The sequence below is a fragment of the Pongo pygmaeus genome, chromosome 8 (assembly GCF_028885625.2).
Source record: "Pongo pygmaeus isolate AG05252 chromosome 8, NHGRI_mPonPyg2-v2.0_pri, whole genome shotgun sequence".
Lineage (NCBI taxonomy): Eukaryota > Metazoa > Chordata > Mammalia > Primates > Hominidae > Pongo > Pongo pygmaeus.
The window spans coordinates 47,311,836-47,597,416 of NC_072381.2; the positions used below are offsets into that span (position 1 = coordinate 47,311,836).

Below are 285,581 nucleotides of genomic sequence, written 5' to 3' on the forward strand. Positions count from 1 at the left end.
GAGGAGGCAGCAAGTGAATTGCAGCCTGCCTGTGGGCACAAGAGGACCATGTGTGACCCCAGCTATGCCTCTGGCCAGTCCTCCACGGCCCCACAATGTCCTTCTGCCCTGGATGCAGTAGGATGCAGAGGGCGGGTCCCATGGAGGCTGGTGTGCACTCTCTGCAGCCGTCGGCAGGGCTCTGAAGCCCCTGCTCCTCTCCAGCTTCCAAAGAACCTGCAGCATCCCTGGAGGCTGTGCTATCTGTCACTCAGGGTCAGAAAAGCTCCAGGGTGAAAAGGCAGGTCCCTCAGAGAGGCCCACACCCAGTCGCTCGCTCAGGCCTGAAGAGAGCTCAGACTCAGTCATGGGAGCCACAATCCCTCTAACTCCTGCCACGGGACAGGCTTCTCGGGCCGAAGTCACATCACAGGAGTTGAGGGAGCTGGGAAGGAGTAGGTCAGCTAGGGGAGGTTAGCAGCTTGCCCAAGGTCCCTGGCTGAGTGCACCTCCAGGGCTGGGGGTATTTTGCACTTGGCTGCAGGGAGCTCTCCACCCAGGAGGAAAGCTTTCTCACCACTGCTCTTGCTGGCTTCTCCCTGAGCTCCTCCAGGCTTCCTACCCAAGCTGGTGTCCAGCAGCTGGACTCCAGGGTCCCCTGCCACCCACCTAGTGCCCTGTAGAATGCATGCCTCACCCCCACTCTCTCCGGGTGGGGCTGCCCTGAGCATTCGCTGTGCATTCTAATTTTCAGAGGGAGCCTGAGAACGTGGAATGGTTCCTGTCCCTGTTTTATCGATGAATGTACTGAGACTGCTGAGATCGAGCGGGTAGGGTCATGGAGTTGGGCCTCTGAGTTTCCAAAGTGCTTAGGCAGCCCCTGATGCTGTCTTTTTAAAAAGGCAGAGCAAAGCCTGCCTCCTCTCTCTGCACAGACCCGTAGGTCCCAGAGGAGCCGCCGCACAGCCACATACACACACGCCCACATGCACATACACACACACGCACACACACACGCACACACAAGTATACACACACACACACCTGCAGGAGCCCCCCCGCCCACCGCCAGCAGGCCAGCCATTCCCTTGGCTCCAGGAGCTAATTACATCACAGGAAACTGCAGTGTGAGTCTCATATCATCATGGTCCCCAGTGGAGCGCCGAGACAGAACACATGTGGTGGAGCTCCGGGCCAGGCCCAGCTGCCTCAGGTGTCCCCGCAGCTGGAGCGCAGCCAGGCGCTCCATGCAGCTCAGCCAGGGAAGGGCCTCCTTGCTAGGCCAAGGGTGGTTAGAGTGGTTCTGAGAGAGGCCTCGGGCCCAAGCAGCCTCCTCTGCTTCCTTCTTGGGTGTCCTGGCCTGGGGCATGTTGTCCTTACAACAGGACAACGTTAGTCCCGTCGCCCTCAGGGAGGGTAAGTGAGACCCTGCCTAGAAAGGCGGCACACAACACCTGGTGCAGAGGCACAAGGACAGTGTCTGTGACAACAGAAACACCGTCTCTGCCCACAAGGGGCACATTCAGGGACATGAGACCCACGTGCCTGAGGCTCCATCCTCAGGGCCTGGGACACACGGGTGCCACTCTCTTAAGTGACACTGCCAGTGAGCCCATGGCCCATGGGACCAGAATTCTGCTGGGGACTCCAAAATTCCTACAGAGGGTTGGATGGCTCAGGCAGGGCACTCCAAAGAGACATGTGAGCTGAAGATGAGGGGAGAGGGCGAGTCAGATCAGAGGGAGAAAGGGCATGGGGCCAAGAAAACAACGGCAAGGGCGCCTGGCTGCAAGCTCCAGCCAGAGAGGTGGGCAGTGCAGCCCAGGAGGAAACATGGCCAGAGAAGGAGGGGACAGGTCTCAAAGGGCTGGGCCTTCAGAAAGAAAGCGGGCTATATCCCACTCGCAGCAGGAAGCTACCAAAAGGTGTGTGTGACAGTGACATGCACACAAGTCCTTTTGGAAAGTTCATGCTGGCTAGTGTTGGGGAGGGCACAGGATGGTGGTGGCTCCAGGGGGTGACGGTAAAGATGGAGATGTGAGGGGTCCCAAGGACAAAGGACCCGCCGTGCTGTGGAGATGGGGTGCTGACAGGACCTGCCGTGCTGTGGGGTGTTGTGGGGTGGGGCTGACAGGACCTGCTGTGCTGTGTGGGGAGGGGCTGACAGGTCCTGCCATGCTGTTGTTTGGGGGGACGCTGACAGGACCTGCCATGCTGTTGGGGGGTGGAGCTGATAGGACCTACCATGCTGTTGGTCGGTGGGGTGCCGACAGGACCTGCCATGCTGTGGGGTGGGGCTGACAGGACCTGCCATGCTGTGGGGTGGGGTTGACAGGACCTGCCATGCTGTGGGGGGCGCTGACAGGACTTACCATACTGTTGGGGCGAGGGTGCTGACAGGACCTGCCATTGCTGTGGGGTGGGGCTGACAGGACCTGCCATGCTCTTGGGGGCGGTTGACAGGCCCTGCCATGTTGTCAGTTGGGGTTAACAGGATCTGCCATGCTGTGGGGGGTTGGGCTGACAGGACCTGCCATGCTGTGAGGGAGCGCTGGCAGGACCTGCCATGCTGTGAGGGAGCGCTGGCAGGACCTGCCATGTTGTGAGGGAGCGCTGGCAGGACCTGCCATGCTGGGGGAGCTGAGAGGACCTGCTCTGCTCAGGAGGGGGAAGGGGGAGAAGACAGAGAGAGGAGGGTGGAGGTAGTGGTGGTGGGGGATGAAGTCCAGGCATGAGTGAGGAGGAGGCTGGGTTAGTGCAGGAAGCTGTAAGTAGACATGGAAGGGAAGAGAGGTTCTGGGGTAGAATCAGAATCAAAGAATCTCAGAAAGTTCAGTGGAGAAGGATCCTGTGGTTTTCTATCTCCCAAAGTAAAATGAGAGGCCAGAATTTACCTCTAACCGCCATTCACTATAACCCATCCCTCTATAACCCCTGAAGCACTCCCTGGGGACCCCGTGGGCTCATGGAACACACGTTGAAAACCCTGGAGTGGACCAGTGGGTGGCCTAGAGCCATGTCATGGGTTAGTGCTGGAGCAGGGCAGTTCCAGGACATCAGAGGCCGGCCCTGGGCCAGCTCCCCACCAGCTGAGGCTGAGTCCCACCAGCAGCGTCCCTCACCTGAGAGCTGGCCTGAAGTCCTTTCTTCCTTTCCCCTGTCCCTGTTTCAGTGACCAGCTGCTCCTCCCTCCTCCTGGGCATGCTCCACTAAGGCAGGCATGCAAAGGCCAGTAGGGAGGCACCCCTGGACTTTCCCAGGCAGACAGCAGTCCCGGAAGAGCGTGCTAAAAGAGGGACAGACTGACTACTGCGTCCTGGGTCACCCCCACCCAACTCAGCCCACCTCCCAAAGCTGGAGCCCCTCTCAGTGTCTCAGCCATCAGGGCACAAGAGCTGGGGCAGCTTCTCAAAGCTCAAAGCTGGCAGGGGCAATGTCAGGCTTTGCTGGCACCAGAGGGACCCTGTGGATGTAGCACTGACTTCCCCTGAAGGCAGCCACTGTGTCCACGCAGTCTGAGGACCCAAGGGGACCTTCTGGCTGTCCCAGCAGGAATCCCCACATGAGTACTCTTGAGCCAGGTGCCCAGCCAGCCTGGAGATCACCCAAGATCCTCAAAGGTTACAGAGGGAGTTCTGCCTCCTCACTTCCTGGTCCTGCACCCTCCCTGGAGCACCCCAGGAGACTGCCCCCATACCAGCCTTGGGAACATGGCCAGGTTGGAGACCAGCCAGGAATGAGCTCCTCCCCTCTGGGGGCTGCCTCTCCATGGCAGGCCCTTCCCCGTGAGGGAGAGATGGGGGTCTTCCAGTTTTTTGGCTCTACGTGGCTATCCAAGACCACAGTCCTGGGGGGCCTGGGAAGCCCAGGGTCCTTCAACCTTGGGCTGGGCCATGGGACTGTTCCCCAGGGCAGAGCCAGAGTAAGTGCAGGCAGGAAAGTAGGGGTCACTTTTAGAAATGGGACCGATCTGCAGGTGTGGCTCCCTGTCCTGGGAGGAGAGGACAGTTACATTTTTTTCTTCCATCTATGCAATACTTAAAGGCCAAGAGGGCATTTGAAGCAGACCTCCCATGTTCACTCCAAGTCACACAGATGGCCTACACTCCTTCATTCAAGTCTCTGCTCCCCACTTAGGAGGGGCTGCAGCCAGGGTAGGGGACCCTCACCCGTCTCCCAGTGGGCTCTGGGCACGCACCTTTGAGGTCAGGCACAGCCACCCTCCCTCTGGGCTTCAGGGAAGTTTGGGCCGGGTAGGCATAGGGTGCCTCCTGCTGGCACTCAGGGCCAAGGCACGGAGTCCCCTCTTGGGACTGGGGTCATGCTGAGGGAGCTGTCATGCCATGAGTCAGCCAGCTGTCAGGGACCTGGCCCCCAATTCTTCCCTCCTGCCCTCCCCACAGCCTGCTTCACACTGGACGGGTGCCCTGACTGGCTGGCCTGGGTGTCTTCAGGGGCCATAGAAGGTACCAGTGGCTGCAGCCCCTGAAGGGATGTCATTAAGGCCAGATCAGCCACAATCCCTGGCTCTCACAATCCCAGCCCTGCCGCTGACAACCCTGACAATAAGTGCACCCCAAAGAGGAAATGGGGCCCAGAAGCAAAGCTCTGTGCCATCAGCTCAGCTCTCAGACCTCTATGGGCCCTGCCACAACCTGATGGGCTCCATTCCCGATCAGGAGCTGCACTGGGCATCAGTCACATGCCCATGGGGTGGGCAGGGGTGCTCAGCACCTCCAGGGAGCCCTGACTATGCAAGGCCTCCCCGCATCAGATGTGCCTTTGCCCCTCTGCTTGGAGTCCTAGTTCTGCCCCACGTGTGCCCAGAACAATCAGTGTCTCTGCCCTCAGGCCAAGAGCCTGTGACCTTGGGTTGGAGCCTGGCCCTGGTGCAGGCCTGCGGATCTCCTTCCACCTGGCTTTCAGCCTCCAGCTACAGGGAGTCCCCAGATCTGACCCAGGGGGCCAAGACCCCAAGGAAGAGGCCTCTGTGTCCCAACCTTGCTATGAGGCACGGTCCACTGTTGGAGGGGCTGCAGCCACTGGATGGTTTCTCATTGCCAGCCCTCCCTTGAGGGCATCCCTGCTCCAGAGACTCCCATGGTCCCCGAGTCCCTGTGGAAAGAGCCCCAGAGGGAAAGGCGGGATGGAACTGGCTGCCACCTCCCCCACCTGCCAGGGACATGACAGAGGCCCCTGGGCACCCCACTTTCACCTTGGGAAGGAGGCAGCACGGCCTGTGCAGTTGCCCCTCCTAATCCACAAATGTGTGGCCTTTCCTGCTGAGTATGATGGTGACTGTCAGCAGTCAGTCTCAGCAGGATCATCGTGCCAATTAAGATGGAAATGCCACCCTGCGGGGGGCTCCCCCCTCTGCCAGGGAGCTGAAGTGGGGGGAGTATGTTTATACCCAAATGCAAAGATACTGCCCAGCACAGACTTCTGTCTCAGGGGGCCGGGGAGGGATGTCATTAAGGCCAAATCAGCCACCATCCCTGGCTCTCCCTGCCGGGAATTCCCTGGACAGCGGGAGTAAGCGGCCCTTCCTTCCTTCTCTGCAAAAGCCCCAAGGTCACAGGCACCTCTGAAACATGCCCCACGCTCCCCCTGCTTATCAGGCCTCATTTCAGGACCTCCTACCCGGACTACACTCCAGGCTCAGTGGCAAGACAGAGACACCTGCAGGGCTCCCGGATCGGGGGCGGTGAAAACCTGCACGGTGCACGCCCCAGCAGACCATAGTCCTCATGCCGGCTGGCCAGCAGCTGCACAGAGGCTGGTGGGAAGCAACTTCCTGACACAGTCACCCCTCCCCAGAAGTGCCCTGTGAGGCCAGGGAGGTGAGGACAGGCAACCCCTCCTCAGAAGTGCCCTGTGAGGGCTGAGGGAGAAGCACAGTCTCAGCTGGGCCTGGCCGTGGAGACAGATCCCAGTGAACAACATTGATTGTTAGTGCAAAATGGCACCCCAGCCTCTCAGCCTGCTTGCTGCCAGGGCCCCTGGTGGAAGCTGACACAGACACAAAGGAGAGGAAGGGGCACAGTGCAGCAAAGCCGGAGGCAGAGCAGTGAGGCACAGCTGGGGGCCCCCGGGCCAGCACAGGCATCTGGGGCCCAGCCACAAGAACTGCAGTCCCACAGAGGAAGGGGTGGGTGTCGCCTCACTCCCAATCTGTGCAGCTCCTCAGAGCCCTGCACAGAGCCAACAGAGACCGGGAGGGTCCCTGTGCCTGCAAGGACTGCTGCCTAGGCCTCTGCAGAACAGGGGGAGGGGAGCGGCCGCACCCCTGTCTAGACGGCTCCTGCTGAGTACCAGCTCCTCACCTACCCGCCCTGGGTGCCACGGGCCCCAAGGCAGAGGGCATAAGCTCTGTGCAAACATCCTGCCTTCTCCCCAGGATATTTCCTTTAATAAAACACCATGGAAATGTCAGCTAGTCTAAACAAATAGCCAAGAGGAAGGGCAGCCTGCATAGGAGAGCCTCCAGGGCCCGCTTTTCGGCATGGCTTTGGGAAATTGTGTGCCAGAAAGGCAGTGGGAGCACTTCCTGGTAGGGCGAGCACCGGGGGTTGTGGTGACTAAGCCCAAAGAGGCAGGGTCTGCGCGGTCCCCTGGGAGGAAGGGGCAGGCCCTGAGCCGGGTGCTGACCCCGGCTGTCCAGGGTCCCTGAGGAGACGGGGGCCTTCAGATGAGGGCTCCCTCCTGAGGACCCTCAGAAAGGGCCTGCCCCAGGGACACACGCAGAGGCGGGGGTGGGAGGCCAACAGCACATGCTTCTCAGGACACCCTCCTTCCCCTCCCGCTGCAGGAGCCACTTCTGGAGCCCCATCCTCCTCCTTGTCCATAAGCTCCATGTAAGGGGAGGCCCCTGCTTGGGGAGGCCCCAGGTCAGCCAGGGGGAGGTGAGAAGTCCAATAATGGGGTGAAACTTGCAACCGCATGCCTGACAAAATGTGGCCCAGGCCCAGTGGTGGCAGGGTTGGGGTAGGGGTGAGATATGTGTCGCAGCCCCCGGCAGCATCCAGGGCCTGCATCTGTGTGGGGGTCAAGCGTTCCCGCGATCCTACTGCCTGAGCAGCAGGCCGTGGCATCCCTGCTCTTCCTTGGCAGGGCAGACAGACCCAGCTCTAGCCACGTGCAGGGCAACGTGGGCAGGGCCCAGACTGCCTCCCCAGCAAAGAAAGATTTTCAGGGTGTGGATCTCCATGTGGGTTCAGCCTCTGTGAATGGTGTGTCCAGGCAGGGGCCACACGTGCAAGAATTGCTGACTCTGCCTAGGCCAGTGCAGGAGAGTGAGGCTGGGCTTCCAGGCACTGGGCTCGGGCTGTGCCAGGTAGGCCGACGCTCCTCAGGAGGCCAGCAGATGCCTGCAGGGTGGCGGTGAGGGTGGTCCCAGCCCTTGGGGCCTCCATGCAGCCACCTGCATCTGGGGCCACGGGTGGAAAAGGTGAGCCCACAGCAGGTGGGATGGCCAAGGCTGAGCAGGTCCACAAGGAGCAGAGATGGAAGCCAGCAGCCAGCTCCGCACCAAGGCAGGGCCTCTGGGCACCACCTGGGAAGAAGGGTGTGGGCTCTGGAGTCCCGTATGCTGTGTTGGAATCCCAGTTCCATTTCCTCGCCTGTGAGCAGGGAAGTGGTTTCTAGCCAATGCGGTGTCAGAAGGAGAGAACAGGATGAGGTGCCTGGGCACGGCTCAGCACTGAGCACTCAGTCCCTCCCCAGTCCCTCTGACGAGGCACCCAGGCAGGCCCTCCCCTAGCAGAGGATGCCATCCTTGGGCCTCTGGGTGGCAGATGGCATTTTCTCAAAATGGCCACAAGAGTATCTCCAATCCCACACATTCTCAGAACCTTGCTACTCTCCAGGAGCACACCTGTTTCCCCTTCCCTGGACCCGGGTGCAGGGCAGAGGTGGCGGGAAGGGCCTGCAGAGGCCATGCAGAGTGAAATCAGAGACTGGGGCAGATAGGGCGACTAATTTCTGCCTGATTCCCTCTCTAGGGAGGTTCCCCTTGGAGCCCGGTCCCATGCTGTGAGGAAGCCCAGGTCCCTGGAAAGGCCACACGCAGGTGTCCCACCTGAGGGCCCGGCAGCAGCCTCTGCTGCCAGACCCGAGCACCAGGAGCCCTCAGATGCCTCCAGCCAACCCAGCTGACACAAGTGGAGCAGAGACACACTGTCCCTACCACACCGGGCCCAATGTGCAGTTTGGGGAGCAGAATTAATATTGTCAGTGAAGCCACTGTGCTGCGGGGTGGTTTGTTAAGCAGCAGCATGACGGAGCATTGGTGCGCTGGCTGAGTGACAACATTACTGCAGCGCCCCCATCTCTGTCAGACTCTAGCCAGGGGATGGGGCCCACTCAGAAAAGCCTGTTTCAGGAGACGGCCTGGTGACCATTCTGTGCCTCCCATCCGGAGGCCCCAGACAAGGCTAGGCTTGGAATCCAGAATGCCTGGGCCCTCAGGACACAGTGCCCTGCCCCCCAGGAGCCAAGTGCTGAGACACGCACTGTTCAACGGCCTCATTCAGAGGATCACGAACCCGGGAACCCCACGCAGTCAGGGCTGGTGTTTTTCGTAGGAGGAATCTGAGGCTCCAGGATGGGCTGAGTCCCTTGTCTAATGCGCCCTGCTTGACCTTGGAAGAGACACGCTGGGGACTGATTTAAAGCCCCCACTCCATACGTTCTCCCTGCAGCTCCCATGCCAGCCACTGCCATCCCTGCTGCAGGAGCACAGCTCTCAGCCACAGACGCCCCCATCAATCAATATTTTTAATTACTTACATGATTGACTAATAAAATTCTCCACCAACTAATTGATTTTTTTGATCAGAGAGAGCCTTTGTTTTTATTAAAAGGCTACTTAGATGAATTTTTTTTTCACCTAAGTGGGAAGTTGTATTTCTTTTGGTCATTTTGGAAGAAGAAAAATAGGAGGGGGCTGGGACAAGGGAAGAACCCCGAGGCCAAGAAGAGTACAGGCCCAAACTGAGACACCCGTGATAATCATCAGAACCCCCTCACCATGTGCCCACCAAACACCCAGTGGCTCGGCTCTGGCCAGAGGGGCCCTGTGGCATGGGTGGGCAGACTGGGGACACATGCCACCCAACCACCAGCAGCTTCCATCATTTTTAAAGGTGAACTGTAAACTTTTCTCTGCATTTTAGTAAAAGAATCGGGCTTGAAATTATAAAAGCAACTCATTCATTGTGTACGGTTTGGAAAAGACAGGCAAATCTCACAAAATAATGAAAGTGGGCTTCCTGGCACGGGGCCCATGGTGCATGGGGCAGGTGACCTGAAGCTATGAGAAGAAGCTGCAGGGTTGACTTCGGTTTCCCAGGGGCCCAAGGCCCCAAAGAGCCATGACCATAAAAACAATCTGGACAGCCACCCACCACCCAGAAAACTGCTCATGGGCTCACAGATCAGTGGGCTTTTTGTTGTTTTCCTTTTTCTTTTTCTTTTTATTTATTTATTTATTTTTTTTAGAGACGGGGCCTCACGCTGTTGCCCAAGTGGCAGGCAGTGGTGCAATCGTGGCTCACTGCAGCCTTGAACTCCTGGGCTTAAGCGATCCTCCCACCTCAGCCTCCTGAGTAGGTGGTACTAAAGGTGTGTGCCACCACTCCCAACTAACTTTTAAATATTTCTGGAGAGACAAGGTCTCACTGTGTGGCCCAGACTGGTCTCCAACTCCTGGCCTCAAACTGACCCTCCTGCCTCAGCCTCCCAAAGCGCTGGCCTCCCGTTTTCATTTTTCTTTTACCAGATTGGCATCTTACTGTAGATCAGGTGTGGCTATGTTCCTCCACTTGCAGTGACCTTTAAAGATGTGTTTGTAAGTGGCTCCAGGGCAGCCCATCCTGGGACCTCTTCATGTGGCACACACTGAGGTTGTCTTCCCTGGGCAGCTGCTGGGCACAGGATGATGCTGGGCACAGGATGATGCTGGGCAGTTGGTAGGGCCAGGGGGCTTGGCAGTGACAATTAGGGTAAGGGATGGTGGGCGTGTTTGGTGAAGGAGGGGCAGAGTACAGGGTCCCCACCACAGCCATGGGATGCTCCTTCTCTCCTGGCTGGAGGGTCTCAGCCGGGGGGACACAGTGGACAGGGGGTGTTGCCCCCAGCTCCGCACTGGGCCTGCCACTGCCTCTGCCTGTTACTTCCACAGTCATGATCACCCACTGATTTCACTGTGACCTCATCTCTTGTTGGCTGCTCCATGCCCTACAAGCAGAGCAGTACCCAGGACATGGTGGATGCTCTGAGACCAAGTTACAAATGCTTGCTGAGTAACCCTACAGAAATGAAGAACATTCGTACCATGGCCTCCACATGGCCCTTCTGAGTGGGGCCCTGGGGCTGTGGGGAGGATGGGCCTGCTCCCTTAGGAGGGTCACTGCAGATGTGCAGAACGACAATGGAATGCAGAAGTGACAGGGGCAGAGCTGTCCCTGTGTCACAGCTCATCCACACAGACTGGGTGAGGGCTCTGTGCCTCATGCCAGCCCCATGCACAGAACTGAGTCCTCGAAGACAGAGGGGCTGAGTGACTCCCCAGGCCACACAGCCTGTCTGGTTCTGCAGATGTGCAGAACGACAATGGAATGCAGAAGTGACAGGGGCAGAGCTGTCCCTGTGTCACAGCTCATCCACACAGACTGGGTGAGGGCTCTGTGCCTCATGCCAGCCCCATGCACAGAACTGAGTCCTCGAAGACAGAGGGGCTGAGTGACTCCCCAGGCCACACAGCCTGTCTGGTTCTCCCCATGGGATGCTTCTCAGGCTCACCCGGAGCTTTCAAAACAGATTCCTTTGCCCATGACCTGCTCTCAGCCTCATGTGAGGCCTCAGACCAGCAGGGTTGGAACAGAGCTAATGACATGGCAGGCAAACATGTGGACGCTTAGTGACATGAAGGCCCACCCAGCTGGCCCTAGAGTGTCTCGCCTGCCTGACCGGCAGCTCCAGTCTGTCACCCTGACTGGGCACGTCCAGGAGCCTGGGCCTCCGTCCTTGGTGATCTCATGCTGCGTGGCTTGCATCCGCTGGGAGCCGATGCCACCACACCGATTGCTGCAGGCCTCTGAAAGGCACCTCGAGGTGTCCTGATCTGTCCCCAACATGCACCCTGCCCCTAGATGCCCTCCCCACCACAGCAGGAGGCAGTTTTGTCCTGCTCAATTGGAAACCCTGGGAGCTGAGTGACCCTGCCGTTTCCCCCGCCCACTGCCAGCCACATCCCTGCTGAGAAGACCAAGTAGGGAGTTGGGGCTTTGATCCTCACTAGCTGGTACTGATTCCCCCACCCGCAGCAGTGTCAGAGAAGACCACACAGAAAGCCAGAACTCCCATTCCCAACCAGCTGTAATGAGGAGTCCCCACCTGCACCTCAGGTGTCAGCAGAGGCTGAGTGAGAAACCCGAGCTTCTACTTCTACCTGGCAGTGAGAAGGTGCTGCCTCCCTTTCCCCGACAGAGGCTGACAGAAAGTACCAGCTGAAACAGAGGCTTAAATAAGACCCAGAAGCCAGGCACGGTGGCTCATGCCTGTAATCCCAGCAATTTAGGAGGCCAAGGCAAACGGATAACAAGGTCAGGAGTTTGAGACCAGCCTGGCCAATATGGTGAAACCCCATCTCTACTAAAAATACAAAAATTAGCCAGGCGTGGTGGTGCATGCCTATAGTCCCAGCTACTTGGGAGACTGAGGCAGAAGAATCGCTTGAACCTGGGAGGCGGAGGTTGCAGTGAGCTGAGATCACATCACTGCACTCCAGCCTGGGCAACAGAGTGAGACTCTGTCTCAAAAGAAAAAAAAAAAAAAAGACCCAGGGTCTCGTAACAAAATATGAGAATATCTAGGGTTCTAAAGAGAATTTCTAGCCATACCAAAACCCAGGGAATCTCAAACTAAATGAAACAATCAATAAATGCTGACATCTAGAAGAAAGAGATGTTAGAATTACCTGACAAAGATCTTAAAGCAGTCATCAAAAAAGTGACTCAACAAGCAAATATGAACATGCTTGAAACAAACTGTAAAACAGAAAGTCTAGGCAAAGAAAGAGAAGATACAGTATAAAGAAGAACCAAAGGGGAATTTTAGAGTTGAAAATTACAGTAACAAAAATCAGTGGATGGGCTTAACAGAATGGGGACAAAAGGAAGAATCAGTGAATAGGAAAATGCATAGAAATCACCTGGTCAAATAACAGAGAGAAAAATAGACTGAAAAAAATAAAAGAGGAATCCAGGAGACTATAATACAAGACCTAACTTTCATGTCATTCAAGTCCCAGAGAAAAGGAGAAAGAGGATTGGCTGAAAAAATACTCGAAGACTGGAAACTCCTCGAATTTGGCAAGAGATATAAGCCTGCAGGTTCAAGAAGCTTCATAAACCCCAAGCAGAATAAAACCAGACAAATCCATGCCAAAACACATCATAATTAAATTTCTGAAACATAAAAATATCTTGAAAACAGCAAGAGACAACTGTCTTGGAAGACAGTTCAGATGACAGTGGATTTGTCATCAGAATCACAGAGGTTAGCAGGCAGTGGTATAATATTTTTCAAGAGCTGAAAGAAAAGAACGTCAACCCAGACTCTTTTAACTAGTTAAGTCATCCTTCTCATTCTCATTCCCAGATGAAGGGAAACTAAGAAAATTTGTCACCAGCAGGCTTATGCCAAAAGAATGCCTGAAGAATCTGTCCAAACAGAAAGCAAGTAATAAATGAAAGAACCGTGGAACATCAGTAAGGAAGAAAAAATGCAGCAAGCAAAAGTATGGATAAATAAAAATAGGGTTTTGTTATCCCAGAAAAATGAAGACATGTTCACACAAAAACCTGTGCACAAAAATTTATAGCAGCTTTATTTGTAATATCCAAAAACTGGAGAGAACCAGCTGTTCTTTATGAAATGAATGGTGAAACACACTTTGGAATATCCACACCATGAAATACTGCTCAGCAGCAAGTAGGAACAAACTTCTTTTTTGTTTGTTTGTTTGAGACAGGGTCTCACTCTGTCCAATAAGTTGGAATACAGTGACACAATCATGGTTCACTGCAGCCTCAACCTCCCAGGCTCAGATGATCCTTCCACCTCAGCCTCCCAAGTCACTGGGACCACAGGCAGGCACCACCAAACCTGGCTAATTTTTAAAAATTTTTATGTAGAGACAAGGTGTCACTATGTTGCCCAGGCTGGTCTCCTGGGCGCAAATGACCATTCCTCCTCAGCCTCCCAAAGTGCTGGGACTACAGTCCTGAGCCACTGTGCCCGGCTGAAACAAACTATTGATGCAATCAGCAACCTGCATGAATCCCCAGAATTACACTGAATGATAAAAGCCAGCCCCAAAAGGCTACATATTACATAATTCTAATTGAAATGCCAAAATTATAGAAATGGATAACTGATTGGTGGTTGCTAGGGATTAAGGGGTGAGAGGGAAATGGATGTAGCTATAAAAGGGCAACTAGTGATTCTTGTGGTGATGGGATATTCTGTATCTCCACTGTATCAGTGTAAAATCCTGGTTGTGATACTGTATTACAGTTTTGTAAGATGTTACCACTAGGGGAAACTAGGCAAAAAGTTCAGGGATCTTCTGTATTATTTATTACAACTGCATATCAAACTACAATTACCTCAAAATGGAATTTTTCATTTTAAAAATATGATGATAAAATTAGAAACAGACTTGTGTCCTGACTATATTGTTTAATTACTAGAGATTTTGCTATATAAAAATATTAAGTACTAGAGATTTTACTATATAAAAATAATCTTGCAGTGGTGGGGGATGGGGAGTTATTCCTCAGGAAAATAAGACACTGAGATGCCTAGAGAAAAAGATGATGGATTTGACTAGATAAAAATGCAACACATTTGCATGACTAAAGGCCCTATAGACTTCAAAAGACAAACCACAGAATGGGTTATTATTATTTGGGTTTGTCCACTGTCTCCTCGGGATTAGATTCAGGTCATGCATTTTTGGCAGGAATGCTGCAGACCTACTTCCGTGCCCTCCTTGACGCACCACACCAGGATGAATGTGGAAGTTTATTCCATCACTGATGATGATATCAGCTTTCACTATTTGGTGAAGTTAATATTCATTTGTAGTGAAAATTCACTACAAGACACACAAAATAGAAAAGAAATTTAATACAAATTCAAAAAGCATTTAATTTAGTAAAAACAAAAATGATCTAATAGAAAAATGAGCAAAGATTGCAGATCATTTAAAAAATAACTGGAAGCCACGAATACGTGAAAATAAGCTCAACATCACTAGTGATGAGACCAATGCAAATTCGAGTACCTGTGAGATGCCTTTTTTGCTCCTAACACATTGGCAAAATTATTTTTCTTCTTAAACCTTGTGTTTGAAACAATTTCAAACTTAGAGAAAAGTTAAAGAATAGTGCAAAGAACTCCTATACCTCATCTCCCCAGATTCACCACTGTTCACATTTTTCTTCCCGTGTTCTCTTTTCTTTCCCTGTCCCTCCCCCACTCTTTCCACATGTATATGCAATTTCTCTCTTGAACCATTTGGCAATAAGTTACTTCCATTCACCATGCCTCCTTGCTCCCAAATATTAAACCTTTATCTTCCGCAGACAAGGACATGTTCCTACTTAGCCATGGTACATCTGTCAAGTACTGAACAGGAAAGTTAGCATTGATACAATACTATTGTACCTTGTACATTGACACAATACTATTATCTAACCTAAATTCATATTCCAGTTTTGTCAGCTGTCCCAATGTTGTCTTTGACAATAATTTTTTTCCATCCAGGATCACACTTAGCATCCAATCATACTGTCCCAGTGGTCTCTTTAAACTGGGACACCCTCCACCTTCCTCCCCTCTAACATTCACATTTTGGAAGGGAGATTTCCACTTAGGCTGTAGACTGTGCCTCCATTTGGGTTTGTCCACTGTCTCCTCAGGATTAGATTCGGGACATGCATTTTGGCAGGAATGCTGCAGACCTACTTCCGTGCCCTCCTTGACGCACCACACCAGGATGAATGTGGAAGTTTATTCCATCACTGATGATGATACCAACTTTCACTATTTGGTGAAGTCAGTATTCACTGAGCTTCTCAATTAAAAGGTTACTATTTTTCCTTTTGTAATAAACCAGGACTTTTATGGGCAGATACTTTGAGTCTGTGTGATTCCGTGTTCCTGCACAAACTTTCACCCTCAAATTTAGCATCTGCTGATGATTGTTGTCTGAATCAGTTATTCTAATTGTTGTCAAATGATTATTTTCTAAATTCCACCTACTTTTACTGGCTGATGCTTTATTATACTATAAGGACAAGCTTTTCCTTATCTTTTTATTTCATATCATTATTGGATGATGAGCTCATGGAGTCTTATTTTATTCAGGGGCCATAATTCATTCCTATCATTCATTCTGATGCTCAGAATTGTCCCAAGCTGGGCCAATGGGAGCCCCTTTGCTTGGTTCCTGGGCCCTGTAATATGCCTTCCTTGTTCTCTGAGTCCTTCCTTACTTTCAGTGAGATGTTCTAACCTCATTTTTTTTCTGCTCCAGCCCTGGAAACCTTTCTCCAGGGAGCCCTGGTTCCTTTTAGTGGAGACAGAATTTAGAAACCAAGATGTGAGTGCTGGGTGTGCTCATCGTTACTCTAGAATTCCTTAAGGCCTGGGGACACAGCACTCTCATTCTCACTTCGGGGAGAGAGCTGGTACAACAGTTTAAGGGGCATTTGGCCATCCCTGTCAAACACGGCCATGTGCCCATCTGCACACAGACACGCCATTTGCAGGAATCTGTTCGACAAAGAGTAGCACACAAGTGCATGACAGCAACCCGTGGAAGCAACCGGAGTGTCCATCAAGGTCAGCAAAAAAAAAAAAAAAACAAAACACTGAGCTCCCTCCCTTTCTAAAGGACACTCAGTGTACATTGAAAATAATGAGCCTGATTTGTTCAAGTTCAAGAATTACTAAAGGAGAAGAAGCAATTTATAGAGTGGCACATGTAATCTGATTTTTAAATACATTTAAAATAAAATGTGTATGTGTGTGCACGCTCACATATCTTATATACATGAGTGTGTTTGTATAGGAAATACTCTGGAAGGACGAAGTCCAAGCTCCCAAGTAATGTTATTGCTCAGAGAGGGTAGTGAGCAGAGGTATGGAGGCGGGCAATACAAGCAGAAAATTATAGTTTTTATTTCATAAACTTCTGAACTATTTGAAGATTTTATAGCAGCCATATAGTTCCTCTATCTGTAATATTTTTTAAAAGTGTTAGAAGATAATAGGCCAAAAACGACAGCCGGCTCTCCAGCCTACAAAACTGGCCAGCACTGCTGAAATATACTAAAGTAGTTTTAAAAATAAAGAGAAAGGTACTCACCAGAAGTGGGATCAATCGGCCTTGGAAGTAGAGGAAGAAGAGAAGGAAGAGGAAACCTTGGCAGTGTTTACTGTACATGCCCTGGAGCAGAGGTGGGGCCCTGGCCCATCTTGGCTCTCTGTGAAGTGGCCCTGCAGGCTCTTGGGGACATCCCAGGTATCAGCTCCCCAGCTCTGATCCTACCCACCACTGGCTTCCCCTGAGTGGTCCACAGGGGGAGAGGATGTAGTGGCACCAGCCATAGGACCAGAGGTCCCTGACCTGGGCTGTACTGCTCTTCCTCATCTTCTGATCATATAGATGGATCCGCACGTGGTCAGGAGGATGGATTCTGGAGTCAGACTTTCTGAATTCATACCCTGGCTCACCGCTCACTTGGTGAACTTGGAACATGGAACTTGGAACATGGCAATTTCCCCCCTACACAACCTCTCTGTGCCTCTCTGTGCCTCAGTTTCAACATCTGTAAAATGTCCCCATAGAATTGTTGGAAAGATCAAATTAGTAAATATGCCAAGTGCCTAGGACAGTAGCTAGGATGTAGCAGACTCTCCAAAACGATTGTTTGTGATATTATTCCTAGAAGTCACGGTGGGCACACCCTTCTCTTATTTCAGAATGTAACAGGAATGAGGCCAGGGTTTTACTCTTAGGTGTGACATTCCTGATCGTTTGCCATAGTGGTGTGTATTCGCTGGGAATGCTTTCAACTGCAAGAGTTCCAAACATAGCAGCTTAAACAAATAATGTTTTGTTTTGCCTCCGTTTACAAGAGGCCTGCCAGTAGGCAGCTGCTGGCCTGGGTTCAGCAGTTCAACCCCGTCAGAGCTTTGTCTATCTTTCATGCATTCTGCCTCAGGGTTGCAATATGGTTGCCCCAGTGCCTGGCATCACATCTATCTTCAATGTAGGAGGAAAGGAAATGGAAAGAAAAGAGTTGCATTTGGCTCCTTTGACAAGAAAACAAGCCTTCTCAAAATATCCCAGCTGACTGCCGCTTAGGTCTCATTTACCAGAACTGTGTCATTTGACCACACTTAGTTCAAGAGAGGCTGGGAATATATTTAGACTTATAGCCTCAATAGTGCAGATCTCAAGGGAAAGGCGGTTGGAAACAGCCTCATGGAGCCTGCCACTATTTTCTTTATCCCATTAAGAAGATCCTTATGGCCCATGTTTGAGTGACATGTGTTTGAGTGAAGAGTGGTTGGTGGCATACACCAAATGTCTTCTCAGCAGAGGGACCATCTCAGTGTCTCTACTCCCCTCCTACTCTAGGGGTACAACTAAATGGAGTCCCACCTATTATGAAGCAGCAGCAGGGGAAATTCATCTGTGGGGGCAGCTGGGAGCTCCAGGACTTAGCAAACCTGACAGCCTGTGCAGACCAGGATGCAGGGCTTCCAACCCCAGCCACCTCCCTGCCGAAACGGCCACCACTGCCAGCTCCAGGTTGCTGGAGGAAGCTGGAGGCTGCCAGTTTGCTAGCTCCAGCCTTTGGCAGCAAGGGCATCTCTGGTCAGTGCCTCCTGGATTGTTCAACCTGTTTCCATCTTCCAGGCTCTCACGAGCACTGGGCAGTGCAGTGGGGCGGGGGCTTGGGAGCTCCCATGTGTGGCAGACACAGCTCCCAGCTTCCCTCCACATCCGCAATGCAGGCCTGGCTGATGGTATCTAGTTCCTGAGACCCTGCAGTGAACTCAGACCCCAGATACTTTCCCTCGATAACAGCTTCACCTTTTTCATCTCTTTTAACAAATACCAACTCCTGGCTGAAACCCAGACTCCTGGCTGGATACCAAGTCCTGGCTGAAAACCCCTTGCTGCTTCCCAGAAACAGCCTGGTCTGAAATGGTAGGTGGAGAAGGGAGTGGGCCTGGTGCCCACGGCCACTTACTGCCTTCTCTGGGCCCCAGTTCCTCCTGGTGAAATCGAGAGGGTGGGTAGGATGCTTCCTGGCTGCCCCCTCTGTGCACAACTGGTGGCTGTGGGTCCTGGTTGCCCCTCTGTGCACACTCTGTGGTTGTGGGTCCTGGCTGTCCCCTCTGCGCAAGCCCAGTGGGTGGGGGTCCTAGTCACCCCCTCTGTACACACCCGGTAGCTGTGGGTCCTGGTTGCCCTCTCTGTGCACACCCCCTGATGTGGGTCCTCATTGCCCCTCTGTGCACATCCCGTGACTGTGGGTCCTGGTTCCCCCCTCTGTGCACACCTGATGGCCATGGGTCCTGGTTGCCCCACTCTGTGCACACTCAGTGGTCATGGGTCCTGGTTGCCCCACTCTGCGCACACTCAGTGGTCATGGGTCCTGGTTGCCCCACTCTGTGCACACTCAGTGGTCATGGGTCCTGGTTGCCCCACTCTGCGCACACTCAGTGGTCATGGGTCCTGGTTGCCCCACTCTGCGCACACTCAGTGGTCATGGGTCCTGGTTGCCCCACTCTGTGCACACTCAGTGGTCATGGGTCCTGGTTGCCATCTCTGTGTACAACCTGTGATTGTGGGTCCTGGTTGCCCCTCTGTGCACACCCATCTTGCTCCTCATCTGGATGAAGTCACTGCCCATGGTGGCCTCATGCAGCCTGTGATGCTGGGCTCTCACTTGCTCCACTTTCCAGATGAGGAAACTGAGGCTTAGAAAAGCTGTCCCTTTCCTGGATCTGAGCCTGGTCTTGCAGCCCAGAGCTCTTGCCACCTGGCTGCATCCCTGGCAGTGACCAAAATTGTTGGTCCCAACCCAGACCTCAGAGGGTCAGTGAAGAGTGTCCTGGGTTCGCCTCTCCTCCCCTCTGCAAACCCTCTCAGCCCACACTCTTTCAGCTTCTCACAGACCGCATGAAACAATGCGATAGATGCAATATGAGATTAGGAGCTGAACCTCATCCAGGTCAGGAAATTCCAAGTGCAGTCTCCCAGCTCAGCTCTGGCTCCCGTAGGCTGCCCCCAGGTCTCAGCGGGGTGTGCAGGGGACCCTTGCAGGCTGCAGAGGCACCTGCATCCTCTAGAACTTCCTGAAGACCAGACGCTCTGATTTTCCAACCAGCACCAGCCCAGTCATTTCCCTCTGCCTCCCTGGGGACTGTCCCAACCGCCATCCCTTGCTCCTGCCTCCCTGGGGACTATCCCAGCCACCATCCCTTGCTCCTGCTTCGTGCGGGTTTCCTCTCTAGCCAGATCCTCCCTGTCTATATCCGAAAATACTGTTACCTCCCTGTCTTTAAGACAGTGTGTTTGACTGCTTTGTTTGTTTGCTCCTCTTGATGGTAAAACTGCTCCAGAGATGTGGCCCAATCTGGGGTTGCCCCGCTGAAGCCCTCCACAGAGACTTTGTGACACCTGACCACTAACCTCACCTCGCTAAACTGAGGCAGAGCTTGGCAACAGTGGTGACTCAGTGACTCAGTGGCTCAGCCCTCCTCTTGAAACACCATCCTCCCTGAGTTCCAGGACCCCTCTGCTGGGCCCCTCCCTCCTTCTCCATCCCCCACACCTCCTACCCATCTTCCCGTGGGGGGACCCAGTGCTCGTCTCTATTCACACTCTACAGACTCTGCGTGACACCAGGCCCCACCTCTGCACCCTCCACCTCAAGGATGGATACACATTCCGGGCTGCACCCGTGAACCCCAGCCTCCAGGTCTCCCCAAAACCTGCTCACCATCACCTTCTCAGGTACAAAAACAGCCCTCTTCCCTCACACCCCCACCGCCCAACCTGTGGTCTACCTTGGAAATAAACCTCACACCTCTGGTCATCTCTACTGCCACCCTACTCCACACCCAAACCACTCAACAGCCACCTGGACCTGGAAACATGGCAGCTGCTGGAGGTCTTAAAGGCGCCCTTTCCCTAAGGTGAGCTGAAGCCCAGATGCCAGCACAGCCCCTTCTCCTCTCTGCCCTGGTCCCCACCTCCTCTCACCCCCTCACTGTACTCCAGCGCCCTGGTCTCCTGAGCACCCTCAAACACATGTCCCCAAATCCAACTCCGCCCCCACGTCCCATGATTCCCTCTCTTCCTTCTACAACTCATTTCTCAAATAACTCCTGCCCTGCTATCCCATCTTAAACCACACCCACCCTGGTGTTGGTTAGCCAGTGCTGAGGAACAAATCAGCCCAAACCTTAGGCGCTTCAGAGAACATTGCAGTCTTAGTTTCTGCGGGTCAGGAACCTGGGCATGGCTCAGTGCCACGTCCCCCACCCCCAGCCCAGGGTCTCCCATAGGCTGCGCTCAGGCTCGGCTGGATCGGGTCATCTCAGGGCCGCATCCACCTCAGGCTCCCTTGCAAGGCAGGAATGGGCTCCTTCTCAAACTGTAGCAGGGGCTGCCCCAAGTCCCTGGCACACAGTCCCCCAGAGCGCTGCTGAGGACATCGAAGCAAGCAAGGCAAGAGAGGGAGCAGGCACCAGTGAGACAACCCATAGGCCTCTGTCAGACGGGGGCCTTGGGGGTGGCACCATCCCTTCTGCCTTTTCCGTCCGTTAAAAGTAAGTCCTGGCCCAGGCAGCCTCTGGGGAAGGGCAGCTCAAGAGTGTGGCCCCAGCAGTGGGCGTGAAGCTCTCCTCCCCACTGCAAGCTTCTCACTCCCCATGTAGGCGGCTCCAGTGCCCAGCTCTTTGTCTGTCTCCTTCAAGGAGAATGCAGGCTCTTGAGGGCAGGGCATTCCCTGTCGTCACAGGCTTCATCCCCACCACCTGCCCTGTCACAGCATCAGCACAGCTCACAGCAGGTGCTGAATAAACACTCGTGAACTTCAGAAAGCCCCTCACAGCGCAGGAGAAGAATGGCCATCCTCCCCCAGAGACTTCGCTGGCATTTTCTTACGTTACAGCCTGATCCTGGGACACACTGAAGGCTGGTTTCTGCAGGAGTGAGGAAGCCTGGGTGCGAGCCCCTGAAGCTGGGGCCGTACTGGTTGTCTCGGCCCAGCGGCCTGGAAATCACACCCTCCCCGGACTCGGCCCCACGTCTGAGAGGAGAGACACATCACAGAGCCTGGCCTCGAGGTCTCAGGGGTCCCATAAGGGGGTGGGGCTAGGTTCATTCTTTTACATATGTTTTCAAATATTACTAAAAGTCATAAATTGGGCCAGGCATAGTGGCTCAGGCTTATGGTCCCAGCACTCTGGAAGGCTCAGGTGAGAGGATCTCGAGTCCAGGAGTTCGAGGCTACAGTGAGCTGTGATTGCACCACTGCGCTCCAGCTTAGGTGACACAGACCCTGTCTCTTCAAAAAACCATAAATCGTTAGACATACTTTTGGGGAAATCGTTTGGTACACACTCCTTGACCAATATGTCCAGATCCTGGAATTACCGATTTTTTTCTATAGTCACACATGAATGCAGAGATGTGCAGTGCAGCTTTGTCTATAGGAGCAAACAAATAGAAAAGCTAGATGTCCCCAAGTAGGAGTGGATGAATTATTATAGCACAGCCCCATGGTGGAACACTGCACAGCCACTGGAGTCCCAGGCAGAGCTGCATCTGGGTGCATCACCATCTCCCTCTTTGTGTAACCAGCAGACAGCTATAGGGCCTGCATCTCTCGAGCACTGGAGGCAGGGAACTGAATCGCTGCCTTCAGGAACTTTATCTCAGGGTTAATGCCAACATGCAAATAAGAATGCAAACACACAGACAAATGCAGCTATCACAGGGGTGTAAGGAAGGCAGAGCAGGACAGGGAGATTGGGGACATGTTTCACACAGCAATCCAGGTGGCTGCGCAGATGCCAGGGCACAGTGAGGGAGAGGCTGCAGCAAGCTGGGGCCAGCCCCTCCCAGGCAGGAGGAACGGCCACGCAGGGCAGGTGGGGGTGAGCCAGGGTGAGGAGGATCCTGTGGCACCTGGCAGCCACACTGGCATTCCATACTGATCTGTGTTACAACACAGGCACCCACCTATCAGAGCAGCCTGGGCCACTCGCTGCCAGCTGCAGACAAGGGTCAGGCTAACTGGTGCTGATAAGACACCAGCCCCCATGCACCTGGTGTGATAGGGCCTTGCTGCCTGCCAGTGTCACTCTGGAGCAGATCAGCAGGGGTGAGGGCAAGGGCAGGGGCCGGGAGGAGGCTGCATGACCCAGGGTGGGGAGGCCGACCTAGAGAAGCAGAGTGGGGCAGGTCAGGGAGACAGATATTCTGAGGGGCCCAGGACCTCCTCCCTTCCTTTTTTTTTTTTTTTTTTTTTTTTTTTTTTTTTTTAGTTGGAGCCTCGCTCTGTCGCCTAGGCTAGAGTGTAGTAGCATGATCTTGGCTCACTGGAACCTCCACCTCCCAGGTTCAAGCAATTCTCCTGCCTCAGCCTCCTGAGTAGCTAGGATTACAGGTGTGTGCCACCACACCCAGCTAATTTTTGTATTTTTAGTAGAGACAGGGTTTCACCATATTGGCCAGGCTGGTCTGGAACTCGACCTCAGGTGATCCACCTGCCTCGGCCTCCCAGAGTGCTGGGATTACAGGAGTGAGCCACCATACCTGGCCTTTTTCTTTCATAGACCTTTGAGATTGCCGAAGTCCCTTCCAAGATTCAAATCTACTGGCTCGGATACAGGACATGGGCATTTGGAGTAGACCTCCACCCAGACACAGGAAAGTAGCCCCCCATCTCCGTCCTCACTGGGGTCCACTTGGCAACTCAGCCCAGCACTTGGACACGGATGGCCTACTCTGCCCCAGTGCAGACAGCTCCAGGTACCAGGTGTTCCTGAGCCCTGGCCACAGGTCAGACTCCATTCTGAGAATGGTCAGAAGCCAGAGAGAGGCCTCAGGTCCTGTGACCCCGAGGTGCTGACCAAGGACCTCGCATGTGTCTGGCAGCATGCTGGACCTCACAGGAGGAAAGGGGGCCCTGGGCCCTTCATGCACATTGCTGCAAGGTGGGCGCTGTCATGTGACAGGGAGTGTGGAGGCCTCGGGTGGCCCACACTAGGCAGTGGGAGGACAAGGCCAGGGCCCAGGGCCTGCAATTCTCCATCACACCCTGTGTGCTGAGCAGCCATCCTTCACCCTCAGGCTCCTCCTCGTGGGGGCACAGGGGACCCTGGCTTGGGGAGTCCATCACTTGCACAGGTGTCACAGGCATAGAAGTCCAAGCTCAATGGATGCCCTTGCCTCCAGCTCCCAGCTGAACATCCTGGCTGAAAGGGCCTGACCGCCCTGACTTTCCTCTGAGGTAGGTAAGCTCTGGGGGCTCCATGAGGGAGGTGGCTGTGTCCAGGCCACACATCCCTCTCCACCAAAGCGTCTGCCCTGATGACATCACCTCACACCACCAAGCCATTACTCACAGAATTACGGCTTGTCTGGAAGTTGGATGAGATGTATACAATGCGCCAGGATGACAAATCCTCCCTTTGAGTGGGTCATTTCCTGAAGGAGATTCCAAGGATTCACAGATCAGTGTATCCTGGCATTGCAGGCAGTGGGAGCTGAGGCCCCTGAGATGTGTCTGGGTCTGGTCTCGCTGTGCTAATGAGGGCCCAGGGCCAGAATGGACACTGACGTCCCTGTGGGGCAGTGCCAGATGATCACATCCATGTAGTGAAGAGGCATTCTGGACTTTGTCCCTAACTCCTGGTGGTGAACCATCTTTGGAACCTGATCCCTGGGCCCAGACTCCCTGGTGGGTCTGACCTCTAGCCCACAGCATAGCAGACTGCAGATCTCATCGTCCAGAAACAGCCACAGCAGTATTTCTGTGCTCCCCCAGGATCTGGCCACCACTCATTGAGAGGAAGAGTCTATTTCCCCTCTCCTTGAAACTGGGGGTGCCTTCACGACTGCTGAGATGAAGAGGAGAGAGGGTTTTAGGTGACTTCCGATGATGGGTCACAGACAGTAACATGACTCTGGCCACCACATTGTAAGGAAGCCCAGTGGTCCCGGCCCACAGCTCCAGCAAGGGAGCTGTTAGTCAACCGACAGTCAACAACAGCCACCAGCCACCAGTTGCATGAGGGAGCTCAGTGTTGCCAGCCCCAGCCCGCAAGCTGCCTGCCCTAAATGAGACAGAGCTGAGCAGAGACAAGCTACTGCATGGAGCGCTGCCCGGATCGCAGACTCAGGAGCAAGGCAAATGATGGTGTTGCTTTACGACACTCAGCTTGGGGGTGGCTTCTCATTCAGCGCTAGACAGGCAGAACATGCCCTAGGTGATTCCCCGGCCTTCCCTGGGACTTCTGTGTCTGCAGATCACTGGTGCAGATCCTACGCAGGCAGAGGGCCAGAGCCCATCTGCAGTGATGGTTCTGCATCCTAGGCGGGCTCCGATGGGTCGAGAGCAGCTCCTTGGGCCTGGGGGCAGGACTCAGAGCTACATTCATGGCTGCAGGAGTCATGGATCCGTGGCCACCAGGGTCTGTGAGAGGGAAAGCGCTGCAGGCTGGAAGCCCTGTCTGGGGGTATCTATTTAATGGGAGATGTTTTCATAGTACCAAAAAGTATTAGTCTTCAGAATTAGATATTTGCTTATTTTTCCAAAGGCTGTGAGGTCTCTGAATCCCTCCTGCAGATCTGTGGCAAGCTGTGCACTGTCCTGTAGAGAAATGGCCCTTTCTAGATCTCCACTCTAAAAGCAGCAGTAACAGGACAGCGCGAGAGCAGAGCCTGGCCCCAAGCAGCGTGGGTCCCCAGGCGTTAAGGATCCTCTGCGATGGGTTTCATTAGATGAGTCGTCTTTGGTTTTATTTAAAATACGTATGCCCTTTTTATTAAGGCAGTATTGACCTGTGACCATATGGGAGGACAAGCCCGTGCCCCAGTCTCTGGCTGGAGGGTGTTGCCCCCTGGGCCTCCACAGGCTTCCTGATCAACCACCCTGCCATCCATGGGCACAGAAAACATCTCCAGGACAGCAACAGGGGGAGGGCAGAGTGCAGTTCCCACCACGCCGTGGTCCTTGGGGTCCTCAATTGGAGATGAGGGCTGCAGCTCCCCACCTAGGTCACAGCCCATGCCCCTCTATCCCAGCAACCACCGGACGAGCCTCTACCAAGGCCACCACCAAGACAGCACCCGGCCACCTTCCCACCAGTCAGCAGCTTCCTCTCAACCTCTGTTCGTTAGTAAATAAATTCTGATTCACGAAGCCATAACAAAACAAACTAAACAACAAAAAAACCTATCTAAGACACCAACTTCCCTGAAAAACAAACAAAACAAACAAACAAACAAATGGTGCTCTGCATTCCCTAGAGTGAATTCCTTTGCAATGTACATGAGTTGCTGGGGCTGCTGTAAGGAAGGGCCACAGACCAGGTGGCTAAGTTTACTGCCCCCCAGTTCCTGGGCTGGAAGTCTGGGATCAAGGCCTCCAAGGGCCACCCGCCCCACGAGGGTGCTAGGGAAGGGTCTATTCCAGCCTCTCCTGACTCGTAGACAGCTGTGTCTCCCCATGTCTCTCCTCATGGTCTCCCCTCTGTGTGTCTATTGGTGTCCAAATTTCCCTCTTATAAGGATACCAGTCACACTGGATCAGGGCCCACCCTAACGACCTCATCTGACCTTGATTACCTCTTTAATAACCTTAGCTCCAAATACAGTCGCATTCTAAGGTCCTGGGGCTTAGCACTCCAGCATGGGAAGTGGGGCCTGTCCTGGGTCAGCCCAGGGTGGGCGGTGGGTATGGGAGTTGCCCAGGCTGCTCAGAGCAGGGCACACAAAGGAGACAGCAGCAAAGAAGCACTGGGAAGGGCTGGTTCTCCCATCATCAGGGACAAAGGACTGAGCCCCCCAACACCAGCTAGCCCTGCGGGGGTTTTGCTAGGAGCTGTAAGACCAGGGTCCAGCAGAAGCAGAGGGCACACGAAGGGAGCAGGGACTGGGGTTTCCTGTAGGGGCAGAGGTGTGGGCAGTATGGGGAACCCACAGGCCTGGAGAGAGGCTGACCCAGCAGGAGCTCAGGGGATGGTGCTGGACCTCCAAACCTGGCTGAGAAAGAGGGACTTGGGTGTGGGGGTGGGGGGCACTGGGGCCTTGCCAGGAGGGGGTAGGGGATAAACACACTGTCCTCCCCTTGCTGGTCTCCCCCAGGGCCTCCAGGTGGAGGGACGGGTGGCACAGCTCAACCGCCCCCACCCCTCCGCCATTCCCCTTCTGCTCCATGTGGTGTATGCACAGGATGGGGCAGAGCTGAGCAAGCACAGCTCCTAAAGAGGAGGGCAGGAAACTTGCTGCTCTTACAGCCCTGCAGCCGCGGGGAGGCTTGACGCTCCCAGCAGGGGAAAGCAGAGAGGCAGCTCAGGCATGGCCAGCAAGGGCTTGGACTTACAACTCCTTGAAGGCATCGGCAGCACCTAGACTGGGGATGGCAGAGTGAACAGTGGCTCAGGCGAGCTTCCCCGAAGTGGGGAGTGCGGGCCCATCATTCTCACGGAGCCACAGTGGTGGTGGGTCACACAAAGGGGAGACCATGAGGAGAGACATGGGGAGGGGACAGCTGTCTACAAGCAAAGAGAGGCTGGAACACACTCTTCCCTAGCACCTTCAGTGGGTGGGCGGCCCTCAGAAGCCTCGATCCCGGACTATCAATGCCATGAGCATCTCCAAGCCCAGGCCCCAGGAGGGGGCCTCACTGCATGGGCCTCAGGCAGCTCCTGACCAGCCAGCCCCACCCTGCCCCACCCTTACCTGCCTTCTCCTTCCCTGGAGAAGCTTGGTGAGAGGTGCCCTGGGCCAGGCCTCTGGAAATCCTTCTGCTGCAGGCCTGGAGCTCACCAGTGTGGAAGAGGGAGGGGATGGGATAGCCCAGATGGGCCCCTGCTCCCAGCAGCCTCCCCACCCCCTGAACACTCCCCTCCACCCCACCCAGCCGGGCAGGCCCAGCTGGCCCCATTTCTCATTCCTATTGATTATGGTGGCAGAGACCTGCAGCACAGAATGTAAATCAGCATCTCTGGGGTATTTAACCCAGGAAGGGTTAGGTGGAGGTGGCATCCCTTATAAGTCCTGCATCTGATGTTTTTATATTAATTCCTATAGTGGCCAGATTAATTTTTATTCCACTGACTATTATCTCTTCTTCATTGACTAGGAGACATTTCTGAGAAGTGCATATCTGTTAAGTATCAGTCATTTAGTGGGGGGCTTCCCTGGCTGCAAGGTTTTCATTAAAGAAGGAAAATTCCTTTGCTCCAAAGACTCAGTCTGGAAATAACGCGCAGACCGGCTGGAGTCACTGCCAGCGCCGCCGTCACCTGGGAGTGGGGTCTGCAGCTGCCTGGGAGCCTCAACTAAAGGGGCAGGGCCCCCTAGCTGTCCCTCATCCTCCCTCTCCTCCCAGCCTCCCAGGCCCAGCTTTGGCCTCACACAGGCTCTAAGTGAGCCTTCAGCAAGTGACCACCCCCAGCTCATCAGCCCTTGCTCTGTGCTGAGGCCTCCCCTCCCACATCTCACGGAATCTGTGCCCCGACTCGGAGTGAGGTGGGACTGTCGCTGCAGCCATTTTGCAGGTGAAGGCAATGCACTTGCTATAGATTCCCTGACACTCAGTACTGTATAGGGTCATGGATTATCTTGGGTGGGATCCAGGCCTAGATTACAGAAATGACCACCCTTTTTGCTGGGGTGGCAGAGGCACTGGATGGGTGGCTTCCAAGGGCTCTGGGCCTTGCATGGGGAATCCAGCTGAAAAAACGGGTGTCAGAAGGCCGAGAGCTGTCTGCAAACCCAAGTCTCTGCAGAGTGTGGTGTGGTGTGTTCTAGGAGCGTCCTTCCCCGCTGACCAGTAAGGCCAGGGCCAGGGGCATAAGTCCAGGGCACTGAGGCTGGGAACAGAGAGGAACATGGGGAGGAGGATGGAAGGGGGGCTCGGCAGCTCCGGGGATGCCTGGCCAAGCTGGACATGCTGCCAGTAGGTGGGGGAGTGCCTCCACTCTGAGACCTTCACCTGTCCCTCTCCCATCCTACAGTGGATGAGAGCAGTGGATCTCAAGTGTGGGCCCAAATGTGGAGCCAGCAGCACCCCAGCCACTGGGAGCTCATGGCAAGTGTACACCCCGGCCCACACCCCACATCCCACCCTGGGGCCTGGTGACCAGCCTCCACTGGCGCTTGGGAACCATGAGCAGGGTGGCTCAAGGGCCCCAGAGAAGAAACACCTGAGCTGGAGCCTCAGTTAGCTCACCTGTAAGATAGGGATGTTGCTGCCACCTGGGGATGCTATGAGCTGAGTGAATTGGAGGGGCCAGTCCTGGGCTGCCTACTTGCCCACATGGTAGGGAGGATCTCCACCAGCTGTTCTCACCCCCCAAAAAAGAGGGCTGCCTCTTTGTCTAGAAGAGATGATTCAGGGACCAAAGTTTTACCTCCCTGAGGGATCTCATTCAGCCTTTCTTCCAGGGGCCAGACATGCATAACTAAAACCCAAACCTTTATGATTTGGAGAACGCTGATAAATTACAAATGCAAATGGGTAACCAGGCAACAGCTCCTGCCCATGCCAGGCTGGGTATCAGGGCTGGGAAATAGAGCAGAGGTCACTTCCTCCCACCTGGCACAGGTCACGAGAGCCTCAATGTCGTGTCCTTTACGGAGCTGCTTTTATTTAGTTGGAAGCTGCTTCAGAGACAACTGTGAAGACAAAAAAGGTTGCTGTGTGTGGTGGCTAAGACATCAGCTGCATCTGAGGGGCTGGATTCTGCAAGGAAATAAACTATGAGGCAAGAGAAAAGCTTTAGAAGATCCTCCAACTGTTCTCATCCTTCCGTTAGCTGGTCTCCTGATGAGGTTCTGGGTAAGTCTCAGGGGCTGAGGAGGTGAGTTTGGGCCCCTAGGAGAAGAAGGAGGAGGGAAACATTTCACTTCCCAATGCGGGCCTCTCTACACCTACCCCTCATTTACAGCCTGGGATGAATCGACCAGAGCGGCTGTTCACACACAACCCTGTCCTGACCCCGTCCCAACCCGGTGCGCACCACCTCCCACCCAGGAGGGTGCCTAGGTCCCCATGAGTGCAGGGCTGGGTGGGTGAGGGTTTGAGGCAGGCCCTGAGGGCCAGACCCAGGGAGGCAGGACACCCACAGAGGTGGAAACCTTAGGCCGACTTTTTCTTGGCTCCAGCGCTGGAGCTGTTGAAAACGTGGCCCCAAATTGCATAGAAGTCAGCAGGGCGGAGGGTGAGCTGCCTCGCCCCCTCTGCCATCAACATGGAGGCCTGGAAGCTTTCTGCAGCCCTCAGGAGGGGTCCTGGAAAACAGTGCAGACACCCGTCCCACCGGGCCTAGAAAACAAGCGTGCAGTCAGCCCAGCCTGGCCCTAGAACCACCCACCCAAACTGGCCCCAAGCCACAGCACGGACGATCTGGTGTGTAGTGCTTAGATGCCAGCCTCACTCGAAGATGAGTTGCAATTGGGGCTGCAATTCCAGGAGGGCACCCACACCCTCACAGCTCAGCTCCATCCTGGGGCTGGGAGGCTGAGAGTAGATCAGCTCAGGCAGGATGGAGCCAGCCCCACCAGCGGCCGCTTGGTATCCAGGCCTAAACTGGGCAAAGGGCGGCTGCAGGACCCTGGGCAGGGCCCAGGATGGACGGGTGGGCAGAAGGGTGGGGGCCCATCTCTAAGCCGGAAGGAGAAGCTTCCAGACATGATTGCATCTGACCTTCTCCTAGCGTCTCCTCTCACTGGCTCAGGGCCCACAGTGAGCTCAGCTCCGCACTCCTGGGCTTCATCCTGGGGAACTTTGTAAAGTATCCAATCTACAGAAAATTGCCAACCTCTGGAAGCCTCAGCAGGACCAATGTCCTCCACACAGAGCCCTTCTTATCCCCTAGGACCGCAGGCCCAGGCTCCTCTGGGGGTCGGGGCGGGGCACAGCTGGGAGGGAAGGGGAGTTGTTCTGGGTAAGCAAGATGTTTCTAAGCTTCTAAATCAGGTTCCAGAGAGACCCCCACCCCTGATCCCCCACCCTCTGCTGGCCTGGAGCACTGAGGTCTTCCAAACCTTCCAGAACATTCTCAGCTGAGCAATCCCAGCCCTGGGCAAATCCCAAAGGAACCTAGAAAAGGAAGCCCCTCCCCTTGCTGGGATTATCGTATCCTTATGTTTAAAGGGCCAGAGGGAGAAGAATGTTTCTGTGCTTTTTAGAGAAACTCTCTCCACAAAACACTTCCTGATGCTTGTCTGACACCAAAAACCTATTAAAGTCATAAAGTTCTCCTGCAGAACGCTTCTCAAAAATGTATTTATCTAAAGGGCATCTGTGTTTGGTCTCCAACGCAAACGCTCCAAATGTCGGGCCCCGGGTGATTTATTTGGGCGCCTTGTTCTCTCCCTGCAAGTTGTTTTCAGCTCAAGCCCCTGGTCGCGTCGCTCCTTCCCCTGATGTTTATAGATGGCTTCCATCCGCGCAGAGCCAGGCCGGCCAGGAAGAAGGGGCTCGGAGGAGCGGGTGAGCGTGCATCAAGGGGCTGCAGAGAGTGAGGCAGCGGACAGATGCTCCCAGCAGACCCCTGCACTCCCCACCTGCTGAGCATACTCCTGGCTGGACCCAGGCTGTCCTCCCTGCCCAGAGGGCATTCTCCTGGCAGACATTTGAACAGCAGCTAGGAATCCTCACCAGGTCCCCAGCTGCCCTAGATGCTGGGAGTTCAGCAGTCAACGCACCTGAACCCACGCAGGCAGACCGGGCACACGAGACAGACCAGGGAACAGACAACAATGAAGAGTGATGCAGGGAGTCTGGGGCCACAGACATTGCAAGGCCTCCCGCAGCCCACAGCGAAACGCAGCACAGCTAGGGTGCGCTAGGCTCCACGCAGCGCCAGTGCCGAGCATCTAAGCAGGGTGGGAAGAGGTGACTTCTGAGTGATGAGTAGGAGTTGGACAACAGAGGGGCTGGGAGGAGCCAGGAAGATCCTCCCAGGCAGGTGGGGGTCCAGGACAGGGAACACCTGGGGAGTCTGAGGGATGGGGAGTCTGGGGAAGAGGAGAGAGGGCTGGATGCTGAGGTCCCAGCATTAGTGATCAGGCCTGGGCCTCTGGCTGCATGCAGAGTCCCCTGACAGCTCTTCATCAGCCTCTTAATATGCAGTAGCTCATCAGCCCCTTTCCAAAGAGGCCCCTGAGGGCAGGGCTCTGCCAAGGCTGAGCTGTGTCTGTGCTCCTAGCCCCGACTGCTGTAGGAAGGAAGTCTTGGGGCTGGGCCTGGAGGGAAGCAGAAGACTCTCCAGATAGGGGGTGCCCAGGGTGTGCCCCTGCAGTGCCACCCATCTCCTCAGGGCTGTGCATTTTCAAGCTGCCTGGAAGCCGGGGCACAGAGGGAACGCTGCAAGAGCAGAGTTCCCTGGAACAATCCAGCTGGCTGCTTCTCTGCTCTCCTTCCAGCAGGGAGGTGGGTGGCAGGAGCCCATCTTCCCCAGGCGCCCCAAGGAGAGGCTACGGAGATGTTTTTTAGAGCTGCATTGCTCAATAAGTATCCTGGCCACATGTGGCTATTTAATTTTACATTATTTTCAATTCAATAAAATTAAATATTCAGTTCCTCAGTCGTACTAGCCACATTTTAAGTGCTCGGGCAGCACAAAGTTCAACATGGTCATCGTCGCAGAACCTTCCCCTGGAGAGACAGAGCAAGCAGGGAGGGGCCTCTCTGGTCTGTATGAGGGGTCCAGGCATGGTGGGAAGCCCTGGGCAGGCCTCAGCTCAGGTAGCAGCACAGCGTGGTGCAGGGGCTGGAGAGGAAGTCCTGAGGGCTCTGCCTGCAACCAGCCCCAGGGCTTCCAAAGCAACAAAGGCCTGCAGGAGAGCCGGAAGGGGTACCGAGTGCCTGGGCCCACTGCAGTACCTGAGCAAGTACCAAGTGCCTGGACCCTCTGTAGACACAGGGGCTGGAAACCACGCACTACCTGCACCCTGCACCCCACACCCAAGGGCAAGCAGGAGGGAGGAAAGGAGGGTAGCCGGCAGGCAGCTTACAGTTCCCTCCTGTCCCTGCAGCTCACAGCAGCTTCTGAGTGTGGAGCAAGGCAGGCTCCCCAGGGCACCCACAGGCCTGGAGGGCCCTGGCAGATACAGACCTCACCAGAGCCACAGCCACCTCCATCCTGGGCCCATGGCAGCCTGCAGACACCACTGGGGCATTCAGTCACTGGCTTCCTGTTTGTCAGCATCCCAAAGCACCACAGGGTTTTTTGGCTCCAAAAGACCTCCTGGACCAAAGTGAGCCTCTGAAGGTCCTGTGGGCAGGACCTCTCTCAGAGGACGGAGGGCGCACTGCAACTTCCAGGGAGGCCAGCCAGAGGCTGCTGAGAGGATGCTCTGCTGGGAGGGTGAACGCCTGACTGTTCCTGCTGGGGCACTGCGGGGAAGCCAAGGCTGGCTGGCCTCCCACCGCCTCCTGGTGTCTCCAGGGCAGCACTGTCCCCCAGCACCACCCTCTTTGCCCAAGGGCAGCTCCCGGGGCCGCCCAGGCCTGACAACCATCACCTACATCTCTTCTGCCTTAGACCCCTGCACACGTGCCTTGAGTTCGGGAGATTGTACCCTAGATGTACGGGGAATGGAGGGACTCGGTTTTCTTCACTGTAACATCTCTGTTTCCAAAAATGGTGCCTGGAATATAGCAAGGGCCCAGGAGATATCTGTCAAATAAATAAGTGGGCTTTTCAAGAAGGACGAAGGGCAATTGTGCAGAATGGGGGAAAGAGAGATTCTCCTACCAGTGTCGGAGCAAAAAACAAATCTTCAGTGGTCATTTTGGGTTTGGCGACTGAAGAGGAGAAATGCTGAGGACGCTGGGAGCCGGCAGGGGCACACTTCCTCCCTGGAACCCCGCTGAATGGCAGCTCATGGTGGCCTTGGATGCCAGGGTTCCTCCTTCGAAGTGGCTCCTCTGTGGCCACTCTGTAGCCCCTCCAGCTCAGACCTGGTTGTAGTTGAGAAGCCCAAGGAGAAGTTGTAAATAGGTTTTGCAATGGCAAAGGTGAGCTTAATTTTTCATTGAGCTTACCTCCAGCTAATAACAAATCGGGGGGCACTCTTTCACTCACAGAAGCAAAAAGGAAAAGAAAGGGCTTCCTAGTGACAAGATAATTTGTCAGAAAGTTATGAGTGGGCACGGCAGGGCTGTATAGGAAGTGTGTATTGAACAATACGACACACTGGCTTCTAATTGCTGCTGCCTTTCTGATCAATAATACATGTTTTCAAAAAGCCTTCTGCTTGCATTTACACAATGGACTGTAACTACTGCAAAGATCCATTAAGGCCTATTTTAAAAAGCGCATTCGTAAAAAGTTGTCTAAATCTGCATTACAAGGCAGATTATGAAACTGCCTTGGGAGATGTTTTGTCTAAAAAGCATTCAGCCCGTATCTGCTGGACAACTGACTCGAGCTCCCACTCTCCACGTTGCTTGGAGCCAGGATGCCTTCTCCAGAGGATGCACCAAGCAAGGCACCGGCAGGCCTGAGGTCCTGTCCACAAACCAGCCGGCCTCTGAGCCCCTTGGGCTGGGGCCGCTTTATGTGAGCCAATCCCCCAGGAGCCTGGGTGGGCGCAGACATTCATCAACCCACCACTCCCGAATGTGTAATTCAAGGTCAGATAAGTGGTCCTCTGTGGCAAATAGGACTCTGGGGTCCCAGGTCCCTCCAGCACTGAGAAGGCTTCTGGTTGCATGGGGAGGGCTCAAAGCCTGTGGCCAAGCCAGGATGCAGAAGACAGGGGTGTGCTCTGGCAAGCCAGTCTCATTGACTACCAGCCCCACACAGCACACAGGTGCGTGCTGTCACCTGTGCAGGTGGGAAGCCTGGACCATTTGGGTCCAGAGCCCCCTGGCTTTCTATGCCACCCTAGCACCATCCAGTGACTGCTTGGACCTCATGGCCTCAGCTCCTACAGCTGACAGGATAGAGGCTGATGACAGCGGCAGCTCGTGCTGATGGCCAGCGTCACTGGGCTGAGGGCTCTGTGCAGACTGACTGTCTGCATCCCTGGGGAACTTGGGAAGAAGGAGTTCTGCCTTCCCACTGAGGCATGGAGACCCTGGGTAACCCGCCAAGGACATGGGGACAAGAGACAGAGCGAAGACACACTCAGAGCCCCCTGCAGCCTTCCCACCATGCTACTGCCCCAGGCCACACCTAGACAGCCTCCTGTAGGAGAGAAAACCCTGGCAGAGGGGCAGGAAACACTGCCACTGTCTGCTGAGCCCACTGATGCATCATTGGGCTTTACTCTCAAGGCAGTGCCCATGTTATTGCTCTCATGTCACAGAGGATGACACCGAGGCCCAGAGAGGACCACAGAAGATACTGAGTGGTGTGGCTAGCCTGGCTCTGGTGCTGAGCGAAAAGGATGGAGATTCCTCTAAGGGAAGGGGAGGAGACGAGGGGCAGAGGGGGAAGAAGAAAGGATGGCGAGGGAAGGAAATTCAGAAGAGAACAAAGTGTGGGGACATGGAAAACTGAGGTAGGCAAAGTGATAATGATAGGTTAGTGGGAGTAGGTGGGCAGGCTGGTGGGAGGAGGTGGGCTTTCTCTGAACCCCCTAGGGTCTCTAATGGATATGTAGGCCCCTGTTGCTTTTGTTCGGGCACCCGGCTCCTAATCAGGCCCCAGGGAGGATGCAAAAGGGGTCTTCTCCCAGGCCAGGCTGGGGGCTCTTCTGCAAACACCCCTGAGGGCACCTGAGGCCCACAGGCAGGCAGGACCTGCACAGTTAGGTAAAGCCTGTCCTGCACAGCCACACCCTGCAGGCCCAGGCCAGGTGTTCTGTGAGCATGCTCATGGAAACAGCATATTTGGCATGGGGTGGGCTGGCTGAGCAGCCCCTCTGAGTGCCCTGAGAGCCAGCGGGTGGTCACTGGCTTCCTCCTCGCAGCTGCCCTAGAAAGCACCAACAGCAAGGCCAGGGAAGCAAACCGTGGGGAGCAGTAGACCTGCCCCTCACCTCAATAGCCCGATGGGGGAGCAGAGGGCAGTGGCAGACGGATGGGAAACTGAGGCACCGACCACTTTGCTAACAGTGCACACAGCCAGCCTCAGAGTCTGTGCTTCCAACCACCATGTCACACTGCCCATGGGAGGGACCTGGACCTCTGCCCACGCCCACTCTGAGAGGCCTCGGTCAGCAGTTCCAGGAATGCCACCCAGCCTTCCAGTGTCACCAGGACCGAGCTGCGCTCTTCAATTGTGTTTCCCCCTACCTGCAAGTCACAAGACACCCCCAGAGCCAGAGTTTCCTGTCACTGCACTCAGCCTCACTCTGACCATGCTTCTTAGTGCAGGCAGAGACCCCCATATCACCTGGGTCAGAGGACACAGAGCATCCTGCCCGCCTCCCGCCAGGCAAACCTGCACAGGCATGGCCCAGATCTCTGTCCGTGATGGGCTTGCCCTCCTCCCTCCCTTCCCTGTGCTGCATTTTGGTGCTTTGGGGTCAGACCTGAGGGGCTCCAGGTAATCTTCACCTGCTCAGAAGCAATGAATGACCTCCAAGTTCTCACATGCTACAGGGAGATGGTGTGAGCCGCCCGCCCACTGAGCATCTTACCCTGCACTGGGGCAGAGCCTTGAAAATACCATCTCCTCACAGTCACAGGGAAGGACACTGTTTCAGTCCCCATTTGAGAGATGACAAAACTGAAGCTGAGGAGTAATGTATGCAATGTCACACAACTATGAATGGCAAAATTCAAACTCAGGTCTAATCACTCCAAGCAGATGCCTGCACCAGAACCTCTTGGGGAATTTTTTTTTTTTTCTTAGAGATAGCGTCTCACTGTGCTGCCCAGGCTGGTCTCGAACTCCTGGTCTCAAGTGATCTTCTCGCCTTGGCCTTCCAAAGTACTGGGATTACAGGTGTGAGCCCTTAGCCTGGCCCCTGAACTTTTTTTTTTAACATAGATTTTTAGGGAGCGGGGGGCCCACGATGTGTGTCTTCATAAAAGCTGCCCTGAAGATTCTCCAAGGGGACCTACGGGCAGGGACAGGAAGCACTGACCACTCTGTGATGTGCCCTCCTCCAGCTCCCAGAGAGCCCGCGACCCTCAGCAGGGCAGTGTGGCCAGGGTGCCCGAGCCCAGGCCCAGGGAGGCCCAATGGCTACAACTTATTAAGGGTTTCCTGTTTGTTGGGCACTGGGCTCTACCCTCACATGCACCCCTCTTTCTAGCTTCATCTCTTCTTCTGAAAGGGAGATGTTTATAGCTGGGGAAACTGAGGCTCAGAGAGATGACTAAGGGGAGTCAAGAAAGAGAGGCAGAGCCCCCTGCAGGCCCTCCCCACCCCATGGACTGAGAGAAGCCAGGGCCAGGACTCCTGGGCAGCCAAAGACCGGCACGTCTGCCTTGCACTTCACCCGGCCCCCACCTCCCCTTGTGAAACCTCAGGGGGTGGCCTTGCTTCCCCTCTGCTGGGCAAGGAGCTCCTTCCTGCTGCCTGATGTTCTGGATACTGAGCCTACACCCAGGCAGGGCTGAATCTCCTCTCCCCGCAGTCCCTGAGGCCAGCAGGCTCTGGGCCTCATATCTGTCCTCTGCTGAGCAACCCTTTGGTCAGATCCCTGGGCGTGCACGTAGCAGGGAGGTATGCATCTCTGTGCGTGTGTGTCCACGTATGGGAACACAGGTGTATGCACGTATGCATGTTTACGGGGTACACCCATGCAAGGGTCCCCCAGACCTTTTTCCAATGAGTAAAGGACACCCTCTCATGGTGTCAGGTGTTCACTCAGGACCCCCAAGGGTGAGGGTGGAGCAAGAGGGTGGAAAGGCCTAAGGTAGGCTAGGCAGGAGCACAGCCCCAGATGGCCCCTTAAGATGGCCACACAGAGCCCAGCCAGACATCAATGTCAGCCAAGGGCTGGCCAGGGTGGTCCCCGGGAGGTGCGGGAGTGGGGCTATTTAAGCCTACCCACTTCTCTCTTCATTCACCTAGGAGGCAATCACAGGAGCTTGTTTGTAGCCAAAAGATGCTCCCAGCCCCTCCCTACCTATCAGGTCCCTTCCCTGGGCACAGGCCTGAGTGTGTAGCCTAGGTAGCCACTGGCACCAGAGATGGAATCTGTCTGAACCCAAGGGAGCCCCTTGTGGCCAACTCCAGCTCCATAAACTGGAAGGGTGTGGCAGACAGCCGGAGTCCAGTGGCCCAGAGTGGCTCTCCTGGGCTGGCAGGCCTGTGCCCCGGCCACCTACCCCTCAGCAAGCCAGGTCTGGACATCATGGTTGGCTGAGTGCAAGCCAGCCTCTGTCTTGGCAGCTCCCCCTCCTGCCTGTGAGGGTGACTTCACTTTGACTTCATATCTGCAGTGATGTGCAGATCACTTATTCAGCCCTGAGCTCAGCCAGGCAAGAGGGCGGGGTTCTGCACACAGCAAGCAAGGGAGCGGCTGGCTCAAGGGTGCCCTGGACCCAGGTTCCCTGGCTCTTCCTCTTCAAGGGCCCATGGGCTTCCCTTCTTCCATCCCTCTGCGCCTAGGTGCAGGCCAGACCTCAAAAAGCAGCGGGGGATGGGGCGAGAACAGAGGACTTCCCCACTGAGCCCACATCCAACCTCACCCAGAACCTCTTCTCAGGTCCAGTTGTTGCTCCCTATTAGGGGTAAATGTGTTTATGCGCATCATTTCCATCATTTCTTTGGGGGAAAATTGGATTCTTTCCTCCTCCTCGCTACTCGCTCTCCGACTCTGCCAGCCCACCTCCTGAGAGTTCTCCTGTGTAAGGGATGCAAGGGCCACCAGCACCAGGTCTCTGAAAGGCGGCCGGAGCCAGTTTCCGGTTTCCAAGGGTTGGACCAGTACTGGAGGGGGGAATCACAAACTGCCCTTCCAGGACCCTACCCTCTCTACTACCCCAGGATGCTGAAAAAGGCTATTCTGCCTCTCTTCCTCTGCTCAGCTCTTCCCCGCCTCCCGCCTCCGGCCCCAACAGAGGCCGCGCTCCAACTGCGCCTCCCGCCTCTGAGAAATGGCGCAGCAAGCGCTCCGCGGAGAGCCTGGAGGCGGGGCGCCCTTCTCTGAGTCCGCGGGGTCGCACCCCGAGCCAGTCGGCCAGACCTGCATCCCGCGTAGCATCCCTGCCCTCTCTGTGCAGCGGGAAGGGCAAAACGCAGGGACTGTAAGCGGGCGCGCACCGGGTAGGAAGAGCGGCTCTGCGTAGGTGCGCGGACCCGGGCTCCTGGGTTCCATCCCCACTGCGCACCTCGGGGTCCGCACCCGGCTTCTGCCGGGCCCTTTTCGGCCGCACCCCGCTCCCGCACCCCGCTCCTCCCCAAGCCCCACCCGGCCCGCGCCGCGCGTCCCGCACTGAGCTCCTACACGCGCCGCGCCCCGGCCGCACCCCGCGCAGCCAGAGCAAGCACTGGAGCCCCGCCCCTGCCCGCACCCCACCCGCCTCCGGCCCCGCCTGGCCCACCCCTGGACCGCCCCCGCACCGCCCTGCCCCGCCCCTACCCGCTCCTCCGGCGCAGCCGGCGCTTGCCTCGCTTCAGTCCCGCGACCGAAGCAGGGCGCGCAGCAGCGCTGAGTGCCCCGGAACGTGCGCCGCGCCCCCAGTGTCCGTCGCGTTCGCCGCGCCCCGGGCAGGGATGGGGCGGCCGGACTGAGCGCCGCACCCGCCACCCAGACCCGCCGGCCCTGGCCGCAGTCCCTCCAGCCGTGGCCCCAGCGCGCACAGGCGATGGCGAAGGCGACGTCCGGTGCCGCGGGGCTGCGGCTGCTGTTGCTGCTGCTGCTGCTGCTGCTGCTGCTAGGCAAAGGTGAGTCCTGCCGGCCGCCGGCTCCCGCAGCGGCCAGGGCGAAGTTGGCGCCGAGCAGCGGAGCGGGCGCGTTCAGAAGCGCCTTTCTGTTTGCCGTGGGCAGCGGGCTGTGCGGTCGCCGGCCACCCGGCCTCGGCTGGGAGCGCAGTGGCTACGGCGGGCGGCGGGCAGGGCGCCTCGGGCCGGGGCTGGGCGGGTCTCGGGCGGGAGTGGAGCGCGGGCCGGGAGGCGGGGGTCGGTGCTCAGAACCCTAGCCATAGCCGCAGGTCTCAATCTGGCCGCGCCCTGCGCCAAAGCTGCGTCCTGGAGCAAACGGGACAGCCGTTTCGGAGCCGGCCTGGCGGACGGGTCAGGGAGCCCCGACAGCCCGCGATTCGTGCGGAGAGTTCTGTTTCGGCAGGAGACGGCTCCGTCCTGATTTCCTTTTCCCGCTCAGCGTCCGTGCGTTCCTCCCCCAGCTCTGCCGTCCTGGCCAGCCGAGGGATTCGGAGGCTCTTTTGAAAAGATTGCTTTTCCCTCGTGCGTTTTTGCCGCCCTGTCTTTAAACACCTAAAAACGGTGGTTTCTGGGGTGGCTCCCCCCGAGGGGCCGCCATGATCGGCGTCCCACCCGGCAGTCCTGGAGTCGTGTGGCGCTGCCTTACAGAGATGCTGAAGATGCGGCCATAGGAGGCCTAGGGCTTGGGGTGAGGTAGGGGTTTGCGCCGCCAGCCAGCGTCGGTGCTGGGCCTGGTGAGACCGCAGATGCCTTAGGATCCCAGCATTAGATGTGGCCTTGCAAAGATGGTCATCGACCCCACCCAAACTCTGGCAGAGTGAGCCGCAAGGCTGTGGAATCTTTGACCCCTTGGCGCACGTTTTAGTGTCCCTCAAACTGGCCCTGACTTGATCCCCTCTAAGTGCTTGTGTATGAACCAAGTTTCCCTCTAAGAGGGAAGGAGCCCTGGCCATCCTCCCTCACTCCTTACAAAGGGCTTTCTCTCCCCACAGCCTTTGGGAACAGAAGAAGCCATGGTCAGTCACCCTGTCTCTGGCCCCAGGCCCTGCACAAACTGAGTTTCCAGGCCTGCCTGAGACTTCATTTGTGTGACCTGCGCCTCAGCTCAGCATATGCTGAGGCCAGAGCGGGTCCCCAGTCCACCTAGCGAGGGACAGGAGAGAAGCCCTTGCCCTTCTATCTATTCTGAGTGTTAGGACTTTGGGGTCCCAGTGCTGCAGGGGGAAGACACGGGGCAGAAGCAAACAAGGCGCTCTGACGCTGTCTTGGGATTCTGGGCTGTGGCTTTGGCTTTGAGGTTGTGGGCAGGGGGTCACGTGTGAACAGCTGCTGGTGTGCTGGACAGGGGACTTCCCCACACCCTTCCACAGCCTTGCGTTCAGTTGGGGTGGCCAGTGAGGCTATGGGGGCCAGGCTCTGGGGGCCGGCTTGTGGCACTCAGCAGGCATGCAGGTAGATTTCCGTGCCCAGACTCCTGGCCCACAGACAGCTTCCCCAATCCAGAGATCGTGAGCCCCTAGCCCCTGGGATAACCCGGACACCACAGTTGGTGGCACTGGGAGTGGAGAGGCAGCCCCACTCCCTGGAGTAGACAGCTGGGGCCTTTGAAGAGGCCTGCGGAGCTCTTTCCCAGGAGCCACAGCTCTGGAGGTTCGAGCCGCACTCTTGGAGCTGCCAAGGACCGCCCCAGTGAGCCCCTCGGTGCTCCCCAACCACCCCACGGGGACAGCTCGGCCTCGAGCGCCCTCTTGCGGACGCTGCACTTTAGTGGCTGGGCCTGATGAGAGGCACAGACCGGGTCTCTAGAGGATGAGGGTTCTTCCCCAGCTCACACACGCACACTCACACTGGATCACCATCAAGACACACTCCTGCCCCTTCTCACAGCACTTGCTGCCAAGGCTGTGGACATGCACAGCGTGGTTCCTTCACACCCTGCCTCACCCAGGTCCACACAGGGACCCCAGCCCCTCTCATCACTCATACACACAGGGACGCCACGTGTGTATATAGGGACACACACTCCTCATACCTGCAGGGCATAGCCTGTCAGCCCCAGGTATGCTGGAACCAGAGTGAGAGAACCTCCATCTAAAAGTTACATTCATTTAAAAGTTGCTCTTAAAGGTTTCTGGCATTTCACTGCTCAACACAGATATGGCTGTCCCCATTGCTTGGATGAGGAAACTGAGTCTCAGCTTCTGGGGTTCCCCCCAGGTCCCAGGCTGACCCTGCACCTCAACCTCCCACAGCTCCTCAGCAAGCCTCTTGTCTCTCGTCTTCCTGGCCTGACTTCTTGGGTCCTGTTTTGCAGCAAGGAAGGACCTTCCCTCTCCGCCCCTGGGCCCCGGGGCCTTCTGTTCCCAGCATGGAAGAGCTGGGTACTGTGACTTGGCAGGGCCCCGATCCAAGCTGCCAGACCACCCTCTGCAGAGGGCCTAGGTAGCCCACCTCTGCCTGAAGCACCAGGTATGAGCGCGGGCAGCTCAGGCCAGGGGTACAGCTCCCCCTGCTTCATCCTTTTCCTCCTCCCCTTTCTCTGGCCAGAGGCTTCACCAGGTTCACCTGGGCCTGGCCTGCTTTCTCCTCCACTCCAGCTCACCAACCCTGTCTGGCCTCCAGAAGCTGCCTGCAGCCCTCACTGGTGGGCTGTGCCTGCTGGGGGCCTGCAAGCAGAGAGCAAATGGGGAAGTGCATTGAGCTGATTCACTAAATTGCCTTTATTCTGCAGAATCACTTTAGGGACAGGCTGAGGAAATCACTGTTTCCTTGGTGGTATGAAGAAAATGGCATGCGTTCACCTAGTGGGGAACTAATAGCCTTTTAGCCAGGGGAGGAGAAAACCAATTAAAAATTATGATATCTGTTAAAATGGAACCTGGGGTGCCAAGGGGAAGGGAAGGCCCAGAAGCTGCCATCTCCCCTGAGACCTTCCCCCTCTGCAGCCTGGCCGAGGACCCTCTAGGTCCCCTCGTCTTAACTGGATAAGGCTAATACCAGCAGTAGCACCCCATGGGGGCTCACAGTGCACTGCCCCTGTGCTGTGCCTACTCACTTCATCTTTTCCAACAAGTCTGCAAGGGTCATGGCCTTGGCCCATTTCACAGGTGAGGAAACTGAGGTTCTCATAGCCTATGGACTCAAACCGGTAGAGAGGATGCGGGAGCTCCCCAGCCCTGGCCCTCTGGCTTGCTCCAGCCCGTTCTCTGGGCCAGTGGTGTGGGTCCAGGGTGGGGCTAAGGAAGGCTTCCAGGGAGGTTGCCCTGAGCCTGCCCACCCACTGGTGAGTCCCCCCACCTCGGGCTCCAGGTGCCCTCAGGACATCCCAGCCCAGATCCCATAGTAACGTGTGGCACCATGCACAGACGCTGAGACACTCTCTGGGTCTCGTCAGCCTTAGTTGATGTCTGAGAGTCCTGTGGGTCTGGGGATGAGCACCAGGCATGGCTGTGCCAGCAGAAGGGCCGACTGTGTGTGCTCCGTGGATGGCAGGAAGGCCTCTTGCTGCCAGTGGCGGTGCAGATGTTTGGCTGGGACACCAGGCTGTGGCCCTTGCAACCAACATATGCCTGAGGCCCTGGCATTGGATGGAAGCTACTGCGCTGAAGACAAGGGTGCAGGGATGGGGGTTGGGCATCAGGGATGGGGGTACAGCTGTGTTTCCTCATGCAGGACAGGGCCTTCCTCCTCATTTTTCCCATCCTCCAGGACAGCCTGGGAGAAGAAAGCCAGGGAATAGGGGCAAAGCGGGGCACAGCCCCCCATGCCCCCTGCTTCCCTCCTCCCCTCCTGCAGAGGCACTTCGTTTCCACTTTGGGAGCCCCTGCCCCAGAAGGGGGCCCCCCGTCCCCCCTCCCTGCTTCGGAGGCTGCTTCCTGGTGCCAGGTTATGCTCCCTCCCCGTTCTCTGCTGTGCCCTCTATCTCCCCACTCCTCTGCAATTCTTTTTCAGCAGAGTGACTTAATAGTAACAATAATAGTAACAATAACAGTAACAATAATAGGAACAACAGCAGCCTGGGAGCACTCCTGAGGGAGCCTCGGCTCCTGCCCTGCTGCTCTAGGGCTGGGGACTCTCAAGAGCTGTCTCATGGCAGGGAGAGACCGTAGTCAAGGAGACCCTGTGTAGTGACTTCCACATGCGTGTGTGGTAAGGGGCGGGGACTGGGCAGTGACCACCAGGCAGGGAGCACACCTCAGTCATGGTCACAGAGAAGGTGATGATGGCACCGGGGCCGTCTCTCCCTGCCCATCTGCACCTGGGCCTGACAGAGCCGTCTTCTGTGCCCCATGGGGTAGGGGAGCACCCCATGGCCCCTGGGAGGCTGCCAGTCAGTGGGACTATGAGGTCAAGTGGGGAGGTCCCTTGGGGTCCATGACCCAGGCACTGCACCCCTCGGGGCTGGAAGGGGAGAAGGCCCCAGGCCCACCAGAGCCCCTCTGGCTCCCCCACTAGAACAGTAGCCAGGGCCGGCTCAGGGATTGAGGCGAAGCCTTGGGGATTGATTCTTTGCCCCCTGAGGCAGGCTCTACCTCTCATAGGAGACCTTTGGAGGATGGGCCCTCTCCTGACCAAGGCTCTGGGACACTTGGCAGCCCCTGAGGCCCTGCCTTACCTCTCTGCTTTGTCCCCCCTTCCCTGAGCTCTGGGGCCTAGGCCTGGGCACATGGATTGGCGCTGAGATAATGAGGCCTGAACCTCCATGGAGCTCTGGTCCCGCAGCTATGTGATCATGGGGGCCTCAGGGACCCCGCTCCCCTCCATTCCCCAAGCCTAGAGGCCATGAAGCCTGTGGGTCCCTGAACTGTCCACCCGGAGACTGCAGGCAGGGCAGGGCTGGGCAAGAGCAGGCAGCAAGGTGTCCTTGTTCCCACAGCTCCTCCTGGCTGGGCTCCTGGCCCCTGAAAAGCCTGGGGCAGGGAGATGGTGCCAGCAGGACCTTAAGGACAGCAGTTCAGGTAGCACCTGGCCCTGGAGGGAGCAGGTGGCCAGCTCCGAGCAAACACCTCTGTTTGCTTTTGCCTCAAGGGTGGCTCCACAAAGTACAGCAGCCCAGGCACCACCACAGAAAGGTCACCGCTGCACCTGGACAGGTGTGCGCCCACCTGGTGGACCAGCGGGCGTAGGCTTTCCTCCCTGATATCAGGGATACCTGGAGGGCCTGGTGCTGGGGCTCTGTGCTCGGGGGAGAGCCTGTGGCCCTACAGCCCCAGGTCCTAGACCCTCTCCCAGATTCGGGTGCTGCAGCTGCGCTTCCACTCCTGGCCCTTGCTCCTCTGTGCTGCTGCTCCCTGCAGGAGCCAGGGTTCCAGGGAAGCACCTGAGGGGCAGTGTGGCCCCAGGGCAGGAGCAGGACAGTGGCCACCAAGCTGTTTCCAGTTCCCTTTTGTGCCTGTGACTCCAGAGGATTCTCGCCCTTGTGTTCCTGAGAGGGAAAAAGGAAACATGTAATTTCCTAGAATTTAATGACCGGGGAGATGTGTGCTCTGGGTGCCGGGACGAGGATGGGTGAGCTGGGGGTGCAGCATGAGCTGGTGCAGCTCCGGAGGGAGGGAGAGGGCTCACTGGGTTTCTTCCTCATACTACTTGGCAGTGCAACTGGCACAGACCTGGCAGCTGTTGCTGGGCTAGGGGCCAGGGGCTTCCTCCTGCTCTGTTCTTCCTGCTCCACCGCCACTGCCTGTAGGGCGTCTGCCAGCCCCGGGAACCCTAACACTTAGCCCAAGTGGGGCTCCGGGCGTGGCCCTCCTCACCCAGGGAAACAACAGGGCTCATGGGTGCTTGGTGACATGGGCACATTGCTCTGCCATCGTGAGGGGCCAGCCTAGCTATGGGACCCAGCACCGGTGGGCAGCCCACAGGTTGTCTCTGCAGGAGACTCCTCTGGCAGGTCACATACAGGATGCCCCACAGCACCTTGAAAACTCGTGACCCAGGAAAGCCTCAAATTGTCTTTGCTCCCCTAGCCTCCCCACCACCTGTATCTGCAGGGGCAGGTGAGACTACTTGGTAACAGGAACGCCCCCCAGTCTCAGGGGCTTAACGCCATCTACTATGTTCTTCTTATGGCATAGTCTGGCATGGCCCTTACCCACTGGGTGGCCACACCTCCCAGCCCGTGTGCCTGGCTGTGTGCACAGGAGGGCACAGAGCTTCGAGAAGCCTGAGGCTTCAGGAGCTTTGAGGCCTGGGAGGGGGCCACCGTCACTTTCCCTGTGTTCCCTGGGATCCTGTCACATGGCCGTTCTCACCCCAGGAGGCTTCAAGTACAGAGGACACGGGGATGGGGGCATGCAGGGGTGTACCTGCACACACTTCTGCCTACTGGCTCTCCAGCCCTTGTCCTGGTCCACATAGCAGGGTCTGGTGGCGGGCCCAGCAGCTGAGGGGGACGGAGGGGGAAACAGGGTAGCAAATAATTATGGGTTACTCTTTTTTAATTGTGAAATTTATGTAACATAAATTTAACCATTTATAAGTGAACCATTTGGTGGCATTTAGCACATTCACAGCATTGAACAGGCATTGCCTTAGTTCCAAAAAATTTGCATCACCCTAAAAGGAAACCCCATACCCATTAAACAGCTGCTTCCTGTCCCCGGGCAACCCCCAGCCTGCGTTCTGTCTCTGTGGCTTGGCCTGTCCTGGAACATTTCATCTGCATGGACTGTTGTCTGGCTTCACTCAGCATAAGGTCTTCAGGGTTCCTCTAGGCTGTGGCAAGCATCAGCCCCTTCCTGTAAGGGGTAAATAGTGTGCCGTCATCCATTCATCTGGGGATGGACACGTGGGTGCTTTCCACCTTTTGGCAGTTATGAAAAATGCTGCCAGGGACATTCCTGTTATAAATACCTGAGTTCCTGCTTTCAGTTCTTTTGGGTACATACCTGGACATGAAATCGCTAGGTAATTCTGTTTTATATTTTGTGGAGCCACCAAACTGTTTTCCACAGTGGTTGAATTGTGTTACATTCCCAAGGGTTACAATCTATCCACATTCTCACCACCACGTGTTATTCTCTGTTATTCTCTGGTTCATGTCTCACTCTGGCCGTGTAGCCAGTGCACAGTGCTAGCTGGTTGTGGCTTTGATTTGCCTTTCCCCGGTGATGGCATGCTGGGCATCTTTTCCTGTGCATGCTGGCCAGTTGCATGTCTCTTTGGAGAAGCATCTCTTCAAGCCGTCTGCCTGTTGTCTAACTGGGTGGCTGTCTTGCCGTACAGCTGACTTTGCTGTTGCATCTGCATCAAGAGCTGCAGAGAAGCAGCTTCATCCAGGGCCGTTACTGTCAGTGACTGAGCCCCAGGTCCCTTGTGAGGAAAGTGTGGATTCGTCTGATTCCTCACATGGGCATTGAATCACCACTGCCCTCGGGGACCTTGAGGACATTCTCGGAAGACCTGGACTCTGAGGCCACATTGAGCACAAACATCTGGAAGCCATGGTGTCACTGCTTGTGCATAAGAAGGGGCCTCCCAGGAACCGCCCTGTGAAGGATGGAGGAAGGGGAAGGTGCAAGGAGCCAGCAGACCCCCACCCCACTGACGAGACGAGACTCAGCAGCATGGGAACCAGGGCCGCCCTCTCTCGCTCACTCTGAACCCTGACTCTAAAAATAACCAGGCTGATAATCGAATCCGCTGTAAGTTGATTATCATCATTGCCGTGGTGTGATGTCATGCTGCCGGGCCCTGGGGCAGTTTTCTCAGGACAGCAGTGGATGCACCTAGGCAGCTCTGGAGGCCAGCATGGAGCTGGGGGGCCCTGAACCAAGGGTAGCAGGCAGCCTCTGTGGGCTCCTGCAAATCTGCTTGGTGGGGGTGGAACACTGGCATCCATACGCAGGCACTCTGTGGTCCCAAGGAGGAGTTCCTGTCCCCATTCGCAGCTAGGGACAGAGCCAGGGAAGCCAAGTGCCCAGCCCTGGCACACAGTGGGGAAGCACAGGGGCATGGGCTGGGCCGCTCTGCCCTGCCTTTCTGCTCCTTCTGCTGCTGAACTCTCTCCTTTGGACTAGGCCTTTGTCTTCTTGCCTCATCGTCAGTGGCCTGGGAGGACACTTGCAGTCTTAATCCTATTTTGGCCCCATGTCCCTCACCCCCCAGGGGCCACCTAGGCCAGAGCCTGTCCCGATTTCCATCTCGGCCACCGTCTGCCCCTCGGCCCCTGGTCAGGAGCTCATTCTGTGGATACTTCTGCACAGACATCACGTGGACTCAAAGGGCATGAGGACCTCGGCTGAGAGGAGCTTACACATCAGTGCAAACCTCTCATTTTACACATGGAGAAATCGAGGCCCTGAGGGAGGTGTGAGTTGTCACACATGGGGGCAGTGTCAGGTGAAGACTTGGCACCACTCCCCTGGGCATCCCCTTCCCTGCATGGCATCCCCAGCCTTGGGTTTGGATTCTTCTTCACCATTGATGTTGAGGTCTTTGCTCCCAGGACCTGGATAACAGCATCCAGATGCAGGTGGTGCCCCCTCATCGGGCTGCCTGGCTGTGACCTGGGGCATCAGGACTGGCGGCTTGTCTGGCCCCAGGTCTGTGCTGGGCTGAAACCTACTGTCTCAGAGGCTCCTGACTCTCTCCCTCTGCTCTCCACTGCTCTTGAGAGCAGACCCTCAAGCCTTTTTTGTGTCTTTTCGCCAGGGAGAGCCCAGCTTCTGCTCTGCAGCCCAGGGCAGAAGGGGTGGTAGCTCACGGTGCCTCGGCTTCTCTGCATGCCTGTCACTGAACAGAGAAGCCCAGGCCAGACTGCAGCTTAATTCCTAGCCTCTGTGTGGCCTCCAGCAGGGTACCTAAGCTAGCGCTGCCTCATTTTCCTCCTGTGTGAGATGGGAATCCTCATGGTCCCTACCTCTGACAGTTGTTTTGATGCAGTGGGTGATGCAGATGAAGCACCTGGAGCAGACCTGCTCACGAGGAGCACACCATGGATTCCCACTGGTTAATGTTGAACAGGGATGAGAAGGGGCTGGGGTAGGGCAAAAATGGGCAAGACCGTCTCAGCTTGAGGAACGTGAGCTGACAGATTGACTTAAATTAGCACATGGACATGCTCTGAGTCACTGCCTTGCTGAGTGCATGGGGACAGTTGCCCAGGCCAGAGGCACCAGGGTCAAAGCCAGTGGTGATGCCCTGGCCCCGTTGCCCCAGGCCAGGGCCAGTGAACAATGTAATCAGCTGGGGCAGACTCTACAGCCCTGCAGTCAGGGGGGCCAGTGACCCTTACACGGTCATCCACAGGCCACTTGGGTGGCCAGTCCTGTTCAGCCAGGCCTTGCCCTAGAAAAGAAATTAATTATAACCTAATTGGCAGTTTCCTTTGCATAGAAGCTGGAAGCAACTGCCATTGAGGCTGGTGATTAACTGCAGCAGCTGGGAAATCGCATTTGGGCAGGAGCGCCCATCATCTTGGCCAGGCCGCTGCAGCTGGTCTGGGTGTGGAAGTGTGGGTGGTGGCCATCATGCAGCTTAGGGCCTGGGCCCCTCAGAGCAGAAGGCTGGGTCTGTGTGCAGAAGGTAGCCGTGGGCTTCCAGGTCCCCCAGTGCCCAGTTGCGGACCTCCTTCTCCCAAACCTCAGCCATGCCTGGACCCCTTCCCCACTCACGGCAGAAGGCTGCATGGCTTTTAGGGGTGTCAGGAGGCTCATGTCCTGGTTGCAGTTCTACCATGGGTGTGCAGCGGGAATTCTGGGCTTCTGTTTTCTGGCATGGGATGGGGTGAGTGATATCTCTGTTCTACAGCAGGGGCTCAGACCGGGTGTGTGAGAAGAGCCTCAGTTAAGGAGGGCCATGCTCGTGCGTGCAGGGATCGTGGTGCCTCCCAGGCCAGGGCCGGGCCCCATCTCTCCTCCTCCTCAGCTGCTCTTCCAGCTACCGGCCACCCTGCCTGGCTGGAGGTCCAAGAGGAGAGGTATCTGAGGAGATCCTGCACTCCACACCGGGTCTCCTGCCCAGCATTTTGGAAGAACGAATTTTTAAGTCTGGTACTGAGGCTGCACTGCCATGATGATGACTGGTGTCACCAGGACACCAGGGAAGTAGCTGCCCTTGGTGTTTATTGAGCACCCGGTATATGCACTGAGCTGTCCATCATCTGCAGAGGCCAGTGTTTTCTTGATGGTTTTACAGAGAGATGCTTAAACCCAGCAAACTAAGAATGGGACAGGCTGTCAAATTTTTCTCGAAGGAGATATTGATTTGTTAGTGGGTAGAATTAGGCCAAGGAACCAGGGGCTGATGCAGTGTGCTCCCGAAGAGGGGCTTCTATGGACTCCAGTTACCAGAGCCTGCCCCAGGCTTTTCCTTTACACCTGCTCTCTGTGCCAGGGATCAAGCAGGGTAATAAATACAACAGTGGGCAGGATGAGCCAATGGTGGCTCTGTGGGTCTTCACAGCCCAAATTTCCTTCCATGGTTAATGTAGGTTAAACCTGGCAAAGCTGCTTTCATTTGGAAGTCTCAGGATGCCAGCAAAGTGATGAAAGTAGTAGGGATAGAGGTGAGATGGGGGTGGTGCTGGTGATAGTGATGGTCATGGTGTTGGTGTTGGTGTTGGTAGTGGTGGTATTGGTGATGGTGATAGTGGAGGTAGTGATGATGGTTGTGGTGGAGGTGATGGTAATGTTGATGGTGGAAGTCATGATGGTGAGTGGTGGTGGTGGTGGTGGTGATGGTGATGGTGAAGACGGTGATGGTGAAGACAGTTGTGGTGGACGTGATGGGGATATTGATGGTGGAGGTCATAATGGTGAAGGTGGTGATGGTGGTGGAGGCGATTGTGGTGGTGATGGTGCTGGTGGAGGCAATGGTGATGGTGGTGGTGGTGATCATGATGGTGAAGGTGGGAATGGTGGTGGTGGAGGCAATGGTGGTGGTGATGGAGGCGATGGTGTTAGTGGAGGTGATGGTGGTGGTGGTGATCATGATGGTGAAGGTGGAGATGGTGGTGGTGGAGGCAATGGTGGTGGTGATGGTGGTGGTGGAGGCGATGGTGTTAGTGGAGGTGAAGGTGGTGGTGGAAGTCACGATGGTGAAGGTGGGGATGGTGGTGGTAGAGGCAGTGGTTGTGATGGTGGTGATGGAGGCGATGGTGTTAGTGGAGGTGATGGTGGTGGTGGAGGTCACGATGGTGAAGGTGGGGATGGTGGTGGTGGAGGCAATGGTAGTAGTGGAGGTGATGGTGCTGGTGGTAGTGGTGGAGGCAGTGGTGGGGAAGGTGGAGGTAATGGTAGAGGTGACGGTGATGTTGATGGTCATGATGCAGCCATCTTCTGTGAGCGTTTGCTTGGTGCCAGCCAGTGTTCTTTGAACTTCATGTGCATTAATTCCTTCTAGCTCCCAACACTCCTGTGTGGTGGGAGCTCTGAGTCTCAGTGGGTACAGAGGAGAAACTGAGACACAAATGTATGTCCCTTGCCCCAGGCTCATTACCACTGCAACACACACTTTCTCTCCATCACCCAGATGGAGTCCACAGCCTTGCCTGGAATCCACAAGCTTGCCCAGCCTTCCTGTTCTTCCTAAGTTCATGCCCTCATGGCCCGAGGAGCTGGCCTCCTGTCTCCAACCAGCATTCACCTCCGGCCCTGTGCCGTTGCTGCTCATCTGAACTGCCTCTACCTCCTGCTGCTTTTCCCCTCCTTTCACTCTGGCTCTGCCCCCAGCCCTCCCGTCCTGCTGGGCACTGGCTCCTGCTTGTGGCTGCAGCCCAGAGCAGTCCCTTCCCTTTAGCCTCCACTTGCCTGTCTGTGGCTGTCTCTTGGTCAGGCATTTTTTCAGAACAGGCAGCGTGGGGCAGCCCCCTTGGCCCCTCAACCTGGGCTAGGCACTCTCCTCCACCCAGGGCTGGGCGCTTTAAACAGGTCGGGCAGCATCAGCTCAGCAGAAGGGTGTGATGACTTCCCCAGCCAGCTGACCTCAGGGAGGGTGCACATGGGTGCCCCAGTCAGCTCTCCTGATGTCCCTGCCAGGGTCAGGTGTCCCAGGGTCTCCAGCCTTAGGGTCTAACACATTCATCTCTCCAAAAGTAAGGATTCCTTGCCAGGGAAAGGGCTGACAAGCTGCCTGTTTTCTTGGCCAGCAAGCATCCTCCCCATGAGCCCAGGGCAATGTGTGACCAGCAAGCCATTAGCATGTGCGTGTCCATCTGTCCTGCCTGGCCTGTGGGCTGCCAGGATAGCCGCTCCTTTTGCTGCCCGAGGAAGTACTCAGGACCCAGTTACTGTCACCTCTCCCAAGGCGTGCAGGTGGCGTAGGGAGTGCATGTCCGTTCTTTCTGTAGGACACACCTCAGGACCCCAGGGGACATTGTCAAGAGGCAGAACCAGGGTGCTCCTGCTGTGTACCAGGGCCGACAGCATTGTGTCGGGGAGCCCGCCCCCACGTACAAGGACATGCCACACACTGGGAGGCATGGAGCACATGTGGCCTGTCCCACCTGCTAACAGGCGGGCCAGCGGGGCCCTCCTCTGGCTCATAGGCAGGGCATCTGGAGGAAGCCGTCCCTGCCAAGAGCAGGTTGAGTGTGTGGGCACTGTCTGTCAGCCTCATACTCTTGTTATCATCAGACAAGAACCCTGAGAGTTAAGGGAGGCAAAGGCCAGCAAGGTCAGGACTTGGGGCAGAGATCGGGGCTGGGACAGGAGCTTGTTCAGGACAGTGGGCAGGACTCCCACAGGTGGAGAGGACAGGGATGGCCATGCACCTGGGAGCCCTGGGCCAGGCTGAGCGAGCGAGCACCAGGGCCCGGAGTGAGGGGCTGATGGCAGGGGCATGCAGGCAGCTGCACATACCAGGCTCTGTGTATGAAAGGGAAACTGGACATGTGTGAGTAGGCCCAGGCCTGGCAAATGGCTCAGAGAGACACCTGTGAACAGCTGTGTGTGGTGGCTGCCCTGGGCAGGGGTGAGGCTGAGAGGCCACTGAACCTCCTGAGTCAGAGGTGATGAGAGCCACCCCCAGGTGCAGGGAAGACACAGGGAGTTGAGGAAGAGAGCAGGACACCAGGCAGGGTGCACTTAATTGTCACTTGGAAACCAGTGTCCGGGAGGCTCTTAGGTTGGCACCTGGCTCGTGTGAGGAGGAGGCGTGGCAAAGGGAAGGGCTCTGTGACAGAAGGCAGCTGAGACTGGGCCGCCTCTGGGCGCTGCCTCCTCTGCTGAGGCCTCAGATGGGTCCCTGCCTTGCTCAGGGCTGTGTGCTCCATGCTAAGCCTTGTCCTCCTGAGGGCTCAGGCACAACCAGGTGACTCTCAAGCCAGGGCCACATGCGTGCACCATGGGCCCCGCCTACATCCAAAAGCAAAATTGTATTCTGCAACTGTGTTGGTATAAGACAAACACAATCCAGGCCACTTTATTATTATTTATTCCTTATTATATTTACTTCATCCTTTTGATTTTAAAATTAATTAAAACAAAAACATTTTTTGCGCACCCAGGCACATGCAGCAGTGGTGCCAGTCAGGAGCAGAGGTTCCTCCTCTGCAAGCTCCTGGCCCCATGGGACCCTGGCACCGAGGGCTGGCCCTAGTGGTCCAGCCCTTGTGAGCCCTCACACCTGCCTAGAGATGGTGTGCTCCCTAGCCAGTCAGGGCGCTCTCATGCCTGGATGCCGTGGTCTCATGAGTGGACAGCAGCTGAAGTGGGAACTGCAGCAGAAACTGGCCGTGTCCAGGTGTGTACCTGCCCCAGGCAGGTGGCCAGGGCAGCAGGGCGATGCCAGATGGGGCCAAAAATTTCATGCTTCTGTTTAACCTTGGTTCTAGCTGAAGATTTAGCTGTGTACACATCTTTAAAACTGGTATCCCCCTATAAAAACCAGATGCACAGGCAGCCGAAGAAAGAATGGATGAATTGGGCTACATCAAAATGTAAAATTTCTATGAACCAAGGCCACAATCAGAAGAGTGAAAACACAGCCCATGGAATGGGAGAAAAACTTGTAATTCATAGATCTGATCAGTGTTAATCCAGAATCTGTAGAGAACTCCTCACACTCAACAACAGCAACAAAAAAACCTGATTCCAAAATGAGCACAGGGGGCCGGGCGTGGTGGCTCACTCCTGTAATCCTAGCACTTTGGGAGGCTCACGCAGGCAGATCACTTGAGGTCAGGAGTTCGAAAGCAGCCTGGCCAACATGGTGAAACCTTGTCTCTACTAAAAATACAAAAAAATTAGCCAAGTGTGGTGGCAGGTGGCTGTAATCCCAGCTACTTGGGAGGCTGAGGCAGGAGAGTCGCTTGAACTCAGGAGACAGAGGTTGCAGTTAGCTGAGATCGTGCCACTGCACTCCAGCCTGGGTGACAGAGTGAGACTCCATACAAAAAAAAAAAAAAACCCAACAACAACAACAACAAAAATGAGCACAGGGCCTGGATGGACATTTCTCCGAATAAGATTTACAGATAGCCCCAAGAAGCACATGAAAAGATTCTCAGCATTGCCACTCATTAGAGAAATACAAATCAAAATCACAGTGTGATACCACCTCACACCCATTTGGATGTCTGCTATCAAAAAAAAAGAAAAAAAAGGAACCAGTGTTGGTGAGGATGTGAAGAAACTGAACCCTTGCGCACTGCTGGAAGGTAAATAGTGCAGCTGCTGTGGAGAACAGCAGGAAGGCTCCTCAAAGGTTAAACCTAGAGCTGACTTCGGCTCCAGCACCTCCACTCTGGATACATACAGGAAAGGAAGCAGGAAGCAGTCAGGATACATTTGTATGTCCCCATTTTCAGCAGCATTATTCATAGTAACCACAAAGAGGAAGTTACCCAAGTGTCCATTGACCAATGAATGGATAAGCAAAATATAATACAGACATACAATGGAATATTACTTGGCTTTAAAAAGGAAAAAAATTTTGCCGCATCCTACGCCATGGATGAACCTCGAGGGCATTATGTCACAGAAAGACAAGCACTGTATGATTCCACTTATATGAGGTCCCTGCAGTTGTCAAATTCGTAGAGACAGTAGAATGGAGGATTCCAGGAACTGGGAGAGGAGAGGAGGGGGAGTAATTGTCTCATGGGTACAGAATTTCAGTTTTACAGGATAAAAAGGGTGCTGTGGAAGGATGGTTTGCACGGCAGTGTGAATGCACTTAATGCCACTGAATTGTACACTTAAAAATTTTAAGATGATAAAGTTCATGTGTATTTTACCACAATTTAAAGTAACTTTTTTAAAACTAGAATCTCTCTTTATATACACCTCCAAATTTGTTATTTATAGTAGAGCCTCCCTTGATCCGTGTTTTTTTCCTAAAAGCGAAGTTAGATTATAGTCCCAGGCAAAAGCAACCTCCAGCTGGGACAGAGCCCAGGACCCAGGTCTGTGCAGCATGCTGCAGGTGGTCCTACCCGAGCAAGTCTGGCTGGCAGCTTCAGTGCCCAGGGCTCCTCAGGCACCGATAGATCATTTCCTGAGCTGAAAAGGAGTGGTTTTGTCCTCAGCCTCAGGCTTGTTTGCTCAGCACAGTGGCTGGCCCCACAAGGCTACTGGTGCACTAGTGGGCACTGCATGTGTGCACAGGGCACATCCACACAGCTCTGTCCTGCCACTGACAGCCTGCCTGTGGCTCCAGTGCCCGTGAGACCATGTCACAGTATCTCCCCATCCCCTTACCCCCTTCCCCTTCCCAAATTCTGACCATTTCCCAAATGTGCCCAGCCCTTTTCACACTCCTGTTTATGAAACCATTGTACTGACTTGTTGATTCATTGATTCATTCATTGGTTCATGAATTTATTCATTCAGCTCACAGCAAGTGAGTTGGCAGATGTGGCAGGAAGGTAGGCACCCTGTAAGAGTGAGGAGGAAGTGAGTTGGAGGGCAGAGGGGGCCCTAGGAGCCCTGATGAGGAGCTATGTTTTATTCTGCAAGCAGCGGACAGTTAACACAGGGCTCCGCAGAGGGTGCCATGATTCAGTGGACCCTGGCTCCTCTGTGCAAGATTGCCTGTCCTGCCCAGCATGTGGTCCAGGGTTGGACAGGGGTGGCAGAGGGGACTCGGGAGGTGGGTGAGGGGTGAAAGAGAAAGGGATCTGGGGACTGAGGTGTGTAACCTGAGCAGTGAGGTGGGGCCATGCCGTGACAAGATGGGGAAGAGTTAGGGACAATTTGGGATGAGGAGGGGCCAAACTGAGGCAAAGGAGTGGAGGGAGCAAGGGATGGAGATGCCCAGGCTGCTGATCAGCATGCTGCACACCAGCATAGAGACGGGATTAACAACCCAGGGCCTGGATATGGCGGCGAGTGAGCCACTGTCACCACCTGGAGGGCAGGGTGCAGAGGAGGAAACCAGCCGAGGGGGTGAGCAGCCTCGGTAGCATCCCAGCGATGCTGGACAGCACCAAAGACAGAGGAGGTCCTGGGAGCAGCTGGGAGAAAGTGGGTTACCCAGGAGGGGCTGGCTTGAGCATGGGCCCTCAGCAGCAGCAGTGAGACTGAAAGACGGGAGCCAGACCTTATGTAGAGTGGAGGAAAATAGCTGTCCACATGGAATTCTCCACCCAGCAAAAATGGGCCTTCCATGAATGACGTCAAAAAATGAGGCAAGAAGAAGGCCAAGCACAGGCTCCTGCTGGTGGGGGTGGGACACAGTGGCAGGTGGGGAGGCGGGAGGAGCAGCAGTGTGGCCAAGCATCCAGTTCAGCAGGGCCATGGGCTCCTGGGTGTTTGTTCAGCATAAATGTTCTGTGAAATGTATTCGTTGTACATGTCAAATATTTGACTGTAGTAAGAGAAAACATGAGTGGGAAATGGGAGGGAAGCGGTGGGGGGGTGGGGGTGGGGTAACAGGTCACATCCTGAGAGGCTAACAGTGCTCAGCATGGGGCTGGAGGGACCCCCATAGGGACAGCTGGCCTGGGGAGGCGGGGACCGCCTCTTTCCACCCCCAGCCCCCAGGGAGGAGCCCTGGGGCCTGTTTCCCATTCCCAGGAAGATGATTGCATTAGGAAATCGTCTCTTAAGGAGATTCTGCTGGGCCATAATAAAGCTGTCATCTGCATCGTCTGCCACCCATCAAGGGCAGGCGTGGGGCTGGTGTCGCATGAGGGGTTCTGCAGGAAGGGCCTGCTCTACACACATGCCATGCGCTGCTTCTAATTCATGCAGTTTTTGGATCATATCGTTGTTATTGTTTTCTTTTTTGGAAGTCCCAAATTTCGGCCCTTGTGCTCCCATCCTAGGGAAGTTTTTCATCGTCTGGAGCTCCATTTGTGTTTCTGTGGCACGGTCACCATGCCATGGCAAGGGTGACCTCACAGTGCCCCATCAGAGCTGCCGGGTGGTCGGCAGTGGGGGAGTGGGAGACCAAGGGCCACAGTCAGGAGCCTGTGGAGAGCTGGTGAGCCCCCGCCTCCACAGACAGGGCCAGGCCACGCTTAGTATGTGTGTACCAAGGGTGCGGGAAAATGTGTGTGCTTGTGTGTGAAAGCGGGTGTATACCAGTATGAGCGAATACATGTGCTTGTTAGAGCCATATTGGCAGTGTGAGAATGTGTGAGCATATGGGAGAACAAGTGTATAACAGTGTGTGCCCCCGTGGTGTGTAATGGTATGCACCTGAGAGAATGAGTGTGTGTGAGAGAAGGAATGCATGTGTGCAATGTGTCCGCCTGAGTCTGACCAGGAGATAGCCCCACGTGGTCCCTGAGACAGGAGCAGTAACATCAGAGGCACTAAGCTGTGATGAAAGAGGGATGAATGGGGGTGGGGAGAGCTCTGTGGGGCACCCTTGGCTGCAGGTGGGCACCAGGGAAGGAACCCCTTCCCAGCTGGGGTCAGAGCCTGAGGGAGGAGCTGGATGCTAGGCTGGGGCTGCTGTGCAGGCTCAGGTCTGGTAGGAACTATCCCCAGGGCACGGGAGCTGAGGCTGGAGGCTGCAGGAAGCTGATGGCTAGGCTCAGGTGTGGGCTGCATCAGTGCCGAGGGATTGCATGCTTTGGGTATGCGCTAGGGTGGAGCACATAGCACACCCTGTCTCGTGGACTGCCCGGGCAGCAGGACCTAGAAAAGGCAAGTGTAACAACCGGAGACAGGAGCAACCCCTGGCCTGTCCTAGCATCCCTCCAAAGCCCTCCACCGATGAAGCTTGGCCTTGTGCTGCCTGCAAAGTAGCGTGCTGCCTGCAAAGTAGCTTGCTCCAGGCCCGTCTGGGCATGAGAACGTGCACACCTGGACGGAGTGTGTGGATTGACAAGGTGTGTGCGCGTGCACATGTGGGACGAGGGGGCTCAGGACTGGTCCCCCCTGCATGCAAAGATGAATAAATTAAACAGCCCAGCCAACTGTGGAGCATTGGAAATAGTCTAGCACTTCACTCTGTCGAACACTAGGGCCGACTCTTTCCTGCTGAGGTGGGCAGGGTGAGAGCAGATGGGGTCTTGGGTGGGCGTGCCTCCATCTCTTTTTCTGTCTCCTGCATGCCTTGTGCATGCACACATATACACACGCTCATGACACACACTACACAGGCCTTGAAGGTTTCTGAGGGCTCTCTGAATGTGAGCAGCAACTTGGGTCTTTGGCAAGTGTGCTGTGAGCAAGCAGGACCTTCCCCCACCCCATCCTGCATGGTGCCGGGGCACAGCCAGCCTGAGGAACCAGAACCACGGTGGGGGGGTCATTGAGGGTTGATGCGGGAACCCTCTTGGTTTCTCAGAAAAGCAACACAGCCATTTGCACCGTCGGTGGGTGTGGTGTGTGCCAGGCCACCGCTGTGCTGCAGAAGTACAGGGTGGGCCCAGCCCTGGCAACCAAAGCTGTCCAGGCAGACACCTCTGTGCTAGGTGTGGGGGAGGATTCTGTCACCACATGGCATTTGGGCCTTGAAGGCATGGGGTGGGAAAAGCTTTGTAAGCCCTGCTGGTGACCTTCCCATGGTGCCAGGAGTGGCTGTCACCAGAGATGGGTCTCGACCCACGGGCCTGTGGACAGGCAGCCCTTCTAGGCAGAAAGGCGGCAGCAGGATGGGAAGCCAACCAGCAGGGCCCTGGGCCTCCTGGCAGGCTCAGCACCTGCTGGCGCCTGACTTCCACCATCACTTTCTTAGCTGTTATCCTAACCCCCAAGACACAAAGCCTCACAGCGTGTCCAGCTATTTCACTTGGTCAGGCTTCTCGCCACCCAGCCTCACTGTTCTTATCTGTGAAATGGGCAGTGAAGGGATCTGCACCCAGTGGCTGAGTCTGCAGTGAGAGCCTCATGATGATACACCCCTGTGCAGAGATGCACGCCAGGCTGCACCTGCACTGGCCGTTCCTCCTCTCCTTAGCATGCCTCCCCCACTTCGAAGCTGGGGAAACTGAGGCCCAGAGGAGGCCAGTGTTCTGCAGAGTCTGCACAGCCCGGTGGTGCCTGATGCCAGCAGCTTTTTCCCGGCTCTTCCCCGTGGCTGACCCACCACGATTGGCTGCATCATTTGTGGGCCCCTTGTTCTAGAATTATGAAGAATTTCAAGACTGTAGCAAAGAGCATTAAACCAAGCGTGAGACCTCTGAGCAGGGCCCACTGGGACTGCCCAGGCTGCACTCCGCTGAGGCAGGTCCTGCATCCACCTCCTTCATTCTCCCACCTTGGACCATGTGTTTTTCCATCTAGAAGTGTCTGTGACAAGCGGGAACCTTAAGACAGCTGTGCCCAGCTGCAGAGACCACCTGGGAGGCATTTTAAGTGCATTTAAGTCTGTTTCTGCTTGCAATCATTGCCTGACCCACAGATCCCTTTTGGCAGCAGGGAGACCAATTGGGATTGGGCCCCCCACGATCCTGTCGGGGTGGGTTCTGCCAGATGGGAGCAGGGGCCCGTTCTCCCCTGCACATGTGGGCTTTGTGGTGGGGGCTTTGGGAAGCCCAGGCCTGTCCTACCTCTAGTCCCTGGACCACTAAAGGTGCTTGCACATCATGGAGGCCCCAGAGGAGCACCTGTGGGATTCCCAGACTGGATCTGCTCCTGCGACAGATGGGGTGCCAGGGCCCCGCCCACTCTTCTGCAGCCTGGGCATCACCGGAGCCACCCCATGGCCACCCAAGGGCAAATGGTTCTTATTGAGAAGACCGGGGCCAGAGGTGTGTGTCCCAGAGAAAACTAGACCCAGCTGAGCTGCATTGCCTCTCCCTACCTGAGCTCAGTCAACCCCTAGCATCCCCTCTGGGGTAAGAACATGGACCCTGCCGCCTGCGTGGATAGCCCAGACATAGGACGCCACATGGGATTGGAAGGGGGCTCATCGGGGCCAGGGCATCTGGACCCTCCTCCCCCTGTGAAGCCACTGTGAGTTACAATCTCTCACCCTCTGTCGCCAGAAATGCAGCACCCCCCTCCCACCCCGAGGGCACTGTCATGGGAGCAGTGTTCCTGATGTGCAGTGAGCACTTCAAGAGAAGCCTTCTCCTGTTCTATTTTCCCACTGTGGGACTCCAGACATCTCACCTGTTCTCTTCCAGGCTCCACTTGGCACTTGATTGTTTCCCCCAGATGTGTCCCGGAGGAGCCCAGCGGCCCTGGGGGCGTTCTCAACTGCTCCTGTAGGCCCTGCCCTCCGGACCCCTCAGCGACCTCAAGCAGCAACCGTCTGGGTGGGAGCAAACTGATCGAAAAGAGAGATCGATTACATACAAGTGCAGTATTCCTAACGTCTGCTTTGGATGTTGGTATTGTTTGGGCATTCTAGAGTCTATTTGCAGGTTCTTAATGGATTTTAAGCATTTTTTGCCTATTTATCCATCTTTTTAAAAATTCATACTATTTTTTATTGTGGAAAAATATACACAAAAATGATTTACAATGTAACTGTCTTTAAGTATACATTTCAGGGACATTAAGTACATTCACATTGTTGTACAACCATCACCACCTCTGTCCCTGAACTTTTCATCTTCCCAAACTTAAACTCTGTCCCTATCAAACACTAACTCCCCTTCCTGTCTCCCCCGAGCCCTAGCAATCACCATCCTATGTTCTGTGTCTGTGAATTTGACTACTCTAGGGATCTCACATAAGTGGAATCATGCAGTGTTCATCCTTTTGCAATGGGCTTATTTCACTTAGCATAATGTGCTCAAGAGTTATCAGTATTATAACCTGTGTCAGGATTTCCGTCCTTTTTTTTTTTTGGGACAGGTCTTGCTCTGTTGTCCAGGCTGGAGTGCAATGGCACAATCTCGGCTCACTACAACCTCCGCCTCGTGGGTTCAAGCCATTCTCCTGGCTTAGCCTCTCAAGTAGCTGAGATTATAGGCGCCCGCCATCATGCCCAGCTAATTTTTGTATTTTTAGTAGAGACGGGGTTTCACCATGTTGGCTAGGCTGATCTTAAACTTCCGACCTCAAGTGATCCGCCCACCTAGGCCTCCGAAAATATTAGGATTACAGGTGTGAGCCACTGCGCCCGGCCAGATTTCCCTCCTTTCTAAGACTGAATATTCCATTGTATGTATAGACCACGTTTTGTTCTTCCATTCATCCATTGATGGCCACTGGGGTTGCTTCCACCTTTTATCTATCGTGAATAGTGCTGTTGTGAACATGGGTGTGGAAATATCTATTTGAGACTTGGCTTTCAATTCTTTTGCGTATGTACCCAGAAGTGGGATTGGTAGATCATATGGTAATTCAATTTTTAAGTTTTTGGGAACTACCTTCTTGTGTTTCATGATAACTGTATATTATTTTCCATTCTCACCGACAATCTACATGAGTTCCAAAAACTATTTTAAAAGCTTTCCCCGTGGGAAATGTTGGCCACACACAGTCAGCAGCGTAGTGCACTGCGCCCCTGCTTGGGGTCACTCGGCCACAGCCGAGGCCAACATCCTGCCTCCTTCGAGGAAGGAGGCAGGATGCCTCTGTCCTCTGTCCACAGCGGACATGTATGACTCTGTCCACAGCGCCCTCAGTGATTCGTTTTTCAGTTATTTAGGTAAAAATTACATAGATAGGCTGGGCACAGTGGCTCATACCTGTAATCCCAGCACTTTGGGAGGCCGAGGCGGGCAGATCACCTGAGGTTGAGAGTTCGAGACCAGCCTGACCAACATGGAGAAACCCCGTCTCTACTAAGAAAATACAAAATTAGCTGGGCATGGTGGTGCATGCCTGTAATCCCAGCTACTGGGGAGGCTGAGGCAGGAGAATCGCTTGAACCCGGGAGGTGGAAGTTGTGGTGAGCCAAGATTGCACCATTGCATTCCAGCCTGGGCAACAAGAGCAAACTCCATCTCAAAAATAAATAAATAAATAAAAACTACATAGATAAGATGCACGGACCTTAGCTGTACAATACTGACAAACGAATATGCCCACGTGATCTGCACCCCTCTCAGGATATGGGACCTTCATATTCCCCAGAATGTGCCCTGTGGCCCTTCCCAATCTGTCCACCTCCCCCACAACCCCGCCCGCCACAGGCAGCCAGTCTGATCCATTGCCTAATATCTGTCCAGAGTCGTGCCATGTGCGCTCTCCTCTGCCTGGCTTCCTCACCTTGGCATGGTTTGTGTGTGTGACCCATCCAGGTGTTTGCGTGTATACATAGTTCATCCTTTTTCATTGCTGGGCAGGATTCTGTGGCATCGCTGGACCACGGTCTGCCTGTCCATCCACCTGCTGAAGGGCCTCTAGGCTCTTGGCTTCTGTGAATCATCCTTCCATTTCCAACTATGGCATTTGATAGATGTATGTTTTCACTTTTCTTGGATGAATGGAGTGGAATTGCAGGGTCATATGGCAGGCGTATGTTTAGATAAAGATTTATGACTTTCCTATAAAGTGCTTTCTTCATTTTTTGGCAACTATTGCCTGCCCCGCGTGGCTGGCAGTGTCTCCTGCCCTTGAACACTCTGGCTGTGGGTGACCTGTTGAGAAGTCTGTATGGTTCAGGTGCCCTTCCGGCTTGGACGATTGAGAATACGCTTGTCGCTGAGGATACTGCTTCCCCTGTTTCCTTTTCTTTTTCTATTTTAAAGCAGTTCTTCTCTAGCCCGTGTGTAACTATACAAATAATTGAGTGTTCATGTTCTCAGGAACAGAGATGAAAAACTCCTGCTAAGATCGGAATTTTAAATTAATGATTTTTTTTTTTTTTTTTTGTCCTTGAAGAAGCCTTATCCTCACCATCCCTCACTCACTTCCCTACTTCCCACAGTGGCATTGGGCCTCTACTTCTCGAGGGATGCTTACTGGGAGAAGCTGTATGTGGACCAGCCGGCCGGCACACCCTTGCTGTACGTCCATGCCCTGCGGGACACCCCTGAGGAGGTGCCCAGCTTCCACCTGGGCCAGCATCTCTACGGCACGTACCGCACACGGCTGCATGAGAACAACTGGATCTGCATCCAGGAGGACACCGGCCTCCTCTACCTTAACCGGAGCCTGGACCACAACTCCTGGGAGAAGCTCAGTGTCCGCAGTAAGGGAGCCGCCCCAACACCCACCCCGTGCCCCACCCCACCCCTTCCTCAAGCCGCCCTCATCACAGCCGCTGACACTTAGGCTCGGGGTAGCTTCCCCACCACACCTGGTGTGGAAGGCGTCAGGGGTTAAATGAGGCTGGCTTGCCTCTGTGTCTAGCCTGGAGAGAAGCCAGGACAAGCTTCAGGGCTGCGTGAGGCTGTAGGAGTTTGGAGACACACGGGAATCATCCGGGTACACTATTCTGCCAGACCCGAATCCCTCTTCCAGTGGGGCTAAAAAGGATTAGGAGGTTTCGAGAGAGGGAGTAAGTGGGGCTGGAAAAATTCCAAGGTTTTGATTTAGCAAATGACCTGCAACTCTCTGGAGAAGGGGCAGTTCCCAAGGAAAGCCTGACTTCTTATCGGTAGCTGGCTGCCCTTGTACCTGGCAGGGACTTGGGCCTGTCCCAGGTGTCCAGGGAGGAAAGAGGAGCAGTCACAGCCAGAGTCACGGCCACATGTGACATTGGTAATGGGAGGGGTGGGGGGAAGCAGAGCCCCTGTGACAGGAAACAGTGATGCTGCACCTGGTAGCTCCCATCCCTAGCATCCCTCCAGGGCCACGGCTCGCACAGCCCTCACAACCACCCTGAGCCCTGTCTGCTGGTGAGAGGCAAGCCTCAGGCTGTGAATGCAGAGCAGGCATCCCTGCCCTACCCAGGCAGAGTGACTGGCCTATCTGCCAGGGACAGCCAGGGTGCAGGGGAGGGAGGGGGCTTGGGTGGGCAGCTCCCTCTGGCGCAGCCCAGGCAGTTCCTGGAGGAGGCAGCATCTGAGGTGGGTCATGGTTCTACGCACTTAGTTGCTGCCCTCTTCATCCTGAGCCTCCAGGGTGGAGCTTGAGGAATGGGAGTCCCTGGGTGGGGGCCAGTGTGGAATTTGCCCTGGGCCTGGATTTCCTAGGAGGCCTAAGCCCTCCAAGGTGGGGAGAGGCTTCATGCACAGCCAGTTCCTGTCGAGGAAGAAACCACAGGGTAATTTAACAGGGAGAGTTTGTGTAAAGAATTAATTACAACAGGTGATTGGAGCAATGAGGGACAGGCTAGCAAAAAGCAAAGAGAATGCCAGAGAATATGGGAAGAGCAGCTCTGAGGAGCAGCTGCCCACCTAGGGCTGAGATGGAGGCTGGGAAAGCCCTCGCAGCCCAGCTGAAATGGCTATGGTGCATCGGTGATGGAACTTGCCGGAAATGCCCCCTCTAGGCGTTGGGGAAGTATGTCTGCGGCCACTCCAAACCTCCTGAGGAGGGTGTGGCGGGGGGGGTGCTGGTCACCCCTTACTGGAGAAGTTGCCACCATCAGAGTTGGGGAGCCTTAGACCCAGTGCTCAGCACACCTCCCTGAGGAAGGGGCCTCTAAGCCGAGAACTGAATGATGAGAGCTAGGCCTGTGGGGCCCTGGTGCTCTGGGCCGCAGGGCTGCGCAGCAGAGGTAAGGAGGTGGCAGGCGGAGCTGGAACACCAGTCTGAGCCTTATGGACCTTGATGGGGACCAGGGTTTACACCAGCCCTGGAGCTCGTGCCTCCTCCCCATTCCCGACTGCCTGGCAGGGTGGCCGATACCCCCACAGACCTGACTTCTCTCTGCAGACCGCGGCTTTCCCCTGCTCACCGTCTACCTCAAGGTCTTCCTGTCACCCACATCCCTTCGTGAGAGCGAGTGCCAGTGGCCAGGCTGTGCCCGCGTGTACTTCTCCTTCTTCAACACCTCCTTTCCAGCCTGCAGCTCCCTCAAGCCCCAGGAGCTCTGCTTCCCAGAGACAAGGCCCTCCTTCCGCATTCGGGAGAACCGACCCCCAGGCACCTTCCACCAGTTTCGCCTGCTGCCTGTACAGTACTTGTGCCCCAACATCAGCGTGGCCTACAGGCTCCTGGAGGGTGAGTGCCGACCTTGTGGGGCCGCCCCGCAGTGCCTGCTACTGCTGGGCTTGCTCTGCGAGCCCTTGACACAAGCCATCTGGTTTATTCTTCACCTCCATGCCATCAGTTCATTCAATATTCCAGAAGTACCTCTTACACGCCTGCCAGGGGCCAGGTACTGTTCTAGGAGCTAAGGATATAACAATGAACACAACAGGTTGGAATCTTGCCTGCCTGCAGCTTTCATTCTTGTGGGGCAGACAGAGCGTCTGAGCATGCCAAGGAAATCAGGTGGCTTCTGGAAGGAGCTAGCTGGGGAGGAAACTGGGAAGAGGGAAACGCGGAGGAGGAGGGGAACAGACGAGGAGACCTCCATTCCTCCATCGTAAATTCGGTGGTCAGGGTGGGGGCTAGCAGAGCAAAGGTGGGAGGGTGCCGGGTAGGCAGGCCTAGCCCCTTGGAGGGCACCACAGTGTGACCCTCGTGTGCCTGGAGTGCTGATGGGGCAGAATAGTTCCTGGGGCAGGGGGCAGGTCTGGGAGAGGCTTGCAGGGCTTTCTCTGGAGGAACATGGGGAGCTATGGAAGACTTTGGAGGGAGGGAATGCTGGCAGGACCTGACTTAGTTTTAAAAGGATTAGTCAGACTACTGTGTTAGGAATGGTTTGGGGTGGGAAGGTTCAGGGGCGAAGCTGGGAGACAATCAGAAGGCTACAGGAGAAACCTCTGAACAGGAGGATGGGGGATGTGATGCTGGGATACGGGTGGAAGCCGAGGAATGGCGAGAAGCAGGCAGCTGCAGCCAGTCAGGGGGTGGGATGAGCTGGATCCCAGTGGAGAGGGGAGAAGGCAACTGACCAGGTGCAGGGAGGCCCCATTTGACCATCTGAAAGTCAGGAAGTGGGGCTCAACCAGGTCACAGAGGCTGCACCGCTGGCAAGTGTGTCCTAAATTCACACTAATTTTATCACACAAACACGGCAAGAATATTAAAATCTCAGTAAAGGAAAAAAAGCCATCATTCATGCTTCCCCAGATTCCTTTCATTCTCTGGGGCAGGGATAGATGTCTTTGAACCAGATGGTTGATGGAGCACTTGGTTTTTTGCATGCTGCCCTTTTTCACTAAAAAATATGTAATTAAATTTAGTTTAGTGGGGGGTTTTTTGTAATCACACTCAACAGAGGAAAGCATTATATGATAAGCATTTCCCACATACGTAATTCATGCGCAAGGCATGGTTCTGCCTGGGAGGCTTGTGGAGTTTGCCCCCGCCTCCTTGGGGTGGGTTGTGGAGTCTTCAGCGGTGACCTTCCGCCTTCAGCATGCCCCCTTTTCTGGATTATTTCTGGAGGACGGATCCGAGGTCAGGCTCGTTGAAGAGTGTGTTGTGGTTCCTGGCCCAGCTTCAGGGGCGACGTAGTCTAGCGCAAGCTGCCGTGCAGGGCAGGGAGCATGCGCTTTTGTCTCGACATCCGGCCTTCAGAGGATGACCAGCCTGGCGACGCACTGGACAAGGAGGTGTAGAGTGGAGATGCACACTAGGCGGTCGGAAATCATTATGCGTTAATGTCACATCATACCCCAGATGTCCACTGTGTTTGTTTTCAAGTGGTAGAATCGTGGCTTTCTCACGTTCTCTAAAATGAACACATATTGCTTCCATAATTGAAAAAAAAAAAACTAACAGTTTTTAAAAAGCAGCCAAGGTCACCAATATGGTGAAAGGCCGTCCCTACTAAAAATACAAAAATTAGCCGGGCATGGTGGCGGGCGCCTGTAGTCCCAGCTACTCGGGAGGCTGAGGCAGGAGAATCGCCTGAACCCGGGAGTTGGAGGTTGCAGTGAGCCGAGATCGCGCCACTGCACTCCATCCTGGGCAACACAGCGAGGCTCCGTCAAAAAAAAAAAAAAAAAAAGCAGCCAAGGCCAGTAGCTGGCTCTCTAGGGCTGCAGTGCAGCTTGGGCTGAGCCAAAGCCACCCTTCCCCACACAAGGCCACTCCTGATCAAGGCCAGGTGGGCGGAGGGGTGTCCCAGTCCCTACTGGTTGATCAGGGTGCCTGGTCCCGGCTCTTCCCAACCAGCACAAGTGAGGACGCAGCTGCAGCAGGACGTAAGCACAGTCATCGCTGCAAACTCGTGCTCCGAGCGCTGCGCTCCCCTGTGGAGCGGAGGAGGGGAGGCCTGGGGCCGCGGCAGTGTGCGCCCCGCTCTGACCGCAGAGCCCCCTTCCCGAGGAAGGCAGCTGGCCCGGTCCCGGCTGGCGATCACCCGGGGCCCCTGTCTGCTTGGTGCGCAGGTGAGGGTCTGCCCTTCCGCTGCGCCCCGGACAGCCTGGAGGTGAGCACACGCTGGGCCCTGGACCGCGAGCAGCGGGAGAAGTACGAGCTGGTGGCCGTGTGCACCGTGCACGCCGGCGCGCGCGAGGAGGTGGTGATGGTGCCCTTCCCGGTGACCGTGTACGACGAGGACGACTCGGCGCCCACCTTCCCCGCGGGCGTCGACACCGCCAGCGCCGTGGTGGAGTTCAAGCGGAAAGAGGTGCTTGTCCGCGCGTGCTGTGCTCTACCCAGTGTCTGTCTCCGGCCGCAGGTCGTTTCTCGGTCGGTTTAGTGTCCGTGTAGCCACCCAACCGTGTGGCCGACCATTCGCGCTTTCATTTGTCCTTCGTCTCCGTCGGCGCCGTCTGTCCTAGGGGGAGGGGAAGGGGGAGTCCTGCCAGCACCCAGCGGGGTCTTGCCTCGGGAGGCAAGGACCAGGACGAGGCCCGAGGGCTCGCGTCTGGGGCACACTTGTGCCGCTGCAGGCGGGCGCGGCGCGCTGCCCGGACGGGGAGCATCTGCCGGGAGGGCACTCCCTCCCACCAGCAGTTAGCCCCCAACGGGAGGGCCCTTGAGTGACCAGGAGCAGAGCCGGGGATTGGAGAGGGACGGGAAGGCGGATCACCTCCGGCGCCGCCCGCCCCGCCCTTCTCCGGCTCGCGCTGGTGGAGCGCGACCGCCACCTGCTGGGCCTCAGGCCTTCCTGCAGCCGGCCCACCCCTCAGGGGCCGTGGGAGAGTGGGCGTGGGGACTGAGGTAGTGCATTGCCTTGTCCCGCCTTTCTGGGCACACCACGTGCCGGTTTGGCAGGGAAAGGAGGTCTGGCTGAAAGCACACCTTGTGAGTAAAGGCTGTGTGGGCCGCCTTGGGGTGACAGCAGAGGCCTGGTGGGCAAAGCCATCCCAGGTGCCCAGCGGCTTTCCTCACAACCCCCTCCAGCCTGGGGTAGGAGGATGCTTGGAGCAGAGCGCTCTGATGTACACCCGGCCTCGGATCTCGGCTCTGCCATCTGTTCCTGTGTGACCTTGACCTGACCTTCACCCTGTGGGGCCCTGCTTCCTCAGGGGAGAGTGGAGGTGCTCATCCTGCTCTCTGGGGACCTGGATGGGACCTGCCAGCAGGGTGCCTGGGCATCGGCTGTAATTCTCCTTATAAGAGGTCTGCATTGCACCTGTTACACAGGCGAGGCTCAGTGGCTCAGGGAAGGTGACGGCCAGGCTGGCCAGTGACCCCGTGGGAACTTGAACCCAGGTCAGACTGTCCCCAGACCTGGCTCTGACAACACACACCTGGTCCACCTATGGGCTGTGCGGGACGTGCAGCATCCTGAGGTCTCTGGTTTTGGGGGGTCTGAGGGGCCCCTCTCGCCTGCACTGACCAATGCCCTCTGCATCCTGCAGGACACCGTGGTGGCCACGCTGCGTGTCTTCGATGCAGACGTGGTACCTGCATCAGGGGAGCTGGTGAGGCGGTACACAAGCACGCTGCTCCCCGGGGACACCTGGGCCCAGCAGACCTTCCGGGTGGAGCACTGGCCCAACGAGACCTCGGTCCAGGCCAACGGCAGCTTCGTGCGGGCGACCGTACATGACTATAGTAAGAGGGGCTGGTGGCACGGCCTGGCTAGGCCCCCAGGAAATGAGGTGCTCGCTCTTCATGGGCAAGCAGCACCCTACACACATGCACACCTGGCATGGCCCTCTGTGGCCCAAGCCACTTCCCCTCCACTCTCTGCCCAGCACTTCCTGTGTCTCTGCCAGGCCTGCCCTCCAGCCACCAGCAGGGCTTTCACCATGGGTCCTCTCTCCCTGAGCTGCTCCATGGCCGACCCTGGCAGGGCCCCACCACACCCCCGAGCTGACCTCACCGGGGCTCACCACCGACTGCATGTCACCTGAGGCTTTCCTCCAGCCCCTGGCACTCCATCATTGCCCCTAAGGCGTCCCAAATGCTTACAGATTATTGCTCCAGCCCCAGCAGCTCTCTGCTAAACAGGCTGGTGTACAGAAGCAGCCCCGAGCCAGGTCAGGGCTTCTGAACCCATTGTCCTGCCTGACTGCTGACATGCCACCATGCTCACCTGCTTGCAGGGCACCTTTCAGCAGCGGCCTTGCTTCCTGCCTCCCTCCCCCACCTCCTGCTGATTTCCCCTGGGATTGCCTTCCAAATAAACCACCTGCATTTGGGGTCTGTGTCTGGTGGAACCCCAGGCCATGGGTCCTTCACCCCTTTCTGCCTGGCCTGGTCCTGTTCATTCCTCAGTCCTCCCCACCTCACCAAGCCTATGGAGGCCCCACCTGTCAGAGGCGAGACAGCCTCCTATGCCCTGGCACTGAACACCCTATGTGCCAGAGTGCCCCTCCCATCATTGTTTCCACCACATGAGATCCACAGCGGCAGCACGCGGCAGGTACACCGACGGCATGACTTCCAGGGCTTGGCCTGCGGGGTCATTGGGTCTGCTGGAGGTTCCTGCAGTGGAGGGTAGTTCTGCCATGCTCTGGGGGAGCTGTCTGGAGGGCTCTAGTGTGTTCTTCCCAGGGCCTTGGTAATGTAGACCTTTAACCCTCCATATCTCACACACACACACACACCCTGTTACCCAAAAAATGAAACTCTGTAAAACATTTTAAAGAGGTTTATTCTGAGCCAAGATGAGTGACCACAGCCTGGAGAAAACACAAACCCAAGAAGCCTTGAGTAAGTGGTCCCCAGGTCCAAGGTGGTGGAGTTACAGTTTGCTTTTATACATTTTAGGGAGACAGGAGTTACAAGCAAGGACATAAATCAACACATGGAAGGTATACATTGGTTTGGCCCCAAAATGCAGGGTATCTTAAAGCAGGGGCTTACAGGTTAGAAGTAGATGCAGAGATTCTTTAATTTACAGTTGGTTGAAAGAGTTAAGCTTTGCCTAAAGACTTCAGGTCAGTACAAAGGAATGTTAAGGAGTCCTGCTATGTGTCGCCTGATGCTATCTATACAGGGTCAGGATGGAAAGTAAACCACGTTATGCCTGGGTAACTTAAAAAAAAAAAAAAAAAAAGGTTTTTAACAAGATTTTATGGGCCAGGCATAGTGGCTCATGCCTGTAATCCCAGCACTTTAGGGAGACTGAGGCGGGTGGATTGTTTGAGTCCAGGAGTTCGAGACCAGCCTGGGCAACATGGTGAAACCCTGTCTCTACAAAAAAAAAAATACAAAAAATTAGCCAGGCGTGGTGGCACATGCCTGGATTCCAGGAACCTGGGAGGCTGAGGTGGGAGGATGCCTGGAGCCTGGGAGGTCAAGGCTGCAATGAGATGCAACAGAGCAAGACTCTGTCTCAAAAAAGAAACCAATGTTATGGTTTGTAGGGTGTTACTTAACCCTTGCCTGGCATGGTCTTAGGTCCTGTTTATAATTTGGTATCTTACTGCCACAAAGAGTCCGTTCTGTCAGTCTTATGATCACTGTTTTAATGTTAATGCCGGTCAGTTGTGTCCAAACTCCAGAAGGAAGAGGGCCTAATAAGGCAAGTCCACCCTGCCTTCCTGTCATGGCCCAGAATTCCATTTTTAAGGTTTTTCTGGTGTCCCCTTGGCCAAGAGGGGATCTATTCAGTTGGTCCGGGGACTTAAGATTTTAGTTTTAGTTTACAACTCTATACACAAACACCCCATACACACAGGCACAAATACCCTATGCACAGACACCACACACATGCATACTACACACTTACACATACCACACACACGCATACCACACAAGCATATCATACACACAGACACCCCATACAATGCATGCACGTGCACACACACACAGGCTGCCTCAAATTGAGAAGGGTTCCCTGGACTTTCAGTTTAGTAAATCCCAACATTTGAACATTGGTGCTAACTTAGGACCAGCCCCAGGCTTGTCGCATGGCACTGTATGTGTGAAAGTGCGTGTTTGCACCAGTGTGTGCAAGGCTGTGTCTGGGAAGAGGTGTGCTACACATGAGGGAGCAGCCAGAGCAGCTCAGTGGTCATTGTTGTGCCCCTACCTGCAGGGCTGGTTCTCAACCGGAACCTCTCCATCTCGGAGAACCGCACCATGCAGCTGGCCGTGCTGGTCAATGACTCGGACTTCCAGGGCCCAGGAGCGGGTGTCCTCTTGCTCCACTTCAACGTGTCGGTGCTGCCGGTCAGCCTGCACCTGCCCAGTACCTACTCCCTCTCCGTGAGCAGGAGGGCTCGCCGATTTGCCCAGGTGAGCCCATACCTATTGCCTGTCTGGGGAAGACTGAAGGGCCAAGGGACATGGGGGCACAGGGAGGCAGGTGACACTGCCTCTTGGCCCAACCAGCACAGAGTAGACTGGGTGGAGTCCTGAGCCCAGGGCCAGGAGGTACAGCTGGGTGCGCAGAAGAGGCCTGGGAGAGCTCACAGTGGGCAGGGCTGGGGGCTCCTTGGGCCTCTCTTTTTTTCCCCTTTCCATTCTTGGTATCTTTAAAATGTATTTTCAAAAATGCAAGAGCAATGCTGGGTAAATCTACATATGGTGACTTGGAAGAATCTTCCTGGTGGATTGGTGAGAGTGGCTTGCAGAGATGTTGGTCCCACGTGACTCCCTTTGTGCAAAAGCAGATCTTCCCTGACAGGGATCTGCAAGTGTGCAGAGATCACAGTGCTATCCACAGTGGTGCCCTCAGGGGGAGGCAGGAAACGCTTCCACTTTTTACTTTTTGTAACTAGGTTTGCTAGAAAGCGTATATTTATATTTGTCTTTGGAAAATAATGATTAGAAATAAAAGAAATAAAAGTAATAAATATTCATTAAAGAAGATGAGGCATGAGGCATGATCCCTTCTACCCACAGGCGCCACTGTTGCACATCATGGCGTTCTTTCTGGGATGTTTCTCGTAAGCACTTATTAAGTTGACTTGAAACTGCAGCACGCATGTTCTCACATGCCGCTGTCCCTCGCAGAGCAGCCCGTGGCACCTCCTCTTCAGGGGCCATCTGCCGGTTCTTTCGGGTGGTTCTGTGCCCCCAGCAGCTCCTGGCAGCCACCCATGTCCAGCCCATGAGGGAGCCCACCCTTGGACATATCCAAGCTCCCCGACCACCCCCTTGGCCTTTAATGGGAGAGGGATCAGAGACAGAGGGGCAACAAGGCAGAGGGCCCTGGGGGGTCTCATGGGGGGCTGGGGAAGAGCAGGCATTGCTGAAGTTGGGCCACCTGCCCTCTGTCAGGCTCAGGAGCAATGGGGGCCTGAATCCCAGTCCCGCCTCAGCCTCACTGTGGTCTCACCCTTCTCCCCAGTTTGTAAAGCTGTGAATTAGGGACAGGAACCCTGGACAATGTTGAGAGTCACATGAGAATTTGGAAGTGGGCTTTGTAGGGGAAAGTGAGGAGGCCCAGGAGGCTGGTTTTTGCTGTGGTCACATGTGGGCCTGGGAGAGCCCAGTCCTGCTCTGGCCCGCCCTCGTCTCACCATCTGTGGAACTTTTGGTTTCAAGCAACTGCAAGAGTTACCAAGAGGTTGAAAGAATTCAGCTGCCTAACTCCAGGACCTGGCATCCCCAGGAGAGGCCCCTCTTTCCCAGGGGCTCTGGTCAAATTCTCAGAGCCTGGCATCCCCAGGAGAAGAGGCTCCTCTTTCCCAGAGGCTCCAGTCAAAGTCCCAGGGAGGCCCCTTGGTCCTGCATGGGCTGGGACAACCATGCTCCCGAGTCTTGTGGCTGGGGTTCAGTGCTCTGACCAGGGGACACCAGGGCAGGGTGGACCTCCAAACCCTGTGCACTGAGGGAGGAGCGAGGGGTCCCCAGAGCAGTGCTGGGGCAGCTGGGAGCAGGCAGGGAGGAGCCTGGGAGACATTCCGGTGGCCTTGGTGTCTGAGTGAGGGAGGAAAGGGGAGTAAAGTGTTGAGTCAGGGCCTGCCTGGGGCTTTTCCTGCCACCAAACTGAACCTCGAGGCCCTGGGTTTCCTTGACCTCCAGCTCCCAGGAACGGGCAGCTGGTAACATGTGGCCTGAGTGGAGCTGGGCAGGGCAGGGCCGGGGCAGGTGGGTGGGTATGCAGGCTCTGAGGGGATGGAGGACAGGGTGCTCGGGGGGGGCTGCTGTCTCCAGGCCCAGTTGGGGGCTGTTCCAGGACTTAGGCTGTGTGGAAACCTCTACCCTCAGGCCATTGCAGGCCGGTCCAGCTGCCTGGCTAAGGTGTTCCCCTGTGCCCCCCTAGATCGGGAAAGTCTGTGTGGAAAACTGCCAGGTGTTCAGTGGCATCAACGTCCAGTATGAGCTGCATTCCTCCGGCGCCAACTGCAGCATGCTAGGGGTGGTGACCTCAGCCGAAGACACCTCGGGGATCCTGTTTGTGAATGACACCAAGGCCCTGCGGCGGCCCAAGTGTGCCGAACTTCACTACATGGTGGTGGCCACCGACCAGCAGACCTCCAGACAGGCCCAGGCCCAGCTGCTTGTAACGGTGGAGGGGTCACGTGAGTGCCTGCTCCAGGGAGGGATGGGTTGGGGGCCTGGGGGCTTCTGGAGCCTGGGCCTCCTGCCCTTTGAGAAAAACAGTACAGCTGCAAGGCTTAGCTGGGGAGTGGGGAAGGCATAGACCAGCTTCACCCTGAGTGACCCAGCAGTAAATGGTTGCTCCTTCCAGATAACATACAGGACCTTGGTTAAATTTGAATTTTGGGTAAACAACAAGCAGTTTTTTGGTATAGATGTGTTCCATGCAACTTTTGCAGCTTCTTGAAAGACACACCTCCAGGTCCATCCATGCCCTCTTAGGAACATGCTGACACAACTGCCATTCATGCCATTCATTGTGTATCTGAAACGCAGGTCCCACAGGGTGTCCTGGGCATCGTTGGCCGAATCTGGCTGCCCTCACATCCTTCCTCCTGTACTTACCCCAGCCCAGGTGATCCCTGCTTTGTGACCATGATGTCCTGTACCCTGCCCTGTGCCCTGTGCTCCTGGCACTGTCTTTGCTGCCCTGGGTCTGTCACTCTGGTCCCCTTGGGCTCCATCCGTGGGCAGCTCAGCTGGTGCTGTTCCCTGTCCTTGGGCACTAGCTGGACACTGGGCCCAGGCCAGCCCCCTGTGACCCTGCTTGTCTGCCACCTGCAGATGTGGCCGAGGAGGCGGGCTGCCCCCTGTCCTGTGCAGTCAGCAAGAGACGGCCGGAGTGTGAGGAGTGTGGCGGCCTGGGCTCCCCAACAGGCAGATGTGAGTGGAGGCAAGGAGATGGCAAAGGTAGGCTCTGGAAACGCCCGAGGGAGGCCTGCAGGGGTGACGGCACCGGTGGAAACGGGGTCCTGGGGCCTTGCCAGCCTGGGGTGGCTCTCCCTGCTCCAGGTCTGCTTCTGGCACCTCATCCCCCATGTGGCTCTCGATGCCAGCATAGCGGGCAGCAGTGCAGGGCTTGGGAGAGGGCTTGTGAGTACAGTGGTCCCCAGGCCAGATTCACTCTGGACTTGCGAAGGTCTGAACCAAAATTGGGATGTGCTGGGGACAGAATGGCCTTTTCTGGGAGGTCCTCGGCCAGGGGATGTGGTGTGGGCAGGGGACTCATTGTCTGCATCAGCCAGAGGCCAGCCTGGGTGTGCCCACCACCATGAGGGGCCCTCACCATGCAGCCCTGAGAGGGTCCCGGCCTCTTTGCTGTAAGGGCCACCTGTGTGAGGAACCCCCCATACCTCCTCTCCCATAAGCCATGGCTCCCCAGGATGCTTCCGCTGGCAAGGCTCTGTATGTGGTGTTTCCCTACTCAGGCCTCCAATTGCTCCTCCCTAGAGGGGCAGGATCTGCCTAGGAGGTGGTGTGGGCATGTGGCGGGGCTCCCACATGGGTGACAGCCTGCTGTGTGTCCTGTGCAGGGATCACCAGGAACTTCTCCACCTGCTCTCCCAGCACCAAGACCTGCCCCGACGGCCACTGCGATGTTGTGGAGACCCAAGACATCAACATTTGCCCTCAGGACTGCCTCCGTAAGCAGGGTTTAATCAGGGCATGGGAATAGGTAGGAGGTAGTAGGGGAAACCTGGATCCCACAGGCACTTCAGCCAGAGTTGCCAGGGTTGTCAGTTTTATGCATCAAGCTGAGCCTCCTGTGCATTTCAGCGTCACCCTAGCCATGGGGAGGGAGCAGGTGGGGTCAGGGACAGGGGGAAGGCAGGGACCCACAGACTGTCCAGGCCCCTGCTGAGGTCCCAGAAGTCGGCACACACAGATTTCAGAAGCAGAGAATGGTCAGTAAGGACATTGACAGGGAAAGTGCGGCCCTGAGCCAGACAAGGGACACTGCAATGTGCAGGTCAGGCCACCAGGCTCCAGTTTTGGAGGCAGAGTCCTTTGTTCAGATGAAATGTTAGGAGGGGGCCTGGCTTCACCCATGGCTTCAGAAAGGCACTGTGACTGAGCCCTGCCCAGCTAAGCCAAGCTGCTGGGCCCCTGGCCTCCCTGGGCCTATGCTTGTGACATCAGTTGGGGAGGGGGCTCCTTGGGACCCTGCCCTCGAAATATGGGGGCCTAGGGTGGTCAGGCGCCCCAGAAGGCTGAGTGGGCTACGTCTGCCCTCAGGGGGCAGCATTGTCGGGGGCCACGAGCCCGGGGAGCCCCGGGGAATTAAAGCTGGCTATGGCACCTGCAACTGCTTCCCTGAGGAAGAGAAGTGCTTCTGCGAGCCCGAAGACATCCAGGGTGAGTGGGCGGCGGCCGGGACCACCACCACCTCCCAGCCCCATGGAGGCCTCAACAGCACATCTGAGGTCCCAACAAGGGAGGAAATTGCTGGGAGGTGAGTGGGCCCCATGAGACTTCCCTCCCTCCCTCCCTCTGGGCCTCTGTTACTCCACCCAGGAGAGGGGCCAGGGCCCCTGTAAAGTGTCTTCTGGCCGTAAGTTCTATGATGGACAGGCCAGAAAAGCAGTTCTTCCACCAAACAACTTGTCAGCCTGACGAGTCACTGTCCCTGTGACCATGCAGCTGGGACCCACCCAGGAACACATTTCAAGGTCAGCAGGTATGGTGGGTGGCACAGCCACACTGACTACACTCAGGGGTGCTGTTCTGCCTGGGCACAGGGACACGTTTCTGTCATTGAGTTTTCTGGTATTATATAGCCCTACGTCCCTAGCCACTTAGCATTTTCATAAAGAAAATGCCAAAGACATTTGTAACAGAGGAAAATTTTGACCTCCCCTGCCAGCCCTCCAGTGCCAGCTGGTGTAGTGAGCATAGCCTCTGCTGTGTGACCTTGGCAGGCTGCTCAGCCTCTCTGAGCCTCTGTCTCCATCTGTAAGAGGGCAATAGTGGTCTAGGAGGGGGCAGTAAATGGCAGTACCCATGCTCGATGGGGTGTTCTCAGACCTCTACGGCCACTTCCCCGCTGGCGCGGACACGGTGGGCTGGAGAGCCGTGAGGCAGAGCATGCGCAGCCTGTACCCAGTGGTGCCAAGCCTCTGGCGGTGCCGAGCCTCACACCGCCCCCACCCACAGATCCACTGTGCGACGAGCTGTGCCGCACGGTGATCGCGGCCGCCGTCCTCTTCTCCTTCATCGTCTCGGTGCTGCTGTCTGCCTTCTGCATCCACCGCTACCACAAGTTTGCCCACAAGCCACCCATCCCCTCAGCTGAGATGACCTTCCGGAGGCCCGCCCAGGCCTTCCCGGTCAGCTACTCCTCTTCCGGTGCCCGCCGACCCTCACTGGACTCCATGGAGAACCAGGTCTCCGTGGATGCCTTCAAGATCCCGGTGAGGGTCCCCACGGGACAGGGAAGATCCCCTGCCCTCCCCAGCTGCCTTCCAGGGAGGGAGGCCAGCTGGGGAGATGCAGGCCATCCCATGAGGGGCTGCCAACACTGGGCAGACGAGGCCCGTATTCTGCCCCCATTTCCGTAGGGCGCTGTGTGGGGACAGTCTGTGGGGTGGGACTATGATGAGGTGCTGTTCCCATCCAGGTGAGAGGCAGTGGTCAGGGCCGCAGCATCGGGCAGGGGAGCAGCAGTGTGGATGGAGGGGCACTGAAGTCAGAGGGGGGTGCCTCTCTGGGGAGCCTGGCCTGCAGGTCTGCGTGTGCTACTCAGAGCCTCCAGGCTGTGCCGAGTGTCGTGGAGCCTCCTTGTCCCGGCCGGGACTGCTCTGTGGTGCCTCTGCCCTCTTCTGGTGGTGGCCTGCCCCTTCAGTGTCCCTACTAGCACTGTCCAGGGCGCTGGAAGCCAAGCCCAGTTCTGGGAGTAACAGAGGCTCAGAGCCAAGGGTGTGAGTGAACGGTGAGCCACGCAGCTTATGGTGGCGTGAATAGCTCCTCGGCAGGAGCCTCCAGGGAGGAAGCTGAGCACCCAGTGGCCACAGGGCCTGGCAGTTCCCATCTCAGGCTGGGAGGTGGCCTGGGATTCCTTGGAGGGGCCACATCCCACAGTGCAGCTCAGCCTGAGGCCTCGGCCCTGGAGCCTCCGTTCAGGCAACACCCAGTCCTCGGTAAGGGTGTGGGCCAAGGAGGCCTTCCCAGATGTGGCCACTGCTGCTTCCCCGCCAGCTTTCCTAGTTGGTGGTCCCCATCCTGGCCTGGCTGCAGCTTAGCCTCATGGCAGGGCTCTAGGATGAGCCACCAGAGTCCTTCATAAACCCGGCAGGTTTGTGTGAGGCTGCCCAGGAAGGCCACACTGGTCTGGGCTGCTGCTGGTAGAGACCACCATCCTAACCCCAGTCAGCTCCAGAGTCACACTCATCAGCACCAGGTCTTGGACCCGTGACTCAACCTCAATATTTGAGAGGATCAGGTTAATGTCGCCCTCATGTGCTTACTGCAGTCTCTGGAGTGTGGTAAACGGGTTTCCAGTGCCAGCTGTGGAGGTGACAGCAGCAGGGAAGCCATGGCAATGTCGACACTGACCTTGACTGTGGGTTCCCAGGGAACGTGGGGCCAAACCAGGACAGCCCAGGAGCAGGAGACCTGGGGTGACGGATGCCCAGAGCTGGCACATCAAGGGAGGGTTCCTGGATCGTGGCAGGCTTTGGCCTCCCTGGTCGGAGTTCAAGTACTGGGGGCCAGGGTGGGGGTCTGGGAAGGCATCCGGAGCAGTCCCAAGTGGGCCCAATGTGTGGATAGAACTTTGGTGGGAGGGCAGGGTGGTGGTGCCAGCAGGCAGGGTGAGCGGGTGCGTGAGGGCCAGTGGCAGCCCTGGAGGAGCAGTGCTTCCACACTTTGAGGCGGAACATGGTGGCACCTTTCTTTGCAGGGGTGGCTATGTAGAGAAGTTGCCCTGGACACTTCCACTGTAGCCAGAGGTCCTGGGCTGGGCCTGGTGCTCATTTAGTCCTGGGGCAGGGGTCAGGGGAGACAGTAGACCAGGAACCAGAGAGGGTCGGAGTACTGAGTCCAAGCCATGCTGTGACCACATCTGTCATGTAGCAGCTTGCAGGGGCCTGGCTGTGGGGTCCTGCCCTGGGCAGAGACAGGCAGCGTTGCCGCTGGCTCAGATGACAGCCGGTTCTCTGCACATTGGAACTTGTCCATGGGGCCTCCTTTAAGGGTCTTGCCTTCTTCCTCCCCTGTCATCCTCACACTTTTCTCCCCTCTTCTCCCCCTTCCCTCATTTCCGACATAGGAGGATCCAAAGTGGGAATTCCCTCGGAAGAACTTGGTTCTTGGAAAAACTCTAGGAGAAGGCGAATTTGGAAAAGTGGTCAAGGCAACGGCCTTCCGTCTGAAAGGCAGAGCAGGGTACACCACGGTGGCCGTGAAGATGCTGAAAGGTACCTGCCAGGCACAGGCACAGTGCCCCTGGGGTAGTCTCCAGGGCGGGGGGCGGGTGAGGCCCCTCCTGCCCAGCATGGGACCCTGAAAAGCCCCCATTGCTGTTCTAGAGCGGCTGCAGTTGGGGGACCCCTACCATGGGCCACTTGGGCCTACAGAAGCAGAGCGAGGACTTTGCTCTCCCTGGAAGGCTCTAGAGGTGCTGCTGTGCCAGTGCCACTGAAGATCTAAGCTTTAAACATTTAAAAAGCCCTTTGATTTTGAGCTGACAGCTGTCTTCACTCCAGTCTGCCCCATTCATTCCTCTCAGCCCAGTGTCTCCTAGGGTCCTGGTGAAGAGACCACCAGTAAGGACTGGCCCTCAATCTCAAGAGACCCCCATGGGCCTGTCTCGCCTGCATGCCCAGTCATGCCACAAGTTTGGCTCTCGATGGGCACATGCACCTACCCACACAGGCATGCGACTGCACTGAGTGGCCCCCTCTTCTGTGGCCAGGCCCCAGCCCTGTGGACAGCCAGGCTGAATGGCGGTGAGGGAGAGTGGTTGGTGTACATAACAATTATCTGCAGTAGTCGGGGGCTGCACAGCAAAGGGTGCTTCCAGATGCCTACCCAGCCCCAGACTGGGTTCACCTCCAAGGGTGAAAACCCCGGACTCTCCAGGGGCACAGGGAGACCCTTGGATTTCCATTGCAGCCATGCACAGCCCCAGGCCACCCACACCTGGTCCAAGGGGTCCTGGGGCCCCAACTCCCAACTGTCCTCTCCCTTCCAGACAACCCTTCAGGACAGAGGAGGTGGCACAGCACAGCTGGGCAGTGGAACAGCTGACCTGGGAGGGATGGCTTAGCCATGTGTTCTGACTCTTGGAATACCTTCAGGCCCAGGCACCTGCTGGGCATTCCAGCACAGCTCTGGCCACCATCGGGACACGTGTGCTGGGCAGGTGATCCCTGTGGTGCCTCATCCTCTTTCCATCATGCCTCTACAGTTAGACTCTCTGGGGAGTCATGCTGTTCATTAAGAATAAGCCAGAATGTCAGGTGTGCAGTGCACTGGTAACATTGCTTTATCTCAGGTGCTAATGTGGGTCTTCTTGGTAACTAACGGAGTGTGAGCTGCTGACGTGTGTGTGATGGATACATCAGCAGCACGGGAGATGCCTGGGCTCCAGGCTGGCCATCTCAGACAGGAGCGGGAAATGGGGAGCCTGGTCGCGGTGTGTGGACCTCCTTCATGGCTCTCCACCTTCTCCAGGGCCTCTCCCCACAAGTGGGTGTGTGGGTACCCCTCACCTTTCCAGAAGGATTAATGCGGGGAATTTCTGTGGACCATTGTCTTCTAAAGACAGTGACTACAGGAACATAATGCCACATACACAGGTGGCCCAGCCCTGGGACACTCTGGGGAAAGATCCGGCATGTGCGGATGCTGGCTCCTCAGGGCGCTTCTTCCTCAGGGTGGATGAGGCCCCTGTCCACTGACCCCAAAGGCTGGGAGAAGCCTCAAGCAGCATCGTCTTTGTAGGCCTCTCTGTCTGAACTTGGGCAAGGCGATGCAGGTCCATCCTGACCCGGTATGGTCATGGAAGGGGCTTCCAGGAGGGATCGTTTGCAACCTGCTCTGTGCTGCATTTCAGAGAACGCCTCCCCGAGTGAGCTGCGAGACCTGCTGTCAGAGTTCAACCTCCTGAAGCAGGTCAACCACCCACATGTCATCAAATTGTATGGGGCCTGCAGCCAGGATGGTAAGGCCAGCTGCAGGGTGAGGTGGGCAGCCACTGCACCAAGGCTGGGGGCTCCATACAGCCCTGTTCTCCCTCTTTCTCCCTTTTCCGACTGGTCCTGCCCTGTTTCCTGTTCTCCCTCTTTCTGGAAGCCTGGCTCAGGCCCCAGCCTGGAGCTTGTGTCTAGCTGAGTCCACGGGCTGAATGGTCACTTTCCATCAGAGGGGCCCCGTGCTAGCGGCACTCCCTGGGCCCACAGGGCTACTCAGAGGTCTCTGGTGTGACATCGCCATTTGTTCTCACCCAGTTTGGGGCTGGGCCCGCAGGGCAGGGAGCTCTAGGAATGGACAGTGCGTCCTGGGTACTAGCGTACCCTGGGTACCACAGGGCACCAGGTGTGCTGTGACCTCAGGTGACCCCAGCCCCGCCCTGCATGGCAGGAGCATTGTCACCATTTCTCAGATAAAGACCCAGGAGACCAGCCTGGTTTATTGGTTTTCCAAACCACCGTGCTGCTCAGGGGCTTCCCAGCATGTGTGTGTGGGTGTGTGTGAGAGGGATAGGGAAACACCGGGAGGGCACAGCAGGCACTCTGGTCGGCACCAGTAGAGTTGGAGGCTGGGCCTGGGGCAGGACAGGCGGGAACAGGGAGCAGGCTGCATGCAGAGCCCAGCGCCAGGCAGGAACCCTTGCATCTGCGCAGGCCTCTGCCTCCATCAGCATCCCCAGCCTGCACTAGGGCAGGACCCAGGAGGCAAAAAGGCATGGAGTCCTAGCATCAGGGAGGGGTGCCTCCCAGGGCAGTGTCGCCTGCCTCAGGCACCTTGAGAAGGAGGCACCCACACGAGCAGCAGGAGGCAGAGAGCAAGTGGTTCAAGAGAGAGCTGAGACTTCGAGGTCTCCGCTCTCCACAGAGCTGCAGCGGTGCTGCCTGAGGCAGGGCTGTGTCCACCCCCTTACTCACTGGGTGGCCGGGCCTGGGGGCCCTGCGGCCTCCCACCCCTGGCTCCTGGAAGACCCGAGCTGCCTGACCCACACACCCAGGGCCCCCTCTCTCCGCCCCCAGGCCCGCTCCTCCTCATCGTGGAGTACGCCAAATACGGCTCCCTGCGGGGCTTCCTCCGCGAGAGCCGCAAAGTGGGGCCTGGCTACCTGGGCAGCGGAGGCAGCCGCAACTCCAGCTCCCTGGACCACCCGGACGAGCGGGCCCTCACCATGGGCGACCTCATCTCATTTGCCTGGCAGATCTCACGGGGGATGCAGTATCTGGCCGAGATGAAGGTGCGTGCATATGGCTCTGCACCCAGCCAGCCCCGGCCAGGCCACACCCTGACCCACCACGCCCCTGCCACCCACATCCTGGCCTGCCATGCCCCCGCCATGCCACGCTGTAGCCCGCCACGCCCCTGCCACCCACACCCTGGCCTGCCACTCCCCCACCATGCCACACTCTAGCCCACCACGCCCCTGCCATGGCATGCCATGCTATGGCTCACCACGCCCCTGCCATGCCACACCCCCGGCCCAGGTCTCACCAGGCCGCTACCCGGGCCACACACCACCCCTCTGCTGGTCCCACCAGGCTGAGCCAGTGACCGCTGCTGCCTGGCCATGGCCTGACGACTCGTGCATTTTTTCCTCACAGCTCGTTCATCGGGACTTGGCAGCCAGAAACATCCTGGTAGCTGAGGGGCGGAAGATGAAGATTTCGGATTTCGGCTTGTCCCGAGATGTTTATGAAGAGGATTCCTACGTGAAGAGGAGCAAGGTGCCCAGTCCCGGGGATGAGGCGGGGGTCCCAGGGATCCCAGGTGCACCACGGGGCAGGCAGTGCCCTTGGGACGCCTAGGAAAGATACTGAAGATTAGTGGAGCTCTAAGCTTTTTATAGTCCTCACCCCAAATCTTTCTGACCCTGGGTCCCCAAGGACCCAATTAGAACTCCGCTCAGCCTCTGCCATGTCCTTCTCCTCCAGGGCCTCCAGGGCACCCCTCCCCTGCAGCACACTGACCCGAGGCCCTTGCCGCACTTTTCAGAGGCCACCTCATGCTGCAGAACTAACAGTTCTCTTCTGCAGAATAAAGGTCACCGTTCTGATATGACCTTAGCTCTTTTCTCAAAGAAGGGTGGGATGAAATTAGCAGGATCGTCGTTCTTTGTAGAAAGGAATGAACTGCTTTACAAGTGAGGCTTCTCCCGCACAGGGGCCTTGGACGCTGGGCTGGGTGAGTTTAGAGGCATAGGAACCCCCTGGACAGGATCCAGAAACGCAGCCCAGCTTTGTCCAAGTCTATGAAACAGGCAGTGGGCACCCTTGGGGACACCTGGTTCCCTACCATGGTCCTAGTCCCGGGACAACTGCCTTGGCCCTCTTAGTTTTTCTGCCCATGTCAGCCCCTCTCCTGCAGCCTCCCAGTGGCAGCCCAGGCAGGGCAAGTTCAGGGGGCTGCTCAAAGGCCATGCCGCCCAGACGTTCAGAGCAGACTCTGCTCAAAAAAGAAGAAGAAGAAAAAAAAAAAAAAAACCACAAAAGGCAACTTCCTATGATTCAGCTTTGCTCTGAGGGGTCTGGAGAAGCCATTTGTGTTGCCAGGGGTTGTGAGCTGTTCCATTTCTTCTGGGGTTTCCCTTGTGACAGCAGATCTCAGAACTGCTGTGGGGGGAAGTGGTAGGGGCTGGCCCCTGCCCTGTGGAGGGTGTGGACAGAGCCTTCCTGTTGATGCACTGGTCCTCCAGGGAGAGAAGCTGAAGGCATTCCTATACAAGGCGTGCAGGCTGCACTGTCGCACACTGCTGCCAAGACAGCCACACTGCACTAAGGACATAAATCCCTAATGTGTTTTAGTAAAAGAAGTGACAGTAATGTTGTGTTACAACCCAAGGCACACATTTTAAAAATGGACTTGCACCTTCAGGCTTGTCTGTGGAGAAGGTGTTTCTCAAGTCACCCTGGAAAGGATTTGTTAGGTCAGACCCCAGCACTGATGAGGGATGTAGGGGGCTGGGGGCACTCATTCAGAGATGCTAAAAGCACCCTGCAATACAGTAAGAGAGAAAAAACAGCCTCCCCCAAGGCACACAGACAAATCCCTTCCCTCAAGGCTCCTTCAGTGTGGTAGGTGCTGGCAAAGTGCCCAACATGGAAACACTAGATGTTGGTTTCCCAAACACATTGGCCCTCAGAACCCCAGGAGAGATCTTGCTGGGGGAGTTCCAGGCCCATGCATAGGGAAGCACTGCTCTGCACCACCAGCAGGCCTGTGGCATGTGACAAGCTGGCCCTGTGTGGCTGTGGGCGGGCGGCTGACTCCCACCAGCATCTCAGCAATCCCCAGGAGGTTCAGGCTGGAGCTCCAGCCCTTTCAAAGATGTGTGTGGCCAGCTCTGTACCCAGGAGTGTCTACAGCACTCCTCTGGTTACTGAAAGCTCAGGGATAGGGCCTGGCCTTCTCCTTCACCCCTCCTTCCTAGAGAGTTAGAGTAACTTCAATGTCTTTATTCCATCCCCTCTTTAGGGTCGGATTCCAGTTAAATGGATGGCAATTGAGTCCCTTTTTGATCATATCTACACCACCCAAAGTGATGTGTAAGTGTGGGTGTTGCTCTCTTGGGGTGGAGGTTACAGAAACACCCTTATACGTGTAGTGGGGCCACAATGCCCGTCTATGCAGCTTGGCCAGGGAATTGCACTGGCCCTGAGCACCTGTCTGCAGTGCCAGCCCTCCTCAATGACCCCCTCACTGAGGGGCCTTCATGATGTATTCATGAGGCAAATGGCTGGGCCAGGCCGGGCTGCAGTTCTGAAAGCTCCGGTGGAGCATGAGAGCAGAGCAGGTGGCCAGTAACCCAGCCTCCCCCGCCCTTGACAGCCCCATGCCTCCCTCTGGGTCCCTTGGTGACTCAGGCCCAGCCCAGCAGTTACCCTCCTGTGGTCCTGAGTAGGGCTTTGGGCTCAGGCAGAGCACCCAGTGACTTGCCCCCACCCACAAGTGGAGCCTGGGGACTCCACCTGAAGATGGCCTTATGTGAGTTTATAGATTGGTGTGCCCCAAACTGCTCAAAGGTGGAAGCCAAAATCTCATTCTTCCAGGTCCAATGACAAGAGCTGATCACTTTTAAAACACAGGATCTTGCCTCTAAAGTGTTCTACAGTCAGCAGAGGTGTGATGTGCATCTCTTTTTTTTCGGGGGGAGGGGATAGGATCTCCACTCTGTCACCCAGGTTGGAGAGCAGTGGCGCAATCCTGGCTCACTGCAACCTCCACCTCCTGGGTTCAAGCGATTCCTGTGCCTCAGCCTCCTGAATAGCTGGGATTACAGGCACGCGCCACTTCGCCTGGCTCATTTTTTTGTATTTTTTAGTAGGGACAGGGTTTCACCATGTTGGTCACACTGGTCTTGAATCCTGACCTCAAATGATCCGCCCACCTTAGCCTCCCAAAGTGCTGGGATTACAGGCGTGAGCCACCACGCCTGGCCAACATGTGCATCTTAAATACAGTGGGCTGTGAATAAACAATTGGACAACAGCTTTCCGATTACATAAGCTGACTGTAGGCTAGTTGGAAAAGGCAGAGACAAGCATAAAGAAGAGACTGAATGTCACTGGACCACACTGCCCAGTGACCTCTGGCTGCCCTCTGGTGTGCTCTGTGGTGTGCACATGTATACTTTTTATTGCCCTAAATGGGCTCATGCGATGCTGTTTTGTGATATGATTTTATTCCCATTGCAAAGCAAGTTTTCCTTCACAGTTAAAATGTTTTTCTATAGCTTTTTTTCCTTCTAAGATTTTATGAAATTTTCCAAGCACATAGAAATGGTAAAAGAACTATACAAGGCACTCTGAGTCTGGTGGTCTGCATTCTCACCGCTTTAAGTGTGAGAATCTTAAGAATGATTAAGATTAATTCATGACATTAATTAATGTATCATTAACTCATTAATCATGAATTCATCTTAAGTCTCATGTGTCCCTTGTGCGTGTGGCTGCTCTGATGGGAGTGGCTTGGGCAGGGACTTCAGCTGCATGGAGTAGGGGCCAGGCAGGCAGGCAGCCCTTCCCCACCTTCATGCTACATCCATCTGAGCAGCCAGACCCAGGCTGACATCTGTGAGCATCTGTGCTTGGAGCCGACAGGGTCAGCAGGTGCTTGGTGGCGGGGGTGGATATCTGGGCCCCCCAGAGGGTGCTGTGAGGGCCAGGTGGAGCCACTCACTGGTCCTTTCACTCTCTGCAGATGGTCTTTTGGTGTCCTGCTGTGGGAGATCGTGACCCTAGGGGGAAACCCCTATCCTGGGATTCCTCCTGAGCGGCTCTTCAACCTTCTGAAGACCGGCCACCGGATGGAGAGGCCAGACAACTGCAGCGAGGAGATGTGAGTGGGGACTGGCTTTGGCCCAGCCTCACTTGGGAAGGGGAGGGGACATCTGTGTGCATTCCTTCCCCATCCAGAGCAGCCCCAGGAGAAACCAGGAGAAGTGGGGGGGTGGGGAGTGGGCAGGGCAGAGGTTAGAGAGCCATCCTTGGGTGTGGCAGTAGATGCTGGGGGTCCTACCCCGCTGAGGGCTGGTGGGCTTCCTAGGGGGTCTTATAAAAATGAGTGAGAGCAGAGACTGGTGCAATACAAGTTCGAGGGCTGAGAGCGGTCCCAGCAGGACACTTGGGGAGGAGCTGGTAATTCCAGATGGCCCAGGGGGCACGTGTTAAGGGGTGCCTGAGTGGAGGTGCAGAGCCAGGCAGGGGCAGCCTGGGCTGCAACCTGAGAGGTTGAAGCTTTTACACTCTCGGGGGAGATGGTCTTAGAAACCAGGCCGAGAACAGATGAGAAAGGACTGCCCAGAGGCAGAGATGCATGGTACATGCATTCCACAGAGTGTGCACACTGCTGGGGCATGGAGGGGGGCATCCTGGGCCGAGAAGCCAGGTACCACCTCCCTGAGCCCCCAGCTGGTGACCAGCTGGAGTGCTGTGGTCTGCCTAGGCACCCAGGCAAGCAAGGACAGTGCAGGACAGACGTGTGATTGCCAAAGGTTCTTGTTTGTCTGTCTCCACACCTAAAAGCCTTCAATCAATTCATCCTTCTTGAGAGTTTTAAGGACTGGCACTTCTCACTTAGCTGCCAGAGCAGGCATAGTATCCAGTGAGCTGTTTACCCAGTGTCTTTGCAAGGGAAGTAAAAATGAATCTCCCTTGGAGGGAAGGGAAGCCTGTAGGATTCTGGACCACAGCTCTGGGAGACCTGAGCATAGTGGCCCATGGGCTGGGATCCTGCAGACAGGCCATGCCCCAGTCCCACAAGGATCAGAGATGTCAGCGATGCAGAAATAGCTTTGGGGTTGGAGACAGAGCACACTGGGCCCAGGGTGCAGGGCAGGGTGCGGTGGCTGTGGTGGGCTGTCCTTCTGAGACCTGGCCCTGCTTGGATCATATTGGCCTGTCTGCTCTTCCCACCAGGTACCGCCTGATGCTGCAATGCTGGAAGCAGGAGCCGGACAAAAGGCCAGTGTTTGCAGACATCAGCAAAGACCTGGAGAAGATGATGGTTAAGAGCAGAGTGAGTGCCTGGGGCCAATTCCCACAAGCTGAAAGTGGCATGGGGAGACTCCAGCCTCACCCCAGGGCAGTAGTTTAGCCCTCAGAGTTCCCAGTGTGGGGCCACAGTGGGACTGTGCAGAGAGAGACAGTCACGCTCTCCCCTGCGTGCAGACAGCAGATTGAACCCTTTTCAGGCTAGGCCGCTTGGGCTTCTTTTCAAGTCATGAAGAAACCAAGATTCTTGACATTTAGGAAGAGCTCTCTACAGACAGGCATGGGAGGAAAATATTCCAAAGCCAAAAAGAAATAGTTTTCCATAATGGAAAATGAGAAAGTTGAGTTAAAGCAAGTGCCCAAAATTCAGATGCCCAGAAGGGGGTCCAGCAGGGGGAGGGCAGTGCGTAAGGAGCAGTGGAGACTGTGGCAAACAGCCAGCCCCCTCCAAAGGGTTCCTTGCTGGAGTACCTGTGGCCTGCAGAAAAAGGAGCCAGGAATGGGCCGGGTCTTCTGAATTTTACAAGGTTTATGTTGTCTCCCAGTTTTTATTGTTAACAATTCATTTAAATTTCCCAGAGCCGAACGTAGGCCAAACAAAGCATATCGGGGGGTGGCCAGAGTCAGCCTGTGTGCCTGGAAGTACAGTTTGTGAGGTCTACACATTTTCAACCAGTATTCATCAGGCAGCTGCTAGGACCCATACTGTGTCTCAGAGGCTGGGAATGCAAATAAACAAGACCAGCACAGCCCTGCCCTCACGGGGTTTACACACAGGCCTTGTCTTAACATTGGCACATTTACTGAGTTGTCACTTCTTCAGACTTGGATAGCGGGATGCAGGACCTAGGACCCTTCACATCACTGTCTCGCTTGGATGAAAACTCTAAGTCCTGAGAATGCAGGGTTGTTCAAAACAGAAGTGATCACTGGTGCTGGCCTTCCTAGAACAGTGCTGAGAAACAGCCAGGAAAACGCTGGGCCCGTCTGTGCACATTCAAGCTGGACATTGAAAGGAGCAGATGCCAGTGGCCCCTCGTGCTGGGGAGCCCGTGCCTGTAGCAGGGTCCTGTGCACCCTGACAGCGCTGTCAGATTTCAGAACTCAGCCCTGACATGACGTTCTAGATGGCAGGGGTCCTTGGGGAAAGCTGGAAAACATCCTGCAGGCTGGGGCTGCATCCTGGCATGTGGTTGCTGTGGGCTCCCCCAGAGCCCAAGAGTTTGTCAGCGGGCTGGTTCCCTGCCGCCCGTCTCCGGGTTGGGCCAGGGGCAGCTGGATGAGGCGTCCCCCAGGGATGCCCTCCAGGCCCTGGAGATAAGACACTGAGGGAGCACATTTCTGTCCCCAGGGAGGTGACTTTCCAGGGGAAGAGACAGAATAGACAACACCCAAGGGAGCAATGGGGACCTCAGAGCAGGACCAGGCCAGCCAGGAGTCCTGGGAGCTGAGCGCAGCCTGGCCCTGGTCTCTTGGAGAGGCCAGGAGATTGGTGCGAGGTGGAGACACAGCCAGAGCCTCTGCCCTAAGGGTGGCGGGAGGCCTGAGTTGTGTCTAGTCGTGGCGCATGGCTTGGAGTGACCGGCCATCTCTGTCTTCCAGGACTACTTGGACCTTGCGGCGTCCACTCCGTCTGACTCCCTGCTTTATGACGACGGCCTCTCAGAGGAGGAGACACCGCTGGTGGACTGTAATAATGCCCCCCTCCCTCGAGCCCTCCCTTCCACATGGATTGAAAACAAACTCTATGGTAGAATTTCCCATGCATTTACTAGATTCTAGCACCGCTGTCCCCTCTGCACTATCCTTCCTCTCTGTGATGCTTTTTAAAAATATTTCTGGTCTGAACGAAACCAAAGTCTGCTCTGAACCTTTTTATTTGTAAATGTCTGACTTTGCATCCAGTTTACATTTAGGCATTTTTGCAACTATGTTTTTCTAAAAGGATGTGAAAATAAGTGTAATTACCACACTGCCCAGCAACTTAGGATGGTAGAGGAAAAAACGGATCAGGGCGGAACTCTCAGGGGAGACCAAGAACAGGCTGAATAAGGCGTTTCTGGGGTGGGAATCAAGTCATAGTACTTCTACTTTAACTAAGTGGGTAAATTTACAAATCTGGGGAGGTATTCAGTTGAGAAAGGAGCCGCCAGCACCGCTCAGCCTGCACTGGGAGCACAGCCAGGTTCCCCCAGACCCCTCCTGGGCAGGCAGGTGCCTCTCAGAGGCCACCTGGCACTGGCGAGCAGCCACTAGCCAAGCCTCAGCCCCAGTCCTAGCCGCATGTCCTCCATCAGGGGTAGCGAGGTTGCAGGAGCTGGCTGGCCCTGGGAGGACGCACCCCCACTGCTGTTTTCACATCCTTTGCCTTACCCACCTTCAGGACAGTTGTCACTTATGAAGTCAGTGCTAAAGCTGGAGCAGTTGCTTTTTGAAAGAACATAGTCTGTGGTGCTGTGGTCTTGCAATGGACAGTAAATATGGTTCTTGCCAAAACTCCTTCTTTTGTCTTCGATTAAATACTTGAAATTTTTTCTGTTTCCTAACTTCATCATTGATTGTTTGAAATCTTGGAGTTTCAAGCATTTTTTCAAGCTGATACGGTTCCTTTTGCATGCCTCCTGACTCACTGACTCCTCACTGGCTTTGTGTCTAGTGCCACACTCCATTTGTGCTGACGATGCTATGAGGCTGGCCCGCGTGCGCCCTCGATTTGGAAGGTCCTCTTCTCCGTTGTAGGCTCAGACAACAGACGGGTGCCTCCTTTATGTTAGAGAATGTTTTATAGAACGATCCCGCTGCAGTAAGCCATTGAGTGCAGCAGTGTGCTGTTGCCCTACACTGCCTTAGAAAAAGAGTTAAGCAGTTCGACAAATATACATCAGATTTGTGAGTCTCAAGTTCATAAAAGTCAAAATTGGTAGTGTCTGTTAAGTTACATTTACCAAGAGAGCACATGATATTTCCCCTAACTATAACAGTGTTTTTGGAAACCTGGAGCACAAAACCATTAATATAATTGGCACAGAAACCACGAGTTTGGTTTGAACATCAAAGGGAGTTTTGCCAAGGCCTTACTGTCTGCACTTGAAGTTTTGGTTCTTCAGTGCAGAACAAATGATCTGTTTTCATTTTTAGGCATGTCAGACCCGAACTGGCCTGGAGAGAGTCCTGTACCACTCACGAGAGCTGATGGCACTAACACTGGGTTTCCAAGATATGCAAATGATAGTGTATATGCTAACTGGATGCTTTCACCCTCAGCGGCAAAATTAATGGACACGTTTGATAGTTAACATTTCTTTGTGAAAGGTAATGGACTCACAAGGGGAAGAAACATGCTGAGAATGGAAAGTCTACCGGCCCTTTCTTTGTGAACATCACATTGGCCGAGCCATGTTCAGTTCCCAGGTGGCAGACTCGTTTTTGGTAGTTTGTTTTAACTTCCAAGGTGGTTTTACTTCCGATAGCCGGTGATTTTCCCTCCTAGCAGACATGCCACACCGGGTAAGAGCTCTGAGTCTTAGTGGTTAAGCATTCCTTTCTCTTCAGTGCCCAGCAGCACCCAGTGTTGGTCTGTGTCCATCAGTGACCGCCAACGTTCTGTGTTCACATGTGTGGGTCCACCACTTACTACCTGGTGTATGAAATTGGACCTGAACTGTTGGATTTTTCTAGTTGCCGCCAAACAAGGCAAAAAATTTAAACATGAAGCACACACACAAAAAAGGCAGTAGGAAAAATGCTGGCCCAGATGACCTGTCCTTATTCAGAATGAGAGCCCGGCGGGGGCCTGGGGGTAGTGTCAATGCCCCTCCAGGGCTGGAGGGGAAGAGGGGACCCGAGGATGGGCCTGGGCTCAGCATTCGAGATCTTGAGAATGATTTTTTTTTTAATCATGCAACCTTTCCTTAGGAAGACATTTGGTTTTCATCATGATTAAGATGATTCCTAGATTTAGCACAATGGAGAGATTCGATGCCATCTTTACTATGTGGATGGTGGTATCAGGGAAGAGGGCTCACAAGACACATTTGTCCCCCGGGCCCACCACATCATCCTCACGTGTTCAGTACCGAGCAACCACTACCCCTGATGAGAACAGTATGAAGAAAGGGGGCTGTTGGAGTCCCAGAATTGCTGACAGCAGAGGCTTTGCTGCTGTGAATCCCACCTGCCACCAGCCTGCAGCACACCCCACAGCCAAGTAGAGGCGAAAGCAGTGGCTCATCCTACCTGTTAAGAGCAGGTAGGGCTTGTACTCACTTTAATTTGAATCTTATCAACTTACTCATAAAGGGACAGGCTAGCTAGCTGTGTTAGAAGTAGCAATGACAATGACCAAGGACTGCTACACCTCTGATTACAATTCTGATGTGAAAAAGATGGTGTTTGGCTCTTATAGAGCCTGTGTGAAAGGCCCATGGATCAGCTCTTCCTGTGTTTGTAATTTAATGCTGCTACAAGATGTTTCTGTTTCTTAGGCTCTGACCATGACTCATAAGCTTCTTGTCATTCTTCATTGCTTGTTTGTGGTCACAGATGCACAACGCTCCTCCAGTCTTGTGGGGGCAGCTTTTGGGAAGTCTCAGCAGCTCTTCTGGCTGTGTTGTCAGCACTGTAACTTCGCAGAAAAGAGTCGGATTACCAAAACACTGCCTGCTCTTCAGACTTAAAGCACTGATAGGACTTAAAATAGTCTCATTCAAATACTGTATTTTATATAGGCATTTCACAAAAACAGCAAAATTATGGCATTTTGTGAGGCCAAGGCTTGGATGCTTGTGTAATAGAGCCTTATGGTGTGTGTGCACACACCCAGAGGGAGAGTTTGAAAAATGCTTACTGGACACGTAACCTGGCTCTAATTTGGGCTGTTTTTCAGATACACTGTGATAAGTTCTTTTACAAATATCTATAGACATGGTAAACTTTTGGTTTTCAGATATGCTTAATGATAGTCTTACTAAATGCAGAAATAAGAATAAACTCTCTCAAATTATTAAAAATGCCTGCACAGTAAGTGTGAATTGCTGCAACAGGTTTGTTCTCAGGAGGGTAAGAACTCCAGGTCTAAACAGCTGACCCAGTGATGGGGAATTTATCCTTGACCAATTTATCCTTGACCAATAACCTAATTGTGTATTCCTGAGTTATAAAAGTCCCCATCCTTATTAGCTCTACTGGAATTTTCATACACGTATATGCAGAAGTTACTAAGTATTAAGTATTACTGAGTATTAAGTAGTAATCTGTCAGTTATTAAAATTTGTAAAATCTATTTATGAAAGGTCATTAAACCAGACCGTGTTCCTTTTTTTGTAATCAAGGTGACTAAGAAAATCAGTTGTGTAAATAAAATCATGTATCATAAAATGTGTAAACATTTTTTCTTTTTAACATTCTAGTTGGAAACAACAGATTTCTGATTTTGTAGTTTCCATACAATATTTAAAACGTCACAAAGAATTCTATCATGATAACAACTGAGGCATCAATAGTGGTCGAGGACTAGGGGCTCCGGAGATATGGCTGGCTTATCTGGTACATTTGCATGTGAATAGGCACATTGATAGAAACTGAAAAACTCAGCTAACTCCACTGTTCAAGGAATCCCTTCCTTAAAGGTGTCCATCCCTAGAACAAAGCAGCAGCCAGTGTCAAGTTTAGGTCTTCACAGTTCTCTAGCAATTTGCTTGTTGCTGATCTTTTGAAGTTGGCCTTAGAGCTGTGGGAGACAGAACACAAAATGCCAAGTCCTGAGGAAGGCCGTTAGAAATGTGAGGGAAAATGCTGTCCTGAACCACCATGAAGCCTGACACACTCACTACTGTTTATGTCTTCCTCGAGGAATTCTCTGAGCTTCTCATGCCGGGCGTGGAGCTGATGGGTGAGTGGGCAAATGGGAGTTGTTGTCAACATCAGTCTCATCTGCGATTGCATTGTGTCAGATGCCAAGGGCCTGTGTCACACGCATACACGTGTGTACACATGGGCCTTTGCACACCTCACCAGGTGGTGTACACACAGGCCTTTGCACGCCTCGCCCCGTGCCCGCCCCAGGCCCATGAGGCCCCGCCTCCCAGCCGTGGGTGCCTGTGTTTGCTCACGGCTTCCTCCTTCAACCTGGACCACAGGGGCTGGAAGTGAAAGTAATCTCCAGAGCCAGCTGTTTGCTGTAGCCTTTACCTCTGAAAGTAGAAATCTACGCCAAGAAAAATTAATACTAAAAGCTACCCCTAATGTAGACTCTACATTAGGACTATTTGTGTGTGTATGTTTGCTGTTTTATTTTCCCCTAAAAACACATTTTCTGACAACCTTCACGAAGGATTTCTTCCTACCACGAGGCCAGCTTATGTGGGCAGAAATCTAGTTGAATGTGCCTGAGAACAGGGCTTGAACAAATGCTTCATATACAAAAGAAATTTTGAAGGGAAAGCATAATTTCTAACATATAAAGAAAGCCTCTCCCGCAGGCAGGCGGAGCAGTTAGCGGTGCCTCTCCCTGCCTCGGGTGCGTTCACGCATAGTGTCTGGCATACCTTGTTTTATTGCTCTTTGCTTTATTGCATTTTTCACAAATTGAAGTTTTGTGACAACGCTGAGTCATCGAGAAAGTCTATCAGGGCCATTCTTCCAACAGCCCACACTCACTTCATGTCTCTTTATCAGTACTGTTAAGCAATAAAGTATCTTTAAACCAAGGTATGTACATTGTTTTTTAGACATAGTTCTGTCACACACTTAACAGACTCCAGTACAGTGTAAGTGTAACTTTTATATGCACTGGGAAACCAAGAGACTTGTGTGGCTCACTTACTTGGGATCTTCAATCTTCTTTGCTTTACCGGGGTGGTCTGGAACAGTATCTCTGAGGTTCGCCTGTGTTTAGTGGTCCTCACAACTGGGGGGTGGTTCTAGGAAGTCCTAGGGAATCCTAACCTCTGTGGCCCTGAAAAAGCAGAAAGGTGGGTCTGCAGGGTGCATGCAGCAGTGTGCGTGGCCCCTCACGTCTTCCACATGAAGATGCTCCAGGTGCATGTCCTAGGCTTGTGCGCCTGCAGGGAAAGCACCCTCTGCCAGGGCTGCCTGCTATGGCCCTGTCTCTTCTCCATGGCAGCAGCCTTGACCGAAACTGTGTAGAGTCTCCCACCTCTTCAGGGAGCTGGGACTCAGGAAGGATCGTCTTAGCTGAGGTCATAAGAACCTGCATGTAGAGAACTTTTCAGCGTGGGGCCACTACTGTGTCCTGCTGCTGAGGCCAGGTAGTGGCCGTCTGAGGGCTGCAAGGGCAGGCTGCTCCCAGGAGTTAAGGAGGCAAACACTCTGAACACCCTGGAGAAATCACAGTTTATCTTTGCAACTACAAATTTGAGTGCTGTGTCAAGTGACCAGGTATTTTTGCAGATGTCTCTGAGGTGTTAAATCACAGGACCTGGCCAAGCAAGATCTCTCAGCTGGACCCCGGGCAGGGGATCCTTTATGGGGGCACATCTCACTGTGGGGGCTGCAGAAATGTGAAGGTCAGCATGGAGGGAGCTTGTGGTCTGAAACTACCCCAGCCACTGTGACTACCACACTAGGAGAGATCATAAACCTGCATCCTCTCAGATGACACTGAGCAGTTCAAGCTAAAAATGTGCTGGTAAGCAAGGTAAGTGAATTCTAAAGCTAAAAAAAAAAAACATTTTTCATTTTCTGAGAAGGAAACAAGTTTGATATTTCATACACAAACAATATTTACCATGCAGACCGTCGATTTCTTGAATAAAAATATGAAATTCATTTAAAACATTCAAGTTTTTGTGTATTTTTGTCAATGTAAACAGAAGAGCAACCTGTTTCTTGGCTGCTCGATTTTCTCACCTGCACATCAATCCTTTTCTATACTCTCCCATGGAAGAAGGGGTCTCTGGGGGCAAGAGACTTTGGTCAGAGGACTGCAGGGAGCCAGGCAGCACCCATGTCTTGGAACCTCCACTCTCCCTAGGGCGTGTGCCTTGCTCCCTATTTTGTGCCTTTCTTCTGGGAGTTTTCAAGAGCTTGAGAATTTTCCTGGAGATTCTGGCCACAGGGCCTGAAGCTCTTAGATTGCTCAGAACCCCATGGTAAAGGAGCACACTGAGGGTTTGGGGGACTTCAGTGTCTGGGAAGAAAAGTAAGATCATAGCAAATGATTTCTAAAAATAAGAATGACACCAAGGATGGAAGAGCTGTAGCGTCTCACAAGACAGTCACTGGAAAAAGTAGAGGAAGTGTGGTTGGACACTATTTTTAAAGAGATATTCACACAATTACCTATAATCTTTAACTTTGTAGAAATAAGCAAAGGCTACCCATACGAGAACCCACAGGAGCCCTTGGTTCTGAACTTGCTATAGCAAAAGAGTCAGCATCACTTACTTTTGGCAGACACTCAAAGGCAGGCAGAGGAGTGGGAAAGCCTTATAGTAAAAAATAAAAGGTGGGGAGGGTGAGGAGAAGCCTTCAGGGATGCTGTGATTGGGGCTTGTTGGCCTGGGGAAGCTGGAGGCAGCTAACCAGGAGGAGGGCCTCTTATGTGATTGGTTTGGGGGACACAGGTGGCTTTCTCTGTTTAGTTCAGCGGGCAAAAAACAGGGAAGCTTGCAGTTCCTGACCAAGTCCTAACCATTCTGGGATAATTGTTACAGAGGCTGTGGTTTGGCTTCCTGGCTAGTTCTGCAGAGAATCTGATTCAAATCCTCTGGCCGTACGTGGTCTGGCCATTGTCTGTTTGCATGTTCAGTCTCTTAGTCCCCCTTGTTAGTCATTTTCTTGTTTGTAAAATGTTGGCCAACTCAAGGAAGTCTAGAGATCCAGCTCTTCACTGCTCAGAGATTATTCAGTTGTCTCTCTGGTCAACTATATTGTGAGATCTTGATCCTTCTGTTGTTGTAGCATCACGGTGCTCATTTGACAAGAATGGGATGCAGTGGAACAACATCAGGACCACTATGGCAAACAAGAGCAACTGTCCCTGTGAGACGCTTTGAACGCAAACTTCAGCTGACCAATGCAGGCCAAGAGCAAATCCCATATAGGCCGTGAGGATCAACCTTAGAAAGCCAAATAGCTTTTGCCTCAAGGTGATGTGTGGCCTGTTCTACCTTCTCTGTTTCACTGATCCAGATGCAGTATTAGCAGTGGCAGAGGCCATCACCAACCAACAAGAAATCTACAGCAATGAGACTGTCCATCACTACTCATGCCAATGAGTTGAGACTGATAGGTGCCCCATCTAGGGAAGAAGTGGCATTGCTAATGACTTCTGCCAGGGTTAATGATAAGTTTATGACAACAGGATTCCCACAGATGAGAACATTGCTGATTGTTTGCATAAACAATGAGCCAGTAACTCCCCAGTTAGAGTGCTGAATAACCAGGGGTGATGTTACGGTTTTTGTAGTTTTACACCAACCGGTTTGTGGTAAATCGTTACAGCAACCCTAGGAAAAGCAACGCACCATTTGTATGTATGGTTAATGTGTGGCAGGTGTTTAAAGGTATTGCAGGATATTGGTGCTTTTCCTTTCCCCAGTGCACCTCGTTGATCTCAAGTGAGGGATTTTTCTTTTTGTCTTGATTTTTGTTTTCTAAGATTGAACAATCTTTTTTTCCCAGTGTCCCTTCTGTTTACAGTATCTATAAGTGCCCTTGTCAGTAGCTGACTGGTTGGGGAGGGGCCACCCAGCTGTTTGATCAGCAGGGCCACAAGTTAATTTTGGGTCCTGTCTTATTTTTGTTCTAAAGCACTTTTAAAATGTCTGCCAGGTGTTGTAGTTCAGGTTAAGGGGCTATTTCCCATTCTCATTTCTGTTTTTGATTAAGTCTCCGATTTCAGATTTAGCTCCCTGACAACAAGCAATGAAAGGGCCACTTTCTAGACTCCCAAATGGTATAGGTACAATGTATTTTCTAGCCTATCCCAAAAAAACCTCCTGCAGGTTCTTTTTTTTTTTTGCATGACACTGGATTATGGTCTAATCTTTTTGGGGGGGAATGTTTGAGGTATGGCTTTTAGAAGACTTTGCCCTATGTTTTGAGCCTCTTTGTTAACTCTTCAGTTTTATTGTGGACAGTGGGATCCTAGGATCCCTTTTGCGGGAGTCTAGTCAACTTTTGCCATTCAGGATTTAGCATGCAAGGTTCTGGTCAATGTGTACAAGTTGGTATGGGTTAGGTAACACTGGGTCACATGCTTCCCCCCGCCGCTTTGCGATAGGGTCTTGCTCTGCCACCAAGGCTAGAGTGCAGTGGTGCAATCATGGCTCACTGCAGCCTCAACCTCCTGGGCGCAAGTGATCCTCCCATGTGAGCCTCTTGAGTAGCTAGGACTACAGGCACACACCACCATGCCTGGGTTTTTTTTTTTTTTCCATAGAGATGGAGATCTCACTATGTTGCTCAGGCTGGTCTAACTTGTAGGCTCAGGCAGTCCTCACTGATTCACCTTCCAAAATGATGGGATTACAGGTGTGAGCCATAGTGCCTGGCCAAAGTATTCTTAATTATTTTATGAATAGTTGCTCATCTTGCCTGGGTTTGGGGAAATCCTTAATTATGGTTATTAATTTAGCTTGGGTCTAAGGTTTAAATTCCACAGTTGTCTGTATATGGGGCTCACGGAGGAATAGGCCTTCAGAGAGGCAGCCGGCATCCTGGGGTCATAGGAGGGTTGTTGTGAAAGGGCAGGGATCTGGACAAGAGGAAGAGAAGGGAAGTGTGGACAGATGTGTGGAAGGGAAGAGATCAGAAGGATAAGGGGGAGAAGAGGGAGAGCTGTATTAGGGAAGCAAATGGACGATAAGCAGAAGAATTTACTAGGAAAATGAGTCTAGGTTGTTGCTGCTTAAATTTGCCAAATCGCTCATTAGCTTTAGCCAAAGAGTCTTTCAGGGAAGCACTTTTTGAATCAGAATATCATTTGGAGACCTCTGACTACCAATCAAAAAAGGCTGTTCTTATTCTCTTTCGTTTCTAAGGCGTCTCTCAAATGAGCAATTTTGTTCAAGTTAGATGTTCTCCAAATAAGATCTTCACCAAATCAACCTTGGTGAAGTTAATGCTTTTCAGAGATGGGCATAAGAATTAGAATTGTTAAGAGAGTATATGTAAGAAGGAGGAGTTTTTCCTGGAGGAGGAGAAGATTTAAACTTAGACAACATCATGAATGCTGGCTGGTGAGGCTGGCGAGAAATGGAATGTTTGTGTCTCTCAGGACATGAAAGCGAGATGGAAGGAGAACCTCATTCAGTTTTACTGGAAACCCACAGCAAAGTTTGTCCAAGTAGAGGCCGGTGTGATGAGAATTGCTAAATCAGGAGCTGTGAGGCTGGCTCAAACAAGAGGCTTATGAGCCCCGTGCCTGTGTCCTTTCCTATGGTTTTCCTTCTTATGATAAGCAGCACTTTTTGACAGCACAACACTAAACACTAACACAAAATATAGTGAAAAGGGATAAAACGAATGGCCTGATTCCACTAGAGATGCCAGACAAATGAGAATCAATAACAAAATCAGAGTACCAAACTGAGAATAAATAGCCAGAGACCTCCACGCAGAGTGAGGTGAGCCCTATGCTGACCACATCGGCGCACCTGATAGGCCGAGAACATGGAGGCATGAGGGGTCTCTGGGTGGCACAATGGGTGGAAGCCTGGGGACCTCACGGACAAGCAGTACAGACTTACCATGGGATCACCAGGAAAACTGTGGAAACCAGCAAAGGCTATTTATTCACAACTTGCTATAGCAGGGGAATCAGCCAGCATCACTTGCTTTTGGTAGAAATTTAAAAGGCCCGAAAGAGATGGGAAACTTTTATAGTTTTGTTTTGTTTTGTTTTGTTTAAGTATCAGATCGGAAGTTGTTGGCAGGAAATGTTTTTAATTACATTTTTCTGATATTAAATCCAACACAGTTGTACTTCAATATTTTCCCTAGGAGAACTACTTATTTTATAGCTATATCCCAGTGTATCACCCATGATCAGCCACATAATTTGAATCATGCATTATCTTCTCTCCACATTCAAATTACATACATTTAGTATTTGGCTACTTAAAAAAAAATCATTAAAAAGTAACAATTTAAATCCATTGACGGGAGAACCTCAGTTAGTTTCAAAACAACAATTCTTGCCAGGCGGGGTGACTCACGCCTGTAATGCCAGCACTTTGGGAGGCCGAAGCTGGAAGATCGCTTGAGCCCAGGAGTTCAAGGCCAGCCTAGGCAACACAGGGAGGCCCCAGCTCTACCCAAAAAAATATTAACAATTAGCCGGGCGTGGTGGCATGCACCTGTGGTCCCAGCTACTCGGGAGGCTGAGGCGAGAGGATCGCTGGAGTCGGAGGTGGGGAGGCTGCCGTGAGCCGTGATCGCTCCACTGCACTCCAGCCTGGGCGACAGAGCGGGACCCTGTCTCAAAAAATAGATGAATAAATAAAAACAATTCTAATGGAAGATTCGAATAGCAATTTAAAACATGTGGCAACTAACCCTGACCCTGCGGCTTCAGCCTCCCCGCCGCTAGCTGAGGGCCGTGGCCGCTGCACAGAGGCTTGTGAGGATTCGGGGGTTCAGGCAGCGCCCGCCGCGCGTGTGCCAGACGTGCGGCCACAAGGTAGGAGCAGTAAGAAGGATCCAGGGAAAAAAGTCCACGAATGAGAAAGGAAACCCAGCGTTTGTAGGGCTAGGAGGACAAAGAAAGAAAATGCTGGCGGCGGAGGGCGAGGCTCCGCGGTGCGTGGCAGATGGGAATTTGCTCGGTGGCGGCTCCTCTCTCTGGAGGGCTTCCCAGCGTCCCCTCCCCCGCCAGCCCGCGGTGACGCGCCCGGCGCCCACCAGAGCCGGCTCTCGGCGCCGTCGCGCCTTCGCTCGCCGGCTTAGGCCGTTCTCGGGGTGGCGTGGGAGACAGAGAACCCGGGGAGGACCCTGGAACACGCAGTGGCATGGAAGACGCCTAGGAAAGGGCTTCTCTTTCCACTCACGAAAATCAGTGTGTGAGCTCGAAGCCATTTCCCAGCGTGTCCGCCTCAACTCCCTCATTCAACAGATGAGGGAACTCCTCCGGGGAAGTGCAGTGATGCGCTCACAGCTGCCGGCGGCCCAGCGACAAAGGGCGCTCCACAGCCCCGCGGCCCGAAGCCCTCGGCTCGGCTGCCACGCAGGCCCCGCGGCCCCGCTCGGACTCCCAGGATCGGCTTCTGGGCGGGACAGCGCTGCAGTCCACGAGTCCGGGCAGGGGCGCCTCCAGACCGGAGCGGTTTCCTGCCTCGGGCACTCTGCTGCCTCCACAAACGGTTTTTGGAGGCACACACACGGATACTTTAACACGTCGGTTATGAATCGGTACCCAGCTGCCAGTGGCGGAGCTTTCTGGGCGGGGCCGTGGGCGCGCGGCGGCATTTCCTCACGCGCGCCGGAATTTCCTCGCGCGCGCCGGAAGTGGCCGCTCAGGCGCGGCGGCGCGGCGGCGCGCCGGGGCGGGGTGGGTGGCTGAGGCGGCGGCGGCGGCGGCCCCAAGGCGTGAGGTGCCGCCCGGGTGTGCCCGCGGCACAGGAGGCGGCGGATTGCAGAGCAGGCGAGCGCGGTGAGTACCTGGCCCGGCCTCGCCCGCCGGTCCGCGACTCCCGCGGGCTCCGGCCCGGGCGGTGCGGGCGCCGGGGCTGCGGGCTCCTGTCTGGTCGGGTGGGGTCGCCTCGCGGACCGGTCCTGCGGGGGGCCCTGTCTCTCAGGGATGAGCCTGCCGGAGTCGGCTCCGGTTTTAGGGAAAGCGCGGCCAGAGACGGTTGATTCGCTTGTCAGTGTTGGGTTTTGTTTTGTTTTTATCTATTCATCACCATCTCTGCTCCTCTCAGTGGATAAACTTTTTAGTCAGCGGTGACCTCGTCATCGCGTTAAAATTGTTCTGGCCGCAGCCCCTCTTTATCTGTAGATGGCAGAGCGAGCGCCGGTAAAGATGCTCTGTCGTGGAGGGTTCAGTGGGGCGGAGGAGATGGGGAGCCTCTGGCGTTGTCGGAGAATGCACCTTAAAAATGACTCTACCCTTGAGCAACGCAGGAAGCACGACAGTGATACTTCTATTTGTGATGATGGTATTGGCGGTATGATAGTTTGATTATACATCTGAAGCTTCTCTTCCTGAGTCCTTGGCTTGTTAAACTTGGAGGCATTTTCTAGCGTGCTTTTGAGATAGATGTGGGATGTCGTGACGTTTCACTGTCATTCAAGGCTCGCAGGAGCAGGGCCTTCATGTCTGGTAATTAATGTTGTTTTTTGAATGTTGTATTAAAATAGTAGCTTCGATCTTGGAAGTAAGAAGCCAAGTATTTTAGGACTGAATGTTAGCGTTCATTTTGTATTATTATTCTTGTACCATTTGTTTAAAGTTGTCATGTAACTAAAAGAATGAAAAAAGATGTTGGATTTCCAGTATTTGTGGCTCAGAGGATTTTGGCCTAAAGCACAGTTCCAACCAGTTTAGAAGCTGCATTTTTCTCTTTGTTTTTGTCGAGGCATAAAATACATAAGAGCACGAATCTTAATTGTACAGCTCAATGAATTTTTACATACTTATTACCCTGTGGAACCACCAGATATATCAAATTATAACCGTAGAACATTTCTATCATCCTGTTTTCCTGTGCTTCTTCCAAGTCAGTTATATCCTTGTTTTCCCATCTGTATTCTAACTTATCTTATCTGCTTTTAGTTTTCTCTGTTTTGAGCTTCATGTTAATGGAATCACATAGTATTCTCAGCATATTGTTTGTGGGACACACCCATGCTATTTCATGGTATTGTATTATTACTGTGTAATAGTCTATTGAATAATATGTGACTACTCTTCAGTTGATGGACATTTATGTTCCCAATTTTTGTATATGATGTATTTTGGATATTAAAAATACTGTGGGCCCGGCTTGGTGGCTCAGGCCTGTTATCCCAGCGCTTGGGGAGACCGAGGTGGGTGGATCACTTGGTCAGGAGTTCGAGACCAGCCTGGCAAACATGGTGAAACCCCATCTCTACTAAAAATACAAAAATTAGCCAGGCGTGGTGGCAGGCGCCTGTAAGCCCAGCTACTTGGGAGGCCGAGGCGGGAGGTGGAGGGTGCAGTGAGCCGAGATCGTGCCACTGCACTCCAGCCTGGGCAACAGAGCCTGACTCGGTCTCAAAAAGAAAAAAAAAAAAACAGTACTGTGGACATTCTTGTAAATTAAATGTCTTGGTGAGCATCTGTATGCATTTCTGTCAGCTATAGAATGACTGAGTCATGGCATAAGCAGAAAATTACCAACATGGAGTCATTACCAACCATGCCATTACCAACCAAAGGCAGAAAATTTAACCAACATGGAGTCATCTTTTTTTAATGTAATAGAATTTGTTATTTTAACTAATATAACATTCAAGGTTGGTTTAAAAAAAGCATAACTATTATGAGTTCAAGACATAAGTGATTCATTCATTACCATGTTATTATTTAACCATTGAATTGCACATTTATGACCGTCTTCTGTCGGACTGTCATTGTTTGTTTAACTGTTAGACAGGTCTGTTAGAGCTGGTGAGGATCTGACTGAAGTTTAGCATAACATTTACTTAAGAACTGTGTTACTCAAGTTAGTGGTTTTTTAGAGGAAATGAAATACCAAAAGGATATGACTGAAAGTGGATTGAAGAATCATGGGACTGCAAGTCAAAGAACTTACATTGTTATTGTCATGCTACACAAGCACTAGGTATAAGTGTAAAATTGAATTATAGGGCTAGTTACAAATGTGAATTCACAGCAGGAATACAGTGATTTTCATATGGACTGAGATACTACTAGCACATTTATAATGTGAACACACAACAAAAATCACTAAACATTTGTGGGAAATCAGTAGCATCTAAGAGAAGCTTCAGACCAAACAAATACAAGAACTAGGCACTGAAGCAGTGGAGCTAATGTAAGACAAAAAAAAGTTTAAAGTAAGTATTAGTATCTTCAGATTTGTTAAGGTATTATGCCTACTGAATACATACAGGCTGCCATGAAAAAAAGCAATTGATTCTTGAATATTTAAACATGGAAAGTAGGAAAGGGCCAGGTGTGGTGGCTCATACCTGTAATTCCAACACTTTGGAAAGCCAAGGCAGGAGGATCGCTGGATTCCAGGAGTTTGAGAGCAGCCTAGGCAACATAATGAGACCCTGTCGCTACAAATAATTTTTTTTTTTTGAGATGGAGTCTGGCTCTGTTGCCCAGGCTGGAGTGCAGTGGCGCCATCTTGGCTTACTGCGAGCTCCACCTCCCAGGTTCACGCCATTCTCCTGCCTCAGCCTCCCGAGTAGCTGGGACTACAGGCACCCGCCACCATGCCCAGCTAATTTTTGTATTTTTAGTAGAGACAGGGTTTCACTGTGTTAGCCAGGATGGTCTCGATCTCCTGACCTCATGATCCACCTGCTTCGGCCTCCCAAAGTGCTGGGATTACAGGCGTGAGCCACCGCACCTGGCCACAAATCATTTTTAAAATTAGCAGTATGGTAGTGCACACCTGTCGTCCCAGCTGTTCAGGCAGTGGAGGCTGCCATTGCACTTTAGCCTGGCTGACAGTGAAACTGTCTCAAAAAAAAAAAAGAAAGAAAGAAAAAGAAAGTGGGAAAGACTAGCCATGACATGCAAAGTAGATCTAGAAGAGTCAATATACATCTAATAGGAGTTCCAGGAGGCATTAGAAATAGGAAAAGAAGAAATAACCAGAGAGATAACAGAGATCCTGAAGGTAGGAGTGTCCAGGCACAGTCTTGGGCAGCCTGAGCCAGGGAGAAATAAGTATCAGAGGACAAAGGACTGGCAAATATAGATCAACCCTTCCCTCTCTGGTCTGTTTCTTTGTCTGTACAGTGGGGACGAACAAGAAGTATGCCTTTTCTGAGAGCTTATGGAAAGATGTGTTAGGTTTGCTGACTGTTCCCCACTCTTCTTCCCTGCCAGCTCACAGAAGGGATTGGGGTTGTGTGCCCTTATATGATGTTTAACCTTTTTATCACATGTATTTATTTTGTGAAATTTTTAAAGTGTAAAAATTTTTTAGAAGTTAAAGCAGGGGTTGCCAGTATGGCTGGCTGCCTGTTTTAGTATAGCCTGTGATCTAAGACTGGCTTTTACACTTTTTTTTTTTATTTTGTATTTATTTATTTGTTTATTTATTTATTTATTTTTGAGACAGAGTCTCACTCTGTTGACCAGGCTGGAGTGCAGTGGCGTGATCTTGGCTCACTGCAACCTCCGTTTCCTGGGTTCAAGTGATTCGCCTGCCTCAGCCTCCTGAGTAGCTGAGATTGCAGGTGCATGCCACCATGCCCGGCTAATTTTTGTATTTTTAGTAGAGATGGGGTTTCACCGTGTTCCTCAGGCTGGTCTTGAACTCCTGACCTCGTGATCCGCCTGCCTCAGCTTGCCACAGTGCTGGGATTACACGCGTGAGCCACCGTGCCCAGCCCTACACTTTTTAATGCTTTGGGGAGCAAAAGAAAATAATGCTTCGTGACCCATGAAAATTATATGAAGTTCAAATTTCAATGTCCCTTGGAACACAACTATACTCATTCACTTACATATCATCTGTGACTGATTTTGTGCCACAAAGGCAGAATCAACTGGTTGTGACATTTACTGTCTGACCTAAAATATTTGCTGATTCCTGGTTTAGAGGTCAGAAATGGACTTATGCATATATAGGAATTTTGCTAATGATAAAGGTGGCATTTCAAACTAGTGACAAGAGCATGGATTGCATGATAAATGGCAAGAATTAGCTATCTATTTGAGGGAAAAATTACTTTTATTAGGATTACTTCAGGTAGGGAAGCTAAAATCAAGAAGTAGGAAAAGATTGATAGATTTGAGTCTATTACCACCACCACCAACAACAACAAAACTTTGCTTAATAGGAAATAATATCTAACACTTACTGAGCACTTATGCTTGTCATGTTTTACTTGAATAAGTGTTATAATTATACTCTAAGGTAGGTTCTGTAATTATTCCCACTTAACAGAGGAGGAAACTGAAGTTTACATATATTATGGAATTTGTCTGTAATGAAGAATAGGAAACCATGATGCAGATCTGTGAATTCAGGCCATCTGGCTCCCAAGCCTATTGTGGACAAGACAAATTGAGAAGAAATATTTGCAACATGGTAACACCATTTTGTAGGTATTATCTACATCAGCACATAAAGATGTACCTAATTCCTTTAAAATATTCTGTTGTATAAATGTCTTCAGTTAATTTAACCTTTCCTCTATTGATGAACATTAAGTTGCTTATATTTTTATTTTGCTGTTACATGTAACACTGATAAACATCCTATGTATGTGACTTTATATAGTAGTATGGATACTTCTGTAGTATAGAATCAGGAAAGTGGAATTGTGAATTGCTGGATTAAACGGCCTGTGCATTTAAATCAAGTTTGCTCTCCAAAAATTGTGTTTGTGGGGTGGGGGGGAGGTTTAACTAAAGGAATCATAATATCTTGGAAGGAACACTGACTGTTCAGGCAAAACTGCCTCATTTTTAGAGGAAGCCCTGAGAGGTGAAGTGTTATGCCCAAGATTACATAGCTATTAAGTAGCTGTTACACTTGACTCTTTAACTTGTTTTTACTGTGCCACAGTTTGGCACATTTTTCTCCTTTGTCTTGCTGAAATCCAGGTACATGATTATAGTTTTCTCCAGAAACACCCTATTAAAAGGATCCATTTGATATTACTTGTCCTTGGTATTCAGCACAGTGCCTGACACACAGTAGGTAATCAAGTATTTGTTGAAAAAGTGCTGCTTTCAGATGATCAGTACTTACAGACCACTTATTCAATAACATGTTGACAACCCATGCATCACTGTAATACTCATCAGGTAATCAAGAACTTATCAAGAAATGAAACGTTCTGATCTCCTCCTTCCTAGATATTTACACTTTATAATGGTTTAGTTTCCTGACTGATTATGTTTTCCAAATAATTGTGTGGCTTTGTTTTTGCTTTGTAAAAAATGAACTCAAAATTATAAATTTAGTTTTTGAAAACTTTAATGAGAAATTGTTCTGTGCAGAAAATTTAGGAAGATTATACAGAATATGTTTTATAATAGACTCAAATGGATTATATCTTTCAGGGGGCAGTAGATTAGTCTTGCAGGTTAGCTTGACATACTGCATGCAATGTACATGTCCTGGAAATGATGCATAACATTTGTGTTCATAGTACCAAAAATTGTGTATAATCAAGATTGAGTAAAAACTCCTTAAGGGTCATATTATTATGTAAGGGACCAGTGCTGTAGAATTAACTATCTTTAACACTTCTGTTGTCTCCAAGTCACAAGGCAAAGAGAAAAGATATGGTAAGACCTTTAGAGGAATATGTAAATATGTAGTACTCTATTTTTGGGGAGATGAGGGGCTTAGTTTTGTTTTTTAAATGCAAATTCGTAATCAACAAATCTTTATACTTCAGTAAACAAACTGGAGGGTTTTTTGTTGTTGTTGTTGTTGTTGTTGTTTTTACAAATGCCTTTTTGGCACTACTACTGAATCTGACTTGGCTTTATTTTTTAAACAGCTTCATTGAGGTATAATTGACATAAAATAACCTACACATATTTAAAGTGTGCAATTCGATAAGTTTTAACATGTGTATACACCTGTGAAATCATCACTGCAACCAAAGTAATGAGCAAATCCATTACTCCCAAAAGTTTTTTCATCCCTTTTTATAATTCCTTCCTGGTACCACCTCCCACAGGCAATCATTGACTGATTTACTTTCAGTTAACTACAAATTACCTTGCATTTTCTAAAATTTTATATAAATAGAATCATATAGTAAGTACTTCTGTTGCCTGGCTCCTATTACTCAGAGTAATTGTTGATATTTATCCATGGTGAAGCATGTGTCAGAGTTTATTCCTTTTTATTGCTAAGCAGTGTTCCATTGTGTGTCTGTTTTACAGTTTGTCCATTCACCTGTTGGTGGACACTGGGTTGTTTCTGCTTTTGGGCTCTACACATACAAGCTGCTATGAACACTTGTGTACAGGTTTTGGTATTGTTAAAGTATAAACTGAGGCAGAATAAAATTTTAAAGAGTTTTGTCTGAGCAAACAGCAATTCATGAATCAGACAGCAATAAATCAAAAGTGATTTGGGACTCCACCAAAGGAATGCAAGCAGAAGACTTCTATAGGATGAACAAGGAAGCAAGGCAAAGAAAATATTTGATTAATTGTATTTATATAGTTGCCTTGTTTAGTCCATCCTATTGGAAAGTCCCTAGTTATGTAAGTTAGTTGATGGCTTCTAATTGGCATAGCCTAAGTTTGTTTGTTTGTTTGTTTTTAAGAGACAGGGCTAGAGTGCTTTGGTGCGATCGTAGCTCACTGCAGCTTTGAACTCCTGGGCTCAAGTGATCCTCCCACCTCAGCCTCTCAAGTAACCAGGACAACGTGAACTACAGACATGCACCGCCACGCCTGGCTAATTTTTTAATTTCTTATAGAGGCAAGGTCTCGCTAGCTATATTGCCCAGGCTGATCTCAAATTCTGGCCTCAAGTGATCCTCCTGCTTCAACCTCCCAAGGTGCTTACAGGCATGAGCCACCATGCCCAGCCTAATTTTTCTTTAATATAGGCACAGACAAAAAATAACCAAAGTTTACATTTGCAAACAGCCCAAATTAAGTTTTGCTTCTATTGCTTCTATTTGCAAGGTCAAGGTTGTTTTAATGGCTTAACTGGCTTTGTCCAGGGGATTTACAGACCTGGTCTTCATCTTATTTTAATAGTATGAATATGTGCTTTCATTTCTTTTGGGTAAATATCTAGGAATGGAATGGCTGGATCATATGAGTAGGCTTACTAACTTGTTAAGAAACTTGGCCTGGACTACATAGCAAGACTCTCTCTCTAAAAAAAAAATTTTTTTTAATTAGCCAAGTGTATTAGTCAGGGTTCTCTAGAGGGACAGAACTAAGAGGATATATGTATATATGAAAGGGAGTTTATTAAGGAGAATTGACTCACACCATCACAAGGTGAAGTCCCATGATAGGTCATCAGCAAGTTGAGGAGCAAGGAAGCCAGTGGTGGATCAGTCGGAGTCCCAAAAGTAGGGAAGCTAACAGTGCAGCCTTCAGTCTGTGCAGCCAAAGGCCCAAGAGCCCCTGGAAAACCGCTGGTGTAAGTCCAAGAGTCCAAAAGCTAAAGAACTTGGAGTCTGATGTTCCAGGGCAGGAAGCATCCAGCACGGGAGAAAGATGAAGTCCATAAGACTCAGCAAGTCAGCTCTTCCATCTTCTCCTGCCTGCTTTATTCTACCCCCACTGGCAGCTGATTAGATGGTGCCCACCCAGATTGAGGGTGGGTCTACCCCTCCCAGTCCACTGACTCAAATGTTAATTTCCTTTGGCAACACCCTCACAGACACACCCATGAACAATACTTTGTATCCTTCAGTTCAGTCAAGTTGACACTCAATATTAGCCATCCCACCAGGTGTAGTGGCTCCCACCTGTAGCCCCAGATACTTGGGAGGCTGAGGCAGGAGGATCACTTGAGCCCAGGAGTTAGGCTGCATTGAGCTATAATATGATAGAGGCACTGCACTACAGCTCTGGTAACAGAGCAAGATCCTGTCTTTTTTTTTTAATAAGAAAATAATCTAACTTGTTAAGTTCATAACTTATTAACAAAACTATTTTATATTCCCATCAGCAGTGTATGAAAGTTCTAGTCCTTCCACATTAACAACACTTGGTATAGTCATTCTTTTTAATGTTAGCCATTCTGTTTTTAGCCCTTCTGTGTAGTGGTGTCTCATTATGATTTGATTTGCATTTCCCTAATGACTGACAATGTTGAGCATCTTTTTCAAGTGTTTATTTGAAGGGTTCAGGCCTTTTCCCACATTTTAATTGAGTTGTGTTTGTTATTATTTCATTTTGATCATTTTAAAATATATTCTTGGTACAAGTCCTTTATAAGACACATGCTTTGCCCATATTTTCTCCAGGTCCATCCTTTGTCTTCTCATTCTCTTAACAATGTCTTTGAAAGAGCACAGATTACTAATTTTGATGAAATTCAATTTATCATTTATGCTATTAAATATCATATCTAAGAAATCTTTGCCTAACTCAGAGTGACAAAGATTTTATCCTATGCTTGCTTTTAGTTTTTTTCCATTTAGGTCTATGATTCATTTTGAATTACATGCTAGTGGATGTGGAGTGGTATCTAATTGTGCTTTTGATTTGCATTTCCTTTTTGGCTAATGGTGTTGAGCATCTTTTCATGTATTTATATAGGCCATTTATATATCTTCTTTAGAGAAATGTCTGTTCAGATCTTTTGCTTGTCGAGTTATCTTTTTTTGTTGTTGTTGTTTTTTAAAGTAAGACAGACAAATGATTTACAAATGTTCTCTAATTGTGTAGGTTATTTCTTCACTTTCTTGATGATGTCCTTTGCAACACAAGTTTTTTTATTTTGATGAAGTCCAATTAATATTTGTTTTGTCTTTGGTGTCATATCTAAGAAGCTGTTGCCTGATCCAAGGTCACAAATATTTACACATAGGTTTTGTTCTAAGAATTTTCTAGTTTTGACTCTTACATTCAGATATTTGACCCATTTTGAGATAATTTTTGAATGTGGTGTGAAGTAGGAGTCTAGTTTCATTCTTTTGCCTGTAAATATCCAGTTGTTCCAGTACTATTTATTGAAAAAACTATTCTTTCTCCCATTGAACTGCCTTGCTACTCTTGTTGAAAATCAACTATCCATAAATGTGACGATTTATTTTTGGGCTTTGAGTTCCATTCCATTGACTATGTGTCTATTTTTATGCCATACCACATTGTCTTAATTACCTGTGGCTCTGTAGTAATTTTTGGAATTGGGAAGTGTTTTCCTCCAATTTCCTTTTTCTTGTTCAATATTATTTGGGTTATTCTGGGTTTCTTGAATTTGTATAAATTTTAAGATCAGCTTGCCAATTGCTGTAAGAAGTCCACTGGGATTCTTGAAGAGGATTGTGTTTAATCTGTACATTAATTGGGGAATATTACCATTTTAGCAATATTAAGCCTTCCAATCATGAGTGTGGTGTCTTTCTGTTTATTTAAATCTTAAATTTCTTCCAACAATGTTTTGTAGTTTCTATGAATACAAGTCTTGCAGTTCTTTTGTTAACATTATTCCTATTTTATTCTTTTTGATGCCATATTGTATACCAGATTTTTTTTAAATTTCATTTTCAGATTGCTTGTTGCTAATATATAGAAATACAATTGATTTTTGTATATTGATATTGTATCCTACAACTGGCTGAACTCATTTATTAGTTATAATAGATTTTTAATGAATTCCTTAGGATTTTCTGCATACAGATCATATCATCTGCAAATAAGGATAGTTTTACTTCTTCCTTTCCAATCTGGATGCCTTTTATTTCATTTTCTTGCCTAATTGCCTTGGCTAGAACCTCCTCTAGTACAATATAAATAGAAGTGACAAGAACAGACATCCTTGTCTTATTCCTGATCTTGGGGGAAGGCATGCAGTCTTTCATCATTAAATACAATGTTAGCTATGGGTTTTTTGTAGGTCCCTTTTCTTAGATTAAGAAGGTCTCTTCTAGTTTATTGAATGGTGTTTGGTTTGGTTTGGTTTGGTTTTTTGAGATGGAGTCTCGCTCTGTCGCCCAGGCTGCAGTGCAGTGGCGTGATCTCGGCTCACTGCAACCTCCGCCTCCCAGGTTCATGTGATTCTCCTAACTCAGCCTCCTGAGTAGTTGGGACTGCAGGACATGCCACCACCACACCCAGCTAATTTTTTGTATTTTTAGTAGAGGCGGGGTTTCATTGTGCTAGCCAGGATGGTCTCTATCTCCTGACCTCATGATCCACCCACCTCGGCCTTCCAAAGTGCTGGAATTACAGGTGTGAGCCACCGCGCCCAGCCCCTATTGAATGGTTTTTATTAGGAAATGGTGTTGGATTTTGTCAAATGCTTTTTCCATGTCTGTTGGGATGATCAAGTGAATTTTGTCTTCTGTTGATATGGTATATTGCATTAATTGATTTTCAGATGTTAAACCAACCTTGCAGTCCTGGGATAAATCTTATTTGGCCATGATGTATGATTCCTCTTATATATTGCTGGGTTCGTTTTGCTAGTATTTTGTTGAGGATTTTTGTATTTATATTCATATAGGATATTGGCCTATGGTTTTCTTTTAATGTCTTTGGATTTGGTAGCAGGATGATACTGACCTTATAGAATGCTTCCTCTTCTTCTATTTTTTGGAATAGTCTGTGAAGATAATTCTTATTTAATAATAATAATTCTTATTTAAATGTTTGCTAGGCTGGGCTTGGTGGCTCACGCCTGTGATCCCAGTACTTTTCAAGGCTGAGGCAGGTGGATCACCTAAGGTCGGGAGTTCAAGACCAGCCTGACCAACATGGAGAAACCCCATCTCTACTAAAAATACAGAATTAGCCAGGCGTGGTGGTGCATGCCTGTAATCCCAGCTACTCGGGAGGCTGAGGCAGGAGAATCCCTTGAACGTGGGAGGCGGAGGTTGCCGTGAGCTGAGATCGCGCCATTGCACTCCAGCCTGGGCAACAAGAGTCAAACTCCTTCTCAAAAAAATAATAGTAATAATAAATAAATGTTTGGTAGATTCCACCAGTGAAGCCTCTGGGCCTGGACTTTTCATTGTGAGTAGTTTTTTTATTATTCTTAATTCAATCTTTTGTCATATAAGTCTATTCATATCTGATATTTATTCTTAAATCAGTTTTGTTAGTTTCTATCTTTCTAGGATTTTGTCCATTTTATTCAGTTATCCTTTGAAGAGATTTAGATAATAATGAGCAAAAATCTTATGTTACCAATGTAGTTAACATTAATGATGTTTTTCATTGCTTTGTATAAATCCATATTCTTTTCTGGTATTATGTTCCTCTGTCTAAAAGACTTATAGTACAGGTATGATGGTGATGAATTCCTTTAGCTTTTTATATAGAGAAAGTATTTTGCCTTTTTCAAAGATAATTTTTCTGGGTATAGAATTGTAGACTGGCATATTTTTCTTTTTAGTTCTTTAAAGATCATTGTTCCACTGTCTAATTACTTTCAGTTTTCAAAGAGTAATCTGTCATTATTATCTTTTGTTCCTTGTATGTGATGTGCATTATTCATGTGGCCAGTTTAAAGATTTTCTCTTTACATTGGATTTGAGCAATTTGATTATCATGTACCTTGCTATAATTTTCTTTATGGCTATTTGGGATTGGTTGAGCTTCTTATGTGTGTTTATAGTTTCCATCAAATTTGGGAAATTTTCAGCCTTATTTGTTTATGTATTTCTCCTGACTCCTTCCCTCTTCTTTGGGGACTCCAATTACATGTATATTAGGCTGTTTGAAGTTGTCACAGAGCTTATCAATGCTTTGTTTATATTTTTCATTCTTTTTTCTTTCTGTATGTTGCATAGTTTCTGTTGCTACATCTTTAGTTTACTAATATTTTCTTCTAAAATATTTAATCTGCCATTAATCCCATTCAGTGTATTTTTCATCTCAGACACTGAAATTTTCATCTCCTGAAGTTTAACTTGGATCTCTTTTATGTCATTCATACCTCTACTTAAATTTTTGAACATAAACATCATTTTAAAAATCCAGTTATGATAGCTGTTTTGGTGTCCTTTTTCTGCAGATTCCCACATCTGTCAGTTCTAATCATTGGTCAGTTTTAATTGTTGATTTTTTTCATTATGGATCATTTTTTTTATACGTGGTAATTTTTGTTGAGATGCCAGATATTGTGAATTTTATTTTGTTGACTACTGGATATTTCTATATTCTTATAAATATTCTTAAGGCTTGTTGTGCTATTACTTGGAAATAATGTGATCCTTTCAAGTCTTGCTTTTAAGATGTATCGGCAGGATTAGTGCCATGTTTAGTCTGGAGCTAATTATTTCCCACTATTGAGACAAGACTTTTTTGAGTGCTCTACCCAGTGCCCTGGGAATTTTGAGGTTTTCCAGTCTGTCTGTTGGGAATATGCACTAATCCTGGCCCTGTATGAATGCTGGGTTCTGTGTCCTCTAATTTTGTGTGTGGTCCTTTCCTTAGCCCGTTAGTTGCCTCATAAGCCTTCACTGATCAGTGCTCTGCCAAATACCCATGGGATATCCTATTCAGATTTCTGGAGTTCTGTGTGCAGCTGTATCCACTCTGGTACTATACGCTTTAATCCTAGATACCTTGGTCTCCTCAGACTGTGAGCTGCATCCCATCAACTCAGGGAATCTGCTGGGCTCTGCTTAGGTTCCCCTCCTTGTGTGGCTCAGAAACTAAGGCAGTAAGCTGGCAACCACTTGTTTCTTGTTTCTCTGGGGATCACTGTCCTTTGTTACCTGATGTTAAATATCTTGAAAATCATTGTTTCATATTTTGGGTTTGTTGGCAGGAAAAGTTGTTTGTTTGTTTTTGGTGGTTTCAAGACAACCAAAGAGAGCAAATCTGAGAGTAAATCTGGCCCGTTACTTCATCTTGGTTGTAAAAGGAAGTCAGTTTTCTAATCAGTTTTAGAGAGTTAGAATTGATGGCTTGTAAGGTTTCTTTCAATCCTGAGATCTTTGGCTTCATGTTACATACCTTTAACCGCTTATTTTCTCATCTTCACATTATCCTTTTCTCTCCTCAAAACACTTAACTATCTGCATTTGTGCTTAGAAGGCTTGTTGGGATTAACTCTGGGCTGTGAATGAACCGTATTCATGATGCAAACACATTTCATAGAATGATGACAATCAAGATGTAACAACAAAAAAATGTTTTCTATAATATTCTTAATATATTTATATGATAGAACAGCTATAATGTAATCTAGATTATGGCCAAAGAGTTTCTTTCGGGAACTAGGCAAATAAGATTTTAATTGAAATCTTTCGTTTTTAATAACCACAGAATTATGCAACTAGCATTTACATTCTGAAGTAATTACAGTATCCTTTCTTTCATTTTATCTGAAAATATTCAACTGTAATATTAAGTAGGATATCTCAAAACCTGTATTTCCGTTAAAGGGAAGAGGAAGAAAGATGATCTTAGCTTTAACACTGCTACTGATAATTTCCATTCTATTTTATTGAAAAGTAAACCTTCAGTAGTGACCTGTTGTCTGAGTTATAGCTCATAGTCTAAAATACATTGTGTATATAAAGAAAACATATGAGGTACCATATTAATAAAAGATAATGGTAGTTCTGTTACCCAGTTTCACTTCAGTTTTGAGTATAATATGCTTAAGTATGTATATCTTTATTAATTAAAGTATGTATATCTTTATTATACAAGATTATGTCTCCACATTTTCAGTTCTTTTTCCTAATAAATGGGCTAGTAATAGTTAAAACAGATACCGCTAGGTTTATCTTTTAAATAATGAAATTCAAGTGTTTTCTTATGCTAGGGATTATGATTTTGAGGTATGGTTAAGTCCTGGAAATAATACTAGTTTTGTATTCTTATTTTTTAATTAGATGGTATTTCTTAAAGCCAACTATTTTTTTCTGTTTTTTTTCTACATCACTCAAACAAGATTTATAATCAGTAAGAGAGATGCTGTAATAGTAAAAGACTCCCTTGGCCAGGCGCGGTGGCTAATCCCAGCACTTTGGGAGGCTGAGGCGGGCGGATCACGAGGTCAGGAAATGAGACCACGGTGAAACCTCGTCTCTACTAAAAATACAAAAATTAGCCGGGCGTGGTGGCCGGCGCTTGTAGTCCCAGCTACTCGGGAGGCTGAGGCAGGAAAATGGCGCTAACCCGGGAGGCGGAGCTTGCACTGAGCCAAGATCGCGCCACTGCACTGCAGCCTGGGCGACAGAGCGAGACTCCGTCTCAAAAAAAAAAGGACTCCCTTGTAGTGAATTAAATTTTTCAAGATACTTGGTTATCATTTCGTTTACTAAAATAGTAAATTACTAAGGAGAGTTAAGACCATTATTTGTGGTATATTGGCCATAAGAAGTTTTCTTCTGTCCTATGTTTTATACAGACATGTTACCAAAAAAAAAAAAAAAAAAAAAAAAAAATACGCATTGCAGCATTTGCCACAGAAAGCATCCAGGTTTTTCTACCCATTAAAAAAGTGGCTAGGACTGATAACCTGTAGTGATCTTCCAGGTTTTGCTGCAGTGAGAAAACCATTACTGTTAAAAGCCTGCTGTCATATCACATTATCCTTCTCAACAAGCACTTTGTTACAATGGAAGTTCTCTTTGCAGTGGAGGCCTCTTTGCCTCCCTTGTCCTAAGTTAAACCTCTATTTTTAGAGTTAAGAATCATTAAAGACATGGAAGAGTTCGCACAACTGGTTGTGGCATGAACGATAGCGTGTCATTTTATAAATGTATAAATGGTTTTTGAATTTTTTTCTCTGCTGATAAGGATGATTAAATTCTTCATGTTTTTTCTTTATATAGACTCCAAACCTTTCTAGACTTGTAGGAAATCTGTTGATGCGTAATACAGTGGAAAGAATTATGTGATCTAATGTGCAAATAATCTACTGGAGGACATTGGATATAAAAATGTTTTCTTAATGTGTTTTTCAGATGTCTGTGAGCTTTTGAAGTTGTTCTTTCTCCCACTTAATTTTAAGTCTCCTAGATTGGCTGAGCTGAGCAGTAGAAATTAATGAGGTAGAATGCTTGAGTTGAATAAACTGGAAGAAAATCTCTCTCTCCTGTAAACCATTATTACTATAACATAAACAATTTCTATAAACTCAGTTCCCAAATGGTCATAAGCTTTAGTTGGGAAATGGTGCGGTAATTGAAATACTGTGTTAATAAAGAGTTATAGGCAATATAATTTTCAAATAATTAGAGAACAGTAGAATATATGTAATACAGACTATGCTGAACGTAATTTCAATGTTTCTTTGATTCAAGTTATAGCTGTGTAGACATACTAGTTAAAAGTATTATACATAATTTATTGTTTTATAAGGTATTTTTAAAAATTCTTCCAGGCCAGGCTCAGTGGCTCACACCTGTAATCCCAGCACTTTGGGAGGCCAAGACGGGCAGATCACCTGAGGTCAGGACCAGCCTGGCTAACATGGTGAAACCTTGTCTCTATTAAAAACACAAAAATTAGCTGGGAGTGGTAGGCAGGTGCCTGTAGTCCCAGCTACTCAGGAAGCTGAGATGGAAGGATCACTTGAACCCAGGAGGCAGAGGTTGCAGTAAGCCAAGATTGTGCCACTGCACTCCAGCCTGGGTGACGGAGTGAGACTCCATCTCAAAAAAAAAAAATTCTCCTAGTATTTACTGAATATTCTAAATTATATTAGTACCTCTCATAGTTCTCTGCATGTAGTAGTCACGTAGGTAAGTTTACTGAAGCCACAAACAAATTTGATATCCTTAAGGGAACAAAATTCTGATTGATTCTGATCTGTGTCTTTCAGAAAAATCACTACCAATATAATGGATTTTATATATCAGATTGCTTTATTCTGGATATCATGGTAACAATACAGAAAGTATACATAATTTCCCATTTCTGCAAGTAGTCATGACTGCTGAAGAAAGAAAAACTTAAAGCTACGGCAGAATTATTCGGGTACCTTTTATGGAAATTCTGATTTTGTTTTTAATTTTTGATAACTTTTTACTAAAGGTATGAACACACAAAGAGCTTATTTTGTTAGGCAAATACACATTAATAAGAATGCCTAGAAGAGGACTGATTCTTCACACCCGGACCCACTGGTTGCTGTTGGGCCTCGCTTTGCTCTGCAGTTTGATATTATTTATGTACCTCCTGGAATGTGCCCCCCAGACTGATGGAAATGCATCTCTTCCTGGTGTTGTTGGGGAAAATTATGGTAAAGAGTATTATCAAGCCCTCCTACAGGAACAAGAAGAACATTATCAGACCAGGGCAACCAGTCTGAAACGCCAAATTGCCCAACTAAAACAAGAACTACAAGAAATGAGTGAGAAGATGAGGTCATTGCAAGAAAGAAAGAATGTAGGGGCTAATGGCATAGGCTATCAGAGCAACAAAGAGCAAGCACCTAGTGATCTTTTAGAGTTTCTTCATTCCCAAATTGACAAAGCTGAAGTTAGCATAGGGGCCAAACTACCCAGTGAGTATGGGGTCATTCCCTTTGAAAGTTTTACCTTAATGAAAGTATTTCAATTGGAAATGGGTCTCACTCGCCATCCTGAAGAAAAGCCAGTTAGAAAAGACAAACGAGATGAATTGGTGGAAGTTATTGAAGCGGGCTTGGAGGTCATTAATAATCCCGATGAAGATGATGAACAAGAAGATGAGGAGGGTCCCCTTGGAGAGAAACTGATATTTAATGAAAATGACTTCGTAGAAGGTAATGTGAAAAATATGTTGGTCAATATTATGTTAGACAAATGCTAGTATTGTATGCTGGTAATATAAGTCAGTCATTATCCACAGTATTAAAACACTTAAAGTTTTCGCACTTCATTGCACCAAGAATTTTAAGTGGCCTTCTGGAAAAAGGTATGAGATCATAATAAAAATGGAGAATAAGGACTAGGGAAATAGAATAAAACAGCTCTTGTTGCATGTGTATGATTTATATTCCTCACTTATCTGATCTGGGTGTTCTTTTTTATGTTTTTAAAAATGTGTAAACTAAGACTCAAAACTTGAAAACCATTTGATAAAGGAAAGAAAAAATTAGTAGACTCTTAGCTATTTTTCGTATTGGAGGAAGGAGAAACGCATGTCTGAACAAGGGGTTATGCATAGTTTAAAAAGCATATTTGGCATTTGGAAAAGTAAGGAAATACCTGTTTTCCTAATACATATTTCAGAAAGGGTATGGAATTTTTATGTATCAAGATGGGATATGACTCAGAGGTTGAAGAACACTGTTATAAAATTTAAGATACTTACTGATTGATATTAACAGTAATAATTCTAGATCCCTACCCATCTCCTTTACACTCACTGCTAGACATTTAATTGCTGACTTAAACCATTTTGAAAATAAATGTTTCTTGAAAGTTCTCTTTGCTTGATTCTATAAACTGTGTATCACAGTGGTCCCCAACCTTTTTGGCACCAGGGACTGGTTTCATGGGTGACAGTTTTTCCATGGGATGGTGAGGATGATTTTGGGATGAAACTGTTCCACCTCAGATCATCTGGCATTAGTTAGATTCTCATAAAGAGCATGCAGTGTAGATTCCTTGCATGTGCAGTTCACAACAGAGTTTGCTCTACTTTGAGAATCCAGTGCAGCCGCTGATCTGACAGGAGGCGAAGCTCAGGCGGTAATGCTTGCCAGGCTCCCATCACTCACCTCTTGCTGTGCTGCCTAGTTCCCAACAGGCCATGGACCAGTAGCGGTCTGTGGCCTGGGGTTTAGGGACCCCTAGTATAGCACATGTAGACTTTTTGACTCCAAATCCAAATCATCATGGCCATCACTTGCTGCACTGTAGCATTATTATAATACACTGAGGCCTTTGGAGGCCATCAGGGAGTGCATTATGCTTTGCAGTGGCATTGCAGCTGCCTTTCCTTGTGGCCTCCTCTTTTTTCTGCTGTCACTTCCTGCCATTTTCGATGGATTATTTTTCTCAAAACTCTTCTGATTTTTCTGCAAGCTCAGCTTTTTGTCTTCTCACTGTATGTTTGTAGCTTATGGCAGAATGGAAGCTGCGGAGGAAATAAGATAACTAAGTAACGTGTAAAATGTCCTCACATCAGCTCTACCTAAAAAGAAAGGGAGCTGTGCCAATTTTATATTCTGCAGCTCCTGCTTTTGTCTTATAACTCTCCTTGGATTCTGATACTTCAGGATTTTTCTCTAAATGGAACATATTCTGTTCCTCACTTTTCCTCTACTGTGCCACTGTCTGCCCACTGCAGGGAGAATAATTACTAATAATTAGTGATGACAACTAATTCCTATCCCCTTCTAAACTTTAGCTCAGATATCACTTCTTCTGAGAAGTCATCTGCAACCTCAAGTCTAAGACAGCAGTACTTCTGTGTGCTCTTGTCACCTGTACATTCATACTGCTTGTCACAGTATGTGGCGTGCGCATTTCCTGGTTTGTGCTTCCTACTAAACTGTAAGCCTCAGGAGGGTTGGGACCAAGCCTATTTTATTCACCATTTTTTACCCAGATATTTACTGAGTGACTCACACATCTGTAGGTCTAACCTTCTCTCTCCTGAGCACCATACTTAAAAATCAGATTGCTGCTGGGCGCAGTGGCTCACTCCTGTAATCCCAGCACTTTGGGAGGCCGAGGTGAGCAGATTATGAGGTCAAGAGATCAAGACCATCCTGGCCAACATGGTGAAACCCTGTCTCTACTAAAAATACAAAAATTAGCTGGACGTGGTGGCACACGCCTGTAGTTCCAGCTACTTGGGAGGCTGAGGCAGAAGAATTGCTTGAACCCGGGAGGTGGAGGTTGCAGTGAGCCAAGATTGCACCACTGCACTCCAGCCTGGTGACAGAGTGAGACTCTGTCTAAAAAAAAAAAAAATCAGATTGCCTCTTAGATGCGCATGCTTTTCTCTCAAAGGCATCTCAAATCACTGTGTTTAAATCTGTACCAATTTTTCTTTGTCTGACTTCACTCTAGTCAGTGATTTTATATGTATGTATGTATACACACATATGTATATAGATATATATATATCACGTAGCACTATATTGTTATTATTTGTCTATTTTTCTGTCTCCTTCACTAGACTGGCCCTGTCCTCAAAATTGAGACCATGTGGCACTCTTTGTATCACATAACTGACATGAAGGCACTCGATTTCTTTTAGTTGACCTAAACCAATAGAAATTTTGGCTCTTGGGTCTAGATTTTAATATTGCTAGAAGTAATTTCTGTATTTATCATGGTTACCATATTGATAGGTTCTAGTATTTTTAAAAAGTCATATGTAAAAAGGAATGATTGTCATTTGTAGTATATTTTATAGATTGAATAAAATAATAGAACAGTGAACATTTTTTTTTAACCTTTCCTTTTCTTTTAAGTGAGTAATTGTTACTGTGCAGTGGGGATAAATATTTTCACAAATAGGTAAAAATCCTGCAGGTCTGGTTTAATACCCTTTATGTTTAAGTGAGTAAAATCTGTCTTCCCATTGAATTTGTAAACTTTGACATGGAGATGTCTTTGTTCCTAACTCTTTCCTTTAGGTTATTATCGCACTGAGAGAGATAAGGGCACGCAGTATGAACTCTTTTTTAAGAAAGCAGACCTTATGGAATATAGACATGTGACCCTCTTCCGCCCTTTTGGACCTCTCATGAAAGTGAAGAGTGAGATGATTGACATCACTAGATCAATTATTAATATCATTGTGCCACTTGCTGAAAGAACTGAAGCATTTGTACAGTTTATGCAGAACTTCAGGTAACTGTCAGGGCCTAATGATTAAGCTACATTCTCCTAAAAAAAATCACGTTTTACTCACATTTCCTTAATTTATCTTCAGCAATTATAATTACTTAGAATAATTTCATAGGCTTTAGGGGAACTTTATTTTTTTATATTCTCTCTTTTTTTAAAGCATGTGTAGTATATTGTGTTATAGACAATTTGAACTATGAAATAAATTGAGAGTGACACCTATTAGAAACTAAATTTGATGGCCTTGATAATTGTTTGCGAATTCATTTTAAGACAAGTTGAATTTTTAAAAAATCAGCTTTACTAAGGAATAATTTATATGCAGTAAAATCCACATATTTTAAGGATCTAGGTATCATGACTCTTTTTTTTTTTTTTTTTTTTTTTTTTTTTGAGACAGGGTCTCACTCTGTCACCCAGGCTAGAATGCAGTGGAGTGAGCACAGTTCACTGCAGCCTCAACTTCCTGGGCTCAAGTGATCCTCTTGCCTCAACCTCCCAAGTAGCTGGGACCACAGGTGCATGCCATCTTTTTTATTCTTTGTAGAGAGAGGGTCTTGCCATGTTGTCCAGGCTGGGATTTAATGTCTTTTGACAAATGTATACACTCACGAACCACCACCCCAATCAAGATACAGAATACTGGTGTCTCACAAGAAAATCCCCTTGAGAATGATTTGAGTTTTTTAATTGAAATACATTTAGACATACAAACATTAAACTAAAAATTGGAGAAAGTTATTTCATCTTGCAAGGCAGAGAATTTGTAAAGTTTTTTTATGTTATCAAATTTGGATATTTTAAAATGCTGAAGTGTTTAATTATCTACACATTATGAAAACTATTTGTGGAAAATGCTGCTTTTTGATTTAACAGTTTCCATGTTTCTAATACTTTAATATTTGTAATGTTTTAGATACTTTGATTTACTAGTTTAATGCTTTGTGATCCTAGTCTTTATTCTCATATTGAAATTGTTGGATTTAAAAGGTTAATTAAAACTGTTCTGCAGCTGAATGTCTGGCAGTCATACTTCCAAGTGAGATTTACTGTTCCAAATAGCTCACTTGAGATCTGATTTCCTAAAGCATTTTTTTATTGCCTTTCTTGGAATTACTTTCAAAGGCCACATTATTATTTACAGTAAGTAATCTCAGTCATGGCAAATATTTATTCCTTAATGATAGTTACAATTTTTGGAATTAGCCAGTCTGAAGACAAAATAACTCTTAATCCAAAAGGTCAGTATTTATTTATTTGGTTCTGAACCAATTGAGTTTATTTCCTTGAATAGCTTGTGATTTGCTTCTGAAAGCAATCCAAAAGCAAAAGTTCAAAAAATGTTTTGAAATAATGGCAGCAATGTCAGACTACTTCCATGGTCCTCCAAGGGGTGTACTCATTCAGGCATAGACCTTGTGCCTTCCATAATTCATCAGTATTGCCACTTTTATGTTTACTACTGTGTCAGTAATGCCTCATCTTCTTGTTAAAGCTTCATCTGGTTGCTTTCTGAATGAATAGTGCCTCATGTTTTCTTGAATAAACTTTTATTTTTCACTTCTGTTAGGGATGTTTGTATTCATCAAGACAAGAAGATTCATCTCACAGTGGTGTATTTTGGTAAAGAAGGACTGTCTAAAGTCAAGTCTGTCCTAGAATCTGTCACAAGGTTGGTGAACCACATCTACAGCGAAGTCCTTGATATATAACATTGCTAAAAGAGAATTTCAGATATGTAATGAGTTAATAATTTTTAGTAACTATTACTTAAAAATTGGCTGAGCATGTGGGCGGTGGTGGTGATGATAAGTTCCTCATTTCACATGCAACCCTACATGACTCAACTTCCCTTCACTGCTTAGCAGGCAGCCTGGCATGATGCTCTCTCTGTGGCCCACTCACCTTCTGTGTATTTGCTGCTGCTTTCCTTTTTTTAAAATCTGATTCCTTCACTTTGACATAATCATCTTCTGAACTTGTCTCTTTTTTGTCACCTTTCTTTCCTTCCATTTCCTCAGGCTCCTTCTCCTCTCCCTGCTAACAATGCTGAGGTCTCCCATATCCTTAAGAAACTCCCACTCAACTCTGAAGTGCCCAGCCGCTACTGTTATGTTTCTGTCCTTTCACAGCTCAACATCACGAGACAGTAGTTCATAACTAAGCAAGTCATACAGTACCTGGCACATAGTAGATGCTCAGAGGTTTGAATGGATGAATTAGTAATCCCTTAGTACTTAATTATTAATTCTTTAGCTTCTCAGCCTTTTTCTTTCTAAATCATGGGCCCAAAGATACGACTTAACTGCCAAATTCTTTTCTGTTATTCTTTTTCATTGCTTTTTTACCTTTGACAACCTAACCAGTATTTCTGTCTTTAAATGTTCTTCTTTTGTTTGTAAAATGTAACTATTTTGTAAATGTAAGTATGATGTAATATAAACTATTAGGTTGATGATCATCTCTAACCACACCAGCTCTATATCCTTTACTTGCTTCTTTACCTTTCTGCCAGTTGTGGCCATTTGCCAAGAGCCCAGATTTGATCAGCCATTCTTCTCAAATCATTCAACTAACATTCATTGAGTCCTACCTACTGTGTTCCAGGTACACTGCTTGGGAGTTTGACTGGGGTAGTTGGAAGAAGAGTGGGCATAGATGAGTGAATCTGAGTCCCTGACCTGCAGGGATTCTCAGAGCCTTGATTTATATAGACACGATTCACTGTCTTCCCCTTCCCTACACCAGCTCCTCCTCCTGATGGCCCTCTTTCAGTTCAGAGTAAAACCATTTTCACCATCTGGGCATGACTTCTGAGAGCCACAGTCTTTTACTTATTCTTTGCCTCCAGTTACCTCTAATTAGTTAGTTCCTACTTAATTCACAGGACCTCCTCTATCTCTTCCTTGCTTCTGCCACCACCCTAACCTTGGTTCCCCCTCCCTCCATTTCTTCCCTTCCTGTCCCTCCTGAGTGTTTTTAGATCACCTACTAAGTGCCACGAGCTCACACTGGTAATACTGAAGTATTGTCAAGACACTTCTGTGGCAAATGGTGTAAACCTACCTTGAGCTTGCTTGAGGAAAATAGGAGCAGTATTGAAGAATCTTGGATACCTCCCAGAAATAAAGGGATTGTTACAACCAAATTTGGGGAAGAAAATCAAAACAACTCTGGTTTCTCAGGGATTGGAACCAGAGACTTTAATACCATCAAAATTCTCGTCTCCTTGTCTGTTTTTCTCTGCATGTTGACTTCATTCTCCTGTTGCAGATTGGCTTCTTCCACATGGTGAGGGATATGACTGTTGGCGGCTCTGGGCTCACATCTTCTCAGCTTTGCCATCAGAGAGGAAAGAGCTTTCTCCCAGCTCCAGTTGAGAAAATCCCAGGGAAGGACATTTTGCCCACTCTTGAGCCAATCACTATGGCCAGGTGGGGTGGGGGTATTGGGACTGGCCCACCTTAAGCCTGGTCTCCACCCCTAGGAAATTACTGTGGTTGGGTTGGGCAGAGAGTGAGGGGTATTCTGTGATCAGTGCCTCCACTTGATGCTGAGTATGTGGGGTGGCAATGGGCAGTTTTCCCCCAACAGAGGAGAGATTTATATTCTTTAGGACGGGGAGAAGAGTCCTAGGCACTCAGAGCACTTGGAGTCCACTCCATGCACTATTTGAGCCTTTGTTCCATCTCTCCATTACCTATTCTGTACTGTTGTAAGTGTAATCCTCCTAAAATGTTACTTTTTTGATTAGGCTGCACCCTAGTGCAGTGAGTGATTCTCCAACTTCAGTGCCAGAGTCACCAGGAGGACTTGCGAAAATGTAGAGGCTTCTCTCCAGCCCTAGCATCTGATTCAGTGGGTCTGGGTGTAGTCTGAGAGTTTGCTTCTCTAACATGTTAACACGGGAAGCTGATGCTGTGGGTTTGGGGGCCTCACTGTGAGAACCACTGCCCTAGCAGAAAAGCCCTGCTGATTCTCTTTGCCTTTAGGATACTGACCGATTTCTTTAACCTTGCATGGGAGGTACTCTTCACTCTGACCCTTCTCTCATTGTTCCCATTTTAAGATTCCGTTGACCCTTATCTCACTGTTCCCATTTTAGGGTCCTTTCCTACCAATCTGATTTGTCTGATCCCTTTTCTCTAAAATGCTTTCTACATTCTTACCTCTTTGCCTTTGAGAATAATTATTTTGAATGACCTTTACACTCACCACTGAATTCAACATTTTAACCGAGGCATAACTCATGTTCCACTTCTAACATCTTCTCTAACTACTCCAGACATGAGCGATGTATTTTTCAGAACTGCTGTTCATTCATTCATTCAGCAAATATTTATTGAACTACTCTATCAGGGGACACTGCGTCCGTAGTAATGAACAAAACAAAATCCCCGCTCCCACAGAGTGGGAGAGACACTGGAACAAACATGTCTGGCAATATAAAGGAAAACAGCTGAGGAAGAGGATGGAGATGAAGGAGTGGGAGGTTGCAGCTGCTTCTCAAGTAGTATTAGGGAGGATCCCTCTGATAAGGTGACATGTGTGCAAAGACCTAACAGATGCAAGAGGAGAGTGATCTTTGTGTGTGTTATCCATTTAGAATGCATTATTAACAGACATTACAGCTATTTTTCCATTTGTGTATTTTTCATCCCCCCAAAAGGTGTTTAAGATTCCAAAGGTCAGTGGCCACTTTAACACTTTTGGAGCCTCATACCACCAACATGTGCCTCAAATGTGGGCATTTGGTGAATATCTCTCCCTGATGATAATCATACACATGAAGCTGGGATTTTCTTTCCCTGTGTGAATGTAGAACCAATATAATCAAATATTTGAAGTGTAAAACATATTTTGTAAGCTGTGTTAAAGGAAGAAAATTGGTAACTTTAAGTGGGACTTATCATTTGTTGTGTGTGCTTTCCTCATAGTGAGTCTAATTTTCACAATTACACCTTGGTCTCATTGAATGAAGAATTTAATCGTGGACGAGGACTAAATGTGGGTGCCCGAGCTTGGGACAAGGGAGAGGTCTTGATGTTTTTCTGTGATGTTGATATCTATTTCTCAGCCGAATTCCTTAACAGCTGCCGGTTAAATGCTGAGCCAGGTGCGTAAAATGTTGGTAGATGAGCTGACTATAGAATTTAGAACGTTGTCAGCATGTCCTATAGTTTGAATCAAGTGATTTTGAGGGAGAAGTTTTAGTTAAACCCCAGTATTTTTTTTAAGTTATATTAGGCATAATTTAACTGGAATACTAAATAGGAAATTGAAAATTTGACCCTTTGAAATTAATATCCTTTGTTCTTTTGGGTCCAACTTCCAGTGACTACATTTGAAGCCAAATATAGAAATGCAGAGGAACAGGATATCTACAAATTGATGAGGTGGGAGCAGTGCAGGTCAGAAAAAGAGCTAAGCAGATGGTATGGAGATGTGTGTGAGAGTCTGAAGCACTCAGCTTTGGGCATATAGCGTCCACACATGCAAACATACCCCCATGCGTGTGTGCACACACACTCACATGGAAGTCTAGATGCAGATAGTGCTTGGTCTCCAGACTGCATTTTGGGGTGATTTACTATACTTTGCTTTAAGTTATAGATATTTTTTGAAAATTAATGAGATAGCCAGGTGCAGGGGCTCACGCCCATAATCCCAGTACTTCGGGAGGCTGAGGCGGGCGGATCATGAGGTCAAGAGATTGAGACCATCCTGGCCAACATGGTGAAACCCCGTCTCTACTAAAAATATAAAAATTAGCTGGGCATGGTGGCACACGCCTGTAGTCCCAGCTACTCGGGTGGCTGAGGCAGAAGAATTGCTTGAACCTGGGAGGCAGAGGTTGCAGTAAGCCAAGATCATGCCACTGCACGCCAGCCTGGTGACAGAGTGAGACTCCATCTCAAAAAAAAAAAAAAAATTAATGCGATGACATTTTTTGAAATCAAATTTTAAATGCTTTTTAGTTCATTTAAAAGAATTAAAAGTATTAAAGAGGCCAGGGGTGGTGGCTCATGTCTGTAATCCCAGCACTTTGGGAGGCTGAGGCGGGCGGATCACGAGGTCAGGAGATGGAGACCATCCTGGCTAACACGGTGAAACCCCGTCTCTACTAAAAATACAAAAAAAATTATCCGGTCGTGGTGGTGGATGCCTGTAGTCCCAGCTCCTCAGGAGACTGAGGCAGGAGAATGGCATGAGCCCAGGAGGCGGAGCTTGCAGTGAGCCGAGATTGCGCCACTGCACTGCAGCCTGGGCGACAGGGCAACATTCTGTCTCAAAAAAAAAAAAAGTATTAAAGAATCTCAACAGGATGAGTAAGTTGAGGAAATCTGTTATACAAACATGGTGACTATAGTTAATAACAATATATTGTATACTTACAAATTGCTAAGCCAGTAGTAGCATTAAAAAATGTTCTTACCACCAAAAAAAAATGTTAATTATGTGAGGTGATGGATATGGTTATTAGCTTGATTTAGTCATTTCATAGTGTATGAATGTAGCAGAACATCATGTTGTACACCATTTTTATTAGTCAATTAGAAAAACATTGGGGGTGGGGCACTGCTGAGCACAGTAGCTCACACCTTAATCCCAGCACCTTGAGAGTCTCAGACAGGAGGAGCACTTGAGCGCAGGAGTTCAAGACCAGCCTGGGCAACATAGTGAGACCTAGTCTTTAAAAATAAAATTTTTGGCCAGACATGGTGGCTGAATGCTTTTTAGCTCATTTAAAAGAGTTAAAAGTATTAAAGAGGCCGGGCGTGGTGGCTCATGCCTGTAATCCCAGCACTTTGGGATGCCAAGGCAGGCGGATCACCTCAGTCAGGAGTTCAATACCAGCCTGGCCAACATGGTGAAACCCCATCTCTACTAAGAATTAGCCAGGCGTGGTGGCTTGTTCCTGTAATCCCAGCTACTTGTGAGGCTGAAGCAGAAGAATTGCTTGAACCTGGGAGGCGGAGGTTGCAATGAGCTGAGATCGCCAGCCTGGGCGACAGAGCAAGACTCCATCTCAAAAAATAAAAATAAAAATTTTTTAAAGAATCTAATAGCAAATGGGTTTTTTTTAATGTAGAACTATTCATATGCAAATGATTGCCTTCTTATTAATTAGGTTAGAGGTAGTTTTCAGGAACTCTTTGAGAACCTAATGAATAAATGAAGGTTAGGTTTATTTTACAGCATGAAATGCAAAATGTGAAAGTTGAAGGAGACGTATTTGCTTAGTTTAAAAGAAATATTTTATATCCAGAAATAGATTTGCCTCTGGAAAATTGAACTCCCCATCCCTAAATGTATTTGAACAAAGGTAGAATGAGCATCTGCTAGGGATCTTGTAATAAAAAGGTTGCCATGTTACTCCCACACTTGCTGACAATCACTGAACACTTCATGTGATCATATCTAATTGAAGCCAGCCATAGCAAGGGTTCCCTCTCCTGAGGGGAGATGGGCTAGTTAGCCTTTATGGTCCTTTTAGATCAGTCAGTTTGAATGCTGATGACAAGGTCTTCTCCAAGGGCTATTATATCAGGTAATTTTAACACTTATCTTCCTGACTCTTCCAGATTTTGGTTCAGATTTATTCTATATTTTCATTATTCTCTGCATATCTATTCATTGTACAGTATTCTTTGAATTTACTCTAATGATTCATTTTTAACAGGTGGATTTAACAGACGTTTCTAAGTTTCATAATGATTATCAGAGGTTAATCTACATTTATTACTACTGATTAGATGAAACAATGAGTAATAAATGACTCACGTAATGAATACACATCTCCCCAAAGTCAAAGGGAATAAACGTGAAGCATCCTTTAGTTTGTTTTTTGCTCTATTCTTTTGCAAGGTTATAGTTAACCTACTGATAAGTTACCAAATCATCATATTCATCAAATTAACATGATGTTCTGTAGCCTGAATATTAAAAAATAGACAAAATCATGTATAATAAGAAAGACTTTGATAAAACTTAATAGATATTGCAATAAAGAACAGTTCTTCGTAACTTCTTTTTATGTTACAAATCTATATTTTAATTTGTAGGTAAGAAGGTGTTTTACCCCGTGGTGTTCAGTCTTTACAATCCTGCCATTGTTTATGCCAACCAGGAAGTGCCACCACCTGTGGAGCAGCAGCTGGTGAGACTTTCACATTTTCAGTTATGAAAGACTCTAAAGATTTTTTCTAGATGTTTGTTGTGTAAGTAGAAAACAAAGTTTCAATAAAAAACTGTATTTCCATGAGCAAAATGTTAAACTACAGTTATTGTAAACGCATTTCCATAGTTCCTCTTTATACCCCCAATAAAATGCTTTTCACATTTATTGCTTCAGAATTAAGTGTAGGGGGAGCAGAGTTTAGGTCATAAAGGAAAACCTCATGTCTCAGAATGTGGAAATTGTACAGTCATTTCTACTGCTTATTTTTACTAATACTAAAAATTTGATTTTAAAAACCCTACTAACTAGAAATTAAATCTACTCTGCTAAATAAGAGGAAATAGTATACTCTGGTAAATTACCTGGAAAGTCATGGAATATAAATGCCGTATATCAAAACTTACAGTTATTGCCAAAGCTAATTTTATGTAAGCTTTTTAAAATTTTTAAATAAACATTATTTCATAATAATTTAGATTTAGAGAAGTTGCAAAGATAGTACAGAGAGTTCCATACTTCACCCAGTTTCCTCTAATGCTAACATCTTATGTAACCATGGTACATTTGTCAAAGTGAAGAAATTAATATTGGTAAGTTATTGCTAAGTACACTAGGATTATACCAGTTTTTCTACTAATGTCCTTTTTCTGTTTCAGAATCGAGTCGAGAATACCAAATTGCTTTTAACATAATCTTTTATTGTTAATACTAAGAAAAAGTAGAAATGATTAAAAAGTCACTTTAAGATGTTTAAAAAAATAAAAAATAACTTCAAGGAAAGTAATAAAGGCAGAAGTTAATAAAACAAAAATAGATTGAGAAGTGTAGAAGCTTATGTTTATGTACAGAAAATTTAATCATAAAGTAGACACATTTTGGGTAAAAAGGAAAACATTGGAAATTAGAATATGAAAAGATTGAGATAAATCAATTTTATAGGGTAAGTTTTCTAAATTATAAATAAAATGAAAGATTTGAGAATTTATAAAATATGAACACAGGCTAAGTTCATGTTAGTATTTTATGAATAAAAGAGGTGCATGTGGGCCGGGCATGGTGGCTCACACCTATAATCCCAGCACTTTGGGAGGCCAAGATGGGTAGATCACAAGGTCAGGAGTTCGAGACCAGCGTGGCCAATATGGTGAAACCCCGTCTGTATTAAAAATACAAAAATTAGCCAGGCATGGTGGCACGAGCCTGTAGTCCCACCTACTCGGGAGGCTGAGGCAAAAGAATCACTTGAACCTGGGAGGCGGAGGTTGCAATGAGCCAATATCATGCCACTGCACTCCAGCCTGGGTGACAGAGCAAGACTCTGTCTCAAAAAAACAAACAACAAAAAGGTGAAAGCTCTGAAGAAATTAAGAGCCATTTAAAAAAGTTATCAAAAAGTTACCCTGTAGGTACATAAATACAATGTTTTAATTTATGAGCTTTTCCAGACTCTCAAAGAGCAGGTAATATTAGCACCATATGATGTACTTAACATATTTTATGAGGCCACCATTATCTTGATATCAACACTTGGCATAGTACACACACACACACACACACACACACACACACACACACACATACACACGCCTCTACCTTATCTGTAGGCCAGTATTATGAATATAAATACAAATAGGTTCAAAATGGCAAACTGAGCACCCACATCTGCCATATCTGACAGTGAATTATTCTAAAGAAAAGGGTACATTAGTACTGGAAAATGAGAGAAGGTGTTAGCAGCCATAAGTTTTGAGAACTTTCTGTAAGACGATAGCAGTTAGCATAAGATTTCTGGAGGAGAGAACAGACTAGAACGTGTTCAAGAGAACAGTGAGTGAAGATGGGGCTGCTTTGCATCCTCTGAGCTCATAGCAGACAGAATGGAGGGAGCCTGGAATAAACATGCTTCTCTAGGTGTGCTGAGAAGCAGGCATCACAGGGATTGACCCTCAGTCTAAGGCAGTGTGTGTGGTCCCTGGAGCTGGAGAGGCTGGTCGGGGTGGCTAGGGAGCCCCTAGACTACAAAAGTGAACTACTGTTAGCACATTCCCCCTGAGACCCTGTTCTAATCTCCTTGACTGTGACTGGAGATAGGCCATTGTAATCGAAGCTAACAGCCATGGACTTCTGAACAATACTTGAAACAAAAATGAGTAGCAATTAACCAAGACTAACCAAACATTTGAGGAAAAACAATACTATGAAAGAGGCACCAAGTGTTAATACACAGAAAAATCAACACATGAGTATATGAATACAGATAGAAAGTAATTTTAAAATATATCTTTGGGGAGATTAGAGAAAATGTTAAATTCATAAAACAGGATTTGTTGCTTTAAAAAATCAGAACTTGGGAATTGTGAAAATATTTTTTAAATCAGTAAATGGTCTGAATAGCAGAATGGTTACAGTTGAATCAAATTTGTAAACTGGAAGACAAGCCAACTGGACACGTAAAGTTCACGAGATAACATGAGAGAAAAATTGAGACAAGGAGGATCAAGCCAGAAGCTCCCATATTATTAATAGGAGTTCAGAAAAGAGAGAATATTGAGTGGAGGAAATGGAAGAAAGTTTCCAGAGCTAAGCAGAAACAAATCTTCTGGTGTTTGGAGAACAACAGTAAAGGGACAATTCTAATAGCTTCCAGAGACACTAAAAATAGCAAAACCCAGCTTGTTCACAAAGGAGTGACAATCAGATTGGCATTCGCCTTCTTTTTGAAAACACTGGTGTTAGAAAACAATAAAGCAATACTATGAAAATTCTGAAGAAAAGTAACTTTGATTCTAGAATTCATATTCGACCTACTATTTTAGGACAAAATAGACATTTTTGAGCTTTCAAGGACTCAGAATTTATTTCTCACAGACCTTTGTAATCGAGTCCAGCAAAATGATAAATGTATACATTGAGAGAGGAGGACCTGAGAGTAAATAGTGGTGAACAACCAAAAAAATTAAGTCTAAACATTTGTTGATGTAATAGTGTAAATAGTTATGTTGACATAATAAAAGGCAATTAATACCAATTTGGGATTAAGATGTCAGAGGGTTATGTACATGGTATACTTAGGTGTATTACCTAGCTGTCAGCTGAGAGGGCCTAGAGCTAGTGACACCCTAACAGTAACAAGTACACTCAGCTTCCAAATCTTAGTTTCTAATACTGTTCTCCAATCAAAGGAGCCAGAGGTCCACGGATAAATGGTTGATTCCAGGGCAGGGGCAAAAAATATACAAGAAGACCCTGGAGCATCTTACAGTGCCAGAAAGTAAGAAAGCACTCAACAAAAAGATAGGGGGAATGTGTCACAGCGGCACAGGAGCCAACAGAAAGAGCTCCCAGTGCCCAAGCTGGAACAACCTGAGCAATGAAATAAATAACTTAAACCTGGATTATAACCCAAAGCATCAAATAAATAGCCATGAGTCTATACTGATATAAATGAGTGAGTGAATGAGCAGATAAATATTGAGTGACTAGACTAGATAGGAAAGAAAAGATAAGTCTTCCTTACAGAATTCCAAGTAACTTATGTAGATACTCCCTCTTCTAGTAGGTGGAACTAGGGGACTCACTTTCAAAGAACATAGTGTGGAAAGAAAAAACAAACTTTTCACAGGAGAAACCCAGCAGACACCTTAAGCAATGGATACCATGTACCCCTGACATGATATAATGAGAAGGACACTTTAGCTCACAGTCCTCTTCCAAAAACGTAGAACCCCAGTCCAGTCACAGGGAAAGCTGCAGCAAGCCCACATTGAGGAGCATTGTACAAAATACCTGACCATTCTTCCTCAAAACTGTCAGAGTCATCAAAAACAAGGAAGACTGAGAAACCATCATAGCCAAGAGGAGACTAAGGAGACATGACAACCAAATGTAATGTGGTGCCCTGGACTAGGTCCTGGAATAGAAAAAAAAGACACTAAAGGGAAAGCTGGTGAAATCCAAATAAAGTCTGGAGTTGAGTTAAATAGTAATATAGCAATGATGGTTCCTTAGTTTTGACAAATGTACTACAACAATGTAAGATGATAACATTAGGGGAAGCTAAAACTGGATGGGGGTATACAGGAACTCTCTTTACTGTTTTGCAACTTCTTTGTAAATCTAAAATTATTCCAAAATAAAAGATTGTATATTAAAATTAATTAAAAGCAAACAAAAAGAAGAGGTAAATAAAGTCAACATATAAGCATGAAGGGAATGTAAACGCATGCTAATACTCTTTTTTTTTTTTTTGAGACGGAGTTTCACTCTTGTTGCCCAGCCTGGAGTGCAGTGGCATGATCTCGGCTCACTGCAAACTCCACCTTCCGGTTTCAAGCGATTCTCCTGCCTCAGCCTCCCGAGTAGCTGGGATTACAGGCACACACCACCACGCCCAGCTAATTTTTGTATTTTTAATAGAGACGGGGTTTCACCATGTTGGCCAGACTGGTCTCGAAATCCTGACCTTGTGATCTGCTGGCCTCAGCCTCCCAAAGTGTTGGGATTATAGGCATGAGCCACCGCACCCGGCCAAAGCATGCTAATATTCTTGCCTGGTTTGGAGGGTTGTAGGGGAAGAATGATTTGAATGCTGATTCATTCTAGGTGTTGCATAGCAACTTAAGTTTAAGCACTTCAAGTTCTAGTTTCACCACTTGTAACCTTTGCAAGTTGCTTAACTTTTCTAAGCTTCAGTCTCCTCACTTAAAAGACAAAAACTTGTTTTCCTTGATGTTTAAAGCTATATTAGAAATAAATAAGAAGGAAAAAATGGGTAAGACGGTTGATAATTCACATATTTAATAGTCAGCCTTACTAGGAATAAATTAAAACAGCAGTATAATGCTTTGTTTCTGCTGTTAGGTCACTGCTTTTAAAAAGCAAAGCCATGTGAGCAAGACTGGGGGATAGGAGCTCCTCCGTCACTCCTGTTGGGGATTCAGGCCAGTTCTCTGGGTCGAGTTCTAAACAGATTCATCCCTCCAATCCAGTAATTTCCACCCCCAGCAGTCTTTCCTGGGGAAGTAATCGAGCTACATGATGGTAATATGCATAAATTGATAACATTAAAACCAAGCAAAACTCTAATAATAAAAGGATAAATTGAATTATGGTACATTCTGTGGTGAATATTGCATATCAAGGAAAATGTGAATTGTAAATACAGCAGTGTAAATGAAGAGGAAAATGTAAAGCTAAAAAGCGGGAAATAGCGTATCTGTTTTACGTAACATTTGAATGATGATAATAGCTACTATTTTTATGAACCCCTTACTATGTGCGGGGTACTTGTTCTGTTTTGCTTACACATTAATTCATTTAATCCTCTTAACAACCTCTGAGGTATGTACTATTACTGCCCCATTTTTCACAGCTGTGCTGCAGTCGAGTGCCTGTCCAAGTACACACTGGCCTGAGTAGGCCCAGGAGGCCAGGTGATTTGGCTCCGCAGCCTCCACTCCTGTCCACTGCACACACTGCCTCTGTTATATTAATTAATCAAATATTGAGGGTCCCTTTGATGCCAGGCACTATCCACCACTGGCACCCTGACACTTAGACCCTAACAGATATGGCTGTTGCTCGTGAGGATTTTTATTTATTAGGAGGTGACAGAAAGTAAAATCAGATAATACATACCATGTGGATCATTAAAACAGACTGAGTTGCAAAGAGTGACTCCATGGTTTCTGTGGCTTGTTTGGTCAGAAAGGCATTTCTGAGATGAAGCTGAACAGAGCTGTCCAAAGAACAGGAAAGAACCAGCTAGGCCGTGATTGGGGGATAGTGGTTTCAGGCAGAAAGAACAGCTACTGGGTTTCCTAGGGTGTTTGGAGCACAGCCGGTGAGGGGCACATAGCTGGGCCAGGGCATGTAGAGCTTGTTCAGCCTCTGGAAGGCATTGGGATTTTATGCTAAGTGTGTTGGAAAGCCTTTGGAGGGAGAATGGATTGTGTGTGGCTCTGGCTGGCAGCAGCCAGTTAGGCTTTCACAGTAGACAAGGGGAGATGATTGTGGCTTGGGTGACAGTGTATTATAATTATGGAGAAAAGTTTGGATATGATTCAGAGATAGGGCTGACAGAGCTTACTGTTGGGTTAGATGTAGGAAATTAGCAAACGAAAGGAATGGGAGAGGAGAGATTGGGATTCAACTGGAGCCATAGTAGGCATGTGTTGTTTATCAGACATCCAAGGGGAGGTGCCAAGTTGCTAGTTGGCTACAGGGATCTGGCATTCTGTGAGAGGCCAAGGCTTGGGTATATAGGTTATGTGTGGATAACTGCATCTCCCACATGCTTAGGAGGCCAGATAAAACAGTGCAAGAAAATATTAACAATGAGGATTATGGATAATTTGAGTTTCCTTCTACTTTGCTCTGTGAAAATGCATAGCTTTAAAAATCAAACAAAACCAATGATTCCTTTCTCCAAGTTTGATAATATTTGAAGAATTTTTAGAGAAACTAAGTTACAAAGTTATAGTACTTATATAATCAGAATTGGCATGGTGTAGAGATGTCAAAGTGGGTGTTTTGCTTTTTAATGCTTTGTATCAGGGTTATATTTTAACAAAGAGATAAGAATATTAGAGACAGGAGTGGTGGCTCACACGTGTAATCCCAGCACTTTGGGAAGCCGAGGCGGGTGGATCACCAGAGGTCAAGAGTTCGATACCAGCCTGGCCAACATGGTGAAACCCCATCTCTACTATAAATACCAAAATTAGCCGGGTGTGGTGACGCACACCTATAATCCCAGCTGTTCAGCAGACTGAGGCACGGAAATCGCTTGAATCTGGGAGGTGGAAGTTGCAGTGAGCCAAGATTGTGCCACTGCAGTCTAGTCTGGGCAACAGAGTGAGATTCTGTCTCAAAATAATAATAATAATAGAGTCTAGTCTTCATTTTGCCACTAAAATTATGTCTCTGTATATATTTATTTATTCAACACGTATTTATTGAAAGCTTGCCATGTGCCTGGCATTGTTCTAGGTACTGGGAATATAGCAGTGAACAGAATCCACAAGTCCTCCCCTCAGGGAGCTTTACATTCTAGAAGGGGAAGAAGTTCTCTCCCTCAGCTCAAAAAAAAAAAATGGAAAAGAAAAATGCCAAACTCATCCATCAGCTCCAATCTGAGCTGAGCCCTCATGGCTGCCTGGTTCATTATGTGTTTTCCTGTTGATTCTCCTATTCTGTACAGCAGCAATTTCAGACTGTGCCCACTCTTCTCAAAATTTGTCCCCTCTTCAGACCTTGATATTCCTGCTATCTGCAGGAATTTCTGTGTAGGTGCCTTACAGATCACTCAGATTCATTATGGCCAGAACCAACTCCATGTTGTTCCTCTCTGGGCTGGCCCTTCCCCTGGGCTTCATCTTAGGGATAGCACCATTACATACCCACTGTTCAGGACGGAAGCCTGCTGTCATCTTGGTTGATCCTTCTTCTTCACTCCCCACTCCTGCCCATTCAATCACTTGCTGACTTCTGTGAAGTCTCTGACCTAAATCTTTTCCACATTCCACATCCATACACTCTTTTGCTTTCGGTACATACCACAGTAGCACACACTAGCAGCTTCCCATCCCCAGTTATAGCTGTTGCCTCTTTTCTTTGTAGCATGTATCACCACCTAAAATGTATATTTATTTATTTACTATTTTCCCACCCAAACAAAGGCGCTTTGATGGCAGGGACTTTGTCACCTCTGTTTACTGCTAAGCCCCAGTTACTAGAACCATATCCAAAAGATTAAACACTTGTTGAAAGTATGAATAAAATAAAAGAGGTTTATCAGGCTTCAACTTGTAAGCAGAAGTGATTCCAAGGACTCATTGTCATCAATGCCCTGGTTTTATATTTCTTTCTCTACTTAGACTTCAGTGGTGACAGCCTCATATTAAAGCTGGTTTCTCTCATGGTAGAAAAGGACTTTGGCAGTTCCAAGCTTCATAGCTGCATCCTGCACTAGAGGTCAACAAATGTTTTCTGTAGAGAGCCAGATAAGAAATATTTTAATCTTTATAGGCCATACAGTTCTGCTGCAACTACTCAACTCTGCCACTGCACTGTGAAAGCACCCATAGACAGTTTGTAAACAGATCAACACAACTACGTTCCACTAAAATTATTTACAAAAGCAGGCAGCAGGCCAGATTTAGCCAGAGGCCATCGTTTGCTGACCCTGCCCTACGACCAAGTGTCCTTTCTAGTGAGTCTCTTAGAAGAACGAGGGAGCTTTGTTTTCCAAAGTTCCCAACAACCCCCCTGGTTTACCTACTTGGCCTGATTTTTTTAAAATATCTATTAGTGAGCTAGTTCCTATGGTAAGGGGGGTGAGACTGTCTCACTAGTATAGAGACTCTTGGCCCACTCTGAATCTACTGGTGACAGCAGCTTCCCTGAATTCATGGGCTGCCCAGGGCCAGGTAATTACCAGAACAAAACTGTACCAATCAGGAAGGGGGTTGGGGGAATGGATGCTGGGTAGGCACCAGATAAAGTCTACTGTGTAAGGTTGATCCTGTGTGTTACAGTTTGTTTATGCAACTGTTGTCCTAGAATTTAAGCCCCTTGAAGTCAGGCACCACAATGATTATTAGTAACCTCAGCTTGCACCTTGTACAGGCTTTGAGTTCTATTTTTGTTTGTTTTGTGAGGATTTAATAACAGAAGTGCATGTGATCCTTAATCAGTCACATAAATGACAGGAAAAAAGTATACATTAGAAAATAATTTGTTTCATCGTTGATTAAAACTTCTGCTTCTTATGGAATTAAATTGTTTTTTTTTTTTTTTTTTAACTAAGGTTCACAAAAAGGATTCTGGCTTTTGGCGAGATTTTGGCTTTGGAATGACTTGTCAGTATCGTTCAGATTTCCTGACCATTGGTAAGTATACTTTTTACATTTAAGGATAGGACTTTATTTACTCCAGACTTAATGGTATTTTGCTAAAAGGTCTCAGATTTGAGTGTTTTCCTACTAAATTACGAGTGTCTAAGGTTAGCTAAAAAGAGAAACTGGATATACAAAAGGCAAAGTAAGTTTATGATTAATGTTTTGAATAGGAAAAAAGTCATAAAGGTAAAGTATAATATTTACTTGTTCCTTTAAAATCAAAACACCTGTTTTTAAAAATATCTGTTTAACTTGTTACCCATAGTTGCAGGTGTTTAGAGTACTCTTACAAAAGCTTTCTCTATAACTTTACTGTTGTGCCCATGGGTTGTTACAGCTGGGAGTAATCTTGGTTATCTAGACCAAGGACTTTCACATTTTTTTGAGATGAAACCTCCTTTACTTGTCTAGTGAACTGTTACACAAAATCCCAGTATTTAATATAAATGAAAGAAGACCTGCTCTTTCTAGCACGTCTTGGAATCACACCTTAGTCATGCATTCCCCTAAGCCTAAAGATGGCCCATGAATAATTTGTTCTAACTATCCTGCACGCTCTGTTGTCCAGGCTGAAGTGCAGTAGCACGATCTTGGCTCACTGCAGCCTCTGCCTCCCAGGCTCAAGCGATCCTCCTACCTCAATCCCCAAGTAGCTGTGACCACAGGCATGCACCACCACACCCAGTTAACTTTTGTATTTGTTTTGTAGAGGCGGAGCTTCATTATATTGCCTAGACTGGTTTTGAACTCCTGGGCTCAAGCGATCTGCTCACCTTGGCCTCCCAAAGTGCTGGGATTACAGGCGTGAGCCACCATGCCCAGCCCCCAGCTTCAGTCTTACCCAGCAAAATATAAAGTGTCAAAGAATAGTTTAATAAAGCAGGCTGAAACCTAATTCCATGTCTTCTGATTCATTTAGGGCTAGCTACCTTTCTACAGCATAGAAGTCATAGAATATATTTTATATACATTCTAGGTCCATATCACATTCGTTTTTATAACCAGCCTTTTGTTTTGGAAATCCCCCCACCTTGTCTCCTTATCATTGTAACACTTGAATAATGGAAAATCAGGAAATAACAATAAAAGAGGTGTTAAATTAAACTTATGCTCTTTTCCTTGATTTCTTGCTTAGTTAAGCAAGAAGCATTTCACTATTCCTCAAAAATAGATTTGTGTACATTTTTTTCAGTATCTTGAATACTTTGAATTCCTTATCTCTTTTTTATGACAATTTTATTGAGATATAATTTACATATCATAAAATTTATTAATTTAAAGTGTACAGTTAACCAAGTCATGTAGCTATCACCACCATCAAATTTAGAGCATTATCACCCCAAAAAGAAATCCCATACCCATTAACAATCACTCCTCACATGCTACCAACCCTCTTTCCCCCCAAACCTAGGCATCTACTAGTCTACTTCCTATAGATTTGCCTCTTCTGGGAATTTAATAGAAAGAAAATTGTACAATATGTGGCCTTTTATGACTGGCTTCTTTCACTCACATAATGTTTTCAAAGTTCATCCATGTTGTGACATGTGTTAGGTACTTCATTCCTTTTTATAGCCAAAAAGTGTTCTATTGTGTGGTTGTACCACATTTTGTTTCTCCATTTGTCAGTTTATATGCATTTGAGTTGTTTCTACTTTTTGGCTATTATAAATACTGCTGCTGTGAACATTTGTGTTTACCTTTGTGGGTGGACATAGATTTTCAATTCTCTTGGACATATGCCCAGGACTCTAGCTGGGTCATATGGTAATCCTGTGTTCAACCTTTTGAGAAATTGCCACACTGTTTTCCAAAGTGGCTGCATCATTTTACATTCCCACCAGCAGTGTTTAAGAGTTCCAGTTTCCCCACATCCTCATTAATACATGTTATCTGTCTTTTTGTTTCTAGTATCACCCATGATAGTGGATGTGGTATTGATTGTGACTCTGATTATAATTTTTCTTATGATTAATGTTGTTGAGCATCTCTTGATGTGTTTATTGGCCATTTGTATATCTTTAGTGAAATGTCTGTTCAGATCCTTTGCCCATTTTAATTGGGTTATGGAGTTTCTTGGGCTTCTTGAATATGTACATTAATGTTTTTCATCAAATTTGGGAAGTTTCAGCCATTATAGTCATCTCTCAGTACCTGCATGGGATTGGATCCAGGATACCATGTGGAACCAAAATCCATGGTCAATCAAGTCCCTTATGTAAATATACATATTTGCATATTACCTGTGCACATCTGCCCATATACTTTGAACCGTCTCTAGATTGCTTATAATACCTAATACAGGCCAGGCACGGTGGCTCACGCCTGTAATCCCAGCACTTTGGGAGGCCGAGGCAGGCAGATCACGAGGTCAGGAGCTCGAGATCATCCTGGCTAACAAGGTGAAACCCCGTCTCTACTAAAAATACAAAAATTAGCCAGGCGTGGTGGTGGGCGCCTGCAGTCCCAGCTACTTGGGAAGCTGAGGCAGGAGAATGTCGTGAACCTGGGAGGCAGAGTTTGCAGTGAGCCAAGATTGTGCCACTGCACTCCAGCCTGGGCAACAGAGCGAGACTCCATCTCAAAAAAAAAAACCTAATACAATGTAAATACTATGTAAATAGTTGTTATACTGTATTTAAAATTTTATATTTATTGTTATTTTTTATCTTTTTTTCCTAATATTTTTGAACCATGTTGGTTGATTCTATGGGATGTGGAACTCATGCATATGGAGGGCTGACTGTATTTCTTTGAATACTTTTTCTGCTCCATTCTCATAGTTTTCTCCTTTGACACTCATTGTATGTATGTTGGTACATTTAATGGTATCCCACATTTTTCTTAGGCTCTGTTCATTTCTCTTCATTCTTTTTTCCCTCTGTTCTTCGGATTGCATAGTTTCTATTGATCTATCCAAGTTCTCTGATTCTTTTTTCTGTTAGATCTACTGTTAGCTATTCTAATGAATTTTTATTTTAGTTACTATAGTTTTTAACTTCAGAATTTCTATGTCGTTCTTTTGATATATATATATAATTTCTTTATTAATACTCTCTATGTGATGAAACATTGTCATCTTCTGTTACTTCTTTAAGTGTGACTTCTTTTAATTCTTTGAACATACTTACAATGGCTGCTTTGGAATTTTTGTGTATTAAAGCTAACGTCTGGGCCCTAACACAGGCAGTTTCTGTTGCTTGCTGTTTTTTATTTTTTAAGCGTATGTCACATCTTGTTTCTTTGCATTCCTCATTATTTCTTTTTCGAAAACTAGACATTTTAGGTAATATACTGTGGCAACTCTGGATACTGATTTCCCTCTACCACCACAGCTTGGTTTTTTTTTTTTCCTTGTTTGTTTATTTATTGACATGGCTGGACTATTTTAACAAATTATTTCTTCCTCCTCCCCCGACCTTTTGGCAATATGAAGCCTCTGCTGTTGCTCCTCAGGGCCTGTGCAGTTATCCTAGGATAGCATTGGATTTAGCAGGGCTCTCTTTATCTCTTTCCATGCCTCCATTGGTATCACTCCTGTTAGACTCCACTGACTGTTCACTAATTGCTGTCTTGTTTTTGACAATGCTCTGGGGCATAAATTGCTCCATAATCTGTCCCTGCTAAATTGGGCCCTTTTGCAGGGATAGTTTTTGCAGCAAGTCTTTGAGATTTGTTCAGACCCCAGGAGGTATATTCTGACTATCTCTCTCTGTGGTTCTCTCTAGTAAATTAGCTGGCCTACAGTTTAGCTGTTGCCCTCCTGGAGTTACCAGCCTCCTCTTAATTGCTTACTACCAAAATCTCCATTATTTTCAAGAGGCTGGAACTTCTCTAAACTCTGAACTTCTCTACATTCTATTTTAAATAAAGTCAGTTCCTTAGGGAAGAACTTTGGAGCACCTTGTTCTTATGGACTGCCTCTCCCCCTGGGAAAAAATCCATGAGGTTTTGCCCTGAGGATGGGGACAGTGACACACTTACTAAGCAGAGTGACCACCTCTGCCCTATGAGCAGGACACTGGGTAGGGGCAGGTGGACCCGCAGTATTCTCAGCTGGCCACACCTGGAAGTGGAGCCTCCACCCTGTTGCTGTGGGCTGGGTGAAAAAGAGCTGCACCTGTTTAGAACTTAGACTCTTTATTTGGAGCTTCTGTTCCTTTCTCTGTTTCCTTTCCTCCTGGTATTCCCATTATACATATGTTACATCTTTTGTAGTTGTCCCACAGTTCTTGGATATTTTATTCATTTTATTCATTTTATTCATTTTATTTTCAGTCTTTTTCTTCTTTGATTTTCTGTTTTGGAAATTTTTATTGTCATATCCTCAAGCTCAGAGATTGTTTCTTAAGCTAAGTCCGGTCTACTAATGAACCCATCTAAGGCATTCATTTATTTCGCAGTGTTTTTGATCTCTAGCATTTTTTTAAATTCCTTAGAATTTCCATCTCACTGCTTACATTACGCATCTTGTGTGTTATCTGCTCTTTCCATTAGAGCCCTTAGCGTCTTAATCATAGTTGTTTTAAATTCCCGGCCTGATAATTCCAACATCCCTGCTGTATCTGAATCTGGATCTGGTACATGCTCTGTCTGTTCATACTGTGTTTTTCTTATCTTTTAGTATACCTTGTCATGTTTTCTGTTGAAAGTTGGACTTGATATACTGGGTAAAAGGAACTACAATAAATAGGCCTTTGATGATGTGGTGGTGAAGTGTGGAGGGAGCGGAAGCGTTCTGTAGTCCCATAAGTAAGTCTCAGTCTCTTAGTTATCCTGTATCCCAGACTCTGAATTTCACACATGCTTCTCAATCTCCCCTCCTCTCCTGGACAGGATGACTAGAAGGGGCTGGAGTTGGGTAGATTTCTTCCTCCAAGTCAGTTAGGCACTGATAAAACCCCAGCAGGTTAGGCTCTGGTTAAATAACTTCTCCTAAGGACAGGCTTTGTTAATAATGACAACATGCTGTGGCATACTTTAAAATGATTACCTTTTCCCTTCCCCACTGCTGGACGCATTAAGAGATTTTTCTCTGGTCTTCACCACTGAGGACCTGATAGAGCTCCTAGAGGTAAAACTCACATGAGTATGGGGGTCCCAATATGACCGGGTCCCCCTGGAGTTTTTAATGCTCAGACTTACCTCCCCTGAGCCTCCAGCAATTTGTCAATTACAGTTCGGGTTTTCCTACCTGGGTACTGATTTCCACAGAGATTTCTGCTCCAGTAAGTTGGAATTCTTTGTATCTGCCTATCTGTCTCACCAGTTTTGAGGGCAGTGGTTTACCCTGTGACCTCACTTCTCTGTGAGAGACCTAAGAGGAGTTGTTGCTTTTTCAGTGTTCAGCTTTTGACTTGTTAGGATGGAGTGATGACTTCCTAGCTCCAGACATGCCAGACCAGAAACTGAGAATGCCCCATTTGTTTTAAGTATATGTACCATCTCTAATATTCTAAGAGCTTATATCTACAAGGAAGAAAAGCTGATATGTATCAGACATAGCATTTAGTAAAGCTCTGATTGTTTAATACTTTTCAGAGATCCCCAGATTATTGTACATCCTGTTAATGTGAAATTAAGTGGGATAGAATTATTTGACAGGAGCTGGGCATGGTGGCTCGAACTTGTGGTCCCACTTACTAAGGAGGCTAAGGCAGAAAGATCACTTGAGCCCAGGAGATGGAGGCTGCAGTGAGCTATGATTGTACCTCTGCACTCCAGCCTGGGCAACAGAGTGAGACCACATCTCTGAAAAATAAAAATTATTTGACGGACCAGGCATGGTGGCTCACGCCTGTAATCCCAGCACTTTGGGAGGCCGAAGTGAGTGGATCATCTGAGGTCAGGAGTTCAAGACCAGCCTGACCAACATGGTGAAACCCCATCTCTGCTAAAAATACAAAAAATTAGCCGAGCGTGGTGGTGCATGCTTGTAATCCCAGCTACTTGGGAGGCTCAAAAAAAAAAAAAAAAAAGAAAGAAAGAAAATTGTTTAACAGATGGCTGGGCACAGTGACTAACACTTGTAGTCTCAATGCTTTCAGAGGCCAAGACAGAAGGGCTTAAGGCCAGGAGTTTGAGACCAGCCTGGGCAACATAGTACAACCCTGTCTCTACAAAAATTTTCTTTAATTGGCCAGGTGTGGTGGCACACACCTGTAGTTCTAGCTATTCAGGAGGCTGAGGGAGGAGGATTGCTTAAGCCCAGGAGTTTGAGGTTACAGTGAGCTATGATCATCCTACTTCACTCCAGCTTGGGTGACAGAGAGCTTGTCTCTAAAAAAATAGAATTAATTTGGAAGCCTCACTCTTAATTAAAGAATTTTTTTCTAGGTTTTTAAGAATCAGTTTTCTAGCTCTTCAAAAAAATCTGGTTTGCATTCTCCCTGCATCTTTAAAACGTTACTTGTTTAGCTTGAACCTGGCTTGAAAATAGTCTCGACTTTATCTCCTGTTTTATGGGTCAGCCCACTATCGGGGGAAATTCACCCCCAATATTTCACGTAGGTTCTTTTCTATTTTCCCTAAGTGTTGGCCAGTCTGAGAAATAGAGGGACAGAGTACAAAAGAGAGAAATTTTAAAGCTAGGTGTCCAAGGGAGACATCACATGTTGGCAGGTTCCGTGATGCCCCGCAAGCCGCAAAACCAGCAAGTTTTTATTAGTGATTTTCAAAAGGGGAGGGAGTGTATAAATAGGGTGTGGGTCACAGAGATCACATGCTTCACAAGGTAATAAAATATCACAAGGCAAATAGAGGCAGGGCGAGATCACAGGACCACAGGACCGGGGCAAAATTAAAATTGCTAATGAAGTTTTGGGCATGCATTGTCATTGATAACATCTTATCAGGAGACAGGGTTTGAGAGCAGACAACTGGTCTGACCAAAATTTATTAGCCAAGAATTTCCTCGTCCTAATAAGCCTGGGAGCGCTACGGGAGACCGTAGCTTATTTCAACCCCTATCTATGATCGTAAAAGACAACCGTCCCCAAAACGGCCATTTCAGAGGCCTCCCCTTAGGGACGCATTCTCTTTCTCAGGGATGTTCCTTGCTGAGAAAAAGAATTCAGCGATATTTCTCCTATTTGCTTTTGAAAGAAGAGAAATATGGCTCTGTTCCGCCCGGCTCACAGGCAGCCAGAGTTTAAGGTTATCTCCCTTGTTCCCTGAACATTGCTGTTATCCTGTTCTTAAGGTGCCCAGGTTTGATATTGTTCAAACACACATGCTCTACAAACAATTTGTGCAGTTAATGCAATCATCACAGGGTCCTGAGGCAACATACATCCTCCTCAGCTTACAAAGATGACGGGATTAAGAGATTAAAGTAAAGGCAGGCAATCACAAGCGTATTGATTGGGGAAGTGATAAATGTCCATGAAATCTTCACAATTTATGTTCAGAGATTGCAGTAAAGACAGGAGTAAGAAATTATAAAAGTATTAATTTGGGGAACTAATAAATATCCATGAAATCTTCACAATTTATGTTCTTCTGCCGTGGCTTCAGCCAGTCCCTTCGTTCGGGGTCCCTGACTTCCCGCAACAGCCCACTCCAGTTAGCCTTCTGCCCCATCACTCTATCAGAATTGTTCTGGGTAAGTTTATAAGTAACATTTATGCTGCCAGGTCCAGTCAGTTCTTTTTAAATTCTTCACTGAATAGCACATACTTCACAACTTCTTCCTCAAGACACTTTCTTCACGTGGCTACTGCAATGGCACCTTTTCCAGAATTTTCTCCCTCACCTGGGGCCACTTCTCAATCTCATTTCCTGACTTAACTTTCTCTACCTCTATTTAACCTCTAGAAATTGGCATTTCTTAGTGTTTAGACCTAGGCCCTGTTTTCCTTCCAAATTCCTTCAGTAATTTCATGCATTCCTGTAGCTTTAAATAATCTATTGACCCATTCTCAAATTTATATCTCCAGCTTGGCCCTTTCTTCTTTTTCCACTCTGGGGAGTTTTTCTATAGCCCGGAAAAGCATGTGTCTCAAAGGACAGAAAATGTGGCTGGTCACAGTGGCTAATGCCTGTAATCCAGCACTTTGGGAGGCCAAGTGGGCAGATCACTTGAACCCAAAGTTCAAGACCAGCCTGGGCAACATGGTGATACCCCATCTCCACCAAAAAAAAAAAAAAAAAAAAAAAAAAAAAAGCTGAGTATGGTGACATGCGCCTGTGGTCCCAGCTACTCAGGGGGCTGAGATGGGAGGATCGCCTGAGCCATGGAGGTCGATGCTGCAGTGAGCCATGATCACACCACTGCACTCCAGCCTGGGTGAAAAAAAAAAAAAAGAAAAAACATAAAAAGTTAATGGTAGTGAGATTATAGGTGACTTGTATTTTCTTCTCCTTTATTTGACTTTCTGTAGATTTTCTACAGGACTTTGAAATTTACAAAGTGTTCTTAAATATTTAACCCCATTTTGATACTGTCAACAACCAATCTTGAGCTCCTTGAGTCCAAGTGTCAGCTCAAAACTGGACTTCCGGTGACTGGAAGTCACTCCTCCATGCCAGGTGTCTTGTGCTATCTTTGTGCTGAACCATCCCATCCCTTTTGAAGCAGAATATTTAAACCTTTATATATATATCCCTGTGCTCTGGCTAATAATAGGCAGTTATTTATAGTGTCAATTTTGATCTTACAGGTGGATTTGACATGGAAGTGAAAGGTTGGGGTGGAGAAGATGTTCATCTTTATCGAAAATACTTACATGGTGACCTCATTGTAATTCGGACTCCGGTTCCTGGTCTTTTCCACCTCTGGCATGAAAAGCGCTGTGCTGATGAGCTGACCCCGGAGCAGTACCGCATGTGCATCCAGTCTAAAGCCATGAATGAGGCCTCTCACTCCCACCTGGGAATGCTGGTCTTCAGGGAGGAAATAGAGACGCATCTTCATAAACAGGCATACAGGACAAACAGTGAAGCTGTTGGTTGAAATCATAATTAATGCGTTACTGTGTGAACCACAAACCAGCACTATTTATTTAGCCTTACTTCTACTTCCAGATGCAGTGCCTCTTTTGGAGAAGACAAGTTTATTTTTCATGTTCTTTCTGACATTACTTTAGCAATTCAACTTGATGTGAGAAGAAAAAACAAATGTTTCAACACGAAATCTCTGTTTTGTGAGAATACTGCACTGTGGAATAATTGACAAATTGAAATCTCGTATTTGTCCCAAAAGTTGTTTTGAGTTAGTTCTACCTGGTGCCCATGTTCTGATTGTGTGTGGGATTGCATGGTGTCCTGATTGCATCTAGGTGGAGTGGATGGAATGTGCTGGGCCACTGTTGGGTGGAGAGCAGCACATTCTTACAGAGGAGATGGAGTGTTATGAGCATAGTGTGTGGATGGGTATCTTCACCTGCCCGCCCCTGAGTCAGCCTCCTTGATTTGATAGCTTGAAGAATCCTTTTCCACTGAAGTAGAGGATAATTAATTGACACATCTGAAATCCCCAATCAATCAATCAAGAGAAAGGTAGAAGTAAAAACTCCTTAACTTACTGTTGCTTACACCCCTGAATGTCTGTTTTTAAGCAAATGGGTAATGGTAGAAAATAGGTTAGAATCTATGGCTTGATTAAAAATATAATGTTATTACATTATCATGTTCAGGATTAGGATTAGTAGTCAGTTGCTGTAAACTATTTTGAACAGAAAAGAACACAGAAACATTTTTAACAGAGTATTTAATTATGTTAGAGTACAGGATCCTAGCTCTGTCTGGGAACATTAGTTTATGTGAGCCAGCTCTATCAGGGTCTTCCCATGGTGGTTCAGAATAGATGAGCATAGCATGGTTTTGTTTGTTTTTGCTTTCAATTTTCTAATTTGGCATGGATCCATATGTATTTACTATCCTTTTTTCTAATATATTAATATATGCTACATTTGTATTTGCATTACTATAATACTTTGAGTTGAAAAAGAGTTTCATTGTGGAGAGAAAAAGCAAATGGTATGCCACAAGATCACTCTGATTTGAGAAAAGGGAGGAGGGGAAGATAGTCTGAATGGAAATCTGAAATACGGAATGTTTTAGAGAAATATGTCACTTGCATATAGAATGTTTTAATTGAGGTATAAATTAATGAGACAAAGTGAAGAAGAAATTATATTCAGATAGGACTGCACTACATTATTTGTCACACATGGATCTGTTACCATCAGGTCAATTCCTAGTATGCATAAATTTTTTAACCCTTTTAAAAGAGACCTATGTTGAAAACCCCTGAAAATTCACTGAAGAAAAATCATTACTCTTTTTCTCAGTAAATCATATCATCTGAAATATTACAAATTTCAAATTTCTAGGTGCTATATTAATTCAATATTACAATAACTCTTACCTAATTATTCTTACATGTTTTAAGTTGTGGTAGTTTAGTGATTTTTTTAAAAGATGTGTGAAATGTTCTCTGCAAAATAATTCAGGCCACTGTCTCCTTTTTTATATTATTATAATTATTTATTATGAAGACCAATGAATTACGATATTTAAAGTGAGAGAACTTAATTATTTGCAAAGGTAAGTTACAGCTTGTTTTTTGAGAGAATCAAATGAGTTTACTTTTGTTCCTGTTGTTTTTAAACTAGCTTTAAGTTTAAAGATGGAAGCTAAGCAATGGAAATGCTATACGTTTTTGACATTTATTAAATGGTACCAATAAAGTATTTTATTACCAAAAGTTAAATGAAAATGTGGTAAGTTTATTTCTGTTGTAAAGTATCATGAAGACAGAACATTACGTATAACATGTAATTGTGTACTTTAAAAATAAAACACCAGTGCCGCAGCTGTTCAGGTTAAAATATGGGGCATTACCAGGGGACAGGCCCCTTGTGCCCCTTCTTGATCACCTGTGCTCACCCTCTCCATAACAGTCACGCTCTGATTTTTATGATCGTTTTTACTTGTTTTTCTTCTTAGTTTTCCCAGTTACATGTCTCCCAATAGACTGTTTTGCCTGGTTTTGAATTTATATACATTATTATTTCATTATATATTCTCTTTCATTCAGTGTTTTTGAGGTTCACTCATATTATTCTCAAAATTAGTTCATTTTTATTATTGAATAGTATTTCATTGTACTGTAGGGAGGGGAAAAACTGCCTCCCATCTTCTCAGGGTCCCAGCTGGGCTTGAAGATTAAATTGGCATAGGATAGATTAACAAGAGAAAAGCATATAAATTTATGTAATACAAATTTTATGTGGCGCAGGAGCCCTCATAAATAAAACCAAAAGAAGTAGAGTCAGTTACTTACATACTGAATTGGACAAAGACTAGTAAACTGTGAAAATGTGACTATATTTTGTGGGAGGCTTAAAAAATAGTTATTCTAACAAGGTCTGTACATATTCTCCTGGTCTCAAACTTCTCGTCATTGAAGATAAAGATGTTTGTTGCCTTTTCTTCTAGTATAGAGTGTCTTTCACACTGGAATCCATCTCCTGCTCTTAAGAAACAGCACAAAGGTCAATCACCTTTTTGCACCTGCTGTTTTTCATGTGTCTTTAATTTAAATAGTATGCCAGAATGGCATATTTTAACCCCTTCAGTATGAATGTACTACTATACTTATTCTACTGTTAGTAGATACTTCAGTTGTTTCCAGGTTGTTTTTATATTCTCTTGTTGGTAACTATTTGGGTTGTGTGTAGATTTTTGTGGTTTGCTTTTGCTGATACATGCGTGTTGTCGTGAACATCTCTTGTAAGTGTGCCAGAATTTCTCCAGGAGTAAAAATGCTGAGCCATCGGTTGTGCACATGTTTAACTTTCCAAAGTGGACCACCTTCCACCACTGGGTGAGTTCATTTTGCATCCTTGACAGTACTTAATTTTGTCGGGCTTATTAATTCTTGCCAATTTAGTGGGCTTTAGGCATGAACCATAGTTATCTCCAGTCTTTTTGTTCATTTTTACCAGTTCATAGGGATTCTTCACATATTCCGGATACCAGTTCTTGTTGGTTTAATGTTTGCAGATACCTTCTCCCATCAAGACCAATGTGGTTTGTCTTTTCCCATTTTTGGTGGTACTTTTTGATAAATAAAAAACTAACTTTATTGTGACTATCTTTTTTCTTTATGATTTCTACTTTTTTCAATGGAATTTATTTTTTAGAGCAATTTTAGGTTCACAGAAAAATTGAACAGAAGGTACATGGAGTTTCCTTAGATCCCCCTGCCCACACACATGCACAGTTTTTTTCTGTTATCTACATCTGTCACCACAGTGGTACATTTGTTACAACCAGTGAACCCACATTGACACAAAATAATCACCTAAAGTCCATAGTTTATGTTAGGGTTCATTCTTGTTGTACATTCTATGGGTTTAGACAAATGTATAATGACATCCAGTGTTACAGTATGATACAGAACAGTCTCACTGCCCCAAAAATCCTCTAGGCTGACTATTCATCTCTCCCTACCCTCTAACCTCTAGCAACCACTGATGTTTTCACTGTCTCCATAGTTTTGCTTTTTCCAGAATGTCATATAGTTGGAATCATACAGTATGTAGCCTTTTCAGATTGCCTTCTTTGACTTAGTAGTATGCATTTAAGTTTCTTCCATGCCTTTTTATGGCTTGAGAGCTCATTTCTTTTTAGTAATGAATAATATTTCATTGTCTGGATGTAACCACAGTTTACCCATTCACCTACTGAAGGGCATCTTGGTTGCTTCCAAATGTTGGCAATTATTAATAAAACTGCAATAAACATCTACATGCAGGTTTTTGTGTGGACATGTTTTCAGCCTTTGAACAAATAACAAGGAACACAGTTGCTGGATCATCTGGTAAGAGTATGTTTAGCTTATTAGCTTTGTAGGAACCTGCCAAACTGTCTTCCAATGTGGCTGTACCATTTTGCATTCCCACCAGCAGTGAATGAGAGTTCCTGTTGCTCCACATCCTTGCCACCATTTGGTGGTGTCAGTGTTTCAATTCTGGCCATTCTATAGGTGCATAGTGGTATCTCGTTGTTTTACTTTACATTTACCTAATGACATATGATGTGGAGCATCTCTTCATGTGCTTATTTTCCATCTGTATATCTTCTTTTTTTTTTTTGAGACAAGGTCTCACACTGTTGCCCAGGAGGCTAGAGGCTGGAATGCAGTGGCACTATCATGGCTTACTGCAGCCTCAACCTCCTGGGCTCAGGCGATCCTCCTGCCTCACCTCCTGAGTAGCTGAGACCACAGGCATGCACCATCTGCCCTGGCTAGCCTTTTTTTTTTTTTTTTTTTAATAGAAACAGAGATCCCCCTATTTACCCAGGCTGATCTCAAACTCCTAGGCTCAAGTGATGTGTATCTTCTTCTCAAGTGATGTGTATTTTCTTTAGTGAGGAATTGGTTTCTACTTTTTATTGATTTATGACCTCATAATAGAGAAGGATTTCTTTAAAAATACTGTTGTATATTCTCAATATCTCCCATGTAATTTCACTTTTCTCAGGTCTTTAACCTAAGTGGAAGAGATTTTTGTGTATGATGTAGGTAAGGATTGCATTTCACTTATTTCCAGCACCACATCCATACTTTACCTACTGATCTGCAAAACCATTCTTATATCCATCAGATGTCCCTGTGTGCATGAGTCTGATTGTATGCTCTCTTCTGTTCCGTTAGGCTACCACTCTATCACTGCACCATTAGCATTGCATGGTATAAGTTACTGTAATTTTATGCTAGTTAATATCTGGGACACGTCTTCCACTCACCTTGTTCTTAAAGATCGTTATGGCTATCATAGGCTTTGTACTTTCATATAAATTTTAGAATACGCTTATTAGGTTTCATAAAAATGTATGAATTTGATTAGAATATCATTGAATCTGTAAGATCACTTTGGGGAGTCTTTATGATATGAAGTCTCCCAATCTATTCTATTTGGCTTTATTATCTTTCAATTACGTTTTATAATTTTTCACACTGTGGACTTACACATGCTGTTTTTCAGATTCTTCCTAGTTATTCTGCATTTTTGATACCATTGTACCTTATCTTTTATTGTGTTACTGGTGTTTAGAAATCATTGATTTTGCATGTTAATTTTTATGTTCAGAAGCTTTGCCAAAAACTGTTAATTCCAGTAATTAGAATTCTTTTGCATTTTTCATGTTTTACATCATATCATACATATGAATAGTGAGTTTTGTTTCCTTTCCATTTTTAGGTCTTTAGTTCTTTTTCTTGTCCTCCTATGCTTGGTAGGATTTGTTGTGCAATGATGATGGAAGTGGTAATAGTGGGCTCCCTGCCCTGTTTCTGATTTCAAGGGCAATGCTTTCAGGGTTTCATCAGTAAGTGTGATGTTTGCTGGAGGTGTTTTCATAGATAACCCTGTCAACTTTAGAAACTTCCCTTCTGTTATTACTTAGTGAGTTTTTATCCTACCTAAGAGCATTTATCAGATACTTTTACTACATCTGTTGAGATGTTCATATAATTTTTCCCCTCTTTTAAAGTATTAAACTGATGAATTAATAGATTTTCTCAAGTAGCTTTGCATTCTTGGGACAAATGCCAGTCAGTCATGATGTGTTATTTTTATTTTACATTGTTTGATTTGGTTTGCTTACATATACACACGTTAAGTATTCACATTTACACATCTCATATGTATTCATGTCGGGGGTGTGGGTATGTATATACTTCAGGTGTTTTTAATCTATGTTCATGAATGAGATTGCCTATGACTTCCCATTCTCTTCCTTGTTGGGCATTTTTGTTTATTTATTTGTTGTTTTAATTGACAGGATCTTGCTCTGTCTCCAAGGCTGGAGTGCAGTGGGGGCGATCATGGCTCACTGCAGCCTCAGCCTCCTGGGCTTAAGTGATCCCCCTACCTCAGCCTCTCAAGTAGCTGGGACCACAGGCACGCGCCCCTGCACCTGACTCATTTTTTTTGTTGTTGTTTTTGTTTGTTTGTGTGTAGAGACGGGGTCTTGGTTTGTTGTCCAGGCTGGTCTCGAGCTCCTGGTTTCAAGTGATCTTCCCACCTTGGCCTCCCAAAGTGCAGAGATTACAAGTGTGAGCCACCATGCCTGGCCCTCATTAGGCTTTTCTGTTGAGGTTATACTAGCTTATAAACTAAGTTACAAGTGTTCCTTCTTACTCTGTTTCTAGAAAAGTTTTGTAAAATTAGAATTAATTTCTTCCTCGAATATTTGGAACTGCCTGGAAGAACTGCCTGAAAGCCACTTGGGCATGAACTTTTCTATCTAGGAAGATTTTTGATCAGTTGTTCAATTTATTTAATAATTATAGAACTATTCAGACTTTCTATTTTTTGTAGAATAAGCTTTCATTGAGTTATTTTGGGTAAATCATAATTTTCTAGGAATTTATACTGATAAATTTGAAAATTCAGATGAAATCAATATCCTCCTATTATCTGTGTGATATGTATAAGATTTATAGTGATATCCTTTTTTTCTCATTCCTGATATACTTATGCCTTCTATTTTTTCTTAATCAGCTTTGCCAGGAGCAGGCAGATTTTTTTCAATCCTTTTAAATAACCCTTACCAGCCATGTATGAGAGATCAGTTGCTTTACATCCTCCCTGACACAGTATTTCCAGTGTTTTTAATTTAAACTCTTTAATTATAATTTCTAATGGGTGTGTACAGTTCTTATTTTCATCTTAGTTTATAATCAGGGAATGATGTCAAGTACCTTATCATATGCTTATTGGCCATTTAGATATCTTCTTTTGTGAAATGCCTGTTGAAGTTTTTCTGCCTTTTTTAAAAAAAATCAGTTTGATTTTTTTTTTTAGTTGATTTGTGGGGGGTTACTTCTGTATTCTGAATTTGAGTACTTTGTCAGATTTACATATTACACATACCTTCTCCTAGCAACAGCCTCTCTTTCACTATGTTAATGTTATCTGTCAGTAAACAAAAGTTCTTAATTTCAATAAAAACCAATTTTCTTTTATGGCTAGTGATTTTGGTGTCCAATTTAAGAAACCTTTCCTACTCCAGAATTTTTTTTAATTCTTTTTTTGACACTTCATTGCATTGCCTTTCATATTTAGGTCTGTGATCCATCTGGAAATCGTTTTGTATATGGGTTACAGTAAGAGTCAAGATCCATCCTTTAGTTTTTCTTTTAGGGAAGGTCTGGGGATAGCAAACACCATTTAGTTTGTCTGTAAATATCTTTATTATCTCTCATTTAATAAATAGTTTTAAAAAGTAGAGAATTCTAAATTGGCCATCATTCTTCTTTTTAGCACATTGAAGTTACTATTCCACTGTCTCTTGGCTTCAGTTATTTCTGCTGTGAATCATCAGCGTAACAGCCATCATCCATTGAAAGCAGGCCACTCTCTTCTTTCCTGTTCTGTGTCACTATGATACATCTGCGTGTGGGTTTGTTTTTTTTCTGGTTCTGCTTGAGATTCTTTGGGTTCCTTGGATTGTTACTCTGAAAAATTCTCAGCTGTTTTATTTTCAAAAATGATTTCTGCCTCATTCTCTCTTTGCTTCTCTAACTCTGATAACATGTTAAAACCGTTGTGTCCTCCATGTCTCAACCTGTTTCTTATTTTCCAATGCTTTATTCTGTATTAGAGTCGGTTAATTTCTTCAGAATTATGATCAGATTTGGAAGATAACCAAATAGAGTATCTAGAAATGAAAACTACAATAATTGAATCTTTTAAATCCAACAGATGGGTTAAACAAAATTAGACACAGCTAACGAGGTTTTTTTTTTTTTGAGGCAGAGTCTCGCTCTGTCGCCCAGGCTGGAGTGCAGTGGCGCCATCTCCGCTCACTGCAAGCTCCGCCTCCCGGGTTCACGCCATTCTCCTGCCTCAGCCTCCCGAGTAGCTGGGACTACAGGCGCCCGCCACCACGTCCGGCTAATTTTTTGTATTTTTAGTAGAGACGGGGTTTCACCGTGTTAGCCAGGATGGTCTCGATCTCCTGACCTCATGACCTGCCCACCTCAGCCTCCCAAAGTGCTGGGATTACAGGCGTGAGCCACCGTGCCCAGCCCTAAGGAGGTATTTTTTTAAAAAACTGGAATATAGGTCAGAATGTTTGTTTCTACTGGATGTTTAGGGGCAGTACCAGTTCAGGACCATTCAAAGAATTCTTAGCTTGAAGTTTGTTGGACCAGTGTTGATTTGTGCTGCAAAATTTTGTGAAGCTCACTGACTCATCATTATCAATTATCAAGGTAAAATTTCCCTGCCTCCATTCAGTGCTGAGATTCAAATCAGGGAGCTTTTCCTAGCTCCCTTGGTGGGGTTTGGGTGGAGCGCCTTATTTCAAGCTCACTGCTGCACCGAGGAGTGGCTCTTTGGGATGCCAGCTTTATGGGCTGGGGTCTCCTATTTGATTCTTCAACTTGAGGTGGGCCCTGGACTTTTTTCTCTACCCCTGTGGACTTGAAAACAGCAGCTCATGGTCCTTACCCTCAGGGCAAAGCAGGCTCCAGAGCTTCCCTGACTTCTCTGGCTCCCTGCCTTCACTTGGATTTTTAAATTTTGTACAACTTTATCTGTTGCTTTCAGTGGGCACGCACTTCATCTCTCACACTGCCAGAAATGCACAAGTGTTGCAGTTTACTTTCTTACACTCTTCCCTGCACTGTTGCTGAACCACTCGGCCCTGCTGAGCGCACCTGAGCGTCTGCACCTGAGCATCCTGGTGCTGTGGGCAGATGTGGGCAGATACTTGTGGGGTGTTCAGCAGCCCCTCACCTTCCTCACAGTATCCTGACTTTCTTGTTGGGAATAAAGATTGAAATTGTGTTAACATGGTCTAAACTGGCCTGCAGATGGATTGTAAGTTTTGCCTCTTGAAGTTTTGAATGCAAATTTGTGGGAATTCTTTCCCATTTATATTTTTATGCTGGTTGGATTGAACAGTGACTGTGGTGAATGCTAACATGTTTCGTATTGACCAGGACCCCAGGTGTTCCTTTGAGAAGGGGTCCTTTGCTTCACTTTTCCCAAAAAGTGCTGTGGCCTTTTGCAGAAGTGCTGCTTGGCGTCCTCAGCACCAAGGCCAGTCTACAGCGAGCACTAACTGTGCTGACAATGAACCAGGTGCCTGCTCTGTCTGCTACCACAGCCCTGCAAGGGAGCTGTGATCAGATGAAAAACATGGAGGCTATAAGGTAAACAGCTTGTCCAAGCTTCTCCAGCTGGGGGCTGAAACCAGCTCTCACTCCAGTTTCCCCAGCTCCTTGCTCCCTCCCTGCTGCCTTGTGCCTCCCTGAGGAGCAGGGCCTATGTTCTCGTATGGGCGTGGTCAGTGTGTGTCACAAGCAGTGTGTGTCACAGAAGTCTCCATGGCTTACTACAGATCCTTAGCTTATCATTCTGCTACATCTGACACTCTGACATCCATTTGTTCCTGCAATGTGTGTGAAGGGTGACATTCAGCCATCACACGGGGATGTGCTGGTCACAAGGCACACAGACGATCACCCACCGAGTGCTTCTCGCACGTACTGTGTGGCCCAGGGATTGGACTAGGCCCCCACCGTATTGCCAATTCAGGAGGTGTGTGGAGGGGCCTAAGAATGGACATTCAAACAGGTTCTCAGGGACCCACACTTGAAAGCCACTGCCCTGGAGGAACTGCCCATGGCAGAGGATGGCCTGCCCAGCTCAAGGTTGTATCCAAGGCCAGAGCAAATTATGTACTCCCCCTTGTTCAGCTGAGGCAGATGAACACTTCCAAAAATAACTTCACCAAGAAATTAGGGATGCCATTGGATTTAAAGACCTAAAAAATGTCATTCACTAAAAGCTCAAGCATCATCTCCATGTCCCCATTTGCTCCACAGACACCCGAGCACCTGTCCTGCACTGCCCACTGCATGGGGTGGCAAGACCCCAAGGCCCAGCTTCTGTCCAACACGGGCCCCTCGCTGTCCAAATTCACATCCCAAATTCAGCCCCTGGGTCACACTAGCCACATCCCAGTGGACAGGACCCACATGTGGCTGGCAGCTGCTGTACTGGACAGCACAGATACAGGACATTCCCTTACCCCAGAAAGGTTTCTGTTGGGTGGCGCTCACCTCGTGGGAATGATGACACTGAGTGCATAGTGAAAGATGAGCTGAGTTAGTTATCCCTGGGGTGCAGTTCCCACCCTGTCCAGCCCTGAGAACCGCAGGAATGGGCAGGTTGGAGGAGCAGAGGGGAGTACCATGTCCTGTTCTGGAGCCTTAGTTCTTTTCCTTCAATTCCCGAGCTCTCGTGCTCCCCCAGTGAACCCCTCTTCTCTGTTGCGCTTGAGTATAACTCATGACACCAGAAGCGGCCCCTCCAGACCTGCATTCTGCAGGCTGCCCTGCAGGATGGCGTCCAGGGGCTCTCCAACCTCCCCTGCCCCAGAGAGGCCATCTGACTCCTCTGCAGAAACACAGTCCATACAGCCTGGCTTAACTAGGTATCCTGAACTTATGTGACCATGCAATACAGCAGTCAGTGACATCTTTTTGGAGCTCACAATGAGGAAAGCAGGACTGAACGTGCCTCCTATAGCTGCTTTCGAGTCTCACCTTATTCAGTGGAAAGCCCTTTGTCACACAAAGTGTTGCCAGCTGGAGACAAAAGTCCCTTGCCCAGTCCCTCCTGGGAAGGCCACAGCAGGCCTGGCAGCCTCACCCTCCTCCCTGCCCCAGGGGACCCATGTCTCCGGCCAGCAGCAGGGCTGCTCCCTCACCGTACACACACAGCAGGCAAGGGAGAGGAGTGATGTGTTCTTTTATTGAAGCAAGTATGTCCAGTCACACCAAAACTGACGTCCTGCATTATGGTACAGCTTCATACTCAGAGTTCATCTCAAATACCAAAACATCAAATCAGGGTATGTATCAAATTGGGAAAATAAAGTAGCAGACAGACACTGTTTCAAGTAGGTACTAGAACTGATCACCCGTGAAGTGCACGTGGATGTGTACAGAAACCGTTCTAAGGCTGTATTCCAAATATATATTCTCAAGTTTTAAGCCTTTCTCATCTCAAAGACATAAACAAAGCAGTATGTACTATCAATATACAATCTGTACTAGCTAGAACCTCAGAAAGTGCAAACACACTGTGACAATACAGTGGAACTATTCCTGCTCCACCCAGGACCAGAGGCATGGGCAGCGGGCCCAGGGCCGCCTCCTCCCCAGGCCCAGCCTCTCCCAATGTCTTCAGGCTCTTCTTCCAGGAGCTTTGGGAATTGGGACCTGGCCCATCCTCACCCAGGCTTCCCCATTGATCAAGGCTCCTGCGGAAACCGGGAATGCAGAGAGGGACAAGGATGCGGAGTTCCTGTGAGGGAGACGGTCCACGTGGATGGACCACGCGCTTTCTGAAGGACAGCTGTCCTGCGCCATGGTCAGCAGGGCCCAGGGCTCACACCAGGAAGTCAGACATGGGAAAATGGAGTGTGCTCCTCTAGCTGGGTGTAGAAAACACCTCTCAGTATTGGGCAGTTTTATTTGAATGGGCTCCAGCAGTATGGCCTGGCGAATTTTCTGTTTCCAATTCCAATTAGGGCGCTGCCTACCCAGGTGGGAAGAGGGCTGTTGGCTGCCCTCCCCTCAGTAGGTAGGTTTCAAGACTAGCTCTAAATGTCACCACCCTGGAGTCGGCCGTGTATTTTTCTTCATCACAGCTCAGTGTGTCTTTCAGTCACAGCCCAGAAAACTGACAACTCCATGCTTCCCTCCCTTACCTTATTTTAGATTTCTTCCTTTCTAAAATGTAGTTGAAGAATGATTTGCTGGACACATTGTCACAGAAAATATGCTTCCAGGTGCCGCCTGCCCCTCCCTGACCCCACAAATCCCTGAAAGGAAAATGAAAATGTAAACTTTGGACAGCCCGTACTCAAAGGCTCACTTCCAGAAGTGTGCGGACGCGACCTCCCAGCCACCAGCCCTCCTGTGGAGCCTCGCAGCCCAGGCTCCTGAGGGCAGGCGCCCAGGTGGAGTGGGACTCACCGCAGCCCGAACCACAGAGCAGGAAGACCAGACCCCAGTACCCTCTAAGGCACTAACCCCGACGTCAGAGACACTGGCTGGAAAGGCGTCCGAGCAGGCAGGGCTCACGTTGGTTTTGGCTGGGTTTTTTAAAATATTTTTTTCATAAGATGTTAATAATCAAAAGTAGAAAATAAAAATCTACATTTCATTAGAATAAGATGTTATCATGGATACCATCTCCAATGATACTCTCCCCTCCCCCTCCCCAAAGCAGGGCCCTGCCCTGTTATTTAAAATAAACAAAAAAAACTTTGTAAGTGCCAAAGGTTGATGCGTGAAATAATTACCATTTTTTTCTCATAAAAGTTATATACAAAATGGACCCCAACCAGTGAGGCCTCCTCATCTCAACCCACATCAGTCAAAATTTAAACCCAGTTAGTGCACGTGCTTCCTCTGGCGTCGCGGGCTGCATCCGCCTCAGGCTCTGTTCAGAAGGGTGGTCCTAGAGGGGGACAGGGGATAGGCAGTGCTCAGGCCCAAGCAGGGCGGCTTGGGTCCAAGCCATCCTCAGCCTCCCACCAAACATGCCCGGCACCCTGCATCAGGGACGCGGCAGTGCCCAGGCTCCCTTTCCAGGAGGGTGACCCTCGTGCCCACCCTGAGTCCTCCCTCTTCCCCACAGACTCCCGTGTTCCTGATGCCCTCCTACCTGAGGGTCTTCCAGCTGTCTTTTTCCATGTGGTTCTCGGGACCCTCACTTTCAAAGGAGGCGACGAAGAGAGCTGAGAGATGGGAAAGTCCCTCAGAGCCCATGTCCCCATGCAGTGTCTGCCTGAACCCAGCTGTCCCTTCAGGAGTGCAGCCCAGCACAAGGGGACAGTGACCTCTGGCTGGGCTGAACACAGTTCTCTGCTGTGCGGGGCTCTCAGGCTGCCTGTTGGGGACTCTAGGAAGGTTCCTCGTGTTGCAGCACCTGCCCTAACCCCATGTGACCCTCTCCAGTGGCTGCTGGAAACTGAGTCTCTTGTCCTCTTCCATCCATCCCATGACCCACCCTCATGCACACTCGCCCCTGCGAGCAGAGCCAGCCCTGTGTGGCATGGAGCAGCCAGCAGGCCATCTCCCAGGGCAACCCCAAAGGGCACCCGGCCTGGACAAGGAGTCAGGTGGGGAGGGAGGCATGCTGCATTGGGAGGCAGCCCTCACCTTCCTCGCTGTAGATGGGCGCTGTGAGCAGGTAACTCTGAATCTTCTTGTCCTTCTCGAAGGGACACTCTACCTGTGTCCATGTCATGAACTCATGGATCTGTCTGGAGATCTCCCAAAATTTCTGAAGGGAGCAAAACCAACTGATGTTCATCTGTCACCTTAAGCACCGAACCCTCGGTCAGGGCAGGGGACGCAGGTTTTGGCCTCAGTCTCCTGCTCACGTCACTGGTCCCAGCGAGATGGGACAGTGGCCCTGCACGCTGACCCTGTGGCCATGGTGACACACCATGCAGCCTCAGAGCCAGCAGGTGTTCCCCAAGGCCACTCTGTCTGGCCCTCCACCTGGGCCATCAGGCCGGCAGCAGGGTCTCTGCCTCTCTGTGCAGGGACCCGAAGAAGGCCCCACTGATGACTCCAGCCTGAGGCAGGCACCCCATCCAAACCCAGCCCAGCGGCGCCAACCAGAACATGTCATGATGTCTCTTCTCTGGGACCTTTGGAAGGATCCCAGCTCCTGCCCACCCCTCACCTGTGTGAGGTAGGCATCCGGCAGCCCACAGCCACCTACACCTGCCCTGCCACCTATGTCCCACCCTCCCATCCTCACCAGGTGCCCTCAGGCCCACGAGGCAGGCTCTTCACTTCCATCTGGAATTCTCTGCCGCCTCCTCCCTGCTCAAGTCCCTTCCTACCTAAACCCCTCCTGACCTCCAATCCCACAGGGGTGGACAGGGCTCTCTCCCTGGTGGGGCCAGGCTGGAACCACGGTCCTGGATAAATACAATTCCCTGTGACTCCAAGCTCTGCAACTAGGCCATCCACCCAAAAGTACAGGCAGGCGCACCTCACGCCTTGCAGTCAAACAGCACCCCTGACCCACCATGAGGCTTTCAGTCTTGAAGGCCCTTGTGAACCTCAGGCAGGGCTCAGGAAACCCACAGATCCCGACCCAGGGCTATTGCCTGGCGGCTCCAGTAGCTCAGACAGTTTCCGCCTGGCCTGCCCTGTGCTGGGATGAGCTCACCTTGAAGTTAATGTGCCCGTTGGGCAGGTGGTTGGTATGGATTTTGTGCAGGAAGTAGATGTCCTTAACAAAGAGGTTGAACACAGGGATGACAATCTTCTCACGGCTGCTGTTGGCCATCTGGGACCTCTGCGTGGCCCCCTGCAAGGCTGTGCGGTAGTTGCAGAAGTTGCTGGACGGGTCCATGTGATGCTGTGGGCACAGGGAGGACCTGGTGAGCATCACAACCCCATGCCCCTCCAACCTGCTCCAGACGCCCCTCTGCAGAGCTGGAGGCAGCAGACAGAGAAGGCACCTGGCCCCTGGGCAGCCTGGGAGTTAGCACGGGGGAGGGGAAGCCCAAGGGTGCCTGGCTGAGCCCTGGGGCCAGGGCTTCTGAGTTCAGGTCCTGGCATCCTCTGGAAAGCCATAAAGAAGTGTCACTGCCCTGCCTGCCAGGCCTGACCCTCGCCCTCCTTCCTTCAAGACTTCCCTTTGCTCCTCTACTTAGATCAACACCTCCCAGACCTGACCAGCTCCACAAGACACATGCTTTGCAAAAATGGACTCTGTGATCACACACATCTGAGGAAGGCTGCAGGTGACCCTGTCTGACAGCCTCTGGGCCATCTAGACCAGCCAGGACCTGGAGACACTGACCAAGGAAAAGGCGGTGTCTTCCAACACAACCCCACTCTTGTCAAACTCTTGCTTAACTGCATTCCACTCTGGAATTCGCCTTAGGCGATGCCAGGTCTGCCTGAAGTAACCGAGGACAACTTAAGTCCCCACTGCTGGAGGACGAACATGCCAGGCCAGCTCAGCCAGCACTGTAGGTGCTACCCCAGGGAGATGAGGGCAGCCCCCCACCCCCACTGTCAGGGCCCCCTTCAGGCCATTGCTGGACGAAGTGGGTGCGGCTCGCAGCTGTGACAGGGGCTCAGGTGCCTACCTCCAAGACATCAAACTTGGCTGTCTTGACCTTGGACCAAGTTTTCTTCAGCCTTGCCACAGGACTGAGGTTCATGCCAGCTGCAGAGGACAGCAGGTAGGGTCAGGGCCGGAGGGTGGGCCACGCAGCAGCCCCGCCCTGGGTGCCCAGTCACTCACAGATGATGGCCATCATGGAGTTGAAGTTCCCGATGTTGAAGCACTCCCGGGCCACATCAATGAAGAACTCCAACATGCGGGTCCGGTGTTTCTTCTTCACCACCTGGAAGGTGGCAGGTGACCTCAGCACGGTGCTGCCGGGGGACAGCAGGAGCTGGGGCCGCCGGGCAGAGGAACAGAGGGGCAGGGAGGACCTCGGGACTTAGCTTCTGGCCACAGCGGGCTGGTCCAGGTCCATGGCTGCGTCTGGGAGGCCCAGACATGTGCATGGCCCATGCTCAGGCTCCTCAGTCATCAAAGGGAAGGCACCATCTGCCCCATAGAGCTGTGAGGGCTGGCAAAGCCTCACACAGGCGAGAAAAATGTTGCTGGGCGCAGAGGGAGCACTCCACGGATGGGGTGTCTTGTTATTGAAGGAATCGCTGTATGTCGGGGTTGCGGGACCACCAAGGCCCCGACAATGCAACAGGGACTTCGTGCATTCACTCTTAAAGTTCCATCATCTAACTTCTGGGGCAGGATCAGGGTCTCACTGGGTGTGGGCATGGCAGCCACCCCACCATGTCTGCTGTGGGCACTCACCCGGCACACCTCAGTGGCCACCAGCATGCTCAGGCAGTTGAACCAGTTGTCGTAGGCCTCCAGGCTGTAGGTCTTGGTCAGGTCCCCTCGGCACTGGAAAGGACACAGCAGGTCATAGGGGGCCTGGAGGACCATGGCTGGACAACTCAGTCCCCACAGCTGGCCCTGGTCCCCAGCCATGGCTCAGCCTGCACCACAGCAGCCTCGATCATGCCTGCCTGCTCCTTGCTGCCCAGTGCAGGGCTGGCAGGCCAGGCTGGCTCCCCGGCCCAAGTCTGTGACCTCTCCCAGCATTCATCATCCATGACCAGCACAGCTATCTTGGAGCAGGTGCTGCCTCTTGAAGCAGGTGCTGCCTCTTGGAGCAGGTGCTAGGAGGGCCAGTGCCACATCCCTCGGGGCTCATGGCCCAGCACTCCAGAGACGCTCGGGGCGTGCTGAGTGAGGCCCACACCCACCCTGCATGGAGCGCAAGTGCCGGGCAGACAGGGCTGGCAGGGGTGCCGCGGGCCTCGGCCCACTTACCCTGTGGTTGTCCAAGGAGTCCATGTGGCTGACGATCTGCATCAAGTCCTCAGGGTAAATGCTGCTGACCCTGTCCTGGGGTGGAAGATAGCAAAGGGAAGGTGACAAGCCTCCCCTGGAGGAGAAGGGACAGCACTGCATAGGCATGCGGACAGGGAGAGGAGGAGCTGCCCAGGGCATAGGACCTTCACCTCCTCCCAGGCCAGTCCTCCATCCTAGGGCCACTGCAGTCCCCACTGCAGGGCGACACTGCTCCAGCTCCTCCCACTGACACAGCACTGCTGTGTTCCTGAGGACGTGACTGCCAGGCACAGAGGTGCCCGCCACTCAGACGGACACACATCTGGCATGAAGTGCAGCAGTCGGGGCTGGCAAGCGGGCTTCCCTGATGGCTCAGTGTGACTAGCAGGGGCCTGAAGTGCTGTGCTGAAAGAGGCACTGTGGTCCCACGGCCCCCACCCCCTAGTCAGGGCATGAGGCAGCACTGACCAGCTCAATGTGAGTCAGCTGCTGGGCCAGCACCAGGGGGTCGCAGCACACGCCCAGGATGTCCTTCTGGGCGGCCGGTGGCTTGGTCTTGAGGATGGGCCCCTTGTCTATAGCCGGTGGCCGGAGCTTCTCTCGCAGTTCCTGGAGCTGGCTCCGGGCAGCCAGGGACAGCAACAGGCTCTGCGTCATCTGGGCAATGGCCTTCTTCACTGTGCCATTCTCCTGTGGGGTCGAGGGCAATAAGGGTGCCAGCATGGGCTGGCAGCAAGGCCACCACCACTGTGGGTAGGATCCGTCTCACCTCCAGGGATGTGCCTGACCAACGTGAGCCCACAGCCCCTATCTAAACCGCAGCCTTCAGGCCTTCAAGGACAAAGTGGGGCACAGTGTGGGCTCCTCTGAGGACTGCCGAGGAGGGGTCTCAGTGGGCTGTCCTGCTGCAGGACAAGGCTAAGGGCAGAGACAGGCTCAAGACTGAGCTTCTGGGTCTGAAAAGCATGGCTTTTTCAGAGGCGGCCCACTGAGCTGCTTCCTGTAGCAGAAGCAGCCCATAGAACAACAGTTCAAGGCATGGGAAAGGCTTCTGCCAAAGCCAGGAGTCTCTGCCCCCTAGTTGGGAGCAGCCTGGGGTCCCTGGCTCCTCCTGGAGTACTCTGGGTGAACAGCAGCTGCTGAGCACATGGAATGCTTCCACTGTGGAGGCCCAGTTGGCCCAAGCATCTCCAGTTCTCTCTCCACCAAAGGCAAGGGTGAAGACGTTTGAAAAATGGGAGGCCGATTTTAAAGCCTTACCCCCACCTCCTCTCACTAATCCAAGACAGGCAGAGCCTTACAAACTCTCAATAGGCTCCCACTCCAGGGACAAGGACAGCAAGGGCCAGGAGAGGGTCGAGACAATGATCGCCAGGCCCACAACCAGGCTGCAAGGTCCCTGCTTGCAGTATCATGGGTGACCCTGGCCCACTGCTGGCCAGCTGAGCTGTCATCTGGGGGAAGGGAGGTTGCATGGGGCCAGTCAGCAACCCCCCTGGGGGAGTAACATGGAAGGGGACCACATACAGAGTTGTCCCCAAAGTCCCCACCCTCCCGAGGGCAGACCCTGGCACACACCCAAGGACCCTGGCCAGAGCCCAGGGAGCACTCACCTCGTCACACTGGGTGACACGGTGTGTGATGGCTTTCAGCTCGGCCATGGCCTTCTCATCCTGGAAGTCATAGGGGAAGGCCTCCGTCCACTCCTTCAGGAGCTGCACGATCTTGGCTGAGAAGGACTTCAGCTTGGCCTGGGGCAGCAGGGGATACAGAGTGAGGCCCCACAGGGCAGAGTAGGGGACTAGATGGCAAATGGTGCAAGCTTCCCACATCCCCAAGCCACACCCCAGGCCCTGTGCTGGGCACAGCCCCCAACTGCGTGCCACCTGTGGTTTGGCCAAACCTGAACCGCCACACAACTCCTGTTTGTTTCCTTTTTCCTTCCCCTTAAGTTGGCTTTCTTTTTCACTTAAATAAACTTATATTAAAAAAACCTACCCCATCTCTAAGGTGACAAAAAACTAATTCCATTTGCTATAATTAGAAGTTACCCATAAAAACAATACAGTAAAATAACCCAAGCCAAGCCATCCAGTTAGAGAAGAGCTCCCGTCTGCCCCCTGCGGTTGAAAGCAGGGCGACAGAGCTGAAAGGGGTGTGACCCCGAGGGGAGGCGACGCGCCCCCGCGCCCTAGTGCACAGGCGTGCACGACCCCACCCAGCACAGGGCCTAGGACATGGGGACTGGCCCTCTTGGCTGAAACGACTCCGACCCTCTCAGAAGATGCCCGCGCGGCCTCTGCCCCCGGGGAGGGAGGACTGTGCCGGATGCTCAGGCGCCGCGCCCCCATCCTCCAATCCCCCAGAACGCACCACAGGCCAAGCCCCTCCTGCGCCAGCCAAGACTCCGCGCCAGCCCACACCAGCCCACTCAGACCGCTGGACCCCGCCCCTGGCCCCCGCACCACCCAGCCCGCAGCCCTATAGCTTTCTTCGCCCACGCCGCACAGCCTCCAAACCACCGGATTCCGCCCACGTTGCCAGCCTAGGCCCCCCCCTCCACCCCCTCCCACCACGCCCCTAACCCGGACCCAACCCACAGCTCCACCCCAGACCTCACCCTAGCCTGGTGTGGCGTCACGCCCCAACTCAGACCCGCCCCACAGCCCCAGCCAGGCCACGCCCCAACCCTAGCCCTGACCCCGCCCCCAGGCCCCACCAGCCCAGCCCGGTCATGCCTAACCCTAGCCCTGACCCTGCCCCCAGGCCCCACCAGCCCAGCCGGGCCATGCCTAACCCTAGCCCTGACCCTGCCCCGAGACCCCATCGCCCCAGCCAGGCCACGCCCTAACCCTAGCCATGACCCCGCCCCCTGGTCCCACCCTGGACCCCACCCTGCAGCCCCAGCTAGGCCACGCCCAACCCTAGCCCCGACCCCGACCCTGCCCCAGCCAGGCCACGCCCCAACCCTAGCCCTGGCCCCGCCCCCCGGCTACACCGTGAACCCCGCCCCATGCCTCCAGCCCCTAGCCTTTACCTCGACTCCTACCCCCTGCCCCCGCCCGTGCCCCAGCCTGGCCCCACCCTGGACCCCATCCCTCAGTCCCAGCCAGGCCAAGCCCCAACTCTAGCCCTGACCCCGCCCCCCGGCTCCACCGTGAACCCCGCCCCATGCCTCCAGCCCCTAGCCTTGACCTCGCCTCCCACCCCCTGCCCCCGCCCGTGCCCCGCCAGGCCCCGCCTCACCTTTTCAGGCCCGGCCTCCAGCTGCTGCTTCTGCTCCACGCAGATCTGTCCCACGCGGGCCAGCAGGTCATGAGGGGGCATAAAGACCCGGGAGCTCAGGAGAAAGGTGAAGATGTACGTCCTCTGAAGGCAGGAGACGGAGAGAGGGCGGAGGGAGGGTGAGGCAGGCCCCCGGGGGCTCACCGCGCTGCTTCACCTGGCCCGGCTGCCTCCCAGGCCCAGCACTGCCGGTCCGGAGGCCATGCCTTCACCTGCCCGGTTCCCTTCGCCTTGCAGGCCCTTCCTCCTCTTACTGCTACCCCGGCCCTGCCTACCTATGAGGCACGGCTCGAGCCCCGCCTCCCAGCAGCTCTCCCAGGTCCTAGCAGTCTTCCTCCGCTGGGATTCTCCCCCTCTCTGCCCCACGCCACCATAGGGCTAACCCCAGCCTGGGACGTTGGTAGGGCTCCATGGTGCTCGCTGCGCCAAGATGCAAGCCAGCTGCTGCTTCAGATCCTCGTGGGCCGGGCTGGAGGTCAGCGGTGGGGAGAGTGGGGGATGCAGGGAGGTCGGCACAGGAGCCGGGCCTGTCGGGAGCAGGGCTGATCCATGGGGCGGGGCCTCATCAGCAGGGCCGGGGGCCCCATCAGCAGGGCCGGGGGCCCCATCAGCAGGGCCGGGGGCCCCATCAGCAGGGGCGGGGCCTGAGGGGCAATGCTGGTGGGGGCCCCTGCACTCTCTGACCAGCTCTGGGCCTAGACCCTGACTGCCAGAGCAGGGCCCCTCCATACCACATCCACGTGCCCACCATCGAGATCCTCCTGGGCAGGGTTCTTGGGCCTTTTGTCTAATGAGGGTCAATGTCTGTAGGAACTTCACTCTAGCTCCTGCTTGTGGACAGGGTAGACTTGCAGGTTGAGGAGACTGCCTGGGGCTCCCTAGAGGTACTCTGCCCCACGTGGCTGCTGCAGGCTGGGCTGCCCAGAAGCCTCTGTCTCTACTCCCAGCCCAAATAACCCGGTTTTTCTTGCCCCAGCCAGAAGCAAGCCAGGTTGTGTTTGCTGGGAGTACAGGCCTCCTGGAGCAGGACTCAGGGGCCTGGGCTGACACTGCCCACCGCAGCCCTCCCTGGAGCATCAGGGACTCCTCTAACATCCTGCGAACTTCCCACGCCCTGCCCCAGGCTATGCAGCATGGGGAATTGGGGGGTCAGAGCCAGCACATCTCTCAGGGTCCCCCTTCTAAGGAGACAACTAAGACGTGGAGAAAAGGCCCACCATGGAGCTCTTGGCCAAGGGCAGGGCACCCAAGGGGAGAGCCTGTGCATCTCCAAGGAGGAGCATGGAGACCATGTGTGCATGTTTGTGTGCATGTGTGAGTGTGTTCAGCTACCCGTGCACATGGGGAAGGGTGGGGTCGTGGGGGAGGGGGAGGTGCTCGGCAGAGGAGCCAATGCCCAACTGGACTCTCGTGGGAAGCTGGTCAGATCCCAGGGCACAGGGACCACACTGGGTGACCGCCAAGGTGGCTCCTCTGGGGTAGGCCTCTGAGAGGGGCGGCTTCTCCAGCTGTGGCATGAGGCCTCTGCCCCACAGACGGCCCTGCCCTGGACTACTTCAGGGCCTTGGGCCCCTCTCCTGGCTCTGCCCTGTGGGCACTCACCAGCCTGTCTGCACTGCCATCTCCAGCCCCAGCCAAACCCTGACAGGGCTTACGGGACAGACAGAAGGACAGATGGAGGAGGAGGAGGAGGAGTGGGCAACAGAAAGGCAAGGTCCCCTCACCCAAAGCCCAGGAAGGCGGAGGAGGCCTGGCAGGTGGTGAAGCCAGGCTCACTGCAGCCCCGTTCAGTGGATGCTAGAGGGCAGCATCCCTCCGCCCACCTCCCTGCAAGCTGTCTGACTCCCAGGCTGACAAGCAGGGCAGGGAGGGAGAGGGGATAGCATGACGCGGGCAGGACCGGCCCTCCCAGAGGGTAGATGCTCAGCTCACAAGAGGGAGCTGGCAGGCCCAGTGCCACTGCTGCTAAGAGACATCACCCTCCAGGGGGAGGGAAGCCACACTTGACAAGGGAACACTTTCTCTGTTCCAAGACTGTATCATGCCACCTTGAGGTGAAAAGGGAGGATTAGGATTAGGACTAAGAACAGTCCCCGAGTCAGCCTGAACAGCGCTCTGCTGACAGAGCAGGGCAGGCCGGGCCATCTCCTCTTCATTCTGGACCACCAGGGTTTATGTACAAACTAGCTTCCCAGCTCAGCCCTGGGCTCCAGGACCTGGGCTGGGCATGCCCTCGCCAGGACTCCAAGTGCTGGCTTTGCCCTTTAAAACTCCTCTTCCTCCTTGGAGGCCCTGCTCAGAACTCAGGGCCCTGACTGGCCCTTGTGTGTTTCTCCTTCCCATGTCCCCAGGATCATCTCCTCCTACCTGGGGCAGCAGCAGGGAAGTCACAGCAGGTTCCCCCAGGCCACCTGCTAGCTGGGGTGTATGCAGAGCAGAAGGCAGAGAAGGCCCTAGAGGTGGGCCTGGGCCCCCCACTGCCCTGCCCCTCCTGTAGCCCTGTCCAGCTCTACCACTCTGTGGGGGCCTCCCTCCCACACCCGACATCTCCTGGAGCCCAGGTCACCCCATTAGTCTCACTCCACAAGGCCCCACGTACTCACATCGGGGTAATAGTCCACCGTGGGAACAAGGTGCTCCATCAGGGCCTCCAGGGACCCAGAGATGAGGCGTCCATCTTGGAAGATGAGGTCCCCGGAGCCGCCACCGGCCCCGCCTCCACGCTCCCCCATGCCAGGCTGCACCTGTCCGCTACAGCTGGGCCCAAGGATGCTGGAGAAGACAACGGACGTCTGGGGCATAGTTTCCTAGGAGAAAAGAGCAAGGACATGAGGCATCAAAGGCGCCTCCACAGCTCCACAGACCCTCCTCCCAGGCAGCCTGCAGCCTACATGCATGTGTGCAGGGGTGCGTGGCAGGGGCGCAGTGGCACTGGCAGAGGGCACCCCCATCCCAGGGCAGGGGCAGGCGGGCTCCTCAGTGGTCCCCCAGCCGCTGCACATCTGATCACTGTGTCTTCAGCTCCCTGCGGGCCAGGCCTCATTCCAGGGCCCTGGACACTCAGAGCCAGCAGAGAAGAGAAACTCTGGGAAAAATGTCCGAGAAGGGACAGGGAGCCTGCGGTGGGCAGTCAGGGCCGCCTGGGGTGAGAGGGCTGTGAACAACTGATGGGGCTGGCCGTGCAGCTCCCAGGATAAGAAAGGAACACCCTAGACATGAGGGACAGTGAGTGCCAAGGTCCTGACCCAGAGATGTGTGCAGCGGGGAGCTGGGAGGACAGTCTGAGGACTCAGGGCCGGACACACAGGCTGCATGTGCTGCTTCTCTGAGGTGGGAGCCTGGGGCTCTGAACACAGTGGTCTGACTTATGGTGGCTGCTGTGTGGATGGTGGGTCTTGCCACAGCCCAAGGAGAGTTTGGTCAGGCAGGTGGTAGCAGAAGTAGTGAGCAGGGCCACTCCACATGGTGAAGGTCTTGGGGCCGAGTGGCTGACCAGTATGAGGCAGGGCTGGAGAGAGATCTGGAACTGGCTTTGGGGCCTGTGAGTCTGAGTGCCCCTGAGATGCAGATATCTGAGCAGCTGGGCCTCCTGGAGGCCTCGGTGCCCACACTGGGACTGTCCTCCACAGCATGGCCAGCTGTGATGGGGCTCAGGGTCTCACCATACCCTGCAGCTGGGAGTTCTTGTGAAGCCTAGGGGAGTCTGAAGCCCTCTGGGCCTATTTCCCCAGTGCCCCAGACAGCCAACCATGCCTGGGAGGAGCCAAGTGGGGACTAGGCGATGCAGCATTTGCCAGCCTGAGAGCCAGGGGTGGCCTGCCTGTGGCCTTGCCTACACACAGAGCCAGGCTCAACCTCCTGGCCCTCAAGGGAAGGCAGCACAGGTGCCAGCGGCTGAGGTCAGGTGGAGGAGCGAGACCCTCCTGCCATTTTGGCCTTAGTTTCCCCACTGCGCAGAGCAAATTGTTGCCATGATTACTTCAGTGCCATGACAGGACCATGGGCCCCTGCCCTGTAGGAGCCTTACAAGCAGAGAGCGAACCACCTGCCCACACCCCCCCACCAACACACACACACACAGAGCACGTCCCTGTCCCTCCCACCAGGGAAAAAAGGGCATCTGGCCCAGACAACACTGGTTTTCCCACCAAACGCCTAAAGGTTTCCTTGGAATTCTTAGAAAATCTTTGGCAAGGAGAGCAAGAACGCAACCAAAGGCCCCACGATGAGGCTGGATGGAATGTCCAGGCCCCCAGGCTCAGTGCTGCCCCCACTCCTGGGCAGGGAGGTCATGGCTCAGACTCACACAATGCTCCCCTCAAACTCAGGCCAGCAGCAGTGCCTCACACAAGTTAGAATGCACATTCTCAGGCCTAGCTCCAGACCTGCTGGTCAGAAACTTGGGGGTGGGCTGCTTCTGTACTCCAACACGCCCTCCACTCCAGCCCAGGAACCACTGATGTGAGCCAATCCTTCATTTTTCAGATGGTGAAACTGAGGCCCAGTGGGAAGGAACTCAACTAAGGAAACCCCAGGAGTTCCAAGTCTAGCCTAGGTGTCACCACCTCCAGGAAGCCTCCCTGGGTTTAACCTAGACTGTTGACCCACAAAGCCACAAGTGGCTGTATCATTCACCTGTGTATCCTATTGCTGGCCCAGGGTGGCACTCAGTGACCATTTGTGCAATGAAGTCACGAAGGCGGGCTCACAGACCCCTTGTTGCCCACAGCTGCTCAGCACTGTCTCAGGCATCTTACCTGAGGCCAATGCACTGCGGGACAACTTCCCCAAGATCACACAGTTCTGGGTTCAAAAGGCGACCAGCAGATGGTAACCTTGGTCAGTTGGGCCTCCTCACCCCAAGCTCTTGGGGTCATCAGAGAGGGCATTTGCCAAGCCACTGGCCTTTCCCACTGCAGGCTGCTCTGGTCAGGAGGTAGTATGTGGGGGATGCACTCTGACACCCCACAAACTCAGCCCCAGCCGATCCCCCACAGGGCAAGGACACTCCATGTCCAGCCTGCAGAGAGACCTGCCTCAGTGCCAGGAGGCCTGCCTAGGAGCTGAGGAGCCATCCTGGGGACCCAGCCCACTGGTCAGCAGCCAGAGAGGGGCTGGGAAGGCCATGCCTTCGAGGGTGGGGGCCTGGAGGAGCATGCAGGGGTGTCCCAGGCAAGCAGAGGTTCTGCACATGCTCAGAATCCCTTCGGGGAGTCAGCAGAGCCTGAGGGGGGCCGTGTGGAGCCGCACTGACCTGAGAGGTGGGGTGTTCTGGGTTCCTTCTGTACTGCCTATCAGGAGACCCACCTGGGGACACGGCCCAGGGCTAGGTCTCCTGCATCCAACAAATCAAGACCCTGAAGGTCTGGGGGATGCCCCATGAGCCCCTACCCCCGAAAGCTCAAACCTAGCAGGGCCCACCCTGCCCAGCCACGGAGCACTTCGAGGAGGGTCTCCAGGGCTCAGTGCCAAGTGGAGAGGCAGGTTCCCTACATGGCTTTTCCTGGGCAGGAATCCTGGCCCTGCAGCAGGCCCACTCCTTGTTCCTGGGTGCATCTGGCCAGCCCTCCACCTTCCCAGTTGTGAAATGGTGATGATGACAGCACTTCCCCTGCGGGGTCCCCTGCTGGCCACCCCCACCCAGCCCTGAGGTCGCTTGTTCTTGCACCTGCTTCCTCCTTGCCCCAACAGCAGGGGCAGGCACTTCGACGTGCAGCTGCAAACCTGTGTATCCAAACAGCTGTGTCCACCACCAGGCGGCCCCTTCCCAGGGAAGAATTGCACACTGGGCTCTTGGCTCCAGTCACAGCAATAGCAATCATGATACAGCAATGGCCAGGGTGCTGAACACTGAAAACCACAAGGCTAGAGTTGAAGAATCCCAGTTACTCCTCCCAGTCACCCCCTATGCTCCCAGAGAACCCGTTATTCCCTTACGCAGACAAGGGCTGAGTAACTGCCCCAGGTCACAGCCAGAGGGCAGCAGTGCCAGGATTCACACCAAGCAAGCAGCAGGGGCAGGCAGGGAGCCCAAGTCCGAGCCTGGCTCCACCACCTATCTTGGCTATGTCAAGATCCTCAAACCCTTGGAGCCTTAATTTCTTTGTCTGTAAAATGGGCACAGGGAGCACTACTTCAGAGGGTTGCAGGGAAGATCAGAGGAGACCCTGTGTAAGGTGCTGGGCACCAGGTGCCTCCTCACCCCCAGGAGCTGATTCCCACCAGCATGATTGCTCAGCACCCCTACAGACCACACAGAAGGCACCGCTTATTCTAGACACACTGGCCCTTTGTGTCTGGGCACTGTGGAGAGCTCAGGAAGCCCCCCCAGGGCTAGGCAGAGATAGGGCTGTGGCGGGCCAGCTTGCTCAACCAGCATTTGTGGGAATCATCACCTCCACCCCAAGTCCAGCTGGGGCTGGCCTGGACTGAGCAGGCCACCCTGACCCCAGAGAGCCAGACCCTGCATGGATGCTCTAAGGCCAGGTGTGGTCCCCAGAGCAGGAACAATACCTTCTCCTGAGCCGGAGACTGGTGGGAGTGGGCCTAGTGCTCCCCTTTCCGGTAGCTCAGCTGCACACTGGAGTTCTAGACCCTTCCGCTACAGCCTCTCAGTTCCAAGTGTGGCCGCTGGACCTGCAGCTACAGCATGACCTGTCGATTGTCAAAGTGCAGATCTCAAGTTCCAGGCCAGGCCTGCTAGGTCACATCTGCTGCTGAGCAAGACACCAGGTGAATCATGTGCAGGTGAATGGAAGGCCCGGGAAGCCCACCTGTGTGAGAGCCTCAGCCTCCAGGTAAGCTGCACCAGCTAACTCAGGGCAGGGGCCGGGTACGGAGGCTCATGCCTGTAATCCCAGCACTTTGGGAGGCCGAGGTGGATGAATTGCTTGAACTCAGGAGTTGGAGACAAGCCTGGGTAACATAGAGACCCCTGTCTCTACTAACATTCAAAAAAAATTAGCCAGGTGTGGTGGCACATGCCTGTGGTTCCAGCTACTTGGGGGGCTGAGGCAGGAGGATCACTTGAGCCCAGGAGGTTGAGGCTGCAGTGAGCCACGATCACGCCACTGCACTCCAGCCTGGGCAACGGAGCCAGACCCTGCCTCAGTCAATCAATAAACAAACCAGGGCAGGCCCTCAGCTGTAGTACGTGCACACCAGCACCACGTGGGGATTTTTCAAAGACACCGTGCCTGACCCCTGCCCCAACAACTCTGATTTAACTGGTCTCAGGGGCAGGAGAGGCACTGGCATCTTCCACAGACTTCCAGGAAGCACGGGGAGCCTCTCTCCTGCCTCAGCTGCTCCTGGCTGCACCAGACCCATCTCGAGGCAGCAGACCCTGTGAAGGGCTCAGGAAGCACCCTCCTCCCACCCGGGATGTAGGCACAGACAGGGCTGGGGCCAGCCAGTGTGCCAGACCAGTGTCTGTGGGAACCCTCACTTCCACCCCAGGTCCAGCTGGGGCTGGCCTGGAAGAGCAGCAGCCCCTTGCAGGGAGTTGGGGACAGGCTTGCACCCAGTAGCCCCTCTGACTCCTTGGAGCAGTAGCTCCTTGCAGGGAGTGAGGGACAGGCTTGCATCCAGCAGCCCCTCTGGCTCCTTGCAGCCCCTCCTCTGTTCAGACAGGAAGGAAAGCGCCTCCTAATTATAGAGCTAATCAACGCAGAAGAAACGTGCTTACAGCGAGGCGGAAAAGAGTGACTCGCTATCTCCTGGAGGACGCGCTTCACTCCCTTCTCACCTCCCACGCAGGGCCGGTGGACACAAGGGCAGTCCCAGGGGCCCAGCCTGCTGGTGAGAGGGGTGCCCTCTTCCATCTCGTGAGAGAGCAGGTTTCCATACCTGGCTTTACTTGGCTCTCTGGGGGCACCATTCGAGAAGGGGGTCCTCGCTGTATCTGAGCCTAAGTCTTCCTGGCTGGGCCTTGAGGGTCACACCCCTGACCTGCACAGCCTCGGCAGCACTGTAGGAGGCCCGGAGTGGAGGCTGCCTGGGAGAGGCTGAACCTAGAGGCCCCTTGCCACCTGCCTGCCAGGATGCGCTGCAGCAGGACAGAGGGGAGGCGGCAGACAACGACGCACGGGGCTCTCCCCAGGCCTCCACTACTCTGCCTCATTGTGGCTGTCCCAGCCTTTTCAGGCTTGGCCCAAGGTGCCCTACCTGGCACATATGCTGCTGTCCCCCAGAGGATGAAGTGACTCGTGGGGTCCTGCTGCTGTCCCTCCTTGGTCTGCCACAGGTGATACCATCCTGAGAGGCCCCCCACAGCTGCACCCCCAGTCTGTCATGCCCTTGTCCGCACCCCCACACACCTGAGTCCTTTCCTGCAGTTGCAGATCCTGGGCCTGGGACTGCACGCCAGAGAACAGGCTCTGTCCCCACACCCACGGGAAGCCTCTGGGTGGCCCTGAGCCTCCTTCCTCGGCTGGACACTGGGTGTGGAATGTCTTGTCCCACCTCCCTGCAGGGTTGCAGTGAGGTTGAAGGGAGAGATGGAAGCTAGTGTGGTTGTGTGCCTGGAGCGGAACCAGGTACGTGGTTCTGTGCCACCCACATCTAGGCCTTGCCTCAGTGGTGCCCAGTGGCCCAGTGCTGGGTGCCACTGCTTCTGACCTGTGGCCTCTGACCTAGGCCCTTAGGGCCATGGGCACACACCACACCACCAGCCCTGGGAGAGGTTGGGGCTGGAGCAGGTTAACACCCTGTAGGAATCCTCACCCCAGAGGCACTGTTTTGAGACACAGAAGTTTCACAGAGCCTCCCCAGAGATGCCTGGGACACCAACTGTTTTTGGAACACATCCCGGCATCTCTCCACCGCTCCCAGCCTCCTGCTGCCCGGGACTGTGCTTCCCAATAAAGCGAGCACAGACAATATTTCCATAAGCTCTGATCTCAGGTTTAAGATGGGCTCTGAGACCTTGCACCCCGCCCCATAGAGTGAGTAGGCTAGAGGAGGGGCTGTCATCTGGTTTCTCAACCCCCACTGACTCTAGAACAGCCACATGCTGATGGCGCCAAAGTGCCAGGAGGGGAGAAGCCAGGAGCCTGCATCCACATGTGGGCCAGGCCTCCCATCGGTGGTCGGCCTGGGGCAGTTCCTCCGTCTGTGTGAGCCTTAGTGGCACTGGCACCTGAACCTCATGGTGGCTGTGGGGAGTGCGGGGGTGGCAGGGAGACACATGGAGTGTGGCTTCCAGCCCAGCACGAGCGCTCACACGCAGGGTGTGCTTCAGTGCAAGTGAACACTGCTCTTGGGGCTCTGCTCAGCCTGGGTGAGGGACTGTGGGAACACAGCCCTGGATCTCCGGGACCTTTTCCAGTGGGTATGTTCTGGATCTCGGCCTCAATACAACTCAGGGGAGAGGCACTTTTAGGGGACACAGCCTAAAACTTTAGTTTCTGAATATTCACAGCTCCCCCCACAACACTCACACACACAGGTTCACACAGGTGCACGTACCCCTTCGCACCAAGGAATACACTGTGCCAATCACGCAGCACTGAGAGTGGAGGTCAGTATGTTAAGTGGAGCAAGCCAGGCACAGAAAGACCAACGCTGCATGTTCCCACTCAGGTGGGAGCTGAAAACCTTGCTCTCATGGAGGTAGACAGTAGAATAATGGCTACCAGAGGGCAGGAGCAGGAAACAAAGATAGCTTGGGCAACTGGTACAGACTGACATTTAGATAGAAGAAATAACTTCTAATGTTCCATAACAGACTCAGGTGGCTATAGTTTGCAGCAATGTATTGTATACTTCAAAACAGATAGAAGACTTGAAATGTTCCCAACACATAGAAATGATAAATGCTCAAGATGATAGATACCCCAAATACCCTGCCTTGATCATCACATACCCCATGCATGTAAAAAATACATGTACCCCATAAATATGTAAAATACTACATATGAATAAAAGAAAAGAATAGCTTGAGGAGAGGAAAAAAGCATAGAGAGCAAGAATGGAAGCAGCTAGACTGAGGGTCCAGGGTGAGAAGAGGGGAGCGGGCAGCCAGGATCTGAGAAACTTTCCAGCCTTTTAAGAAAGTAAGAGGAGGGACCCTATGCAGCCCCAGTGCTGTGAGAGATCCTGGGAGAGAGAGGAAAAGAGGGACGTTTTTGCGAAAGAGTACAAATGACATTCCTTTTTGCAGCCTCTTCAAGGATGTTGGAGGGTTTTTTGTTGTTTTTTGTTTTGAGACAGAGTCTTGCTCTGTGGCCCAGGTTGCAGTGCAGTGGCACGATCTTCGCTCACTGCAACCTCTGCCTCACAGGTTCAAGCGATTTTCCTGCCTCAGCCTCCCGAGTAGCTGGGATTACAGGTGTACGCCACCATGCCCAGCTAATGTTTGTATTTTTAGTAGAGACGGAGTTTCACGATGTTGGCCAGGCTGGTCTCGAACTCCTGTCCAGCCTCAAGTGATCTGCCTGCCTCAACCTCCCAAAGTGCTGGGATTACAGGGTTTAGCCACCGCACCCAGCCTGCTACCCAGCTTTCTAACGTGACCCATGCCCGTCCCCCAGGCAGCACACAGAGAGAGGCCACCTGCCTCTGGCCTCGTGTGCAAAAGCTGGATGCGCTCCTCGGGAGGGGCAGCCACACAGTGTGTACACCTTTCCTGAGCTGGTGCACAGTCCTTCCCTCCACTCAAACTCCAGCCATGGACTCTGAGACCTTGCACCCTGCCCTATCACCCAGGAGCCCCTGAGAGCTGCAGCTACGATGGAGGCCCAGCGGCTCCGAGCCCAAGCCTGTGGCCTCACTGCAGCCAGGGCCTGCTGTGCGTGTCATCTTCCCGTGCACCCACTCATGTGTCCAGGCCTGGGCAGCAGCTGGGTCCCTTTCCACTCCCGAGTGTTCTTTCTGTGCCCTGCACAGAGCATGCCCAGCTATGAGGAGACCCAACAGAGCCACGGGAGGCCTGACACCACCGTGGCCTCATAAAAGATCCCGAGGGAAGGGGGACGCAGGGGTCAATAAGCATTCACCCACCCCGCCCCCCTTCGTAGGTGTGTGCACAGAGCACTTCTGTCCAGCTCCCCAAAAGGCGCTATGGGAGGAGCATCAGAAGGTGGCCCCATGGGGTAACTGGCCATCCTCCAACACTGCCAGCCCTACCACAGCAGAGAGTGGGGACAACAGGCCAGGAGGGGACAGAGTCTCCTGCACAGCTGGACAGGAACAGGGTCAGGCCTCCGTTCAACTCCAAAGGGAGGAGCAGTATAGGGCAGGCTCCTAGCACACTGTCGGAATTCTAGGACCCCTTCTGGATCCTGGAGTCTGCAGTTCTGGAAACTTCCAAAGCAGGGATTAGCCTTCACTTGATTAACCTTGCTTTGCTTTAAGTGTGCATCATTAGGAGTTAGAGTGAGCCGTGTGCTGGCCATACCATGACTCATCTCAATGCAATTCTCCCTCACCCAGGGAGACAGCCCGGAGAGGCCCGTTTCTCAGATGGGGACACTGAGGCTCAGCTCACAGGACCCAAGAGGCCATAATGTGCAGGTCTGCCCAGGTCTGCCCTGCTGTTCCTCGGACCTCAGCATTGCCCCTGAGAGCACCTGGCAGGGGCATGGCCCCCTGAGCATCAAGTGCAGGCTGAAGCCCTGGCCCGGACATGTGGACAAGCACACATTCCCACGACCTTCTGCAGATGATTCTGGGGACCGATGAGCTCCCAGAAGCTCATCTGTGGACCTCAAATTAAGAAACCCAGCTTCCTGGAAAACTGGGACAAAAACAGCCCTCAGGGCCCATCATGCATGAGTCCCAGGGATCTGCCAAGAGGTGGAGGAGGGGCTTGAGCCAGCCCCCTGCCTCTGCCAGCCTTGGCAGGGGGGCTTCTTTCTGAGGCAGCACGTGGGCTTCTATTTTTTAACCTACTCAACAAAAACGGAGACTATTTTTAGCTCAGCAAGCTGCAGGGCATCACAATTAGCAACTGAAAATTACACATCTCGCCTGTCTCCCCTCTCTTGGCTGGCGGGGAGAGCGTGCTCCTGGAGGGAGCTGGGGGCAGCCCTGTGCCATGACCCTGGTGGGCCTCAGGAGGGGAGAGACCTGCCCACCTACCTGGGCTGGGCTGGATGCATGCCACAGACCCGACAGAATGGGCCCTTCGCCCTTCAAGGGATAACCGGCCAGTTCTCTGAAATTACCGGCACTGGGGTGGGGAAGGAGGTGGGTGTTCCCGGAGCCCTATTCTTTGCCCATTCATTCATTCACAAGTGGTAATGATCCCTGCCTAGATACTGGAGATACACCAGGGGAAAAAAAACAGGGCTCTCTGGCCCCAGAGAGCACCCCACAGAGGCTGTGTGGTGCCACGCACAACGGCCACAGATGGCGACATGATATTATGTGTTAGGAGAGAATCAGTGCTCCCACAGAGGAGACAGAAGGTCAGGAATGTGAGTGGGAACGCGGTAACCTCTGCCTGGGCAGTGAGGTTGGCCTCCCTGCGGAGGTGAGGCCTCAGCTGACTGGAAGGAGCTTCTGGGAAAGGACAAGCCGAGTGAGTGGACAGAAGGGCTGGCACCAAAGCCTGGGAGCTTTTGGCGCATTAGTTCTCTGGCAAACCCTCCCTGGGGCACCTCCTGGCTGCCTCACTTACTCCAAAACATGCACTGACTGATGATGTGTGTGTCGGCCCTGCTAAATCTGGACCTGTGATGTGCCAGGGTCAGGGTCTCCAGCAGTGCCAGGCTGCCCCCCAACCTGGCCTGGTCCCCACCCTGCCAGGAGCAGGGGCGCTGGAGCCACCAGCACCCCGGGCACATCCCACCACCACCGCCATTGCCATCAGTACTCAGGGTCTATGCCTACAGTGGGTGGGCCGCCTGCCCCACTCTGCGAGGGTCTGGGCTCCTCCCACCAGGACATCGGGAATGAGGCTCCCCTCCCCAGGAGGCTCCCGCAGGATGCAGCAGGTGATTCCTGGTTCCCTTGGGGGACCATCTTGTGGGGGTCCTCACCTTACTCAGCAGGGAGGGCTCAGCAGGGAGTCAGGTGCAATTTGTAAGTGAAGTGCTTGTTTGAGCGTATGGGAGGCAGGCACCATGGTTACAAGATTCCCCATGCAAATGCACATCTTTTGCTAAACCTTCAGTGGGCCCTTTGCCTTAGTGAGGATTTTGACCCCCTCCTGGATAGTAGACAGTGCTAGGTAGCCTGCCCAGGGACTGCCCCACCCAGAGAAGGCCATCGGGATGTGGCAGTGGGCCACGTCACAGGGAAGAAACTGCCCGCCTTGGGGAGGGTAGAGGACTGAGTGTGCCCACTTGACTTGAAGACTCAGCCACCCTCGGGAAGGAAAGAAGGAGGGGCACTGCTCCTGATGGGATAAGAACCTGCATGGGGTGGCAGAGGAGGGGGAAGGAGGTTAGGGGCCTCCTCCCTTCCACCCAGCATGCAGCAAGGACAGACTTCACCCCATCTCCCTCCTGAGCTCCATCAGGACTGGTCAGATGGTGGAGGCAGCTGTGCCTGCTTTGCCGCTCACCCTTCCCATCTTACACACCCTTCCCCATCCTCTGACCCTGCCGGTCCAGAGCTGCATTCTCAGACCAGTAAAAAGAGGCCTCCAGGATCCCACCTGCACTGAGAGGCATCGTGGAGGGGGAGAAATGAGGTAGGGGCCACCCCCACCTCCTGGATGTCACTCACTGGCAGGGAAGCATAAGCGAGGGGAGCCGATGGCCCACCGAGACAATGGGGCCACTGCACCCTCAGCTGGCAGAGCGTGCTAGGACCCGACCCTGAGGGCACCACCCCAGCATGGGGCTGGGGGACCTGTATGGAGCTGAGAGGAGGGGTGCCTGCCCCAGGCAGCCCCCAGTCCTTCCATCCCCCTTTGGCTCCCACTTCTCTAACACCCCTGTCCTGGTGACATGTGTCCCTCACTCATGCTCCCTCTTCCCACGCCAGGGCTACAGTACTCTCTCCAAGCTGGTGCTGCAGTCCCAGGCACCGGACGACCCGCCTCAGCGCCTCCATCCCCACTGCACCTAGGCCCTCCCAGCTCTGTGGAAGAAGGCTGGGTGACCAGCCACTGCCCAGCCCCTCCACCACACCTAGGTCCTGCCAGCTCTGTGGAAGAAGGCCGGGTGACCGGCCATTGCCCAACCCCTCTGGACATCATCTATCCACAATGCGCAGGCGAGTGACACCTGTCTGGGAGAGTCTGGGGCTTAGTCTCCACCATTTCTGAGATTCTAGTGCCTGCTAAAGAGACTACAGCCAGGACTCTAGAAGCCAAACCCTGACTCTGCCCAGGTTGGCCCCAGGCCTGCCCTCAACAGCAGGTAGGCCACATCAGAGCCCCTTCCCACAACCGAGCTGCATCCACCTCCTACTCCCTGACCCAGGGCAGGAAGGGTTCTCCCCCAACCACCCAGCCAACACTCAGATGTCCTCCCCATCCCCAAATCCCAGCTCTCAGACTGTCCTGACTGAGCTGCAACGTGTCTCCCTTAACTCCAGGGAGCCCTTGTCCCATCTGCTGAGGCCATGCCCAGCAGATGGGCAGGGGCCAGCTGCAGGCCCAGGCTGGATCTAGGCATGGGCTGGGCATCCAGTGGGAAGGGAGTGGGCCCCACCCCAGCTGGGAGCTGGCACCCTCCTCTGTGAGATGCCACCTCCAGCACCTGCTTCCCAGGCGACCGTGAGCACTAAGTGAAGCCACAAAGCTCAGGACAGGCTCAATGCCTGGTGGGTTCTGATGGCATTGGCACTGCAGAGCACTAGCAGTCCTATAGGTTTCCCACCTGCCTCCCTAGACACACAGCTCTTGGGAACTGGTGCCGCCCCCTCCCTCATCCCACTTCTGGGTCCTTCTCACCTGCCATGCAAGGGACAGCCAATGCACCTGCTGCAGACAGCAACAAGTGAGGAGAAGCTGCCTCCTGCTTCTAGGCAGGTGGACCTGATGACCTGGTTGCACTGTCCTGTCCCAGGCATGGGGGACTCAGAGCTGGCTCTGGTCTAGGGATGGGGGGCATTGGGGGTGACACTCCCCTGCAGGTCAGCCTCTCCAGTCCTCACCCTCCTCTCTCTCAACCCTTGTGGCCTCTGCAGCAGCACAGTCCTTGGGAGCACATGCGGGCCCCATTCCTGCAGCAGGGCAGGGAGCTCCCTGCAGCCCCTGCCTCACTATCCTCCAGGCCAGGCAGGCATCAGAGGGCAGAGGCCACACTGTTTCACATAAGCCAAACTTCAAGTGCTGCAAAGAAGGGCCGGATTTACCTTTGTAAACCTTCCGGACTGGCCAGGGCAGTCTCAGGGCCTGGCCAAGGGCCTCAGGCCGGACTCCAACAAGGAGGCGGCTGCCATGGGAACCAGCGCGACAGCGCCTCACAGGGTGCCCGCTCCAGAGGCCTGGCCACAGGCGCGACGTGGATAATTAAAGCTTTGTTACAGACACATGGTTCATTTTTTCCTTCTGAATTCCCTTCTATTACCCAATACAATTTGAATTGACTGAAGGAATCTGGTCGTCTCCTCTTCACGCTCCTCAGATTCTGCCCAGTCTGGGTTTCTGCCTCTCCCTTTTCCCTTTCTGTCCAGTCAGCTTCTTCTGGGCCTGCTCAGGGCACAGAACGTCATTGTCCACCAAGAACCATTCCATTCTTGAGACTCAAGAGGCCCAAGGATGCAGCAGGTGGGACTTTAGAGAATCCCCGCCCTTTCCCGGCAGGCGCTGGCAGCCTGGCCTCCCACTCCGGCCGCCTGGGGGGCCCTGCTCCCCCCTCCCCTTGGCCTCGCTCCCTCTTCGGCCAATGCCGTCAGATTCTGCAGGGGTAACAAGAGCCTCCTGTAGATGGGTGGGCAGCCCTGGGCCTCCCAGGGGCAGAGCTGGGCACAGGCTTGGATGGGGTCATGTGCAAACTCAGGCAACCTTGGTGGCCAGTTCTGTCCTTTCCAGGGAGACCCTCAGGGTGCCACGGAGGAGGGGGCTGGGAAGCAGTGTGCAGATTCCACCCCAAGTGAAATCACCCTTCTGGGGTCCCTGTCCTAGATGGGTTGTCCACTGATGATGGCAGGACAGAGCAGGGTGTCCTGCTGCTCATCAGTTCTGGGCAGTGGCCAGGACGCCTGCTGGCTCCAGTAGGAAGGCACCGGCAACCTGTCCTGCCCAGGCCCACCCGGGCACACTGCCCACATCCAGCCAGCCCTGGAGTCAGCCCCGAAGCAGCAGCCCATGACCAAGAGAGAGGGACAGTGAGCCGGCGGGGTCAGGGCTGAGGGCCTCCAGAGGCAGGAAGGGATGGCCAGCCGCGTAGGCCACACACAGACCTGTCCCGGGTGAGCCGCAGCCTCCGCCCTCCACAGCCACCTAGGGTGCTGGGATATGGAATAAAAGCCATATGGTTCTTTTACTTTTAAATGATAACTAATTAGGCTGAGCAAAGATTTTTCCTTTGTGTTTCAAAACAAATAAAAATCCATTTCCCTCACTTGAATTGTCGTCCTCCTGGCAGATGGCTGTGGGAGCAGGGAGCTCTCTCTGGGCCAGTCATGGGGGTAGAGGAAGGGGGCACCCAGCTCCCTGCTGGGTCACAGAGCCATGGGCATGCTCAGTCCGGCAGCCTCTGGGAAACAGCACCCAGACACACATCCTGACTGCCACCCCCATGCCGTGGACACAGGCAGCTCTTCTGTCACATGCTGTGCGTCTGTCCCCTGGCCCTGGAGGCTGGTAACCAGTGGTTAGACACTGGCCAGCCCCAAGAGTACCAGTGCACAGGAATGTGTAATAATGTGTTGTGGTCCTTAGGGTCTCAAAACAAATGGCCAGGCACAGTGGCTCACACCTGTAATCCTGGCACTTTAGGAAGCCGAGGTGGAGGATCGCTTGAGCCCAGGAGTTCAAGACCAGCCTGGGCAACATAGGGAGATCCCTGTCTCTACAAAAAAATTAGCCAGGGGCAGTGGCATGCACCTGTAGTCCCAGCTACTCAGGAGGCTGAGGTAGGGGGATTGCTTGAGCCCAGGAGGTAAAGGATGCAGTGTGCCAAGATCATACCACTGCACCCCTGGGTGACAGAGCCTGGGCAACAGAGCAAGACCCTATCTCACCAGGTGTGGTGGCTCACTCCTGTAATCTCAACACGATGGGAGGCCAAGGCAGGCAGATCTCTTGAGGTCAGGAGTTCAAGACCAACCTGACCAACATGGTGAAACCCCATCTCTATTAAAAGTACAAAAAATTAGTCAGGCATGGTGGTGCACACCTGTAATCTCAGCTACTCCAGAGGCTGAGGCATGAGAATTGCTTGAACCTGGGAGGTGGACATTGCAGTGAGCTGAAATCACGCCACTGCACTCCAGCCTGGGCAACAGAACAAGACTCTGTCAAAAAAAAAAAAAAAAAAAAGGAGTACTTATGACAAGTAACTCAGCTTAGAGTGAAGTTGCTGAGCCCTCAGAGTGATTAGCATAGGTGTGGTGGACTGCAATGATCAGATGATACCTGCTGTGGCCAGGCATCCCTGAGACCCAACAAGAAAGTGATGCCAAAAGGCAGCTGAAGATGATGGCCAGGGACACTCCTGCGGAGGGCCATAAATACAAAGAAGCTGTTCACGACCAAGACACCTGCAGAAGCACTGCCCTCGAGAACTCCGAAGCCTCTTTTCCATTGGAGGCCACCAGACGCCCTGCTGGGAGAAGAGGAGTGATCCCATCCCTCCACCTGGGGGTACGAGCCCATCCCTCCACCTGGGGGTCTGCACTCCCTCCGCTCTGAAGGAACTTGGACCTTGGGCGGTCAGCAGCTGGTCTCCCTGTCCCCCGACACTGTGGTTCGCTCCCGCCTCTCTTATGGCTGCCTGGGTGTGTGGAATATATTTGCATGATTGTTGGTGTGTGAAAACGTCCCAATAAACCATGAATTTGTAAGCATTTAATTGGCCGCTGAGTCATCTTGAAACCTCCCCACATCAGTTAGTGCCACTAGGCTGATTCGAACCTAAGCCAGACACAGCTGCCTCCATGCCTCCCCAGGGTGGCTCTCCTGCTGCTCCCCCTTCTCCAGATGAAGGAACAGAGGCCCAAAGGGCCTCAGTCACCAGCGCCAGTCTGGGAAACTGGTGGAGCTGGGATTGAAACCATGTCTGATGTGCCACCCAAGGCAACCAGCACAGGGCTCCGGGGAGGGAGAATGGTGTGAGGTGACAGCAGGGGGAGCCAGCCAGGCCTGTGGGATGGACAGGGCCTGACCCAGGAGGAGCTGCCCCTGCTGCATTTGCAGGCTAGGCTGCAAGCGCAGGGCAGCGAAGTGGGGTGGGGGAAATCAGGCCGAGGTCCAAGGGGCCCGTGCTGCATTCTAGCCCCTGCAAAACTGCCCACAAGCCTCACCACCAATGAGTGGCATGGGCAGAGGACTTCCCACCTGCTGGGCCCTGTGACACATTCTGGGGGCCTCTGAGGCCCTGCTCTCCACTTCCCAGATGAGATACAGGTGTGGGGCTGAGGACAGGGCACAGCTGAAAGCTGCCCAGGCCTCCTGCCTGCAAGTTGGCCCTTCCTGTCCATGTGGCCCAGGCACATACAGTCATGCGTCCATTCGCGACGGGGATACCTCCTGAGAAATGCATCTTAGGCGATTTCGTCGTTGTGCAAACCCCAGAGTGACTTACACAGACCAGGATGGCACAGCCCACTACACACCCAGGCTCCGTGGTACAACCTATTGCTCCCGGGCTCCCAACCTGCACAGTGTGTGACCACACTGAATATACTGGAGGCAACTGTAACACAACAGTTAGGATTTCTACAGCTAAACATAGAAAAAGCACAGTGACAATATCGTATTATGAATCTCAGGGGACCACTATGTGGTGCATGACGCTGTCTTTTTTCCCAGCACACCCTCCTAACACTCTCAGAATCTCCAAAGTGGTAAGTGTCTTCTGTGTGCTGCTGGACTCCTGGACAGCCTGGCTGGGGGCTGGTTGTCAGGGTAACCAACCATGTGATGAGAGGGTGGGGACTTTCACTCCCACCCCCAGCTCTAGGGACAAGAGAGAGGCTGAAGTTTGGGTCCATCACCTATGGCCAATGATTCAGTCAGTCACACCCACGTAATAAGGCCTCCACAAAATCCCAAAAGGAGCGGCTTCAGAGCTTCTGGGTAGGCAAGCAGGTGGAGGGCCCTGGAGTGCAGTGCCTGAGAGGACAGGGAAGCTCCACGCCCCTTCTCACATGCCTTGCCCTGAGCATCCCTTCCTCTGACTGTTCATCTGTGACCACCATAAAAACCTGCATAGTAAATGGGTAAATGGAAGCAAGTGCTTCCCTGAATTATGTGAGCTGCTCTAGCAAATTAATTGAATCTGAGAAGGGAGTCCCAGGAGTGCTGATTTGCTGGGCGGGTCAGAAGCACAGGCCACAACCTGAGACTTGCAAATGGCATCTGAAGTCGAGGGAGGGGGACAGCCTTGTGGGACCAAGCTCTCAACCTGTAAGATCTGACTCTGCCTCCAATATTGTCCAAATTGAATTACAGGGCACCCAGCTGCTGTCTTAATGTTAGAGAATCTGGTGTCAGAATGTTGTGCTGAATGGCTGAGAGTGGAGAGTAAGAAAAACACTTCATTGTTTTTTTTTTTCCTAACCCTATTAGAGGTAAACTCCCAAGAACACAAAGCTATGCCCAGGAAATACAGTGAGCACCTCTTCATGCTGGATTCACAACCAGAAATTGCCCAGCAAGTGGTAGATGCCAAAGGGATGAAAATACTGCAGTGCATGCTCTCTGGACGGGGGACCAAGATATGTGAAAAACTGTGTCTAGAAACAGAAAGGCACATTCTACTGTCCAGAGTCTCCGCCACATGGTCATATGTTATACCATCAATGAAACCCAATAAAGTCCCCAAACAGAAGTGTGCAGGTGACAGAATGACAGAAGCACAATGTACTACAGTTGGATATTAATATATAACTGATAAACAAAAAAAAACCCACTTCATAAAAAAATTCCCTAAATCACGCCTGTGTTAAAGATTCAAATTCCAATTACAGATGTCAGAAAAATAACCTTTATAGGAAAACTCTGTATCGAATTTGATATGGCCAAAGCTGTATTCACAGAAAAGTTCATAGACTTCAATAACGTATTGAAGTAAACACTAAGAACTTGATTCAAAAAGCTTAAAAAAGAGCTTCTCAACAAAACAGCGAAACTGCTAAAAAGCAAATTAGATGACTTAATCAAAGAATAGAGTAGAACTCGTTATAAACTTCAAGAGCTGATTCTTTGAAAACACAGATTTCAAGGATAACCCTCTTGCAATTCTAATCAACAAAAGGAAAGAAGAAAGGGAGGGAGGGCCAGGCACCCTGGATCATGCCTGTAATCCCAGCACTTTGGGGGGCTCTAGTGAGAACCTGTCTCTATTTCTTTAAAAAAATTATAAAAATTTATTTAAAAAAAGAAAGGGAGGGAGAGAAGAAGGAAGAAAGGAAGGACATGAAAAATACATTGGGCATGAAAAAAGGGAATCTAACTCCAGATATGTAGAAGAAAGTTTAAAACAAACAACCACCTAAATCTGTGGTAAATGATCTGCCAGAACTTTGAATGGTTACTTATATTATCTAGAAAATATAAGTAACCAAAAATAGAGTAAAACTGTTTAGAGCCCAAAAAGACCAATAACCATAGTACAAATTAAGTTGACAGCCAACTAAGACTCTGGAAAAAATAAAAGCAAGCCCTGGCTGAAATAGTTTCTAAAATGAATTATTTCAAGCCTTTGAGGATAAGATAATTTTATATGATATATAAACTATTTCAACTACACAATTCATATTGAAAAGCCTTCCTATTCATTTTATAAAGCTAAAATAGCATGATTTATAAATGTGACAAATATGTCTCCTAGTAGAAAAGTATGCATAAATTCTTACCTCTGAAAATAGTGAAAAATACCCTCAGCAACATAGCAACACATCAGTAAAGTGAATTCAGCAGCATTTTTAAGCACAATAGAGCCTGACCCAGTGGGCTTTATTCCAGGAATAAGAGGATGATTTCACTCAGAAGAGTTAATAAGTCAACACATTAATAGGTCCAAGGAGAAAAGCCATTTGATTATTTTGCTAGATATAGGAAAGCCTTTGATGAAACTGAATATCCATTCCTGGTGTGCACTCTTGGCAATTAATGTAGCATTCCAGCATACTGTCCTTGATGGCGAATACCTATTGGAAATATAGGGCCGATTTCAGACTTAGTAAAACATGAGAAGCCTCCTCATTAAAACGAAGATCAAGCCAAGGACAACTGCTATTATTTAATGTTACTTTGCACCTTTTAGAAAACATAGTAAGATAAGAAAACTAAAGATACATTAGAATTAAAGAAGTTTGGCTGTTCCTTACATGTAAGTAATATAATTAATTTCTTGGATTTTCCAGGAAGCCAAACTAAAAATCTGTTCAAACTAGTAAGGTATCAATAATCAATTACCTAACATAAACTTTTAAAAAATCAATAGCTTACCTATCTACTTCCCCGGGCATATGTGTCTGCCCATAAGTCTGTGTGGAGCTAGTATGGAGATGCTCACACCAGTGGCAGTAGGGGGAGGTGTGTCTGTGTGTCTCTGTATGTGTCTGTGTGTCTCTGCATGTGTCTGTGTGTTTGTGTTTCTCTGTGTTAGTGTGTCTCTGTTTCTGTGTGTGTGCCTGCATGTGTCTATGTGTGTGTCTGTGTCTCTGTATGTGTCTGTGTGTGTGTCTTTGTGTCTCTGTGTCTGTGTGTGTCTCTGTGTCTGTGTGTGTCTCTGTGTGTGTGTCTCTGTGTCTGTGTGTGTGCATGTGCCTGCATGTGTCTCTGTGTGTGTGCATGTCTGTGTGTGGGGGTCTGTGTGGGGGGTCTCTGTGTCTGTGTGTTTCTGTGTGTCTGTGTCTTTGTGTGTGTCTGTGTGTCTGTGTCTCTGTGTCTGTGTCTCTGCATGTGTCTGTGTGTCTCTACGTCTGTGTCTCTGCATGTGTCTGTGTCTGTGTGTGTGCCTGCATGTGTCTCTGTGTCTGTGTCTGTGTCTGTGTCTGTGTGTTTGTGTGTCTCTGTGTCTGGGTGCCTGCGTGTGTCTCTGTGTCTGTGTCTCTGTGTGTGTCTGTGTGTCTCTGTGTCTGTGTGTGTGCACCTACGTGTGTCTCTGTGTGTGGGTGTCTGTGTATGGGTGTGTGTGTGTGTGTCCACGGATCTCTCAGCTCTCTAAGCTCCACCACTATCCCCAGGAACACGATGCCCACAGTGGGCCTGCTCTGCCAACCAGCTCAGCTACCCTGAAGCCACTTTTCCTGGTCACCCACCCAAAACACCACACCACTGCCCCCTCAGGCTGGGCACTCTAGAAACATGCCAGTCCCTGTTTTAAGGACATCTGTTGTATGTGGCCCCAGGGAGGCCCCCAGAGAAGTCATACTCAGGTTGGGGCCAGAGTTGAAGGCTGAGCCTCCTCACCCACGGGAAGCGGGAGACAGAGGAGGGCGGCGCTCTGACGCATACTTACCGGCCCAAGGCCGGGCAGGGGCGGCTGGTGGCAGTCACAGTGACATTTGGGAAATGCCAGGGGCTGGGTCCCGGCCCAGAAGGCGGGTGTGGGCGGTGACGGGGCGGGGGCGGGGTTATTCCCCGAGGCTGAGACCGCAAGACACCAGCTTTGCCAACAAAACTCCACTTGGCCGGTGGTGCCAGGGGCCGCAGGGCCAGGGCCCAGCCAGCAGCAGGAGCCAGAAGAAGAAACAGGGGGCCAGGTTCAGTGGCTCATGCCTGTAATCCCAGCACTTTGGGAGGCCAAAGCGGGCAGATCATCTGAGGTCAGGAGTTCGAGACCAGCCTGACCAACATAGAGAAACCCCGTCTCTACTAAAAACACAAAATTAGCCAGGCGTGGTGGCACATGCCTGTAATCCCAGCTACTCAGGAGGCTGAGGCAGGAGAATTGCTTGAACCCGAGAGGTGGAGGTTGCGGTGAGATCGTGCCATTGCACTCTAGTCTGGGCAACAGGAGCGAAACTCTGTCTCAAAAAAAGAAAAGAAAAGAAAAAAAGAAACAGAGAAGCTGGGGGGGTCTTGGCTGCCATCCTCCTCCGAGATCCACGCCATCCATAGGCTCCCACCTGACTGTCCCCAGGTTCCCTCAGGAGCCCCCACGCCTCGTGTCCCATCTGCCTCTGAACTCCCCTTGTCCTGGAACCCACAGGGACCCAGGCAGCCCAGAACCCACACAGTGGAACCCTCATGACCCAGGAGCCAGCTCTGACTCCTGACCTCCTGGCTGACCTCAGGCAACACACAGCCCCTCTGGACCTCAATTTCCCCAGATGTAAAACAAGAAGTAGAGAGCCTGTACAGGCCACTTCCCACCCTCATCTTTGTTCCTTCCTTTCTTCCTTCCTCCTTCCTTCCAGAACTTGTTCAGTCAAGTCAGCATCCCTTGAGGCCCTTGTGGCCTATGCCACACACTCAGAACGCAACAGCCCATGGACCTTAGTGTCTGTGGGAAGACAGATGCAACTCCATGGCACGGCATGATCTCTTCGGGATTGGGGGTCTGTGCTGGGTGTTGTGGAGGCACGGAGGTGGGGAACTAACTCTGTAGGGAGTAGTCAGGGAGGGCTTCATGAAGGAGGTGATTCTGAGATCAGCTTCCAAGGATAACCAGGGGTTTTCCAGTGGGTTAAGGGGGAAAAGGGAGGTTGACATGACAGTTTGGTCTCCTTCCTCTGGTCACTCACCAGCAGTTCCCTGGAGGGCGAGGCCCAAGAGCCCAAAGGTGTGGGGGATGCAGGCAGCTTCCCCTGCACTAAGTCAATCCTCATGCATCCCACCAAAGCCAGTGTGAGACTCTCTCTCCCAGGCAGCCCTTCCTGACTGCCTGCCCCCCCCCACAGATGGCCCATGTGTCTATGAGTATGTGACCCTGGGTTGTGCTGTCCCCAGTGCCCCCTGCATCCTGGCCAGGCCTGGACCCCCAATGCACAGAGGTGGTGGGCTAACATGAGAGGCCATGGCTCTGCTCTCCTTCCCCTGGCCTGTGCCCCGCTGAGGGCTAGAGTCCTCATCCCACCTCTCCTGGGGAAGCTGAAAGAAGGTGGCTCAAGCTAGCAGGCCCAGCAAGATGGGCTTTGGGCCTGGGAAGGCTGGGGCCCAGGGCTGTACTGTCCTGAGCCAGCAGGTGCAGGTGTGGGCAGTGTGGCCAGGAGGCAGGGCACCAAGGAGCCTGCAGGGTGGAGCAAGCCAGGCTCTGCATGAGCACATGCAGCCTAGACCTCTCTCTGGACTCTAGACTGCCCATGCCCCTGCCAGGCAACACCTCTGGGGTGGGAGGTATTGAACTGTCCCTGCTCCCACCTGCTGCACCTGCCATCTTGCCCGCCTCTAAGGGCAACACCCTCCTTCCTGCACCTGCCTGACCCTTCCCCATCTCAACGAAAACAGCCTACCCACCAGCACGGCCTCCAGGTGTTGCCTTCAGAATACCCCGAGAATCAGTACTTCCCTCCTCCTCCTCCTCTGCCATCTCCCAAGGCTGGGATTCTCATCTGTCCCCAGACCACTGGGGTGGCACTCTGCTAGCTTCACCCCTCCCAGCAGCAGCCAGCAGTGCCATGGCAGCCCACGGGGAGCACACCCTGCTCCACCACCTCCCACTGCAGCCCAGTCACCCCCACTGGCTCCCCCAGCCACGCCACCTCGCTGGCCTCACTGTCCCACCTCCTCATGGGCTCTGCTCCTGATGCCCCAGTCTCCAATCTGGCCCCAACATGCAGGCAGCTTCCACTTCAAAGCTCTGCCCTGGCCTTTTCCTGGTATGCTCGCCACATAGCTCCCTCCCTCCCCTCCTTCAGCAGGTCCTGTGCACACGTCTCCTCTGGCCACCGTACCTAAGGCACAGACAGCCCCCCCCCTTCACTGGTGGTCAGCACGCTGGGCACCAAGTGTGTCAGACCCCTGGTTGCTGGGGGAGCAGGACTGTCATTGGAGGTCCGAATGAAATGGGCTGGGGCCGTGGGGTCCACCTGTCTCACAGCAGTGACTGGAGTACTGGGCTGGGGCATTTAAATGCCAGTGCAGGGCCCTCCCCACTCCCCTACCATGTGACCCCGTCGGCCTGGGTCCTTGAATGAGGGCGGCCTGGACCAGGGCTGACACCAGTGAGTGGAAACTGCACCGTGTTGTTGTGAGCCGAGGGACTTGGGGGCTGCTCTGTCGCTGCAGAATGACCTGATCTACCCTCATCGATGAACTCCTCACAGGCCCTGCTAGCTCTCCTACATTGCTTTTTCTCTAGCCCTCGGCACCAGGTGGCACTCCACCCATTTTACCTACACATTGTGCTTGTTTCTCTGCTGTGTGGGCACCGTGAGGACAACACCCTCCTTGCTGTGGTGTTTGGTTCCTGCTGAACCGCAGTGCCTGCACACAGCAGGGGCCCAATAAATGCATGCTAAGTAAGTGAAAGAAAGAAGGGATAGATGAGTCCTGCATCTTTCACGTGGCCAGGGCTGGCCGGGGCTCAGCTCCACGCTGTGGGCACTCAGAACCCAGGGGGCTGCCACACCCGAATCACACCGCCTTGCGCCTCTGGGGGTGGGTCTCCATAAACAGCGTGGGAAATGCCAGTGCTCCATGCTCAGGTCCTCTCCAGGACCAGTTCTCCGCCTGCACCCTACAGCTCCCTCGCCCTGGAGCGCACACTCCTCGAAGCCCCACGCTGGGCTCCACTCTCCCTAAACGCACAGGCGCGCGTGGGGCTCACAAGGCACAGGCACGGCCGCGCTCCCTTCCATGTGCCGTGAATAAGCGCACCCGCGCTTCCGCAGCCCTCCCCCGCCTGCACCTCACACAGACGACACACCGCGGACCACCCCTCGCCCGGCACATCCTCCTCAGAGCAACAGGTGGTTCTGCGCCCCTCAAGTCGTCCGGGCTCCTACACGGCCGTCCCCACCCCTTCCAGGCTCGCAGGAGCCACTGTGCTCTCGGCGTCCGCGGGCTGTGCCGCGAAGGGCAGGGCAGGAGCAGAGGCAGGCTGGGCGCCGCCCACCGTGCAGTAGGTGCTCCAGCGGGGAAGCACAGAGAGCAGCGCGCGGGTCCTCAGGGCGGGCACCCTCCCGCGCGGGTCGGGATGCAAGGGACTGTCGCACCCCTCCCGAGCCCGACAGCGCAAGAACCCTGCCCCGAGGCCTTGAGCCTGGACCCGCCGCAGCCCTACCTGGGGCTCCAGGAACATTCTGGCCGCCGGCTCCCCGCGCCGTCCTGCCAGGTCCGGCGTCCAGCGAGCAGCGGCTCCTCTGCCCGCGAGCTGAGCAAGCGCCCACTCCTGCGCCGGCCCCTGCCGCTGGACGCCTCCGCTGGAGGGGTGGGACCCGGGACGCAGGGAACCGAGGGGCTGGGCTGGGGACCGCTAGGTCCGGGCGGGGCAGAGGGGCCGCGAGGCCGGCCAGGAACGCGGGGCGGGGCCGAGGCTAGGAGCATGTCGCGGAGGTGGGGCAGGGACCCGGGGCGGCCTGGAGCGCTGTCAGGAGGCGCTGCCTGGGCCGGGCGCGCGCCTGGCGCTAGGTGTGGGGGCGCCGTAGGTGCCGGGGTGTGAGGCTGGACGGGGCGTCCGGGATCGGCCGTGCCGGGGGGTCGGTGCTGGCGCGCGGGGCCGGCGAGGGGGCGCAGCGTGGGTCGGGGCTCGGCGCGGGGAGGGGATGCCTCTTACCCCGCCCCGGCCTCACCTGATCGTAGACGTCCACTACGGAACTACAGCAGGTGTTCCACCAGCGTTCGGCTCGAATGCCTTCCCTGACGGGGCGCTCACTCCACACAACTCTGGCCTGAGACGGGCGTCGCACAGAACTCCCTGTCCTTCCATTTCCTTGGAACGCGGGGGACACGGCAGCTGCTTTTGTGGGAGGACTGATCTGAGCCGCGGCGAGGGGTGGGCCGGGCACATGGCACAGTGAGGCTCCTCCCGCCCCCAGAGCCCCAGCCTCAGAAGGAATCTGTCAGGTGATGGGGCTACCCCTCCGCGCATTCCTGTGGTGGACCCCACTCCCTCAGAGGATGTGGACGGGAAAGATGCGCGGAGCCGAAGAGCAACCTCTCCGGGGGTCTGGATTGGAACACCCAGCACCTGAGCTGGGTGAGAGACCCCTTGGCTCTGGGGGAGTCCGAGCTGGCCGGCGGGGCGGGCCGCTAGGGAGGAGCAAGGTATGCTCAGCTTGAACCTCACAGAGAGGCTCTGACAACCACGGAGAGCTCGCAAGCCACAGGCTGATGGACAATCGTGACCCTGACGACATCTGGCCGCCCCAGGACGCCCATACCCTCACCCCACCTCCACCCCCACGGCTCTTGCCCAGGCCTTGCCAGAGGCTCTCTGCCTCCCAGCTTGTTTGCCTGCTCACTTACTAGCAGCAAGAGTACCTACTAGGCTGGCTCGATGGGCAGTTTTCTCTGTCTTGGGAAAGTAGGGGCTGTGCTGGGTTCATTCACTGGCCTCCCTCAAGCCAGCTCAAGGGCCTGGAGACTGGAGTCCTTCTCCTGGAGTGCTGCCCTCTCACCGGCTCTTCTCTACCAGTGAGTGTTGGCCTGGCCTGGAACCGCTTCCCACTGCTCAGAGCATGCACTATACATTACTGCGTGGTACGCAGCGCCTGTGGGTGGGCAGTGCAGGGAGTACGAGGCAACCAGGCAGAAATGGCACAGTGGCCCTCCAGCTTTCACAGTGTCCTCCCCCACTTTTGCTTCTGCATCTTGTTTCAGGCCAGCCAGAAGAGGCGAAGCTCATGTGACCTTGGCAGGCAGACAGGTAGCATCAGGATGGTCTGGGCCTGCAGGGCCACCCTGTCCCTTCAAGTGGCTTCATGGAGAGCACCAAGAAGGTGAAATCTGGTGTCTTGCCCCTGGGGAAGCCTTCTAGGCACCTGCCCCTGCCTTCCTCAGCCCTGTACCGTGGCCCTGCAGAACATCTGGGCCCTGGGGTGGCCCCAGTGTTGTCTCAGGAAGTCCATGTGAGCAGTTGGCCCTGCTGCCTCCTGACCCCAGAGCGAGCATCCCCTCTGCCTCCCTGAATGTGACATTCTAGAGGTGGTGGATGGGTGGGCAGCCCCACAAGCCTTCTTATGCAGTCACAGGGTCACTTCCTATCACGCCCATCCCAGACTGCACCAGTGTCACCCAAGGACCTTGATAAGGCAGACGCTTCCCCAGGAGGAATGGGGCCCTTGCCCCCGTCTCTGGCTGACACAGATGGTGTTGTCTCCTTTACCCACCAGTGTGACCTCAGCATTCATGTGTGACCTGACCCACATCCTTCCTGGTGCCTGAGGATGTGAGGAGGCTGCTATGCTGGGGCTGAGCCCTGCCAGGCGTCCTGCTTGCATCCCTGCAGCTGGAGCTGAGGCTGTCCCGCAGGGAGGGCTGGTGGGCCCCGAGGCAGAATCCCACTGCCACTTCAGAAGTAGAGAAGAAGCCAGGTGTGGTGGGGCCAGTGGCCATCTGCCGGGACTTCAGGGAGACCAGACACACAGGAAGAGGCACTTTCTCCAGACGCCTCCTCTAGGGGCAGGGCACAAGGCCTGGAACAAGGCTGCCTCTGACCAGAGCAACAGAGGCTGCTCTGAGGATGGCAGAGCCTAGAGCAGGCAAGCTGTCAAGATTCTGGGTTGAGGGTCACAGGACAGGAGGCTGGACTCCGGCTGATATGATTTGGGTTTGTGTCCCCACCCAAATCTCATGTTCAATTGTAATCCCCAGTGTTGGAGGTGGGGCCCCACTGGAGGTGAGGCCCAGTGTTGGAGGTTGGAGGCAATTGGATCATGGGGGCGGAGTTCTCATGAATGGGTTAGCACCATCCCCTCGGTGCTGTTCTCCTGTTAGTGAGTGAGTGAGTTCTGGAGGGATCTGACTGTTTGAAAGTGTGGGGCACCTCCCCCTTCTCTCTCTTGCTCCTGCCATGTGAGACACCTGCTCCAACCCTGCCTTCCACTATGAGTGAAAGCGCCCTGAGGCCTTCCCAGAAGCAAATGCTGCCACGATTCCTGTACAGTTTGCAGAGCCATGATCCAATTAAACCTCTTTTCTTTATAAATTACCCAGTCTCCGGGTTTTTTGTTTGTTTGTTTGTTTTTTGGAGATGGAGTCTCCCTCTATCGCCCAGGCTGGAGTGCAGTGACATGATCTCAGCTCACTGCAACCTCCACCTTCTGGGTTTAAGCAATTCTCTTTCCTCAGCCTCCCAAGTAGCTGGAATTACAAGCGCACGCCACCATGCCCAACTAATTTTTGTATTTTTAGTAGAGACGGGGTTTCACCGTGTTGGCCAGGCTGATCTCAAACTCCTGACCCAAGTGATCTGCCCACCTCGGCTTCTCAAAGTGCTGGGATTACAGGCATGAGCCACCGTGCCCAGCCAAGGCCCTTCTTTATAGCAGTGTGAGAACAGACTACTACACTCGCAAAGGCTCCCTCTCAGGGTCCACCCTTGCTGTCTCCACACAGCAGCTGGAGGGGATCTCTTAGAACCTGAGTCAGAAGCTCCGTGACTCCCACCTCAATCTCAATGAAGGCAGAGTCCTAACGAATAGCCCCATCAGGGACCTCAGTGCTCCCTACTCAGCCTCAGCAGGCCCTGCCCACCCTCCCCCCGCGTGGAATGTGCTCTGCAGTGTCTGTGGCCCCCCACCCCGACAGGCCACCTTCTCACTAACACAGCTGCAATGCCACCCTCTGCCCCAGCATTGTCCTGCCATGGAACGGTTTTCCTCAAGGTTAATGGGTCCAGCAGAGCCTTTCCACCTCCTGGTTCATTCGTCTGCTCTCCTGAGAATGTGAGCTCCATGAGGGCAGGATCCTTGTTTTGTTGACTGCTACATCCCAATGACTGTAACATGTGCGTGCACAGAGGCACTCAGAACCTATGTGTGTGCACGTGTGTGTGTGTGTGTAGACAGATACAGACACAAGTGTGGATAATGATATAGTTGTATATATCCAGCACAGGACTCATATCCAAAATATATAAAGAACTCATGTAAATCAAAAAAGTCAGAAGACTCAATTTTTTACAAATGGGCAAAAGACTTGAAGACATATTTCACTGAAAGAAGGCTATCCAAGGGGTGATAGGCCTAAGAGAGCACCCAGCTCCATGACTCATCTGGGGAAGGCACTAAACTGCGGTGTGGCACCCTGCACACCCGGCAGCAAGGCTACCATCAAAAGGCAGAAAATGCCACACGCTGACGAGATGGCACAACCCAAATTCTCAGCTGCTGTTGGCGCGGCAGGGTCAGCTGGTGCAGCCAGGCGGGAAAACAGCCCAATCATGCCTATGAACACCGACCACACCAGGCCCAGAAATTCCATCCTGGATGGAGGCCGGGCAGAAACACTAGAGACTCACACCAAAGGACACACGCAGGAGTGTCTGCAGCAGCCCTACTCACAAGGGCTTCGAACTGAAAATGACCCAAGCATCCCTACTCACAAGGGCTTCGAACTGAAAATGACCCAAGCATCCCTACTCACAAGGGCTTCGAACTGAAAATGACCCAAGCATCCCCCACAGGGGACTGGGTTTCCACTGAGCTGTGGCATGTGTCACTCAATGGAATGCTCCAGGCCGAGGATAACCCACCCAGAAAACCACAGGCAAAGGCAGGGAGTCAAGGACACCAGGCACAAAGAGCATCTACGGTTGGCCCCATACGGAGCCAGCTCGGGGCCGGGGAGGGCACCCTCACCCCCAGAGGTCTGGGGTGCTGCCCTGGGTCAGGGGCTGGAAGGGGCTGGATCTGGGTGTCCCCGCGGAGTCACCCCATGAGAAATCACCAAGTGTACACTATGGCTCTGGCTCAGGCATGTTTCTGTGTGTTACACTTCAATCACATGAAGAAAACTGAAGGAGAGAAAAATTAGACAGAACATCTGGGCCAGGACAGGCAGAAGCTGTCGGCACCTCAGGGCCTATCTAGGTCTGCTGTGGCCACACCTGAGGAAAGAAGGGATGTGGAGGAAAGGGCCTGAGCCTCCCTCCACTCATCCCCCCAAGAACAAAGGCAGAGTTGGGGCAAACCCTGCTCCCTCTTCTAAAAGGCACAGCCTACAGGGTCAAGCAATGGCGAGTGGAGGCATCCACTGGTTTTGGAGGATGGAAGGTGGCCTGAGGCAGGTGACAGACCTTGCAGAACAGAGAAGCAGGAGCCCAGTGCCCCACAGGGCGCTGATGAGGACCACGCCAGTGCTACAGAGGCCCTGATGAGGCTCAGCCCACAAGGCCTTGGGTTCCAGGAGGAGGGTCAAGGGACAGAAAGGCCCTGGCCCCCCACCCTGCCCTGCTGGTGCCACCTCATTACCGGGCCACACCACACAGTCCAAGAGTTTCAGGTCCAAACCCTGAAGGTGATGGTGCATACCTCTCTATCCTCTCCAGGGCATGAAGTGGGGCCCGAGATGCCAATTCACAAGGGTGCTGGCAAAACACGAAGCAAAATGAACCAAGCCCTCAGTGAGCTCCAGAGGCTCCTCAGACAGCCCCTGCCTCCACAGGGATCCGAGGGCTCGCGCTGTCTGCCAGACTCAAGCCTCCTGCACACACAGCCACAGTCTGCAAAGAGGCCCCTCCAGGCTCCTCCAAGGCTGGTCAGCACCCCTGGGCAGAGACCACTGATGGCCCCAATCAAACCCATACCCAAGCACACCCACAGGCTCCAGGGAAGGTTGTCTGGCAGCCAACCCTGTCCCTTGGGTCAGTGGGGAACCCCTAAGCCTTCCAGAATTTCCCTCAGGCCATACCATTAGTGCTCCCTTTTGGAGAATAATGTTCCATGCACTGAATCACTCATGGCTTTAGGCAGAAGGCGTGAAGGAGGGGGTGAATGGGAGTCAGCTGAGCTTTCTGATGCGCAAGAAGACATCCTTCCAGGCACCAGCATACCTGGGCAGGAGCCCACCGGCCACAGCGTCAGGCATACCTCTCCCCAGTCGTCTGAGTCAGAGCCTCCACCCTCACATATGGGCACCTTTGAGAAGCACATCAAGGTACCATGGTGGATTTAGCCCTTCCACATCCTCTTCTGCCTCCTGGGGTCCATGAGTCTTTCCTCAGGCTCTTCCTGGGGTCCTGTGTCCATGCGCCTTGGCCACCCCTCCTCAGCCACACTCAGAGAATCCAGGGTTTCAGCAACGCAGCAGTGCGGGAAAGGCAGGAATGCCAGGCTGGGAGGCTTCCTCCAGATGGGGCTCTCAAACCTGACCACACTGCCCAGGAGCTTGCTAAAAAGGCAGTGCCCAGGCGCCGTCTCAGAGACCCTTCCTGCCCCCATTGGTGTGTGGGACTCAGTGCTCAGGGAGGCGGCACCAGTTAGAACTCAGCTTGGGATGCAGGGCCTCTGGTCCGGGGGAAGGGAGCCCACCACACTGAGTGCCAGCCTGCCACATGCACAGGGGACAGTGGAGAACGCATCCAGGGATTGGGGGGACACAAGGCATGGGATGGGGACACAGCATCATGCCCAGCACAATGGGACCCAACAAGGGAGGAGGCTGCAGCCACACAGGCAGGACGGGTGAGGGCCAAGACAGGGCCCGGGAAGTCACTTCCCCGAGATGAAGCAGATGATGACCAACAGGGACCCCTCCCATCACAAGGCTCTGGATACCCACCCCATCACCTGAGCAGAGACCTGCACAAAGTGAGACACAGATAATACCCCTGACACCCCAATGAGAAAGAGAGAAGAGGGACAGCACATGGAAATAGGGCAGGCCCAGCCAGGAGCAAACTACTTCATGGTGACAAAAAGCTTGCAAGTTAAAGCCTTGAGTCATCACTTGGCACCTATGAAATCTGCAAAAATAATGTTAAAGCTAATACAGACTGTGAGCCTAAGCATCAGGGAAAAGCCAGGGTCACTGGCAGGAAAAGGAGAGAAATGGACAGCAGGTATCCCCAAGCACCTCCCTGGAGCAAAGACATGGCAGCAAGCATCGTCTAGGGCACCGCGCATCCACGTGTGTTTGTGTGACCTTGTGTGGTGCACATGTGTACATGTGCACATGTGTGTCTGAGCAGGTGTGCATATGCACATGTGTGCTTTCTGCATGTGTGCATAGGCATGGGTGTGTGTACATAGTTGCATGCATGCATTACGGGTATACATGCCTATGCATGTGTGCATGTCTGCACCTGCGCCTATAAAACAGACAAGCATCCACATACCAAAAGTCTAATCAGGGTGCCTCCCTCCACTGGCCAGCATACACCCTCTCTCCATCTCTTGCGCCCTCCCTCCTCCTCTTCTCTCCATTTAGCCTTATCAAGTGCTTCCCAAGTTCTCTCCAATTACTATGAATGGCTTCACCACAGCATAACACAGTACATGCTCATCTTCTAAAACCAGGACATGAGGCATCCCTGCTCCCACTAAGACTGCGCAAAGTTAAGGCTGGAGCAGCAGTGGCCCACTCAGGGCTCGCCCCTCCCTCGGAGCCCTTCACAGGCTCCTGGAGAAGGGAGACTCAGAGGAGACCCTGCCTGAGAGCTCACACCTGAGATCCCCTGGTGTGTGGGGGACAAAGGGGGGATGCTTAGGACCATAGGGGGGTCTCAGGGCCAGCCTGGCCTTGTGGGAAGGTCTCAGGGCCAGCCTGGCCTTGTGGGAAGGTCTCAGGGCCAGCCTAACCTTCCGAGGGTCTTAAGATCAGGCTGGCTTTGTAGGGGGTCTTAGGACCAGCCTGGCCTTGTGGGGAGTCTCAGGACCAGTCTAACATTGTAGAGTATCTCAGGACCAGCCTGGCCTTATAGAGGGTCTTGGGACCAGGCTAACCTTGCAGGGAATCTTGTGACCAGCCTGGCCTTGTTAGGGGTCTCATAACCAGCCTAGCCTTATAGAGGATCTCAGGGCCAGCCTGGCCTTGTGGGAGGGTCTCAGGGCCAGCCTAACCTTCCGAGGGTCTTAAGACCAGGCTGGCTTTGTAGGGGGTCTTAGGACCAACCTGGCCTTGTAGGGAGTCTCAGGACCAGTCTAACATTGTAGAGTATCTCAGGACCAGCCTGGCCTTATAGAGGGTCTTGGGACCAGGCTAACCTTGCAGGGAATCTTGTGACCAGCCTGGCCTTGTTAGGGGTCTTATAACCAGCCTAGCCTTATAGAGGATCTTAGGGCCAGTGTGGCCTTGTGAGGGGGTCTCGAGGCCAGCCTGCTCTATGGGAATTGGAGGCACCAGTCAAGGAGAGAGGCTTCTGTCTCCCTGGGCCCTTGGTTTCCACCCATCCTTGGCCAGCACCCTCACTCCTCCCCGACCCCGGAGGCTCCTAGGCTGTTCTCCTGCTTCACCTGCCCTCCAATGGAGCCCCTGGCCATCATGGGCCCAGGCCCCGGAGCTGATCCCTGACCCCACTGTTGTGCCCCTAACTCCACTCTCCCCCTCCTCCCCTCCCTTCCCCCCCCCCGCCTCCATTTCCCCTCAGCCTCTGCCCTCTGCAGACCACAACCACAGTCTTCCTGACCCCGGCTCCTCCTGAGCTGCCTCCCAACCTCTCTTTTCTTCTTACCTACATTTCTAGAAAGAGCAGCTGCATCTGCTATTTCGCAGCTAATTCCACCTCCTCCCTCCAGTCCCTGCTGTGCTCATCAGAGGCACCAGGCTAACGCAGGGCGTGGGTTCCAACCAAGCCCAGGCCTGAACGCACTCATGCCAGGATGCCTAGCTGGCTCCACTCTCCCCAGACTCAGCTACTACTTCTCAGGGATCCCACGACACCCAGCCCCATTGAAGTCCCAGGGACCATCCCAGCATGGCCCCAGCACATAGACCACAGAGCTTCTCTGCCTGAATGTCCCAGGACCGCCATGGGATGTCTCCTCTCCCACAGGGAATAGAGCCCTGTCCTGCAGACAATCAGGCACAGGCACACAGAGACCCAGCCATTTTACCTGTGGGCGGGGATCTGGGCTCAGCACAGCCCACCTGTCCGTCAGGGGAGTGGGCCGCACAGGCCAAGGCGGCCGGGCCTGACGCAGGTGTGCCTGAGACCCGCCTTCTGGAGGATTAGCCATCGTAGATTGAGACCCGTCTTCGGGGGGCGGGTGGGGAGTGGGGTGCTGCAGATTGAGACCTGCCTTCAGGAGGGTTAGCCATCACAGATCGATACCCGCCCCTCAGGAGGGTTAGCCATGCCGACTGAAAAGTGTCTTCAGGGGAGTTAGCCGTGGCTGGTTTGTGCATGCCTACAGGAGGGTTAGCCGCCGCAGATTGAGACCTGCCTTCAGGGGTGTTGCATCGCAGATTGAGACCTGTCTTCAGGAGGGTTAGCCATCGCAGTCAGACCTGCCTTCAGCAGGGTTAGCCGTCGCAGATTGTGTGGTTTCCTACCCTTGAGCTGCTCAGTGTACTTCACCGAACTGCAGTACTTTGGATAGCTCTACTACTACCGTTTTTGACAGTTTACTTATATTTTATTTAAGTTTAGTGGGGAAAGCCTGGATTCCCCAGCCTCCTCGTTCACTGCCCCAGCCCCATGTCCACATACACTCCTGCAACTCTGGAAAGACACCAGGGTGCTGTGAGGGTCCCGTGGGTTTCCCCAGGTCCTCTTTTGGCAGGTGCCTATAACATGTTGCAGGGCAGGGGAGAGGCTGTGATGGACAGGGCCCCTGACTGCCATTCGGGCAAGTGGGGATACTGGGGGACCCTGAAAGATATCAGGGTCAGGCTGGTAGGGCATGTGGGAAGCAATGTATCTCAGGGAGTCCTGCAACCTCCTCCATGGGAAGGGCCCACAGCTGCCATCCCCATGAGCCAGAGAGGATGACACTCTAGGCTGGTAGAAAGGGACCTGATATCAAATGGAAATGAGGCAACCCATGAATACACAAGTCTGCACGTGCTTCTGTGCAAGTGTCTGTTCCTAGAGCAGACACAAATGTTCCAGAAGTTTCTTTCTTAGTCATTCACAGAATCACAGGCTCTCGAAGAAGGGGTATTATTCATTCTAATCAGGGGTGCTTGGAATGATGCCCCTGTAGTTTCTTTCCTTGCCCCAGATACCTGCAGCTCCCTGGAGAGAGGCCCTCAGCTCCTGGCAACTCCACATGTTCTGTGGCAGCTGCAGGGTATTCCGCTGGGTAGGTGGGCTGCCACACATGTAAGAGGTCCTCTAGCAAAAGACACCAAGGTGCTTTACAGTCTTTGGCAATTAAAAACACTCCTGCAATGGGCATTCTTGATGAAAAGTTTTTATTCAAATGTGTGACCACATATAAAAGATGAACTCCTAATACTTGATGATGTGCTGGGTCAAAGGTTATGATCATTGTAAGTTTAAAGAGACATCACAGAAGTGCTTTCAACAGCGTATAGCCAGGTAGTGAAAATGGTGGAGTAAGGACCTCCAAAAACCCTCTCTTCCATAAAAGCAACAAGAAAACCAGCAAAAAACAAAAAGGTCAGAATCCACTTTTTTAGAACTTCCAAAATTAACCAAAATCTTGCAGAAATCTTAGGAGGATTTATTCAAAAAACATAACTGAACCTCAGTGAGAACTGCAAATTTTATAGCACTTGAACTTGCCCTAGTCCAATCCCTGACTCTCTATCCCAAGTGCCTTGAAAAGTAGGACCCCACATTCATCATGAAAACCACTAGCTAGCAGCCCCTGGAGGGAAAACAGCAATGGAACTCTTTCAAAGCTTCATTCTCAGAAAACTGTCATTATTTGACCTGTCTAGTAGTTCCCATGGAGACCCCACTTACAAAGATGCCTGTATTTGACCTGACTCAGAGGTTTCAAGTACAAAAATCATATTCCCCAAGGTCCATTGTCAAAAACAATTACTGGTATTTAATTTCACAAATGCCTGAAGCAGTAGATAACAGTGAAGCAAGCAATAGACTAACCAGAAAGCTTAAAAGGAAAGTTTCAGTAATAACATGATCATAGGGGTTTTGAAAAACTGCAGTGCATTCCTGAGAATCTAGAAGGTCAAGTGCAGCTCAGGGCTGTGCACATGCTCAGAAAAGTACTTGGGAAACCCTAAGCACTCACTTCTGGCTGACTTTGAGTCTCTGTGCAAGCAGGAAGAGAAGACTAAGGCAGAGTTATCAACTGCTTAGCTGAGAGCTGAAAGCATACCCAAAGACACAGAGCCCCTTAGCGAAGACTGAGAACTTTATTGGCTCCAGGCACTTATGAAAATTTCTTTCCAATCATTATTTGACCACTAAGACAACTGAGCAGAGATTTCAGTGCCACACACAAAAGAATACAGACTTTGCAGAAGTAATCCGGAAATGTCACAAAACAAACAACCACTACTACAATAAACAGCAGCAGCAACAAACCCCAAAGAGTGGGGAGAATCTGATTTCCAGAATTGACTTACTAAACAAAAACTTTCAATCAGCTACTTTAAGTATATTTTTTAAAGACTGAAGGAAATGATGTTTAAAGAACTAAAGGAAAGTATGGAAGCAATATATCAGAGAATATCAATAAAGGAATACAAATTATAAAAAAGAACCAAGCAGAAATTCTGGTGTTGAAAACTAAGTAAATGAAATGAAACATAGCAAGAGGGGCTCAACAACAGGTTTGAACAGAGAGAAGAAAGAATCAGTGACTTGAAAAAACGTCCATTGAGATTATCCAGTCTGAGGTACAGAAAGAAAAAAGGAAGGAACAAATAAATAGAGCCACAGACACCGTAACGGACACTATCATATGTATAAGAAGAGTCTCAGAAAAAGAGGAGAGTGAGAAATAAGGCAGAAAAAAATATTAGAAGCAATAATGGCTACAACTTTCTAAATTAGATGAAAATATTCATCTCCATATCCTAAAAGTTCAACAAACTCCAGGTAGATTTCTTATCAGAAACCATGAAGGGCAGAGAGCAGCTGAGCTGTTCAAAATACTGAAAGAAAAGAGGTGTCAACCACGAATTCTTTATGCAGCAAAATTGTCATTCAAATATGAAAGGGAAATTACCTGACAAATAAAATAGAGAACTCATCAGTAGAAGACCTGCCTTATAAGAACTACTAAAGAGAGTCCTTCAGGCTGAAATAATAGGACAATAAACAGCAACTTGAAATCATGTGAAAAAATAAAGAGGACCATTAAAGGTAACTTTACTGGTTTTATATTTATTGCTATATATTAGTAAATATAAAAGACAGTATAAACACATTTTATGCACTTAACTCTATTTTTCTCCTATTTGAATTAAAAGACAACTGGTCTATGACCATACTACCCTGAATGTGCCTGAATTAAAAGACAACTGCATGAAACAATAATTATAAGTATAGATTGATGAGCACACAAGGTATAAAAATGTAAATTTTATGACAGTAACAGCACAAAGGAGAGGAGAGGCAACAGAACTACAGAGGAGCAAAGTTTTTGAATACTGTTGCAATTGAGTTTGTATTAATCTGAACATTGACATGTACATATAACATATACAAAGTTATATGTTAAGATGTTAATTATAACCCTACAGGCAACAGGTAAGAAAATAACTCAAAAACGTACAATAAAGGAAAAGACAGAAATTAAAATGGTACACTAGATAATATCTAAATAACTATTTAACACAAAATAAGAAAATAATGAAGGAATAGAGGAACAAAAATGGCATAAGACATAAAAAACAAATAGCAAATCCTACCTTACCAGTATTTACATTAAATGTAAATGAATTAAACACTCCAGTTAAGAGTCAGAGATTATCAGAGTTAAAAAAAACATGATCCAACTACATGGCTGTCTAAAATAGACCTACTTTAGAGAGAAGAACACAGATAAGTCGAAAGTGAAAATACGGCTGGGCGCAGTGGCTCACGCCTGTAACCCCAGCACTTTGGGAGGCTGAGGTGGGTGGATCATCAGGTCAGGAGATTGAGACCATCCTGGCTAACACAGTAAAACCCCATCTCTACTAAAAATACAAAAAAATTAGCCAGGCATGGTGGCGGGCACCTGTAGTCCCAGCTACTCAGGAGGCTGAGGCAGGAGAATGGCGTGAACCCAGGAGGCGGAGCTTGCAGTGAGCCGAGACTGCACCACTGCACTCCAGCCTGGGCGACAGAGCAAGACTCCATCTCAAATAAATAAATAAATAAATAAATAAATAAGAAAGTGAAAATATGAAAAAAGACATTCCATGCAAAAAGTAATCAAAAGAGAGCCAGAATGGCTATATTAATATTAGAGAAAATAGACTTTAGGACAAAAACTGTTACTAGAGACAAAGAAGGATATTCATAATGATTAAAGGGCTAATCAACAAGATATAACAATTACAAACAAATATATACCTAACAACAGAGTCCCAAAATTCAAGAAGAAAAACTGATAGAATTGAAGGAAGAAATAAGACAATTCAACAAAAATAGTTGGGGAATTCAATAGCCTCACTTTCAATAATGAAAAAAACACTAGACAGTAGGTTAGTTAAAAAAAAAAAATCAGAAGACGTGAACAACACTATAAGCCAACTAGACCTAACAGACATCGACAGAACACTCCACTTAACAACAACAGAACACATACTCTTCTCAAGTGCACAGGAAATATTCTCCAGAATAGACCTTATGTTAGGCCATAAAGCAAATCTCAATAAATTTAAAAGGACTGAAATTATACAAAGTATGTTCTGTGACCACAATAAAATAACAGAAGTCAATAGCAAAAAGAATCTGGGAAATTTACAAATATGTGGAAATTACGCAACATATTCTTAAATAACCAATGGAAAAAGAAGAAACCACAAGGGAATTCTCAAATTTACTTAAGTAAAAATACTATGAAATAAATGGACATGAAAACATAACATGCCAAAACTTATGGAATGCAGCAAAAAGCAGTGCTGAGATTAAAAATATATATATAAAACTATAAATGTCCATATTAAAAAACAGAAAGTTCTCAAATCAACAACCTAACATTCCACCTTGAGAAACTATGAAAAGAGAAGCAAATTAAATTAACAAATAACAGAAGAAGAAAATACTATAGAGTGAAAGTAAATGAAATAGAGAGTAAAAAAAAATTGAGAAAGTTAATGAAAAACCAAAAATGGGTTCTTTGAAAAATAAAACTAACAAACTTCTAACTACACTGAACAAGAAAAAAATAGAAGACTCAAATTAGTAAAATCAGAGAGGATATTACCACCAGCTTTACAGAAATAAAAAGCACTATAAGGGAATACTATGAACAGCTGTTTGCCAAGAAATTAGATAAACTAGATGAAATGGGAAAATTCCTAGAGAAACACAAACTCTCAGACTGAAACTTAGGTCAGAATAAACCTATAACAAGATGTTGAATTAGTAATCAAAAAACTTCTCGCCCACAAAGAAAAGCCCAGGGCCAAAGTCACTGGTGAATTCTGCCAAACATTTAAAGAATTAACACCAATCCCTTACAATTTCCTTCAAAAAATAGAATACAAAGCACTAACCAATTCATTCCATGAGGTCACTGTTGCCTTAATACTCAAACCAGGAAACAAAATCACAAGGAAAAAACTATAAACCAATATAAACCATCCATAAATGTAGATGCAAAACTCCTCAACAAAATATTAGCAAATCAGATCCAGCAGCATATTTTGTAAGTATTCATCACGACTAAGCTGTAAGTATTCAAGGAATGTAAGGTTAGATCAACATACAAAGATCAATGTAATATACCATATCAATAGACCACATAATCATCACAATAGATGCAGAAAAATCATTTAATAAAATCCAACATCCTTTGAAGATTTAAAAAAATGCTCAACAAACTAGCAACTGAGGGGAACTTCATCAATCCAATAAAGGATATCTGTGAAAAATCCAGAACATCATAGTTAATTGTAGAAGACCAAAAGCTTTCCTCCTAAGATCAAAAACAAAACAAATATGTCTGCTCTTGCCTCTTCTATTTAACATTGCTCTGGAGGTTCTGGCCTGGGCAATTGGATAAGAAAAAGATATAAAAGACACCCATATTGAAAAGAAGTAAAACTATCTCTATTTGCAGATGATCTCGTATATAGGAAGTCCTAAGGAATACACATACACACACAGACACACACACTATTAGAACTAATAAATAAATTCAGCAAGGCTACAGGATACAAGATCAATATATGAAAATCAATTGTAATTCTATAAGGCAGTAATGAACAATCTGAAAATAAAATTAAGAAAACAATTCAATTCGTAATAGCATCAAAGAGAATAAAATAATTATAAATTTAACAAAAGTATAAGACTTGTACACTAAAAACTACAAAACGTAGTTGGGAGAAATTAACATAGACTTAAATAAGTGGAAGGACATCCCATGTTCATGGATTGTAAGACAATATTCTTCAGATGGCAATACTCCCCAAATTGACCTACAGATTCAATGCAATCCCTATCAAAATTCTAGCTGGCTTTTGTTGTTGTTGTTGCACAAATTGACAAGCTGTTCCTAAAATTCGTGCGAAAATGAAAGGGACCTGGAACAACCAAAACAGTCTTGAAAAAGAAGTACAAAGTTGGAGGACTCACATTTCCTGACTTCAAAACTTACTACAAAGTTACAGTAACTAAGACTGTGTGGTAATGGCATAAAAATAGACCTATAAATCAACAGAATAAAGGTGAGAGTCCAGAAATAAACTCACACCTCCACGGTCACTCAATCTTTGTCCAGAGTGTCATAATAATCTAATGGGGAAAGAATACTCTCTTCAACAAATAGTGCTGGGACAAGCAGATAGCCTCAGACAAAGGAACACATTTGGACTTGTACCTCGTACCATATATAAAAATGAATTCCAATGGATCAAAGACATAAATGCAAGACCTAAAACTATAAAACTCTTAGAAGAAAACAGGTGTAAATCTTTGTGACCTTGCATTAGGCAACAGTTTCTTAAATATGACACCAAAAGCATGTGCAGTCAAATTTTAAGAGATAAATTGGACTTGATCCAATTTGAAAAACTTGTGCTTCAAAGGACACTATCAAGAAGAAATGGAAAACACTACCCTCAGAATGGAAGAAAATATTTGCATACCATATATGTTATAGGGTCTAGTATCCAGGATATATGAAGAACTCTTACAATTCAATGATAAAAAGCCAATTAAAAATGGGCAAAGGCCCTCATAGACATTTCTCTAAAGAAGATGCACAAATGGCCGATAGGCACACTAAAATTGCTCAAAATTATTAGTTATTAGCGAAATGCAAATCAAAACCACAACGAGACACTATCTAACACCTACTGGGGTGGATATAATAGAAAAGACAGTAATAACAAGTGTTACTGAGGATGCTGAGAAACTGAAACTCTCAAACTTTGCTGGTAAGGATGTAAAATTGTGCAATCTATTCAGAAAATGATCTGGTATAGTTCCTTAAATTGTTAAACAGAGTTATCATAGGACCCAGCAATTCCACTCCTTGTATTCCACAAAATATTTAAAAACCTCTGTCCACACAAAAACTTGTGCACAAATGTTCACAGCAGCATTCTTCATATTAGCCACAAAGTGGAAACAACCCAATATCCATTAACTAATGAGTGTGGTTTATCCATATGATGGAATATTACACAGCAATAAGAAGAAATGAAATACCAATATGCTACAATACTGAAGAACTTGAGAACAGTATGCTAAGAGAAGGAAATCTGACAAAAAAAGGCCATGTTGCATGATTCCACTTATTCAAATATCCAGAATAGGCAAATTCGTAGAGTCATAAAATAGATTAGCGGTTACCAGAGGCTGGTGGGTTGGGGAAGGGGCAGTTTGGGGGATAATTAAGAAGTTCTGGGCTGGGCGTGGTGGCTCACACCTATAATCCCAGCACTTTGGGAGGCCTAGGCAGGCAGATCACCTGAGGTCAGGAGTTCAAGACCAGTCTGGCCAACATGGTGAAACCCTGTCTCTACTAAAACTACAAAAAAATTAGCCAGCCATGGTGGCACACACCTGTAATCCCAGCACTTTGGGAGGCTGAGGTGGTAGGATCACTTGAGCTCAGGAGTTTGAGACCAGCCTGAGCAATATTGTAAGACCCCCATTTCTATTTATAAAAAATAAGATTAAAAAAAAAAAACAAAAAAAAAACAACGTGGCCGAGTGTGGTAGCTCATGCCTATAATCCCAGCACTTTGGGAGGCTGAGGCGGGTGGATCACTTGAGGTGAGGAGTTCGAGACCAGCCTGACCAACATGGTGAAACCCCGTCTCTACTAAAAATACAAAAATTAGCTGGGCATGATGGCACATGCCTGTAATCCCAGCTACTCGAGAGGCTGAGCCCAGAGACTCGCTTGAACCTGAGTGACAGAGGTTGCAGTGAGCCGAGATGGCACTACTGCACTCCAGCCTGGGCAACAGAATGAGACTCGGTCTTAAAAAAAAAAAAAAAAAAAAAAAAGAGTTTCTGGAATTAGAGATGATGGTTCCATTTGTGAACACACTAAAACCCACTAAATCGTGCACCTTAAAAGGGTAAAATTTATGTTATGTGAATTATATATTTCAATTTCTTAGAAGAAAAGATGACGATGGCCAACATCCCACTACCAGGACAGCACTCGATGACCCTCACAGGCACCACAATCTAACAGGTGAGAATGGTCTCACTGCAGGCTTGATTTGTATTTTGTTAATTATGCGTGAGAGTGAGCTAATAAGGCATTTTTTTCTTGAATGGTGTGTTTGGGGTTTCCCCTTTATTCAACTAGTCTGTAGATTTTTTTCTTATTCATTTTTCTTTGGCCTGAGTTTAAGGCTAGGTAATGGTATCCATTCATCCAATAACTGTATCTTGAGGGCTTAGGGTTGCCTCGCCCTGTTCAAGGCAGTGGGATATGGTCATAAACACGACCCACAGAGTCCTGGGCCTCATGAAGCATAAATGGTCAAGGGGAGACACAAATACTAAACAGGGAAACACACACCAGACGGTAATAAGCGCTGTGGAAAAAACTAGAGCAGGTGGGGAGAACCAGGAGTGGATGGGGGCAGGGCTCCGTTGGTGATAATATGGGCCAGCTGGAGAAGGCTCCTCAGATGAGGTGACTTCTCACCCACATGAAGCAATCCACATAGGGAAGAACTGACCCCAGAGGAAACAGACACTCCAGGCAACAGAGGAAAGCATAAAAAGCAATTGTGAGGGAGAGAGACCTGGGCTCCTGTGTCCATCTGAGGAGCAGGATGCCATGACTGAGAATCAACCAGACTCTAAGAACAGTAGCCAAGACCTGCAGCCATCCCCTCACTGCCCCACATCCACACCATTGCCAGCTCCCACCTGCTGGTGTGCTACCCACTTCCCATGTCTGACCATCTGTCTGTCCATCCTCCCTGGTAAGCCCTCATCCAAGCGGCCATCCACTCTCCAATGCAGGGTTGCAGGGCCCCCACTCCACCCCAGCTAACCTTGATCTTCTGAGTCAGGGTCCTGGGGGAAGGGGGTTCTGTTGGCCTCAGCTTCTGAAAGCACTTCCGTGGCTCCAAGAAAGAAGACAGTGCTGGTGATTTGGCCAGCAAGGCCCAGCCTCACCCTCTCTCCCCATTGCTGTCGGCTGGCTCTGCTGCCCCAGGCACACAGCGGTGCAGGGTCCTGCCCAGGCCAGCTGACATCACTGCCAAGATGGGACTGAAATGTCACTGTCTGCACACAGCTCGGGCCAGCAGGGCATCCTGGACCCTGGCTGGCCTGGGACTTCCTGTTCCCCTTGACCGCCAAGCAGGGCCAGCTCTGTGTCCCTCAGAAGGAGCCAGCTGGGAAGGCCCATGGTCAGGAGGAGCTGGGCCCCAGAGTGTCCCCCGATCCTCAGAGTCCAAAACAGAGGATGTTCCTGCCCCCACCACCAGCCCCCACGCCAGGAAGCTGCTGCAGCCACCAGGGTCTGATGCTGCCTAATCAGGGAAGATGCTCCTGCAGGGACTTTCACGTGTGTTTAATGTATATTTAAAAGCAAGATTATTCAGTGCCCTCCCTCGGGGAAAGTCCCCTGGAGAGAGGGCACAGTGTTCACAGCAGGGTCCAGCAGCCAGGGCAAGCACACCACCTCTGTGTCTCCCACCGAGGGAGCTGGCAAAAGCCCTTCACCTTTCTGAACTTCAGTTTCCTCGTCTAGAAAATGTGGTGAATGACATTCGCCTGAGGGACCAGTGCAGCTCCCTGCGAGGCACCTTCTCTGGCACTGTGTACCGTTGGCCAATGCGCAGTCTCGGAGCTATGGAGGGGCGCTGCCTGGGAGCCAGCTGCCCGGACACTGGTTTCACTACAGCTGGGGAGAGGAGGGCCACCTGGAATGGGGGAATGGGGACACCCCTGTCATGGACACACCTGAGCAGCTATGATGGTTTCCCTGTCAGGGGACGCAAAGACCACCTCCCAGGTCCACGTGCCATCACCAGCCATAGGACACAGTTGTCCCAGCTGACCCAGGACAGTGCCAATTCCGCCTGTTGCTTGACATGAGTCACTCTCAGAAAGTGCCCTACCCCACCCAAGAAGACTGCTAGAAACAGATTCCTGGGCTCCGCCCCCAGGCCCAGTGAATCAGAGTCTGGGGGTGTGGCTCTGAGGTTGGAATCTTCTGCCAGCTCAGTGGGAGACCCCAGCACACAGCCAGACTTGAGAAGCCCCAAGTGTGGGGTGTGCCGAAGGGGAAGGGGGGCATCAGGCACCCTAGGGGGTCCCTTCCATGCTCCATTTCACAGAGGCTCCTTGCTTACATCTGCCCCTCACCTAGCCCCAAGGTCAGGTCAAATGTCAAAAGCACATGAGGGGCATTGTGGCTCCGCTGTTTTCCCACCTGTCACCTGGTCAATGGCGGCTTCCCAGCTGGAAGGGGCAGAGAAGGCTGGAGGCTTGGGAGTGGTGGTCCTGGGGAACAAGGCTCAGTGGACCCAGGCACTGACCGGCAGCCCTACTGAAGCCAGAGACACCTGGGTGGAGGTGGGGACGTGCAGGCAGGAGCTGCCCAGGGCCAGGCAGAGGCTCCAGCAGCAAGCCTCACAGCTGAAGGGAATGTGTGAGGAGGGGCCTGGGCCTTGCTCTAGGGAGCACCTCTAAGGCTGCAGGGCTTGGAAGGAAGTGCCTATCCCCTGATGGAGGCCGGGAAGGTGCCAGAAACCCAGAAATCCAACAGGAAGGGCTGCAGGAAGAGGCCTGCTCTGCTGGCTGGGCCCTGATGGCACTCTTCTGCAACCCAACTTCTGAGACTCAGTTTTCCTTCCTGCCGCAGTCCCAGCATGCAGCACTGATCAGCCAGCGGCAGCCACCTGGGGCCCTCATGAGAAGCACCCTGTGGGTTCGGCACCAGGTCCCTAATATCCCCCCAATATGAGGACTGTGTGCTTCCCATCTGCACCCCACTGCTGCCTGAAGCGTCTTGTGGGGCCCCTCACCGTCCTAGGATTTGCACCTCAGCTGGAGTCCCCTAGGAGGCTCAAAGGCTGGAGCAGGAACAGCGTGGCTTCCAGAACACACTCACGCATGCCCAGGAAAGAAAAAGCCACACAGATTGATTTACTGCTTCTGCTTTGCCACTGAGCGCAAGGTGTCAGTGTGCGTGATGGACGCCGGCTGCTGTGAAAATTGAGATGTCAGCCCAGAGCCCACAGCCCGCACCACCTCACCTCCAGACGCAGTCAGGGGCGGCACAGTCCTGTTAATTGCGAGCCCTGAGCAGACTGCGAAACGTGCTTGTTGAGCGCTACCTGGGGAGCTCACCCTGTCCGGACGGTTGGGAATCCCCACTCTCTGGCTCACGGGACACCTCTGCTTCTGCCTCCCTGTGCACAGCCACTCCTCCAGGACTGTGAGGGGGACCAGGCCTTCGTCTGGCCCAGCACTGGTGTGGACCAGACCCCTGACCCTCACAAGTACCAGTTCTCTCCTTGTTGTTGTCAGGTTCGGAGGGGCAGGTGTAGGTGCTGTGCCACAGGGAGTCTCCCCAACAAGACGGACCCCTGGTGATGCAGGAGCAGGCAGACAGGGAGGCCCTGCTGGACGGCAGCAGCACCCTAAGGACACACAGGGTGGTGTCGAGCTCCCACCTGGCCCTGGCCATGAGGAGTGTTGTCAGAGGGTGAGGACGCAGAGGGCACCTGTCGCCATTGATGCTGGGATGACCAAGGACAGTGCCTGCGGCAGGCCCCCAGAAGCAGAGGGGGCTTGGGGGAATAGAGGGCTGACCCAGGCACTCCTGTGTGTGCACGGTACTGCCACCCACCCACACGGGTGTGCATACACAGGCACACTCCACATCGTGGACACATCTTTAGTTTCAAGGGTGTCAGCAGGTGGGACACAGAGCAGTGCACCCCAGAAGGAGCAGACAGACCAGCAGACCCACCTCTCCACAGCCAGGCCTAGGTGGGCAGGGGAACCAGGCAGGGAGTCAAGGGCCTGGCCAGGCACCTGGAGTTGGAAGGCAGGGAGGAAGGCGTGGGCTACGGGGCTGCGGGACAGGCCGGGGCTCAGTGTCCAGCAGCTCTTTCTAGTAGGCAGGCCTGCCTGGGAAGGGAGGGCAGGGCATTAAGCCACGGTCAGAAGGCTACCAGGCAGGCCACTGGGCAGGCTGACCCTCCAGTGGGGCACGGCAGCCCAGGCACACAGCCAGAGGCAGGGAGGGTGGATGGGAGGCCTCGGTCTGCCACCAGGCAGGGCTCAGATCCCACATCTGCTACCTGCTGTGAGTCCTGGGTAGTCAGTGACTCTGTCTTCCAAACCCAAGTGCCTGGCCAGGCCCTTGACTCCTGCTCAGCTGTGGACTCCCAGGAAGGGAGGGGACCTGACTGTGAGGCAGACACAGTGCACTTTCTTTTCTGAAGGTCTGATTTCCCCTCACGTGTCCCAAGCTCAGAGGCTTTTAGCAGAGGCAGAGGACCCTGTTTCAGGGCTTGGCTGCCAAACTCACCTGACTCCCACTGGCAACAGAGCCCCTCCACAGAGGCTTGCAGGCTTCCTCTGCTGCACACCCAGTGATTGGCTGGCAGGGGGAGGCAGCACCCGAGAGAGGCTCCTGTGCCTCCTGCTCACCCTCGACACAGATGCACTGGGACTAACTGCTCCCCTGGACCCTGGCACTCATCGTCCATACCTCAATGGAACCCACAACCTGCTGCCAACAACCCCAGCTCTCCTCACAGAGCACCACACCCCATGCCTTCAGGACCAGCGAGTTCAAAGGAGCCCATCATGGGCAGACCCCCATGGTCTCCTCTGTCCATGCCCCAGACAGAGGGGCTGTGCACACCCAGCCCAGGGAAGGCCCACAGGCGGGGGTGCCCCCACACACTCCCACGCCCACCGTAGCAAGGCCACCTGCAGGAGGGGCCTGGCCAGGTCCAGCCTTCCTGACACCCACCCCCACACCCCCCACCACCTCATCCTGGTGTGTTCAGCAGGTGCCACAACCTGCAAACTACCCCGTGTGTGGATTTGGGGTCCTTGTAGCTCCCCAGACTGTAAACTCCCAAATGCCCGGGGAGGGCTTTCTTGCTCACCTCATGTGAGGGATTAGGCTCTCAAGAGTGGGTACGGCCCCCAAATATGCCCACAGCCTGATCTCCAGAACCTGGGAATGTTCCCTTATTCGGCAAAAGGGACTCTGTAGGTGTAACTAGGCAGAGGCTCTTGAGGCTGCTGGGAGATTCTCCTGGGTGGGCCCATTGTATTCACAAGTCCTTAAAGTTGAAGAATCTTTCCCGGCTTCAGTCAGAGAAAGTGTGAGGACAAGGCAGGGTCAGGGAGATGGTGGCGTCAGGGGACCCAACACCTGTGGCTGGCTCAGAGATGTGGGGAGCCTCACACAAGGCCCAGAGGGAGGCTCTAGGGGCCCTCAGGGGCCAACATCCCACAGGGGATGGGGACCTGACGGAACGAGATTCTACCAACAGACATCTGCACGACCACGATTCTACCTGGAGCCTCCGAAGAGGCAGGCCGGCCAGCGCCTTGACCTCAGCCCCTAAGACCCGACCCAGCCTCTGACCTACTGGCTGAGATAAGCAGCATGTGGTGCTGGAGCAGCTCCATCTGTGGGACTTTTTTGCAGCAGCAATAAGAGGCAGGGGCAGCCCACCCTGCTCTGAGCACCAGCCGACTGGCCACAGGCACAGACCACAGGGGCAGGACCCCTCTAGGGCTCACCCGGCAGTGCCCCTAAGCTGGGCCTGGGGCAGGCCTGCCTCCCCATGGGGTCTGGCACCATCCTCCCCACCCTCAGGCCCATAGAGGGCAGACAGAGACCCACATGCCAGGCCCAGTGCTTGGTGGATGGCCTCCCACCAGGGCTGTGCTTTGTGACCCCAGCTGTGCAAGGAAGAAGTGGGCTGCAGGAAAATATCCCCTGTAGGAGACCCTGGAGCCAGGACACTTCGGGGAGGGCGGGAGACAAACAGAGGGGGCCTTCAGGGTCCTCTTGGGAACTGCGATGTGCCAGTGGCACCAGGACAGCTGTGGGGCCATGGAGGGCTGCAAGGGGCCATGTAGGTAGACCCCACCAGTGCTGGCGACCTCCACTTGTTGCCCCCTTAGATCTGTGTGGTGGGGCACTGGCCCTCCTGCTGAGGGCACGGGTTTCCTAACAGGCACCTATCCTTCAAGCTCCTTGGGCCTGGCCCAGACCTTCCCGGCCCTGTGGGCTGTGCTCTTCCTGCTGGTCCTGCCTGCCCTCTCCACCTCACAGCACCTCACGGCCTCACGGCAGCACCGCTAACCCCCGCCCCCGGGCCTGGTCTACTCTTGCAGGGCCCGGAACTGACACCTTCACACCCAGCTCACAGCGCAGTGACACCTGGCCTCTGGGCCTCAGCTGCAGGCAGAAGGCTGGGTGGGGGAGAGGTGGGGGCTGGGAGTCCATAAGGCTGTGTTCCCTGAGCAAGTGTCTGTGGTCACAGGCAAGGATGGAAACCGCTGCTGTAGCTCAGAGGTAAAACGGGTCTCTGTGGGATGAGCTCCAAGCAGGGGTCCAAGCAGGGGCTCCTCCTAGTGTCCCCAGAATAATCCCTGACTAAAGGGAGGGAAAAAAGGAGACAGTCCCTTTATGGCACACAAGCAATGACAGCAGTGACTCCATTGGGTCTGACATTGGGACCTCCTTGTGTAGCTGGTGGCCCCAGGGCCCACTGGAGGCCCCTCTATCCCTGCGCTCCTGACACACTCGGCTGGGAACACTGGGGACTTTCCTCCCGGGCAGAGGCTCCCCATTCCCAGGCATCTGGAGAGGAAACCGGGAAGTGTGGGGTTTCCAGCACCTCCGGGAAGCCCCAGCCACCGCCTGGTCACTGCCTGGCAGAGTCCAGCCCCACCAGCCCAGCCCCTCAGGCCGGTGTCGGGCTTGGCTGCAGTGGGAATGCCCAGCAGGAAGGACAGCAGGATCCAGGAAATCTCCCAAAGTCACTGCGCTGCACGGCCCCACCCAGGCCCCAGCGCCCTCCAGGCCCCTCACACCACCTAGGCCAAGCCGCCCAGCCCTGCCCACCTAGGCTGCCCACTCAGCATCGCTCCTTCCTGCCCCGCCCACTGCCATCTGGGCCTGGACGGCTCCAGGATATCCTGGACAGTGGGGCAGGCTGAGGTGAGAGAGCTGACCACTGTCCTGACCCAGCCCCAGGGCTACACCCTCATCCAAAGGCTGGGGACAGCTGCCCCCACCTCCTCTTAGGCTGCAAGCTCTGGGGGCAGGCACACTCCTCACTCCTTGTCTCACAGCCCTGCCCAGAGCCTGCACCTGGAGCAGGACAGGAACATCACAGCTCTGCCATGTACCCTCTGCAGCCACCGCTCTGAGGAGGTGAGGAGTGTCACTGGCATTTCATTGCAGTACAGACTGAGGCCAGAAACCGGAAGTGTCTGTCCAAGGACACAGGACACTGGTCAGGGCCAGAGTTAAAACCAAAACCCAGACTCCCATGTCAGGGGAACCCTGGAGCCAGGGCTGGGGGTGCTGGGGTGGGAGTAGGCACTAGTGTTGGCTCAGGACCACCAGGTGGTGGGTGTGTGGCCATTCCTGGGCACCTGTCACCCTTGGCTTCTCTGGGCTGGCTCCTGGCCCTGTCTGCCCACTGGCACCCCACTGCCCCAGAGGAGGACCAGTCTAGAGTGGTGGCACAGTGCGGTCTGGGCTTCTCCGATGCCCTCCTTCGTCCCCTGGTTGCCAACAATGCTAAAGCTGCACGCCTGTGATCAGGGAGGCCCTCTCAGCTTGACTGCTCTCTCCTGCCCCCTAGAGCTACCATAGTGTTTAGACAGAGGCTGTCCCCAGCCTAGGGGGAGCACTGTGCAGGAGGAGGCCCCCAGGGGACCCAGAGTGAACTGACTTCAGGGAGCCCATGCTAATGACTGTCCTGGCCACACTGTGCCCCACAAGCCACAGATGGAGTGAGGATGCTGAGGGGGCCTGGAGCCAGGACAAGGCAGGCCAGGCAGGGGCAGGTGTGGCAGGTGCTGCTGGAGTCCCCCCACCCCTACCCAGAACACACAGCAGCATGCATCCAGGCAGCCAGTGGGGAGCTTGGTTCTTGATCCGGCTGTGACTGGCTGTGTCCTCGCTGGACCATGTGCTCAGAGATGGGACAAGGGCTGAGGGGCTTGTCACAGGCTGAAAGAAGAACAGGAACAGGAACCTCAGGGAAAGAAAGGGCTGGTGAGGGGTGGGGGCGGGGGGGTGAATCAATAGCCAAGGGAGGTGGGTGAGGAAAGTGAGGTGCAGCAGGACCAGAGTGGCCTCTCCGGGATCCCTGCCCACATTGTAATGCATGGGCTACCTCTCTCGGCTTCCAGGGCACTGCACACTCAGTGCGACTATGGACCTCAGCCCCTTCCCCCACACAGTCTCCCGTCCCTGGTTCTCTCCACGTTGGGGCTGAGGATGTGTCTGGCGTGGAGCAGCGCACACCACAGCCACGCAGCACTGCCCCCACTCGCACCATCTGCACACAGACACAGATGAGCCGTGAAGGTGGCATGAAACCCCAGGCCTGTGTCACCCGGCTTTCTTGCCATTCCCCGGTTGCCGGCATGAGTCCATCTTGGGGCCCAGCTGTTTCCTCTACGACCGGAAACCCCCTTCCTCCCTTCATAGTTTTGCTCGAACCTGGCCTTCCCAGGGTGGCTGCCTTCATCGCTCCCTCCTGGCACCTCTCCCTCCTTCCAGAGTCATTAGGCTCATTTCTGTCTATTTTCAGGTTGTGTCTGCACTCCTAGAGTCTGGGCCATGCCTGGCGTGCATGGCCTGCAGTGGGTGAGACTGGGATCCGACATCTCTCCCCAGGTCAACTTTCCACTCTCCAATGGTTCTGCCTGAGTCCATCTCTCAGGTGGGGGTGAGGGTGAGCAGCACCTTGCAGAGTCCCTCACATGGCTCCAGAGGTCACAGCAAGGGGGAGGAGCCATGAGGCCCGGGTTCACATCCTTGACTGGCCACTTCTCGTTATCAGCACCAGCAGGACTCTTGACCCCTCCAAGCCTCGCTGACACACTGGTGATGATTTGAATGCCTGCCCTGGGCCCACTTGTGTCTAGATACCCCTCACCAGGTGGGCAGCTCATCAGCCACATGGGGCCTTGCTCAGCGAGTCCCACCCATGCAGTGTTTGGTGGGGAAGGAGGAGCACAGGTCCTGCCCAGGAGGCAGGATTCTGGGACTGGGCCTGCCTCTGCTGCCCAGGGGCCTCTCCTCCACACCTCAGTCCCATCGTGCCTGCAGGCGGGTTCCACCAAGCTACATTCTCCTTCCTAGGAGGGTGGGCATGTTCTCAGACCCCGTAGTCCCCTGCGCTTCCCCCAGGCCTCCCCAGGGGGTAGTAACTGCACACAGCGATGGGCAACGACAGGGTCCAGGGTCCCATCAGCGGTGCCCTCCCCATTCGAAAGCAGGCCTGGGACTCACATTCTCCAGAGCCAACCCTGGCCCTGCATTACGCTGCACTGACCATTTTCACATGTGCTGTATAATGTCTGGTTGAGGCCAGGGGTTCTCCCCTGGGCTCCCACAGGGGTGCATGGCTGTTCCCACTAGCCGGGGAAAGGTGTGCCCCCTAGGACTGACAGACACTTCTCCCACCATCCAGGCAGCCAGTGCTCTGGCCAAGGCATACAGCTGCAGCCTGGAGAGGACAGACAGGGCGAGGCAGGGGAAGGCAGCTGCCTGGGCCAGGACATGAGGGCCTCCAGTGTTACAGTTATAGCAGGCTCAGAAAACAACTAGGCTGGGCAGGTTTCCAGTGGGCATGTGGGGTGAACTCCTTCCCCACTCAGGATCTCAGGCGAAAGCTGCCTCTATACTAGGTGGCTCACAGCTTCGGGGAGGGGTACCCTCATGGAGGTCTGCCTGCTGGGGCCCCCAGAACCCTGCGCCAGTCAACTCTTCACTGAAAGATAGGGAGGCACAGTTTCGTTTAAGTCAATTTTGCAGCCTGCATCATCTAAGTGGGTGGGTATGGAGTGTCTCATCTTGAGGTGAAGGATTCTGTGAGCAGGAGGACCCCATGGCTGGCCTGGCCTCTCAGGAGGCTGAGATGAGGGGGCAGCAGGAGGGTGAAGTCCAGCCTCGGTCACCACTTCCCCTGCCCCATGCCACCTGCCCTCCTCTTTCATGGCCAACCCAGGGCCCCACCTCCCTCAGGGCCATCTGCCACTCTGCGCTTGATGCCAGAGGACAAGTGCATTTCCTTGGGGCAAAGCTATAGGCCACACCAGGTGGCTGGCCCCTTGGGACGAGGAGAGCAGCTCAGTTTTGGTGGGCCGAGGGGCACCACCAGCAGGGAGCCTCAGAGAGCTTAGCAGGCTTGGGTGAGCTGCTGAGCTGCAGGCTTGCTGGATGGATGCCCCACAGGCCAGCCCCTAGGAGCGGGACTGCCTCTGTCTCCTCTTTGTGCCACCCACACCCACCATCCACCCACTCAGCACAGCCTCTTCATGCCTGGTGGGCTCTCAGGGCAGCTCATGTGCTGCCACCTGGGCTGGCCCTCCTGGCAAGCTGGAAGAGCTCACTGGGCACATGGGCCTCCTGACCACCAGGCCCAGGAAGGACAGCTGGGGGCCAGAGTGGAGAGAAGTCTGCAGCAGGGGCTGATATGCAGGCCCCAGACTCCCCGGCCAGTGCTCCCCACCCTGCACTGCCTTCACTGGCCTGGGGCTGGCCCTGGTCTCTGGTTCCCCCATCTCTGGCCCATGCAGCCTGAGCCCAGGGTTGACGACATGAGCATCAGTCAGTCCTTCCCTGGACAAACAGACAAAGCTCCTCTGTGCGACATGCCAGCACAACACTTGGTCCCAGGGCTGGCAGCCAGGAGCACAGAGAAGAACCCGCAGACACTCACAGTGACCCCAGGAAGACAGACATCCATGCAGGGTGGCGGTGCTGTGGGATGCAGGAGGAGGCTGGACCTGAGGTTGCATTCCGAGCCCCCCAGGGACTGGCTGAGGGCCTGCAAGCACAGCGGGTAGCCTCTTGCCTGGAGGTAGTAGCAGCGCCCCCTGGGACTTGCAGCTGGGCCCTACCCAGACTCCCCCAGGGCTGTGCAGCAGCCATCCACACTTGCAGCCTTCTGCAGAAGACTGGAGTGCCAGCATCCAAGGGCTGAGCAGTGCAGGGGCCTGACTCCAACTCCCCTGCCTCAGAGGGAGGCTAGCTGTGGGGTCAGTTGACACTCCGGAGTCCCCATGGAATCAGGCTAGACTTCCACTGCAACTGCACCTCTGTCCCGCCTCCTCCCCTCCCTGCATGGTGCTTGTCATTCCCACACAGATGTCTCCTGAGAGCATACCCTCTCTAAACCCCTTCTATCAGAATCCCCAGCCCAGGCACTAAGTCATAGCCCTCACAGGCAGGAACGAGATGAGAGGACACAGAACAAGCACTCAGAAGCCAGGTGCCACCGCTGCACATTCAGGGGCTCAATAGGCCAGAGGAGGGGGGCGTCCTCACCTCCAGGAGGTGGAGGTGCTCCCCACTGGGGCCATCCAGCTGAGCCCCAAGGTGGGAGTGTGCATTCAGGAGGCACTCAGGCAGGGGAAATCACTCACAGAGGCAGGAAGGGGGATAGCCAGCTCAGGAGCTGGATGGAGGGGCAGGGTGGGGACAGCAGGAAGGCTCGGAGAGATGAAGGGAGGCACCAGAGAACCACACCACCTGCTCTCTAACATGCTCCCTAGAGCACGGGAGTGACCTGGCCTCAACCTCTGCCTCCGCCCCTCTCTGCAGACCCCAGAGGCTCATTGGCAAAATTGGTGTAATGATGCTGGCATCAAAAAGAGGCACATTAGGTCACATGTCAGTGAAATGCCCAGCAGAGCCCTTGGACAGTAGGCTGGTCAGGGGCCCTCCCAGCACCTGGGTGTGAATGCACACACCCAGAATGAATGTGTACACCCAGAGCCCCCAGGCACATGACTGTACACCACACCCAGGCCTGGGCACCGGCAGGGTGGGCCGAGGGCACCAGCCTCCCCACACCTGCTGCTACTTCCTCTCCACTCTGCAGCCTGGGCCCTGCCTGGCACTGGTGCTGTCCTAGAGATCCCCTCCTGTCTCTTCCCCTGACAGCATCCCCAGTCGCCTCAGATAAGACAGCTCTGCACTCGGTGCACCACCAGATGCATCTGGCGTCCTACCCAGGGCTGAGAACACCATGCTGCCCTAGAGTCCAACCCTGGGTGCTATGGCAGGCCAGAGAGCCACTGTGGAACCCCGGTCCCCACAGGCAGGGCCAGGTGGCTCCCCAGACCCAGACCCCACGGAGAAGCTAGGGTCCGCCCCCCTCTCAGGACCCCAGCAGGCAGACTCCCGTGCCCATAGGAGGCCTGGCCACTGTCCTGCCCCCTCCCACCTTTCCCACTGCGGGAGCCAAGGAAGGCACCTGGGCGTGGACTTCTCCTGTACAACTGGGCTCTCCAGACGTCAGCAGGCAGCAGGGCATGTAGCCCTCGACGGCCATGATCCACAGCGCGCAGCATTCTATTTTTATCATTTAACCCCAAACTTTCTATTCCATTGTTTCTTTGACCCATCATTCAAACATGCATTTCAAACTTTCTAAATAAACGACTCTTTTAGAGTTATCTATTTTGTTATCACTTTCTCTCTTAATTGCACTGTAGTCAGAACACTTGGCCTGAATAGCAGCTTCTTTGACATTTGTGCGGGCATCTCCGAGCCAGCACTGACTGCACAGCCTGTGCGCACCCACCAGGCTTGGGGGTGCCTGGTGACCGCAGCTGTGGGTCTCCCCTCCAGGCCCCACCCATGTGGGAGCACCCTCCCCCTCAGCCCTGCCCCCTCTTGGAAGTGGTTCTGGCTGCCGTGGCCTTTACATGAAGAACAGCTGGGACCCCTGGCCATACCTGCCAGCACAGTTTACTATCAGCCCTCTCCACCACCACTCCCCGTAGGGCAGTTGATCTGGCCCAGGTACCTGCAGGTCACCTCACAGCAGGTCTAACTCACTCCAGCTTGGTCAAGGTGAGCCCAGCTCCCAGAGACACCCAGGCCAGAGGAGGAAGGGGCACGGGGCATAGAAGGCCCTGTCCCCGTAGCAGGGCTGAGCAGGAAGGGCTCTGCCTGCAATGGACAGTGTGGGCAGGACTTGGGCTCTCCCAGGTGCCACCAATGCTCACCTGGCCTGGCCTGTGGGGGACTCTACTCCTCATCCAGCCACCCACTGCTAACAGCAATAATAAAATGAATAATTGATGCAGCCCCCTGCCTGCTCTGAGTAATTAACTCATGAAAGCATCAGGGCACCCCTAGAACTCCCAACCTCATCCAAGCCCCATCCTCCCAGCTGATCCACTCACCCTGCCTCCGGCCCACCCTTCCTCCCCCAGCTCTGAGGGCAGAGGCTTGGGTCCTAGCAACTGGGGCCAACCCTCCTCTCCTCAGCCAGCAAAGCCAGGGCTGCCCAGCTCTCACCCAGAGCCTGGCTTGGGGCTGCCCATTACCTTCATCCAGACCACAGCCCTGGGAGAAGCAGGGCTCAGAGGGCATGCTCAGAGCACCGCCCAGAAAAAGCTGGGCACAGAACTAGCCTACAGAGAAGTCCAGGCAGGAGAAATCTGGACCTTGGAGTCTGCATCTGTACAGGGACAAAATGCAGATCCTCACTCTGGGAAGTACCTGGTGCTGTGGCTGGACATGTCTCCCCAGGCCCCAAGGAGGAGGCCTGCCCCACTGCCCCAGCTGTGGCTGGGGTCCAGGACACACCCGGATGCACTCAAGGCTGCCTGACATTCACATTTGGCGGGTCTGGGTACCAGAGACCTGGAGAGCCCCATGGGCAGAGAGAGTGGGGGAGGGTCCACCAGATTTGGGCAGCCTTGGTGGGGGTGGGGAAACAAGCCCTGCTGATAAACCATCAGAACGCGCCCCCTCTCCTCTCCCAGCTCCCGCCAGCCTCCTCCACGGAAGCTACTCTTTGTTAACAGTGTTGCCATGGCAACCAGATCCAGGGAGAACTCTCTCTTCAAGGTAGAGTCTGAGGGTGACACTTGGAGAAACAGAAGTGGTGGTGACAACAAACAGGGTGCTGGCCTCCCAGCCCCATCCCCCAGGATTCCTTCCTGGTCCAGGACCCCAGACACCATCCCCCCAGACTGTCCCAGAGCTCTCAGGTCTGCTTCCCTCTCTTCTCCTCTCCCTGGCGTGGGTGCAGCAACGTGGCCCAGGCCAGGCACCTCTGCCCCACGATGCACGGTGGCTCAGGCACTCCCATGCACCTCCCATGGATGTTCGCTAAATCTGCCAGCATAGCCACTGTCTCGTGGCTGGGCTCCAACAGGCCTGGTGCAGACTGGACCCCAGGGGATCATAGACAAGTACACCCAGGGCAGCTGCTGCAGAGCAGCCCCAGGCCCCCTGCACAGCAGGAAAGTTCAGGAAGGCACCCGAGGAAGGCTGGGAGCCTCCTGGGAGGAGGGAGTCCCAGCAGAGGCCATGCCCTGAGTAGGGGAACAGACTGCTGGGTAAGGAGGCCACTGCAAATGTCCTGGCTAGGGGATGGCGGTCCGGCCCACAGAGGTGGCAGTGAGCAGGGAGAGGCAGAAGGGGCAGAAGAGAGGTCTGGAGTGGGGTGCGCCAGACTGGCTGACAACTCCAGGCAAAGGGAAGCTGGCAGAGGGGGTGAGGGAGAGCCAGCTGCCTACCTGCTCAGATGGGGAACCTGGGGCAGGCAAGATTCAGGAACATGATAATGTGCATCGTCACCTGGGAGGCGTCCAGCAGGCTCACACACTGACAGAACCCAGAGGACAGGTGGGGGCTGATGGGAGCTGGAACCGGATCAGCACAGAGGAGGGAACAGATGCTGTGGCTGGGTAGAGGGTTTGAGCCCAGGTCCTGAGGAACAGGGACTTTGAGTGTCCCAGGACGGGAGGAGGAGAACCAGGGGCCAGCCAAGCCCAGGAAATGGGTGTCTGGGAACAAGGCAGTGGACATCCACGGCCTCTCAAGAAGACATCCCTGGACTGAAGGAGGTGTGTGCAGATTGGCGTGGGTGGGAGTGAGTGGGAAGTGAGGATTCAGAGTGAGCAGAGAACATGTCTTCAAAGTCAGCCCGCACAGGCGACCAGGGTGGGGATGGCTGAACAAGTTTCGTTGTTTTTAAAAAAGGAAAAGCACCTGTCAAGCGGACAGCCACATCTTAGCATCCCACGTATGAAGTGGGATCCCATGTATGAACAGCCCGCCCTGGGCTGTTCTGTCTAGAGTCCCAGCCCAGGCCTCTCTTCTTCAAGCTGGTGCTGGCCTCTGCTCCCGGAATTCACAAAGAACCCCACAGCCAGCTCACAAGAGACAAGCAGGTCTCGGAGACCCTGCTGGCTGCCCTAGGCAGCACAGGCCCGCAGCTCAGCCCCTACCCCAGCCCGGGCAGTGCCCAGGGCAGGGCGAGCAACCACAGGTGGGGAGAAGCTTCCCAGAACAGGATCACTCGGTGTCGTCCTGAGTTGTGCCCAAAGGCACCCATGTGCTTCCTGGGAGGCGCTACAGCAGAGCCGGGACAACCTGACTACTCTCCCTGCCTGGCTTCCCTCTCCATGGTCCACCGGGCAGGGGTGGCCACAGCAGCAGTCACACCCCCACCCCGTCCATCACAGCACAGGCCCCGCTTGAGTCCTCACACCTGTCCACTCCTGGCCGGTCACCCCTCACAGCCCTCTGTCATGGTGCCTGGAGCAGCCTCTACCAGCCTGTCCCAGGTGGTGAGCCCTGAGGCCAGAGCCCCTCTCCCACTCTGAGCAGGCCAGGACCCCGAGGGGCTTTCGGGCTTCCCTTCACACAGTGCCCGCCAAGCCACTGCTGGCCATACCAGCTGACCTTCCCAAACCCTGCTCCCGGGCTGCTAGCTGGGGAATTCCTGGTGTCCCAGTGAGCAGGGACATTCTGCATGGGTTCCTGGCAGCTCACCACTCTGGGCCGGCCCAGAGCCCACTCTCACATACCCACAGCCCCAGGCTCTGTGCCCAGAAAGTGGTGACAGGGATACACCCCAAAAGTGGGCAGTGAGCCCTCTCTGGACCCCCGCAGGTCAGGCTGACAGCCATAAGGGAGGGCCTCTGACACCCCCAGCAGTCCACCAGTGGGTATCAGAGGCCCTCCTCTATGGCTGTCAGCCCACCAGTGCCACTTCAGTCCCCTCCCTCCTCACATCACACCCTTGCTAGGTAAACACATCCTCCCCAGCAGGGAGTGGGCAGGGGAGGGCAGAGGAGCAGGGAGGCAGGCTGGAGTGGGTGGGAGTTACAGGAGGCAGATTGGAAGCTCCAAGGGAAAAGCAGCCAGAGTGCCGGGCCCAAGCAGATGGCCTCAGGAGAAAAAGGGGGAAGGGGAGGGAGGGTCCGTCAAGGGGCAGCAGGGAGGGATGGGGGAGAATGCCTTGAGTCTCCTCCCCATCTGCTATCTGCTGTGCCCCTGGGACCCACCCCCAGCAGCCCAGCGCCCCTCCCCTGGGGTGGGCCATGCAGAGAAGAGCATCCCTCCACCAGCCCCTCTCCTGAGGACAGTGGGGGAGCCAAACCCCCTGCCCCCATCCCTGCCTTGGCACAGCACCTTCACTTGACCTATTTGACAAATAGGGCTTCTGCGAAACCCACAGTTCTATTGCCAAAAACCAAAGGCCAACCAAAGCTGTCCCATCCTGACCCTGGCATCATTCTACAGGTGGGGACCAGCGTGCTCAGGGGCTCCTGGCCACACTGTGTCCCAGTATCCACTCGCTATCCTCCCTGGCCGGCCCCTCCCACCGCTGGGGGCCACTGTGTGCGTGGCTCTCCCCACCGCAGCCACTGTCCGGCACAAATGCCATTTCTCTCTCCACCTCCTCCTCCCCTGCCTGCAGTTGCTAAGTTACACCAAAAAACCCCTCTGCTCTGTGTGAACTGTTCCATTTCCACGATTTGCCAGGTGGAAGGGAGCCATCCGGCTGGCAGCTCGAAGATGCCTCCCAGAGAAAAACAAACTCGCTGGCTGGCCTTCAGGCCAAGGCACACCTGGGATACCTGCTTGGTTTGCAAACCCAGGGGCATGTGCAGGAGGACACAGCTTCTCCACTTCACCAGAGAGCCTGGGGGATCCACACAGCTCACGCCCTTCTCAGGAGCAGGGCCTGTGGGCCTGCTGCACCCGCCTCGCTGGGTCACTACCACCCACAGCCCTAAGGACACACACTGGCTGGAGGGGCAGAGAACCCACCTACGTGTCCCTGGCCACCCAGCCAAGGTCCTCCATGTCCCCCTGCTCCGGATCTCCCCTTCCTGGGCTGGGGTCCTGAGGTTCCAAAGCAAAGTCTCACTGGACATCAAGGTGGAAATGTCCTCAGAGGTCATCAAAACCCTATCAGTTTACAGATGGGGAAACTGAGTCTCAGAGGCCTGCAGCCTGCCCGTGGTTCACGAATCAAGACCTGTAGCCTTTCGGCTGGAGGCCCCCTAGAGCCCCTTAGAGTCCAGGGCACCGAGGTGGACAGGCTGGGCTGGCAAGACTGCATCTGGAGGGGGCGGGAGAACCCTGCGGGGACAGAGGGAACCAAGGCCTCTGGGAAGCTCCCCTGCACCCAGCCTGACTCCTGTGTTTCGGGATCCTGCGGCCGACGGCCATTGGGGCCCTTCTTGCGCAGGACAGTGGGAGAAGAGTGGCAGTGGTGGGGAGGGTGAACCAGGGAGAAGCTCACTGCTCTGAGCAGGGAGGGAGGGAGCCCCGGCCACCACCAGGTCTCTGCCCCCAGGTGGCTCCCAAGAGGCAGGCAGCGGCCTCTCTGTAAATATCCACCAGGTCCAGCACCCAGAGGCAGCCAGAAATGCAGGGCACAGGAACCTGCCAGCGCGTCCCTCCACACACAGCAGGGGACTCCCGCCCCCACCTCTCACTCACCGACCCTCAGACCAGAACCAGCTGCACCTGCCCCGTCCCTGGGGCCGGCAAGGCCTGGGGCAAAGAGAGCGTGGTCCTTCAAATGACCCTTGCCCAGCAGGGAGAGGGAGACACCTGGCATGGCCCTGGCCCTCTCCCCCAAATGCAGAGCTCAAGCCCCAATTCCTCGCCAAACAGCAAGGGCGTGAGATACCACGGCGGGGCCCAGAATGCAGAAGAGCAAATGGAAACTTCCAACTGCGCAGCCCTGAGCTCCTCCGATTCCCCAGCCCCCACCCCCACGCCAGGCCCCGGGCAGCGAACCTGCCCGCAGTGCCCACGCCCGCCCGCCGCGTGCGCTCCTGCCACGCCCGGCCCGGCCCGCCGGGTGCCCTGCAGGGGCGAAGGACGCAGGGGGTCCTGGCGCCGTCCAGCCCGGGGCGGAGTTCTCAGCAACTCCGCGCGCCGGGATCCCGGCCGCCCTCCCCGCGCGCGTCCCGCGCCCCGGCCCCACGACGGCCGCGCCGGGCGGGACCCCGGGCCCGCGCACGCCGCGCCCTGCCCGCGCCGGCGACCGGAGGGCACGGCCCCAGGCGCGGGCGGGGGCCCCGAGGGACTGAGGGTCCGCGGCCGCTGCCTACCTCGGTCCGGGCCAGCGTCGCTCCCGCGCCGCCCTCGCGCCGCAGTCGGGCCCCGAGCAGCGCGCGGCCGGCGCCGGCGGCGGCTCATGCTCGGCGCCCGGGCCCGCGGCACCCGCCCACCCGCGGCCGCCCCCGCGCTGCGCCAGCTGCGGGCAGAGCAGCTCCCTCCGCAGCCGGCGCCGGGGAGCGCGAGCGAGCGAGCGAGCGCGGAGCGAGCGCCGAGCGGGCACGGAGCGGGCGCGAGAGCGCGGGGAGCGGGGGAGCGGGCGGGCGCGGGACGCGGAGGGAGGAGGGTGCGGGGCAAAGGTGCAGAGAGAGGTAGGGCGCGGGACGGGGCTCGGGCAGAGGGCACTGGGACAGGGCGGGCGCCGGGAGAGGGCGGCCAGGCTTTCATTTAAAAAGGATAAGGCATCACGCCTATAATCCCAGCACTTTGGGAGGCCGAGACGGGCGGATCAGGAGGTCAGGAGATCGAGACCATCCTGGCTAACACGGTGAAACCCCGTCTCTACTAAAAATACAAAAAAAAAAAAAAAAAAAATTAGCCGGGCGTGGTGGCGGGCGCCTGTAGTCCCAGCTACTCAGGAGGCTGAGGGAGGAGAATGGCGTGAATTCGGGAGGCGGAGCTTGCAGTGAGCCGAGATCGCGCCACTGCACTCCAGCCTGGGTAACAGAGTGAGACTCCGCCTCAAAAAATAAAAATAAATAAATAAAAATAATAAAAATAAAAAAGGATAAGGCAACAGACAAGCTAGGAGGCGATGCGGCCACCGCATTTAAAAGGCCCTCTGGGAACTCTCGCAGAGCTGGCAAAATTTTTGTCAGTGGAATCAGACGGTGAAAGCCCTTCTGTGGGCAAGTCCTGGCCCCTTGGGTTACTCCCCTTAACCATCTCAATCGCCATGTAAGGTCGGTGGTGGATTTGTTCCCATTGGACAGGTTAGTAAACTGATGCACAGGGAGTGCGGTTACCCTGCAGGGTCTCAGAGCCGGTAAGTGGCAGAGCAAGGCTTCAAAGCCACCTCGGGAGATTTCAGAACAACTAAAGCAGGACACAGGTCTTCTGGCGTCCACTGGAACTTCCTGTCGCTCTGAAGGGTCACCTTCTCTTGAACGGACACCCTGTGACCTGACCCCAGGGTGGCCCAGAGTGACTCTTGCAGGCAGTCAGACGAGGGCCAGTGAGAAACAGGTCTGGGGCCACGAAGTCCCCAGGTGGAGGGGTCTGTGTGAAAAAATGGGGAGGAGCCCCACAGCACCCCTTGAAGAGGCTGAGGACCTTGCTTATTCACTTAGTCCTTGTGTCTTGAACACCTGTATGCCAGGTGTAAGATGGGGCACTGGGATTCGGTTGTGAATGTCTCTGTCTGGTTGGAGTTTGCATTCTTGTGGGAAGTAGGCAGTGAATAAAAATACACATAAATAGTTCATGTGTCAGATGCTGCAGATCCCAGAGAGAGGCCCAGCAGAGAGAGGGAGCCAGCGAAGAGAGGGGGAGGGGAGCTTGTAGGGTGGGGGATTCTTTTTTTTTTTTAAGGGGAGGTGTCACTGTGTGGCCCAGGCTGGAGTGCAGTGGCTATTCACAGGTGCAATCACTATGCTCTACAGCCTGGAACTTCCTGACTCTAGTGAGCCTCCTGCCTCAGCCTCCCGAGTAGCTAGAACTGTAGTTTCTCACCACCACCTTTCCCTGCTGGGTTGGGGATTTTATTTTGGGTGATCAGGGAAATCTTGGCGAAAGGATCATATCTGAGCTAAGACCTAACTGAGGCAAGCTATGCTGAATCCGAGGAATGAACATTTTCAGCAAAGAGAACAGTACATGCAAAGGCCCTGAGGTGGAGGATGCCTTAGAAGGAGGCCAAGTGGAGATGAGTGAGTGTGGTAGAGAGGAGCCTGCAGGAGCTGCCAGGTGGACCATATCGCGAAGAGCCTGGCCAGCCATCAGCCCTCTGTGGCTTTGACTCAGAGGGAGGTGGAGGGTTTTGCACAAAGTAATATGATATTACTATTTTTTACAAAAAATATTTTATTATGGAAGATTTTAAATGCTTATAATAGTAACGGCTAAAAATATACAATAAACTCAATGGCCCAACTTCAACAATTATCAATACATGGCCAATTCTGTTTCATCTGTATGCCCACCTACCACTCCCCATATTATTTATTTGTTTACTCATTTTAAGTAAACTTTTATAGCTTTTTTATTTTTTTGAGACAGGGTCTCACTCTGTCCCCCAGGCTAGAGTGCAGTGGCACAATCATAGCTCATTGTAGCCTCAAACTCCTGGGCTCAAGAAATCCTCCCACCTCAGCCTCCCAAGGATAATTTTTTGTAAGTATAACATACATAGACAAAAATCATAAAGTTGTGCTCCATGAATTTTCAATAAGAATACACTCATTCAGTGAGAATATTAATAGCTCTCTGCACCTGGATTTTCACTGTAGAAAGGTTTTTAATGACAGATTCATTTTCTTTAATATATATAGGACCATGTAGATTATTTGCTTCTTCCTATGTAACTTTTGCAAATTGTGTTTTTTATGGATTTTGCCCATTTTCTCTAAATTTTCAGATTTTCCGACATCCTCATATTGTTGTTTATAACATATTTTATATTATCCCGCAGATGTTTGTAGAGTCTGTAGCTATGTCCCACTTGGATTCTGATATTGGGGACCTCTGTGTTTTTCACTTTCTTTTTTTGATCAGTCTTGTTAGGGTTTTGTCAATTTTATAATTTTTTTTAAAGAAACAACTTTTGACTTTGTTCAGCTTTCTCTGTTGTACTTTCTATTTCATGAATCTCTGCTCTTAGTTTCATTGTGTTTGTAGCTCTCCTTTGGGGGAGTATTAACTGTCTTTCTATCCTTCCTTCCTCCTTCCTTTTTAGTTTCTGAAGTTGGAGGGTAGGTTCATTGGTTTTCAGCTTTCTTTCCTACTCTATGGACTTAAAGCTATATATCTGCTTGTTAAGCACTGGTTTACTCTCTCTCACAATTGATGTTTTTTTCTCACTATCATTTTGCTCAAGAGACTTTTAAATTTCCATTTTGACTTCTCTTTTGGCCTATGACTTATTTGGGAGGACATTGCTTAGTTCCAAATATTAGGGGATTTTCTAGCTACCCTCCTGCTGCTGGGTTCCAATTTAATCACACGTCAGGCAGAGATTTTCTGAAATCTATTAATACATTCTTTATGGCCCAAAATATGTTCTGTTTTGATAAATGCCCCATATGCCCTTGAAAAAGAGTGAATATTCTGTATATTTCAGTTAAGTCAGGTTGGTTAATCAAAGCCAAATCTTCTATATTGTTAATGAATTGGATCTCATATTCTATCAGTTCCTGAGAGAGGTATCTGAAAATCTCCAGTATGGTCTCAAACTGGAAACAACCCAAAAGTGGCTGAATGAATAAACTAACTGTGGTATATCCATACAATGGACAACTACTCAGCAGTAAAAAGGAGCAAACCATTATTCACTGCAACAAGTTGAATGACTCTCAGATGCGTTAAGTGAAATAAGTCAGACTTCAAATGATCCGTTGGACTTTTTTTTTTTTTTTTTGAGACAGAGTCTCGCACTGTCTCCCAGGCTGGAGGGCAGTGGTGCAATCTTGGCTCACTGCAACCTCTGCCTCCCAGGTTTAAGCGATTCTCCTGCCTCAGCCTCCCGAGTAGCTGGGATTACAGGCTCCCACCACCACACCCGGCTAATTTTTTGTATATCTAGTAGAGATGGGGTTTCACTATCTTGACCAGGCTGGTCTTGAACTCCTGACCTCGTGATTCACCCGCCTCAGCCTCCCAAAGTGCTGAGATTACAGGCATGAGCCACCACCCCCAGCCCATTGAACTTTTATATGACATTCTAGAAAGGCAAAACTGTGGAGATAGAGAACAGCTCAGTGGCTGCGAGGAACAAGTAGTAGGAGAAAGTGTTGGCTAGAGCATTGGGAAATGTTTAGGCACCATGAAGAGTGTCCCTGTATCTTGATTTGTAGTGGCAGTCACATGACTATGCATTTGTCAAGACTTAAAGTAGCTGCACAGCAACAAGAGTGAATTTTACTGTATGTAAATTGAAAACTAATTTTTTTTTTTTTAGATGGAGTCTCGCTTATTGCCCAGGCTGGAGTGCAGTGGCGCAATCTCGGCTCACTGCAACCTCCACCTCCTGGGTTCAAGCGATTCTCATGCCTCAGCCTCCCTAGCAGCTGGGATTACAGGTGTGAGCCACCAGACCCAGCTAATTTTTTGTATTTTTAATAGAGATGGGGTTTCACCATGTTGCCCAGGCTGGTCTCAAACTCCTGACCTCAAGTGATCCACCCACCTTGGCCTCCCAAAATGCTGGCATTACAGGCGTGAGCCACCATACCGAGCCAAAAAATAATTTTTAACCTCCAATATAATTAGGGGGCTTTTGTGAATACTTTCTCATCGCTTTTCATTCAGGTGTTGCCTATGAGTTTTTGGGTTTCAACCTCCTTTTACCACCTCTGTTTTTACCGGGCAGGCACTCTTCTGCAGGATGGTGTTCTGGCCACCAGATCCAGGGAAAGGGGGGATGGGAGGCGCATCTCCAAGGATGTCTGCACAGCAGGACGCAGCAGTACTTTGAGTGTTGCTTCCATTGGGGCTTTGAAGTAGAGGAACTTCTGCAGGCTATGGAAGCTAAAACCTGTACATCAATGACACTTCAGACACCCACTGTTTACTGTGACACAGACATTGTCCTGCCAAAAATGTGCTCCCCCTTCAAGATGTCTCCAAGGTAGACCCATCACCACCATGACACTGGTTGGCAGCATGGATCATTGACTGTACCAGGTCCTCTAGATCGCTGAGCCCCCACAAACCAGCTCTTCCCAGGATTTCAGCTTTCCCCCTCCTGATTCCACATGCCAGTTCATTCAGCTTTGTTTCCACAGAATGGATTTTCAGTTATTCCATACCAATACCCTACATTTCCCTGTTCCTTTTACCTTCATGTCTCCCACCTGGCAGAATTCCTGTGACAGAGGAAACCAACTCTGCCTTCTCCAGGTCTCCCATTAGGTTTTCAGCACTGTAGAGCAGTGGTCCCCAACCTTTTTGGCACCAAGGACCAGTTTCATGGAAGGCAATTTTTCCAGACAGGGCAGTGTGTGGCAGGGGAGTTGGTTTGGGGGGTGGTTTCAGGATGAAACCATTCCAACTCAGATCATCAGGCATGAGATTCTCATAAGGAGCACACAACCTTGATCACTCACATGGGAAACTCACAATAGGGCTCGCACTCCTATGAGAATCTAATGTCCCCACTGATCTGCCAGGGGGCAGAGCTCAGGCAGGAATGCTCCCTTGCCTGCCCGCTCACCTCCCACTGTGCGGCCCCATTGCTAATAGGCCACAGACCAGTACCAGTCTGTGGCCTTGGGGTGGAGGGACTCCTGCTGTAGAGGATATCATAGGGTCCTGCTATTATGCCAAATTCACAATAAATTCTTCAGTGGAACAGAGAACTCAACACTACTGTGTCATCCTGCTATGTTCCTCTCTTTCTCTATTTTTTTTTAATTGTGAAATATGTCCTACATACTGAAGAACTGTGAAATGTAGATGTGCAGTGTCAGGAGCAAACCCACGACTGGGGTGAAGTAGTGGGGCACAAGCCCTCCCCACCACCTCCTCCCAGAGGTAACCACTATCCCGATGTTTATTTCCCTAACCCCTTAAACTTCCATCCCTAGATAGGTATGCTGGGTTTTGAACTTTTGGGAATGGTATCAAACTCTTTCTACCGTCACTTGTTTGTGTCATCAATATTACGTTTGTGAAATCCACCCATGTTGATGGGTGTAGCTCTTGTTCATTCATGCCAACTATTGTTTGGTACTCAATGGAAATACAGCACCTCCCCCTGCCCCCACATCCAGGGTTTCACTTTCCGTGTTTTAGTCACTGGCAGTCAACTGGAACCTAAAGATAGGTGAGTATAATACAGTTAAGATATTTTGAGAGAGGGAGACCACATTCACATAATTTCTATTATGGTGTATTGTTATAATTGTTCTGTTTATTATTGGTGATTGTTGTTAATCTCTTACTATGTCTCATTTATAAATTAAAATTTATCATAGATATGTATGTATAGGAAAAAATAGTATATATAGGCTTTGGTACTATTTGCAGTTTCATGTATCTGCTGGGGGTCTTGGAGGGGACAGCTAAGGAGAGACTACTGTATTCTGTAGTATCCCACCATCAAAAAAGTTGTATATGAGGTAATGCATATGTTAACCAGCTTGATTTCACCATTTCACAATGTATACATATTTTAATATAACACATTGTACACTATAAATACATACAACGCTCATTTGTCCATTTAAGCAACTAATTAACTTTTAAAGGCACACTGTAATACATTTATCCAATCTACTGCTAATAGACATTTGGGGCATTGACATATTTTTGCTATTATGAACAAAGCTGTTATGAATCTTCATCCATCCACTGAACAAATGTTTCTTGAGTACCTACTGTGAACTGGCCACTATTTTAGGCATGGGGATACAGCAGTGATCAAGACAGATGAAAATTCCTTCCCACAGGGGTATTCTAGAGGTGGCTGACTACAACGAGCAGGAAAAAACAGGGAAATTGTGTTTTATGTTAGAGGGTGGTAAGCGCTCACTGGGAATGAAAAACAGAGAAGGTGAAAAGTACCAGGGTAGAGGCTACACAGCCCTGAGTTGATATGTAGGCGGAGACTTGGGGTGAGGACAGTGCTGTGCAGCTGTCCAGTGATAGCTCCAGCAGAGGGAGGGGCCTGTGCAAGGGGGCGGTGGGTGGGTCCACATTGAGACCAGTGGAGAAGGGCCTGGGCAACGCAGGGCAGCCTGACTCCCCAGGCCGAGGCCAGACCTCACAGGTTAAGAATGCCCTCACTGAGAGACACACCACAAATTTGGAGGCCCCAGGCCGCCTGCACTTTTGACCAACTGGGTACAAAGTTAGCGGGTCCCCCTCGAGTAGAATTCACTGGAACATGCTCGGAACTCAGGCGGCGCTCTGCTCATGATGACAGCTTCGTCATAGCAGAAAGGGCCAAGTCAGGACCAGCCACAAGAAGAGTCTCAAAAAAAATGAAGAAGTCTCGAAGGACGAGGTCTGGGAGGGTCCCAGATGCAAAGCTTCCATGGACGAGGTCTGGGAGGGTCCCAGATACAAAGCTTCCATGGCCTCTCCCAGGGAGTCAAGGACATCACCGTCCTGACACATCCATGGGTAACAACATGCAAAAGGCATTGCCAATGAGAGAGGTTCACCTGAGCTTGTGTGTCTAGAGTTGGGTTTCTGCGTCCAGGGCTTCATTGCACAGGCATGACTGAGCCACGAGCACCACGTGCTTTGCGCTGCAGCTCCTCTTCCCAGAAGTTGGGATGATAGCATGTGGCTCCAAGGCCCACCCTCTAAATCACGGGGTTGGTCTTTCGGGCCTGACCAGCCCCACTCTGAGCCATCTTGCCGTAAATTCAGATGTGGTCCGAGGTGCCCACCAGGAGTAACAAAGACATTCCTGTCACTGGGGAAATTCCAAGGATTTAGAGGCTCCCTTCTAGAAACCAGGACAAAAGCTGGCCCAATTCCTCATTCCACAGCAGCCTGTGTGGCTGGAGAAGAGTAAGTGTGGCCAAGAATAAAAGGAGGCAAGATCAGAGGGTTATGAGGACTAGACCCAGGGAGCGCTGGGTACCTGTCTTCTGATGCCCAGGTGCAAAAGTTCCCCAAACGTAGGCTGGAATTTGCAACTCCTGGGTCGTACGCAATACACATGTTCAACTCTTGGGAAATGTCCCGTTGTTTTCTATAGAATAACGACCCCCCAAATGTCTGTGTCCGAATCCCTGGAATCTATGAGTATGTTTCCTTACATGATAGCAGGGACATTACAGATGTGATTAGTGAAGGATCTTGAGATTATTCAGATGGGTCATCTCATCTCAAGGGTCCTTACAAGAGGGATACAAAGGGGTTTGAGTCATGGAAGGAGACGTGATGACAGAAGCAGAGGCCAGAAAGAGTGAGACTGGGCACAGTGGCTCACACCTGTAATCCCAGCACTTTGGGAGGCCAAGGTGGGCATATCGCTTGTGGAAGTTCAAGACCAGCCTGGGCAACATAGTGAGACTCTGTCTCTACAAAAATATACAAAACTTAGCTGGGCATGGTGGTGTGCACCTGTGGTCCCAGCTACTCCAGAGGCTGAGGTGGGAGGATCAATAGAGCTGGGGAGGTTGAGGCTTTAGTGAGCCATGATTGCATCACTGTACTCCAGCCTGGGTGACAGAGCAAGACCCTGTCTCAAAAAAAAAAGAAGAAAGAGAAAAAGTTTGAAGATGCTCCACTGCTGGCTTTGAGGATGGAGGAAAGGACTAAAGCCAAGGAATGCCTGCAGCCTGTGGAAGGTAGAAGAGGCACGGAGACAGCTTCCCCTCCAGCCTCCAGAAGCAACCAGCCCTGCTGACACCTTGGTTTTGTCCCAGTGAGACTGATTTAGGACTTTTGACCTCTAGAAACATAAGATTGTGGGTTTTTGTTGTTTAAGCCACAAGATCATGGTAATTCGTTACAGCGGTAAGAAACTAATACACAATCTTTGCCCACCCCTCTAAGTGATGACTTCCCTACTTTGGCCAGTCTGTTGGTTGAATTGTGTTGTCTCATTGTGGATTTCATTTTTACTTTCCTGATGATGAATGATGTTAGGCATCTTCGCAGATATCTATTAGTCATTTGGGTTTACCCTTTAGCAAAGTGCCTGCTCAAGATTTTTGCTCAGGTTTTTTCCCCCATGGTTTTTAGCATGTATACAGAGTTGTGTAGCCGTCACAACAGTCAATTTTAGAACAATTCTATCACCCCAAAAGGAAACCCCAAACCATCTAGCTGCTCTTCCCACCCTTCCACCCCCTCCCAGTCCTTTGCAACCATTGATCTACTTTGTCTTTATAGATTAGCCTATTCTAGACAGCTCATGTAAATAAGAACCATATAACATGTGGCCTTTTGTGTCTGGCTTCTTTCATCTTGCATAATGATGATTTTCACTTTTTTTAAACTGACAAATTTAAGTTGTATACATGTATTGTGTACAACATATTGTTTTGCAGTATATGTATATTGTGGAATGGCTAAATCAAGTTAATTGACATAGGCACTACCTCACATACATGTCATTTATGTGTAATGAGAGCACTTAAAATCTACTGTCTTAGCAATTTTCTTTTTTTGTTTGTTTAATATTTCTTTTTATTTATTTATTTATTTATTTATTGAGACGGAGTCTCGCTCTGTTACCCTGGCTGGAGTGCAGTGGCACGATCTTGGCTCACTGCAAACGCGGCCTCCCTGGTTCACGCCATTCTCCTGCCTCAGCCTCCTGAGTAGCTGGGATTACAGGTGCCGGCCACCAAGCCTGGCTAATTTTTTGTATTTTTAGTAGAGACGGGGTTTCGCTGTCTTAGCCTGGATAGTCTCAATCTCCTGACCTTGTGATCCGCCCGCCTCGGCCTCCCAAAGTGCTGGGATTACAGGCATGAGCCACCGTGCCCAGACTATTTATTTATTTTTACAGGCACCTTCTTATTATGTTGCCCCAGGCTGGTCTCTAATGACTGAGTTCAAGCGATCCTCCTCCCTCAGCCTCCCCAGTAGTCTCTTAGCAACTTTCAAGAATCAATACATGGTTATCAACTATAGTGATCATGTTATACAATAGATCTCCTGAACTTATTCCTCCTATCAAACTGAAATTTTGCATCCTTTGACCAACATCTCCCCAGCCCCATCCGCCCCCAGCCCCAGGTGACCACTGTTCTACTCCCTGCTCCTATGAGATCAACCTTTTTAGATTCCACATATGAGTGAGATCATGCAGCTTCATCTGGCTGTCACTGGCTTAGTTTACTTACTATAAGTCTTCCAGTTTCATCCATGTTGTCCAAATGAAGGATTTCCTTCTTTTCTAAGGCTGAATAGTATTCTGTTGTGTATAGGTGCCACATTTTCTTTATCCATTCATCTGTTGATGGACACTAGTTTGCTTCCACATCTTGGCTTTGTAAATAGTGCTGAAAATAACATGGGTGCAGACACCTCCTCAGCACACTGATTTCATTCCCTTTGGATATATACAAGGTAGTGGGATTGCTGGATCTTTGCTCAGTTTTCTATTGTTTATTCTTCTCATTGATTTGAAAGATTTCTATATATTCTAGGTGCTAGTAAAATGAGAGCTAAATGTGTTAAAAATATCTTCTCCCCCTTTGTGGGTTATATTTTGCTCTCTTTGTGCTGTCTTTCAATGCAAGAATGTCTTAACTTGTATAATAAAGTCCCCCATGCGACTCTCTTCCTTTATGGCATGAGCTTTTCAGCCTCCTATTCTCTAAATTCTCCAAACATTCCCCACAATTTCAAATCCTCCAGCCTTCTCCCAGCCTCCTCTCTATTCCCCTCCCTGTCAAAGAATGACTCTCCCTCTTTTACATCCTAGGGAAATTTGAAACCACGTTTAGGAACTGTCTCAACTCTTACCCCCAAGTTTATACACTTACCTGCATACCTCCCTTCTTCTTTCCTATCATAAAGAAGCACATGGTCTCTTTTTTCTCTATAGGTCACCCTCTCTCCCTCTGCCCTGGATACCATCCCTACCACCCCATCCTCTTTAATATTGTGCCATTAAATATATCTTTCTAGGAGAGGGAAAAATATTTTTCCTCTACCCTTTTAGGTTCTCAGCTGGGGCCCCTATTACAAAAGGCAGATTGACAAGAGAAAAACAGACAGAGTCTGATTAACATGTACATCTCATATATACATTGGAGATATATACATACATATATGCATTGTATAGATATATACACTTATTGTTTGTGTGTGTGCGCGTATATATACACACACACAGACACACACACTTATATACATTGGAGAAACTCAGGGATGAGTAAACGCACAGAGGTGGCTAGAACTTGGGCTTAAATACCATCTTCAGCTAAAACAAAGGAAGAAGGGTGTCAGGGAGGCTAGCTATAAGGATGTGACCAGTAAAAGCACAGTAAGAAGCGTAAGGTTTGGTATGCAGATTTAATTCAGTGCCTCCTCCTGATAAGAGTCTCTTATGATTTAGAGCCATCCTTTTCTTACTGGTATAGAGACACCCTTACAAATTGACACTTTTTAAAAATAAATTTCCCTTATAAAGGGGTAATTATTTTATTATTTATTTATTTATTGGGATATGGTCTTGCTCTATTGCCCAGGCTGGAGTTCAGTGGCATGATCTCAGTTCACTGCAACCCCTGCCTCCCCTGTTCAAGTGATTCTCCCATCTCAGCCTCCGGAGTAGCTCGGATTACAGGAGTAATCCATTACACCTGGCCAGGATTGTGACATTTTCCGTAAAGGCCAATATATACGTACAGCAATTTGACTGGTTACAGCTTGCTGCATGCCAAGGAAGATTGCTTGAATATTCTGTGAGGAGGGGTGATGATCTGCGGGGGTCTCATCTCTGGCGCAGCAAAGCCTTTCCTAATCACTTACAAGAAGAAGCAGAAGTTGCAGCTGCAGGCTATGTGACTCAGGCTGCGTAGCCACATTCCTCTCAAGGCTCAAAATAATTTAAAGTTCCAACAGCTTTAAGTTTGAATTATTTTACTTCACACACCCCAAAATATGCTTCTTTGGCATGAGGATTTCTTTCAGCTCATTACCTTGAGAAACAGCAAGCTCAAGAGAAGCTCTAAAAGCAGAATATAAAGTACCCCTTTAGAGCTAGGCATGGTGGCTCATGCCTGTAATCCCAGCACTTTGGGAGGCTGAGGCAGGTGGATCACCTGAGGTCAGGAGTTCGAGACCAGCCTGGCCAACATGGTGAAACCCCCATCTCTACTAAAAATACAAAAATTAGCCAGCTGTGGTGACGTGTGACTGTAATCCCAGCTACTTGGGAAGCTGAGGCACGAGACTCGCTTCAACCCAAGAGGCGGAGGCTGAAATGAGCTGAGATCATACCACTGCATTCCAGCCTGGGCGATAGAGTGAGACCCTGTCTCAAAAAAAAAAAAAAAAAAAAAAAAGAAAGAAAGAAAAGAAGAGCATCAGAAAATGAATAAATGAAGGTAAAATAAAAACTGAAGGTAAATGAAGGTAAAATAAAAAGTGAAACGAATGACAGCAATGATACAAGGGATGGGGGGGAAATTAGGACTATTTTATTTTATTTATTTTGAGACGGAGTCTCGCTCTGTCGCCCAGGCTGGAGTGCAGTGGCGCGATCTCGGCTCACTGCAAGCTCTGCCTCCCGGGTTCACGCCATTCTCCTGCTTCAGCCTCCCGAGTAGCTGGGACTACAGGCGCCCGCCACCACGCCCCGCTAATTTTTTGTATTTTTAGTAGAGACAGGGTTTCACCATGTTAGCCAGGATGGTCTCCTGACCTCGTAATCTGCCCACCTCGGCCTCCCAAAGTGCTGGGATTACAGGCATGAGCCACCGCATCAGGCCAGGACTATTTTATTTTTATAAGGTACTTGAACTCCCCATGAAATGATGTAGTGTTTTTGTTTTGTTTTGTTTGAGATAGGGTCTCACTCTGCTGCCCAGGCTGGAGGGCAGTGGCACAATCGTGGCTCACTTCAGCCACCATGCCCAGCTGGCTAATTTTTTATTTTTTGTAGAGATGAGATCTCACTATGTTGCCCAGACTGGTCTCAAACTTCTGGGCTCAAAAATCCTCCTGCCTCGGCCTCCCAAAGTGCTGGGATTACAGGTGTGAGCCACTGCACCTGGCTAATACAGTATTATTTGAAAGTGGTCTTGGACTAGCTGTAAATATATAGTGCAAACTCTAGGGCAACCACTAAAAAAAGTTTTAAAAAAGAAGTATAACTGATATACTAAGTATACTTATCAGCATAACTGATATACTAAGAAAAGAGAGAAAATACATTGCTCAATTAAAACAACAGAAGGCAGGAAAATTGTAGTAGGCAAAAGTAGGAAAAAAGGACAAGGACAATGTATAGAAAATAGTAGCAAGTATGGTAAATATTAATCCAACTATATCAATAGTTACTTGAAATGTCAATGGTCTAAATACTAACTAAAAGACAAAGATTGTCAGAGTAAATCAAAAAACAATACTCAACTATATGTTGTCTATAAAAAATTCACTTCAAATATAAAAACACATATAAATTAAAAGAGATGGAGAAAGATATACCATGCTGGCACTCATCAAAAGAAAGAAGGAGTCGCTAAATTAATTAATTTTTTTTTTTGAGACAGAGTCTCACTCTGTTGCCAGGCTGGAGTGCAGTGGCGTGATCTTGGCTCACTACAACCTCCGTCTCCCTGGTTCAAGCAATTCTCCTGCATCAGCCTCCCAAGTAGCTGGGACTACAGGCGCATGCCACCGCGCCCTGCTAATTTTTGTATTTTTAGTAGAGATGGGGTTTCACTATGTTGGCCATGATGGTCTCGATCTCTTGACCTCGTGATCCACCTGCTTCAGCCTCCCAAAGTGCTGGGATTACAGGCACAAGCCACCTTGCCCGGCCAAAATGGACCAATTTCTTGAAAGACGCAATTTAACAAAAACCACACAAGAAGAAATAAACAATCTGAATAGGCCTATATTTACTATAGAAATTGAATCTGTAATTAACGACCTTCCAATCAGAAAGTACCAGGTTTAGATGGGTTTCCTGGTGAATTCTACCAACATTTAAGCAAGAAATTATATAGTCTCTTTCACAAGATAGAAGTAGAAGGAACATTTCCTAGCTCATTCTATGAGGCCAGAGTTACCCTAATACCAAAATCAGACAAAGACATTACAAAAAAAAATTCAATTATTTAAGAAAATATAATCTATACGTACCCTTAGCTGGGTTCATGGAAACTACAATAAGTGCAGAATTCTGAAAGCAAGAAACATGTGGGGGACCACTGTTCTCTCTCTGCAGTGGGGTCTCCTGCTCTGACCCAGTGGGTGGCCTTTACCAGAAAAAAACAGAATCCACCTGACATTGGATCAAGGCAGGTGCCAGGGTCAGTCTGCAAATTAGTTATTAGTAAAGCTGAATTTCTGTATTTTAAATAAATAGATATAAATGGATCATCCTGCTTACCCAACACTGGAAACCGCTGCTATATTTGGGAACAAATAATCACCAAATACCAGCCCAGTGCTGAGTCTGTAACATGAATTACTTTATTTAATTATCACAACTATATGAAGTGGATTCTAAGATACCACTCATTTATGAATGAAACTGGTGGCTGGGAGCGGTGGCTCACACCTGTAATCCCGGCACTTTGGGAGGCCGAGGACCAAAGTGGATCACCTGAGGTCAGGAGTTCAAGACCAACCTGGCCAACATGGTGAAACCCTCTCTCTACTAAAAATACAAGACAGGCATCGTAGCGAGAGCCTGTAATTGCAGCTACTCGGGAGGCTGAGGCAAGAAATCACTTGAACCGAGGAGGTGCAGGTTGCAGTGAGCAGAGATTGCACCACTGCACTCCAGCCTAGGTAACAGAGCAAGACTCCATCTCAAAAAATATATATAGATATAGATATAGATATAGATATAGATATAGATGTAGATATCATGGCAGCCATAGCTGGGGCAGCATCCCCGTTCTTTGCTTAGTGCAGTCACTCTTCTTATTGGACATAAATCAAGTGCGACCTTATGCCCCACCTTCTCAGTGACCCAAGGCTCCAGTCCCTTCTCAGAGGGAGGGTAGAATCCAGAGATGCCCCAGCCGTCTTGCCTCTAGTTCTTGGATCTTCACAATAAGCGATGATCATGGGGCCCTGCCAGTGGTTGGGTCAGGATTTCTTTCTATTTGGTGCTGTCCCATCCTTTTCTGGAAGAATATCTTGAATATCCAAGTTTCTGATTTGTCAATGTCACACCTCTCCAATTTCTGGCATCGATGCTCGCTTTTTCTATTTCTGTGTTCTGTTCTTGGCTATTTCAATGGAAATTTGGAAATAACTTAGAGGTGCCTGCAAATGTAGCCATTTTATCTGGAAGTCTCTTGCATCAAGTACAAAAGCTAAATGTTCTTCTTGCCTCTAGAATGTGATCATGGGCAAATTTTCTGAACTGAGGCATTATTTGTCTCATCTGGGATAATGGCTTGTACCTGAAACTATTGTCTAGAGTGTACTTCTGTCAAATTAGTGGAGGCAGGAGGAGCTGGAAGGTAGAGGAAGGTAGGATCTTCAAAATGTTCCCAGGATGCACTTTTCAGTTCACCCCACCCGCACCTATTCAAAGGCTGCTGTTTACAAGGCTCTTTCTAGGGTTAAGGTTTTCAGTGTGAGCTCCGTGAGCCCCTGAGGAGTAGGAAGACACTGAGTATGAGACTCCAGTGTCCCCCATTTTTTCCACTTCACCCAAGCAGCTTCGTGAGAAGATCTATGCTAGGAACATGGTCCAAATCCTGGTTGGACATTTACAAACGATGTAAGCAGGATTGAGCCAGGGGCACCATTCCAGAGTGGGAAGGGTGCAGGGGCTCCTGGGTTTCAGTCCTCGCCCTAAGTCAGGAATTCCTGAACCAGGAGCCAGGAAGTCCTGTCAGACCTGGAAGGACCCTGTCACAAGAGGTGGTGGGGAGTCCTGTCCCCTCTGTACCTGAGGGGGTAAGGTACACTTTGCCGCCTTAAGGAGATCCAATGTCTCTCATTTCACAGAAGAACTGGGGATGTTTCTATTACATGGAAAGTGAAAGACAGCAACATCAAAGCAACACTTATTTAGGGCTATGGGCAAGACTGATGTCTCTCCACCCTGGAGAGCTTCCACCTCTGAAGTGCGGAATGCGCCCTAGCAGCAGCTCTGCAAGGAACGAGTCCACATAGGGCTCTCAGCACCCGCTTCTGAGGCTGAGGACAGCCAGGCAGTGTCAGACATCTGCTGTCGTGAAGGCTCAGGATCCTGCAACTCTGCAGCCTAATCCAGCTTTCTACGAAAGTTGGAACCTCTCTTTGTCTGAGGGTCCTTGACTGCCGGCCACAAAGACGTGCGCTGTTGGTCAGCACCGAGGACAGCGCTTGGGGGCGGTCCTCCAGGGAATTCCTGGGTGACGAATACCAGGACAGAAGGACCTCCTTCCCGACAGCAGGAAGGATCAGGCTGAGGGTAGTAGTGTGCCCAGGTACCCTGCAAATGTCACAGGCAGCTGACGAGCCCCTTCTCGTCATCAGCCAGGGTTAGGATTATCTAACTGCACCCTAGGGGCTAGGAGGCCAAAGACGTGAGTGGAAGCCAAGGGAGGGTTGGGGGGCCAGAGGACCTCCCTGGACAGAGAGATGCGATATGTTCCCCAGAAAGGCAAGCCCTGCCCAACCAGCAGAGACCAGCTCTGTGGCTCTACCTCCCGGCCCAGGACACACCTTCTCTCTCTGGCCTGCCTGCTCACACTCTTGACCTTGGGGTGTTGTGCTTTCCAAAGGCCCTTGGTGTGGAATGGAAATGCCTTTACTCATCCACCTTTATGTGGAGAAATCATGAGAGCAGCAGGGGCCAATGCAAGAGAGAGAAGGCCCCATTGGGATGACGCTGCCCAGTCCTGCTGCAGGTGCCAGCACAGCTGCTGCACTGGGGCAGAGCTCCATTCAAAGCGAAGCTTTCTGTTCCCAGCATTGTCAAGTGGTGGGACACTGTTCCCTCTTTTCCCCTCAAGGGGCTGCCCTCTGCTGACCACTTTCTGTCCCCCACCCACTAATCCTTTCCCTGCATCCTCTCTGATCCCCACAGCACCCTGTGGGGTGGGTGCTACTGTTGTTCCCATTTTGCAGGCAGGAAAGACAGAGAGGACAAGCGACAGCCAGTGAGTGGTAGAGCTGGGACTCTAACGCAGCTCTGTTTGCTGCCAGCATCCTTGTGTTGTGCTCATGGCCCCAAGGGTTCTGTGGTAAAGTTCACACCACAGCTGAGCTCCAGGGCCTTCCTTTCTAGGTAGCCAGAGGCCATTTAGATTTGGGGCTGGGCACAGTGGCTCACACCTGTAATCCCAGCACTTTGGGAGGCCGAGGTGGGCGGATCACCTGAGGTCAGGAGTTTGAGACCAGCCTGGCCAATATGGTGAAACCCCATCTCTACAGAAAATACAAAAATTAGTCGGCCATGGTGGCGCGCGACTGTAGTCCCAGCTACTTGGGAGGCTGAGGCAGGAAAATCACTTGAACCCAGGAGGTGGAGGTTGCAGTGAGCCAAGATCACGCCACTGCACTCTAGCCTGGGTGACAGAGTGAGACTCCATCTCAAAAACAAAACAAAACAAAAAATAGATTTGAAGGTCAGACCCAAATGGCCATGCTCGGTGCTAGGCTTACAAGGTTCCTGTGCCCTGAAGCTGAGAGTCCCTGGGGGAAGGCCCATATTAATGCCCACATACTCACACAAGGCCAGCTCCTCCCAGCCTCCAGTGTCTCACCTGCTCTGTGAATGGCATGACTGACAGTCGTGCCCCTCCCATAGCCCTGTCCAGGGTACTGAGCAAGGATCCCACTGAGAAGTATCTGGTCCAAGGTACATATTTCAGAAACATGACCTCCTCTCTGGCTACATGTTGGAGACCCAGGAACTCAGCCTGGTTTTTTGGACACTGAGTCACCAGCAGGTCTCCAGCCAGGGGCTGTGAAGGTTGAGCATGGGGGCCTCCCTGGCCATATGGGGCTGGCATCCCAAACTAAAAGGTGAGGGGGTCCAGGGGCACATGAACCAGAGGCAGAGACAGATGGGGGTACTGTGAGCTAACTTCAGTCCCAGCACTGCCACTTAACTGTCTGTGTGAACTGGGCCAAGTCCCTTGTGCGCCTGAGAAGCAGTTTCCATGTCAGTAACGGGAGAGTAAACTGAGGGCACCTCTTTGGATAAAGGAGGAGGGAACACCAGGAAAGTGCCTGGCAATGCCAACAGAGCACACAAACACATGCACACAAGTGCATGCACAGCCCCCAACCAAAAAAAAATCCTCTTAATTAGCCCAGCAGAGCGAGCCCTCACAGACTGGGTTCTGAATGGTAAAAATAGTGGTCTGAGAGTGGTGAGCCCCCGGAGGCTAACAGCATTCCTCAGGAGGTACAGTCTGTGTCCCTCTCTTATGGGGCACATTGAGCCTCCTTAAGACAGTGGGGATGGTGGGTCCTTGAAGAGGAACATGGGGCCCTGTGAACCCCGCCATCTGCTTCCCTCATCTCCTGGGCCCAAACTGGCAATGGTCAGGAAAGTCTGTGGGGACTCCCTTCCCATCTCCCCTCTTTCCCTCCTCCTCTCTTTTCTAGAAAGAAGACAGAGGGAAGAGGACGCACTGCCTTCCTGCTAATGGAGGGGGAGGCTTGGTCACTCTCTTCTTTCTAGTGGTTGATGCGTTTGTCAGAATCCAACTTCTGTCCCTGCTCACAGATTAAATCACTCATTTCTAGTTGGGATGGAAAGCTCCTGCGTGGGTGCCACTGTGAATGGCATTGTTTTTCAACTAAATGGATCATAACTGATCAGGAAGGGTTCTCCACACTTCCAGTGCTTCCCAGAAGCAGCCAGTGGATACCGGGTTGCGGGGGAGGCTTAAAGCAAAGGCCCCTAGAGAAGCCGCAAGGGGGTTTCCAGGGCTGGGTCAGACTGTGCTACCATACCCCACGCACATGCAGTGTGCAGCACAGGACAGGCTCTCAGCACACACTTGCTGAACGAATGAGGGGAGTGAGTTAATGAATGGAGGGAGGAAGCAGGAGCGGACATGGGAAATGCAGAGAAGACTCACATTAGTTTAGCCAGGCAAGATGACCCTCAGGTCCCGGAACACGCTCCTCGCTGGGGAGGACAGGCAGCCATTTCACAGAGGAGAGAGCCTGAGGGGTTGGGAGGCTGGCTACAGCCCATGGCAGGGACAGGCCAGAGCCCAGCCTTCTGCCTGGGCTTGGATGGGTCATTGTCAGGCCCCCAGCCATTCTGCCAAGAGAACTGGGGTTGGGGGAGGCTTCCTATGGTGACCCCAGGAAAGGAACCACAGCTGGCCCTGGGGGTGGCCCCTAAACCCCTGCCTGGGCTAAGGGATGGGAGAGTGAGCTTCTGCCTCATCCCAGGGCAGAGGGTGGCTTTGCTCAGGGAGCTCCCTGCAGCTGGGCTACTGCTCCTAATTTTCACGCCTTGTGTGACCCCACCCTCGCCAGCCCTCGTTGAGCGCAGTGGGGCAGCTGAGCCTCTCCCCCATGCTCTGGGGCTGACTTGGTGGAGGGGACTGCACCAAGGGGCCGTGGATGCTGAAGTGACCTCCCAACTCTACTTGCAGCACAGCTGACACCGCGTGATGAAGCCAAGAGCGCAAACTGAGGCCCGGTCAAGCTGGGGAGAGGGCACAGGAGACAGAAAAGGATTCTTTGAGAGGGAGTGGGAGCGGGACAGGGAAAGAGGAAACAGAAGTGGATGTGGAGAAAGAATGATCCCACCCCACCAAGGACTGTGGGGTGCTATGGGCTGCTCCGCAGGGTGCATGTCTGTGCACGTGTCTGCGAGGGCACCTGTCAGCGTCTGGCGTGTGTACCCAGAGTGCAAAGGTGGCATACTCAGGTGCACTCGGGCACCCCCCGCAAGACAGCAGAGCTTGTTGGAATCTCTGGAACCCAGAGTGGGGAGGTGCTTGGCCTTCTCTGCTCCGGTGAGTCCCCACAGACCCTACAGGCCTGTGGCGCAGGCACTGCCCAAATAGCCCACAGGGAGTTGATGAGACCCTGTGACACCTGAATGCACCTCAGGGCACAGGTGCCTCCCAAGCATGCCCTGTGTTCATTCCCATGTTGGCCTTTCAGAGAGGAATGTTCTACCCATTTTACAGAGGACGGGGGAAACCAGAGAGGTCAGTTTTCTAGTCCCGTATTGCCACAAATGGGAGGCTGAGCCAGGAGGATCCCTTGAGCCCAGAGGTTCGAAACCAGCCTGGGCAACATAGGGAGACTCCGTCTCTACAAAAAAATTAAAAAGTAGCCTGGTGTGATGGTGCATACCTGTAGTCCCAGCTACACAGGAAACAGACAGGAGGATCACTTGAGCTCAGGGAGTCGAGGCTGTAGTGAGCTGTGTTCACACCACTGCACTTCAGCCTGGGTGACAGAGTGAGACCCTGTCTCCAAACAAAAACAGCAACAACGAAAAGAGACTCCTGGGCTGTGCTGCAGGCTCTGGGAGGAAGCAGCAGAGGGGCCTGGGCTTCGAGAGCTTTGAGACCCTGGACAGGAGCTGGGAGTCAACCCCTGTCCTCCTCCTTCACTTGCTCCAGGACAGGGTGGAAGTGTAGGCATTTGGGCTTCAGAGGCCAGGCAGAGTCTGGAGCAACCCCAGGCAGCAGAGTGGCCCCATTCCAGGAAAATCCTCCAGGTGAGCCCACAACTGACCACAAGGCTTGCCCTGCCCCCATGTGCCTTGGGCAGAAGAAACAGAACAGTCACACCAGTAAACAGGAAGTGGAAGGGTGAGGAGGAGCCCAGTCGTGAGTCACTGTGATTTAAACACCCGAGGCAGACAAGTAGCACAAAAGACGAAACCAACACATCTCATGGAAAACACATTCGGAGACCCAGAGCTAATGCAACAAACAGAATAAGACTTTAGAATAAGTATAATTAATATCCACAGAGAGATGTGCGTAAATAGGAAGCCAGAACATATTCCACTGCAAATCTTGACAGCATCCGGATTGGAAAGGAAGATGTAAAACTCTCTCTGTTTGCAGATGACGAAATCTGGAATACAAAAAGTACTAAGGAACACACACACACACACACACACACGCACAGCTAATAGCAAGTTCAGCAAGGCTGTAAGGTGCAAGGTGAATATGCAAAAATCAGTCATATTCTATGCACTAGCAATGAACAAACTGAAAATCAAATTAAGAAAACAATATTAATTTGGAGGGACACCGTAACAAAATGCCACCAATTGGGTAGCTAACGGGTAGCTTACAAATATGTCTCATAGCTCTGGAGGCCAGAGGTCCAAAACCAAGGTGATGCAGGGTTGGTTCCCTCACAGAAGGCCGTAGGGGAAAGCTCTGTCCCAGGCCTCTATCCTTATTTCTGATAGCTCCTTGGCTTGCGGCAGCAAAACCCCAGGCTCCACATGCAGTTCTCCCTGTGTGCTTGCGCCTGTGTCTGTGTCCCAATTTCCCTTTTAATAAGGATACCAGTTACATTGGATTAGGGCCCACCTTGTTCCAGTGTGACCTCGCTCTAAGTCAATTATTTGCATGTGTAGTTACCCTATTTCCAAATAGTTCTAAAGTACTAGGAGGTAAGACTTCAACATATGAATTTTGGGGAGATATAGTTCAAGCCATAACAAATTCTGTTTACAAGGGCATCAAAAAGAATAAAATATTCACCGGGCACTGTGACTCCCAGCACTTTGGGAGGCCAAGGCAGGAAGATGGCTTGGGGCCAGGAGTTTGAGACCAGCCTGGGCAATATAGCAAGACTCTATCTCTACAAAAAATATATACATAATTAGCTTCTCAGGAGGCTGAAGCAGGAGGATCACTTAAGCCCAGGAGGTTAAGGCTGCAGTGATCCGTGTTGGCACCACTGCACTCCAGCCTGGGCAACACAGAAAGACCCTGTCTCAAAAAAATTAAAAGAATGAAACATTTATGAATAAATTTAACAAAAGAAGTGCAAAACTTGTACACTGAAAACTATAAACACAGTTGGGAGAAATTAAAGAACACTTAAATAAATGGAAAGACATCCACATTCATGGATTGGGAGACTTAATATTGTTAAGATGGCAATACTTCTTAAAGATCTCTGGGTTCACAGAATCCATATCAGAATCCCAGGTGAATTCTCTGCAGAAAGTGACAAGCTGTTCTGAAAATTCATATGAAAATTCAAGGAACCCAGGAGAGTTAAAACAATCTTCAAAAAGAAGAACAAAGTTGGACGACTCACAATTCCTGATTTGAAAACTTACTACAAAGCTACAATAATCACCAGGTGTGGTGGCTCACAGCTATAATCCCAGCACTTTGGGAGGCCAAGGCGGGAGGATCACTTGAGTCCAGGAGTTCAAGACCAGCCTGGTCAACATAGGGAGACCCTGTCACTAAAACTAATTTAAAAAGTAGCCAAGTGTGGTGGTGTGCACCTGTGTTCCCAGCTACTTGGTAGGCTGAAGAAGGAGGATCGCCTCAGCCAGGGAGGTCGAAGCCACAGTGAGCGGTAATCCAGTGCCACTGCACTCCAGCCTAAGTGACAGAGCAAGACCCTGTCTCAAAAAAATAAATAAAATAAAATAAAATAACTTTTAAAAGAACACCAAAACAAGCCAGGCTTGGTAGTACATGACCATAGTCCCAACTACACAGCAGGCTGAGGCAGGAAGATCACTTGAGCCCAGGAGTTGGAGGAGTTGTATGCAATGATCATACGTGTGACAATAGCCACTGCACTCCAGCCTAGGCAACACAGAGAGATCTTGTCTAAAACAAACAAACAAAACCCAAACAGAAATTACCAACCACTTAGAAGTGGGTGACAGAACAGAATATTCCACTTTTTAAACTTGTGAAATGTTTCAAAGCAATATCCGCAGAAAATGTAGAAGCCTTAGTATGTTTATTAGAGAAAAAGAAGATTAAAAATAAATGAACTACTATCTTAGTTCAAAAACAGGAATACCAACATTAAAATAAGCCCAATAAAGTTGAATAAAGTGATTGATAGATTAAAAAAGCAAGGCTGGGTGCAGTGGCTCATGCCTGGAATCCCCCTACCCCTCACCTGTGAGAGGCGGAGGTGGATGGATCACTTGAGCCCAGGAGTTTGAGACCAACCTGGACAACATGGTGAAGCCCTGTCTGTACTAAAATATAAAAATTAGCCAGGCATGATGGCGGGCGCCTCTAATACCTGCTATTTGGGAGGCTGAGGTGGGAGAATGGCTTGAACCTAGGAAGCGGAAGCTGCAGTGAGCCAAGATCGTGCCACCGCACTCCAGCTTGGGCAACAGACCAAGACCCTACCTCAAAAAACAAACAAACAAACAAAAACAAAAACAAAAAAACAGAGAAAAAAGTAGAAAGTCACGAAATAGAAATAAATGGGAAAATAGAAATTATAATAGGAAAAAAAGCCACCCTCATAATGGACTGATGCTGTGAGTTTGGATGGAAGCAGGTGAGGCTCAAGGCTTTGCATGAGCGTTCCCAACCTGGGTAGTGCAACCTGGGCAGATGGTCAGGAGAAGAGAGAAAACACAGACGAATGATGTGGGGAAAGATGAAGTGGGTGAAGGAAATTAGTCATTGTGGCCCAATATGTATGACGAAAGCTTTGAAATTATAGGCATCATGGAAAAATGTATGGAAAAATACAAATTATCAAAATGAGTGAGAAAACCCCAGTAGACTTAAGAACTACAGGGAAGGAAATGGACAAGAGAATACAAGGTTTATCGTAAAATGCAGTGTCATTTTTTCAGACAATGTGACTTTCTATACTGTCTAGAAAATTGAACTAACAAACTATAAGAATAATTAGGACAAATTCAACTATGTGGCAAGATCTACACAAAGCCCTCCTAGCTATCAGCAATGATGAATTATAATATAGAAAAGAAAAATGTCATTCATGATAGGAACACTGTTACAGCACATAGAGCGGAAACCCAACAAAAAATGAGCAGTACCAATGTGGAGAAGACTATAAAGTGTAGCATGTATTGCACGAATAGAGATATACTGTGTTCCTCAATGGAAGATTGAACATGGTACTAATGTCAGTTTTCCCCTAAATTAGTGTAGAATTTAAATTTGGCATCAATTACAATCAAACAGGATTTCCCTTATAAAACTGACAAGCCAATTAGAAATAGAAAATGTACAAAAAAAGACAAGTGTGAAAAAGAGAAGAATGCAGTAGAGATTCTCTGTGAAACACAAAATATGCAATAAATGATTTTAATTGAAACAATATATAAAAATAAACATATAGCCAGCCTGGACAACATTGGAAGACCCTGTCTCGGCCTAAAATAATAATAATAATAGAAATCATCTAGGTGTGGTGCTGTGCACACCTGTAGTCCGAGCTACTCAGGAGGCTGAGACAGGTGGATCGTTTGAGCCCAGGATTTTGAGGCTACAGTAAGCTATGATTGTGCAACCACACTCCAGCCTGGGCAACAGAGTGAGACCACCTCTAAAAAAATAAAAAATGATAATAAATACAATTTTTAAAAAGAATAAATACATAAAATACTCACTTTAAAAAAGAACAGTGTCCTGAAATAGGCCCATGCATTTAGTAACTTCCTATAAACTAAAAGAATGTGAAAATATAGGCTATTCAAAAAATGGTTCTGGGTTGACTCACTGTATTTGTAACATAAGATAGAGAGCTATCTCACAGCACTCAAACAATCCAGATGATGTATTAATCTAAACCATTGTAAGAAAATTATAAAACCTTCAACTCATTTGATAATGAATGAAAGTTTTAAAAAAGAATATTATAAAACTTAAAGAAAATATGCAAAAATATAAGTGAAGAAAATATAAAAGGATATATATTGAGGCAGAAAAGTCATTCCTTTTTTGAGATAGAGTCTTGCTCTGTCACCCAAGCTGGAGTCCAGTGGCGCAATCTCGGCTCACTGAAACCTCCCCCTCCCGGGTGCAAGCAATTCTCCTGCCTCAGCCTCTCGAGTAACTGGGACTACAGGTTTATGCCACCACACCCGGCTAATTTTTGCATTTTTAGTAGAGACGGGGTTTCACTACGTTGGCCAGGCTGGTCTCGAACTCCTGACCTCAAGTGATCCATCCACCTTGGTCTCCCAAACTGCTGGAATTACAGGCATGAACCACCACTCCAGGCCGGTAGAAAAGTCATTCTTAAGACATGAATTATAAAAGCTAAAAATGAAAGATTAATACATTTGACCACATCAAATTTAAAACAAAAATGTTCTATAGAATAAAAGACACTAGGCAAAGCAGAGTAGCTCACACCTGTAATCCCAGCATTCAGGGAGGTTGAGGCAGGCAGATTGTTTGAGTCCAGAAGTTCAAGATCAGCCTGGGCAATATACCATCTCTACAAAAACTAGCAAAAAATAGCTGGGCATAGTGGCATGTGACTATAGTCCCAGCTACTCAGGAGGCTAAGGTGAGAAGATAGATTGAGCCCAGGAGGTTGAGGCAGCAGTGAACTATGATGGCACCACTGCACTCCAGCCTGGATGACAGAGAGAGTCCCTGTCTCAAAAACAAACATACAATCAAAGACACTAATTGCAAACCTAAAAGGCAAGTTACAGTGTAGAGGAAACATTGGCCACAGCTATACCAGGAAAAACAATCCCTGATACACGATTAAGGAAAATTCAACAACTAAGTAGGGAGAGGACATAAACAAGCAAATCAAAGAAGAGGAAGCACAGGCAACTGGGATCCATGAAAACATGCGTAATCTCGAGACACAAGACACATTTTTCACTCGTCAGTTTGGCAAAAACTGTGAATTATGAAAATGTTTAGGATTGGTGGAGTGTAAATAGGTGCAGCGTTTCTGGAGGGCAATTCGTCCATAGCTACTAATGTCCCCAGTGTCTAGCAACATGGAAAAGTGTAAATAAATGATCCCTATTCAGCAGTTTAGAAATGAGGTCGTCCTATATGCATTAATATGGATTACATTGCTAAGCGGAAAAAGCATGTCACAGAAGCTTGAATCCATGGGACACTTTTCATGTCATCCATTTGTGTTAACTCACAGATGAAGCTCAAATTACACAAAAGTGAATTAAGCAGAAGCCCTCAGGAGGGACGTACACTGGAGGGTTGCCCTGTCATCTCCAGGGAGGGCCCCAGGCTTGGTAGCAGAGAGCAGGTGGCCTCACGAGGACTGCTACTGCATTTGAATGATCTCCCTGCTTTAATTGACAGAACAGGTTTGTGTATTGTGCATACAATGGATTCCTGGGCTGTCTTCTCAGGTCACAGAATCCCAGGGAGACATAAGGAAGAGGCGAGGACTCAAATGCTCTGCCAATCATTGGGGGTAACTCGTCCCTAGGGCAGAAGAAAGAGCTGCCTCTTCTGTCCCTAAAAACATGTTTCTCTTCCTTACTAATATCACGGGGTGGGGGGGAGCAGGGAGAGAGAGACTGAGCAAGAGGGAGGCGCCGGAGTCCCTTTCTGATTCTGAGACAGTAATGCCCAGGTTTTGCCCACCATGCCGTCCACTTTGCCAGCAGGACTGGATGGCGTGGCACTTCTGACAGAACGTCTGCTGTCTTTCTCCAGATTCCACTCTGTGTCCTTCTGCGAGGTCGAGGCTGGTGCTTCCTTGATCATACCAGCAGGTGTCAGCAGAATGTTCTGGACACCATTCCAGACGCTGGCTTCTTCCTAGTGGTCCTTCAGTGGTTTGTTGGAAACACTGAGGGCTGGGGTCGTCCAGTCAGGTTCCAGGTGAAGGTGTGCAGAATCACCTGCCGCCCGCCCAGCTCCTGACTCTGAAATGCTGAGAGTGAACACAGCTTCAGAACAGATGAAAGGCACTGCTTCTCTCCCATCAACTCCACACACCCAGTGATAACAGAAAAGGGCAGTGCAGTCTTCTAGTCACCCTTCGATGTGATGGGGCAGCTGCAACCCAATTTTAGATGCTCCAAGAAGTTGAATCAATTCCCCAGGGCACACAGCCATAAACAGCAAAGACAGGACTTGAAGTCGAGACTGTGGTTCTGCATAGTGCCCTGTCTACACTACATGACCAAGAGGGCATTTCTGGAGGGCTTGAGGCTGCGTGTGTCAACCCCTGTGAATCGCAGGGTGACCAGGAGCAAAAGGCCTGCCACAGCTGAGACCCCCCCAGGGTCTTGCTCTGGGCCTTCCCCTCCCTGGACCAGAGCAGCCCCATCTATGAAAAGATCATGCTGTACTCTAGGGTCTCTGAGAGCCCCCGAGCACCACGGCTCCATGACTAAGAAACTCCAGAAAAAAACTGTGAAGTGCGGCTTCACTTCTCTGCATCTGGACTCAGGATGGGCCTCGTCCAGCCTGAGGACCCTGGACTTCATGCCTGGCAAAAGGCTGTGCCACTGAAGTTTCCTGAAATAACACTGCCCGATTCGGGGACATGTCCTACAGTCCTCTGGATCCAGGGAACACCTGTGAGCAACAGCCTCTGGGCTTGGACAGCCGATCCTGCCCCTCATGTGGACGGCTGGCCCACTCCCCCAAAGTCCGCGATCCTAGAGGGAGAGACAGAAATGCAGAGGTCTGGGTCTGTCCGGCAACCAGGATAGGCAACTTCTTCTTGATCCTGGAGACAGGCTCAGGGGGTGAGCACAGACGGGACTTCCCAGGGTCGAGAAACTGCTTCCGGTGGGGCGAGAATGGATAGATCACCTGAGGTCCTGTGGTTACCCCACCCAGCCCACCTGTGGTCCCCCTACCTCCTGTGGTGACTCCACCCCTTCCTGCATCTACCCAGCTCCTCCTGTGGACACCCCACATCCTCCTGGGGACATCTCATCCGCTCCTGGGGACATCTCACCCCCTCCTGGGATCCTCCCACCCCCTCCTGGGGTCATCTCACCCCCTCCTGGGGACATCTCACCCCCTCCTGGGATCCTCCCACCCCCTCCTGGGGTCATCTCACCCCCTCCTGGGGACATCTCACCCCCTGTGGTCACCCACCCCCTCCTAGGGTCACGGTCTCCCCACCCCCTCCTAGGATCATCTCACCCCCTCCCGGAAACATCTCACCCCCCTGTGGTCACCCACCCCCTCCTGGGGACATCTCATCCCCTCTGAATACCTCACCCCCTCCTGGGGTCACCCACCCTCTCCTTTGCCCTCCTTGCCACTTTCACTGACCTCTCAAGCCCGCAGCCTCTGTGTGGTCCCCTGAGCACCCCGAGTCCCTGTACCTATAGCTAGAGCTGGACTCCAGGGCACTCTGGCTTCATCCCTTGCTGGGCTCAGCCCTGAGATCCCCCCGGAGGACTGCAGCAACCCTGAGTCGCTGCTCACCTGGCCCCAGAGCTCTGTGGAGCCGCTCCTCTCCTCCTCACAGGGCTCTGAGGAGGGGCCTAAAAGGCGAGTGGACAGCCAGCCGTGGAGGATGCCACTTGCTGGGAGTCTCTGCCACCCCTCCCGGCTGTTGGGGGCCTGCCTCCCCTGTTGACAGCAGGCTGGGGATGGGACGAGCTTTGGCAAGGAGGTCTGAGCGGCCATGGCCTGGGCATCCCCAGGTAGAGCTGAGGGGCTGGATTTTGGGCTCCCTTCACTCCTTGCCTCCCACAAGCCTGCAGGTCCCATTTGTGGCCTCTGCATCCTAAGACCCCGGCTGAGGGGACTCGCAGTAGACAGTCCACATGGGTAAGAAATAGTCCTCTGGGTCACAGTCTCTGAGATCTGGGCCCCTTCGTCACAGCAACACGTCTTAGCCTGAGTGGGCTGGTGTCAGACTCACTGACGGTAAGTGTGGGCCCCTCACCATCTCCCCTTCAGGGATGAAGAGGGCCTTGTGCCAGCAAAGTGAGTAAGAAAGCTCAGTCCCTCAAAAGGAGAGCAGGGAAGGGCAAGGGATGGCCGGGCCGAGGGCAGTGGCTGGGAGCCACCGATTTTTCCCACAATGATGCCCATGAATCCCTAAGACAGGGAACTTGAGTTAAAAGCAAGAGTTCAAATCTTTGGGACAAAGATTTGTGGAAAGGGGCAGGCAGTGGAAGGGGCGGTCACGAGGCTGGGAGCTGTGCCAGTGTCCAGCAGGCCGCACCCCTCCGCCTCCTCTCACCCCTCACAGGAGGGTGTTAATCCATACATCTGGAGACCCAGAGAGACCAAGTGACATTGCATTCCTGGCTGTGTTTCTTTTTTATTTTCTGTTTTGGGGATTTTGTTTTTGGAGTTTTTTTGAGACAGGATCTTGCTCTGTTACCCAGGCTGGAGTGCAGTGATATGAACATGGCTCACTGCAGCCTTGAACCCTGGCCTCAAGCAATCCTCTTGCCCTCAGCCTCTCAAATAGCTAGGACTACAGGAGCACATCAATACACCCAGCTAACTTGTATTTTGTGTAGAGCCGGGTCTCACTGTGTTGCCCAGGCTGGTCTAGATCTCCTGGCGTCAAACAATCCTCCCACCTCAGCCTCCTGAAGTGCTAAGATTATAGGTGTGAGTCACCACGCCAGGCCTCTGTTTCTGTGCAAAATAATATCATCAGAATGATGAAATTTTGCAGGTGCCTCATTTGATGAGGTCAAGGATCCCATCTTAGATGTGCAGGCAGAGGCCATGCCATAGCTACTACAGGCCTAAGGCATGTAGAGGTGGATGGTATGGCTGAGGGATCATAGGCTGGGTGCAGTGGTCAGGAGTGGGTGAAGTAGATGGAGCCTACTGGGGGGAGGGCGCAGCCACATAGAGAAGTCCTGTGTCCCCACTCCTGCCCCAGGCTCCTCCACAGGTGTCCCAGCAATGGGCAGGTTGGTAAGAGTCAGGCTGGGCTTTGTACGAGGAGAGGTAGAGACATCTTCGTGGCCTTACCCTGGCGGAGGGAGACCACCACCTGGTGAGAGACTGTCGGGCTGGTACTGCTGGGGAAGACTGCACTCCATCTAGCATTAATGAGAATAGTGTCTCCTTGGAGGCACAGGGTAATCTCATGGGGGACAATTATCTCAGCAAACATGAAGCCCAGCCACAGAGATTTGAGTGGAAGGAACACAGATTTCTGCTCCCATTAATTTCATGCTTGACTTAACCGTCCTTATGTGATTGTGGCACTGGTGACAGTGCACTGGAAACACTTCTTACTCTTCTTCCCCAGCCAAACCTTCTCTTTCTTTGTCCCAAAGATTTGAACTCTTGCTTTTAACTCAAGTTCCCTGTCTTAGGGATTCATGGGCATCATTGTGGGAACGTGTTTCTTTTGCCTCTCCTGGCTGGGTGTGGTGGCTCACACCTGTAATTCCAGCACTTTGGGAGGCTGAGGTGGGTAGATGGCTTGAGCCCAGGAGAAGACCAGCCTAGGCAACATGGTGAAACCCTATTTCTACAAAAAATACAAAAAATTAGTCGAGTGGGGTGGAATGCACCTGTAATCCCAGTCACTCAGAAGACTGAGGCAGGAGGATTACTTGAGCCAAGGAGGTTGAGGCTACATACAGTGAGCTGTGATCATGCCACTGCACTCCAGCCTGGGCGACAGAATGCAATCCTGTCTCAAAAACAAACAAACAAACAAACAAACAAAAAACCTATAATAGTAGGTGCTCAATAAATGTTTATGCTTTAAAAAGGAATATCATGATCATCTACACTTTTAGAATGATGAAATTGAGGCTTGGAAGAGTAGAACGTTTGCCCAAGGCCATTCAGTGCATAGGTGGCAGAACAGGAGTGGGAATTCAGATCCCTCAGACCCCAAAGGTTGAAATCTGCCTTTGCCGGTGGGAATAATTCCACCCCTCCTCAACAGCCACATTGGACTGAAGATGGGAGTTAGGGAAAGAGGCATTTGGGGAGGACTTCAGTAAGAACTTGTCAGCAGGATGGGCTACACGGTTTTGAATAGACTGTGATTTAGGCTGCACATTGATCTAGGAGCTCTTGATTGCATTTCCAAAGGTGGTCACACATGCTCTTTCCACGGTATGACCTGGACACACCTCCATCGAGAGATGGAGTCCAAGTCCCCACCCCTTGACCTGGGTGGCCCTCAATAACTGCCTTAACTCATAGCGTGTGGCTTCTGAGACACAAGGCCACACAGCTTTGTCGTGGGCCTCTCTTGGGGCAGGCGCCTTGGGATCAACTGCAGGTGTGAAGCCTGGCTGCCCTGAGGCCACCATGCTGGGGAGGCCACATGGAGACTCTGCCAGAGATAGTGATGCAAACACCCTTTGAGGCAGGAGGATCACTTGAGCCCAGAAGTTCAAGACCAGCCTGGGTAACATAGAGAAACCTCATCTCTGCTAATAATAAATTAGTTGGGCATGGTGGTGTGCGCCTGTAGTCTCAGCTACCGGGGAGGCTGAGGTGGGAGGATCGCTTGAGCCCGAGAGACAGAGGCTGCAGTGCACCATGATCAAGACCCTGTCTCTAAAAACAAACAAACAAAAAATATCCTTTAAAATACTCTCTCGACTCTATTTTTCTTGTGCCTCTTTTTGCTCCCATTTCCAGCAAAATATGCTCAAAAATTCATCTACTTTCATGGTCTATACTCACTCCCATCCCATCACTCTTGAATCTATTCCAAATCGTTTCCTCAACCAAAACTCGTCTTGTAAGGCTTCAGTGGCCCCCATGACAGCCAATTCTTTTTTTTTTTTTTTTTTTTTGAGACGGAGTTTTGCTGTTTTCACCTAGGCTGGAGTGCAGTGTTGCAATCTTGCCTCACTGAAACCTCTGCCTCCCATATTCGAGTGATTCTCTTGCCTCAGCCTCCCGAGTAGCTGGGGCTACAGGCATGCGCCACTACACCCGGCTAATTTTTGTTTTTTTAGTAGAGACGGGGGTTCACCACGTTGGCCAGGCTGGTCTTGAACTTCTGACCTCAGGTGATCCACCCACCTTGGCCTCCCAAAGTGCTGGGATTACAGGCGTGATCCCACAGCCTGTGGGATTACCCGGCCCACAGCAGCCAATTCTAGAAACTAATCCTTAGTTTCCTATGATGACGTAGCCTATTATGACCTATCTGTATGGGCTCACCCCTCCCTTCCTAAGCCCCTCCTTCCCCTATGTCCTCCTCCTCCACAGCCCCTCCTCGGCCTCCTAACCTGTCCCAGGACACCCCTGCCCTGTTCCCTCCCCTCAACCCCCTTTCCTGGTTTCCCCACCTCCCACCTCATACTGGCGTGCCCGAGACTCAGTCCTCGGCTCCATGCCTCCCTCTGCATCCACCTACTCTGCGATCTGTCCCTCTCTGGCATTGCAGACACAGTGTGGGTGCTATCAGGTCCAGACTCATATGTCCAACCTGGGCCTCACTGGCTGGAACCAGAATCCCAGCCACCTTTGGGTGATGATCTGTGACCGACTGCCACTGCTACTACTTGAGACTGTCACTACAACAGTTACTACTGTTACTGCCTGAGACTGTCATTACAGCAGTTACTACTGTCACTGCTTGAGACTGTCATTACAAGATGAACATAGAAATGATAAAAGACAAAACTAACAATTTTAAGGAAAGGCTAGCATGGGGAAGAAGAAGAGAGAAGAAAAGGGCTCTCTGCTTGTAGTAAGCAAAGGTAGCCGTCTGAGCTTCTACAGCCCTTCGTATTTATTGAGTAAAAACAGCAAGGAGGAGGAGGTAATGATTGGTCAGATGCTTAATTGATCACAGGTTCATATGGTTACTAACAGGCTTCAATTTTGTCTAATCATAAGAAATATTTGTGCGGCCTCCAACATCTCCTCCTTCTTGTTTTTAAATTAATTGAGCAAGGCAATTGCAGGCTGTGCAGCCCTTAATTGCGAGTTGGTGATCCAGCTTCATTTTTCTTAGCCGTTATTCAATAATGGAGTCGCTCTGGTTTGAATGCTTCTTACATATTTCCCCCTTCCCTTTTACAAGAGGACCCTTAATCCTAAGGGTTGCAGAAAGATGAAGGTCTGTCTTCTGCAACTTCTTCATGCTGAACAGGGGCGAACATATTCTTGCCTATTAGGTTCTCTTGTATTCAGGGTAGAGAGGAGCTCAGTCAGAAAGCATTGGTCCAGTAAGCATCGATTGTACCTCTGAGTTCCAGCACAAGGTAAAACCCTGGCACTGCAGCAGTTTCTCAGCTTCCTGTGTGGTTTTCTTGATCTGTCCCCATGTCACAGGGGTTGGTGTCAGCTTGACTCTGGTTGGTCCTCGTTCTGTTTTCGCATTCAGATTCAACTGGCTCGTTGCTCTTACTGGGGGAACCAGGCCTGTAGTTGGAATCCATGGGTCCCTCCAGTCTCCCTTTCCATGGTTGCACACATCTTGAGGGCACCCACATGGTTTGTTCATCTCCTGCAAAAACACAAGCATACCCTCGACCCCACATTAGTAAATCTATAAAAGCAAAGGTTTTTGTGGCTGTAGCCAGGAGGCATGCCACTGCTGAAGCAACTGTAACTCAGCTTCTGCCTCTTTAGTCATTGCCATGGGGTAAAACTTTCCACTGATAATGAAAGACAGGCTCTTTCTGATTAACAGAAGACACAGAAAAAGCAAATTGAGGCTTATCCTTCTCATAAACAGTCCTCAAGATCTATTACCACAAGAGACCAGTCTCTTGCTCCTGTATCCATAAGCCCACAAAACTTATTTTCTTCAATATACACTGCACAATTGGGTCTATGAGATGCTATGGGTTGTGATAGATAAATTTATCTCCTAACTATACCTCCCCAGTCCCTGACCTCTTTACTTCTTACTTAGAGAAGGGTACAATTTACAGGAAATAAGCAACAACTGAGCAATACACTCTCCTGGTTCAAAAACCCAAAGATCTTGTGACATTACCACTATCTGAATTTCTCCTTCACAATCAAAATCAACAACTCCTGGACCTGTAAGTTAAGACAGCTTTTACCAAAATCAGTCCCATGTATATTGTTGGCAAAGGTCCCCAAATACCAACGGGAATCTTAGCGAGTTTGTTTCTTTCAATTAACATAATTTTTTCTCTAGGAGAGCTAATCCTGCATTTCCAGGTGTTCCTGAGGAGAGGGAATCAATGTGCCTCTGGAAACCCACCCCTGAAACGGAGTTGTGGCCTGGATGGGGAATGCCCTCATAGTTTGAAGTGCCTGGGTCCAGGTCCCCTTTTTGCTTCCCGTGCCATTTTGATGAAATTTTGAGTGGCATTGATTAGCCCAGTGATTTCCTTTATTGCAACGAGGGCAAAGTCCTGGTGTTTTTTCTGTTGAGAGGGGAACCGTGTTTTAAGATCCCTTCCGCCCAGAGGTCTGACGGTGTTCTTTTTTAAAATATCCAATTTTTCTACACTTGACATTGTGTAATTGACATTGTGGACCTCCCAAGTAGAAAGCAATTAAGCACCAGCAGTAGAACAAAAGTTTGTCTTAAGACCACGTGATTAAGCAAGTTAGTTAGATAAACTCCCTACACTCCTCTGTTTCTACTCTAATTTATTTAACTAAAGATAAAGGGACTAGGCTGCCTTCAGCCAGATTTATTACAGAAGTTATGCAAACTCTCAGGCCTTCCAAGAGAGTTTGTGGCTATTATAACTAAAATTTTTCCCACAAGCCTGACTGAACCCCCACATCTCCCCCTTTTTTGTTTTCTGCATCAGGTCTTTTGCATTGGAGAATGCAGATGTGTGCAGCAGCAGGTTTGTCAGGCATGGCAGTCATTGCTCTTATTCCAGTTTTGCATCCTAGAATTAGCAAATAACATAAAACAATCATGAGTACAATTTGCAACATTCAGTTCCAGTCAGAGTGACCTCCAGGAGTGGGGGTCTAACCAGGAGAGATGATTTTGCACACCTTTCCATATGGCTGTTTGTTGGCTGTGTAGATCTATGGTGTGAAGGGATTCTAAAATTTTTGTTTTAAGTTGCTTTATGTCTGCTGTTAAACTGTCATGAAAGGTTCCCCAGAGGTGTTGTTTCACCTCATCTCAACTATGTATAGATTGATTCTATGGTAGAGAAGCGACACAGATATGTTTATGCTCCCAGTCACAGTTTAACTGCTGTCGGAATGCCCGTGCATCTTGTCGCTCCCCCACGTATTCTAAAGCAGCCTCGTGGGCTTGCAGAATGCAAGAATTTTTTGATCTATACCTTGCTGTAAGAGAAGTTCATTAGACACATTTTTGGCCAGATTATCTACAAAGGCAGCTGTTTGTACTGACCCAGTAATAGATGCAAGAGCAATATGAGCAGTTGCCAGGATGACTATGGCTGAGACTATAAAAGCGATAAGTGTAACTATGAATCTTTTGTGTCTGACGTGGGATAGGGTACGTTCTACGTTCTAAGGTGGCAAGGACAGAGGAACCTTGCCAATCATGAGTCAGATTGACTGGTAGGAATGCCTCAGATTGTCTCCTTAATATCATGACACTAGTAATTTTTAAATTAGATATATTGTGGTGATACATGAGGCAAACCAAGCCTGTCCCTGCACCCGGCTCACAAACGTGGAGTTTTGAGGTATAATGGAAATGTTAGTTCCCATAAGGAAAACATATGGATGGGTAGAGCAAATCAGGCACTGATCAGTGTGATTATGAATAAAGGTTATGGTATAGTTGCGACTGGATTTATGACATGTCCCATGCCAGGTGTTAAGGGAGGTGCTAAGATGTCCCAGGTGCCATAAGTTTCATTGGGGTGGCATGGACTTTACTTAGGGTCTGGGATATCCCATCCCCCCATCGGCCCAAATTATAGGGGAACGCGACGTGGCTATCAAACTGTGATTGATGCTGTGATGGATGAAGACATTAGTAAGGCTGCCCTACAATCGGCCATGGGGGCACCAGTCTAAGATGTTATAATTGCCTAACTGGAGGCTATGGGCTTGTCTCCTGTGACAGACCTCCCAGCTAAAGTGGAATCCATTACTTTCCTGGCTTTGTTTTTTAGCACAGGAAGGAATGTTTGGGAAAGTGGTGTTGATTACATTGCCCAGTTTGAGGCTTCCTGCAGCTAAGAATGCTAAGGCATTTCCTTTACAGTGATGTAGCCATACTTGTTTTGGGGCAGGTACACAGTTAGGGTTAGAGCCTTTATAACTTACACACAGTGGGAGGATAGTGGAGTGATATGTAATGTTATCTGGCATCTTAGTCTAATGTGTGCCATTATTGCGGGACCTCACTGGGGGTAAATCTATTCCTCCTAACCAAGTAGTCACATTATTATAGGCTGGGAAGGGAGCGTCTGCCCAGGTGATAGGGCAAAAGAAAGGTGGGTCTAAGATATGAGTCCAATACAGTGTAGTAGCAGGTACAGATTGCAGACAAAGCGAGAGCATAGAAAGGATTAATACCCTATATGAGATGCAATGTACAACAGAGAGCATAGCAAGAAACAAATTATCTGGAGTAAATGGTGTTTGTGTCTGGAGCAGGATTCATTCAGCCTCCTGAGTTGTCCTCTTCAGCATCCCCCAGGTAACATCCGGGACTCACGTCATCCACGGAAGCCATATTGTCCAGGGCTGTGGGTCTTGCAGGGTTAACTCCTTTATTTCTGGTACTGGATTCGGTCCTAGCTACACCATGGTATGGTTTGATGATTCATGCTGGAATCCAAAGAGGACCTGAGGGGGTGTGGACACAAGCATACCCTCTTCTCCATGTTAATAATTCATTTGGACCACACCATTCATTACTGTTCACGTCTTTCCATAAAACTGCAGGTTTTATGCCTTGAGAGGTTTTATCAAAGTGCTTTTCTATAGCTGATTGAATGAAATTTTTAAAATTAAGGGTAAATAAGGCTTGTGCCAATAGAGTTGCAGGGTCTTTACCCATACTCCCCCTTTTTAGTTTTTTGAGCATATTTTTAACAGTGGAGTGGGCACATTCTACTATTGCTTGTCTTTGGGGGTTATATGGGATGCCTGTGGAATGTTGGATATTCCACGTGTGACAAAATTGTTGAAATTGTGAGGTGGCATAAGCCGGACCATTATCAGTCTTAATTTTTGTGGGTTGCCTTATAAATGTAATAGTTAAAAGATGTTTAATGACATATCGAGTGGACTCTCTAAGCAGAGCATGTGCACTAACTAAATGAGTGTTGGTATCAATGGATACATGCACATATCTTAGTTTTTTAAATTTAGGGATGTATGTAACATCTGTTTGCTATAACTGATTAGGTTCTAGTTCTCTAGGATTAACACCTGTTGAAGGAGGGGACGTGCTTGTGAGCTGGCCATCTGGGCATTGTAGGATAATTTGTTTAGCCAGTCTCTGTGTAAGTTGAAATTGTTTAGATAAGTTTGTCCAATTTTGGTGGAAAAATCTATGTGATTGGGTGGCTTGGTCAAGCAGTGATGTCATAACCTGAAGGTCTGCTTGTTCATTGCCATAAGCCAATGGGCCAGGCAGTGAGCTGTGGGCTTGAATGTGTGTAATAAAAATAGTATGTATACGTTGATCTAGCAATTGCTGCAGTCGAAGAAAAAGAGCACACAGGGCTGTCTCCAGAGTAGACTTAATTAGTGCTGTCTCAAGGTTCTGTAGTAAATACACAGAGTAAGCAAAATTACTAACTATATTGATGGGCTGAGTTGAAAAAGTTTCTAAGTCCGGTATCAGAGCCCTAATCTCAGCTCTCTGCTAGTAAACAGATTGAGTGATTGAATTTGGTCTCTACTAGACTGCCACTTTTCTGTTTACTAGACCCATCAGTAAACAGTGTTAAAGCGTCAGGTAGGGGGGAATGAACTATTTTCGCAGGTAAAATATTTACTAGACTTTTTGGGAATGACGAAAATGGGTGAATTTTAAGGGCTGTTAGACTATTACCCATAAAATGAATAATCTTGGAATCAGGAAATTTTTTTTCACTAGGGAGCAGAGCTTGATTTTAATTGCTCTTTAACTAACTCATGGGACTTTTGTAATTTCTCCCCCTTTAGAGGTTACTGTTTTGCTTAAATTGGATTTGGAGAGTCACGCTAGGGGTAAGAGAAAGAGAACAGTGGCCATTATCAGAAAGAGGTTTTTCAAATTCTTAAATTGTACTTAAATCTTAGCATAGAATTATACTTTGGGATGTCGCTCCTCTACAAGGAGCACTCGAAATTTTGCCATGGGCCGCCTGCGGAGCTGGAGAGCTGAGGAGGCGGGGCCTGGGGCAGCGGCAGCGTTGCGCTTGCAAAGGCGCCCCTTTTTTCTGTGCTGATTTTCGCCTGTGAGACTTCCTCCCCCGGCCCCGCTGGCTGATCAGACTTTCCCACGTGCCTCCTGCCCCGCCCTAACAGGCTAACTTTTCCGCGTTGGGCCTGGCTCTTTGTTGCAGCTGCCGCCCTCTGTACAGAGTTCCTGGGAGCACTTGCTGGCTTCGTTTCGCGAACTTCTGGCCGCGGAGCTTTCCCTTCTACTTAATGCTTGCTAGCTCGGCCGCCCCCGCCCCGCCCCCGGGCTCGGGCCTCTAATGCCTTTTCTTAACCCCTTATGTACCTGATTGCCTTGCCGATCTTGCATTACGGGCAGGCTAAGGGCTCTTCTAATGCCCCTTGCCTAAGACAAGGTCCCGTAGCTGGAGCATGTTTCTTGTCTTTTTTCCTACTTATGGGAGGAGGGGGCTCAGGTGAAACCTCCCTTTCCTCTTTGTTATTTTGCCGCGGTGATACTGGGGCTGAGGGAACACGAGGCGATAAGGCGGGTGACGGTTCCTCCTCCTTCCCCTTTTTAGGCTCTTGCCTGTATAATGGAACCAGGGCTGCTCTAATTAAAGCCCATAGCGTTAAAGCTGTTACTGGGACCTGTTTCCCTTGTGCATAATGTTGTTTAAGATTTCTCCCCACAGGCCGGGCACGGTGGCTCACGCCTATAATCCCAGCACCTTGGGAGATTGAGGTGGGCGGATCACCTGAGGTCAGGAGTTCGAGACCAGCCTGACCAATATGGAGAAATCCCGTCTCTGCTGAAAATACAAAATTAGCCGGGCGTGGTGGTACATGCCTGTAATCCCAGCTACTCGGGAGGCTGACGCAGGAGAATCGCTTGAACGTGGGAGGCAGAGGTTGTGATGAGCCGAGATTGTGCCATTGCACTCCAGCCTGGGCAACAAGAGTGAAACTCCATCTCAAATAAATAAATAAATATTTCTCCCCACTTGTTCCCAGAGCTTCATGTTTAGTGTGCCTTTTTCAGGGAACCATGGGCTTTGGGATTCAACAGTTTGCATTAAGTCCCTTAATTGAGCCTGCAAAACTGATGGTCTGCTAGCCTTTAGCAACTGTTTCAACACTTTTATATACTGTTTCTGTTGAGCTGATAACTGTTGTCCCATGATGAAATCTCAGCATGAACAATCTCCCCCGAACTTGGAAATCCCAAGTGGGCACCAATGACTTACTGATTACTCACTGACCACGTGGTTCCTTTTTCACCTTCCTTTCTCAGGGTCCTTTCTGCTTCCTTCCCAGTGTTCATCACATGGGGGCACCGGCTGCGGGGTCTGTCCCGCACACCCTGACCCAAGGATGGATGAATAAATACACTGATACACAGATATTCTGCTTTGCCAGTCCAGCTGAGCGTCTGGGCAGCTTACAGACTCCATGCAGAGTGCTGTAAACAGTTGCCACTGCGGCCAGAACAGCTAGTGGAGACTCGCATTTATTCAGTAAAGATTAATTGACAAAGGCTTGAGTCAACACCACTAGAGGGTAATTGACATTGCGGACCTCCCAAGTAGAAAGCAATTAAGCACCCTCGGTATAACAAAGGTTAGTCTTAAGACCACATGATTCAACAAGTTAGTTAGATAAACTCCCTACACTCCTTTGTTTCTACCCTAATTTATTTAACTAAAGGTAAGGGGACTAGGCTGCCTTCAGTCAGACTTATTACTGAAGTTATGCAAACTCTCAGGCCTTCCAAGAGGGTTTGTAGCTATTATAACTAAAATTTTTCCCACCAGCCTGACTGAACCACCACAACTGTCCACTACCATGACCAGGAGACACAGGCAGCTGATGGACATTTGAAACGTGGCTGGTCCAAATGGAAATGTGCTATGAGGGTAAAATACACACTGCATTTTGAATGCTTTGTAAGAAAAAAAAGGATGTGAAATGTCTGGTTAATAGCTGTTATATGGCTGGGTGCAGTGGCTCACACCTGTCATCTCAGCACTTTGGGAGGCTGAGGTGGGAGGATCACTTGAGACCAGGGGTTTGAGACCAGTCTGGGCAACAAAGGGAGAGTCCATTTCTACAACAGCAACAAAAATATTAGCCAGGTGTGGTGGCACATGCCTGTGATCCCAGCTACTCTGGAGGCTGAGGCAGAGGTTGGGGAGGGGTGGCCAGCTTGTATTCCCCTATTTGTCCCCGCCCACATCCTGCTGATGGTCCATTTTACAGAGTGCTGATTGGTCCATTTTACAGAGTGCTGATTGGTCCATTTTACAGAGTGCTGATTGGTGCATTTACAGTCTTTTAGCTAGACACAGAGAGCTGATTGGTGCGTTTTTACAGAGTGCTCATTGGTGCATTTGCAATCCTCTAGCTAGACAGAAAAGTTATCCAAGTACCTGCTGGACCCAGAAAGTCCAGCTGGTTTCACCTGTCACTAGGAAAGCTGAGTGTGCATATGGGCTCCACACGCTGCTGGACTCTGTGGCCCCTAGGCACTCTGGGGCCACACTAGGAGCCCCCAGACAGGGCCCTTTGCTCCTGGTTGAGGGCGGGGTGTCACCCCATTCCCCACCTGGAGGGCTGCATCTCTAGTGTAGCCTGCCAGCCTGCAGTGCCATCACCCTAGCTTATGGTGATGATGAGGCTGAGGCTCCTGAAAGGTCTGTCAAGGGGCAGCAGAACCCCGCGCAGACCCAGCTACTGGGCCACGGAGCCTCCCCACTGGCCCTGCCAGCCACGCTGGGACCTCTCACCTGCGCCTGACCTGCTCCTGGGAGGGGGCTTCTTCACCTCCCTCCCGCATAAAATTCTTCCATTTTTGGCCAGGCATGGTGGCTCACGCCTGTAATCCCAGTACTTTGGGAGGCCGAGGCGGGTGGATTACCTGAGGTTAGGAGTTCGAGACCAGCCTGGCCAATATGGTGAAACCCCATCTCTACTAAAAATACAAAATTAGCTGGATGTGGTGGCGCATGCCTGTAATCCCAGCCACTTGGGAGGCTGAGGCAGGAGAATCACTTGAACCTGGGAGGCGGAGGTTGCAGTGAGCAAATAATCGTGCCATTGCACTCCAGCCTGGGCAATGAGAGTAAAACTCTGTCTCAAAAAGAAAAGAAAAGAAACTGGGCCAGGCACGGTGGCTCATGCCTGTAATCCCAGCACTGTGGGAAGCCAAGGCGGGTGGATCACCTGAGGTTGGGAATTCGAGACCAGCCTGACCAACATGGAGAAACCTCATCTCTACTAAAAATACAAAATTAGCCGGGCGTGGTGGCACATGCCTGTAATCCCAGCTACTCGGGAGGCTGAGGCAGGAGAATCACTTGAACCCGGGAGGCGGAGGTTGTAGTGAGCCGAGATAGCACCATTGCACTCCAGCCTGGGCAACAAGAGTGAAACTCTGTCTCAAAAAAAAAATTCATCCATTTTAGGTGTAAATCAATAATTTTTAGCTAATGCATGCAGTTGAGCAACGCTCACCACAATCCAGTTTTCAGGCACTTCCATCGGCCCCCGACCCCATCGTGACACCACTTTCCATCTCTGTGGATGTCCTTCTCTCAGCACTTGAGGCAAATGGAATCAGATCATATGTGGCCTTTTGCGTTTGGCTTCTCTCACTTAGCATGACCTTTTAAAGGGGTGTCCATGCTGTGGCATATTTTTTTAATTGCAACTGATTTCTTCCTCTCAGAGAAGGCAGCTGCACCCATTCCTGAACTTGCAAGAGAGGTGTTTTAATTTGGGGGGCAGAATGCCCCTCTTCCTGCAGCCCATTCTGAACCTGCCCTCCCCTGCCCTGGTCAGCACACCTCCCCTTGTGCACCTGGAGATCGTCACACTCTTCAGATCTGATTCTGGAGAGGAAAGGAAATGTCGGCTCTGTGTCACTATTTTCAATGGAAAGACCGTGAGACATCTGCTCCCCAGCCCAGTCCCTTGTCCTGCACTGACGTCTCCAGGTGTGGCCCTGGGCATCTGCGTGCTTAAAATGCCCATGGTGGACAGAGTTGACAATGGAAACTCTGCTTTTTGCTTAACTCTTACATTCTCTCTTATTTTTTCAATTGAGAACTAATCTTTGAGTTAGAAATTATGACATTCCCAAGGTCTACTCCAATCTTTTTTCGTGTTTATGTGTCACATGTGGCTTATTTAATAATTCTTTGGCAATTGTACATCTCAGTCTCACAATTGGCCTGATGGATTAACATTTTGTTTACTCAAATAATTGTGCTTGGATGATAAATTAGCCTGTTAACACTTCTTTCTTAGCAATATGCTCACTGACAATAGGCTTCTTACACATGGCTGTGTGCTCACTGCATGGATGGGATGGAATCCAAAGGTCCCGTCCTCCTGACCCAAGCAGCGCATGTGGTTTCCCAGTAATCTCTGTGACGCAAAACCTGAGAGAGGGAAAGGCCCACAACATGCAGTGTCCTGAGTGGACACTTTTCCAATTCTGTTTTGCCCTTTTTTGGTCAAGTAGTGTGTTTGCGCATGCATAGAGAGAGGGAGAATGTGTGATACACACACGTATGCTATTTATGTACTGACACCAAGGGTATTAAACACATATTAACTATAGAAAAGCTGATGTTTGGAGCTCATCTTTCTGCCACTCGTGCTGCCTCTAGGATTCCCCTAGGGTACGGAGGTGGAAACAAACACTTTCCTGCTGTGGGAACAACCACGGTGTTGAGTGTGTCCCACCTCCTTTCCTAAAGCCAGCCTGGGTGTGCCCACAGGGGCAGGGGTCCCCGATGAAGGGCGAGCCTTGTGGTATGCCAGAGCAAAACGCAGGAGACAGCTGTTTCATTTGGTAGGTGTTCTCCATACATGATTACAACACCTGCAAACTGCAGCTAACTATGGCACAGTGATGTGCACATCTGATCCCATGCTTGATTTTAAAGGGGATGCTCCTAAAGTCTTAAATGTGGCAGTTGCAAGTCTTGGTAGATAACCTTTAACAAGAAAAGGAAGTTCCCCTATAAATGTAGTTTGCAAAGAGGTTTTGTCTCTTTGTTTTTCTTTCATGCATCCACCAGATAGATCATGCTTTGAGGGCTTTTTTGTGGTACTTTAAAAGCACTGTACTCTGGTTTCTTGAGGTTTTTTTTAGGTTTTTTTGAGACAGAGCCTTGCTCTGTCACCCAGGCTGGAGTGCAGTGGCATGATCTTGGCTAACTGCCACCTCCACCTCCTGGGTTCAAGCGATTCTCGTGCCTCAGCCTCCTGAGTAGCTGGGATTACAGGTATGCGCCATCATACCCCACTAATTTTTATATTTTCAGTAGAGACAGGGTTTTGCCATGTTGGCTGGGCTGGTCTTGAACTCTTGACCTCAAGTGATCTGCCTGCCTCCGCCTCCCAAAGTGCTGGGATTACAGGTGTGAGCCACTGCGCCCAGCAGCAATGCACTATGTTTATTTTTATGGTGGTTGTCCTTAAGATCCACACGTACATTTATTTACTTGTATTTGTTTCATAAATTTAACAGTTGTCTATTTCTTTTCTGCCACAAAAAGAATTTTACAAATTCTCAAGCCCCTCCCTTTGTCTCTCACCCCTGTATGTGCTCTGCCTCACTGGGAAGGTTTCATGTATACTTATGATGAGCAGGCTCACAGCGCTGTCTCTTAGCCTGGGTATTATGTAAAGAGACACCCATTCCTCTGAGAATGAAAAAAGAGGATTTCAGTATTTTGGTTTTCTTTTTTCTTTTTTTTTTTTTTTTTGAGACAGAGTCTCACTCTGTCACCCACGCTGGAGTGCAGTGGCGTGATCTTAGCTCACTGCAACCTCCATCTCCCAAGTTCAAGCAATTCTCCTGCCTCAGCCTCCTGAGTAGCTGGAATTATAGGCACCTGCCACCGCCCCTGGCCTTTTTTTTTTTTGAGAATGGGTCTTGCTCTGATGCCCAGGCTGGAGTTCAGTGGTGCGATCTCAACTCACTGTAACCTCTGCCTCCTGGGCTCAAGTGATCCTCCTGCCTCAGCCTCCCAAGTAGCCGGGACCAGAGGCATGCACCACCATGCTTGGCTAATTTTTCAATATTTTTGTAGAGATGGGGTCTCACTGTATTGCCCAGGCTGATCTTGAACTCCTGGGCTCAGGCAATCCTCTCGCCTCAGCCTCCCAAGGTGCTGGGATCACAGGCTGAGCCCTCGCCAGGCCTAAATGCACATTTCTAGCTCTGAGCTGTCTGTTGATGGTCTTTGCCATTTCCTTCTCATTTTCCTTTTTAGTGTCTGTTACGTAATACTTGTTGATTGTAGAAATTAGAAAAAACAAGGAAACTAGAAGGTAGAAAAAAGTGGCAGTCGCCTAAATTCCCAACATAGAGCCACATTACATGTTTCACTCTGTGGCCTTTCAGGTTTCTCTCAGATGTTCACCACATAGACCTGATGTGGAAATTGCCACACTGTAAATGGTGATGCTACATGTTCAGACATTGAGATGACCTCGTAAATTTCCTTCAGGTATTAACTTTAGGAAATGCTCCTTACATAATAAACCCCAATGCTCCAATGTTGACATGGAAAGGAGACATTCAGAGTAGAGGAACAGCTTTCATTGAAATCTTAATTTTGTTCTCAAATTAACCTTAGGGATGACATGATCCCTTCCAAACCAGCACAGACACGACTACAGTCCATTCTCCTCTGCTGGATGTAGCTTCAGGATTTTCCCATCTTTATTTCTTTTTAAAGTTTGAGAAACATAAAGATTTGCTTATGAGCTCTTAGATTATTTAAAATTATTTGTTGTGTTAACAGACACCAGAAAGGATAAGAAAAAATAAATTTTAATTCCTACAAATGGTTTTATATTAGGCGATTATTTTTTACTTCTTTAATTTGCTTACATCATACATAGAAAAACAATCATAGAACTCATCTGAAATACCTACTGTCAACGGGGCGCGGTGGCTCATACCTGTAATCCCAGCACTTTGGGAGGCAGAGGTGGGAGGATCACTTGAGGCCAGGAGTTCGAGACCAGCCTGGGCAACATAGCGAGACCTGGTCTCTACAAAAAATACAAAAATTTGCCAGGTGTGGTGGCTTGCACCTGTGGTCCCAGCTACTCCTGCTTGGGAGCTGAGGTGGGAGAATCACTTGAGTTCAAGGCTGCAGTGAGTTATGATCCCGCCCCTGCACTTCTGCCTGAGTGACAGAGCAAAACTCTGTCTCTAAACTGGAAAAAGAAATATTGCTATTGGCTGGGCGCGGTGGCTCAAGCCTGTAATCCCAGCACTTTGGGAGCCCGAGGTGGGAGAATCACCTGAGTTCAAGAGTTCAAGACCAGCCTGGCCAACATTGTGAAACCAAGTTTCTAATAAAAATACAAAAATTAGCTGGGCATGGGCTGGGCGCAGTGGCTCACGCCTGTAATCTCAGCACTCTGGGACACCAAGGCAGGCGGATCATGAGGTCAGGAGATTGAGACCATCCTGGCTAACACAATGAAACCCTGTCTCTACTAAAAATACAAAAAAAAAAATTAGCCGGGCGTGGTGGTGGGCGCCTGTAGTCCCAGCTACTCGGGAGGCTGAGGCAGGAGAATGGCGTGAACCCGGGAGGCGGAGCTTGCAGTGAGCCGAGATCGCGCCACTGCACTCCAGCCTGGGAGACAAAGCAAGACTCCGTTTAAAAAAAAGAAAAAAAAAATTAGCTAGGCATGGTGGTGGGCACCTGTAATCCCAGCTACTGGGGAGGCTGAGGCAGAAGAATTGCTTGAACCTGGGAGGCGGAGGTTGCAGGGAGCCGAGATTGCGCCACTGCACTCCAACCTGGATGATAGAGCGAGACTCTGTCTCAAAAAAAAAAAAAAAAAAGAAAGAAAGAAAGAAAGAAATATCTACTGCTGTTTATTTTTGTTTCCTTCTTTCTCTTCCTTTTATTCCCTTTTTCTTCTTTCTTTCTCCTTGCCCCTCCCTGTCTCCCCTGCTCTCCTTCTTTCTCTGTAGGATGGACCTGAGAAGGCAGACGCTGCTCCTCCGCCGCGTGGTGGTAGAAGGGCAGGGCCGAGATGTCTGGGAGACTATGAAGTCTGGTTTAGGGTCTTTCAGTGTGGGACTGGTTAGGATTAGGGTAAGGGTCACAACACAGCAATTTAGAAGTGGCAAACACAGCAAGGCGAGGGTTCAGAGAGCCCTAGGGGTAAACTTGTTTCTGCTTTCTACCGAAGAGTTGATGGGCCTTTCTGGAAATTGCTGGAATGAATGATGAAGTTGTCTCCTAGAAAGCAGGGCTGTGCTGGGAAGGCGGCCCCAAAGCTATGGCCACTGGTGCGGACGCTGAGCCGTGGGCTCGGCCTTGGCGCCCCCCGTGGTCAGAGGACACCGACAGTGAGGGGACGATCCATGCAGTTCCCCACAGCTGAGTGCCATCCAGGATGGGTGTTTCAGCCCCCGTGCAGTTCCCCTGCTTCCCTTGCTGGATGATCATTTTGGGATCATTTGCAGGGCAGCACCTGCACAACAGCATTTTAACTCAAACACTGGGCCAGGCGCGGTGGCTCTCGCCTGTAATCCCAGAACTTTGGGAGGCCGAGGCAGGCAGATCACTTGAGGTCAGGAGTTCGAGACCAGCCTGGCCAACATGGTGAAAGTCCACCTCTACTAAAATACAAACATTAGCTAGGCGTGGTGACGCACACCTACACTCCTAGCTATTCGGGAGGCTGAGGCACGAGATGAAAATCACTTGAACCTGGGAGGCGGAGGCTGCAGTGAGCCGAGATTGAGTCACGGCACTCCAGCCTGGATGACAGAGCGAGACTCTGTCTCAAAAAAAAAAAAAAAATCAAACACTGGGCTGGGCATGGTGGCTCACGCCTATAATCCCAGTGCTTTAGGAGGCTGAGCTTGAGGCCAGAAGTTCCAGACCAGCCTGGGCAACACAGCAAGAACCTGTCTCTACAAAAAACTTACGCACAACTCTAGCTCACTGCAACCTCAAACTCCTGGATTCAAGCGACCCTCCCACCTCAGCCTCCTGAGTAGCTTGGACTACAGGGGTGCCACCACCCCAGCTCATCTGCAGCATCCCAGTCATCAGGTAGTTCTAAAGCAAAAGAAAGCGGTAGGGTCCTGTAAGACCTGTGAGAGTGAGGCTGCCACCTTCTAGGCTCTAGCTCAGTGACAGCCCAGTGCAAAGAGCAGCTCCTGCCAGAGCCCCGGCACTGCTTAGGAACATCAAGACAGAGAGGCTTCCATTTCAGATGCCTGGCCTGTTGTGGTTTCTGCTCCAAAAAAAATCACCTAATGGTTGAGTCCAGTTGCCCAGGAACAAGACATTGCAACGAAGCAAACCTGGGTGAGTTCCAAAGAAAACTGAACAAGGGACAGGCGCTCTGGCCAGCATGCTTCCCTGCGTCAGCAACTTTGAGGGTAAATCACACGCAGGACCAGCCCCAGACCACGCTGTCTTGGCTATCCCAGGACCACAGCGGGCACAGACCTGGCCCTTCACTGACAGCGCCCCCACCCCGACCCACAGCAGTGCCCCTCACGGAGCCTTGAAGCTATGGTAGGGGGCATTCAGTGATTCATGCAGGTCCCTAAGTGAGCCCCAGAAGACCATGGGGCCCTGGCCTGCCTCCCACACCGTCGTCCCCAGCCCAGGCCTGAGGCTCCCCACAGATGCTGCCCCTTTGGGAATGGGACCAAAATGGGACCCAGCAAGAGTCTGTCTCAGACCTTCCAGAGCAGGATGGGTCTCCTCCAGTAGGTGCCTCTTAACCCACCAGGGGTCATGGACCCTTGGAAAGCTGAACAAATTGGCTGTCTCAGAAAATGCACTTTGTCACCTACACACACAATTCTGAATACACCTACCCTGCACACCAGCATGAACGCGATTTCACAAACCAGGCTCCACGGGCCTCAAGTACAGACTGGTCCTCGAGGTAGACTTGCTTCTGAGGACTGTTAATGGGCCCCTCAGACCCTAGAGGAGGCAGCGCAGATCAGACCTGGTGCCTCCCACGATCAGACTGGCGGCCAGCGGCCTGGCAACTGGTGGGGAGGAGGTTTTTACTCAGCCACAAGCTGCTGGCCAGGTCCAATGGGGAGACAGTCAGGGGCTTGGACACGGAATCAGTTCACTGCCAGACAGCCCAGGTCCCGGTGATGAGGATGTCTACTCATCATGATGACAACACTCAGGGCAGCTGGGCCACGTGCTGGACAGCCAAGCGTTCAGCAGGGGTTACGCCGATGGTGCACAGGACAGGCTCAGCCTGGGGAAAGGATGTCCCTGCCATTTTGCTAGCCTGGAAGTGCTCTGGAAGGAGGACAGAAAACCTGCCTTAGCCAGGGCATCCCAGGGCATTGAGACAACAGGAGGACAGGCGTGCACACCTCCGGGAGCAGGCGGGAGGGAGCTGAGGAGGGGCTGGGGGCTCTGGGCCAGGGAGGCAGGGGATGGCCTGGGGCTGGAGGTGTCTCAGGACAGAAGAAGCTGGGCTTCACTGGCAGCTGCACTGGCCCTGAGCACTCCCCACCTCCTGCCCTGCCGATCATCAGCCAAGCGTTCTGGAAAGAACAGCGTGAAAGCAGAGGCAGCCAGAGAAAGCCGAGGAGAGTTCATGGAAACAGCAAGAACCGCACGGTGTCAGAAGGCAGGACCACCTCTGTGACCTCAGGGGCAGGGCTGCCCTCTGCGAGGCAGATAGGGATGAGCCTGCGTCTGCTGCCCACCCAGTAGCGCCTGAGCTGAACCCCCTGCACCACCATGAACAAACATCTGGCATCAACTCGCTCGCTGCCCCCACCCCTCCCTCAATCTGCTTTGGTAGAGAAGAGCCTGGGTTCAGGCTGAGCACTGGCTACGCTGACCCTGCCCGTCACCTGGGGAGACCGGCGGAGGTGGCAGCATGAGGAAGTGGACCCCAGAGAGCACAAGTGACAGAAGTCCCGGGAGCCAGAGGATGGGGCTGGACTTTGACTCACAGCGCTTGATTTCAGACGCTGGGTTGGCCACACGCTAGCTGTGCAATCTTGGACAAGTGACTCCACGTCCCTGGGCTTCCTCTCACTTTTTCAAAACTGGTGGTTGTAGGCATTGAATGAGTTAAAGTACCAAGTGCTCAGAACTAGGACAAGCACAAGGAGTTATCCAGGGCTGGTTCTCCTGATAGAGAATGTCCTCGCTGCAGAGGTTGTGAGAGAACTTCATTAACCTTTGGGGATCCCGCGTCCTCACAGCTCCATCCTGAGGCCGCCTGGGATGCCGGTGCTGCGCCTTTGTCAGGCCCCAGCAGGAGCGCCATAATGAACTACGAGTCCTCAGACCCGGATCCCTTTGGTAGAACTGCTAGGATGAATGCTGCCCACACTAGAGTGTGCAGCAGATTGCCCTGGGGAGCGTTAAAATAACATAAAACAAAACTATTCTTGAGAAAATTACATTTACACTAAAGTGCTCCATCCCCTGGAGGCCAAGGGAGGCCCCTCTTCAGGCCCAGATTCTATTCTAGGACCATGATATTTCCATGAAAAGGAGACAAAGTGCTGCCTCAGAGACCCACCCCCCGCCAGGGGAAGCCTGGGCCTGGGACCCCTTCAGTAGGGGTCTGAAGTCCAGGTCTTCCTGGAGATGCTTTTACACTGCTTGGTCTTTGAAATATTTCCATTTTGAGATGTTCTTCTCTGAAAACTCCTCCTCATTCAGAGCCTGCCTACAGCCGGCCCTGGAGCGTGGAGGTCACAGTCTGTCTTGGTACAGGGACACCACCTGGGTTTCGGATGAGTGGACAGTTTTCTGTCATTTTTCCCTGCACTTCTCGTCTCCTCTTCTTGTATAGATGATTTTTTGCTTATTTCTTTCCATTTCTGCATGTTCTCGTTTTCTCTTTTCTTTCTTTTTTTTTTTTTTTCCGAGATAGGGTTTTGCTTTGTCACCCAGGCTGGAGTGCAGTGAAGCAATCAGCTCACTGCAGCCTCCACCTCCCTGGCTCAAGCGATCCTCCCACCTCAGCCTCCTGCGTAGCTGGGATCACAGGTGCATACCACCACACCCGTCTAATTTGTTTGTTTGAGTTTTTTTTATAGAGATGGGGTCTCACCATGTTGCCCAGGTTGGTCTGGAACTGCTGGGCTCAAGCGATCCTCCAGCCTCAGCCTCCCAAAGTGCTGGGATTACAGGCGTGAGCCACCGTGCCTGGCCTGACTAATCCTTTTCTTTTCTTTCTTCCTTTCTGTGGATCGAAGGCCTTCTCTGCCACTCACCGCAGCACTGTGCTTCCTGCCTTCCCTGCCCTGGGAGCCTCTGCAGGCCAGAGCCCCAGCGAGTGCAGCCTTGTGGCTGTACACCTGAACTGCCTTCCTTCCCTGTGGCTGGAACTTCCTCCCAGATTGTCGCTGTGCACCTGGCCTGGCTTCCAGAGGCCTTGGGTGATTCCCTGGGTGAAGCCCATTCCTAGCCTTGCAGGTTTTCAGAAGGTAACTTTGCTGCTTTGGCCAGAAGGCTGCAATGTGGCAGTATTCAGCAACGTGGCATTTCTGTGCAGATAGTTTTAAACTTTGGTTCAGTTCGTTGCTGATTCATTTGATGTCTTAAGGAGCATGGAGCTCCAAGAATACAATGGTAATAAGTGAGGACTTCCAGTTCTGGTTCTGCATGTAAGGAGCTTGGAAGATATCTTTCAGTAGATATCTGGCACTAGGTTCCCTGCAGCCTACTCCCAAGGAAATCATTTCCGAGCTGGGCTTTTCCAACCTTGAGCTTAGCCAGGCCGCATCCCCTCTCCCCAGCAGCTGTGCCGCCTCCCTGCACTCTCATGCATGCCTGTGGTTTGCAGTGGTGGCTGCTCCCTCCGCCAATGTCACCTGCTGTTCATGCAGCACGTGGCCGCACCTTCTGGTCAGTGCTCTGACTCACCTGCCTGTCAGTCATTCTTCTGTGGGCCGGGTCTTCAGGATGATCCTTTGCTGGTTCCTTGTCCCTAAGTTATCTCCAAAGGTGAGTTTTTCCCAAACCAGGTTTTTGCAGGACGTTTGTGCTGGGGGGATCAAGGGCTGTGTTCTAGGCTTGTGCAGGCTTTGTTACAATTCCAGTTTGGTGTGTGGTCATTTTCCTCATTTTAAAGGAATAAATGAGGCTGGGTGTAGTGGCTCAAGCCTGTAATCCCAGCACTTTTGGAGACTGAGGTGGGAGGATCACTTGGGCTCAAGAAGTCAAGGCTGCAGAGAGTTGGGATGGTACCACTGCACTCCAGCCTGGACAATAGAGTGAGACCCTGTCTCAAAAAGGAAAAAAAAAAGAATAAACAAGATATCGTGTGTGAGAGAGGTTATAAAGGTAAGGTATAAATAATAAAGACTCCACATAGAAAGCAGGACATGCCATGTCCTCAGGTGGCCTCTGTGTGCCTGAGCCTGAGTCAGCCTCTCAAGGGTGCGACCGCTGGCCTTGGAGGTGAGCGCATCCCCTGACCCACCCCAGGCTCCACTCTTGTCCTTGGTGTGAATTGTTTCCTTGCTGCTTGCTGTGGTTTTATTTTGTGTTGTGCCCTGAAAGAACATACCAGGGGGTTTCATGTGCCCGCCCCTTCCTCTGTGCCTGGTCTTGTCCCTGCCTCACCCTCGGCCAAGGGGCCAGCCTCTGCAGACCTGCCTTTGTGATGTCATCTTCCCTATGATCAGACACTAAACTCAGGAAGACACCAAGACTGGCGGCATGGCTTTACACCCAAACCATCTTGGTGCTTCATGGACAGCCAGATCCTTCACCTCACTGCCCGAGATGGCAGCCACATGAGACAGGCCCTGGAAATAACAGGTACCATGGTGTCCTTGACCTTTAATTAGCTCCACATTTTCTATTTGCTACTCACCGAAGAGCTGACCTGCTGACCTGTTTATTCAGCCCACAGGGTGGAAAAAGTTTTAAAATCTAAAAGTGAAGCTCAGAGGCTAATTTTGTATATGCAAAATGTACAAGATATGAATAAAGTGTTATATTAATAAAATGCCCTAGAATTCGTACTCTTTCCAGAGGGAATGGGAAGGCCTGGGGCCGTGTCCATGTCCTGGCTGTGCTGTGCTGTGCTGCATGCCCCTGGGGAAATCCCTACCAAATCACTCTGGGTCGAACCTCATGAGGGGTTACTTCTCCTCTCGACTCTTCTGTTGCCAGCTACTGTCATCATTTAACCAGGCTGTCAGGTCACCTCGTGATAGATGGTTTCTGCTTTTCTGCCATGCTTGCCTGGAGACTCAGTTTAAGCTAAAAGCTAGAAACTGCATCTCCAACAGAGGACTGTCTCAAAGCCAGGGTGGAAAGAACCGGATTGGACACTCAGCAAATGACACCATGAGAACATGGCTGGTGGTGCAGGCATCTTCGCACCAGACAACATTACGTGTGAGACTGTGCCCAGGAGCCGAGTGAGGTTTCTAGGACTCTCAGGAGGGAGCAGAAGGAAGCAACTCCCCATGACTCCATGGCTGGCTGGGGCACAAGCTCACATTTGGGAAGCCAAAGAGGGGAGCATCTTGTCACTTTGTGCCTTAGCACTGCGGTGCCCTCAGTGTGGGTGAGCAAAATCACACCTTTTCTAGCAATAGGCCCTTACGCTGACTGACAGACTCCACAGATAAACAGTGGTGTGGCTTCCCCCGCTCATGGGAAGTACATGGTGGAGAAGAGAATGCACTGAGTGGGTAATGTCCGAGCGTGCCTGCTGCCCCAGCCTCGTATGCCACAGGGGAGATGCCCGGGGTCTGGCTAGGGACACCCCTGTGTGCTCGTCCTCTGCTTCAGGCCTGATCATCATCGCCAAGGAGGAACCTCATGTTTTTAAGAAGTCCCTGAGGTGGTCAGCCAAGACAAGGCTGCTTCTTTGCCCACAACAAGGCAGGATGCTGAGGAGGAGTTTGAGAGCCAGGCTAAAAGCAGTGAGGTGGATGCAGGAGCCAGCTGGGATCCTGGCCAAGGAGGTGGAGACAGAGTCGCAAGCTGGCTGTGGCTTCTCTGCATTTCCAGTTTGCCTTTCTATAGAATAACGATAAGACAGCCTCCCCACTGGTGGGTCGGGTATTTTCAGTGAGTTAATATGTGCAAAGGGACGGGCGCGGAGGTCAGGACTTCAAGACCAGCCTGACCAACATGGTGAAAACCCGTCTCTACTAAAAATACAAAAATTAGCTGGGTGTGATGGCATGCGCCTGTAATCCCAGCTACTCAGGAGGCTGAGGCAGGAGAATTACTTGAACCCGGGAGACAGAGGTTGCAGTAAGCCGAGATCACGCCACTGCACTCCAGCCTGGGCAACAGAGCGGGACTCCGTCTCAAAAAAAAAAATTGCAAAGAGCATCAAACAGTGCAGCGTCATGAGTGAGCTCATACTCTGGCCCCTTATTTTCATTTAGTGCCACTGGAGACCTTGAGGAAGAGGGTCCCTTTGAAATTTGGTGACCAATATCCATCCATCTCAGCTCTGTCTAGAGGTCAGCTAAGATCATGGGTAAGTGCTTTGCCAAGACCACTCGCTACAATGTGTCTCTGGAACAACATCCCCTTACTGCCACAGTGCAGTTCCAAGCTCCTGCTGGAGCCGGTGCCTGTCTGGACACCTCCCCACCACCCCCACTGGAAAACCTAACATTCCTGCCTCCGTTTTTGCCTCCAGTTCTTCAACATAGAATCTCTGCTCCCAGGAGCAGGGTGGTTTTTTTTTTTTTTTTTTTTTTGCAGGGGGTTTGGGTGCGTATCAGTTGTCAGGCCTCTGAGCCCAAGCTAAGCCATCATATCCCCTGTGACCTGCATGTATACATCCAGATGGCCTGAAGCAACTGAAGATCCACAAAAGAAGTGAAAATAGCCTTAACTGATGACATTCCACCATTGTGATTTGTTTCTGCCCCACCCTAACTGATCAATGTACTTTGTAATCTCCCCCACCCTTAAGAAGGTTCTTTGTAATTCTCCCCACCCTTGAGAATGTACTTTGTGAGATCCACCCCCTGCCCACAAAACATTGCTTCTAACTCCACTGCCTATCCCCAAACCTATAAGAACTAATGATAATCCCGCCACCCTTTGCTGACTCATTTCAGACTCAGCCCGCCTGCACACAGGTGAAATAAACAGCCTTGTTGCTCACACAAAGCCTGTTTGGTGGTCTCTTCACACGGACGCATGAGACATCAGTAATTCTATTTCGAACATGCTCAATTTGAAATGGGCATTAGACATCTGATATGGTTTGGATCTGTGTCCCCACCCAAATCTCCTGTTCAATTGTAATCCCCAGTGTTGGAGGTGGGGCCTGGCGGGAGATGATTTGATCATGGGGGCGGAGTTCTCATGAATGGATTAGCACCATCCCCTCAGCCCTGTTCTCCTCTTAGTGAGTGAGTTCTGGAGGGATCCGACTGTTTGAAAGTGTGGGGCACCTCTCCATTCCCTGTCTTGCTCCTGGTCCTGCCATGTGAAACGCCTGCTCCCGCTCTGCCTTCTGCCATGAGTGAAAGCTCCCTGAGGCCTCCCCAGAAGCAGATGCTGTCACGCTTCCTGTACAGCCTGCAGAACTGTGAGCCAATTAAACCTCTTTTGTTTATAAATTACCCAGTCTCAGGCCTTTCTTCAGCAGTGTGAGAACGGACTAATACAGCATCCAAGCATGATGTGTGTGAGGCAGTTGGCTGCTTGAGCCTGTGTCTACAAAAACAGGCTGGAGACAGTGGCTTGGGGAGTCAGCATGCAGATGGAATTTAAAAATCATGGCTCGATACCTTCATTTAAAGAGGGTGAAGAGATCAAAAGAAGGGTCCAAGGCTGGATGGAGCCTGCACCACTGCCGCCACAAAGGTGAGAAAGTGAGACCCAGGGAGGACCCCTGAGAAAGGCTGAAGACCAAGGAATGCTGTCTCAAGCCAAGTGAGGAAAGGCCTTCAAAGAGATGGTGAGGTCCACGGGAAAGCTGGGCAGGGTATGGAAGGGAGATGGCTGACCTGGAGATTCGGAGACGGTGCAGTAACTGGTAATACTGAGGTCTAGAGTCTCATGGGTGTTCACAGTGGGACAGAGGTGTTATCATAAGGATGGCATATTATAAAGGACGCTTCCAGGTTCAAGTACAGGAAATCCTGGCCAAAGTGGCTTAAACAACAGGGTGTTGGCCAGGCACGGTGGCTCAAGCCTGTAATCCCAGCACTTTGGGAGGCCAAGGCGTACAGATCACCTGAGGTCAGGAGTTCGAGACCAGTCTGGCCAACATGGCAAAACCCCGTCTCTACTAAAAAATACAAAAATTAGCTGGGCTTGGTGGCACGCACCTGTAATCCCAGCTACTTAGGAGGCTGAGGCAGGAGAATCATTTGAACCCGGGAGGCAAAGGTTGCAGTGAGCCGAGATCGCACCATTGCACTCCAGCCTGGATGACAGAGCAAAACTCCGTATCAAAAAAAAAAAAGAAAGAAATGAAGAAAAAGACAGAGAGAGAAAAAAAAGGGAGGGAGGGAGGGAAGGAAGGAAAGGAAGGAAAGGAAAGAAAGGAAGAAAGTCATGGATGGCTCCGCAGCTCCCCGCACGTCATTTACCAAGGCCACTTTCCCATACCACACACAGAGAGTCCTTTGGTTTCTGGTCCTGCCAGTCAGAATTGGGCGGAACTGCCAAGTTGGCCCAACTCTACTCCAATCCCTGACAAAGGGAGCGGCCTTCGGGAGGCTCGGCTCTCTGTGCACTTTGCTCAAGATGCCTGAAGAATGATTACTTTGAGGAAGAAAGGAAGACTTTTAAGAAAGAAGTGACTTTGTTTTCGCGGTCAAGGAGTGAAGGCCCCAAGAGACCAAAGTAGACGCTGAAGGAATCCAGGAAGAAGACAGAAGCGGTGAAGAGACGCGAGGTGGGGCCAAAATCTTCACTAACCAACAAGGAGGGCTGCGGGGGCTTTGGAGGGCCTCTTTTCTCGCAACCGTGGCCCCTCCGCCCCTCACCTGCCCCTTGAGTGTTTCTGTGCAGGGGTCGCACACGCGAACTCGGCTACTCAGACCGAGCCAGTTTACCGTCACCATGGCAACAGCGCGTCCTGGGCTGGGGCGGGGCCAGACTGCCAGCGCCTTTGTGGCGCATTCGGAGCTAAGCCAGTGATTGGCCATCTGGGCGCGGGGCGGGCTGAGTCAGTTGGAGGGGACGGGGCTGAGGCTCCGGTGAAGGCCCTAGGCCTGGGCTGGGCCGAGGGAGATGATGGATGCCGCTTCTCGCCACTTCTCGGGGGCACCACAGACAGCGGGAGCCTGCAGAGAGCAGGGACAGCGGCTTCAAACGCACTGTTTCCGGGCAATGTCACTAATGCCAAAGTCATGCCTCCCACTGGACACTCCTGGGTTCCCATCCTTCCTACCAAGAAACTTTCTCTGTAAAACCGACGAAACAGCTAGAAATGGAGCCCAAAAGACAGCCAGGATAACAGACGACAGAGAGGATCAAGGCCCAGCAGGACCTGGCGACTACAACACTCTGGCACTAGGGTGTCTAGAATGGGAAGCCCCCAAGGGGCTGGAGTGGGATGGGGGAGTGGTGCAGGCCGCCCACCAGGTTCCCTCCGCGCAAAGCAGCAGGGCCCCGCGCTTCCTGAGCCTTCACGGAGGTCTACTGGTCCCTCTGCCTGAAAACCTGTCTGTTTGTCAGGAGGAGTTCGGAGCATATAATTTTGGGGAGCCATTTTCTTCTAGGGAGTTCACTTGCCTGTGCGGGGCGTGGGAGGAAGACAACACATAACTGAACGACAGATGAAGATAAATTGTAAAAGAAAATTGTTTAAGTGTTTAATCAGACAATGAAGAGAAACCCAAAACAATAAAACCTTTTCAAGGAAGTAAGGTACACAATAAAAAATCTCTTGGAGGAAGCATCAGGGCTTAGAGATGAGTGGAAAATCGGCTTGATTTTTGGGAACCAAAAGAGAACAGATTTTTTTTTTTTTTTTTTTTTTTTTTTTTTGAGACAGAGTCTCGCTCTGTCGCCCAGGCTGGAGTGCAGTGGCGCAATCTCGGCTCACTGCAAGCTCCGCCTCCCGGGTTCAAGCCATTGTCCTGCCTCAGCCTCCCGAGTAGCTGGAACTACAGGCGCTCGCCACCACGCCCGGCTAATTTTTTGTATTTTTAGTAGAGACGGGGTTTCACCATGTTAGCCAGGATGGTCTTGATCTACTGACCTCGTGAACCACCCGCCTCTGCCTTCCAAAGTGCTGGGATTACAGGTGTGAGCCACCGCACCTGGCCTTTTTTTTCTTAATACAGAGTCTTGCTCTATCGCCCAGGCTGGAGCGTAGTGGCTCGATTCTGGCTCACTGCAACCTCCAGCTCCCAGGTTCAAGTAATTCTAGTGCCTCAGCCTCCCAAGTAGATGGGATTACAGGCATGTGCCACCACGCCCAGCTAATTTTTGTGTTTTTAGTAGAGACGAGGTTTCTCTATGTTGACCAAGTTGGTCTTGA

At 50.8% G+C, this 285,581-nt stretch overlaps 3 protein-coding genes across 14 annotated transcripts; 2 read left to right on the forward strand and 1 right to left on the reverse strand.

The window, feature by feature from the left end:
- The first annotated feature begins 38,848 nt into the window (after positions 1 to 38,848).
- On the forward strand, positions 38,849 to 92,140 carry RET (ret proto-oncogene). Its single transcript, XM_054503928.1, has 20 exons — positions 38,849 to 39,117; positions 62,281 to 62,544; positions 64,176 to 64,463; positions 66,746 to 66,987; positions 68,168 to 68,363; positions 70,798 to 70,997; positions 72,973 to 73,231; positions 73,875 to 74,000; positions 74,624 to 74,734; positions 75,327 to 75,446; positions 76,245 to 76,501; positions 78,358 to 78,505; positions 80,146 to 80,253; positions 81,299 to 81,513; positions 81,878 to 82,000; positions 83,748 to 83,818; positions 85,473 to 85,610; positions 86,690 to 86,789; positions 88,367 to 88,514; positions 89,903 to 92,140. Exons 1-20 carry the CDS (start codon positions 39,039 to 39,041, stop codon positions 90,058 to 90,060), a joined length of 3,351 nt encoding a protein of 1,116 aa, XP_054359903.1. The 5' UTR covers positions 38,849 to 39,038; the 3' UTR covers positions 90,061 to 92,140.
- A 5,015-nt stretch (positions 92,141 to 97,155) lies between these two features.
- Positions 97,156 to 148,115, forward strand: CSGALNACT2 (chondroitin sulfate N-acetylgalactosaminyltransferase 2). Of its 8 annotated transcripts, none has more exons than XM_054503931.2 (9): positions 100,249 to 100,379; positions 104,845 to 105,001; positions 116,350 to 117,273; positions 120,106 to 120,322; positions 121,890 to 121,991; positions 125,257 to 125,435; positions 128,386 to 128,480; positions 137,311 to 137,392; positions 146,062 to 148,115. In XM_054503931.2, the coding sequence occupies exons 3-9, from the start codon at positions 116,613 to 116,615 to the stop codon at positions 146,352 to 146,354; spliced, it is 1,629 nt and encodes a 542-aa protein (XP_054359906.1). In that variant the 5' UTR covers positions 100,249 to 100,379; positions 104,845 to 105,001; positions 116,350 to 116,612; the 3' UTR covers positions 146,355 to 148,115. The 8 variants fall into 8 exon arrangements, with proteins under 8 accessions (XP_054359905.1, XP_054359909.1, XP_054359907.1 ...); XM_063669804.1 differs by having other exon boundaries at positions 104,845 to 104,988; XM_054503930.2 differs by lacking the exon at positions 104,845 to 105,001 and having other exon boundaries at positions 97,156 to 100,379.
- A 10,608-nt stretch (positions 148,116 to 158,723) lies between these two features.
- On the reverse strand, positions 158,724 to 228,273 carry RASGEF1A (RasGEF domain family member 1A). Of its 5 annotated transcripts, none has more exons than XM_054503936.1 (13): positions 228,171 to 228,273; positions 168,738 to 168,941; positions 166,096 to 166,218; positions 164,463 to 164,600; positions 163,318 to 163,539; positions 162,829 to 162,903; positions 162,304 to 162,396; positions 161,722 to 161,824; positions 161,564 to 161,643; positions 160,633 to 160,824; positions 159,606 to 159,729; positions 159,109 to 159,181; positions 158,724 to 158,901 (listed from the first exon to the last, which is right to left on the reverse strand). In XM_054503936.1, the coding sequence occupies exons 2-13, from the start codon at positions 168,933 to 168,935 to the stop codon at positions 158,877 to 158,879; spliced, it is 1,446 nt and encodes a 481-aa protein (XP_054359911.1). In that variant the 5' UTR covers positions 168,936 to 168,941; positions 228,171 to 228,273; the 3' UTR covers positions 158,724 to 158,876. The 5 variants fall into 5 exon arrangements, with proteins under 5 accessions (XP_054359911.1, XP_054359913.1, XP_054359910.1 ...); XM_054503938.2 differs by lacking the exon at positions 228,171 to 228,273 and adding an exon at positions 192,883 to 192,979; XM_054503935.1 differs by lacking the exon at positions 228,171 to 228,273 and adding an exon at positions 192,375 to 192,477.
- Between the last annotated feature and the right edge of the window lie 57,308 nt (positions 228,274 to 285,581).

Excerpts from the sequence above, each read along its gene's own strand:
- RET (XM_054503928.1), top strand. The coding sequence starts at position 39,039 with ATGGCGAAGGCGACGTCCGGTGCCGCGGGGCTGCGGCTGCTGTTGCTG. Across the intron at positions 78,506-80,145 it reads GGCCGTGAAGATGCTGAAAG|AGAACGCCTCCCCGAGTGAG; the intron begins GTACCTGCCAGG and ends GCTGCATTTCAG. Across the intron at positions 82,001-83,747 it reads CCTACGTGAAGAGGAGCAAG|GGTCGGATTCCAGTTAAATG; the intron begins GTGCCCAGTCCC and ends TCCCCTCTTTAG.
- CSGALNACT2 (XM_054503930.2), top strand. The coding sequence starts at position 116,613 with ATGCCTAGAAGAGGACTGATTCTTCACACCCGGACCCACTGGTTGCTG. Across the intron at positions 117,274-120,105 it reads TGAAAATGACTTCGTAGAAG|GTTATTATCGCACTGAGAGA; the intron begins GTAATGTGAAAA and ends TCTTTCCTTTAG. Across the intron at positions 125,436-128,385 it reads CCGGTTAAATGCTGAGCCAG|GTAAGAAGGTGTTTTACCCC; the intron begins GTGCGTAAAATG and ends TTTAATTTGTAG.
- RASGEF1A (XM_054503935.1), bottom strand. Across the intron at positions 162,904-163,317 it reads AGCTGACTCACATTGAGCTG|GACAGGGTCAGCAGCATTTA; the intron begins GTCAGTGCTGCC and ends CTTCCACCCCAG. Across the intron at positions 158,902-159,108 it reads GACAGCTGGAAGACCCTCAG|GACCACCCTTCTGAACAGAG; the intron begins GTAGGAGGGCAT and ends GTCCCCCTCTAG.